At 38.3% G+C, this 288,358-nt stretch overlaps 2 protein-coding genes and 1 pseudogene across 4 annotated transcripts; 2 read left to right on the plus strand and 1 right to left on the minus strand.

The window, feature by feature from the left end:
* Positions 1-239: 239 nt before the first annotated feature.
* On the minus strand, positions 240-140,035 carry Rttn (rotatin). Its single transcript, XM_057789236.1, has 49 exons — positions 139,982-140,035; positions 139,519-139,706; positions 138,418-138,595; positions 138,013-138,102; positions 137,305-137,395; positions 135,528-135,642; positions 133,671-133,821; positions 129,595-129,760; positions 127,724-127,902; positions 124,374-124,489; positions 118,755-118,925; positions 105,990-106,202; positions 104,487-104,599; positions 103,085-103,211; positions 101,442-101,567; positions 100,874-100,990; positions 99,237-99,373; positions 93,691-93,862; positions 90,980-91,079; positions 86,926-87,014; positions 84,850-84,967; positions 79,868-79,964; positions 79,046-79,114; positions 78,202-78,390; positions 77,411-77,650; positions 73,207-73,351; positions 69,640-69,794; positions 67,007-67,226; positions 63,709-63,837; positions 62,959-63,069; positions 58,432-58,590; positions 56,713-56,784; positions 48,604-48,793; positions 46,381-46,472; positions 40,355-40,445; positions 34,173-34,362; positions 32,662-32,752; positions 29,097-29,250; positions 24,612-24,749; positions 23,118-23,335; positions 21,275-21,380; positions 20,172-20,269; positions 18,555-18,632; positions 14,410-14,536; positions 13,666-13,865; positions 11,681-11,948; positions 2,512-2,615; positions 1,576-1,645; positions 240-613 (listed from the first exon to the last, which is right to left on the minus strand). The coding sequence occupies exons 1-49, from the start codon at positions 140,010-140,012 to the stop codon at positions 528-530; spliced, it is 6,675 nt and encodes a 2,224-aa protein (XP_057645219.1). The 5' UTR covers positions 140,013-140,035; the 3' UTR covers positions 240-527.
* A 49,751-nt stretch (positions 140,036-189,786) lies between these two features.
* LOC130886977 (ATP synthase F(0) complex subunit B1, mitochondrial-like) lies at positions 189,787-190,500 on the plus strand (annotated as a pseudogene).
* Positions 190,501-212,504: 22,004 nt separating this feature from the next.
* Positions 212,505-240,968, plus strand: Socs6 (suppressor of cytokine signaling 6). 3 transcript variants are annotated; one of them, XM_057789081.1, is made up of 4 exons: positions 212,505-212,681; positions 218,695-218,818; positions 229,983-230,071; positions 235,604-240,968. In XM_057789081.1, exon 4 carries the CDS (start codon positions 235,731-235,733, stop codon positions 237,351-237,353), a length of 1,623 nt encoding a protein of 540 aa, XP_057645064.1. In that variant the 5' UTR covers positions 212,505-212,681; positions 218,695-218,818; positions 229,983-230,071; positions 235,604-235,730; the 3' UTR covers positions 237,354-240,968. The 3 variants fall into 3 exon arrangements, with proteins under 3 accessions (XP_057645064.1, XP_057645062.1, XP_057645063.1); XM_057789079.1 differs by lacking the exon at positions 229,983-230,071; XM_057789080.1 differs by lacking the exons at positions 212,505-212,681; positions 229,983-230,071 and adding an exon at positions 217,573-217,670.
* The last annotated feature ends 47,390 nt before the right edge of the window (positions 240,969-288,358 follow it).

Consider the following 288,358-nt stretch of genomic DNA (forward strand, 5'->3'; position numbering starts at 1 on the left):
GGGAGGGAGGGAGGGAGGGAGGGAGGGAGGGAGGGAGGATGTAAAGTTAGAATTGGAGGCATGGTGTGGGAAGGTGTTCTGGTCAGAACTGTAGAAGCGGGAAACAAATAACTATCAAACTACACCGCATACATGAAGTTCTCAAAGAATACAATACACTCTTAAAAATATTTAAGTAAGACTAGCCAGTTTTTGTTTCTAAAATATTATTTTATTAAATAACTATTAAATAGGATTTTTACAGAACATGTTACATAGAAAAGTATAAAAATGTTTATAATGCCAGAACTCTATGTCTGCAGCATCTTGAGTCAGCAAGTCTTCACTTTTGGAAGGTTGCCAGGAATGAACAGAGTGGAGGGTCACCAGTTCCACTCCTTTCATATGGCCAGTGATGTCTCATAGGGAAGGCAGATACTGATACTGCAGAGTCAGCATCATTCAGGGAGCAGCTGCTACACAAAGTTGGCCTCTGATCCAGATCTCCTGTGGATGGCAGTCAGCTCTGGAGTAGACCAGCTCATGGTTCAGGAATAGTTAAGCAGCTGTACAAGATTTTCAAGGCATTTCAAATAGTAGGCATTTAGAGGGTTTTCTTCTGAATTGGAGAGAGCTGATATAGGAAAATAAGAGTTATAAATACCAGTATATTAAACTTAATGCCCCACATAGGGGTAGACACTCCTACATGAAGCTATGAAAAAGATTTATTAGCAAGATATTTATGCTCTTGATATCAAGAATTAAAAAATTATTTTACATTTATAAAATTAATGTTTAACATTTCCATTCATTTCTTATCAATAACTTATCTGAAGCATATTTAAGAAAGCATCTCCGTAACCCACATAAATGAGCTATAATCCAGAATAAACACCATACTGTTTCTTACATCCCATCCCTCTAAAACCATAAACATTAACATAGCCCAATTCCTCACTTCATCCTGAAATGCAAGATCACAACTAGAAACAAACCAAAGACGTTTCTTTCCAGAGACAAACATTAAAAACCAAGAGATCTACTACAGTACAGGAGAGACATACTTTGCTATCTTTAGATAAAAGTGTTTGGAGAATAATGCCCATTGAAAACTGGCTCACTTCAAATGACTAATATGCTCTGAAATCATGACTGCAGATCACAGGGAAATGTGGTTACAGGGGCTGTTGAACATATGCCTGGAAGACTTTAGTTTCCTGATGTTAAATCAAAGGTTTTTTTTTCAAGGTTAATTCTAATTAGGCCCAATTCTTATCACCCAAGAACACTCTATAGTGGAGTAGCAGCAGCTGGAGAAAAAAAAAAAACTGAATTGGAGAAAGATCAAAGACGCATTTTAAGAAACTTTTTTATTTCAAATACTCACCTATTAGAACATTTTATTATGTCAAAAGAAATCATTACCATGAAAAGCATGGGCTAAATGTGAGCCCCTCTGATAGTACTTTATAATAGTTCTCAACATCTATAAAAGCAATGCACAAAACTATCATTTGTCCTATTCAAATATTTCAGTAACCAGAAATTTCATTTGGTATTTATCAAATTTAATTGTAATCTCTTAGAACTTACTTCTCTTTGCTATGGAATATGCTTCATCTACTCTTCTTTTTATTGATGGATTTTTCAAAGTTGCTTTTGCCTGGAAAAGAAAAGACAATCTATTAGTTAGCTTTATTCCCAAATACTGAGGATAAGGATAATAGAGTACTAATTGCCTATTACTAACTATGGTGTTAAACAGCATAGAGTTAAGATACAGAAATATAGACAGTTAGATACCAGTTCAGCCTACTGTGTCAAGCCCACTGTACTCCATTCATGTCTAAGCTAACCTGGCCTCTTCTATAGTTTGGGATCTTTCCCTTCATTCTTACTCTTTCTCCCCTAACCTCAGTTTATTACTTTTGAGTAATCAACCTTAGGGAAATTCTCATTACTTCAATTATTAAATTTCAGATTAAGTATTTCAAACACTACAAGTTCTCAGTATATAAATATTTACTGAGGGACTTCAAGATGTCCAAGCCTGTGCTTAGCCCATGTTGCTATAATTCTCTCTGGGCAGCACTTGTACTTTGATCTTACAGAGACTGAGATCACTGTACAATTAAGTGATGGTATATACATGAGAAAGGCAAATTACATGCATGGATAAAACTATTATTAAGTCTTCCATCAAGATGCATTTATCCTGGGCACATCTGTACAAAGAAATGTTTTTTACTAAAATTACAACAAATTTACAATTTAATTGAAATCAAAAGGGAAATTCACTTAAATAGAATTACCCTTCTGAATCGAGCCCTGGTGAAACAATTAAATGAAAATATTAATTGATAGATTATTAATCATATGAATGAACAAAGGGAACGGGTTTGATACTTTTTATTTACTATTAGCTGGTATCCATCCGTCTGATACTCTTGAATGCATCCTAAGAGTCCTAATTATTTAACTGCATCAATTCCCCTCCCTCCATTTCAAACAATTATTTTAAAAACTAACCTTCTGATAATTGTAAATTAGAGCCCAAAGTGAAGCCGCTCCAATCCTCTGGGCATTTTGATTCTCACTTTCTAAACAGGTAGCCAGAAGAGTAATGATTTTTTCTACAAATAAGCACATTATAAAAGATCAGTTCCACATACTTCCCTGTATTCTTATCTAGAACCAGCCCACAACAATACACAGAGTAATTGTCCCGTTAGAATAAAAATACAAGGTCCTACCCTCAAATGACATCTTTTACAACTTGAGGCATATGAAGGGGTATCTTGGAACAAACTTTTCACAACAGATACAGATGATCTGGATATCAGTGCTCTCTAAATTTTCTGGTCCAAGTTCAACAAAAGCTTATTCATTGAAGGACAATATGCAAAACTAAGTGTATTAGGAATTATATTAAGTTATTCTGCTATAGCTCCCATTTTCACATGTACAAAAATGGATGATCTGTCATAAAAGCATAATCACCACTATATAAATATACTATAGAATGGGAATTTTTTATTTTATAGCACAAGAAAATTTGATTTGATGGCATTTCAATATACAAGAAATGTTCATTTTTAAAAAGCTACCAGAGAGGAGAATAAAGACCTATTAATTATGTATGCTAGTCTGATCATTTTAAGTGAAGATTCAGAGGCATTTACTTCAAAGGCAATTGTCAGGAGGTTTCAAACAATATTTAAACTTACTTTTATTATTTTCATATATCATTAAATTTCATATTATGTTTTCTAAGTTGTATAATTTTTAAAACATTCTGTTTTTTAAGGTGAAACACTTGTGTTAGCAAACTATTTACATGTTAACCACCCAGCAGATCTAAAGATTGGCCCCTGAGAACCAGACCCTCAACTAGCCTCAAAAGTAAAAAGAGTGATTAATTTTGGCCCCCTGCATGGTCTTAAACATCCAGTGGAAAAGTATAACGAAAGTTAAACCACTGATAATGATATAAACAATGGCTCAGGCTTGACATCTGGGCTACTGACACCGCGGGTGAGGCCATTGCAGAAACTCCAAGTGTAATCAACCTGAAGGACTCACATGCTTTTTTTTTTTTTTTTTTTTTTGGTTTTTCGAGATAGGGTTTCTCTGTGGCTTTGGAGCCTGTCCTGGAACTAGCTCTGTAGACCAGGCTGGTCTCGAACTCACAGAGATCCGCCTGCCTCTGCCTCCCGAGTGCTGGGATTAAAGGCGTGCGCCGCCACTGCCCGGCTCACATGCTTTTCTTTACCAGGAACATCCCACCATTTATATATGTTTGATAATCTTGCTAGTTTCTCCTTTAGAAAATCCACAAAATCAAACTAAGACTACACCAAACACCACTATCCCATTGGCCAACGGTTATAAAACTGGACCTCTGGATCTTCACCATAGAAATGAGTTAAATATATTGCATCCTTGGTGGTGACATTATCAATGACTGGATATTGTGTATGCAACTGCAGTCTTGATTTTATCTACTCTCAGTTAAGCTGACCCACACTCATATGGTTCTACAATACTCTAACTCCATCTACCTGGATCCAATGACTACCCTCAAATATCTCAAGGTCAACAAGAATGGATACTCTCTAAACCCATCTATGCTTCCAACAGTAACTGGAAGCAGTTAGATTGACTTGATGGCCATCTCTTAAATGATTTTAGGGTCATATTTCTTGAAGAGAGAGCATAAGATTGCTAGAACATATCAGCAGGCTTGGAGACTACTGAGGAAAGATTTCTTGCTCAAGCATTTTCTTCCAAATTTTCTGATAGCAGAAACTGCCCCAAGATCTCCCAGATGAGGATGTTGACCTCCTTGTCCAGCAGGGAGAGCTACAAGTACAAGGACTGCTGCAACCTCTTTTCTATCTGCCTAGAGAAATATGTCAGTAGCCATGGCCACGCCCTTTAAAAAAGTTCTTCCATCTTGGTGACAATTTGCTGAAATCAGTTAATTAGCATTCCAGAACTAAAGTCTAAATACCCACCAGACCCTGGATAATGGCTAGCCATAGGAGATGTTTATTGACAACATGATACTGTTTCATTCATTACTCACCATTCTTTGTTTACTAAAAGCAAGGGCACTCTCAGGCCCTAAAAGGAATCTTGTCTTCTTTCCTCTCCTCCCCCTTCTCCCTTTACTTACCTCAGCTTGCAAGCTGGTAGGTTTTAATCCTTACAGAGACTCTTCTGCAGCACCCCCCCCCAAATAAAAACCTAAACTGTCTTAAGGGGGTTGTCTCTTTAATGATAATGTATTCAAATCACAGTGCCATTATGTTATAGGGGCTCAATAAATACCACCTGGATGAAAATTCAACAACTTAACATTTTGTTTAAATCATGTTGTGACTTGAATAAAAAATGTGGCCCACAGACTCTTATTTTGAACACTGGGTCCCCAGGTCCCCAGTTGATGTTACTGCTAGGGAAGGTTGTGGAAAATTTAGGAGGTAGAGTCTTCAGAGCTAGAGGAAATATGTTAATGGTGGTAGGCTGTGAGGCTGTATAGCCCTACTTCCTGTCTTTGCTTCCTATGTGGGGATAAACGTGACAATTATATTTCCTGTCAGGAGGGCATCACAGTCCTGTTGCCACACCTTCCCTACCATGATGGATTCTATTCCTCCTGCTGTTATTCCTTCCCGACCATGATGGAGTCTAACTATCCCTTCTGCAGCCATGCCTTCACTACCATGATGGAGTCTAACTATCCCTTCTGCAGCCATGCCTTCCTTACCACAATGACGCCTATCCCTTCTCTACTATGATTGAAGGGCTCTTTCCCTTCTGCAGCCATGCCTTCCTTACCACAATGACACCTATCCCTTCTATTGTTATCCCTTCTCTACTATGATTGAAGGGCTCTTTCCCTTCTGCAGCCATGCCATCCCTACCATTATGGAGTTTATCACTCTGGAACTGTAAGCCAAAACAAGCCCTTCCTTCCCTAACTTGGTTTTTATCAGTATATTTTATCATAGCAACAGAAAAGTAACTAATACAAGTGACTTTATTGCAAGGAGTTCAAATTTTTTGTAAGTAAGAAAAAGGAAAAAAAAGTCCCATAAAGTAAAAACTAATTTGTGTGCTAGAATGACAAGGTGGTAGCAAGTGAAATGTAGTCATTTTCTGCCCACACAGCCCTCTCCTGCCTGAATACCTCATGTGCATTACCCAGCTCCCCATGGCTTTCCTATAAAATCGCCTATCCAAAATTAGTCTATATAAATAGCTATCAAATGTAATTTGGCATATGGATTGTGGGTGGCTACATAAAATATGAATGTAATTTCATTTTGTTCCAACTGAAAATTATCAAGTAATTTTATATTCCAAACATTCAGATTTATGATTTAACAAAGTTTATATCATAACTTCTTTAACAAATAATTTTAACTTATAATTTTTAATAAGCCACATTTACAGGCTAATTAATGTATTAGCCCGTTGTTAAAGCAAGTGAATAAAAATATTTAAAGACAATACTTTATCATGAAATATAACATGGATAACAAAAAAAGCACATAAAAATTTCAAGTTAAAGAAGTTGGTATGAATTCTAATTAAAACACAAGAACAGATAACAGGAAACAGATAATAGGAAACTGATTATAAACCTAGTTTCGAATACCTTAAGTGACTAAAGAATTACAACTGAATCAACAAGAGTTAGATATAAATACTAAGAATTCAAGAAATGTTTTAACCAAGGCTGGCTTAGTGAGAAAGCTGAAAGACACGTCAGTTAAATGAACATATCCTACACGGGACATGAAGCACTTTCAGCATACTACTATCAGGTTAAAATTTACTGGGCAGAGTTTAGAATATAATTCCATTCATCAACTCATGACTGAATGACAATTACAAATTAACTCTGGATATAAAAGCTTAAGAAATGAAATCAATGGGAGTATTTTGTGAGCATCAGTTAGTCAAAGATTGGATAAATGATTCATGCCTCATTCAATGCACATCAGAGAAGCTTCTTCTTGATGTGGCTGTGGGGTTACTCTATATTGCTTTATTATATTGAGATATGTTGCTGGCAAGAACCTGTTGCTAGATAGGTCATACCTAGAAGAGAACCTACCATTATTATTCTGCTAAATCAGTGGTTTGCAACCTTCCTAATGCCATGACCTTTTAATAAATTCTTCATGTTATGGTGACCCCCAAGCATAAAATTATTTCAGTGCTACATCATAACTAATTTCACTACTGTATGAATTGTAAATATCTGATATAGAGAATATCTGATATGTGATCCCTAAAGGGGTCACATTCCACAGGTTGAAAACCACTGTGCTAAATGAATATAGTATTAAATCAACTTCTAACAAGTTCTCATTGCATCATATAGTAATGGATTTCTCAACGCTTATCAGAGAAGTTTCCATTGCAGTAGATGGTGATAAACACAGACAACCAATAAGCATCAAGATACAGAAAATAAGACTGTGGAATACTCAGCCCTAAATAGAACATCTTTACTATATCACATTTCCCAAGGCTCAAGGATCATTGAGGAAAAAGGTGCGAAAAGTTCATGAAAGTTAGAGGTGATAAATGACTATAAGGAAACCATTTTCCAGACACACCAGGGAACATGGTCATATAAACTCATAACGGTTGCCACAGCATGTAAAAGATAAGCACAAACCAGACTGAACCCTAGCCTGGACAGAGATGGGCATAGAGTTCTACCCTAGTCAAGAAGCTCCCGCCACTGAAGCTGCTCTGAGAGAGTCAGTTTTCCTTAAGAGTGCAGTTCCTGGTGGATGGTGTGTAAGCACAGCATCCTAAATGGAGCAAAACTCAAAACATTCCCACTATAATCCCACTGAACAAGGCAGGAATTTCCACTCTATTCCATCATATTCAACATATCACTGAAAGTCTTAACTATAACTATAAGGCACGTCAAGAAGATAAAGAGGAGACAAATAGGAAAGGAACCACACTCTAGTGAAGACCATACATACATCTGAGACTATATGAACAGCACAGACAAGATTTGAGGACAGGCCTGCCTCTGCCTCCCGAGTTCCAGGACAGGCTCCAAAGCCACAGAGAAACTCTGTCTCGAAAAACCAAAAAAATGATCTGGGAGGAGTATGAGTGGGAAAGTATGATCAAAATATATTGTATAAAATTCTCAAAAAACAAAATAGAAAAATAAATAAAGCAGAAAAGCATAGGGTTGAGCCACAGAAACTACAGATGAAATTCAGTATATATATATACATATATATATATGTATATATATTATATAGTTTTTAGTTTCTCTGTTAATGATGGCTATTCTTGGTTGTCAATTCAAGACGTGGGAAGAAGGAACCTCAATTGAGGAACCGCCTCTGTCAGATTAGCCAGTGGTCTTTCATGCCCAGGGTGGGAGGTAAGGGTGAGAAGGGGAAAGGCACTTTTCTTAATTACTAATTGATGGAGGTTGGCCTACCCCACTGAAGACAGAGCTACTCTGGGCACACAGTGCGGGTTGTATGAGAAAGCTAGCTGAGCAGAAGTAGGGAGCAAGCAGGTAAGTAGAATTCCTCTGTGGCTTTGCTCTAAGTTCATGCCTAGTATCCCTGCCTTAGCTTTTCTTTCTCTCTTGTTTTTAAATTAAAGCTTTTATTGATTCTTTACAGATTTCACATCATGCATTCCGATCCAACTTATCTCCTCATCTCCTTGCATTTGCCTTCTGCACTTGCAATTGCCCTCCACCCAAATCAAAACCAAATTTAAGAAAAAACAAAATCCAAACAAAACCAAGAGACAAACCAAGACCAGAACCAGAACCAACAAACAGAATGAAAGAAAGGGAGGGAGGGAGGGAGGGAGGGAGGGAGGGAGGGAGGGAGGGAGGGAGGGAGGGGAAAGAAAATGGAAAATTTAGCCATGGAAGGTAGTGCGGCCTGCTGAGTCACATAGTATGCCCTTTAGGCCATACATCTTATCTTGCAAATGTTCACTGCCACAAGTCATTGGTTTGACTCACTGCTCTCTGTGACACCACCACGTAGCCTTGGCTTTTCTTGATGGCTACAAGATTGAAATAGACCCTTTCTTCCCCTGCTCAAAAAAGAAATAAGCATTATTCCTCTTTACCCCCCATTCTCTTTCGGTCTTCATTTAGGATTTTATTAAAACATATTAGATTGTCTCAGGGTATTTGCTATTCACTTAACTTTTATGCTTTTAATCATTTCTCATCTTTCTAGTTCTCTGTTGCATTCTGAATAATACTTTGATAATAAGTTTCTTGTTCCTAAGTTATCTCTCTTTGCTGTACGTAAATTGTATATTGTTAAAGACAGATATCCATATTAATTTAAATTTAGGCTTCTAATGACCTAAAGAAACAATGTCCAATAGAACATCCTGAAATAAAAGAAATACTTATAATTACTTATAATCTAGGTAGAGAAGTTGGTATACTTTCCTGTTCTGATTCTTACTCAGATGGCCAAATTTCCCAATGTACTTGATTAACTCTTCTTGCTAGTGCCTTGAAAAGTTATTTGTGGAAGTTCTCTGAGGTCTAACATGTACTTGTCCTTTATCTAGCAGAGGAATTTCACTTGCCAACACTCAGGATCACTATCAACCAATAAAGGATCACATCAAGAACATGTACTCCTGAATGAAAAGACTGGGAGAGGCAATCTGTTTGTTATCCATCCAGATGGAGGCTGGGGGAGTATTTTTATTTCTCCTAATCCTTATAGCTCCAGCTTTGTGGACAAAGGACAGGCTATAAGAGTCTCACCTGAAGATCATTATTTCTTTCTTCTTTTTGATGCGCTAGACAAAAGCTAAGCAATAATAGTGGCAAATTTCCTACAGGCAAAAGAGCTGTCCACCTGGACACAAGCTTTCAATCAACACTGGCCTGTACATTTCCCACTATCTTTCCCATAATTTGGGACATTTGATGTGAATTTGTACGGCACTTATTTGGTTTTACAAAAGACACTCACTCTGAACTAGAAAGGCTGTGTGTGGATGCTTTTAGCAGCCAGGTCAAGCCCAATGCAGAGATTTACACCGCAAGTTTGGTACAGCCTGCATAAGTAATTTCTGTAACTTAACTGCCTCTTCTAAAGCCAACTCCCTAGCTTGCCATGTGGAAAGCCTGTGACAGGTTCTCATAGCTCTACATGGAGCCTGCACAGCTGCTCTCTTACCTGGAAAGCCCACTGAGGTCAAGGGTAAGAGAGTAGGAAAAGTAAACTCTCTCCAACTATGTCCATCTGCCTAATACTTAATGGAGGAGAGAAAACACTGCTGATTACAGGAAAATCCATAACAGAAATCCAGAGATCTAAAGTGCCAACTGTAGATTTCCTCAGTTCCCCCAAAGCCTTTACTTCTCCTGACTCCACAGCAAAGTTATAATAATTAGGGAGGAAAAACACTTACTCTGAGAATGGGGAATAAACAAAGCAGGTGCTACTGAGTTGCTCCCATGTAACAGGACTGTCAGCAGATGATCTCTGTGCATCTTATCACCTGAAGTGGGACTTACTCTTATTTTACAGATGTGAGGATCAAAGCAGATGCAGTGGAAGAGGACTGAAAGATAGCCACTGCCGAACATCTCCCGGGGGTGGGGGTGGGGGTGGGGGGAGCACCGTCAGCAGAGGAGTGGGAGAAGACTGTGTACAAATACATTTCAATTCAGGTGAATTTGAAGCTGACTGAACTTGAACAATTTTCTCTATAATATTTTCAGCAATTCTAAAAATTTCATCAAAAAATATGCACACAAAACATGAGCACAGTATCATTTCTATTCACTTTGAAAACTTGGGGTGGTAAAGTCTCTGAGAAAAAATAGGTTTAAAGCATGGAAGGAAAGGAGGATTAATATATTACCTACTATGTACTAGCAACAAGGCTAGGCACTTTCTGTGTTTTTATAATCTCATTCTTACTACAGTAAAGAAGGAAGTATTTTGTGAATGAAGAATTTAGTTTCAGAGAAGTTGTAAAATGAGAGGGGCCTTCAAGACCAGATGGATGGGCAGCCAAAGTCGGTATCTTCCCCCACCACAATAGGGTGTCTTCTATAAAATTCCACATGAAATTTACACTCATTTACTTGGTAGTTATTGGTGTGGGACAATGGTCTGTATTCTGTAAATTATATTTTAAATAAATGCTGATTGGCCAGTAGCCAGGCAGGAAGTATAGGTGGGACAACCAGACAGGAAGTAGAGGCAGGTAAAGGAGAACAGGAGAATTCTGGGAAGAGGACGCAGTCCTGACCCAGTCACACAAGAAGCAAAGCGTGACTGCCTAGCTGGATAAGGTACTGAGCCACGTGGCAAACCTAGGCAAGAATAATGGCCTAATATAAGTTATAAGAGTTAATAAGAAGCCTGAGCTAATGGGCCAATCAGTTTATAACTAATACAGACCTCTGTGTGATTTCTTTGGGACTTAGCGATTGCGGGAACCAGGCAGGACAGAAACCTTGGACAAGTTATGGTTTCAGAAACAGATTCCTCCAATTTCTTCCTTGTTTCTTTTTCTCTTCCAGGAGTCCTTTTGAATTACCTCCAGATATACATACTTCATCTCAGAGAATTAAGCCTGGAAGGCTAATTTCCCTATCTGGTTATGGCTTTCAACTCTGTCAGGATTTCTCTCAACTACTAAATGCTTAAGGAGTGCTTCCTGTTGACAGGCACAAACCTCTTGATTCTAAACAGCCTATGTATCAATGTAGAAAAGTGAGCCATATAAAATTCATAGTGCATCAGACAGTGATCATGCTACGGAGAGAGGTAGGATTGGGGAAGGGAGGGACACAGGGCAGGGTGAAGAGCAGGAGTTACTACTGGAACAGCTGCTCCAGAAAGCTTTCACTTGCTGGAAAATGAATAAGAAATGAGGGGGAACTAGAATAACAGCAGATCAAGAAGAGACAGAGAGAAGCAAAGGCTGTGACTGGAGCACCCTTGCCCACGGCTGCTCTTTCCCAGCTGTCCTCTCACCTACTGTATCCAGTGGGACATCAGCTGTTGGTCTACACAGAGGCTAGACCCATTCCTGAATACAGCAGGAAATTATAGAGCTACTCTGTTTTATTGTGAGTAGAATGAACTAAACATCACAACGTGTGAAATGAGCCCACAATGTGATTACTTACCATTAGCCAGGATTTTAGGCTTATTAGCAGGACTGAAGCAAATGTTATGAAAAATCAGCAGAGGTATGTAGGGGTTGGTCTTATGCTTGTATTTGCTCATCTCTGTGAGTAAGTCTAAGCAGCCATCTAGCCTCAGGATCATTTGCTGTCCATCTTCTCCAAATGATATATTCAGGAGTAACTTCAACCACAGAATGGCCAGATTGCTGAGATGTTTACTTCCTCCTTTGGGCAATGTCAGGGACAGGAAGTGCTGTAGGAAATTGCTCTGTGGGTAAACACAGGATATTATTTTCTTTTCAGGTCTTATTCATTATTTTTCTAATCCCTTGGTATCCAATTAACTAGTATTTTGATATTCTTTTCTCTAGTTTTAATTTCTTTTTCTTCCAAATGCTTCATCTATACATTTCCAAGTATAAATGGAAAGGCAAGAACAAAATAGTGATTACATTTTATGCCTGCTATATTTTTCCTGATAATAGATGAAATAAACTATAATCAACTCAATTATTATGGTTAATAATTCAGAGTTGGCCTCCTGAGTTACCTTTCTTATTGGCCTTCTGGCAGTTTTGCTACTCATTAAAGATATCCTGTGGGAGGAAAGGAAATAAAGCCCAAATCCACCCTGCATGGGAGTTAACAAGTCTGACAGAAGTAAAGTTGTTTCAGATCAATATAGTTACAGGTGTTTTCTCATTTAACTTATGAACAAGTACATACCTCTCATTTTGAAGAAGCTAATCCCATATATCTGTCTCAAGATGGTCTTTCAGAACTTTTATATACACACACACACACACACATTTGTTTATGTATACACAAAGATATACATATATATGAAAACATTTATGAAGAAATATATTCAAATACACATATATATTTATTCAAATACATGGCATATATGTATATAAATATGCACATATACTCATATAAATGAACGAGAGAAATATTAGCACATACATGAAGAAATTATCTAGCTGTATGCTAGTAAATAAACTAACTGAACTGGCTTGAGGGTGAGACAGAGCACTGGTTACAGTATATGCCAAGTCACATGGTGTGAATGCTCCCACCAAGGCTGACTTCAGGATAACACTTCACCAGACTTGAGAAATTTCTGAAAAATGTAATGAGGACACTCATGAGCCAGAGTGAGCTGACAGCAATAAATTATTGAAAATATTTACACAGTAAGACCAATAAATCAATTTCTTAAGTAAGAGAGCTATTTCTACTTATTTGGTGGTTATATTTAAATTATCTTTCAGGGTTCAAAGACATGAAGCAGTAGAAGGGGATACTTAACTCCTTCAAATCCTATCTGACCTCCAACCAGCAAAAAAAAAAATTCAAATCATTGTCATTAGTAACAGATGGTCTGATAATATTCACATTTTAAAATTCACAATCAGGGACTCTGTTCATATACAGCCATAATGACGCTCTGTGCCCTGTACATGTGTACTAGATTTGTCTCAGTCCCTTCCTTTATACACTCAGCTAGAATTAGTGTAAGAAGTGAAGCTTCAGAACTGCAGATCCTCATAAAATGGCACTTTATGACATTAAGATGTAAAATGAAACTGGGGCAAAGGGCTTTGATTTTACACAGCTTTCTGTCACCATAATATGAACAGAAATTGTTGTTGTTTGACTGGTGTATGCACAGATCAAATATATTATTTGTATGATACCAGTGTTTTTTTTTTTTTAAATCACTGTTTTTGAGGCAAAACACAATTTAAAAGCAATGAGATAACTAGAAGGACATGGCATAATCAGGGTCTACTCCTGTTTCAGGTTTAGTGCCTCCCAAACTGGTTTAAATGATTAGTTTCTTAATTCTTTTACCAACCTTTAAAACAAAGTGTTCTGAAATCATATAAAGCAGTCCTAGAAAATGACTTATGAAATTTGATTGACAGAGCTATTTTGCCAAACAATTCTTTTATGACATATAGGAAATGCTAAGTACTTACCTTCTGAATTACTCCCTTGCAGTCATGAGATAAGGCCAGGTTTGAGAGAAACATAAAAACCATCTGCTGAATGGTGTTGCTCTCTGCAGGCATCTGGGAAGCCAGCTTCAGGATACACAGCAGCAGGGAGCTGCTGGGGGCGCCTCTGTGGGCAGTGTGAACACACTGTCCAAAATTGGACCAACAGAGAGAACTGCAACCTTTGAAAGAAAAAGCCTGTCACAGAGTTGCCTCTGTTCCACTTCCTAGTTTTTAAAAACACAAGCTGGTAAGCATATATGTCTGTCAAAATGACTTGGTCACCCACCTATAACACTTGCAAACAAGCATTGAAAGCCTAATGCTGATGTGTACATTCAGCCCTAGAGATGGGCTGTCCCCTTGCAGGACAACAGTAGCTTAAACTAACTTCTGTCATGCTTGTCTTCTGTTAGAAAATCGATAATGGTTCTAATCGTCACCTGTCTTTTTCACAAATTTTCACCCTTTGGATGTTCTCACTGTATACAGTTTCCCATAGCCATATAATCAGGACAGTGTACTTCCTGAACTACCCAGTGACTCTGCCAGGCCAACAAATATATTCTTAAAATGGTCTGGAGTCGTAAGATCCAGAGCCTTTGACTCACATACACTCATAAGGAGAAATACATCAACATGCATATTTTTCTAGTCCAGCTTAATAACATCATATGAAACTAGCATTTTAATTTATTAGAGAAAACAACATTTGATTCTAGTTACCAGTTGGAAAATTAGCAGTATAGACACAAAGCAACTGCAAGGCAATTTGCATCAGTGAATCCTCCATCAAAAGCCAAGGCCAAAGAGAGTGCAGAGCAGGCACAAGGCGCGCTTCAAGAGCTGCCACCTGTTTTGGAAAAGGAAGAGCAGTCATTAGTCTAGACATCTGAAATACAAAATTACGTACAATTAGTTGTCACCTCCATAAATCAATAGTTTAATTCATCTTTGCTGCATATAAGGAGGGCCCTTTCCCAGTCAATAGTGCTTCACATTGGGCGGCCCTGCTCGGGAGCCTGCCCAGTCTCAGAAGGGTGACTCGCATATGTCAGTGAGAGAACTATAGAAAACAGTTTCCATAACATGTAAGATATGCAGGAAAGTGTTTATTTCTCAGCAAGACATAAACTCTTCAAAAGACTCAGACATGGTCAGAGATTTGCAGTCAAGAAAATACTCTAATCAAGTTTGCTTTTATTCTTCTCTTAATGTGCATATGGTATACATGAGGAGACACAATTTTCAGAAAAAAAAGCACTTGACCCCAAAGAGGTTGAACTTTGGGGTTCAACAGACCTCCAGATCAAGTAAATAATATGCTTTGAAATTATTTAAGACTATGTGCTTGTATTATTTAAGTTTAACCTGCCTGTAAAAGAACAATGTATCCCTTGGATTTCTCATACAATCAGTTTAAATGCATAAACTTTTATGTATTCTTCCATGCCCCAACATCGAATAAAAAATATGTGTGCTGTGGTAATCGTTTGCTGAAAACAGTCAATAGGCTGGCAGCGACTTCAAAATAAGCATCTGTCACCAAAAAATAAATAAATAAATAAAAAAGGAAACAACATATAATAGATATAAGTTGATGACGTCAGTTTGTAGTTTTGAGTACTATTCTGGGTCAGCTGCAGTCTGTAACATCTTCAACTACCAATCACTGTTAAAGAGCTCTGTAAAGAATACCCATTCCTTCCCACACCATGTTTTCCAGGTCGGCCAATAAATACAGAGGAAAGCCTTATCAGACACACATACACGTCAAGCAACAGACATAGGCACAGATTCCAACACAAGTGCAGACTCACACAACAGACAAATTACCAGCTAGTCAGCAGCCACAAACTACAAGCGGATGGATGGTACTGAGAGAGAAGTAGAGAATTCAAGAGGAAGTGACTTTGTTTTCTCTCCTAAGATTATCTTTAATGTGTATGAGTACCAGAAGTTAATGATTACTTTTGTATAATTTGAACAGATTCTAAGTAACTTAGGCTTTATTAAAAATCAGTTAAGATTGGGACAATACTGTTGATAAGATACAGTTGCTTGCAGAAGTGCAGGAGTTATCTTTTTAAAACAAGAATTATAAGGTAATTTCTATACCCACATGAACTAGAGTACTCAGGCACATAATTATACAACCATTTCAGAGCGCAAAGGACCAAACAGTAGAATGAAGTAGAAAGTCATATAAAATATTTAATACTATCTAGGTTTTGAAGTTACTACCAATCGTCTTCCTCATGCTTCTCACTCATCTCACTCAGTCCCCCTGGCAACAAGTGACTCCACTCACTTCACAAAGAAAGAAATCATCAGGTCTGAATTCTTATCTATCCTCCATTCTACCCATATGTATCTGTTCTCTCATCCATTTATCCTTTTCTTCTGCCTGGCAGAGATTCAGTAGTGCTCTTGTCAGAAATTAATACACTCATCTGCCCTCGGAAACATGACTCTCCTGTCTCCTCAGGGACTTGATCTTTCCATCAGTTAATAAAATATGTAGACATTTTTATGAACTAGTCATTAACTTATGCATTTCTCTGATTACTTCTCTGATGATATTAAAGTGGTTTACACATTAGTAGCACCAAATATACTTATGTCATGCAATGACCTAGCTGCGGAAAGAATGCTCACTGCTGTCGTGTCCATTTCTTGCATTTCACCTTCAGCTCCTTCAGTTTACTTCCTGTCTGATGATTCACTGAGACCACTCTAACCTTTGTGGCTGCCAAATTCTCCAGCACTGGGGCACTTACTACAAGTTTCTTTGTCTTCATTTCCGTCCTTCTGTCTTATATCTACACTCCTCTGATTTCCTACCTTCTCTACATGTGTTCCAAATACATTACCAAAGCTGTTATAATATACCGTCTTGGTAAATTTCAACTAGAATCCTGGGTACAAATATTAATTACATACTTCTACTATTGCCAGATTGTATAGCTCGTCAGGCCCATAAAACTCAGCTACAAGAGATTCTCCACTTGAATTTCCCAAAGGCTTAAGCAGCACACCCACGGGCAAGCCTGAGCTTTGGGAGCCTCCTCCCTGCACTCTGCTCTGTCTACACCCACACTGTAAGCAGCTTAAACTGGAGTCTGGAAATCGTTCTATAGGGTTCTTCTTTCATGCCAACTCTTCAGATTTACTATACACCCCCTTTACATTTCTCCCTGCTCAGGTAAGCCTTATCATCTTTGTCTGGAGTATAATAGTTCGCCCTCCTGAGTCCTAACCACTGTTTAGGTTCGTTTGCCTCACGGCCATATAATCTATTCAACATAAAAATTCCTTAATGTTACATGTGCATAAACTAATGTGAGGTGGCAGAAGGTGGTTTAATTATGAGTTATGACCCTAACAATTAATAATTAGTGATAAGGACATATTTCCTAAGCTGGAATAAAAAAAAATGAAGGATTTCTGTCCCACAGATTTATATTTACACTCAAGAGTAATGCAATTATTCTTTGACTTTATTCTTTACAACTCAGAAAGACAGAAATACTTGACTTACTGAACAATCACACTTTTATAAGTGCCTAGTACACTACAAATGTGAACAAACAGCTAGAAGAGTACTTATTTCATTTATCTTTATAGGTAGGTGCCATCTCGCAAATGTTCCATGTTCGGGAAATTATAAACTGTTGTCCTAGTCATTGTCCTATTGCTGTGAAGAGACACCATGACCAAGACAACTCCTAAGAAGAAAGTATTTAAATTAGGGGCTTGCTTACAGTCTTAGACAGTCAATACATGATTATCATGGTAGGAAACAGACAAGTAAGTAATTGAGAGCTTTGCAGAGAGACTGGATGAGTATGAGCTTTTTAAGCCTCAGAGCTCACTCCCAGTGATACACTTCTTCCAGCAATGTTACAGCTCTGCCAACAAGGCCACACCTCTTATTCCTTCTTAAACAGTCCCACTCCCTAGTAACTAAGCATTCATATATATGAGCCTATAGGGCCATACACCACAAATGTATAAATAAATAATTAGTTTTAAAATAATTATTATATGTATCTTACTTATTATAGATAAAGTAATACATGTTTACCATGTTTCTCCAGATACAACATGCTTTTTCCAGTTTTACCATATAAACTGAACAAATTTAAAAGCAAAAGAAATTTATCAATTGATCTTTGTCTTACCAGTTTTTTAACACTAAAGCTTTAAGCTAATGCCTCAAAAGTGAGGTCACTCCAGATGGACCAACTTCAAGAGTTCAGATTTTCTGCCACACAATAGTACCATCACGATTCCTGAAGTGGGCAGAACTAACACTCAGAGACAAAGCAGACTCAGTGGCTCTCAAGGAGGACTGTGCAAAGGCCACAGAAGACAGCAGACATGGATAAGGGGGCTTCCTTTAGGTGACATGACCACAATGACCAAAGCAATATCTAGTCTGAAGTAGGATGCATGCTTATCTTTCTTTATAATTATAAATACTATCTCTTATTCACTTTGAATAACCATTTTGTCAAACATCTTTAAAAACCTTCACTTCTTAAGACACAGACAGCCATTTATTACTCCCTTGTAGTCAAAAAAAAAATCTAAATGCCTAACAATATAGAATGAAGGATAGGTTCAGAATTTATGGCTTAATTATGACGTTCAAGCCTTGATATAAATAAGAATGTAATTAGTGCTGAAGGACAACATGATCAAATGCATCCAGTTCTGAGAATTAACTCTGAGCTTAAGAAACATTCAGGTACACATCTTAAACAAGAGAATCCAGAGGGTCCACTACTCCTCCTAAGTTACCTCATATAAAAATTCAGCAATGCACTACCTTAACTGCTATCAACACTCCGCGCAGCTCTACTTACTTTACATTCTTCATTTTGGTAAAGGCAATTCCTTAGGAGCTGCATGGTAATGCTTAGCTCTTTAATAAAGCCGTCCTCCTGCATAGACACAAAGAAGTTGAAAAACAGGAATGCAGTGCTTTTTGGAAACAGTAACTCCCTCCTTTACGGTCACAGTACACTGCGGTTGTGCTGTGATCACGCCCAACCACCAACACTTTATAAAAACTGACAAGGTACGGTGACCATATCTCAAGAAGGGTGTGCACCACAAAAAAAAGCTATTTCTGTCCCATCAAGCATGGAGGAAATCAGATATATAATAGCCTCCATGTTTCATCCCAATAAAGTAAGGCAAGTATGGACTTGTTTTCAATCACATCAGGTACTGGCTGACTTTTCCAATGATGAAGCAGCACTTTTGGCTAGGCATGAAAATAAGAAGCAGGAAAATAAGCTGTTAAACATGGATTCTGTTACCACATACCAGTTAAACTATTAAAGTTTTGTCTTTCCTTTTAAAGATTTGTTTAACCTTACTTTTAAATTATGTATATACACATATATATATATGAGTCTGTGTGTGGGTATGCTCACTTGAACGTAGTGCATCCAAAGATCAGAAGAGGACACTGGATCTTCTGGAACTAAACTCAAGTCCTCTAAAAGAGTAGTATGTATTCTTAAACACTGCACCATCTCTACACTTCCTTTTTGATTTCTTAATAGTTTTTACAGAAAAACTATTCTGCACACTGATTTCCAGACTGGCTGCATCAGTTTGCAATCCCAACAACAGTGAATGAGTGTTTTCCTTTCCCCACATTGATGCCAGCATTTGCTGTCATATGCTTTTCTGTACGGTTTTTGTTTTTGTTTTTTATCATTTTTTGAGACCTCTGTTTTGTTTTGAGACCTTTATCAACAAATATTGCATCTACATAGCTATTTTCTCTATCTCTCTTATTGTATTATGTATATTAGTTTAATATAATATATTCTACAAAATAAGTAGAATACATATTTTTAGATTTAAATATTATACATACATTCATTTTCTGGAAAAAAAGGTAGTCTAAATGTTATTGGTCACAATTATTGCTAGTCACGGGTAATATATAGCCACTATGTTATAGTGTTTATATTAAAGTATAATTTATATATTCAGTCAAACAATTCAATGCTAGAACAAACATCTGGGAATCATGGAAGGAGATTGCCTCATCAATCGCAGGATTCTGTGACCATTTTGTTACAGTGTTTATTCATGACATAACAAATTTGAAATGTACAAACTGTGCCTGACATATAAACATAAAATAAATTATAGTTGTTACAGATTTCATTCCCTAGAAAACTTACACTTTTATTCAAATACTCCATTGTATAAAATATTTTTTGCAATATATCATGTAAATATATATATTTTAATTGTGCATAACAAGAAAGAATAACATGTAAGTCTCACTTAAAGATTTTCAAATGAGAATTAATCTCAGAAACTAAACTGCCTCTACCTATGTTCTAAGTCAGACATTGATTTCTACCTTGTTTGTGCTCACAGTAAGCATGAGAGTAATGGAGACAGGATTACTTTATCCATGCACCCTTACACAAGAATTCAGAGGCTGAAGTCACCTTTTTTTTCAGCATTGCTTTCCCAGGCCTCAGCAAGTCCAGGTTCAGTTGTGCATTGATGTGCTTCATCTGCTCCATGCAGTTCTCAATGAGATCAGCTGAAAGAAAAAACCTGCAATAGTCAGGAGCCATTCCATCTCTGAAGGGGATAAGGTTAACACTCAAGCCAATGAGCGCCTGTACAAATCCAATCTGTGGGAGAATAATGACTAAAAGGGGGGAAAGAGCACAATACTAAGGCCATTTGTTTTTATTTTTGTGAGCGTTTCAGATCTACTTTATATTTTGCAGGCTGCATGCTTCATCTTAGCAGCAAAGTCATTAGTTGGACGGATGGGTTTTGTGTTCCTGTTACTTTCTTTTACCTCTCAGATCCGTAATCCTGATGTCTAGAAGAGAAACCATCACCCTGAAGTATGAAATCTATATAAAAATACTATCCATTGGATATTATTATCTTTACTGTACCATAAAAACTATGTTTGTGTGTGTTAGAGACATAAAATGTGGATGTATACACTAACAATATGAAGCTGAGTAATAGGTTAAAGCTTGAAATTTCTTTATATGTAGTCTCTATAGTAACATTACATGTAAATAGAAACACACATCATGTGTATCATCTTTGCTTTATTGATTAATTGATTTTTCAGTATTGGGGGTTAAACGCACAGGTCCTGTGCATCCTAGGCACTGTATTCCCAGCAAACTCTATTGTATTTGAAAAGTAATAAATGTGGGGCTGGAGAAAGGGCTGGGTAGAACCTGAATTCAGTTCCCACCATTCATGCCAGGCAGCTCACATCACCCTGGACCTGAAGCTACAAGGGATCCAATACCCTTTTCTGTCCTCCATAAGCAACTGCACCCACATGAACGCACTCACACACAAACAGAAAATACATATACATACTTAAAAATAAAACAAATCTTAGAGACAATAAAGAAGTAAATCAATGATTACTGTTTGCTAAAAACATTTTTAAATGTCATTGAGATTTTACTATAATTTCTTTACATTTTTAGTTCAAAGAAAATTAAAAACAACCAGCAGGAAATACAACTATCAAGATGCCATAGAAACAACTGATGCTGAAGATCACCTCTCAAAGCATGCTTCTGCGCTCTTCTGCTGACAGCTAGAAGTGACATCAGTGCATTTGCGGCAACCCTTTTCAGGACATCTTTGGGAGATTTTCCTTCATAGCACTGCAGAGGATATAGACAATACAGGAGTAAATGGGGCAATACAGAGGGAGAGGAAGTAGAAGGAATAATTAACACTGCGAGGTTTGAAAATGGTATAAGAAATCATATTATTTTATGTTTAGGTGAATTATATATAACATGCATGCATATACACACATACATACATACATACATACATACATACATACATACACACACACAGTTAAATGAAGTTATGACACTTGGGGTCGTAATACTCTACCCCAAGAACCATAGACTCCCTAGTGAAAACCCTAGTATCAAGTACAAGAAATCCCTCAGGAGTTGGTTGGTTAGGGGAGTCCAAAAGATCCCTAACACAACATAGACTGCTGCTGTTGTCCTTCATTGCTCCCCAGAATTTGAAGGGAAGGCCCATTGTACTGTGGACACAGGACTTGGAGGGAATAAGATGGGACTGACCTGGAAGTCTCCTCCCAAAGGACTTTCTATCATTGACTCCCAAGGTGCTATGCAAGCTACTAAGGGAGAAAAGTATCTACAGTTCTATCTACCTGTTAACACCAAGAAACACAACATTGTCTGGGTTAGAAAACATCCACAGTGGTTCAATAGTGGCACTTTTATCTTGGGGGCAGTCAACTTTGTCTAATTGGACTTAAGAACCCCAAATAAAGGAAATTCAAGCCTGATACTGTAAACGTAGCCAATAACCTGTGGCTAGAGAGGTCATACACTCAAGATAAGGACCTTCTTATTGCCATTTTCCCAAACTAATATATTGTAACTGTGTTCTAAATGCTTATCCTCATACCCTCACATAAGTGTAGCTTTCACCCCTATTAAAGAAGTTTCAGTTTTGCAACAAGTAGAAAATTACTACTGGTCAAAATGCACTGAAAAGAGACCACCAGAAATCAGCATAGAGAACGACCATGTGAATTACATCTAAGTGATGTGCAAATCTTTCATACATAATTCTACCACTTTTTCATCTTTTAGGGAGGTAATAAAAATCATAAAATGGTATTAAAAGGCACTACCCATCTCTGAGTCGAGGTCTCATCTGTCTTATGCTGGCCTTGAACTCACTTTATGAACCAACCCCATTTATGACCTTGAACTCTTGCTTCTCTTGCCTCTCCCTGCTCAATGCTGCAATCACAGCTGTGTGTTATCATACCCAGAATATGTAGTTTTAGAGATGGAACCCAGAGAATTATGCATGCTTATGTAAGCATTCTACCAGCCAAACTACACTTATGGCACACTAGCCCTTATCCCCCAGGCCTGTGATGTCAGATACTCAAATGGCTGAGACAGGAAGATCATAGTTTCAAGGTTAGCCTATACACGGTGAATTCAAGGCCAGCTTGAGCAACTTAGAATTTGTTTCAAAATAATAGGTAAAATAAGGAGCTAACGATACAGCTTTATGATAGAATGTTTGACTAACATGTAAGATGTTCTGGGTTTAATCTCCAGTGAAACACACACACACACTGGGGGGTAGGCCATTACAGAGAGCTAGTAATAGTCCAAATTGTAAAAAAAAAAAGTATAGCTTTGCATGAGATAATTCTTAAAATCTTATTTATACTTGCTAATCTATTTATAGCTTTGTAATGTATTGTTTATCTAATCAAAAAATAAACATTGATTGGTTGAAAAATTTTTAAATGATGACTACTAAACGTGAATTCCTTTAAAGATACAAAAAGTCTAGAAAACAATCAAAACAATCAAGGACTCACACACCTGAAGAATTGCTTCATTAAGTCGCTCTGAAGATTTAAGACTTTCCTGAGTTTCATCAAGAAGTAAAGCCACTGTTGGGACCTGGCATATATTTGTTCTGTCCTTGTCCTGGAGACGCCTCTTTCCTTCCTCAGCCAAGAGGACAGACAGGAACTGGAGGGTGGCAATACTCAGGGCAGGGCACCTGACTGACAACCCGACATATCTGCACAATGCATCTAAAGGGAGAATGATTTCTGATGTAAATGTTTGAAAACGTCTTCAAATTTATGAAGGGAATTAATCAGATTTGTTTTAGTAGCTACATTTATATCATTCTTATTTTTAATGCTATAAATAATTAAAATTATTAAATAATTATTTAATACTAGTTCTAAAATAATTATTATAAAATAATTCTTATTTTTAAAGTTATCAATAGCATATATTCAAGAAAAACAGTTTTAAAGTCAATATTAAGGCAACTTTGAGAGTTGAGAAATCTATTTTATTTTTCATTATATGTGTTTTTCAGTATATATACATAGGGACAATGTGTGGATGACTACTTTGAGCTAACATTTAAAGTTCCTAGAATTTTTAAGTTCTGAATTTTATTTCAGTACTAAGAAAATGTTAGACAGAATTTGGAGTTATGGCTGAGGTATAGTTCAGCACTTGTCTAGCATGTACGTGGCCCATACAGAAGCCTCTATTTTATATGTTTCCTAAAAATGCATTTTAAAAATGTTAGACATAAATATTTATGTAAAGTCTTGCTATGTTAAAGTTTATGAGACTATAAAAATACCAAAGTTTACTTACATAAAAAGTCACTTGCTTATTTTAATGAGAAACAAAATATTAAAAAACCTAAGTTTTGATATTTCTATGCTATAAAAAAAATCTTGAGAAAGAAAATATTTTAGAATTTCTTGTGTTCTGTATGAGACTCCATGTATGTACATTTTAACACAGAATGCAGATAGCAAAAAAGGAAGAACTTTTGTGGGAACAAAAATAAATCTATCTAATTGTTTTATTAACATTATAAAAATGTGTATGTTATAAGGACCCTAAGAGAGACATACATGGATCTAATCTACATGGGAAGTAGAAAAAGACAAGATCTCCTGAGTAAACTGGGAGCTTGGGAACCATGGGAGAAAGAGGAGGGGAATGGAAAGGCGGGGAGCAGAGAAAAATGTATAGCTCAATACAATCAATAGAAAAAATTTTTAAAAATTAAAATGTGTATGTTAACACACATTTTCATGAAACCACAGACTGCTTTTACTTGGTTTTTGGCATACTGAAATTTATTGCAATTTTTCAAATCCGTGTTTTGGGGAAAAGGAGGCTCATGCGGAGTACTGCAAATTCTCAAGTCAAGTACCCTGTAATTCTTTCCTAGGCCATGCCATAACTATTTGGAAAATTTACACATTTAACTGGGAATAAAGTTTACCAATTTTTATTATATGAAAGACCCCTATCATGCAAGGATCTTCTTACCAATCACTGCCTCCCAGTGCTTGGCAAGAGCTGAGGTAATAAGAGGAAGGGAAACAGCACCAGCTTTCCTCAGGAGTGTGGCCAGAAGGTCAAATAAGTGTGTCCATGTGCGATGAAAAGCCAGTACTAACTGCACATCTGTAAAATTAAGCAGAAACACTTTGAGTTATTAACAAGAGAGCTCCTCAGAAATACACAACTGACCACTAATACTTTATTGCACACATGAATTACACACTTCAAAAAGAAAACCAGTAATTGCCCAGTGGCAGACTACACTAACTACAAGAGTGACCTGCCTGCCAGCTCAACTGCCCCAGACTCCAGACTCAGTTCCCAAGGCCCATACCACATCCACACCTCGACCCTACCTCAACACCCCCACCCCGGCGGACTCCAGCTGCGCAGGTGCAGGCCACACCAGTAAGAACAGGTGAATGACCTCCCTGCCAGTACAACTATCCCACTCCCTGGATTCTGTTCCCAAGGTCCATTCCAGCACTCAAGAAAGGCAATAATCACTATCGTCCAGAAGCAACTTGGGAAAGAATGGGTTTATTTCAACCAACAGTGACACATCACCGGCCATCCCTAAGGATAGTCAGGACAGGAACTCAAACAGGCAGGAACTGATGCAGAGAACATGGAGGAGTGCTGCTTACTGGTTTAATCCTCAAGGCTTGCTCAGCCTGCTTCTTTACAGTGCCCAAGACTGCCTGTACATGAATGTCCACAATGAGCTGGGGCCTCCACAGCAACCATCAACCAAGAAAATGCACCACAGACCTGCCCATAGACCAATCTGATGGTGGTATTCACTCAATCAAGGTTTCTCTTCCCATATGATTCTACCCTGAGTCAAGATGGCATAAAAACTAGCCTGCACAATTATTAAATTACTACAGTTAATTCCTTTTTTTCTACTGCTTCTTAAAGGTATGTTCCTCTACCCTTTTACAAAGTCACAAGCCATCTGTTCATTAAAATATGCTCAACAACAATCAGAAAGTGTGAAATAGTAAATATAAGGCACAATTTCAGAACTGCACAGTAGACACAATAAAACCTGAGAACGGCTACTTCTGTGAAACAAACTTTCCTCTGATTTTCTCTATTCCCTCTAGCAGCTCTGTGCAGAGATGAAAAGAAAAGTACAATGTGCTAAGGTCAGGGCAGAAGAGAAAGAAAACTTTCTTTGAAGAGTCAAGCAGAGAATTATCCTACAAAGAAAACAACACTACAAACTGGGCTGAGCACTGCTGCCTGTGTGGACCCCATGCTAGAGAGGTTAACCTTCCGCAGTGAGGACGCTGTCTGTGTAAATGCAAGTTGGACAGCAGTGGTTGTCTCTGGACTCTCTCCGGTTGTACCTTCGCAGTTCTGTCACCTTTCGTCAAACTTCACTCGAGTAAGCTGGAAACATTGTTCAGGCATTCCTCAGCACCAACGAGGCGCTTGAGAGAGCGGCTTTAAGGACTCAGGTCACAACCTGTCCTAAGGTCCTCAACATCCTGTCACTAAACTCACTAAGCAGTAGTTTAGATGCTTGCTCATTGCTAATCTCATAAAAATTTAATTCCAAAGATATGCTGTGTACTAACATACTCAGGTACTATGCACATATTTGTAGTAACCCTTAAATAATAAAAGTCTACTCTTTTTATTCATTAAAGGCTAAAGAATGGTAAAATATTTAAATTGGAAATAAATTTAAAATGTTATTAACATTTAATTTTATTATCATACTTACTGAATATTTTAATTGTATCTGTTTATGTATAAGGTATTAAATATTTAAATTAAGAAATACTATAAATATCAAACATACCTGTATATATTAGAAATACAGCCAAAGTTTAATAAAAATCATTCAAAACTTAGTTTCTAAGAAAACAATTTAAAAATGCTTTCCCTAAGATAAATTTTTAATAAACATTTACACTTTTGCAAGATACAAGAAAAAAACCTAGCTGCTAAATGTACCTTCTGATATCACCAACGATTCTGACTTGCAGTACTTTCTGGAACTAATCATAAGTTTAAATACTTCTTTATAATAAAATTTACAGGAGGAACAATAAGAAAATATTTATAAGGCCACAAGAGCAGTCATACCACCTTTGCCAGGTACACCAGATCAAATGACTCATCATCTTCATCACAGTTTTGTGGCACCGATGCTGTAACGCTTTTCCCCATCTTCATGAACTTAGTATCAATACTGGTCAAGTAATGGCCACAAAACCCAACATGAAAAATTACTAAATAAAAAGAATTTATGAGGTATAACTGGACTCTGCTAGACTACAGATAACTGTAATATTTACCTCACCCCTTCTCACAAGAATCAATTTCATTACTGTTGAGATTACAGTCTAACCTACCAAGCTTAATTAAATTATTGCTACCATTAAGAGAATTTCTATTAACATGGATATAAATGATGCTGAGGACTGGAATTGCTCAGGATCACAACATCTTTCACTTTCACATCTCAAAGGCAAAGCAAATTGTGTGACTTCAAAGGACGAACTAAGAATGAATTGAAGTCAGGTTTGATGGTGTATATCTGTAATTCCTGATTAACTGAGAGGCTGAAGCAAAATGATTTCAAGTTCAAGGGCAGCCCATACTACAGAGTTAGGTCAACCCCGGAGTGAACAACTTACCAAGTCACTATCTCAAGATAAAAAAATTTAAAATAGGTTGGAGAAGTAACTGAGTGATAAACTGCTTGCCTAGTTTGTACTAGGCACTAACATTAAATCTATGGGATATGGGGAGAAATGGGTGAATGAATGAACAGAAAGGCAAGTAAAGTGATCAGTTACATTATTATAAATGATTTATATTTAAAAACCAAACATAGTCATATATGATCCCATATTCTTGATAACTATCACTGATAAATATAGACACTTATCTGACTATAAAATTCAGGGCTTGACACATACAATCACCATGCTATTCATTAAATCCTACACTTTGTTTCAATTTTCCCTACTACTAAGCATTATATTTAGCTTTCAACAAAATGTAGGTCTCAATATTTTAAGGTCTTAGAAAATGTTCATCTTATATGCTAAAATGACTTATACCTGTAACTGTAATTTGACCTTAGCCAAAAATATAAAAATAGTACTCAAAGTTCACTGCAGACTGTAGCATATGTTTCAGCTAACAGACAGAGGAGATTTTTGGTCCATTTTTTAAGCTGCTCATCTGCCCTAAGTTGTTTCTGGAGCTACTTAAGATTGTTCTAATTACAAAACACACCTTCACCCCCCACCCAAAAACAAACAAACAAAAAAAACAGGGATGGGGTGGGGTGGGGAGATGGTTTCATCTGAAGAAAAATAAGATTTGCTCCCTCAATATTGTTCACTTCTCATCTAAACTGTAAAAATAAAGCTTAGCTAAAGTTTCTATTGCTGAAGATACCATGTACTTTGGACATAGGAACGAGAGGATCAGAGCTGGATCTGACCTGAAAGACTCTTCTCTGAGGACACATTTCATGGTAGCTGAAGGTCCCAATCCCAGCTTTCAAAGTAGGGAAACAACCAATAAACCTAACTAGTTAAGATGCCTATGAACTACAACAATGATTAGCATGGCAGTACTACCACCTATACCTTAGTAGTAACCAACAGCTCTCTATTGAATTTCCTCCACAAGAAGGAAATCATGCCTACTTCTACAACCCTAGCCAACTATTCATGGCTAGCGAAGTCATGGATCTTGTAGAAAAACCTACAATTGCCAATTTACTAAAACAGCACAATCCCTAACTATATCCTGGTATTTGGCCTTATATTCACAGATAAGTATAGGTCTCACCCCTCTGAGGTGGGGGGAGGAGTCTCATTGCAACAGATAGAAATCATTACAGAAAACCACACTTGATAAAAATTCAGAGATTGTGTGGAGTCTAGTCCCAACTAATACATCTATCTACCATACAACACCTGCCTCTAAGGTTCAGGGATCACCGCAGAAGAACAAGGCAGAAAGACTGTAAAAGCTGGAGAAACAACAAATTCACTGTAAGATTTTATCTCCTAGAATGTCAGAGAAGCTGCAGCCATGGAGTCTCATCAACATGACTGCCTAAACAAGACCTGAAGGATAAGACCAACAGACATGCTAGAATGGAACAGGAAAATCTCATGGGGCCTCAACCCCAGACAAAGAACTAACATCAAGTAAGGAATACTGACAGTGGGAGAGTCTTCCTCAGGAAGAACCTCCAAATTGGTTATCCAATACCAAGTGGTCTATCCTGAAATCATAGACAGATAAGTCCAATCATATGAACTGAGCAGGTTGTGTGTGTTGGGGGAATATGGGGTGGGAGGATAACAGCTGAAGAAACAGAGATCATGAATTTGAGAGACAGTAGGAGATAGAGACATGGGAAGGGCTGAAGGGAAGAAAAAAATGATGTGATTACATTTTAATTTTTAGAACATTAAAAAAACTTACCTAATACATCTTTGGTACACACAATGAGAACTCGGATGGCATTAGTGATAAGAGGTTTCAAGAGCTCATCCTGTGTCACAAGGTTAGGATCTACCAACAGACAGGACTGCAAAAGCTGGGACAAAGAGGATAGAAATTCCAAGAGAAAGGAAGCCTATGTGCAAAAAGACAAAGAATATAATAAATAAGCAGATCTCATGAAAAGCCTATCTCAGTCGCATGATGGTGTCTACTTTTCTATGTGTTGTAAGAAAGTATTTCTTTATAAAATACACAATAAAGCACTAAAAAAGCACTCAGCACAAATTATGTGCTATATACTTAATATGCAACAGGCAAAATTCCAATATTAGGAGCATGGTCAGTAATGGTTACACTAGGACTATCAATTATACCACCAGTAAATAAAGCAATATTTTCAAAGCCGATTTCTGTATTCCATTTAAAGAAAGTCTTTATATTTTAAAAATAGGTAACTTGTAGAACCAATATCATAGAAGATGCATAGAGGATATTTAAAGTCAAAGTAAACTAGTTTGTAAAGAAAAATCTGATTAAGAAAATATTACTCAAAGTGCATAAGAATAGAAGAAAATACATCTACCCTAATAGCCCAGCTAATGTTATCAATAAAACTTATTTTTGCTTTTAGTTATATATAACTATAAATACATATAATATAAATATAAAAACAATATTCTTAAATGTGAGAGAAAAAATTAAATTTCCATGATTAACAATAGAACTATCTCTGGAATTTTCCTAATGCTAATACTGTAAGTAGGACCTGTAAATCCCCTTTCAAAACTTCCTCTGAGAGATAGCAGTTAAAGAACAGCAGGTGTACATCCTTAAAGGAGAATTTTATAGAGCTACCCAAGGCCAGTTTCTATGTACAAAAAGCACAGTCTTCATTCATCTTAGTTTGATGCTGTGAGACTGTAATAGGAGTTGGGAACTGGTCTCCATTTGTGGAGGTGTCCATGTCCCCACGGTATGCAGTCTCAGACACTTAAAAACAATAGTTCTCTTACTTCTTCCATGAGTATGAAATTCCTTTATAGAATATGCTAGCTTCTTTTGTATTATATAAAAGTACATGTTCCTTTATCCTTCAGGAATTCCTTCTACAAATTTTGAAATTTAATTTGCTTATTTCTGTAACACTTTTGTTGTTCTTTTATATTGTTGGAAACAGGGTCTAACGTAGTCTGGACTGGCCTAGCACTCACTATGTACTTGGGAGATCTTGAACTTCTGATCTTCCTACCTCTATTTCCCAAGTGTAGGGATTACAGGCAAGTACCACAAGACTCTGCTCTGTGAAGTGTTTGTAATCTCTTCATCTTCTGTTGTATTAAAATTACAGCAAGTCTAATCTCTGGGTACTGGAAATATTATTATACATAAGCCAGTGAGAAACATGAGAGGAAAAACCTAACTATTTTGTAAATTAACCATTTAAGATTAAATATTAACATAGCTAATATACTATCTTTTCCTATTTATAATATTCTTAGAAACAAACAATGCAACAACAAAACCTACCAATCACACACTCTACACTGTCACCTCACTATCAGCTTTCTGTACCTCGCTCTGCCTCAGATGTCCATAGCTGTTTTCCCTTTAGCCCAGGTCTCTCGCTTTATTTTATTTTAGTTTATTTTGACCATTGTGTACCAACTACTCCTCTTGTGTAGCACCCCATTGTCCAATGAATGTCACTCTTTTTTTTTTTCATACCATTTGTTACTATCTGGTCCCAAACTTCACATTCTGTATGTGCTCCTATCTGTCTCTTGCACCTAGATTCCTTATGGGCACAGATGTTTGCTTTGTATCAACAGCAGCAACTAGAATAGAATCTGGTAAATGTTAGAAAGTTTCCTGGATTCCTGTACAAACAACAATGTACAGACATTAATCCATACAAGGCGGGCACCAAAGTGGATCAGATCAGAGTGTCCTCTGGAATCAACCTGCATGGTCAACTCTCCTTGCTCTGCTCAGAACTGTGGGAGATTCCTCAGCTTCCACCATTTCCTTTGTAACATTACAGCACTGACAATTGCTCCTGTGGTTTCTTGTGCATATATTTACTCAGACAAGGACCCATCAATGTTTGTTTCTGCTATCATGGTACTAAACTGTACATTCAAGACACAACTACAGGCCAGGTCCTGCCCTCATTGCTGACTGTGCTTTCTAGTCTCATTTTCCCCTCACAGATCCAGCTTCAGCAATTCTGGATTGTTTGCTGTTTTTTGGACAGACCAGCCAGACTGGTGCCAGAGGCCTAATTCTGCCTATAGAACTGTCTTTATCATGTCAGGTCACACATATGATTGGGAAGGTTTTCCATGGACACTAAGTATAGGCCTCTGCCTCAATATCTGAAGCTGTCCCTTGCTTTATCTTTTCTTCTGAATGCTTGTCATCCTTAAATATACATGGGTTTGTTATGTATTTTCCTAATATAAAGAGAAAAATTTTTAATGACTTAAGAGAAATTTTAAACCAGAGAAGGCATTCAGTTAAGACTTTTCAATTGTACCAACAAAAGAGTAAAGAGAACATGTATCTGATGAATAAGCTAATTCAATAAAAATACTATACTAAAAAAAAAAATGTGCCTCAAAAATGGCATGCAGAATATTTCCAAGACACTCTAGAGGCTTTCTGTGTTCAAAGAGTGCAACACAAAAGACACTTCAGTTTCCACTTCTCACCCCTCACCCACACGAAACAAATGGCATGTTATATTTTGGTCTTTAAATAAAAATTCTAGCAGTAGCAACTATATTGGAAATTGTTAAACATATTTTACATAAAGAACCTAGACAAGAACCCGAAATTTAGTGAATAGCTGTGAATAAAAAATTAAAATTTATTTTTATCATAAAAATATGCTTTCAGTTCTTTGTTTTATTGAGAATAAGGTCTTGCTACAATAGCCCTGGCTATGCTTTGAACTCACAGTAGATCATACTGATCTCCAACTCACAGAGATCCACCTACCTCTGCCTCCCATGTGCTGGGAGGTTTAGCTGGATTGTAGTGATGCACGCCTTTAATCCCAGCACTCAAAAGGCAGAGGTAGGTAGATCTATTTGAGTTCGAGGCCAGCCTGGTCTATAGAGTGAGTGAGCCAGGACAACACAGAGAAACCCTGTCTTGTGAGGTGGCGGGAGGGGCAGGAAGCATGTTAGTCTAACAACTTCAACCTAGGTGAAAATAACAGATACCAGCGATAGCCTAAAATAATAGGAGTTAGTAGTCTATACCAGTGTCCCTTTATACAGTAGTGCTGAAAGAAACTTTACTAATCATTTATAATTCATTAATGATGGAGTTAGGAAAAGTGACCACTGTTCTTTTCTCCCCCAGTTTCTCTATTAAAGTTAAAATTTTAAGTAACCTTATTCAAAAACGATCCAGTATCACGCATATACTGAGAGATTCTCATCCTTTTCTTAAGGTTGGCTCTCCTTAGAACTTGCTGTTTGGCCCACAAGGCAAAGAAATCCATGATACAGAAGACAGGTTGATCCAAGGTACTTACCTGAGCTTGAGTATGTTCAACAGCAGATGATAAAGCCAGCGGGGTCTTGAGTTCCTGGACACACATCTCTATGACAGAGGCATCCACAGTACTGTCAAGGATAAGGAATACCCCATAGATAGATAGTTACTATGCTTCTTATTAAAGACAAAAACATCACAATGTGAAGCTTCAATATAAACCTGACTATAAATAAAAAGAAAGGACATTTACAAGTAAACAAAATATTTAAGGTTTCCCAAAGTATTTAAGAAAACAGGAAAATATTGTGCTAAATAAGTGTGAAAAACAGAAAATTCTACAAAGTGAAACAGCCATAGTCAGTATCAGTAGTCAATAAAGAACCAGACTAGAGGGACTCATCCATCATGCTGTCCTGTAAGCAGCCTGCAGAGGGTGAGCTCGACTGCTAACCGACGTGAGTGGGCCTAGCCCACTGTAGGAGGCACTAGCCCTATGCAAGTGGACCTGATGGTGTAAGGCACCAGGTGCCTGCTCAGCTTAGCTCAGCTTCTCTTAATAATGACGATAATGACGACCTGCAACTTCTAAACCCAATCATAAGCCCTTTTCTCCTCTGAGTTGCTTTTGATCAATGTTTCATCATAGCAACAGAAAACCTAGGACAGACACAAGAATTATTTTTTCAGTTGTTTCTTCACATCCCAGAAAAAGAGAAGGTAGCATGATTTAATAAAAAGAAGACAGACATTTCTAACAGCACTGCTCTAGAATAAAAGGAGAGAACTGAAGAGAAATGGACATATGCACGTGGATAAAGAAGGAGGACAAGCTGGGCTAGAGTAGCCGGATGTTAGGAGGGGAGAAGTCACACTCACTAAACGCAAGTATTTGGATACTGACTTTCCTCACACTCATCCCTTTCAGCAGAGGCCAGTTACAACCCTCTAGAGGATAAAGCATGCTCAATACTACAACACAGTGCAAGGAATGAACTAAAAAATTAGATAGGCCTGAACATAATAGCCAAGGCTGTGTCACTATAATAAAAACATCATCAGACACTCATTAATATTAGGAAAATAAAAAATTCAAGGAATCAAGTCACCATTTTCTTAAATTCCACCAGAATGCTTCTGATTAGTTTAGTTCCCCATAACAAAATACATCCAAATGAAATTCAGCAGTATTTTCAACCTGGGAACATAATTCTGATATGAGTGCTAGAGATAGAAATCTTCAAACTCCTTCACATCCAGTGAAAAATAGCCAAGGAGATTATACTACATCCCTTGTCTATGCTATAAGACTTAGAACCACTTCAATTTTTTTTAATTAAAAAAAAAAATCTTTTTGACCTAAGCAATCAAGTTAAGAAGCCAATACAAGTTTACTAATAGAACAGAGGGAGGGAATAACAACAGCAACTGTGAAGAAAACTGTAGCAAAACAAAAGCCTGGAACTTACTTGATATAAGGACAAAAGAGAATATACTGCCAAGCACACGCGGTCCCGTGTTTATTCATCTCTACTCCCATTTATCTCTTACCTACAAAGAAACTCTATGAGATGGGTTTGTTGAAAGGCATTTGCAGCATCCTTTGGAATAACTGCCAAGAGGTTGTCTAGAAGGCTGCAGATTGCCGACAGAAGAGATGGAGTAACAAACGTATACTGCTTGTGCAGGGGAGCAGAGAGCGAGGAGTCACAGGGTCGCACTGGTCTGGGTTCACACTGACCTGTTATTTAAAAAAAAGAAAAGCGTAAAAATTATTCAGTTTACCTGGTGGTTATTAATAAAATTTAACTCCTCATAACACAGGAGAGTTTGTAAAGACATAGAGGTGGATGACTGGTTAATTCTCATAACTGCATGGTAAAGTTTAACCTTGAGGCTAGGGAGACTACTTCTATTCCCAACCCCCAGCCCCTGAGTGTACATGTGCACACACAGAAGCACCCAACATGCAAGAGCCAAGGTTAGAATACAATCGTTCTCTCCCCGCCGAGATTCCAGGTACCAGAATGTTCCCAATTTCCAAATACTTTACAGGATCCATTTAACACCTTTAGTCATTTAATATTTCATTTACATACACCCACAGAAAAACCTCTTTCATTGTCCATGGTCTATCTGCTCATTTGCTCAGTCTTAAGTATATCTGAAGAAGTTTAAGAATGCTAATTGCTAAAGGTAACCTAGCATCATGACTTGAATGGTTGCCACAATTTTCTTTGCCACTAAGTCTGAGGGTAAAAGTCTATGAAAAGTGAGACCAACATGTTTGTATCCCACATTAGTTTCTCGTTTTGTCAGTTTAAGTTTCCTTTTCTTTCTCTTTGTAGCATACAAAACATAAAATACGGTTATTAAGCCTAACTAAGCTAAGAAGTATATGAAAGAGAGTGACTACATCTACTATAGAGTCCCTTTTACCTTGTACTTACCCTCATGAACTTCCTCCCTAACAAACCAGTCACACTGATAAACTTCCTGCCTAATTTTATTACAAATGAGGATATACATGTATTTTTTAATTTCCCTTTTATTATTTTATTGCTTGCAGGTACATGTTTGTTTGCTCTACGTCTATACTTGTGCACAGTATGCATGCCTGGTGTCTGCAGATGCCAGAGGAGGGCGCCAGAACCCATGGAACTCGAGTTACAGATGATCGTGAACTGCTACTTGGGTGCTGGAAATCAAATCCAGGTCCTCTGGAAGAGCAACCAGAACTCTTAAAACACTGAGCTGACTGTCAAAAAAGTAGAATTCTATAAATACTATATACTTTTATATATTTTTAGTGGTTTTTGTGTGATGTATGTGTGAGAATGCCCAAGTATACACATGTGAAGGTCAAAAACAAAATTGGGTGTTCCGCTTTATATGTTCATTCTCTCTCTTTCCCTCCCTGTCTCTCTCTCTTTCTCCCTCTCTCTCTCTGAACCTGAACTTCAACAATGTAACCAGACTGGCTGCCCCCTGAACCCCAGCTTACCCACCTGTTTCTGTCCTGGCACTGGCATGAAAAGCCAATGTCGCCACAGCCAATATTCTCAAGGGAGCGAGAGGACTGCACAGCAAGCACTTTGCCCACTGAACCATCTCCCTAACCCAGTGGATGCTTTTGTTACTTACCAATATTTGGGGAAGGAGAGACAACAATTTACTGTATACCAATTTTAAGATACCTCATTTTTAAAAAGCAGAATAGTTCATTACATGGATATTAATCTGAAGCCAGCCCCTGCTTATGGGAATCTAGGTATTTGATATATTTTCTAATTGCAAACAATATTTCATTAAATAATCATGTACATATGTATTTTAATACTTTTAGAAATTCCTATTTGTAAGATAAATAAATTTATAGATTCATGAGATATTGCCAAGTTCCCTCCAAAAATGTTATACTAATTGCATTCCCTCTTAAAATTTATGGAAGTGTTGTTTTCCATAGCCTGGCCAAGAGGATGCACAGCCAATTTAATTTAACAGCTAAGAAAGAGGGTCACAGTGTAGCATTAATTTGTACTTATCCAGTAATATGGAGTCCTCATATTTTTTGTATGTGTCTACCTCGTGTTTCTGTTCATTTTTATATGGAGTTAGTTCTCTTCCTTCTGAAAAACTGAGAATATTTTACATGCTTACAACATAGCCATGTTACAAATAGTTACGTTGGTTATGTCTCTTCACTTTATGGCAATTTCTGTCATAGAATTTATCTTTTTAACTATTATTATTATATGTAAAATGTGTCATTTTTTACTGATATTTGAAGAAGCAAAATTAGAAAGCTTTCTAGTACTTTTATAGGCAGTATTTGCAGAAACTCACTTTTCACTTTGAAACCCAGATAATTGTATATAAGAATGCTCTTGTGTCAAACGGCTAGCCAGTTTTCACCACTATTATCAAAAGACCCATGGCTCATCCAAAGATCTGAGTCACCACTTTAATCATCATGGATACATCCTCAGTTCTATTTGTCTTTCCACGGCTGATAGTAAAAACAGATTCAATTACAGTTCTCCCTATGTGATAACATCTCTGTAGCACTTGTCACCTTTTAGAACATTTTCCTGGCAACTTTTGTACACTCATTTTTGTTTTGTTTTAATTGTTAATAGAATCTTATTCACCACAAAGAAATGTGGTGGCATTTTGACTGAACAGTAATTTATATATTACCTTATAGAGAATTGACACTTGATAACTTTTTGATGTCAAGTTATCCTATCTAATCTAATATAATAGATTTTTTTTTATATTTGTTCACATCTATTTTCATAGGTTTGGAGAATATTTTAAAGTTTTTCTTCTATAAATGATGCAGCGGCTGGTTAGATGGCTCAGCAGGTATAGGCAGCTGCTGCCAAGCCTAAGAACCTAAATTCAATCCCTTAAATTCACAAGGTGGAGGAGAGACCCTACTCCTGCAAGCTGTCCTCTGACTTCCACATGCACAGTGTGGTACTCTTGTGTAACCCCCCCCCCCCACATACACACACTCAATAATTAAGATACATAAAAATCTGAATATATTTTGTTACTGCGCAGCGCGCCCCCATGTCTGCGCTCAGTGCGCTACAACCCAGTTTGCCAGCTTTGGGCAAGGGGCTGGAGGTTGAGAATACAGACGCAGAGACAGACCGACACACAGACCTTCAAACACTGGCACCAAAAGCCCCAAGAATGCCCCTTTCTTGTGTTCAGGGGCAAATTATATAGAGATAGCCACGCCCCAGCCAAACCCACCAGAAACCACTCTCCTGCCATCAGGAACTCCTGAAGGTCTCATGCTCAGAGCAGCTGTAAGCACTCAGATCAGGGGAAAACAAGTTGTTTACAAGAAATTCAGGATCTCGGGTCTCACTGCTCCCAATTTTGTAATTTTTGATTGTCTGCTCCTGCATCTTTACCTCCTGCTACACTGTTACACTACAGGTGGCCTTGTCTACACTGTACTCATTGTTCATAGGCATATATAAAGTCTATTAATTTCTGTGTATTTTTGTTGTTTTAGTGAATTTTTTGTATTTATCATTAACTGCTTAAATACTTGTAAGCATACAAGATAGATGTTCAATTAAGTATTTTCTATTATTAAGCCCTTTTATTTACTAACATAAATTACTGGAAACCAAGGTGGAACCCTGTTCATGAAATTATTGGAACAAATATTGTAATACAAATTCAATGAAGCAAACATTTTTCTAAGGATATTTTTGATGTGGGATTCCCCTCTGTATGCTTTGAATATCATTGGTTAACAAAGGAACTCCTTTGGGCCTATAGCAGAGCTATAGGGGAACAGAGCTAGGTGGGGAAACTAAACTGAATGCTGGGAGAAAGGAGGTGGAGTCAGAGAGAAGCCATGGAGCCTCTGCCAGAGATAGATATGTTGAAACTTTGCTGGTAGGCCAAAACCTGGTGGTAATGCACAGATTAATGGAGATGGGTTAGTAAGATGTAAGAGTTAGCCAGAAATATGCTTAAGCTATTGGCCAAACAGTATTGCAAATAATATAGTTTCTGTGTGATATTTCGGGGCTGAGCATCCCAGGAACCTACAACAGGACTGCTGCAACATATTTTATATACATCAGTATTCACATTTAACTCCTTTTCAGAAAAGTATTATTTCATTCAGGTCAGAAATTTAATGCTACCAAATGAGGTCAACACATTCTCTAGAATTAAAAGATCAGTTGCAAACTTCAATGTAAATACAACTTAAAGCAGAGATGGTTGTGTCCCAAATACAAAGAATGAAAAACACTGGCATTTGTAAAAATAACATTGCAGGGGGTTGAGGATTTAGTTTGTGCCTAGTATGAAAATGGTCCTGGGTTTTACATCCAGCTTCAAGTAAAGTAAAAATATACTATACGTTGCTTATGTGAATTTCTAGAACATAAAGACCCAGAGATCTGTTTCAAGTGACAGTCTTACAGAATGTATCTCAACTACAGCCTCTTCACTTTAGTCACCCATCATTAAGCTTTTCCAAAAAGAGGGTAAAAAAAAAAAAAATAGAATGAATATTCAGTAATTATTGACTCAAGTACTCAACACTGCTCAACTGGTAAGGAGTCATATGGCGATCAGAAGTTATTCTAAACATGTCCCTACACAATGAACAGTTTCTTTAAACGATTTATATCTTCAAATATGTAAATGTGGGGGTTCACCTGAGTGCAGGTGCCCTGTGGGAGCTGGAATTGCAGGTAGCAATAAGCAGCTCCACGTACAAGTTGGGAGCCTAACTTGGTCCCTCTACAGACCAGTAAGTCACACTCTTGTCTGCTGAGCCACAACTCTAGCGGATCAGACTTTCCTTTGTTACTTCACCACCTTTGTTTTGTTAGCTTCTGTTTTGTTTTATTTTGTTTTTTGGATTTTCAAGACAGGGTTTCTCTGTGGCTTTGGGGCCTGTCCTGGAACTTGATTTGTAGAGCAGGCTGGCTTCAAACGCACAGAGATTCGCCTCTCTCTGCCTCTGGAGTGCTGTCCCACCTTACTTCTGATTATTTATTCTAGATTACCCTAAATTGTCTGTAATTTGTTTAATTAGTAGTTTGTTCTCCAAATATTTAGTTTAAAAATTGTCTGGACTTTTCCCTCTTTTCCTTTCTCCCTTCTCTATCCACCTCTCTTTCTATCTCCTAATAAAGTCGAATATCTTCCTAAAAGAAAATGATAACTTGAGTGGGCTCAGGCAATAAATCAATAGGTAAAGTACTTGCTAAGAACCATGGGACCTTGAGTTCAGATGCTCGTGACCCCTGAAAATGCTGTGTATGGTAGCAAACATCCGCAACCCCAGTGATGAGCGGACAGAGGCAGGCAGATCACAGGCCCTGTAGTGAGCTTGAAACTAAGGAAGAAACTCTGTCTCAAAACACAGGAGGGAAGACTTGGGTACACAATCCCACCTACAGCCTGAGAGCAAAGGGCAATTGTTAGCTGCTGATAGAGAGATAGTTTTCTCTAAGAATGTAGCCACTGTTAAATTGACCGTGCTCTAGTAGAAGAAAAAAATCCAAAAATATTTGAAAAGCACATTTTGTCTTGAAAAGTTTCATGACACTGGGGAAGCAGAGGTAGACAGATAGATCTCTGAGTTCAAGACCAGACTGGTCTATAAAGGAAGAACTTTAAGATAGTCTGGCTATACAATCAGATCTTGTCTCAAAAATGGCAATAGAGAAGAGAGGGTAGGTCTGGGAAGAGTTGGGAGAATGGGGGTGGATATGCTCAAGACATACAAAACTCAAAATTCTCCAAGAACCAATAAAGAAAATATAAGCAAAGGCCTTCTGGCACAGGTGGAGCATTCAGAGAACACTCTGTGTGGATGATTCTCGGACGATGGAAAGAACTATTTGGCTATCTCCAAAGAAAGAGAGGAAATTCTGCTCAAAGCTCTTCAAAAGCAAAAATGAAAGATGCTCAAAAAACTTAACCTATGGAGCTCAAGTGGACATGGTACAAGGAAATGCACAGCAAGTATAGGACATCCAGGAGAACAGCACCTGTCCAGGTTAAGGGAGCTTACAGGTTTCCCATGAAAAATTCATGAGGTCACACGGCTCACAGTTTCACCCTCAAATAATGATGCACTACAAGTTCCAAGTTCACATGTATTAAATTTTCTATTCCTAATAGATTCCTAATGTTAACCTCTGGCCTACACACACACACACACACACACACAATACCTGGAGTCACAAACTGGTCAAGTGCAGTTTCAGATGGAAGTGCTGACGGCAGCAGTGGCTGGGTCTCAGCACTGCCCACTGAGGCCGCCACCTGTGAAGCAGACAGGGTGATTTACTCATTAGTACTGAAGCATGGAAAATAAAACAAACAGTAGATATGAAAAATATCCTTCCGGAAGCAAGTTTACAATGAATTTTATCAGTTACCATAACTACAGAACACTTTTAATCCTGAGTTATGGCTAGTTTTCTGATAAGGCATTTTCTATGGCCCTTTTTAGCAACTGTTACAATATCCATAAATCAGTAACACAAAAGAACCAAATTTGATTTGAAGCCCAATTAAAATTTTAAGTTTCTGATATAAATAATTTATGGTTCTTACTTGCCTAAATGTTTACACTTATTTACACTTCTTTACCTCAAATTTACTGTTTTTGAGATTCTTAATTCTTTGCTTTAGACTTGTTATGTAAATCAGTGTTTGGCCTCCATATACGATCCCTCGAAAATGAAGTAAACTGAACTAGAATCCTCTGTAAGAACAAGAGCTTTTAACTGTTGAGACATTTCTCTAGCTGTTATTTTCTTTTATTTATAATAGAATGGTTTGCTTTTGATGTTTCAAATTGTACACTTAAGTTTTAATAACATCTATAAAAATCAGTGTAAATGCTGAAGAGACAGATGACTCAGAATTTAAAAGCACTTGCTGTTCTTCCAGCAAACCTACGTCTAATCCCTAGTACCCACACCACCCACAACCATGTATAACTCCATTTCCAGGAGACTTAATATCCTATTACAGCCTCTGCAGATACCAGGTACACATGGTAAACAGAAATACAAACAGATAAATAAACAAACACACCATACACATAAAATAAAGTTTAGGAAAACCTTGCAGGTCTCGAATTAAAAAAAAAAACACAACAAAGTATTAAAACATTTTTCTCTATCTTGCCTCATATCAGAAAAGAACTTAAAGAGCTTGGCAAAATGCTGACACTGTGTTTCAGAAAACAACATTTTTATAACATTAAGCCTAATAGAAATGCTGTAGAAAGCAAGCACAAATTCACCTAGAGGTCTATAGATGAGGCCACAGCTCTCTAAAATTGAATGCACTCAGTCTACTGTGTTTGGAACTTCTTAGGTGAAAAATACCTGTCTTGGGAGGGAGGGAAGATACCTCTTTTTCTTCCCATTTTTTTCCCTCTGTGAAAAGGCACAAAGGGTACATACCTGGGGAGCCCCCATGTTAGTGTATACATATGACATAGGGCATCCAGAGAACTGATAAATAAGCATTACTTATGACATAGAGACCACCAGGTCACATCTATATAATCCCTGTGTTTACTCCTAAGCATATTGTACCTTTGATTTACAGTGATAACATGAAAGCAAATACTAAGATTACTTTCATTTGTAGTTTCTGGTAGAATCTCAGTTGAGAATTGACAGTATAAACCCTTTCCAATAGGCGAAAATCCTCACACACATCTGTAGAGGAAGGAAACTAGCTGTCTGTGTTTGAGAGAGTATGCTTCCTTTTCCAGACTTTTCACAACACAAGTGAACCCCTCAGCTAGACTGAGACTTCTGTCCACCCCCATGTGGAGGTGGTGGAAGAAGACTTACTTAGAGTACACAGCATACTTAGTCATCCTTCCTTCTTCCTAGTATAATCCTCATTCTCACTTCTTCCCACTGTAAGCAGGAAACCTAAGTAGGAGGCATAGGCCTATCCTCTTCCAATAGTAATCGCACTTAATTCATCCGTAATTTCCTTGGTTCATTAAAACTGCCCCAATGCAAAACTACAAGGCATGTCTAGTCAATGGACTACATGCATTCCAGAATAGTTGGGGAGGAGAAGTGGAGTGGGGATAGGGGGAGGGGAGCGGGGGGGAGGGGGCAATATGTGGGAGGAGGGGGAGGGAAATGGGAAACGGGGAGCAGTTGGAAATTTTAATTAAAAAAAGAATAAAATAAAAAAAAAAAAGAAAGAAAATGTTCCTGTAACTTGATTATACAGCTCTTAGGCATGAATTCCATAGATGACATCATGTCACAATGTCAAAAGTCTGGATGCACCTAGCAGGCTTTTCTTGGACTTTCTCATCTTTTGTAATACACTCTGAGATCTTCAATTGATGAATTGGTGTTCCTAAACAAGACAAACTGAGTCTTCTTTGAGTTGACGAAATATATGATTATCACCTTATCATTTGGCTAAAGTTATAGAAGCCAATAAAAGATATAGAAAACCGACATATTATATTACTGTGGCCCATGATAACAACGCTTATGAAATACACCCCATTTCCCCATTTGTACTTTCCTTCTAACTGAAAAAACACTTAGTTCTTGCATGACCTGTAAATACTTGAGATTTATTGAAAACAAGGATATTATTCGTCTTATCCTTTTTTACTGAAGTCATGCCACTGAAGTCACAGAGATGCCAACAGAGATAGTTAGGCAGAAATATTTCTTCTAAGAAGCCTCTTGATTCATCCCTACATATACTACTATGTGTATAGAACAAATCTTAATTCTCAAACAAGGGTCAGTAATATTTACCTGGTATCAGTTGTGATATTACAAGCCATTTCACTACGCAGAATAAAATGTCTTCACATTTTTATCTTTGTAAAGGCATATCTTAGTACTTTCACACCCAAAAGCGACTCAGCTTTGATTAAACTGTTTTTGATAATCAAACTTCAGCCTTTAACTTCAGCCTTTAACATCAAAAACCTGAGCTTTATGATCTTAGCCAATTTTAACTCTTTTGAGTACTGAACATATGTGTACAGAAGTGTTGGAAGAAAGGAAAATGGCTATTTCATATACAAATAATTATTTAATCACTCTTACAGTGTAACCTCACTGCATGTTGACTACATAACACACCAAAGATATTTGGCTTTTGAAGCAGAGTATTACATTGTGGACAACAACAGAGCTGTTGTATCTGTATCTGAATGGCTTCTATCGGTTTGGGTACCAGGGTCTCACTCTATCCCTCATTTCTTCTTTTGTAACAAAGTGCCAACAAGAATTGTTCAGTTTTTTTCTCTCTTCAAAGACAATTATTATTCATAAATTAAACTTTCCAAATATTTAAACTAAAAATCAATCTTATTTAAATTTGTGTTCCACATAAGAAAAAAAAATTAAAGAAAAGGAATCACATTTTCTGTATCATTTATTCTGAGAAAAGATAAAACAAATTTAAAGCAATAGCAAAACAAATCATAGTCATAAAGTTATGTTGTATTTGGGGTTTTCTGTGTATGAATGTCTCATTTTTAACTTTTTGAGGGAAAAGGGATGGTTCTGGGAGGAAAGGTATGCTACATCCATGACCCAGGTGGATGGAGACTACAATTGGGAACTATTTACTAGAGCAGTGCCTCAATGAACCCACAACACTGCCTAGCTACCCACACTGTAGGCAATATACAGGCCCCAACCCTTACAAAGCTTAAAAAAAGACTGAACTACTGCTGATTAGATATCATTGCTAAGTCCCTAACGTGGCCCTGACAACATAGAGTAGACAAGTCTAGTGCTCAGGATCCAAATCAAAGAGGATTCTCTGCTTGGAAAAGACAAAATGGAAAAGCCAACCAATAAACAGATCTTAACTTTTCTCACTTCTGGGAGATGAACAAATACAGGCACAAACAGCCAAATAAGTTCAGTAGGATATATATTACCTCACCTTGTTTCCTCAATTCATAATTCCTACATTCTAGAAAAAGGCTAGTCAAGTTTAGATATAAGAGAAAGAAAGCATCAGGTGATCTAAGTGCAATTGCCATTGCACACAGTAATAATGACCAGCAAATAAATTCTTCAGATTTGTCTCTTTGGGACAAAGATACACATCACATTAGCATGATAAGAAAAACAATTAGTACATTTATGGACATTAGAATGAATCAAAAAATAATAATTCCAATACGTCAGTTTGTAATCTACTGTCTACAAAAATGAAATAATAACAATAAAGTGAAAATGGCTCTGCAAACACCCTAATGAAAATACTAATCTTTTGAAAAAAAAAATGATTTACGTAGGACTATATATTTAAAATAATTTATAGTAGAAAAGGTATAAATATGTATTAGTAGGTAAAATGTAAAAGTTGGAAGACAGACTGCAAAATGACACCATCTAAGAAAGGCACAGTTATTGTGATCAGCAACTAACAGCAGCTACAGATGCTCGCCTGGGGTCAGCATGAGAGTGGGACCAACAGTCAGGGTGGATGAAGGTAGCACTTGGGGAGCCCCAACCTTCGCTACTCAATCAAATGCTACTTATAGATGTAGGAAGATGCAAGCCACTGCCTTCAGTTATATGCCCACTGGTGATCCTGTAAACTTTAATGGATAGTTCTTTTAACTTGTAATAATGTTGATATAAACCAAAAAAGTAAACTTCATTTTTCTTTCTGTATCAAGGTCTTCTTACATATGACAAATATAGTAAGTTGAATAAAACAAAATAGTTAACACAGAAAAATTATTATTTATTGATTAGCACTGATAAACAATGAATGAAAGAGCTTAAGGTAGATCTTATGGGTTGCCTGTCTAATTTCCTCCTAATGCAACCTAGTGCACCCGAACCATCCTCTGTAACTATCTTTTGTTCTCTAGATACCATGACGTAAACATCTCTGCTCCCACACGTTTCCCTTCATGACCTTCTGCCCACTAAGGACAGGCCTAGGAACAACAAAGCCAAGTAACCATGTGCCTGAATCCCTGAAACTGTTAACTTCAATATAGCTTTCATGCCTGAGATAGATTTTTCTTAAGCATCTAGTCACGGTGACTAATAGTTTATTAGCATAGCTATTTCATAGTCTTGTAAAAACTGGATCACTTGAGAAAACTTACTTTTAAGCATGTATTGATGGTGTTCTTCTGTGATTTTTCTGTGAACCAATTAATAAAACTCATTTTGGCATTTGATCATATCATTTCTCTTGCTGACTATAGGTACATACTATCTTTACATATAAGCTTGGAAAGTATGACATCTAGTGGGAACAGGGTAATTATGCTACATCTCCACAAAGAAGTCTAGCTTAGCACTAAATACAAGCTCTCTCTTTTGAATCTAATAAAAACAGGGGAAAAGGAAAGGGGACAATATAGGAGGTTAAGTTTATCAATGTCTATATAGTTATGTTATCACAAATACATATTATTTATTTAAACTTCTTAAATAAAAGATACCAAATCTTTGCTTCTCTAATAGATTCTACAACACAGTTATTATCAACAAATACTTGAAAAATTGATGTTTTTTAATTAAGAAGACATGCTTTTTGTATAAAAATCATTTTGGATAAAATTAAAGACCAGCATCTGTTATTAGGAAGAAAGCCACATACACAAGAATGAAGATATCCAAGAACACACAAATTTTACATATTTTAGATATTTAAGAAAAGTTTCTCATATAAGTATTTAGAGATGTGTTTGAATTATCAGTACTACATTGAAATTATCTTAACAGGTTAGCTTTCTCATTCTGCCTTGCCTTTATTAAAAACTCTGGATAACTAATGAATTTTTAATTATATAGAACATGTTTCATCTATTATTAATGAAAACATTTTGGACACCATTCTCTCTTGATTCTATCAGAAAAGGTAGGAAAGAGGAGTTGATGACTCTCAACTGAAAGAAGCTAGGCGATCCCTAGTTGAAATTCCAACCCTGTCTCTTACAGTACAATTTATCACAATTACTTAACTTCAGAATAATACACTTAGGTGGGAAAGCACAAGGGTGTCTACCACACATGGCTCGTTGAACACATAACAAACTATTTTATGTAAATGCAGAGCAGGAATCTTCTCAGAATACACGTTTTAAGAGCCACAGTGGTTATATTCATAACCTTAAGCTTATATACAATATTTTATCACTACTATCCAAATTCAAACTTATTCAGAGACTCAAACTGAAACATTTCTGTGTCCTCTCAATTACCATTGTTTCTGAGGTGGAAAGAGAGCTTGGCTCATGATCCTGAATGGATGTCCCTGAGGGAGCCCTCCAAAACTTGAATGAGTCATCTAAACCTGTGATGAAAGAGAACAGTTAACATGACATTTCCCAGGTTCACCAGTAACTAACAGAATACATACTTCTTAAGGAAACCAACAAAACTAAAGAATGATGATTTTAACTGTGTTCATTGTGAAGTTCTTGTTGCAATTCTTCCACAGAGCCTGTCCTAGGAATTCTAACACCACACAGCAGAGTAAAACCATGAATGTACATTTCTAACAAACACCTAAAATACATCAATACAGATTAGCTCAAGAGCCATGTTAGGAGTAATGGTGATTCATAAAATAAAAATAACTGAGCAAGTTACTTTTCTTTCTTTTTTTATAAGTTTTTAAAAAGATTTATTTATTTATTTATTTATTTATTATATACACAATATTCTGCCTCCATGTATCCCTGTGGGCCAGAAGAGGACACATGATCTCGTTCCAGATGGTTGTGAGCCACCATGTGATTGCTAGGAATTGAACTCAGGACCTCTGGAAGAGCAGCCAGTGCTCTTATCCTCTGAGCCATCTCACCAGCCTCGTAAGTTACCTTTCTAATAGTGATAGTCATTTATAAAGTTCAAGTGCTTCATTAAATGATACTTTCACTTCCTCTAAGAAAGGAATAGAAATATAAATTTATAATTTAAGTAATAAAATATTAATTATAAAAAATCAATGGAATTTCATGATTTCAGTTTATATATAACAAAAATACATTTGCATACAGACATAAACAGATTTATGTCTAAGTTCATCACATATATACTAATTATACAGTGAATAAATTCATATATTTGATGGCTTTTGTATTTTTATTGAAAATTATAAAAGGAGACTGTAATTTCATTCCCAGGCTGCCCAGACCAAAATAATCACACAAAAGCTATATTAATTACAACACTGTTTGGCCAATAGCTTAGGTTTCTTATTAAGTAACTCTTACATCTTAAATAACCATTTCTATTTATCTATAGCCACAAGACTGTGGACTACCAGTAAGGTTCTAGCGTGTTCTTTTCCTTCAGCAGCTACATGGTGTCTCCCTGACTCTACCTACTCTCTCTATATTTCTTTCAGTTTTGGCTCTATTCTGCCCCGCCACAGGTCAAAGCAGCTTTATTCAATAATCAATAAAAGCAATACGTATACAGAAGGACATTCCACATTAGAAACTTTTCGGTGTTAATATTCTAAAACATTAATTTCAAAATAAAAGCAACTTAGGTTAAAAAAATATTCATTTTTATGAGATCTAATTAGTATTTATGTATTATATAATACTTGGAAAGTCCAAAAACATCTACCAAGAGAAGTAAAACTGCTTTAGCAAAAATCCTGATAAATTTATGACATATCAAAAGTAGATTTTTTAAAGACCTTTACCAAACCAGTTAGAAGATTTAGTTAGAAAAGATCTTATTCATAAGAAAGATTGGAGGAAAAAAAAAAAAACTGTAGAGTTCCAAGAAATGTTCCAAAAAAGTTTGAGATTTTACTAGAGAAAAAAAAGCTATAAAAGTTCGCTGAGAGGCATAAAATAACTTAAAAAACATTAATTAGGTGTCAAACATGGCTGCCATGAAGAATTTATAACACAGAATAATGTTCGGCCAATGTTTGGAGAAACAGAGACTAAAACTGCACATAAAACACATAAGATAAACATTACACAGTGGAAAATGGTAAGAGATAAAACATAAGGATAGTCTCTGGATTGCAGGACTGGAGAAAATTTTTTCCTGTGCACTTTTTATTACTTTCCAAATGTTCTTTAATGAGCACATGTGTTTTAATGTCATTTCTGCATGTGTAAGAGGTGTGCATGTCTTGTATATACTTGAGTGAGGAGGTCAGAGGTTGACGCCACATGTCTTCTACAATTGCCTTCACACTTTACATATTAAGGTAGGTCTCTTACAGGAACACAGAGTTTGTCGGTCTGACCGTTCTAGCTAGTCAGCTTGCTCAAGGGATTCCAGACCGCTGTGCATACCTTGCAGGTCTTTTGGTGTTGAGGATCCAAATCCCAGTCCTCTCACTTGGGTTTTTTTTTTTTAAACACTTAATCATCTACCTGGCTCCTCAACCTCATTTAAAAGAAGTTATACTTTGTAAGAACAAATAATAATAATAAAGGTATTATACTTACCATTTAAATCACTGCATTCCGAAGTTTCAGTAAAAGCAGGAAAACTTAAATCAAACATATATCTTCCTACATAAAAATGTTTCACCATCTGAATCAAATGTTCATAGAAATGGCAATGATATAACAGGGCCTGAAGGGCAGGTTTTCCTACGAGTGACAGGCCAGAATCCTCATCGTGGACACAGGGGCCCTGTAGGGAAGACAGAGAAAAGGCACTGATTTTTTTTTTTTTTTTTTTTTTTTTTGGTTTTTCGAGACAGGGTTTCTCTGTGGCTTTGGAGCCTGTCCTGGAACTAGCTCTTGTAGACCAGGCTGGTCTCGAACTCACAGAGATCCGCCTGCCTCTGCCTCCCAAGTGCTGGGATTAAAGGCGTGTGCCACCACCACCCGGCTAAGGCACTGATTTAAGAAACCATTTCTTCAAAAAGATCTACTGCATCTCAGTAAGGCAAAGGTGTCCCAGACCTTACCAAAGTGCTTCTAGTTGTGGCTGCTTAGACTAGAATGGAAAGTATTTCACTTTGCTGGCCCCTGGCAGAAGGTTGAACAACTCTATCTCCTATAGGGTCAATTCATTAAAATGCTGATTATTCTCAACTAAGCAATTACACACTTGAGCACAAACACAATACTATCTTTAAGCCTACACACAATAGTAAAACAATTATTATAAATACCTGAAATAATGTGGTCTATATAACGGTATTTAAAAAATGTTCTACTTAATGAATCAGAAAAAATAAACACCATAAATATTGACATCTCAGTTTGGAGCAACGGTCTGAGCTCTTAAGGTCCAAATGAGGAGCAGAAGGAGGGAGAACATGAGCAAGGAAACCAGGACCACGAGGGATGCACCCACCCACTATGACAGTGGAACTGATTTATTGTGAGCCCACCAAGGCCAGCTGGTCTGGGTCTGAATAAGCATGGGTTCAAACTGGACTCTCTGAGCATGGCGGACAATGAAGGCTGATGAGAAGCCAAGGACAATCCTAATACATGAACTGGCTTTGTGGGTGCTTAGCCTGTTTAGACGCTCACCTTCCTGGACATAGATAGAAGACCTTCGTCTTCCCGCAGGGCAGAGAATTTGGACTGCTCTTCAGTATCGAGAGGGACGGGGAATGGTGTGGGGGGAGGAGAAGAGGAGTGGGGATAGGGGGAGGGGACTGGGGGGAGGGGGCAATATTTGGGAGGAGGGGAGGGAAATGGGAAACGGGGAGAAGGTGGAAATTTTAATTAAAAAAGAATAAAAAAAAAAAAGAAAGAAATTAAAAAGTCCTAGAAACAAGTGTAGATTATAGCCCTGCCCATCAGAGGCTCTGGGGTATGCCCAACATAGTCCAAGGAGGAAAGTTACAGCTATAAGTGCTCACAGTAAAATCTATTCAGGCTTTCAAATAATAATCTATTATACAACTTAAAGCTCAAGAAAATAAGAAGCTAAACCTAGTACAAAGCAAGAAATAATAGAACTTGAGGTGGATAATAATGAAATAGAAAATAAAATAATATGTAGAATAATCAAAGAATTGACTGAGAAACTAAGCAAAATTGACAAACTCACAATCAAAGTATAGAAAGAAGAGAGATTATCCAAATTAATAAAATTAGAAATGAAAAGGGGAAACATAACAAAGCACATTCTCTGCAGCCAGTATTAGCCAAATACCAAAACTGGATAAATGCATAACAGCAGTGGAGTAGGTAAATGATAACAAATAGGTCTAAACCCACCACAGCGCAGCCCACTGTGCTCTATGTTAAAATAAAAATTAGTTTAAACTGAGACTAACACTTGTCAGAAAAGAGTCGTAAGTGCAGAGAGGAAGGACAGTTGGGAGAGGATGTGACTGAATAAACAAACTGCAGGTATGAAGATGGCTGAAGTAGGCGATTGTGTGTTTCAGGTCTTACTGTGCTGCACACAAACACTGTCTCCAGCACCAGTGTATTTGGGAGGAGAAAGGGGGGCAGTGAATGGAAGGGGTAGGAAAGAGGAGAGGTAGTGAGAAATTACTCGTTTTAATTAAAATTAACAAATAAATTCTGTTTATTTTGAAAAATAAAAAAAAAAAAGAAGCAGGTAAAACAGAACAAGAGAATGGCCATGCTTACGCATCGAGGCTAGTGACAAGAATGTGGTTCCTTATTTATTATAAATTATTTTGTCAATGAAATCAAGGGCCTATCCATGCTAGACGAGTAACTACCACTACTGCCCCTATGTAGTCCTTTAAGGCATGACTTTACTAAACTACCCTTGGTGAGATATTTGTCAAAAATATTGAATCTTAACTGCCACCACTACAAGGAGTTTTCAGCAGTTATAGTATGCTTAAATGTACACAACATAATAAAGAGACATGCAGCAATTACATCAAAAGGCAATTCCTTTGTCACTCAGAGAAAAATTATCAACCTAGATGAAAACTGTGGTTTTGTTAAGGCAGGCTAACGAGTGTGGCTCAGCAATAAAGCACGCACCTGCCATACAGGAAGCCCTGCATTTGGGACTAAAAGCAAACAAACACAAACCTAACAACTCTCAAGGGTTAACTCTAACTTCACTCTGGCTACTTAACAAAACTGAATCAATAAAACAAAAACCCTAAAATAACATAAAACTATTGTTCTGTATTTCCTAGTGATGATTAATTTTACCTTGCAATATACTAATCATGTAAAATTATTTAATTCATTTTATGAATTATGTCTATGTAATTGCCTCCTCTATCACAGAGTCCTAAATTCATAAATATTTACTGAGAACAAATAAAGAAACATAAATTGTAATGGAAACAACTATTCAGCGCTCTTCACAATTAGATCTGCCGAGTCTTTACCCCATCAAAGGCCTTTTGGACGGACAATGGCAACAGCATTAGAAATGGGATGTTACAAACCCGCCATCTTCTAAGGTCCCACTTTTCTATCTTTAAAAGTGGTGGTAGAGTGAGAAGTAATAAGTAATCTCTACAACAATTCTAGCAATTATTCTCTGAATTATAAAATTATAAAGATAATCTAACCAAATTATACTTTTATTTAACAATTTTTTAAAACTCGTTCTTTTTTCAAGACAGGGTTTTGCTGTAGCTTTTGTTCTTTTTCTAGTCTTTCTAAGAAGATAAACTAGGGTTAAAAAACACAGATAAAAAAAGATATCATAGTAAAGGCATAACAATCCAAACTAGTTTATTCACAAAAAAAAATTAGTATCTCAGAAAGCAGTATAAATCTAGTTATGACACAGGGGTCTGGGAAGACCAACCCAAGAGGCTCACGATGGGGATCATTTCTGGAAACATACAACATAATAGTGCCAATCAGTTTTCAACACTGACTATACAGAAGTCAAGTTCAAAGAATTAAAATTATGTGTTGGTTCATGGTTTTGAAGACCTCATCTTTAGGTGGCTAGCTCAATGAGTTTAGGTCTGTGGCTAAGCAGAAACATCATAAAAGGGCATGGCACCATGACCAGCAGATGAGCGCTGACCATCTCCTGGTAGCCAGGAATCAAAAAACAAGAAAAGTCATGTGTACCATGGACAAAATGCACCCCTCAAAGGCACATCCCTCAGAGACTTCCTACAGTGCAGCCTCAGTTCTCAAGTTCTACCAGTGTTCCATAGTGCACCCTGTTAGTACACAGCCCTTGGGGACATTCAAGTTAAAAAAAGAAAAAAGAAAAAAAAAACACAGAAAAAGGATAAGTCATTTTGAAAAATAAATACAAAATATAAAGAGATTGTATAGAAGAGGTAATCCTTCAAGTAAAGAGCTTAATGAGTATCAGTGAAAAAACTTAAGATAAAATTCTAGAAAACCATGAATAAAAACATAAATAGTAAAAGGTCAGAGATAAAGAAGAAAAGAAAGTGTCAACAGCCCTGGGTGCCAGAAAACTATAGGGTAAAGTTCTTGGGAAGAATGGTTTTTCAACTCAGTACAGAGTAAATAGCCAAACTAACAATCCAGAAAATATTTAAAGACAGTTTTAAATATGCTAGAATTCACAAGGTAGATAAGAATATGACAATTTAGGGATGGTTCCTAGGATAGGTGGTCCAAATGAAAGAGGAAAGAAGATTAAGAGTAGAAGAATTTGAGTTGTGATACAGACTTACGATGCAGGAAAAACAAACAGTATTTCCAAAGAGAAAAGATATGTCACATAAATCCATTTTTAAATTCTGTGCATTCTTATACACATAAATAAGCAACTGAGAACTAGATGAGTCAGCCATAGAAGGGTGGATAAAGAATTTTAACCATAAATCACTTAGTATGAATTATGTAATTTCCGTTGTTCATAATCAATCTGTAGACAAAGTCAGGTATGAATATAAATATCATCAAACCTCACAAAGCAAAGATTTAAATAAAAACTGGCAAAGGTTGGCCTCAGAAATAAGGAAGAGGAGAAAGGACACTAATATAACACCTAAGGCATAGCTTGTCTGTCTTCTAAATGGGGCCCTGCAGGGTAAAAGGCAAAAGTGTCAGCAAGAGCAAGAAGAGATAACAGTGTCTACAGGGAGTCAGTCACACAGGAACTAAATACATATGCAGGTGTCAGAGTAATAAACACAATACTGGAAATATATTATTTGGAAATATATGGTGGGCTCCTGAAGAATTAAATTCAGAGACTGACATCTCTGTGAGTGGAAACAGGTAGTGAATATCATTAATTACTCTATTGCTTTCTATAACTACAGATATATGTTACTCGAAACAACCATCACTTCTAAAAACATAAACAATTACTGTATTAAAAACATTTTAAAGGATGCCTTTTTATTTATGTGTCTCTGTGTGTTTCTGTACGCACTTATGTCATGTATGTATGGGTACCCACGGAGGCCAGAAGAGAGTATATTGGATCCCCTGGAACAAGAGATCTAGGCAGTTGTGAGCTGCCTGATGCTGGTGCTGGGAATCGAACTCATGTCCTCTGAAAGAGCAGTAAGTGCTTTAAACTGCTGAGCCTTCTCTCTAATCCCTCAAAATCACTTTTAAGTTTTCAAATGAATGTCAAAAGAATGGAAAATCATGGGTATTAGATACCATTATTTATTTTCAGTTGACTGACTTTAACTAAGCCATTCGATGACTCCCTATTCTCCAATGACAAAGGTTCTTACTGGTGAGGGTGCCATGCCCGGCATATGCACTAAAGAAGGCCTGACTTAGGCTTTCCACTGAAGATAAATAGTCCAAGGGCCAGGATAAAAGAGATTTATACTGGTTTCGCTCCACAGATTCAAATGTCATCAATGTCTTTTTGCACTATGGGGAAATTCACATGGCTTAATGGCTCTATCTCAAGATGTCTGTGTCCATAATCTCCCTTGTCCCCAGAAGGTGAACTGAACATTGGACCTCACAGATCACCTGCTGAATTTCTGGGAGAGCTCAGAATGGCAGTGCATGAAAAAAAAAAAATTAACTCTTAAGTTATCAAGTACCAATTATAAACATAATTGCAAAGAAAAATGCAGATTAATTATCTTAGAACTATCCAGTTAACTTGAAAACAGAGTTCTGAAGGAAATAAACTACAATTTCAACTGTAAAACACATATTTTACTCATATAGTCACAGTGTAAACAGACTTCTTACATATGATAGAAATAAAACTATGCAAAAAATTACATGTAAGAACTTTAAAATGAAATTACTTTGGTAACACATTAAAAAGTACTATAATATAATCCAAAAAAGACTATAAAAATGATCCTAAATATATTAGAAATCTATAAAGGCACATAAATTATGAACTTATTAGGAATTAGGAAGACTTCAACAAGAAATATTTTGTGGAATATTGAAGGTGCTTCATGATGTATACAGAAAAATGTGAAAAATATGTATATTAATTAGAGCAAATATGAAACATTTATGTATGAATAACATAATTAATATGGGACAATAATGAGTGCTTCTGTTTATCAAAAACACATACACAAATAGTATATAAGATACTTGTCTTGAGCTGCTCTCTTTACAACTCTGAAACCTGGACAATAAAAAAATATTTTTAGAACTATATTTAGAAGATGGTGAGATGACTCAGAGGGTAAAAGCCCTTGATGTACAAGCCTGATGGCCCGAGTTCCATTCCTAGACCCCATAAAAGAGGAAGAAGAAAATAGACTTGACAAAACTGTCTTCTCACCTCTCAACCCACACTATTATGCACACACACACACACACACACACACACATACACCAGAGGCACATCCCCAAAAGACACACACCCACACAGAGACACACAACACATACACACACACACACATACGCGGCTAAAGATGACTTTTAGCACCAGCACCACAAACTGGGCTTTGCAAAGACTGAAGAAGTAAACAGCCCAGGAGATTAATCCCAGCTGGATCACACATCAAGCTACAAACTGAAACCTGCCTTTCAGAAGCTCAGCTTTATTCAATAACAATTAGCATATTCTAATTGAAATTTAAAAATAAACAGATTTATAGAAGATCCTGTGAAGTAGTATACAACATTATTATAAGCATACAATCCTAAAATGAGGATGAAGATTAAATGATAAAAAACACATGACTACAATGAGAGTACTTCATATTCTCCAAATTATCTATTTATATGTTAACTATTTAATGACTTGGCACTCACTATTTTTAAAAAACCTAATATATAAGAAAAGAAATAAATCCAACTGTACACTAACAGAAGAAAAGGAAAAAAATTTAATATGATTGCATTTGTAAATACAACCAATCTTATTATTATAGAACCAATTTAGTGATGTGGATAAGAAAGAGACTATCTGTACTCGGAAAATATATAATACTGACTAAATATGGGGCTTCATCAAGCTATTTCAATGCTTTGTGCTAAAGCTTCTATACAATGAGAAAAATAGTTCACAGAGCCAACAATTATGCCAGTTAATATACTGGAAGCTTCTAGAAAAGTATCTAGTATATGTAATGCTAAGCATACTAATTCAAAAAATACGAGCCACTACAGCAAAGAGATTTATTTTTTCTTACAATTTTATTATTATATTTTTAAAATATTTTTTCAGGCTGGTGGTGGTACATGCCTTTAATCCCAGCTCTGGGAAGCAGAGGAAGGCAGATCTCTATTGAGTTTGAGGTCAGCCTGGTCTACATCATGAGTTCCAAGCTAGTCAAGGCTACATGGTGATGCCTTGACTCAAAATAGACAGACAGATGACAGACAGATAATGGATGGACAGAAGGAAGGATGGATGAATGACAGATCTAAATAAAATGTTTTACTGAAGGCTGGAGAAATGGCTTAGTGATTAAGAGCACTTTTCACTCTGAAAGAAGAGCAGGGTTTGATTGACTACACCTACATGGTAACTCATAATCATCTGTAACTCCAGTTCCAAGGGATTAGTCATTCTCTTCTTACCTCTGTGGGCTCCAGGCATGCATGTCGTTCAGACACATATTTGAAGGCCAAACAGTCACACACATGAAATATGTAAACCTAGTGTGTATAGTGGAAGTTGTACATATGCCACAGCATATGTGTGGAGGTCAAAGGATGGCGCTACTGAGTCAGTTCTCTCCTTTCCCCCATTGCTGGGACATTTCGCTAGCTCAGGAGAATGTTCAAACATGAAAAGGAATCAGACAATTTCTACCATCTAACTAAAAAGTATTTGCTGCCATACACACAATTTTTTGAGTAATAAAGTTGGTATCAACAATAGACTAGTTCTTAGACTCTCATGAATACCAAAGCCTGTAGACAGAGAAATCCCTTATAAAAACAGGGTGGAATTTGTACATTTGTACATTGTCTATGCATATCTTGTGTGTAACTTAAAAGTTCTCTAAGTCACAATGCCTGAATGCTGTTGTATGTGGTTGTCATGCAATACTGTTAAGGAGAATGATAAGAGAAAAAGGCTACAATTGTTCAGTACAATTACTTCTTGCTGAGTATTTTTAACTCTTGGTTGCTTAAATTCACAAACATGAAACCCCCGAACATAAATGGATAACTGCACACATATGCTGAAAATTTAAAACTAATTAAGATAAAATATTTGCTAGACTAATAACTGTTTATACCCACCTGCCAAGTATAATCCTTTATAACTTCTGAAGGCATTGGGATTACAAGGAGATTCTGAAGAATAAAAGCAGCCTGAAAATTAAAAACACAAAATGTCAATACTGCCATCTTGTTGTCATCTTTGAAATAACCAACTGCTGTAACTAAATAACAGAGATTGCAGTTAGCCCATTATACACACTAAGAGGGCCTCACGAGATCTCATACACCACAGTTCTTGTTAGCTGATGACTGAACTAGGTAATGAGCATATAGTATATATATTATACTATATATATATATAATATATAAAAATGTCATTAGAAAATATATTTTTTACTATTTCAAAATACAGTTTCATACAGAAAAATGATTAGTATAAACCATTCTAGAATCATTTAAGAAACATAGTATCTTCACATCCCTTCTTAGGGTTACACACAGAGAGCAAACACTGCCTTCTCCCTCCTCAATTGTCTCCTCTCTCATACAAACTATTCTTGAAGCACAAAGGTCCAATTTTACCTATCACAATACCAGACAACAGAATGAAATAATCATACAAATATAAGACTTGATTTTCATTTAATGAAAGATTATGGTATAATTATAATGAAAGAATAACAAAAATTTGTAAAATTCTAAGAGTAAAATGTCCATCCATCTTCACTGAAGTCAATTTTAAAAGTTTGAAATTAATGAAGAAAAAAAATCCATAGATGTAAGAAGTACCACTTGAAATTATGACAGCAACTACTAACAAGAAAACTGGTTTTATGCATTTGCCACTGGATATTGGTTAGTGGTGGTCCAGGAGCTGCTGATTTCTTCAGAAACCTCTGAGAACTATTAGCTTTCATTTTCAAAGCTACTGGTATGAATTATCACTTTGACAGTAGCAGCAATAAAAAGAAACTACCAACTGGAGCTGACAAGATGGCTCAATGGGTAGAGGCAGTGGTGGAGAGACCTGGTGACAAAAGTTTGCTCCCTAGAACCCACAAGATAGCAAAAGAACTGACTTTGGAGATTTGTCCTCTGGTGTTCACAGGCACACACATGCACAAATAAAAGACATAAACAAGTAAATAATTTTAAGAATGCAAATTATATTGGTGTTTATTTTCTTCCCACATTATTAACATATATGTGAAATGTTATTTTCAAAATACTTTTTTATTAATAAAGGTTTATAAACACTAAAGACCTACACATGTTGAGTAAAAACAACCCTTTTCTATAAATTACTTTTCAATGTTCACATTAAAATATATCAGCAAGAGGGCTCATCTGGTAAGGGTATTTGCTGCCAAGGCTGAATTGTCACCCAGATGGAAACAGAGGGCTGGCTCTGGAAAGCTGTCCACTGACCTCTACAGTGCAACATGTGACTGTACAAGCACACCGCATATGCATGCACACAGATGCAAAATAAATATTTAATGCAAAAATGTAAAATATTCTGCCTTAATTTTATCAGAATAAATGCCTTGAATTTTCACTAAGAATTAATAACTTTTCATTTAAATATTTTGTAAGCAAAATAAATAATGGTTTTTGATCAGTCCACCCTGCTAAATGGCAAGCCAAGTGAGGTTTACGGCAATAGACTTCTACGACACAAAGGCTGGCGGGATTAGGATGCTAGCTCAGACCTACCTCCCGGCGTACCATACTGCATTCAGACTGATCAAGAAGAATGTTCACCACAGCGGGATTAGGATGCTAGCTCAGACCTACCTCCCGGCGTACCATACTGCATTCAGACTGATCAAGAAGAATGTTCACCACAGTTCCCCAGAGTCCACCAGAAATATTCTGACAACTGTTTGCCAAGGCCACACAGCCAGTTTCAATAGTAGTCAGTGCTGATCCCAGTCCCAGTGAGGTGAATCTCACCTGTCACGTAAAGACAGAGATATCAAATCCATGGATACTCTTTCGGAGCATGAGGTCATCCTTCTGGTAAAAGGAAGTGTTAGAACTCCATAAATGTGACATTGGCTTTACATCCCTACACACTACACGACACTCAGAAAAAGTGTCCTACACATCTGTCAGTATGGCACTGGCTTCACATTCCTATATACTAAAGGACACACAAAAACAGGGTCTTACATGTGTGTGAATACAGCCTTGGCTTTACATTCCTACATACTAAAGACACAGAGAAAGAGTGGGGGAACTGACTCTACAGAAATTCTGTATCAAGGTTGGAAAAAAAATTAATGACCTAAAAAAAAAAAAGTAGACTATAACCAATTGTCAAATGAAGGTAAACTAAATAGGTATAAGTAAGCATTAAAGTAATTATAATTTACAAGGTTTTATTCAAGAAAGAAAAGAAGATATGTAGTTATATTTACTGAACATGATTTCTATCTATTCCTCATTTATAAAAAAATACCCTTTTATTTTGTTCTATTTTTCTTAAGTTATTAATATCTTTTGCAAATAAATAGTTTCAACTTTTTAATACATTGTTTAAAAATTATGTAGCTGAGTTACATTTCTTTCTAGGGTATGCAGTGTTTTCTCAAAAGTTATGTTAAGAAAAAGACATTCCAAAGAAGCTTAATTTGGCACAATAATGGTAGTCATAGCATAACTGCTATTTAAATAATAGTTTGGTGAATTTATGAATTTTGACCCAAAAGTACATTTTCAGTGACAATTACAGGATAAAAATAACATAGCCATAATAGTCAAGTAATAAGTCTAAGTACAAAGCTCCTAAAACTATACCAAGTTCAGATCAAGTAACAATTCCACAAATCAAGATTTTTAATAAGATCTACTATTTCTTATTCAATATCATTGAATAAATGACTAAAACTACAACGATAATATGAATTTTGTATTAAAATAGCACTTAAGTATTACTAGGTTTTTAAAATGAAATGGGGTAACTGCCTTAGCAAAAAGAGATAAGATGTCTTTCTCCATGTGCCTGCAACAAGAAAAGGAAAATGAACACATAATAAGAAGGCAGCCATCCATACAGTGGGGAGGAACCTCCCAAGAGGCCAACTGTGGATCTTTGGGTGCTTGGTCAAAAACATAAGAAAAGAGATTGCTGCTTTTTCATTTGTTTGCCTGTTTGTTTTTTGAGACAGGCTTTCTCTGTAGTTTTGGAACCTGTGCTGGAACTAGCTCTTGTTCAGGTTGGCCTCGAACTCACAGAGACCTGCTTCTTCCTCCCAAGTGCTGGGATTAAAGGCGTGCACCACCATCACCTAGCAAAATTGCTGCTTTTGAAAGCGATCATTCTGCGTTATTTATTATGGCAACCCAAGAACATTAACCAGATTTTTTTTCTTTACCCAGAATAGGAACTATACTGAAACTATACCCAGCAACACAGAAGTGATTTCCGAAGTACAGATGGGTTAGAGTCTAAAAGACTGGAAGTTCATATCAGGAAGATCAGCTACAAGGATGACTATGGTGTGATGTCAGAAAGAAATGAGAATATGGTACTAGAAATACAGTATGCAAGAAGGGTGGTTCTTATAAGATGGTACTTTGATTTGGACAAGCAACCATCAAAGGCTTGTGGGTTAAATGTGTGGCCCCCGTCCATAGAACCACTGGAAGGAAAAAGAACTGTTTTAAGGATAGGGCAGTTAGAAGCCTTCTAATCATATTGTAGCAAGTCCAAGAAAGGAATATTGAAACCCTAGCCCTTCTACTTTTTCTTTCTGCTGCCCAGCTGCTAAGAGGGGAGCACCTGTGCTTCCATAAGCTCCCACACAGACACTGCCACAGGATCAAAAGCAACAAGTCTGACTGTCTATGAACTGAAACTTTCAAAACTGAGTAAAACAAACCTTGACTTTCTTTTTAAGTTGTTTTACTCTGGCATTTGTTATAGTAATGGAAAGCTGTTTTAGACACACAGAAGTAAAAGTGATCTAATTGTGTTCAAGTGTTAAGTATTTTGTGAGCAATGAAATTGTATACATAGCTGAAAATATTTCTAAGCCAAGTGTTGAGTGTATAAATTCCTCCTGAGTGCCTACAGAAAAATGCAAAGAAAATATGATTGAATAAACAATTAACAATACACATGTAAAAAAGAACAATCATGGGCAATTAAGAAAATTCTCAGATAACTATGTGTTCTGAAAAGACTACAGAGCTATGACTGAATACTGTTCCATGAAGAGATGAATCTTGAGGCATTATAGCAGGAGCCAGAAAGGAGATGAGACTGGATCAGCAATGCCAATGCCAATGTGAATGGCAGGGAAGAAAAAGAACTGGAAGATTGTCGGGCTTGGGTTCTATAGGCAATATGTGCCATCACTCTTGAAAGAGAATTATAATCCCAGTGTAATACAGAGATCTTCAGGTCTGCTGCTCATACCTTAGGCTTGGAAGCAAGGATGTTTCTCCTCAGTTTCTAAGGTGATGGGCTGCCTTTATAATTCCACTGGGCTAGAATGGCCTAGACGAGTTCCTCAGGGATGGTGGTGCTGTCCTTAGCCACAATAGCATGGTTGGAGCCCAAGGAGACAGCCTAAAGAGGTCAGGCTACCTGTTGGTAACTAGGCAAAATACCTAAACAAATAGGGGAAGCCTGGTGTTTGGTTCATGCTAGTACTTTTGCCAGATGTTAGCTGCCTGAAAGGAGCTCTACAGATTACACCCTATGCTATCTCTCAGGGTAAATTACAAGCAGTAAAGTTTTTGCCTCAATAGACTTAAGGAGAAATAAGTACAAAGACTTAAGGAAATGTTTTAAGGTTAATGTGAGGTTAGCTTGGGACAGCACTACCTATCTTCTGGCAGAGTGAATTCAGGACACTCTGGCTCTCTCTCTAAGAGCTATGGCTCAACAACTTCAGACATGCAGTAATTCTTGTCCTTAGCATCTGTGAATGTCCCAATGGAGATCTCTTTGCCTGGACACCAACACTGACCAACTGTCTGCCAAAGAAGATAATTGTAGGAGGGAAGATTTAAGTTCAGACAAAGACCTGGTTGACAGAATATGGGTATTAACTGTGATTACTTTCTTGCCGGAATCAAACATTGCTGGGACAAGTCATCTAATACACCAATGCATAGAGGAAATTGTGTCCAGGAATTGATTAATGCACTGCTGGGGCTTGGGGGATAAATCCCACCATAAGGGAGCACTATGGCTTCACAGGGGATTTACAATGAGAACAGTGACTATTGGTAAAGCAAATACTCCCACTGCCTTGTATTCAGGCCTCCTCCATCAGAATGAGTGATCCTGGTGGGTAAACCGGGTAAGCTTCAAGATTTGTCAGCTAAATTCTCACTGCATAATCCTAAGGACCACAGTAGCTACCACCGAATGGTAGGAAAGTAGGGCTGAAAACATTCCTCTAGCGGGCGCTGTAACCCACAGTATAAGACAAAGGGCTTTGGATTTAAGTGCTCATGTATTTGCTTCCTCAGCATATACACTTGCTTTGAAACTTCATTTCATCCATTCCTATTTCTACCCTTGGGAATAGGACTTGGATATGAGACTAGAACCCTACGACTAGTCTACCCTCAGATAGAGATACATAATTTCTGTGTTTCACAGTCTCCTAGCTGAATGAGAATAAATTCTTTCCTCAGAATGAAATATATGAATTCTCTTCTATTTATTTAGATAATATTCAAAGCAAACTTTGGACTTCACAATTTAAAAGTTGATACTGCAGTGGGTTAAGATTGTTTTATTTGGGAGGTGTTTTTTTTTAATCTGTTTACAGAGATTAATGTACTTACTTGAAAAGATAACAATACAGATTTTAATGGAAGAGAGAAGGAAAGTTAAGTTGAAAAATTTCCCCACAATCTCAGTGGAAGCTTTAATTTCCAATGTGACCTGTTTGGAAATAGGGTTTCCTCAAGATAATTAAGATGAAATGAACTCTTAATAATGATGCCCTACCCACAACCAGACTTGTGACTTCCTGACAAATATATAGTAAAAATCTTGTGGATATTCTGCAAAAAGACAGGTATATATCAATGAAAATAAGAACCTTCTCCAGAGCACGACAATGCTGGTACACAACCTTGAACTTTCAGCCACCAAAACTATAAGGCAAGAAGTTCTCTTACTACAATAACCCCCGTCAAGAGAGTTTTGTTATGGTAGCCTGAGTGAAGAGAGACATCAAATAAAACATAAGCTGTATCAATCACAATAACCCACATTACTACATAAGTATATCTATTGTATTTCAGTTGCTTTTCAATCTGGATGTCATAAACTTGATATTCCTCTATACTGACCTCTGGATCTCGATCAACCCATAAAGGAATTAGCCAGGCCAACCCCTGCTGAGTAGGAGCATCTTCTTCACTGTGACTACCCAAAGGCAAAAACCAAAGTGGCATCCACTCCTAGAATGAAAACCAAGGACAGAGTACTTCAAGTAAGTTTGGAAAACTTATTTTAACTAAAATTTTGAAGATCAAAATGTAATAATGTATTTTTGGCCAAAATAAAGCAAAAAAAAAAAAAATTGGCTTTCCTTAAAACAATTTTTCAACAAAGGCTTTTCTCCCATGACTTAGCCAAAAACAAAAGAAACAAAATAAAACAAAAAAGGTGTTTTCTAATTAATGATTTCAGCCAAAATTAATTTTTAAATAAATTCAGACACATATAACTTTCAAGAAATGTTATAAACCTAAATAATCATTGTCTTAAAGATTTTACTTTCATCCTTTGTGTGTGTATGACACACGTGTGCAGGTGCCTGCAGACAAGACCCCCGTATCCCCTGGAGCTGCAATTATATGTGGCTGTGAGTCACTCATTGTGGGTGCTGAGAACAAACTCAGGTCCCCTGGAAGGGCAGCAAGCACTCTTCACCTCTGAGTCATCTCTCCACTACCCACCCCCATGCAAATAATTCTTGTTGTCTTACTTACAAGTCAAAAATAATATTTTCACGTGGCAAGCTCGGAGGCTTGAAATGTATTAGACATAGTCCATCAAGCAATAGTTCGGATGATGACAGCTTGTGTTTTTCTTACCGAGTTTGGTGCCTGGGACATCATCTCATGGGACAAATGAAGTAAGCAAAGAACTGTGCTCTTCGTAACACCTTTGCCCATAAAGGACATAGCATTTCCTCCACGTTCTACATAAAACGAAGTAATGACCTATAAAGCAAACATAAGGAATTTTGTGGTGGTTTAACACTTAAGGGTATATAACAGCGAGTATCTTTCTTCTAACTTAGCTAATCAAATATTAGCCACATAAATTTGTAACAGTCCTATTAATTAACTTAACTGTAACTACAGTAGCAAATTTTACCATAGCTAAAAAATATTTTTAAATGTTTTCAACTTTGGGATTTGTTTGAAGAATATTTATTTAGTATCTTACCAAACATTTTTTAAATTTACAATATAAATATAGTATTTCTAAGTGCTGTAGCATTTTTAATCAAAATTTTTTAAATATGTAGTTAAAAAGGATATGCAAAATTACTAGTTCTACAAAGCTTTCTGACTACCAGGGTTATGCTAAACTTTACTAAATTCAAATAGAAAGTTTCTTTACTTCTTAGTGATCAAACACTGGTCCTCATTTGTTTCTTCTCCACACAGCAGAGAGCTCTGACACTTCTCCAACAGGAACAACATGGTAGTATTTCTCTTGTGAAGAAACACTCTTAACTTAGCAACTGAACCAGGAAAGTCCTGATGTTTGACTTAGAAAACTCTCTCAAATATGTGGCAATTGTTTCAGAGAATTTCTGTATGGATCATGCATTGTTCCCCAAACAGAACTCGATTCTTTAGCTAATACACTTGTACGAAATTATCATATATTTCTGATAGTAAACACCTTATAGGATGGAGGAATTAAAGTGAAAGATTCTACTATATCCTTTTGGTATGTATGTGTATTTAAAAAACACTGTATTTTATTAAGAAGGCTACAGTAAATTTGTACTGAATTTTATACTACTACTTCTGAAATTTTTTTAGCACTTTCAAGTCTTTCTTTAAAAACAGAAGATAGTTGTAGAGAAAAACAAACTGTAGATAACAATCACTGTGCTAAGCATTTAAATAGCCACTGAGGAGTAGAAACATGTAAAACAAAGATTATATGTTGAATAATAATGGTATATATAAGCTTCTACAGGTAAATGGTCATAGACCACCAAACAATATTTGTCACATAGCTATGAGGAAAAGAAGGCTTATTAAAGGATGGAAGGAAGCAAGTTAAACCTTAAACTCTACGTACTGATTGCTGTCCACAAAAGAGAGGCACTGAAAAGTTTTCTGAGTGAACAGCCAAATCTAACAGAAAATTCAGAATGTAAAAAAAAAGAAAACAGAAATAACACTCAAAATATAAGATTATCAAAATTCTTAACATAGATATGGGTTTTTAACACTCTGGTTTAAAAAATGGAGGGCAAAAAGTTGGATGGGTAGAGAAGGAGTGGGAGGAAGTTTGGGGACTGAGCAAACAGGATCAAAATACACTGTATAAAATCCTAAACAATAAAAAGATTGAAAGCATAAAAATAAAAGAAAATATATCTAGGTATTAAAAACACACATTAAACTTAGAAGTACATAGCCAACTTCTAATAGTGAAAGTGCATGAGAATCCACTGCTGACAGTTCCATGAAGACTCTTAGGCTTCCAAATTCCAGAATAATCTCGGAAAATTCTGCTAAGAAGTCTGTCAGCTGGACATGTGCACACATGCAAGACTGCCAGTACCACAGAGAAGATCAGAGAAGATGATGGTTCCTTCCTTTATAACACTAACAAACACTACCACTGGTGAGATAATGTATAAAAACTGGAGAGGGCTGGAGAGATGGCTCAGAGGTTAAGAGCACTGGCTGCTCTTCCAGAGATCCTGAGTTCAGTTCCCACATGGTAGCTCACAACATCTGTAATGAGAACTGGTGTCCTCTGACCTGCAGGCATAATGTAGGTAGAACACTGTAGACATAATAAATAAATGAATCTTAAAAAAAAATGGAGAAAGTATAATTTATATCTGGATGGCAGGAACTATAGATGCAGCAGATAATTAAGAAATGAATAATAGACAATGATTTTGAAAATTTAGATGAAAAATTTTAATTCTGAAAAAATATGCTAATACAAACATAAAAATATTCTAATTACATAAATATAGATCTACTAAAAAGTCAACTCAACATAATCTTCCCAAATAGAACATTCCAGGCCTGAATAATTTCATAAACAAAATCTATCAATAAGTGAATAATTAAAAGCATTAGATTAGAAACTGGAAAAAAGGTAGATGAGTACAGAGAGTGAATAAATAAAAATTAAATTTTCATAAATCAATATAAATGAGAAAAAATTTTTAAAATATATGTATATAACATCCTCATTTTCACCACAAGGCAATAATGTTCACAGCAACACAAACATCAAAACACTAAATGTAATTCATTGTTGTAGTATGTAGATTATGATAAAAAATTTCAAACCCCACCTACAAGCAACCAAATGAATAAATGTCCTAAGAATATTGTTGAAAGAAACCAATCAAAACAAATGGTTCCATTTTCACATTAAAAAGTTCAGAAAATATTTTGTACACAGACATGAGTTACATAGTGAAACTATCAAGAATGAAGAAGAAGAGAAAAAGAGTACCAAGAACCAAAAGCCTTTGGGGAAGGTTTCCAAAATGAGCATGCTTGATGTTGCCAGAATTGTCAGCTAGGTTATATTGGGAGACTTGAGGGCAATCAAGTGGGCTTTAATTATGTATTAACTCACTGGGACAGTTGTTTAATTTTGTGTATTTTCCAGTTATGTATTTTATTTCACAATTTACAAAATTTAAGCAGGACTGGTTAGATGGTTTAGAAGGTAAAGGTGATTGCTACCAAGCTTGGTGAACCAAGTTCAATCTTACGACTCACATGGTACCAGGAAAGAAAGGACTGCTGTAAGTCCTCCGATGGTCACACCTGTGCTGTGGCATGCATGACCCCCACCCCATCCTGCCCCAACACCCAGAGAAAGTGAAAAACAAAACGTTAGCAAGCTAAATGAAATAAGTGAAAAAACAAACCGCTTCCATAAAGAGACAAGATAATTCTTAGTTTTTCTTCAAAATGAAAATATGCATATATAAGCTCACATTTGTTTAAAAATATTAAAACATTTTATACCATTATAAGTTACACATTTACTGTACTATAATCTATCTTAAATATAACTATATAAACTGCATTTGTTCCTGACATGGAAATAAGAAAAATGATCAATAAACAATATCTAGGTGCTAGAGTTGTCATTCTCACTTACCTCCAGGAGGCCAGACAAGTACTTCCCACAAATTTCAAGTGGCTTTGAGAGAGGAGAGTGTGCACTCCACCCAGGGACAGCAGTGAGGTGGGCCATCCCTCCTAAGGTCCGCTCCAAGGCAGGCAAGCCATAGAAATGAGGAGCATCTGTAACTCGGAGGCACTGGAGCAGCTTCAGAGACAGTTGGGTTTGGAAGACATAAAAAAGTTCCAAGCATTTCCTAGTCATAGAAAAGGAGGAAAACCACAGTAAGGGGCAGGGTGCTGTCTTGGCTGCTGAGAAGGTTTCTGATGGTGCACTACATTAGAAATGTATGAATTAGACAAGACGGTAGAAAATATTCCTTGTGAAAATAAGATTTTTCAAAGGACTCATAGAAAAGATATCAACAAAGGTAAGGCAGGAGAAATAAAATAACAAGCATGCTGAAAATAATATGTAAGTAATATTAGCACTGCCACCCTAGAAAGCCAAAATTAAAAAATACACATTTCATGAATTTAACTTGCAAATATTAATATTACACTTAAATCACTGTCATAAAAGTATTTTCATTTAATTAAAATTCACCTTTTCAACCCCAAAATCTAAACATATAAGCAAAACTGTCATAAATAGAACATTTTCTACTAAAGAAAAAATTCATAAAATTAAGTGCCAAGGCATGCATTCAGAAATATAATCCTAGATTTAAAACCTTATATAACAAATTACTAAATGAAGCCTGAAATTTTTTCAATATTACTCTAAAGGATATGTTAAATAAACAGAAAGGGATGATAAATACCACCAGAAATAGATGGCACAACGCTTTATTAATCTTGAATTTCCTTAAGGCTATTGAGAAAGGAACAACAGCTGCAGAGAGATATTGGACAATAGAAAAAATGTTCTGAATTAACACAGCTGGTATACTTCAAGGATGTATTGACCTCATAATGGAAACCGGAAGATGTGCTATGATAGGGAAGAGGTTTTTCTCTTGTTTCCACAGAAGAAAAGTTAAGGATACCATCAAAATTAATCAAGATTCGGCTTGAAAAGGAGAAACTTCTGGATAAAGGAAAACGGCAGCTCATACAAAGAGGTGACAATCTACAAGCTGTAAGAAAAGCTCATAAGGGTTGGGGCAGTGATCTGTTCTTGTCTTTGCAGGAAAATACCCATCTTCAAAAACTAAAGAGACCATGGACATCTAGATGCCTAAAGAGAAAAGATAGCTAACCAGAAAGAATCACCAAGCCAAAGGGGGTGGGGGTGGGGGGGAATCTGACCTATGATACCAACATTCTCTACAGGGTAAAATCTCACTACCTAAACATACATATATCCTTACTTCTCAATATAATGGTAGTCCTGACTCAAAAATCAAAGCTGGCTTTAAAGTTGGACTGTGGCTATCTTCTTTTCTAAATCCAATCATGTTGTTAAAAGAAAAACTCAAGAGTTCCTGTCTCACATCAGAATAGCCACCTAGTATAGGACAGAAGGAAAATAAAAATCTAGGGACTAAGGTTATCAAAACTCTGTTTTCAAAATTCTACTTCTCCCCATACCGATTTTCATCTTTACAGTGCTTTACTTTGAATATATGTCTATCAAAATTCAAACTTTTTGTTTTGATATAAATAATGTTTAACTTTTCCACAGAGAACAATACATTTTCCTACAGTAATCTCTGAAGTGTACAGGAAGATGGGACCCTACAACAATTCCACCTGGTTCATAATGATGCCATTCAGCTGATAGCACCACTTAAAACCGGCTTTGGATTACAAACTGCTCATAATAATTTCAAGGTGGCTAGCTGAGATGCTCCAGCCTAACAGACTACTCTAGCCAGGACTTGAGACAAGTCCTGCACTTTCCCATTACGCACAAACTAGACAAAAAAATGATACAGCTACCTCTTCCAGGGCTTACAAATAACCCAAATGTTTCCTTTCAGGATCCCCTAAAGATACTGTCATCCCCAGATAGCAGGTAGTAAATTTAAGAATACAACATCCACATTCCCAAAAGGTGGGGTGGGTGGGTTTTGGTCATTCAATGGAATCTATCTCTCTCTCTCTCTCTCTCTCTCTCTCTCTCTCTCTCTCTCTCTCTCTCTCTCTCTCTCTCGTTCTCTCTCTTTCTTTTTCTGTCTCTCTCTAAATTGCAGGAAAATACCCATCTTCAAAAACTACGGAGACCAGGTAAGAGTGAAAAGGACATTCTTAACATTAAGCCTTAAACCTACGAAGCTTATGGAATTTCTAGGTAGACTGTGTCATATTAAACTAAATTAGACAAAACCAAGTGTCATTCACTGCTACAGAATTATTTGTTTCCTGGTAAGGAGAAAAGCAACTTCTAAGAGTCAAAAGTCCTCTATGTTGACCATGGTATGAGAACAAAGAAAAATAATTTCATTTTTCCTCTAACACATATGCATACATGTCTAGTATATTAAAGAAGATCAAGAAATTACAACCAGGCTCTACCGGAAACACAAAGAGATTAAGCCTATCTGATGAATACCTCTTAATTTAAAGAATACAGAGTCAAGAACAAAAGAACTAAGAAGTCTTAGAAATAGAAGAAAATTATGCTTTATATAAATGAAACCAAATGGCAAAGAACACAAATGGTACCTGTCCGTGACTGTCATGAAAACCAGCAACAAGGAATTGAGAAGAGCAATCAATTCTTTCTGCAGCTGCTGTCTGACTGCAGTCCGGACGTAATCTGTTTCTTCTCGTGCTTGTGACTCTGTCAGAACCAGCAGGTCTAATAGTGGGTTTGGATTCTAAAAACATAAACATTTTAAAATATGCTTATTCTCTGATTGATATGTTTTGCTTCCTATTAGTTTTTTGTTGGTGTGTTAATATCCAACTCGTAAAACTGGCAGACCTAGGCTTTAACTGCATTCATAAAGACATTCTAAATTCAACATGGTCTTAATGCATTATGTCAACAAGAAAGTGAATCCATTACAAAGAATTGAGGGGAACAAATGAGAACAAAATCAAACCAATGAAATCTGGAAGGGAAGAGCACTTAGCTCCAACCATCCTCTTCATCTCTGTGACTAGAAATAGAAATTGAATTATAATGTGTTTTACACAAAACTGATACTAAGTGAAAGGCCACACTATCCAAACATTGCCCTTACTTACTGATTACCATCTTTCTTTACAACTTGTTTTGATGGCTGACTGTTCCTCAAGCATGACTTACAACTCTGTATGGATACTCACTGATTTACAGTTTTCCTTAATGGTAAACAAAGAGTGTGCCCACCTCTGATTATGTCTCATATAAAAACTGTAAAAAAAAAAAAAAAAAAAAAAAAAAAAAAAAGGCACACTGTGAAGGCTAATGTTAACCTGTAAGCCCGTCTTGACCAAGGACAGAAAACTTCCTGGAAAGCATGGGGTTGTAGTTTATGTAAGAATGTAAGATAACAAGCCACGTGTTTTCATTTTGGTAAACAAGGTTGTTGCCCCAACTGCACAGGATGTGCTTGATCACACATAGGTGGGAGATATGTAGGCAGAAAGTTTGTCAGGGTGTATACTTGCCCCTGATTGGACAAAAGCTAGAAGGAAGTATGTAGCCTTGTGGGTTTGGCTTTTATGAGTACCTGACTCGTCTAATTCATTATCATTCTCTGGGAACCCTGGGTATGTACCTGGCCCATGCCCATCGTCCTGACCAGTATTAATAGACCATGCTTTAATTAGACAAAATTAAAAAAAATAAAAACTGTAAGCCAAGAAGTTACTAAGACAAATCACTGTAATAAGTTTAAATTTTCCATATTATCCAGGGGTGGTCGTGGGGGGGGTACTTATCAATATGACTATGTAGAACATGAAAAGTCCCACAATATATGTCCCTGTTGAGATGTTGAGAATTATTAGTGCTATAGTATTTGATATGCAATATGATAGGTTAAGAAGTGAATCAAATTTCCACTTTGCAAAACTTGTCCGGTTTATCAACTAAAAACCTATCGTTGAAGATATTAAGAGGATTATTTCTAATAATACTGAGATCAGAAAACATTATAAGATGCTAGATAGCAGCATGGCTGGACATACATTAATCACTTTGGTGTTACAAAGACCATGCCAAAGAGGGAAAAGACAAGATGCCATTTAACTTTCTGAGAAACTGTATTTGTTTTCACATCTATCATACAAATAGGCAATCGATAGAAAAAGAAGGTATATCCTTTGAATGCAGAGCAAGAGGCATCACACTCCAAATCTAGTTAATACTTCATTGTTAGTATTGTGTCACATAACTAGTGCATATAATAACATACAAACTGATCAAATCTAAATGTAGCTACTGCTCTTACTAAATTCATTAAAAGAACTCAACTTAAAAATGCCTGTATTGCATCTAATAAAAAGAAGTAAAGTGAAAAAACTTCAAAGCATTTATATTACAAAGTATGTTGATAATATGTCATTCAGATAGTTATGTCTAAAAATATCAGGGGAAACTTTGGGAAAGACCTGGAGGTTTGCCTTCTTCTAACTTATATTACTATACTTTATATGCAAGCAATGCTTTTTTTTTCAAGCTTTTTATTTTATCTTGAGCAAAAAAATAACCATGAAACAATTCAAATTACCTAAAACAAAGATGACAAATCAGTTTTTCTCATGTGAATAAAAGAATCAGGGCATATAACTAAGTTATGTTAATAAATCAATATATTTTCTATAGTATCATAGCCCAAAGGGTGGCTGACACTTAATATGACAAGTGACTTCCACAAATACTGAGAAAGTGAAGAACCTATTCATACTAAGATTCTAAATTGTCTGTGCAAACAGGAAACATTTATACTGATGTACAAGTAAAAATTAAACAGAAATTACTGATTGCCATGCCTATATTAAGAATGTCTCCACCGATACATGTATTTGATAACTTAGTCATCAGGGAGTGGAACTACTTGAGAGGGATTAGGAGGTGTGGCCTCATGGAGTAGGTGTGACCTTCTCAGAGGAAGTGTGTCACTAGAGTGGCCTTTGGGGTGTCAAAAGCTCAAGCCAGTCATCACTCTCTTGTACTGCTCCTTGTGAATCTGGATGTAAAACTCTCAGCATCATGATGTCTGCCTGAATCTCACTATGATCCCTGCATACTAATAATGGACAAAATCTCTAAAACTGTAAGCCAGCCCCAATTGAATGTTTTCTTTCATAAGAGTTGCCATGGTAATGATATCTCTTCACAGCAACAGAACACTGACTTTTGGCATTTTGCTATTTTTCTTTACACTCAAAAACTTAAAAGCAACACACTGTTGCTTAAAACACCAAATGTTTATGCCATAGAACATAAAGAAACAGAGCTAGTTAGTTCAACTAAAAGTTTCATCCCTGCTGACAAAGTTCTGGGAGGAGCTATAAGAAAGGTAATCATTTAAAGGTCTTGGAGAGAGCAGGGATACAAGGAACATACTTAAACATAATAAAGGCAATTAAGAGCAAGTCAACAGTCAACATCAAACTAAGTGGAGAGAAACTTAAAACACTGAAATTAGAAACAAGACAAGGTTGTCCACTCTCTCCATACCTATTCAATATAGTACTTGAGGTTCTCGCTAGAGCAATAAGACAACAAAAGGAAATCAAGGAGATACAAATCAGAAAAGAAGAAATCAAACTCTCACTATTTGCTAATGATCTGATAGTTTACATAAGCCATCCCAAAAATTTCACTCACATGCACACTCATACACATGCTTTTTCTTTTCATTGTTTATTTTGGTTTTAGTGTTTTTTAGAAGAAAGAATATGAAGTTGGGTGGGTATGGAGGTGAGGGACGATCTGGGAGTGGTTAAGGGACAGAGAAAACATAATAAAAATATAGTCTGAAATTCCCCAAAATATATAAAAACTTTTAAAAATATACTAACATTAATTAAAATATTAAAATATAACCAAAAAATCTCACAAACAGAACTGGATTTATTAAAAACCAAGATGCAAGCTGTTTCATCCTATGAAATGTCCATTAAAAACCAGAGTCAATGATATCTCAAAGGCCATATTCCACTAAGCATTCACCACTAGGTAAGAATTATTTTACTAAGCACATGTTATAAAAACACTATCCTTTCCTATATAAGTAGTTTCTTCAAGTAAGTTTCTTCCCAATCCAAAAATTTAAATTCTTTGAACATACTTACATGCCTAAGAAGTAACTCTAGAATCCAGTGTAAAAGTCCTATTGATGGATTTTTTCTTTGTTCCTTTATTAACTTATTCAAAAAATGTATAATATCTATCAGCAGTTTCTCATCTTCAGTGCAAGCAGGAGGTACTTGTAAAAACCTGTATTTTAGAAAAAGAGAATAATTATGATTTCTAGCTCTTCGTAAAGTACACGTCATCACTGTTTATCAAATATGTATAGTCAACACAAGCACATATTTTCTAAGATAGAACTCTAGATGCTTATGTAGGGTACTGGGAGATGCACAGATGAAGGAAACCCATCAGCCCCCGAAACTTCAGCCATGGTAGAGAAAACATGATAGTTTTGATGAAAGCAAATGAAGTGAAAAGTGAGTCGCTAAGGGAAAAGATGCATACTCCACTGGAGCTGATGCTCAGTGGCAAAGCACTTGCCTCCCATGTATGGAACTTTAGGTTTACCCAGTCCTTACAAAATTAAAATAGAAACTTAAGGAAAAGTGCCAAGGGGGATGCCAGAGAGGAACACACTCCCGCCACTTTTCATTTCCAAACTGGCAGTGTCAGGCTTCTCTGATAAGATTAAGATTTTCCTGGGTAGTGGTGGTGCAGGCCTTTAATTGCAGCACTCCGAATCAGAGGCAGAGGAAGGTGGATCTCTGTGAGTTCAAGGCCAGCCCAGCCTAGGCAACCTAGTTCCAGAACAGCTAGACCCTGTTACACAGAGAAACCCTGTCTCAAATCCCCCCCCCAAAAAGAATTACTATTTCAAATCCACATCTGACTGATTAGTAAGATCAAGGTAGCAAAGTGAAGAAAGAAAGAAGAAGGGAAACACACACACACACCTTGCAAAGAAGTTACTAGATTTTTGCAACAGCCTGAAAAAAAGGCTTAGAAGAATCTCTGAATTCAGAGTAACAGACACCAAAGCAACATTCTGAGATTCTTAAACAAACACTGGTGAGATTGTTAGAAGGTTGTTAGACAATAAAATTCTTTTGAAGGGGAGAAAAAAGCTTGGAAAATCATTTTTAAAAAGGTGATTGGGAAGAGAAGTGAGATTCAGCAACACTGGTAATAGCTTATTTAAAAACACCCACAGGAGCTTTATCAATAGTGTAAAATAGTAAGAAGTGTGTCACACAGCATCCACTACGCACTGGCCTTTGGCCACAGTTTTAAAAAACCTGTTTCCAAAACCTCCAGAGCTCCATTTTTAAAATGAGAAAATTCAGGCAAAGATATGGTTAGGTAATTTTTAAGGATCATGTGATTACTACATTAGAATATAAATGCTAATGTAAGCAGTCCAACACCATGACAAACCTAGTTATGCATATTTGCTATAATATGGTGATTGCTACATACATTTTCATTGACAATGTCTACTTTGAGAAGATGGTATTCAGTTGAAAAAAGAAAGAAAAACAAAAACACCAAATCTTGGTTTAAAGGAATACAGATTAGAAAACTATTTTTTTAAAAGACAGAATAAAGAAATGAGTCTAATAAAATAAAATGTCAAAGCCATAAAAATTTCAAAACATCATCCATGATATCCAACAAAATCATAAAACTGTATCAGCTCCCATATCCCTCAAGGCCACATGAGGTTTCCGTCTTTCTGATGTTCAAAGATACTCTTTCCTAACGGGAGGCCTTCATCCCTTTGCCTGGCATCTGTCCTCTTTTTCTACCTGCTTAACACTATTATTTCCTGACTTAAGCTTCTTCAAATGAAACATTTGTCCCCTGCTGTTATTAGAAACTCTTTCATCCAGTCTCCCCTTTGGGAGCAGTCCTACCTTGGCAACACTATTTGCTGCCTTTCCCATGAGTTCCACGACAGCAGGGGACATGTTTGTTTTACTTACTATAAAATTTCCTAAAAAAGCTTAGCACCTAGTAGGTAAACAAAGGTTTGCTAAATATACCAGGGGAAAAAATAGATAACATTCTTTATTCTTTGTCTACTCCTTTAAACATCACTACTTTCTTTTTAAAATTCGTCATATCATGGAAGTATGAACAAACAAAAAAATCTAAATAACACTGAGAGCAAATGAGGAGAAAAATTAGAGAAGAAATTGTATTTGAATAATTGGAGAGATGTCACATGCAAATACAGTTAGAATTAATTCTGAGTAAGTTTAAAGGACATACTGGTAGGTATAATTACAAAGTAACAATTCAAAACAAGAGCTTAAGGTCAAAGTCCAAAAATGGAACAGTCATTCTTTAAAAGGCTCACACTGAAGATGCATGGCTACTTAACAAAGAAAAAGAACGGAACTCATCGGGTACATGGCAAGACAAAAATCATCTCTGTGGACTCTGACACTCCCCAGTCTGCATTAGACTCCTAACACCAAAATCTGCAATTGCTCAAGTCCTTTCTGTAGCACTGCTTTGTATTTACAAAAAACCTGAGGATAGCCTCCCATGAGCATTAAATTACCTCCACATTATTTTGACTACCCAACACTATGTAATTATTATGCAGACATGCAGTTGTTGCAATGTATTGTTTAGGAAACAGCAGCATGGAAAAACATCTTTTCATCACAGATGCTTCCTTTAGAGGAACTGTTTATTTATATGTTTGCATGTGCACAATGTGTGTACAGCTGACCAGTAAGACTGATAAGGGAATGATATCTCCATACACTAAAATTATATGCAATTCTAAACCATACAATGTGGATGCTGGTAATGAGCTCAGGTCCCTTCCAAGAGCAGCACTTTTTTTTTAGTATTTCAATCCACAGTTGGTTGAATGCACGAATATAGCACACCATCCTGCCCATGTAAGGGAAAATATCATCATAAAAATGTGACACTCACATATAGTTACTGTTACTGTACAATTTGACTACACTAGAGGCTTCCATTGCTACATTAGAGAGCTTCTGCTTCAGTGTGATATAAAATACAAGTACAGTTTAATGCACAAAAGAAAATCTACTCTCTACAATGAAGCCAAGATATATTAATGCCTTTTGTCATTTAATTTTCTGACAATTAGAATATACCAAATTTACTGAAACTACAAAGTTTATATATTCTTTAGTTGGTGTATGTAAAAGGAGTAGTCTGACAAAACAGAGTACAAATGTGCTGTGTTCATCAGTTTTCCTACTATAATATCCCCACTGTGGCCTATTTCAAGGAACAGTATACTAAGAGGCTGTGAAAAGTTGTACCGTGTAGCACATGATACAAAAATGCTTCCATAAAAGATCCATTATAAATAATCACAAAAGCAGAGACAACAGCAAAATGTAAAGCAATTAAAAAGTGACATTTTTTACATTTGTTAATTTTATTTTTCATATAATTTAATTCATATATTAACAATATGAAATTATAGTTCATTTAGTTATTTTTTCATATAACTAATTTGAAAATACCATAAACCAAGCCATCAACTATTCAGCAAAGCTATCCCACTAGCTGATTTGGCATCCCACTGGAGAGACTTAGTTATTATTACAACCCTTAACAATGAACTAGAGAAGTTCAAATTTACAAACTCATATGGCCTATTATTTTGAAAATGATACACTGTGTCATTAAGAAAATTACACATTTACACTACTCATGTGAACAATGAAATAAAAAAAAACTGCTTGCAGGGAGGGCTCCTCAGTCTTGTTTCACATGTAGTCATCTGCTACCAGTTCAACATCTGAAATTTATAAGCTAGAATCTTTTTAGTAACTATCAAAAGACAGTCACATGGCCATTACTTTAAAAAAAATTGATCAAAAAGAAAAATGAAATCATTTATTTGAGAAGAAAATCTAAGCAAAACAAAACAACCAGTAGCAGGTGTAGCAAACCTATTTGTCAATACACTAACTCTCTCAATTTACTTACAATATGAACAAGAATAAACATTCAGTATGATTCATCCATGTGGTATCCTGATTATTTACATTTGTGAGATAAAATTTTCTAAGGTAGGTTAATAAATAATCCATGAATGTCAAGGCAGGGTTAAGTTTCTCTCTTCTGTTATTATTTATCACACATAACAAACTATCCTAGAGTTTTTCTTTCTATAAAAAGCATTTCTCTCATGATAACAACTGTACAAATACACATTCTTCTCATCAAAGATTTGAAGATGATCCTAAACATAATTCAGATTAGTTTTAACTTTTAAACTGGCAACCTTAAACTTACACTAACCTGTTTAGCACAGTGTGCCAAGCCAAGGATTTTAACGTAACACCACATGACCCAATGTCATCCTTCAAAGACAGTTTGTCATTCAAAAGATAAAAACTCATCCTGGTGACAGCAGCCCTCACATCCCTGTGGCCTCCAGCCTGAACAATGGACTGAAGGCATTCTTGCAGTCCACTAGCTGTGTATGTGATCTTCAGCATAAGGATATCTTCTGGGGCCAGCTGCAGTGTACCTAAAAACCTAGGCAAAACAAAACAAAACAAACAAGCAAAAAAGAATTTAAAAAGAACAACATAAGCCCAGGTTTATTTCTATCCTAAACCTCTCTCAAAAACTATTTTTGCCACCATCTGCTTTTCATTAAAGGTTAACTTATAGTTAAAAGATTAAAAGAAAATTAACATATAAATCCATCAGTATCATAGTTGAATACTGACGTTTTCCTCTTTACCAAGGACACACTAATACAATATGCTCATGTGGAATGATTACGGCACCTAGAAGCAGGAACACTCTCAGGTACACTTATTGAGCTTTACTCTAATGTCACCGCACTTTTAACTTCAACTATTAACTGAATAAGCACTATATAGTTTCCAAGAGAGCACAGAATAAAATCCTTTCTAGCCTACATGGTTTGACATATTTTTAATAGGCATAGATCTAAAACAAAATGAAAATATAATCAAGTTAGAATCAGTTGATTATATCAAGTAAAAATAAGCTTTTAAATTACAGAAAAAGTGAAGCCTAATTAATTGCATGTAGTTTATCTTAATATAACTACTTACTCTTGAATTTTAGCTTCAGAGGTCATGTGTTTCAACAGATTATCACTCCCATGATACCATGCCAGGTTCCAAGCTATTCTTAGCATGTCTGACACAGGCTTCAAGGCCAAATACTCAGTAGATAATGGCAAAACTATTGAATAAGGACTCACAGCATGGTGGCCGATCACATGAACTGGCAGATGATACCTAGGAAAAAAATTTTAAATAATTGCAACCTTTAATTTTTTAAACAGGAATCAAGTAATAAACAAAAATAAAGTCTAGTTTTATGACTCCCATAATTTTTAATCATGTTAAATTTGCCATATTTTATATAATATTTTAATTATTTTTTTACTCTCCTCCACATTCTAAAACCCTTCATTACTCTTTCTCGATGACTAGCTACAGTCTATATATTGGGATTATGGCAGAGATAGCCAGTGCTCCTTAAAGTCAGGAACAAGGACTACAGTAAAAAGATTTCTAAAGCTTATTTTTGAATGGCTGAAAACACAGATTATATGTAGAGAATGAGAGAGAGCATGTAGCAACTGCTATCAATACCAGCAGTGATGAGCCACAGTTGAAGGGAATGCACTGCGGTTCTTTGAGCTGAAGGGAATGCACTGCGGTTCTTTGAGCTTTCCTATAAATTTGCAGGAGACTGAAATAAAAAGCTGATGACAAAAAAGTTGTTCTCATTGACCCTCCAAAGAACCACGATGAAGAAAGTATGAAAGTACTACAAATCAAGTGACTAAAATGCTAATGAAAACTGTAAATAAAAAAATGTATAGACAGCAACTTCCCCTTGTGTAACAATAGCTTACCATTCATGAAAATAAGACCAATCGCTTACCTTCTAAAGACTGAAGCCGGCAAACTGAAGGCTGGTGGCAAAGAAGGTTTATTAGAAGGATCAATAGACCTGTAAAGGGGGAAATGGCAAAAGGAAACCTGAGTCAGCCAAAGCCTATGCAGTACAACCCACCCATCCTTGGGCAGCGCCTCTGAGAGTCTAATTAACCTTCAGTGGAGCCAAGTGTTTGCCACCACCTGAACTGAGAGTAAATTTTTGGTTTTGTAGTTTCATATGATAAGGACTCAAATAACAGAGTGGACATACTAGCAGGTGAACTCTGTGGCCCCTCCCACTGATGCTTCCTCTTTTTTATTTTTTTAGTGGGGCACAGGGGAGGTGGGCAGGGAGGTTTGGTTGTTTGAGACAGCATTTCTCTGTGTAACAACAGTCCTAGATGTCCTAGAACTTGCTTTATAGATCAGGCTGGACTTGGACTCACAGATCTGCCTGCTTCTGCTTCCCAAGTGATGGGAATAAAGGCATGCACCACCACGCCCAGCTCCACCAATGCTTTTTAAAGTCATGTTAATCAAAAACTATCACTCCAAATATTTTTTTTATTTTTAAATAATACTTTTGAAAGTGCACAAAGTTGAAAACATGTACTGCAAATGCATCGAGGACAAAAATCTCTATAATAATTTTTTAATGTTAGTTATGCTAAAAATATAATTCAGGGTGACTTTTTGAACCCATGGGTTTTTAAATACCAATTATTCAAACCAAAAGGCATAACACATGTGTACAGCATGGAAAGCCTTTAAGTCAAAAGAACTCAACAACTACGGGTGAAAAGAAACAGAAATCCTTATATCTCACCATGTATCCATTCTTGATACTTCATCAAACAACAGAAGACAAAACAATGCCCCAACTTCAGTGACAACAGTACAATCTTCATGAAATATCAAAGAAACTGAGGGACAAATAGAAAAGCAACTTCATAAGATATTTTCACTTCTAGAAAAAAATAAACCAGCTTTAAAATGCCTTAACTTGAAATAAAGAAAAATAGAGAATTAACCCAGAAAAACTACATTGCTGAAAGTGTTTTAGTGTCTCTCAAGCTATCATAAGTGGGAGAATACTGGGGTGACATATAACACGGCAGTTTCTCGGACTATATATGTGGTGTGCATTTCTATCAAGTTCCCAGAAAACACTAACAGTACTGGTCCAAGAGTCACACATGCAGACTCGCTCACTCCAGATGCAGGAAATCTAAGCAAAGAGCCCAGCTTCAAGGGACACTTTGTCAACACACATATTTCTAGCTGAAGTTGTCTCACTAAAGATTCTTTATAATTTTGGATCTTTTTTTTTTTTTTTTTTTTTTTTTGGTTTTTCGAGACAGGGTTTCTCTGTGGCTTTGGAGCCTGTCCTGGAACTAGCTTTGTAGACCAGGCTGGTCTCGAACTCACAGAGATCCACCTGCCTCTGCCTCCCAAGTGCTGGGATTAAAGGCGTGCGCCACCATCGCCCGGCTAATTTTGGATCTTAACAACAAACATAGTCCTAGAACTAGACGTAAAGTAAAAACACGTGTTTATGATACGTTCTTCTACTTTTTATTTATCATGGGGAGACACGGGAAGAGGCATTCTCTGAGTTACAGGCAATAGCACTAGCTCCATCACATCCTAGTCCAAAGGCCTAGTCAAGTCCTTTAACATAAAAAAAGCTTCTTCTACTTTTCTCACATTCCTAACTTTTCAAAAAATGATACAATTGTTCATTGTTTGAAAACTAAGAAGTTCTAAACAAACTGGACCATCACACAATAGCTACACCATCATACAGGAATAACAATACAGAATCTTCAATTTTATAGAAGCAGAAACAAGAAATCTGTACTTTAAAATAGTTTTCCTAAGAAAGAGAAGCTGGGTGGTGGTGGTGCACACCTTTAATCCCAGTACTTAGGAGACAGAGGCAGGCAGATCTGCCTGAGTTTGAGAACAGCCTGGTCTACAGAGTAAGTTCCACAACAGCCAAGGCTACACAGAGAAACCCTGTCTCAAAAAACAAAATAAAAGAAAGGAAGAAGGAGGGAGGGAGGGAGAATAAATACAAAATTAGTACGACAAAAAATATAATTCAAAAAGTAAGGAACTAAGAATCATGTAAAAATGAATTAATGTTAAACAAACATTTCCACTCAGCAGAGACAGAATGGTTCAGAAGGTTTTGGAGTATTTAAATACATAAGAAATTTTTGGAATATAAACGGCTACAGTATGGATTTAAGATCAAATTTAGATTCTTACCTAAGTTTTATTCCCATAAAATGTTAAGCTTATTACAGGTTTCAAATATAATAGAAGCCCCCTTCTTATATTTTTAAGTAGCTAACAAACTCAAAAGGTCTCATAAGGATTCTTCATACATCCTCAGTTTTCATTCCTTTTAACGCCAGCCCTTCTTTCTCCCATTCCCTTGACCCACCCACCCAGGCCCAGCCAGTTCTCTCATATCACATGTGCTGTGCTGTGCACCCCTTGCTGTATTGTTCACTCGGGTGGCAAACTTCTTCACGCACACCTTATTTTGGTTGGCTCCTTCCCAACGGCCTCATTTTTCCATCCCCTCTACTCCATAACCTATATGAACTATTATTGTAGATAAAACTACAAGAAATTTTAAAATGGAAACACTAGTGATGACAGAGCTGTGAAGAAAACTGGCTCTTTTATCACTGAAGAGGAAGTTAACCATATTCCACCATCAGGGTTGCAGTTCTAATAACAGGACATGTACAAATGATAGACAATGACTTTCTGACAATAAAAACACTGAAACTAATATTCAGTGTTATGGCAAATGGAACAAGAATACAACATACTTCTTTGGGAATATTAAAAAAAACAGATGATGAAAACCTACAGCACTTTATCATATATAGTTCTCTATATCTAGAATTTTGCAATGTAACTTTGTCATCATTGAAAAACATAAAGAAGTTAGATTTCTTCTGCCTCCACCACATATTTAATTAAGACTATGCCCAAGTCCCTAAAGTCTGAGACCTCAATTTCCTCCCTCTATGATGATGTAATGAATACTCTTTCTTTCTATGCCTAAAATACAGTATAAGATTCTCTCATAGAAAGTTTTATAATTCAGTTTTGCAAGGCTATTTAATCATTGAAGCCTGTCAATCAATTTTCCAAGCTTTGACAGAATAATCTCTAAAATACATATTCCCACTTAACAACCTCATATATCTCCTCTCTGCTGTTTTAAGACTTACCAGATCTTGCATAAATAGCCGTCTTGACATCATCCCAAACTCGGCTTATCTACCTTCCTTCAAATCTCATTGTCCCTATCGAGCTGTAATATCAAACATAACTTCTTGCTCTATCAGGAAGTCAGTCATGTCTATCAGAATTCCCATGCAACTCTCAAGTCCCAGCTTACATATCATTTCCTAGAAACATCATCTAGTCGTTCCCTAACACTACTACATTCAACACTTACTTGGGTACCAGGAAAGCCACTTCAGGTGTTATGCTGTGTTTATAATTACTTGTCAAAGTCTTGACTCCTGACAATCCTCTCGCCATGCTCATTGTAACTCTAACAAAAGGGCCTATCACTACACCCAGAACATAGTATGTGCTCTGTAAACGTTCACAGATGAATCTATTTTCCTGGCAGAGTAGCTGATTAAAGAATGACATTTTCTCTGCAGGATATAGCTTATGTTGCCATGGAAAGTGTTTTTGCAAGACGGGAGTGTGGCTCAGTGATGCAGCACTTGCCTAGCACACACATGACCTGAGCTTGACTCACCATCCCACACATGTAAAAGTACTTTAGTATCTGCTAGGTACTCATAAATGCAATATTAAGATAATTTAAATAAATATAGGTAAATGGGAGACTAAATGCAATTAAATAAAGCTAATAAGATAATTATCAACGTGGGTAAAGAAAACTGGAAGCTAGACACAGTGGAACTTACCTGTAATGTTAGCTTTTGGAAGGCAGAGACAGGCTGATCACTACAAATTTAAGACCAACTTGGTCCATATATTAAGTTCTAGCCAGAAAAGGCTACACAGCAATACCTTATTACAAAAAAATAAATTTTAAAAAGAAAAGAACAAATTAAAAAAGGAATATTTTAAAAGGAAAAAAATCAGAAATGTGTACTTGAAATTCTTTCAGGTGAACACTACGTAAAGATCTGTAAAAAATTTCACACTCCACTTAAAATCTCATGATCTTAAAAATGAATTTTTTTAACCTGGTTTCAACTTTAACAAATGTTTCTTCAGTAAACTGTGTCCTGCTCACTTTGTAGGAAGATTATCATTGAAGGGAAAATGCTCAGATATAATTATGATTTAATACTATATATTTTAACATAAATCTCAATTATCATACCAATGCCTAATATTGAGATATTTGATCGAAACGCTCTTTAGAATAGTCAAAAGCAGTGAGGTAAAGTTGTAGGAAACTAAGTGCTGTAGAAGACTGTGATTGATGGTTAGCCTTGACTGTGAACCTATTAACTGGAGATGGACAAGAGACAGGCTCTAGGCTGGAATAGGTGGAGGCCCAGACAGGGTCTAACGGGACTCGTGTTATGCTTGCCTGCCTTCAGCTCTTGCCTTGACTGTGTCCATCTGATGCTGTTGCCATACTTCATGGTACCAGAACCACATTTCTTCTACCACCCAACAGGGACTAAAGACCTGTGACTCTCCAAGGATCTCCCAGGCATTCCCATCAGAGAGAAACTAAGCAGCTCCCAGGTTCTGACTCTCTCTGATGTACAGATGGCCACCAACTATTATGCAAGCCAATATAATAAATCCTGTTCAATAATACAAACTCATCCTATGTTCTATTCCTCTAGAGAACCCTGCCAAATATAAAAGGTCTGTATTAAAAGCAAATGACAAGAAGAAACAAGACTGCCAGGTGGTGGTGGCGCATACCTTTAATCCCAGCACGCAAGAGGCAGAGGTAGGCAGATCTCTCTAGAGTTCCAGGCCAGCCTGGTCTACAAGAGCTAGTGCCAGACCATGCTCCAAAGCTACACAAAGAAACCCTGTCCCAAAAAAAAAAAAAAAAAAAAAAAAAAAAAACTAAAAAAAAAAAACAAGGAGAAGAAGAAGAGAGAGGAAGAGGAGGAGGAGGCGGAAGCGGAAGAAGAAGAAGAAGAAGAAGAAGAAGAAGAAGAAGAAGAAGAAGAAGAAGAAGAAGAAGAAGAAGAAGAAGAAGAAGAAGAAGAACAAGAAGAACAAGAAGAAGAAGAAACAAGACAAAACTCATATTTTTCTATTCAAATATCATTAAAATCAAATCAAACTAACCTGGATTTCTTTTTTTTGAACATTTCTAAAACTTCCACACATATACAGATCCTCAGAATAAGTCACTCAGTGTAATTTGTCTGGGTCTGTAGTCTCTATACCAGTCTAACCTCATAAGCAAACAAAGGTACAAGTGACACCAGAAGTAGGCACAGATACTAAAGAAAAGAACAAGAAAGCAACTGGCCTTCCCTCTTTAAAGACAATGACTACATATAAGCACTAAATTACATATCAACAAGCAGGAGCAGAGAGCCAACAGAGCTCAGCTTTTCTCAGCTACTGTCTACGCAGGCAACAACAGTACAAGAGATATTTCCACAAAAGCACTGAGTGCTTTTCACGGTGACATTTCAGTAAAGAGTCAGCAAAGAACTTTGTTCTCGTACTACAATGAAAAGAAGACGTTACCACAGTCTAACGAGAGCACTTAAAGCTGAGAGCTGTGTTCTTTGGGCACTATTTACTCACCTCTGAATAACAGGATCAAGAGAGAAGACTGCTGTGACAAGGAAACACGGATGGTGGGGTCGGCATATAAAACCTTCCTGAGCAGCGTGAGGCACGGTAGAATCAAGCATTCTATGACCTGCCAACGGGAAATGAGATAAAACATACCACCCAGTCTTATTATAAGTTTTATGGCTTGATCATTAAATTACATGAAACTAAAATGAAAAGACATTAGATATTCTGTTTTAAAATTACTTTAAATATTGGGCTGGAGAGAGGGCTCAGCGGTTAAAGAGCACCGGTTTTTGCGGAAGACCCAGGTTCAATTCCCAACACAGATACAGTGGCTCACAATGGTCTGTATCTCCACTTCTAAGGATTCCAATATCCTCTTCTGGCACAGACATATGTGGACAAGGAAGCCCTTATATACCTAAAATAGCAATCCTTTAATTTTAAAGTATTATTTAAAAATAAAAGCAACATTGAATATAATTCTCTTTAGAAAGCTCATAGAATTTTTAAGCTGTTGTCCTTTAGAGACCCCTTTTAGGAATAAAAACAAAATAAAATACAGATAAAAGACAAAATAAAAGATGGGTGGGTGTGGTGCTATTTTGTCTATGCTATAATAAATATTGTTAAAGTTTGTCTGTTGGTGCAGGCTGAGGTTTCACAGAGACAGCATTCAGTCTAAGGATTCATAGAGACAGAATCTCTCCTTTGGTCTGATCATTGGTAGAGATAAAAACTCTTTAGTGTTTGGCTGTTCTGCTTCTCTGATCTTTCAGCATTAGCCACTATATCTGACTCTGGGATTTTACTATTAAGAACAATTAGAATTCATGCTACAAGTGGGTTTCCCTTTTGAGACTTAAAATCACATACTCATCCAAATTCAGCTAAATTCAGTTCAAACTAATAAAATCAACCTATCAGGCTTGAAACATGGTAGACTGGGAAAGGTACTTGCTTTGTGAGCAGGAGGACCTGGATACAATTCCTAGCACTCATGTAGAATCTGGGTGTTGTGACTCAGAACTTGGTGGCATAGCGAAAACAGTGAGTTAGCTACAGGTTCAGTGAAATACCCTATCTTAACAATAGGATGTGGAGGTAAAGGGTGCCCAGAAATTGTGGGAATAGTCAACCAATGACTGGTCCAGCTTGAGACCCATACCCCGCGAGGGAGCCCACCCCTGACAATGCCAGAAGAGCCAGGAACCAGAGACTGGATGACCTAGAGACCTAGAATAGAACAAAACAGTACTGGCCAAAATAAGTAAGTAAATAAATCAATAAATAAAGTAAATCAGTGAAATGATTCCTACTGATGTTCTGCTATACTTGTAGACAGGAACCTAGCATAAGTGTTATCAGAGAAGCTTTATTCAGCAACTGAATGAAACAGATGCAAAGCCCCACAAGCAAACATTAGGCAGATATTGGAAATCACATGGAAAGGGGAAGGATTGTAGGAAACAGAGGGGTCAAGGACACCACAAGAAAACCCACGTAATCAACTAACCTGGGCTCATTAGGGCTCACAGAGACTGAACCAACAGCTGGGGAGCATGCATGGGTCTGACCTAGGCCCTCTGTATCTATGTTATGTTGGTATAGCTTCGACTTCTTGTGGGACACCTAACAGTGGGAACGGGGGATGTCTCTGACTCTTTTGCCTCTTTTTCCTCCTACTGGGTTTCTCCATTCTATTTTAATATAAAGGGAGGTGCCTAGTCTTACTACAACCTTATATGCCGTGTTTGGTTGAAATCCCTGTGCGGTCTAACCTTTTCTGAAGGGGAATGGAAGGGTGTGGATCAGGTAGAGGACTAGGGGAGAGGAGGGAGAAGAAACTGAGATCTAGATGTAACATATCAAAAAATAAATAAATTTTAAAATCAATAAAAATTAACAAATAATAATATGGAGAGTGATAGAGGAATATAACCCAACTTCAACTTCTGGCCTCCACCTACCCATTCACAGGCAAGTGAACCTCCATGCAAATATGTATACACCACACACACACGGAGAGAGACAGAGAGACACATACATATCTTCTCTTTAAGCCAATAAAAAATGTCTTACCTTGCCATCTTGACCAACACATTCATTTAAATACCCAATTATCTTCTCAATTAAGCATAACTTTTTCACCACAGCATGCATTTTAATATCTACAAATAAAACGATATCAGAGTTAAATAAATGTTTTATGGCTTTAAACCATTCTTAAATATATGGGACAGTTCTGTACCCAACTTTCAAACTACTAAAAATATGGTATACATAGGGCTGAAATTAGAAGACAAAATATTTTCATGAATCCATACACTGTGAAACATTTAAGTTTCACAATTCTTACATCTATTCCCATATTGGAATATGAAATATAAAAATACCTATAAAAACTAATAAATATGCAAACTATTTTAGATACTAAGTAGAAATAGTATTTTAAGAACACAAATGAATTATTTTAATTCTACATGGAAAATTTTTTCTCCATATTGTATTATTTCTTCTCTTTCCTAACTAGATTACTTCAAAATACTTAGAATTATCCATAAACTAATAAGTAGATATGGGTTGAACATGAATATCATTCTATTAAGGAATGATTTTCATCCTCAAGCTATCAATAAGAAATAGAAAAGGAAAAATTTTAATGTACTATATATTTCTAAAAATAAAATTAGCATATATTCAAATATTATAATTTTAAGAATAATTTTAAGGATTTTATGCAGAGAAACAACATACACAGATGCACACACGCAGATGTTACTAGAGCCAGAAATGCTAGTTTATAGATTAGTTAGAAGTACTGACAAATAACTTAAAATTTTTTTCCTCTATTCTCACTAATAAACACACATCTTTCTTTGCTAGTCCTTAAAAAGTGGAATTCCAAAAACACCAGTATAGGTTATTTTCAAACTCTACTTTTGAAACGTTAGTAATATTGAAGTAATACTCTAAAAAAATGTTTATGTTTTTAACCAAAATTCTCCATTCATTCATTCACTCATTCATTCATTCAAAGGCAGGGCTACAAGCTGGCCAGGCTGGCTTCAAACTATCCTATAGCCAAGGATGATCTTGAACTCTTCTTGGTCCTTCTGCCTCTACCTCCAAGAAGTGGGATGACAACTGTGTATAACCACACCTAGCTGCTTTTTTCCATTTTTTGAGGCAGGTCTCACTATATATTCCAGAGTGGCCACAGACTTCAAATCATTCTGCGTCTGCCTTTTGAGACTTGTGATTAAGTACCATGCCCAGCTTTTACTTTTTTAGAGTCTATTTTCTGCAGTTTATATTACTGTTATTAAAACCAGAAAGGGCTACATGAAACAGTGCAGTGTCCGAGTTAGGGTTACTATTGTCATGATAAAACACCGTGAAGAAAAGCAAGGTGGGAAGGAAAGGGTTTATTTGGTTTACATTTTCGCATCACTGTTGATCAATGAAGGAATCAGGACAGGAACTCAGAAATGGTATGAACTGGGAGGCAGGAGCTGATGCAGAAACTACAGAGGGGGCCTGCTTTCTTATAGAACCCAGAACCACCAGTCCAGAGGTGGCACCACCCACAAAGGGTGAGGCCCTCACACATCAATCACTAATTAAGAAAATGTCCTACAGCCAGACCATATGGAGGCATTTTCTCAATTGAGATTCCCTCCTCTTAGGTGACTTTAGCTTGTGTCAAGCTAACATAAAATCAGCCAGCCCCTGCAGTATCTTTCCAACATGATTGACTATACACCCAATGAGCATGCTAGATCTTGGCAGTCCAGACTTTAAGCCTTTGAGGAGCCTGCATACTGTTTTCCATCATGGCTACACTGCCCTCATCCCTATCAGTAGCATAGAAAGTTGAGGATCATGCTTCCCTTTTGCTATCCTTGTCAACAGGTATTTTTTGTTTGGCTGCTTTCTTTTTCCTCTTTTTGAAAGCAGGTATTCTAACTAGCATGTGGTTTTGATTTATATTCCCATGATGATTACTGGTAGGAAGCATGTTTTCAAATACTTGTGGTCAGTTATGTGCCTGTCTACTGGGGTCTTTAGAGAGTATTTTACCTGAATTATGTCTCAATCAAGAAAATAAAATTTAAGCCGGGTGGTGGTGGCGCACGCCTTTAATCCCAGCACTCGGGAGGCAGAGGCAGGTGGATCTCTGTGAGTTCGAGGCCAGCCTGGTCTATAAGAACTAGTTCCAGGATAGGAACCAAAAACTACGGAGAAACCCTGTCTCAAATATCAAAAAAAAAAAAAAAAGAAAAGAAAATTTAAAAAAAAAAACATAAATATGTTGACTATGCTTTTTCAATTTATCCTCTCATCCCAGGGTTCAATAATGTCAGGATAACCATCAAACACTAATCAAATGTCTTTTTAGTGAAAATTATAAGTACTCATTGCCACAAGCCTTTGGTCTGGCTTGAGCCCTCTGATTTCTGCTATACCACTTATAATGGGCTCTCACTGGGGCTCCTCTTGTGTATCTTGGTGTTGTCCTGTGTCATGGAAATCCTACTGTTTTAGATCTGTAGGTTCATCCCCTTCACAAGCTCCAAGAATTCTTAGATTCAGTGGATAGTGGGGTGGACCAACTCATTCATAGCCCTGTTCTGAGCCTGGGTGGTGGATGAGTTGGTCAGCCTGCCAGCTTTGATTATCACCACCAGGGAGAGGTCCCCAGCACTGCCTTGGCTAGCTCACCCAATGCAGCCTGCAGCAAGCCAGTGTTCCTGCTCTCAGGTCCTCAGATCCAGCTCTTTCCCTCACCATGGCCTCTGCATGGCAGACACAGGGTGTGGCGGGGTCAGCTCTCTTGCTCTCAGGGCTGGTTCATCTGTACAACCCCCTCTCCCACAACAGAGTCAGCACAACAGAGTATGCTGCCCAGACCAGAGACAGAGCTCACTCTCCATGTGCTGTAGCCACTGCGGCCAATGAGGGTCGGGGTTAGCTCATGAACACTTGTAAGCAAAGATGAATGGACTAAAGAGTAAACTGTGACTCATGGGACCACACTAAAGCTTCCACGACAAATTATTATTATTATTATTATTATTATTATTATTATTATTATGCTGTTGTTGTTGTTTTGCTATGTTTGGTTTTTGGGTTTTCTTTTCAACTTGGTTTTGAATTGGGCAGAGGTTGAAAGGGCAGAGGGCAGATGTGAGGGTAGAGAGATAAAGTGGGATCAGAATGTATGATGTAAAATCCACAAAGAATCAATAAAAGTTTTTAAAAATGTGAAAATTAGAAACATTAAAATGCATATTCAAAGGTGAGAAAAAAATTAAAGACAAAGACTTTATTGTTGCAAAATAAATCCTACGCAACATCAATACTACAAACAAAGCAAGCTATTTTTTTCTAGTTTACTTTTAATACTATTTTTAAACAATAAACCACACATACAATCACAATGCTTTTTTTGCACTTTATTTTATGTGTATAGTTGTTTTGTCTGCATGCATATTTTATACCAACAGCATGCTCTGAGAACCCTGAAAAAGGCATCAAACCCTGGGATTAGAGTTATGGATGGTTGTGAGCCTTCATGAGGGTGCTGGGAATCGAACCCAGCTGCTCCTTAAACCAATGAACCATCTCTCTAGCCCACAACGTATTATTTTTTGTCTTACCCAAAAGTATTGTTTGGTTCACTTCTCTGAGTAACATGTACAAATCAAAATTATCACATACCAATAAATTTAAAGAAATAAATTTAATACTCATAATTCTATTAATATTTTAGAATATATTTGATAAAGCCCCCAAATGAAATTCTATAGATCAAATACTGACAATACACTTGACAAGCAAACTTTTTGTGCAGAAGCCTGCAGTAAATATTATATGTAAGGTCTGTCACGTGTTCTTTTCTTTTTCTTCTTTCTCTCTTTGTGTGTGTGTGTGCGTGTGTCACACATTCCAAGATCTTGGTTTTGTTCAACAATTCTAAACATATATGTACAATGACATTCTTTTCTTGAAGGTTAAAATAGGTCAGAGGCTAGGCCTAGCCTATGAACAGTCATCTGACAAACTAATACCAACAGAGCACCCTCAAATCCTAGGTCAGCCACAAAACCACCGTCAAAAACTCATTCATTACCTTGCATGATCACAGCTAGCTGTTCTGCAGCTGACTTCCTTAGAACAAGATCAACTTCTTCTGAGGTGAAGATTTCATATACCTTCTCAACAGTCTCCAGCTGAAAATCAAAATATTTATTTTCATCTGTTTCCAATTCCCTAATAAAAATTTACCACTCGGGCCATAAAAATAAAAGCATAGTCAACTTACTAAAATAAACATATATGTCAATTTGCAACAATGGCATGTTAGGCAATAAGGAACAGGATCAGGAAGAAACAGCCATGACTTTGTTGACTCCCCATGGGAGGCCTTATCCTTTAAGAGGAGTGGATGGGGGATTTGCTGGGAAGAAGAGTAGGGAAGAGAGGAGGAACTGTGTAGTTGGTATGTAAAATAAACAAAAAAATTTTAAAAAGGAAAACAAACAAATAAATAAAAATTAAAAAAAAGAAACAGCCATGATGTCCAAATAAGTTTTCCTTTTTAATGAACATTATTGCTGAAGGTCATAAATAATCCATTAATTCATTAGCACCTTGACTGAATATCCTAGAAAACTTCCAGGTTTCCTAGCATCTCTGTGTGATACCAGACTAACCTGAGACAAGCAACTCAGACATATACTCAAGATTTTCCCTCGATCCTATAAACTATCAACTGTAAACCCCATAGTCCTCTTCTTTAACCATCTCTGCCCCTGGAGACAAATACAGTGGTTTTAACAGCCAGAGACTGGTATTTGTTTACTTCAAAGCAGTCTGAGAACAGCAAAACCAGCAATATATATATAAAAAAAATAGCTAAAGCAATGTTACTTTTTCTCACACCCTCTGCTAACTTCTCTCTAAGGATGGCTAATCTCAGCTATCAACTTCAAACACCAGAGAAGATTATTTCCTTAATTTCTAACTGATGCTTTAGGGCCCAGACCATTTTGAGTGGTATCACCCCTAGGAAGGTAGGCCTGGGTTGCAAAGGAAAAGTAGATGAACTTCACCCTGGGAGAAAACCTGCAAACACTGTTTCTCCATGCTTTCTGCTTTAAGTTCCTGACTTGGCTTCCCTTGATTATGGACTAATCTGTAAGACAAAATAAGCACTTCCCTTTCTAAATTGGTTTGGCAATGTTTTTTCAAAGCAACAAAAAGCAAACCAGAACACATCCCTACAGCAGACTCACAAGACAATCCCAGAAATTCCTCTCCTCCCTTCCTATTAACTCCATAGAAGCCTAACAATGACTAACAGAATTTTGGTACTGACTGATTCTCTAGCTGGATCTTTTAAATATCCTATGAAGATCCTCAAAACCTCTGATCAAGGCCAACAAAAAGCACAAAACATTAACTCAGAACAAAACTAAGAATGCATTTGCCCATTAAAAACAAAGCAAAACAAAACACACTACCAGAATCTGGGTATGGTAACCTACAACTATAACCCCAGCATTTGGAATACTGGGCCAATATGATCACAAGACAATCCTGAGCTACACAGCAAAGCCGCTGTCAAAAACAAAGAAACAAAAAAGCCAGGACTGTACTAACTACTCTGTGTGGCCCTTTATTGCTAATACCTATGCTGAAGACCTCATCTAAGTATAAAAAAGTGACAGATGCAAACCGAAAAGGGGAAGCTATAAAGCACAGGAATGAAGCAAGGACGAGGACAGACGGCAGAGTTCCCGATCAGTTCAGTGATGTAGGTACAGCCCTGTTACATGGAACAGATGGTAGAATGCTCTATCAGCTAGCTCAGTGGTGTAGGTACAGCCCAGGTCAAATAGATGCTAGTTTAAATAGATTAGTGTGCTTCTCTGCTGTTATAATAAAACACTAATCACAGCCAACTGGGAAGGAAAGGGTTTGTTTTATCTTACAACTTCCAGGTCACAATCTATCACTGTGGAGAATTCAGGGCAGGAACCAGAGCAGAAACCACAGAGAAACACTGCTCATAGCTTGTTCTCTGTGGCTTTCTCATCTTGTATTTTCATACAACTCAAGACAAAGTGCTCTGGGGTGACACCACCCACAGTAAGCTGAGCCTCCCACAACTATCATTAGTCCAGAAAAACTGCCCACCAATTTACCTACATGTCAGACTATTCTTAATTATGCTTCCCTCTTCCCAAATTATCCTAACTTGCTGATATAAAAAGAAGCACCACATAAATAGCCTCTACCATTTAAGTTTAGTTCTCACAAGTACCGATTGTCTTCGCTCCCCTAAGCAAGTTTGTTTGACCCATCTGCACCAGCACCAGACATACTTGATCATATGCGGTCGGGAGGTACATGGGCAGGAACTACGTCAGGATATATAACTGCTCCTGATTGGACCTGATGTAAAATACAGTAGTCATGTGGGGTTGCCTTTTTAAGTCTCTGCAAGTCATGAGTTATGGCCATTTTCTAGGAACCCAGATATGGACCTACCCAGAGAGACAATCAACCTGGCCAGTATTTAATTAAAGCTTGCTTCAAATTTGGTTTTAAAATGTGGTAATGATCTTACTGTCAACGGGCGGGACTAACACACTTAAATAGTAGCTACTCTTAAGCAAATGCATCCGCAGGTCAGATTAATATAAAACACAAGAAACAAGCCCCACATTACCCATCTCCCTCCTTATGCATACACAGCTTAAAAACAACCAAATAAAATGCACGCTGTATAAATGTGTCAAGTTGCCACACAGTAATAAACTCAAAAGTTATAGTTACCTTAATAACTAGGTCTCTTCTGTCATCCAATTTAAGGTCAATAGGTCTTTTCACAATAAACAGATTGGTAACTTGGGAGAGCACTCTGGCATCTATGAATGGGCGTTTTGTATCAGCCCCTTCTTCACTGCTAAGATGAAATGCTAAAAGCTTTAATGCTAGTGAACGAACCCTAAAAAAAAAGTATTTAAATCAGAATTTTGTGCTATGTAAATATTTATAAACAGGCTTATAAATACATAAAATTACCAAAATAAAGTATCATTACATATATGTGTGTGTGTGTGAAAATATATATATGTATATCCTACAATAATATTTTCTTGTTTCTACAAAAATCTTTCATATAGATCTATCTTCATATAGTCAATTTTGTTCTATAAAATAACATCAGAAACTGGGAATAATTAATAACAACAATTGGGCAGTTCTACAGAGACCAAATAACACAGTCAACTTTAGTTAATCTCCATGTCAGACCTGTAGCCCCAACTGTGCAAGGATGTAACAGAGGATCATTTAAACACGGGAGTTTGAGAGTAGGCTAGGCAACATAGTGATGAAGCTTAGTCTAAAACCAAAATTGTAAGATGTGGCGGATTGAAGGAGAATGGCTCCCAAAGTCTCCTATATTTGAATGCAGGAGGTGCCTCGTTAGGGCAGTATGTAGGTCAGTGTTGTATTTCAATGCAGGGTCTGCATTTGGTAGAAATATTTGGGAAGGATTGGGAGGTATGGCCTTGCTGGGAATGTGTCACTTCAGGGTGGGCTTGGAGGTTTCAAAAGCCTACAACATTCCCAGTTAGATGTTCTCTCTTCTTCTGTCTCTTTCTCTCTATTCCCACACCCATGCATCTCTCTCTCTGATCATATGTAAGCTCTCAGCTACTTCTCCAGTGTCATGCCTGCCTGCCACCATGCTCTTTGCCAAAATGGTCATAAACTCTCTCTGGAACCCTGAGGTCCAAAATGCTTTCTTTTCTTTTATTAGTTGCCTTTATCATGGTGTTTTGTCATGATGATAGAAAACTAACTATGAATGAAGTTGGTACCAGAAATAGGTATTATTGCAACAGGCCTGACAATACTGGATTTTTGGTTTTTGTTTGGAGAAATGTAGGACTCTAGACTAGGATAGTGGTTGATAGCTGTAAGCAGTCTATTCATTCAAGCAGAAGCCTGGAAGACAGTAGTACTGAGAGCCATGTGGAAAACAGAGGCTCAACTCAAGAGGTTTCAGAAAAAAACAATATTAGCAACTGGGCTAGAGACTATTCTTATGATATTTTGGCAAAGAAGATGGCTGCATTTTGTCCTTTTCCTAACAATCTATCTGAGGTTAAATTGAAGTTTTAGACTAATATCATTGGCAGAGGAGATTTCAAGATAGCTTAAAATAGAATCTGTTACTAGGTTACAAATAATCATTCTTATGCAGGAGTGTAATAGAAAAAAAAAGCAAGCAGAACAAAATGAAAGACAAAATGTACAGTATGAGAAGAAAAAGAGCACTAGAAGATTTAATGTTGGAGCCAAGGCTTATGCTGAAGGAGAAAAGGACAGACCTATACTAAACGGAATAAAAGGTATGGTGCCATCAGGCAATACTCCCCATCTAGTACTGAATTGGGGAAAGACCTATGGAATTGTCTGTTCCTAAAGAATAACAACATATCAAAGCTTATGTAAATATAATTTAAGGAAGGGGACAGGTTCCATTCCAAGCACACTGGCTTTAGAGTCCTGAAGGGTACAAGAGGAAAAGGGCTGCACTGAAGTCAGGTGGAGAGGTCATTGTGTGAAGCTATGAAAGTGAAGCCTGGACTGTGTTGGGGAACCAAAGATGTAGAGATGCCAGACCCATGGGATATCTACGTAGGACATATCCAAACAGGAAGCAGATGCAGCACATGAGGGAGATGCAAGTTGCAGTCAACAGAACTGGAAGGGTAGGGCCATCTAAACCCTTTAACATAGGATACACAGCTTCAGGATTTGGAGTTTGGGCTGCTGGGGTTTAAGTGTTATTTTAGTTTAGTATTCCTCAATACATCCCATTTCCTCCCTTTTAGAATAGTAATGTATATTCTTTGTCATTGTATTTAGAAGTATGTAATTTGCTTGTTGCTTTTACAAGGGTTACAATTAAGAGACTACCTTGAGTCTCAGATGAGACTTTGGACTTTTTTTTTTTTTTTTTTTTTTGGTTTTTCGAGACAGGGTTTCTCTGTGGTTTTGGAGCCTGTCCTGGAACTAGCTCTTGTAGACCAGGCTGGTCTCGAACTCACAGAGATCCGCCTGCCTCTGCCTCCCGAGTGCTGGGATTAAAGGCGTGCGCCACCACCGCCCGGCTGAGACTTTGGACTTTTAAACAGTATTGAAAGTAAAAGAATGTGGGGATTTTGAAGTTGAATTAAACGAGTTTTGCATTTTGAAATGGTTACAAGAATATGGGGTCCAGGAAGTAGATTGTAGTGGTTTGAATGAGAATGGACCTCCATATGCTCCTGAATGTTAAGTCTGTATTTGGTGAACCTGTTTGGAAAAGATTAGCTGTACCCTTGTTAGGGGAGATGTGTCGATGGGAGTAGGTTTTGAGAATTCAAAAACCCATCCAATTCCCAGTGCCATTCACAATGAGCCCACTCTCTCTCCCTCTCCCACACCCTATTCTGCTTCATAGTTGTAGATCAGATGTAAGCTCTCATCTACTTCTCCAGGACCATGACTGTGTGTCTGCTGCCAAGCTCCCCACCAAAATGGCCATAGTATCTAACCCTCTGGAAACATAAGCCCCACATTAAGTGCTTTCTTTTATAAGTTGCCTTCGTCTTTGTGTCTTGCCATATTGATAAAAAAGTAACTAAGAGAAAGAAAAAGAAAGGTTAGACATTTGCTTAATGCTGCTGTTTGTTCCTTTCCTCCAAGACAATGATATCTATGCAAATGCAGGAATTTTTTAAAAAAAGTTTCAAAGACTAACAACAAGGTTAGAGATAAGAAAGATAAAACACATTCTTGTGTGTCTTTCTTTCTAGTATATAAACTTGGCATGTTTTTAGGTTTAGAAACGGCTGCCAGAATCCAATTATTCTAATATTTATCTACTTATATCAACTATACTCATACACTCTATAAGAATATAAAGATTAGTCAATAGACAGGGTGGTGCAGGAAAATTGTCTGTATTCTGTCAATCATGTTATAAATAAATGCTGATTGGCCAGGCAGGAAATATAGGTGAGAAAACCAGACAGAAAGTAGAAATGATGTAATGAGAACAGGAGAATTCTGGGAAGGAGGAAGTTGATTCCTCCCACTCCTGCCCAGACCACTGAAGCAGCAGGATGTGATCTGCCCCACTGAAAAAAGGTACTGAGCCACATGGCTAACATAGATCAGAATAATGGGTTAATATAAGCTACCAGAGCTAGTGAGAGGCTAGAGCTAATGGGCCAATCAGCTTATAATTTATAGAGACCTATGTGTGATTTTCTTTGGGGCTAAACAGTTGTGGGATACAGGGCAGGACAAAAACCCCAACAAACAAACAAACAGGCCTGTTCATGTTACAACAGGGTTTCCAATTTCATTAAATTTATAGGTGGTATAGTACAGAATGAAGAAAATGGATGTTTAAGTTAAACTGTGTTCTTTGATCTTCCTTAAAGAGAATTCAGACCTTGTTCATGGATCTTATTGAAAATGTCTTTGCTTACTAGAATCCTTGGGCCCCTGTGATGTTTGGTTGCCTAGATTTAGAATCACCACAGAAACATATCTCTGACATGTTCATGAGGGTTACTAAGGTGGGAAGAACCCCCCCACCTAACTGTGAATGGTACCATCCCATGAGCTTTGGTTCTGGATTGAATAAAAAGAACATGAGCAGCTGGGCAGTGCTGGGCACACACCTTTAATCCCAGTACTCAGGAGGCAGAGGCAGGTGGATCTCTGTGAGTTCGAGGTCAGCCTGGTCTACAAGAGCTAGTTCCAGGACAGGCTCCAAAGCTACAGAGAAACCCTATCTGGAAAACTCTGTCTCCCTCCAACAACAGAACATGAGCTAAGCACCAGCATTCACCTGTCTCTGCTTGCTGACAGGATACACAACGTGGTTAGCTGCTTCAGCTCCTGCAGCTGTGCCTTCCACACTAGAACAGACAGTAACCTTAAGCTAAGAGCCAAAACAAGCCCTTCCTCACTTAAGCTGCTTTTGTTAGGTACTTTTCAGAGCATCAATGAAAATAAAAAAGAAAAGTAACTAATACAATGCACCCAAGAGGACAATAAATACTAGTGCTTCCCAGGAACCATGGCAATCCTCATGGAAGTCAATCCCTGTGGAACATGTTGACATTATCCGCACTGTTTGTCCTCTGTCACACTGCACAGATATCTACAGGGTCTCTTCCTTGTATTCCCTTAGTGCTTCAACTTATTTCCACAAACTACTTTATCATCGGGGAAAACAAAATTATATGATCTCAAAACAGTGTTGGACAGATGCCTCAGGCTGCTAGTCTATAGGACACAGTTTGATTCTAGTACCCAAGTCAGGCAGCTCAGCTCACAAATGCCTTTAACTCTAGCTCCAGAAGGATCCAGTGCCCATGGCCTCTATGGGTGCGCATGCATGGGTGCGCGCACACACACACATACCCATAATTAAAAATAAATTTTCTTTTTTTAATTTAATTTTTTTTGTTTTGTTTTTTGTTTTTCAAGACAGGGTTTCTCTGTAGCTTTGACACCTGTCCTGAAACTAGATTTTGTAGACCAGGCTGGCCTCGAACTCACCGAGATCTGCCTGCCTCTGCCTCCCAAGTGCTGGAATTAAAAATGTGAGCAAACCACGGCCTGGCTAAAAAAAAAAAAATTCTAAAGATTGCTTGGGCAAGAGAAATAGCTCAGCAGGTTAAGAGCACTTGCTGTTCTTGCAGAATACTGGGGTTCAATTCCCACCACCTACAAGGTGGCTCACAACCATTCTAATTCCATTACCAAGGGATCTGATGACCTTTTCTGCCCTCTACAAACACCAGGCACAAGTGGTGCACAGAATATATGCAGACAAAACATCCATACATATGAAATAAACAAGGAATAAATAAAATCTTTAAACCAACTAAATAAAAAGAACTAATAAGACTGCTCCTCCTGGCCTTTTGAACACTCTTCATTACTCCTTGACTTTAAACTTTCCCTCTTCTCAATGAGAGGAAATATCCCCCAATGTTAACTATATAAGGGAACAAAGAAGATTCATAGCTCCTTCTGTTACTTTAGTTAAGATGATCCCCATACCAAAAATGGTGAAGGAAAGAACTGTTTTTAGCTTCCCAAGTAACAGTACAAACTAAATGAGATTATAACATCCCAGGATAGCAGCCAATCAGCCACATACTGATTTGTTCTTTGGGGAAACAAAATGGAGCCTCCTTCCTTCGGTTCTTTAGTTCTACCATTTCAGATTCATATAACTACTATACTTTCCAAAATGCCTCCATTAATCTTTTTTATTCAAAAGGTTACACTGTACTCACAAAGGCTTTTTCACTAGCAAAAGCCGCAGCATGGACTTCAGCCGGGTAGTGCAAGGGAGAATGCCTTCTGTCTCAGAACTCACTTTGCTTAGGAGGAGAATGCAGTTGCCTAAAGGATCTTCTGGATCAGCATAGCCCTAAGAATTGTTTGTTGAAGAGAAATTATCATTCAGTCTTATACATATTAAGTTTTCAATTTGAAAATAATAGTAATTATACAGGCATGCCATGCAATTCATCAATCCCCCTCATGTCAACTGAATAACAGAATCTCTTTTCAAAATAACCTGTGTGAGATAAGGAGCTGAAATAAAACTAATTTAAAGCAAAATAATTTTTTAATGTCCACATTAAGGAAAATACGCTCATATTTCTGTTTTCCAAGACCTAGCAGCAGCACCTCCATACTCAAGACACTCACAGATCTTTACCCTCCCCGAGCTGATTGAACTTTCCTGTGGGAGACTGAACCAGTGAGGTTTGAGGACTAAAACCTGTGTGTCCATTGGAAACAGATAACCATTGTCCATAGGAAACTGTAGCCTATTTCCAGTGAATTACAGCCATTTCTTCTACATGTTTTTCCTAAAATATTTTCCCCTAAAATTCTTTAGGAACTGATGCTTTTTTAGAAATGCCAGCTGTCATTCCAGATCCTGGGAACTGTTCTGATTCAGGACCAGATCAGAGACAATAAAAGTCAATGGGCAGTTAAAGTAAACTGCCTGTATGCAAACAGTTTATGTCAAATTACTCATATTTCTGTAAATATGTTTTGAATAAGACTGTTGCTCTTGAAAATGTGTGCCTATACTAATCACCTTTTAGTTTTATAAAGACAGGATGTACCTGACTCAATATTTGGCTAAGAGAGCAAAATGATGTCTTGCTTTTGGTTTAAAGATGTTTTGATGTAAAAGTTGTGAAAAAAAAAACATACTTGACATATTTGTTTTGCTGGACGCTAACACTGGAGGGTAGGGAAAACAATTTGTTAGTATGGAAAAACACACTTGTTTTTAAAGTATAAATAAAGATGGCTTGACTTATTCAGGGCCGGCCACTTGTGTGAAACTCATCTGGTGGCCGGATACTACTTCATTTCTTCATGCTGATGCTCCAGCGGCAGGACCACAGCAAATAAGTTGGTGGGTTCTTGCTCTACCTTTCCATCCAAGGGAGGTAGGGACCTAAACTACTCTCATTTGTTCAATGCCCAGAAGAGCTGCTTAAGAAAGTTTTGTGCCTAGGAGCTCATTAATCAAAGTATCACTCTAATTAAATACATGCACAAATAGAACGCATGAGGCAAGCTCATTATGCAATGTCTGCTTAACAAGGATTACTGGCTTTGCCTCAAAGCCTTTATAAAGGGCTGTGAGTTCCGTTTTCCACAGTCAATACTTTTGACCTCCCACCCAGATCTGTAAAGTATACATGGGCAAATTAGCTATCCTTGTTTAACCTTCTGCCAGAAACAAGACAGCTGCCCACTTCCTGCTCACCTCTCCCCAGTACCATCAAGGCTCCACTTCATTTTTCTCACAATGTGACAGTTCTGCTATTTGCATTCTTTTAAATCACTGACAACCAGCCAAAGACAAATGGTATCATAAAAAACAAACTGTACAGAGTACCTGTAGCACCGGAATGACAGGACAGAGAGACTCGATAAACTTATTCCAGGTCAGCGCTGTCATCATCAATCGTCCCTGAAGCAGATACAACAGAATGGCCTTGGCAGCAGCATTTACCTACACAACAGACAGCCAGGCTATGAGCAGTCCCACTAAGTCCTCTCACAGACCTATAATGTTTAGTAAAACCTGAAAAGGTACAAAACTAATTTCTCTTTCTTCAAATGTCCTTCTCTCTGTATGTCGTCTATATTCTGATATTAATGAGTTTTCTCCCTTAAGTTTCTGCTCTTTCATTCTTATCAATAAGTCTGAAATAACAACTATTCTGAAGTTCCTTATATGTAAGAGGAAATCATAAGTAAAATGCTGATCTGATTCTAGGGGATCCAGAGCATTCTGTATTTTGATTTATTCATTCCCTTGAACATTCTTTTTATGTAAATAATATCAGAATTTAACTAATATATCAAGTACACATTTCCTTGTAGCTACTCATGAGGCTGTCCAATTTTATTAGAGTATATCTTTGACTTAGTAATCTTTACATATTTTTAAGACCTCATACCTCATTTTTGGATTCCTGAATACCAAACGCAGAGATTTCATATAGAACTTTTGGATGAAGCAGAAAATGAATTCCACTACAAAGTGAAGACACAGGTTTAGTGACATTATGGACACCTAAACATTCCTGTAAAATAACACAAATTTTTTTTTAAATTAGTGACAATGATTTTTCGAAAAGATTTCTCTTTCTTCTGTTTATACTTTAGTTTTCACATCATTAGAAAGGTCTTCTAGCTAATAAGATTTTCTATATAGCTGTTCAAGTCTATATGGGCTGTGTAACGTTTTGCCAATGAGCAAAGTTTTCATAAATAACCAAAAAGCCATAACCCCTAAAAGTCAACAGATATAAAAGACACGACAGAACTCTAAAACCTTAACCTGATGTGTCTGATTTGTGATGTGATTTACTAAAGCTTGAGAAAGAAAAATAAAATTCAAATTTAAAAAAAAGAAGAAGTAAAAAGTATTGGGGAAGAAATCTATGAAACACACGGAAGTAGGAAACATCAAAACCTTTCCCAATTATAACAGAAAATGTTTTATATGACGCTATGTGAGAGAGAACTATTAATAGAATGTAAATACAAGAGGTGGAAGCACGTGCAACAATGAGTCACAAACAAACTCAATTCCTTTCATACTGGAAATTACTCGTCTTTATAACTACTAATAATACATAGGTCAAAATATATACGTGTGATCTCACATATTTACGTGCACATACATTATTATATTTGCATTTTGCTCTGCTCCCCTTCCTGCCTCTCCCCTAACTTAATGCCACAAAAAATACTCTAAACTTTAGAGAGTTAAGGCTTTAGCTCTAAAGTTTAAAAATAGATGTCACTTCCTCAAGACACACACTTCAGCTTCAACTTATTCATGAATGAGTTTCAGCTTATTCTATCATAAATATAATAATTCCTTCTATAAGCCTCCGATGACCATCTCCTAGTTGATACTACCAAGGTTATAGCTTTTAAAAGTCATCTCAGAAGGGCATAGTGCCATCTGAGTACCATGGGGTAGACATCCCAGCACTCAGGATTAGAAACCTCAGTTCAGTAAAAAGGAGATTCGACCTAAATACTCACCACTAAGTCAAAGGAAACAAACCCGAACTCATAACAATAAAGACGAATGACCTAAGTAGATCTCAGATCCTTCAGATAAACTAAATACTTGGCAATAACATGTATAGTATGAAACTATACTTCCGATGCACAAAACAAACAGTAATACACTTTATTTATAAAGACATGCACATACAAAAAACACATATTCTAAAAACATGGGTGGAAAGTACACACCAGCACCAAGAGCAGCTGTGCTGATGGTGCTGACGGGGAAAGATGTCTGGATAGCTGTGGTATTGGAAGTAAGAATGGCAACACCCAAACAGATTTACAGGCATTGTTAGATTTAATAAAGTTGTTCAAAGGGACTAAGAAGCCAAAGGAAATTTAACAGTGCAACCTTCCCAAAGCAGACTAATGACCACCATCTACTAATGGAATACAGTTCTTAGGGCTAACACAAAAGCTTGGGAAATTTCATTCTAGAGGCGCAGTATGAGAATCCATTCTTAGTCTCATATTAACAAATTAGTTTTAAAAGCAGGCAAAAGAAAAGGCCCACCTTCACAATCTCCAGACAGCACTGATAAGTCTCCACCTTCACCTGTGGCCATGGGTGAGACAGCATATGGAGAAACACCTTCTGACTCTCCCCCTGTAGTAATGGACTGGCCTGTGCAGATTTCCAGCTGATAAAAAAGAAAAGAAGTCAAAATGTCTGAGGGCAGCAAGTCACTAAGGGAAGGATTACAAAGCATGTGGGAAAGATCTCCTCCTGCTCCAGTTGTTTTGAGTGGGATCTTCCCTTAATTACCTAGATTGGCAAAACATACTCTCTTGAGGAGTAGAGAAAGAAACAATAAGAAACATCCTTAAAACCACACTTGCAGCCAGGCATGGTGACATAAACCTTCAAGCCCAACACTCAGGCGACAAAGATAGATCACTAAGTTCCAGGTCACCCCGGTCAACATAGAAAGCTGCAGGCTAGCCAAGGCTACACAATCAGACCTTAACAAAAAGAACAAAATTTTAACAACACAAAAAAATAAACAAAAACAACAATAAAAAAAAAACTTCTGGACTTGAGCCAGTAAAATAGCTCGAGTGGCAGAGGTGCTTGTCACGGCAACCTGATGATCTGAGTTCAGTTACCAGGTCCTACAGTGGAAGAAGAGAATCAATCCCCAACGTTGTCCTCCGACCTCCACACATATGTCATGACATGTACACTCATATTATCCACATTAATAAAAACTTAATTAAAACCCAGAGTTAACTGATATTCATCATATTTTATTATAGGAATCTGTTCCAGTGTCCTCAAAGTAAATTAAACAATGCACAATGCTTTCTAAAAATCCGTAAGTTTTATAAAATTACTAAATATTATAAAATTAGTAATTCAATAAAGCGTATATAAAGAAATCTTTAACTTGGGGAATTGTTTCTGTCTTGACTTTATTTTTTGAGATTGGGTCTCACTATAGAGTGCACGCTGACTTTGAACTCGGAGTGAATCCCCTGCTTCTGTATCCTGAGCACTAGCCTGTAAATGTGAGTTAGCACCTCTAGCTACTAAACTGATAGCTGTTTGAGTAGTTGACAGGGATGGCTACAGTGCATACAAATCCAAAACCTACTCATTTTCATCATGGGCATGACACTGTCAAAGTTAATGCCTGAATAAAGCAGTTACTAGTTAATGCAGCTATACAATTTAATAAGCTAATACAATTAAATAGTGAGACCTATGAAACAATTTGAACTAAAATACGAAACATAGAAAGTCATTTTCATTTATATAATTCCAAAGTTTACGTAACATTTTCATGCATATTATTCCTAAATTGGCATATTCATGTTAATGCCCACACTCATACATAGACTCATGTGCACACATACACACATACACACACACACACACAGGCCTATACTGTCACATTTAACAAAAGAAATATTACATCTTTGAACAAATGCAGATGATTTCCTTTATTAGGGGTGAGTGCTGATGGTAGGAAAAGCTACGCAAGGCTTGGTCTGCCAGCTCCATTAATTCTAGGAGATTCTTTTCTTCCTATAATAAAAGAGAAAATGGATAAGATATATGAAATTCATATACAACAAAAATTCTCATAGTTAACTAAGTACCTTCAAGAAATTAAACCATTCAGAGACCCTGTTCAGGCTTCTTTAAGTACACTTTCTGAAGAATCAATCTACAAATGTCAACTTAGAAGGCAATGAGTAGGGGAAGAACAGTGAAATACCACCTGAGACCACTCACTATTTAAGTAGCCTCTGTTCGTTTGTGACTCTGTGACTAAAATACTGGTGTACATTATTATCATCCCTCTCTACCACCCTGACAAGTTCTAGAAACAAAAAAGGCATCTACAGGTGCACAGCCAAAAGATTGCAGAATGCCAAATGTTCGAGGACAGCCTGGTCTACAAGAGCTGGTTCCAGGACAGGCTCCAAAGCTACAAAAAACCCTGTCCAAAAAAAAAAAAAAAAACCCAAAAACAACAACAACAAAAAAAAGAAAGAAAGAAAAAGTTAGAAGCATCAAGAAATGACAGAAAACAGAAAATGAGCCAGGGTAGATAGCTTGGGCCTTCATCCAAGAAACTTAGTAGGCCAAGTGTAAGGCCTGCCAGGACTACATAATGAACTCAAGGCCAAACAGAAAAGTAAACAAAAAGGGCTAGAGGTATAATTTAGCTCCGGTACCAATGCCCTTACCTAACAAGAATGAGGTCTGGAAGGTGAAAAGAAAATATGGCAAAACTAAGGAAAAACTCCATGATGAATAAATAAAAGAAAATTAAAACAAAGAGGTTCAGAGATACCCCAAAAGGAGTAAGAATTGTGGGCAGGACCTATTTTGGAATTTTCAGATGCTACACATATCTCTACTTGAAGCAGTGTCATCTCTAGGATCCACTAGTCTTTCAATATAATATGTTATGCTCAATAACATTTTAAAATGAGATAAATGGTAATAATTACTTCTTCGATAGTATACCTCAAGACACCCACTATCTTACAAATAATAATTCAAGACTACAATTAACAGAAAAAAAATATCAGCTTCTTCATGAAACCATGTAATAACAGACATAAAAAATTAAAACAAAATTTTATCTACAAGTCTATAAGTATGCATTAACATAGCTATCATAATTTGGATTAAATAGGTCATCACTCCCTTCCCACAATAAGACAGTTATGGCTTTCTAAAACTGCTAATTCTATGACTACACACTATTCAGTACATTACAGTCACTGTGTTGCTTTTGTGCAAATTATATCCTTATTTTAATCAGGCTACAGACCCATTCAATAAAAATGCATCACACTCCTAGAAATTTATTTGTTGTACGTCTATCAGTTGGAGCAGCACAGTTTAGATTTTCTCAACACTTCACCATAAAGAGGTAGGAGATACTTGCAAAATATTTTACCTCTTTCCCCACATCAGATAGGAAATTGCAGGTACATTCAATTGAATAAACAGACTCTGCAGTTCGTTTATAAATACTGTAGTTTTCAGAATCCAGCTGTTCCAAATACGACACAACAGCGTCATGAATCTCTGGGTATTCCAAAGAAATAGGCATGTCCAAAGACACAAAGAATAATGCTGCTGACATGGGCTCTGGCAAAAACTCACTCGCCTTAATTTAAAAAAGAAAAAACAAAAAGTTAAATATTTTCTAAAGTGCTTTTTTAGAAACACACTGTATTAACACAAAGTTAGTTCAGTCTATCTTCCTCATTCTCTAACAAAAATTTATGTTCTTTCAAGAGAAAATTGTATTTACCAACATATCAACATATCATCTACTTCTATGTTTTTTTCAATGCAATTTCTCTCTGCTCAAAATGTCTGAGGTCCAAATATGGACTCTTTGTCCCAGGACAGGAGATTCCTCCTCCTGGAACAACACCCAGAATTACTCTTCCTCTAGTGGCTGCCCCTTGTTTACCCCTCAGCTATAAAGCAAAGCAAGAAGGCCACGATGCTCCTGGGAACAAAACCATTTTCTCTGACATAAGTAAGCATGCAATGCAGGGCTCACTATACACATGAAGCAGCACAACACTACTTCAAGCGCATCCTGATTTATTTGAGCAAAAGTTGATTTGTGCTCTTTTGAGAGAAAATTCAACATACTATTTCAAACAGTGCCAGAAATCTTACAGAAGACAAGCCTATTGTACTTCTTTATATTAAGATATATTTTATAACCAAAAAAATCAAAGGATTTAAAACTAGAACTGATTTTTAATGATTCTAGTTTTGTGGTAAGATTCTTAGTATTAGCTAAAGAAGTGAAATGTAGTTAAGTAAAAGTTAAAGAAAAATCGTTCAACAGGCTCAGTAGTATGGCTGAAATACTGTCTTTATTACTGGGTTTAACCATGATTTATTTTATGGATGTCCTACTTTAACAATAATCATCATCTTCCTCAAAGTCAAATATTAAGAGCTGGATCAATTTGTTGTACGATATTTGATATTACTGTGAAAAACTGAGACTGTTAATAAAATTGCAGTCTCAGTATGAATGAATCAGGGACAAAGTTAAAGACTAGCTGACCAGAATTAGCCATAGAGATTTTGGCGGACCCAGGATATGATACAACAGAGAGGCACAGTAAAGAGTACAGTACAGAGGAACTTGGGATGATTCACAGGCCTTTTTCATCTGAGAAGCATGGAGAGAGGGGGACAGCTGGTGGTGCCTCTGCTGATTTCTTCATCAGGTTTTTACCCCAATATAACAATTTAGATAAATGTTTCAACAGTTAAGCAACAATGCCCTGAAGAGTTGACAAACAGAAAATGAAGATCAAAAGATGGAACCAAATTTTAGGTTAAAACCACTGAAAAGCTTAGATGAGTCAGAAAGCAGCTGTTAGAAAGTCGTGAGCAACTCTACTATTGAAAAAGAGAGGAAAACCACATACTGCTCACCTACAATTCACTCAACATATATTAACTGAGCCTCCCCTTTGTTCCTCTGTATGGTAGGCATTGTACCAGATCCTAAAAACACAGCAAAAGCAAAACAAAATCTCTATCCTTTTGAAGCTGACATCCCTCTGAAGAAGGCAGAGAGTAAACAATGAATTCATATGATTTCAGATGTAGCTAGGAATACTAATAAAAATTTTTAAACCAGGATGGGAAAGATAGAGAACAGTGATATGGAATGGATAAGGAAAGTGCTAATACTTTGAAGCAGAATAACCTCTCTGTAAGGTGACATCAGAGTGCCCTACTGTGCTTTCTACTGCTGTGATAAACATCATGACCAAATCCAATTTAGAGAGGAAAGGGTTTATTTGGCTTACCAGTTACAAGCCATCCCCAAAGAAAACCCAGGCAGGAACTCAAGCAAAGAACATGAAGGCAGGAACTGAAGCAGAACCCACAGAGAAATACAGTTTACTGGCTTTCTTTCCATGGCTTGCTTAGTTTTCTATGACCCTAGAACCACTTGCCCAAACTTCAGGTCAGGCTCTCCCACAACAATCATCAGTCAAGAATATGCCCCTCAATTTGGTCAATCTGATAGGGGCAATTCTTCAACTAAGGCTCCCTCTTCCCAGATGCAAAATAAAGGACCCAGACAGTCAGAAAACACAGGTATCTGGGGGAAAGCAGTCACAGCAAAGGGAATAGCAAGGCTCCAATCGGGCCATTATAGATAGTACTGAGAGGTGGAGAAAGGGAAAGATGCACCAGATCAACTAAGGCTTTGATTTTTCTTAAGGAATTGCTCACAGATGGAAGCCCATGACAGGATGCAAGCAAGTATTGAGACTAGTTTGCAAAGAATACAGGGTAAAATACAAAGGCAAAGACAGAGAAACCAATGAAAAGTTTACTGCAATAATATATATCAAACAGGACTCAGGTACTTCATATTGGAGAAATGTTACTTAAGGGCTGGAACTTTTGCCTAAGAATTAACAAATGAAAAATGAAGATACTACTTATTGAAATAACAAAGTCTATAAGAAGAAAACACGTAAGAAGCAAAGAATTATGTCTCAGGTGAGGAGTTAAGAGATACCACTATCCAAGTGAAGGTTTCAAAATGGAACACCAGAGCTCTCTAAGATACTGATGATATAAACCATATGATATGATATTGTGCATGTCCTGCCTGGAAACATAAACAAATAAATCATATTTAATGGAATATGGAAGGCAGAAATAACAAGACCTCAAGGAGATCTGTTTGTACATTTTCCTTCAAAGTGTACTGCTCTGCATCATTCAATCAGCAGCATCAGTCACGAGACTGCACACACATCCCTAAATGGCCAAAGGACAAGATGTATGAAATTCTCTGCTTTTACTTCTGCTTGCAGGCTGAGAAGAATACAAGAATATTCCTAGAATACACATGGATTATGCATCTCCTGATTCAGGGCTAGTATTTCCAGACAAGCCCCCCCACTACACACACATACACACACACACACACACACTCACAACTAAAATATTTTTCACAAGATAACCAACATTTTAACCACATATGAATACTCTTCAAAGTTATTTACATATCAATTTCAAAAGAAAACCTCTGTGAACATGACAATTTTCAGGGCTCAAATTCTCCTCCAGTTGTTGGTGACTCCTCACAGGCAGAGGGCAGCAAAACTTCACATTTATATACAATGGAGACAGGATGAGTAATGGAAGAGGATTTTTAAAGTAGTTAATTAAAGAAATATAAGTAAATAACCTATAAATACATTCATTACAATTTCCTGCAGTGTCTAAAACTGACCTAGTGAAGCTGTAAGTTAAAAACACAAATGTACTATCAAAAATTATAGACACTGATTTATCTTCAGAAAAACAATGAAAAATATCTATGTTCAACAAAAAAGGTCATGGCATATTATACACACTGTACATGCACATACATGCAGTTCAGATAACTGATAGGTCTCGTCTAGAAACATTAATCTGAGGAGTTTAAACAAGTAGATGGCTTTAAGAATCACAACTATATAGCTAATGAGGGCCAAGGTCTCTACTAGGATTCTACATTTTAATTTTTCACAAATCAAAATGCATGTTTTAAATGTAAAATTTTATTTTTTCCAAGATGGCCTGGAAGTATGAGTATTAAGTATTACTAGAAAACAGAATTGAACCTATATTCTCCAAACTTCTAGGAACACAACTAAGAACGGTTAGGAACTAAGGACTGAAAAGACAAAGGGGTAGTTCTCTAGCTGTCATCATTTTTCCTATGCATTTTGAAAATGTCCCCTGACTTCAAGGAAACTAAACTATTCTAGACATTGTTATCAAGTTAAAAATGTACCCTGAGATCAGTTATGACTGTGAACTTAACCTGCAGTCCTACTGTGTACATAACCTGCAATCCTACTCTGTGCTTAGCCTGTTTGAGTTTAGTCTGTCCTGAACAAGGAACCACCTCACTAGGCCTTGCACTTCCCATGCAATCCGCTGTACAAGCTAAGCCTCATGCAGTTTTAGTCTTAAATTCACACTCTTATATGATTCTAACCCAGAATTATGTATGTGTATGTGTGTGTTGTGATAATCATTTGCTGAAAGCAGCCAATCGCTTAGAAGCAATCTCAAAACAAATATTCACTATAAGTATTAAAAGCAATCTGTGGATATAGCTTGATAACAACTATTTGTAGTAATAGGTGTTACTCAAGGTCAGTAACTTAAGATTTCTGGCTGGGGCGCTGGTGACACATGCCTTTAATCCCAGAACTCGAGAGGCAGAGGCAGGTGGATCTCTGTGAGTTTGAGGCTAACCTGGTCTACAACAGCTAGTTCCAGGAGAGGCTCCAAAGCTACAGAGAAGCCCTGTCTCGAAAAACAAAACAAAAAAAGGAATTCTGTAAAGAATTCTTAATCCTTTCCCATGCTATGTTTCCTGTAGTATTCAATAAATACAGAGCAAAGCCCTTTGTTAGGACAGGCATGACAAACAACAGACACAGATACACACATGTACAAGCATACACACACAAGCATCTGACACAGACACTGACACACACAATGAACAGATTGTAGATAGACCAGTAACTACAAACCACAGACAGGCAAAGCATACAGGAAGACAAATGAAGAATTCAAATTTAGATTCAGTCTTGACTACACTAATCCAAGAGGATGTTCTTTTCATTTTTCATTTCCAAATGGGATATTGAAGGATACTGGTGTCCTCTAGGGTTATCGTTAATGCATTAACTGACACACTTTCCTTAAAGTAGGCCAGGGTGTTTTCTTAAATAACTACACTATAAAATAGCTGTACATGAATGACGTGCGACATTTTACCACTAACAGTTAAATTCAGAGATATAACCTTACATTTAAAAATATAGTCAGGGGAAACCAGCCTGGTCTACAAGAGCTAGTTCCAGGACAGGCTCCAAAGCCACAGAGAAACCCTGTCTCGAAAAACCAAAAAAAAAATATATATATATATATAGTCAGGGCTGAGCCCCCAAAGTTCATTTGAAGAGTGGGAAGAATGAGAATATGAGCAAAGTGGTCAAGACCATGATGGGTTCACCCACTGAAACTGTTTACCTGAACTAATGGGAGCTTACCAACTCCAGCTGGACTGGGAAGAAACAAGCATAGTCCCTCTGAATGTGGATGACAGTTGCATGGCTGGGGCAGACTGGGGGGGCCACTGGCAGTGGCACCAGGATTTATCCCTACTGCATGTACAGGATTTTTGGGAACCCATTCTCTTTGGACAATACCTTGTACATCCTAGATATAGTAGGGAGGGCCTTGGACCTTCTCCAAAGCAATGTCCTCTCTGAGGATTGGATGGGGATGGGGTGGGAGGGTATGTGGAGGGAATAGGAGGGGAGGGAGTGGGAACTTATACTGGTGTGTATAATGAAAAAAGATAGTTTGTTTTTAAAAAAAAATATATATATATATTAATGAGTGTGTGTGTGTGTGTGTATCAAATCAGGGCCATTGAGATGGCTCAGTATTTAAAGGCACCTGCCACTATGCTTGAGTGTATAGGACTACACTGTAGAGGGGAGCCAATTTCCACAAGTAGCACTGTCACTTACTGTGGCACATGTACCCACAGACACATACAATAAATAACAAGTGTTTAAAAATAGATAAAACATATATAGTCAATAAGATTTGTAAACCATATCTGTGCCTATGAAAACCCATTTAATATGCATGCAATATTTTATTTTGTAATAATAATGAACAAGTTGCTTCAATAATGAGCAACAGTGAGTGATAAAGCCCAAAGACAGAAGCTGAGCAAGATTTCACAGCTCTGTGGCATGACCTTCAAAGCAACAAACTGGTAGCAGAGAGAAGTCCTTCCTGGAGGAGGTCCACAGTCCTTTTAGATGTGGTAATTTCCAGTCTGGTGAGCTGGTAACATTGTCTATTCAAGAAGGTGGTCAATAGGCTGAAATGCATTCAGCTGCATATTTTGTTTGAACACGTTAGCACTATAACAAAAGTTACTTTAAAAAAAAGCTTTTATAAAAAATGGGTTTTTAATTCCTAAAAAAATTTAATTTTAAATGGTCTAATTAAGCTATCACACTTCATCATTTGAGAAGCAGTGTTTAGCCATGAATAGAAGAAATACTGGCTCAAGGTACTTTCAACTTTTTCACTTCTCAAAAGTACTTCTTTTTAATTTTCCCACATATAATTGGATCACAATTATATTTTCCATGTACTATTTTTATCTATTCTCCAGTAAAAACGATAAAACTTGCAGAACTGCAAGATTTTTTAATATACCTATAGTGAAACATGTTTTAGATGCTCATTTTGATCCAGTAATGCAATACAGACTTAACCCAAAATATGAGTAAATACATGTAGATATATACTTGGCATAATGCTACTCCTTACAACATTAAAAAAAATTCCTAAATTTAATTTTGAAAAGAATGCCATTATAAATTATGGAACATTTTTATGATAAAATACTAGTATCCATTAAAGTTTATGAAGTGCCTAATTACATAGAAATGTGTATTAGAGAGAAAATGGAATCATAAAAGTATAATTTTTATAATACTCTCAATTTGACAGTAAAGAAAAAGAGAAAAAAACACAAATTAATATGAAATCTAAGTAAATTTTTGTTCTTCTTTGTATATTATTCTCCAAGAGATTATTTTATATCACAAATAAAAAGACCAAGTTTTTTAAAAGAAAGGATTAAGTAAAATAGAAAAGTAGATTTTAAGAAAGTACTAAAAATGAAAACAAAAGTTTAATATCAAAGGTGGAAAAGCATCTCTGTAAGAGATTATGTCAATCACATGAACTGTCAAAAAACAAACACTTGAATTCATATAATTAGCTCAAACCTTCAATATAGCTTAGATACTAAAACAAAGAACCAAATATCAAATATTAACCATATGAGTCAAACAATTAGGCTTTATCAGAGTTTATTTTTATTGATGTGTGTCTGTAATGTAAGCAGAAATGTTATGCGGGTACCTGCTGTGGGATAACGCTCTTGTATACTATAAAGATTTTGGCACTCGAATTAGGTTAATAAAATGCTGATTGGCTGTAGCCAGGCAATTAGTATAGGATGGGCAATCAGACTAAAGGAAGAGGAAAGCCAGATATAAAGAAAATAAGATGAGAATGTCTTACTGAGAAAAGGTACCAAGCCAGGTGGCTAAATTTGGTGCTGAACCTGGGTAGAGCTGAGTCTTTTCTGAAAACACGTGCCTATAGGAGGTCCAAAACCTCTTCTGACCTCCAGATTGCTTGCCAAGCCACAGCAGTGCCAGGCATCTCCGGCCCCCTGGGGTTCTCCTGTGAGAGAGGCATCCTGCACACAGGCAATCCCACATACCGCTCCCAGTCGTGGGGTTACAGAACTGGAGGCAGTTTCCCTCTGGCACCCAGCAAAGGCTTGTGAATGGGTACTTGCAAGTTCAATTTGAGTCCCCAGACACCCTGCAGTCTCCTGCGGAAATTTATCCAAATCCCTCAGCGAGGATTAGGAGGTTTGACTAGCATCTCCTCCCCAGTTCTCTGTCTGCATCTCTGACCATAGCCGCTGTTCCCTGCTTGTCTGTTTGCCTACTTTTTGTGCCTTCGCTCAATTGTTCCCCCAGTTCCCCTGAACTCTACTGTTCCTGCTGCTTTCTCTTACTGGCACACCCTGGCAAGGTCACTTTGACTTTTGCTCTCTCACTACCATAGTGATTCTCCCTGCCCATCCACCCTAACAGATCCACCCTCGTTTGCTCCTGCCTGCTCTGGCTCTTGTAGCCTGCAGGTTCTGCTACTTCCTGGCTTTCTGTCACCTTATAGACAGACTACAGACCCAGTGTGTGGTCTCTGTTTCCACCCGCAGTCCTGCAACTTGTTTTTCTGTCTGTTAAAAAAATCCTGTCTAGTTTGTATGTATGGATAAATACGTATGAATCATGTGGTCACTACATGCTTGTTTTAACAAGTCTTGGATGTCTGGGATTGCATGTTCTATATGTCTTGGTTATAGCTCAGCTGATTATGACACATAGCTGCCCAGACTCAGAATTTGCCTATGGGCTTTGCTGAATCTTGATGTGATGACAGAAGAAGTTTATTTATGCTGGTCCACCTTATTTTAATGAAAAACAGCTAAGAAAATTATGAATGGTTAAAAATCTGTAACAAAAGTTAAAAACTAGTAACTCCAAATTTAAACCATTCTAGAAAACTCCACATGGGCATTTGCCATATTGGGTAAGGATGGAAAAGAAAGAGGTCATATGACCTCATAGCCGTCTTAGATAGAGGACATATGACTTCGTTGCCATCTTAGATAAAGGTGAGCACGTGGAAATGGGTCCACGAATAGACATTAGGTTTCCACGTTATCTTTGATTAGGACAGATTTCTGTATAATTCCTGTCCTGTCCTAAAAACAAGGTTTATGAAATCTAAGGTTTAAAATGATGGTTTACTAAAGTATCAAAGCTACACCTCTATATATCCATGTACAGGGATGTCTTGTTGACAATCAGATTTTGCAATAATGTTAAAACTTGGTTTTGCCTTCCACAGATTATGATTATGCTCTATGTTTGAGGATCACAGCTGAACACTAGAGACTGAGATATTCCTATTTTACCATGCATAAACAATCTGACAAAGGGTTTCCCTTACTAAAGTCTATTCAGGTTAACAAAGACCAATTTAAAAATATATGTCTAGCCTTCTTACTTTTACTAACATTGGCAAGCTGTAGCTAATTTGCTAAACTACTAAAGACATACAAGTTAACCATTAATTACCTCATAAAGGATCAACTTCTTTGATATGTTCAGATTTAGCTTTAGTTAAGCCTAACATTTATCTAATTTAGGTACAGCTAACAGATTTTGTTCCCCTGATCCTCAAACACTTCAGAGATCTGAGAATGTGGCATTTTAATTAAAAAGGTTCTCATGATAGAGAGATGCCAGCTACAGGCAGCATCCTGTCTCTGCTCCAAGAAGATACATGGCCGCAGAAGAACTTCCACCCAGAAGTTTGCTTTAAATGTAGCAAAGCCAGCCACACAGCAAAAAAACTGCTTTGTACTTTAAACTATTGTCAAGACCCTGTCCAGACTGAGAACAATAAAAAAAAAAAAAAAAATCCAAGAAAGGTTAGGCCACTCTCCCCAAATTCCTGCTCCACAGAAAAATCTGTCTCCTGGGCTTGACAGCTGAAGACTGATAGTGCCTGACGGCCACAGAGAGACCTGGGAGAGCTGCCCTAGGGAGCTGCAAAACTGCTCACTTCTGCTCCCTCAGGTAAAATTTACCCTTCTCAGGTCTGATGGGGTTTGATGACTAGGGTACCGATAGCCTTACCAGTTTAACAGCTCTCCCCTGACCCCGAAGACTACAACCACTTGGTAGCTCATTAATTCATTAGTTAAGTTTCCTGGTAAAGACACAGAAAGGCTTGCTCATTCACAAGCTTCATAGTATAGGATAAACAGGTTTTAGATGTAATTCAGAGGTTCAGAGTTTTAACGTTGATAAACTCAATTTTTGGATAAACTCATAACTACAAAGTTTTCAAGAGTCCTTAAATTTCTGTGGATTTTACTGTCCCTAGCTTTTAAGAATAATGTTGTAGGATATTATTTCAAGGTCTGTTACTTTTATCTGTATGTCAAGCTGGATTACTTTGCCTGTCTTAAAACAGAGCTTAACAGCCAATGCCGAGGCAAAAGAAGGGATAGGTGGGGCTGGCAAGCACAGAGAATATTAGAAGGAAAAGTCTAGGAGGAGAGGAAGAAGAAACAAGAGGAAGGGAGAGGACTTCATGAGCCAGTCACCCTGTTATACAGCTAGATAAAGAATAAGAAAAGAAAAGGCATATAGGATAAGAGAAAGATAAAATCCCTCAGGTCAAAGATAGAGGAAGCTAACAAGAAACAAGGCAAGCCAAGGCCGAACATTTATAATTAAGAATAAGCCTCCATGTGTGATTTATTTAGGAGCTGGCTGGCAGGCCTCCCAAAAGAGCCAAAAGAGTAAAAAAACAACCAAATACAGAATAGGTTAGCAATAGAGAACGTACGGAACCCTGCAGACATGTTGAATTCTCTCCTCCTCCTTCACTTGTTCAACTTCTTTTTTCAGTAAATTTCCTTGTCTTCTAAAAATGTTCATACCTTTTATACCCAAAGCCATAGCCTTTTGCTATGACATCAAGATACAAATCTGTTTCAGGTGTTTTATAGACACCTGCATGTTCCTGCTACTGTATCAGGGAATCTGGCCTGGTAGGTCAGTCTCTAGACAGATCCACTCCTCCTGCCAGACTTGTGCCAAGGTCAACCCACAGATTAATGTGGGATTCCCCTATGTATGCTATGATCACCATTGATAAATAAAGAACTGCTTTGGGCCTATGGCAGAGCTATAGAGGAACAGAGCTAGCCAGGAAAAACTACCCTGAATCTTGGGAGAAAGGAGGCAGAGTCAGTGGAAGCCATGGGGTTGCTGACAGAGACAGACATGCTGAAACTTTGCTGGTTGGCCATGACCCCATGGTGATGCACAGATTAATGGAGATGGGTTAAATTAAGATATAAGTATTAGCCAATAAGAAGTAAGAGCTAATTAATTAAAAGCAGTGATTTAATTAATACAGTTTCTATGTGTTTATTTTATGGAATCCGGGTGGCTGGGGAACAAACAAGTGGTCTCATTCCAACAACAGGTGGCCTTCCAGATATGGCAGCCCCTGCACACCAGTTTTGAGGACACCAACCTGCTGAGAACTAACAGGTTGATTTCATCCACATGCCCACTCAAAAAAGCTCTATTTTCTTCAAATTCTTGACACCTTAACAGGATGGACAAAGGCATCTCCCCCACCTCCAGAGAAACAGCAGATGCAATGGCTCAAGTACTCCTGAAGAAAGCATAATCCCCTAATGTGGCACGCCATGCCCCCAAGCTCCTGAGACATCAGTGCTAGTACCACCTCTCAAGGGCGTATCTCAAGGGCGTATCTGCTCTTTCGTCTGGCTCATTCACCCTTGCCTCTTCTGTACAACCAAGGCACATCTCTATTCCATTCTCTCTGGCAGTCTTCACTCTTCCCACGGCTAGCCCTGTTCATAGGGCCAGTGTTATCTATTTTTTTCTCTTAGCAACCTGACTCTCCGCTCCCTCAAGGAACAGATGCCTGAGGTCTCCAGGATGGCAGCTAACTGAATGTTTCTTCACCCATACCTCCCACTAAGCTTGAGTCCACCAACTCCCTAGTCCCCACTCCCCAAGTCATCCCATGCACGCAGAAAATAGCCAGACTTGAACTGGCACCCACATACTGAAGGAGTCTGGGATGTTCAAGTGGACCTATGCCTTGGGGGTGGAGGGAACCACTCCAAACCCTGCCCAGTCTCAGAAAGCCCATGAAATCGCAGCTCCTTCCACAGAGATGCTCAAGACCATACCTACAGGATATTTAAATGGCCTCCTAAGAAAAGGTCATGTGGTTTCTCCTTTCCCCCAAGACCATTCTGGAGTTGCTTTGCTCATTAAACCTGGACTTTTAATTTGGCCTGATCTGACTTATTGCATCGGCAGAGGATACCCAATGACCACGATAATTATCCGTGAGGAATAGAAGAAGCCTTGGGTAAAGGTGTAAGGGGCAGATAACTTCCTGAGTGAATGTGCATTACTGACATGGGCATAGCCATGTCTAGGATCTCAATGCCTCAGCCACACTGGGAATGACAAAGCCTTCCTCTGATCAGTGTGCACTGGATACATAAAATATCAAGTATAGCTTCCTCCTTTGCTATGACTATAAGCTGAGACTCCTCCCCTACAGACACTGTGGTGGTATGAATGAAAATGGTCCTCATTGGCTCATATATTTAATTGTTTGGCTCCCAGTTGGTGGACTGTTTTATAATTAAGGGATGGCCTTGTGGGAATTGTATCCTTGAGAGTAGGGTGTGAGGTGTCAAAATGTCGTGCCATGCACAGTTCAGGCTCTCTCTCTCTGTCTCTCTCTCTCTCTGTCTCTCTGTGTCTCTCTGTCTCTCTCTCTCTGTCTTTCTTTGTCTCTCTCTCTCTGTGTCTGTCTCTCTCTCTCTCTGTGTCTCTCTGTCTCTCTCTGTGTCTCTGTCTCTCTCTCTCCTGCTACTGGTGGATCCCAGCTACAGCCCCGTTGCCATGCCTACCTGCCTGCCTGCTTTGCTCCCTGACATTATAGTCATGGACTCACCTTCTGAAACTGTAAGCAAGGATTTTCTTGTATAAGCTACCTTATCCATGATGTCTCTTCACAGTAACAGAAGAGTAACTAAGACAGTGATCTCCTAGCAAGATTAGCTAAACTTACCTCCTTTTTCACCTGCATACAATAAACCCAACTCCTTGATTCAGATGTATAAATTAAATACACTGAGTGTCTGGGTTGCTGCAGGTGATGGTGTGTCTCCATCAGAGCGCATGGCCTACCTGATCCAAGCTTTTCCGTACATGGGTCTGTGTGTCTGTCCATTTTCATTCTCTCATCACCCTAGTCAGGTTCCCAGGGTCAAATCAGGCAGGATATGGTACTATACCTTGTATATTTTGAAAATATTCTACAACAGAACACCTTCACACCATTAAATAGCCACTTCTTTACAATTTTCAGTACAAACACCCAGCCGTATGTTCCTCACCTTTTCAACAGGGAGGAGGGTTTGCAGGAGCCGAACAGCGAGCAGAGCAATGCTGACAAAGGCCATCCTGTGGTGCACTAGCAGAGCCTCGGCTCGCTCCAGGCTGAAGCTGGTTTTACGGTAACAGATGGTTTCTCCAAGGGAACCTAATACTTGAAGCAGTTTCTCTTTCTGAAAACATTCAAATAAGACAAAACTAAACAAAACAATCAACTTTGCATATAAATATACAAATGTCATTGAGAAGAAATATTGTTAAAATGCTCTTAATAATCCGACACAGAAACTTATGCTGCTCAACAAAAACAACCAACATCAGATGATTAAAAAAAGGAAAAGAAATGACAAATGCATTGACATTGTAAAGAAAGTCACCAGTTCTTAAGTACTAAATGAAAAAGCCTAACTAATGATAACAAAAACAACAAAATACAGAAAAACTTCTCCCATTTCCACTAGCCAGTTTTCCAAATTGGAGCACACAAACATATGAACCTTGCTTCAAATGTGTGTCTGAATATGTGCTGAATACAGTGGAAATATAATGGAGTAGAGGAAGTAATTTGACAGACATATTCTCAAATGGATTCAAATGTTATTAAATAATAATAAAGCAGAAGCCAACTTAAAAAAAAGGTCAAATTACATCAACTTTCTTCTCAAGTAATAATGTTATTTCAAGAGGAAAATATTTTACCATTATGAATTTCCATGTAACTTACCACTTAACTAGAACACTGCATCTTTTATATTGAAAGGTACATATAACATAAAGAAAATCATAAAGCATAAATAAACTGGCTTGCCAAGTTATGACAAGATAGACCAAGATATATTCTAGGTATACTTGACATGATCCCTAACTACCTGTGTTCCTAACAGACAGCTTCCATGAGACAGTACAGCAGAACAGCAACAGAACACTGGAAATCTTACCCCCAACGTAGCACACATAAAACCACCTATGAACTAAGGACACTGGACACTCACTACAAATTACTTGGGAATTTAAAAGCAATGAAACATGAAAGACTGTTTGCCAGTAAGCTACAATGGCAGTGACAGAGATTGCAATGAAATGAAAATGAAGGCCAACAGGAGGAGCTGGATGTTACCTGAAAGAAAGGCATAGCTCCCAGCTCCTTGACCAAATTGTCATGTATAGAAGGGAAAATGTAGACTTGATTTTTATATGCAAAGTAGAACGAGGTACAAATCTAATTTTAGTAAGTGCTTAGCAATAATTTTAGCAAGTGCTTAGCAATAATTTTTCTGTTTTAACAAAAATGATTTTCTCTACTTACTTCAAATGAATAAAAGTATTCAATTCTAAGGAAGATTCATTATACTGTGCATAACAAAACTGAATTACAGAATGTCAGACACGACTGAACTATTTAGAACTATCTTGAAATATGATTATATTATCCTTAAGTACGTTGTGTTACCCCTTTAATGACTTAACAACAATATTCTATCTTTTATATTAAATTTGGCCAAAGTAGGAACAAAAAGAAATTTCAGGTTTTTTCTTCTTTTAATATAACAATGAATAAAATAGCTTTTATCAAGAAGGTATTTATTCTTAAATAAACCACGTATACTTTCAAGTACTAATATTTAACCTTAGCATTTCTTATGTACCAACTGGTACTTGTATAACAGATTTAACCTTTAAAATTAAAAAAAAAAAATTCATTGAGTAACAAAAGATCAGCAACCAGAAGTAAAAGTGAATGACTAACTTTCACAGATAAATGTTCTGGCCAAGAATCTTCAAGCTAATTTAAGAAAAAAACTGATAATCCATTCCTCACATTTCTAAAGATAAAATCACTTGCCAAAAACCTTCAATATGTGAAAAAAAAATCTACTTTTTAAAAAAAGTACTATGAAGGAGCATAACTTTTAAAGAAAAAAATTTAAAGAATTATTTTATAAGGTACCAGAGATGTAGTTCAGTTGGTTGTTTGATTGTTCAACATGCAGGAAGCTCTAAATTTAGTGCTTTGGCAAGGTATCTCATGTTTGTAATCCCAGCATTAGGGAAGTGGAGATAAGAGGACCACAAGGTCAGCATCATTTCCACACTACACAGCAAGTAGGGAAGCCAGCCTAGGATACATGAGACTCTGTCTCAAAAACAGAAGCTATAATCATAAATTGAAAAGTTTAAAAACATATTAGACCTATATGTCACTTATTTATCTTTTCAAGACGCATATGTATCATTTAAAAAAAAACACAATAGAAATTTATATACACAGTGCTGTTATAGTTAGGAGTTTAATGGCCTCCAATGTCTGAGTGCTAAAGGCTTGGTCTCCAGGGTGATGCTACCAGGAGGCAGAGCCCAGTAGGAATATCCTTAAGTCCCTGGAGGTTTTTATTTGAAGAGGGCTGAAGGACCCTTTACCTCTTTCCCTTTCTTTTTGCTTTCTGGCAATGAGGTATGCAGATTTACATCATGCAAAGACCGCCATTCTATCACACACACTAACTTGAAACCCAAAGCAACTAGGCTGAACGAATGAATGAAATTTATGCCCTGGCAATGCTGACACATGCATGGGCAACCCCTTTATGGAGGTTCTTTGAACCTGTCAATATTGGGTTTCATAGTCTAATTTGATGAGGACAACTGATTAGGTCTCTTCCTTAAGAAGGCACCAGATCTCATTACAGATGGCTGTGAGCCACCATGTGGTTGCTGGGAATTGAATTCAGGAACTTTGGAAGAGCAAGTAGAGCCAAAACTATAAGTCTAAATAAACTTTTTTCTTGACAAGTTAATTATCTCAAGCATTAGCATCAGAAATCTAATTAATTCGCAAGTGTTCATTATGTAAATAGCTGCATTATATGTATTTTACTTGTGTCTTTATGTTCTGACTTCTATTCCCAAGGATTACTAACAGTCCATTTTCCAACAGCCCAAAAAATCTTAATTAAATATAGACAGACATAATCACAGCAATGCTGTGGGACAATAGTCTTGTACCATGTAAAGATTTGTCACTTGTACTGGTTTAATAAAATACTGATTGACCAGTAGCCAAGCAGGAAGTATAGGCAGGGCAGCCAGAGTACGAGAACTCTGGGAAGAGGAAAGGCTCAGTCTGCAGTTGTCATCCAGACACAGAGCACCCAAGATGAGAATAACTCACTGATAGAAGGTACCAAGCCATGTGGCTAACACAAACAAGAATTATAGGTTAATTTAAGATGTAAGAGTTAAGTTAATTAGAAAGCCTGAGCTTATAAGCCAACCAGTTTATAATTGATGTAGGTCTCTGTATGTTTCTTTGGGACTGAACAGCTGGGAGACCAGGCAGGACAGAAACCTCTGTCAGCACAGTAACAGAAAATTCAGTAACTGTAAGTCATCAGAAGGGCTGGGGCTACAGCTAGGTGGACAGAACATGACCAGTACATTCAAGGTTCTGGGTTTGATTCCCCAACATTTACAAAACACTAAACAATTTATCTTAAAAGCACAAAACTGGGCTGGAGAGATGGCTCAGTGGTTAAGAGCATTGCCTGCTCTTCCAAAGGTCCTGAGTTCAATTCCCGGCAACCACATGGTGGCTCACAACCATTTGTAATGAGGTCTGGTGCCCTCTTCGGGCCTGCAGACATACACACAGACAGAATATTGTATGCATAATAAATAAATAAATAAATATTTAAAGAAAAAAAAAAGCACAAAACTGTCATGTCAAAGGAAAGAAAAACAAAAAGAGAAGGCCCTGTAGTGCCTACAAGCAATTACTGTAGCAAGAACATTGACAGGGGACCATGGAGTCTGACAGTCAGAATGCTTTGAGAGATGGAAATGATGTGGAGACTGAGATGGTACGAAGCTAAAGCCAAAGGACTGCACATGAGAGCATTGCACAGAATGAAGTCTGCAAGTCAGACACAGTTCTACCCGTCCCTGCTGAGATGTAGATAGGACACTAAAAATTCAAGTCTCAACCAATGGAAGTCACTAGAAATCACTGGAGACATCCAATAGGAGACACTCAGTAGAATCTAGACCTATATAAGGAGGATACTCTAGGACTATAGTTTTTCACTCTTGATACTATTGACACCTTCAGCTAAAAACATATTTCATATGAGGAGCTGTCCTAGCTTCTGTCATTAGATGCCACTACCATTCCAACTATGAGACGTAAAATGTTTCTAGACACTGCCAAATGTCCACTGGAAGACAAAAGTGTTCAAGGTTATGAGACACTTTCTAGCAAAACTTTAAATAGGCCTCAGTGAAGTGAGACTGCTCTGCAAATAACTTAGCCACTTGTTAGAACAGACTGTAATTCCACAAGGACAAATGCATTAAAAATCAAGACACACAGTATAACATCCAGCCAGGCATGAGGATGCATACCTATAATCTCAGCACTGAAGGCTGGAGCAGGAAATCTTCAAGGTCAAGGCCAACCTGGAATATCTAGCAAGATTGTGTCTCAAATATAAAAATAAACAGAAAAACAAGTGAATAATATCTATTTTTTAAAAAGATCGTTTACATAAGGCACTAAAAAAGCTAGGACAAAATCCCACATCTGTTCAAGAAAAAAGAAGAGAAAAAATACCCATTAAATTGAGGAATACAGAGAACTTCCTCCCACTTCATACGAGCGCATAGGAAAACCGGAGAACTCAGACTGTATCTAGTTCCTAAAGGCACAGCACATCCACTCCCATTGTACTCAATGTTGTAGCCAGAGCAATGGGGCAACAAAAGAAATTAAGAATATCTAAACTGACTAAACAGAAATAAAGCTGTCTTTATTCATAGATAACATCCTAACACTGTTTATTCACAAATAGTATGATTCTATAGAAAGAAAATCATAAAGAAATTACCAACGCCAAAACAATGAGAGAAAAAGCCTCTGAGGATCAATAAATTCAACAAAGTCACAAGGTAAAAGATAATACAAAACACTCTGTTGTATTTCTAGACACTAGGACAAATCTAACATTTTTCTTTAAAATTCATTGCAATGACATTAATGTAAGAAATTTCATGGAGAGAAATCTAAGTTACATTTTTATGAAATATATTTTTACCTTGTTTGAAAACAAACTAAGTCAATATTACTTTTTTCTTAAAATTGTAAGAAAAAAAGGAATTCTTTCAAGTAACTTTAAGGTATAATATTTCAACTGTATGTCCTAAGGTTTAAATTTACCCTAAGTCAGAAAGAACTGCTAGAAAACACTGAGATATCTGAATTGTTCCATGGTAGTAATGTTGCTATTCTGAAGCTATTTTATAAATGCTAACAATTAAAGTTAATTATTCTGCTCTTGCTATAAACTAACCCTTTCTATGAGAAAAAATATAAGAAAAACTTAGAATCAGAAAATAGCAATACAATTGGTGGATCTTTAAATTAGATACCATAGTTCTGTTACAGAAAGGAAGGACAGTGTGAAAACCATCATACCCGAGTGGCCTCTTATTGTTCTCAACAGATTTGTTTCTATTAATGTAAAACAAATCACTGAGGAAAAGATTCATTTAGATGCATATAAAATAAGCCTATCATGTATTTTGCCAGAAAGTAAAACCTACTATACCCTAAAGAAGATTATTCTCACCACATCTATAGCAAAGAGGCTGCTATCATCCCAGATGTCTGGTGAAATTGCTTGTCCAATGAGCATCAAGTCCTCTGTAAGTAGTTCCAGAACTCTAATTATCATTTCTCGGCTACCTAGATATAGAAACAGGAGAAAGGCAAGGGGGGAAAAGTCAGTCAATTTTCAGATAATCTCTTGGACCCCCTAGCTAGGCATGATCCCAAAGTCCTATTTCCCCATCTTTGACATTTTTAAAACTGCTGGCAAGATGAATGAGGACATCACAATCTCAATACAACAAACCAAATGAACTCATAAGTGGAAAAGTTACTCAAAAGTAGAAATAACTAAAAATACCATGAAACAGATTTAACCAATTTCAAACTCAGAGTCTATCCATGTTACACATTATATGCAACAAAACAAGCAAATTTAGAGAATGCATTCTAATCACTTCTGTCCAGCAACACAAGCTATAAGTTTTATCACATATGAGTATTTTTATACCTAAGAGTCACATAGAAAGTTAATTCTGTACCACAGAAACTAAAAGAATAAATGTCCAGTCACATAATCGTCTACTAAACAAATTATAAGAAATACCATCCATAGCTCAGAATGTAGATAAGTTGGTTGGGTGCTTGCTAGCTTGCTTGAGGCCCTGGTTTCTTTCCCTGCATGGCCAACACCAGTGTGGTAAGGCACACCTCAGATCCCATTACTCAAGAGGTGATGGCAAGAAGATCTGAAGTTCAATGAAGCACAAATAATAAAACCCAGAGTCAGATACTGGGGTTCAACCCAAAAGCCAGAAAAGAAAAGCAGTCAAGCCACTAGAGAAGTCTTAGTCTGTGGACAACCACTGACTAAGCCTCTCTTTCCTCCCATTTTATATTCTCTTTAGTACTAGGATTAAAGACATGTGACTTCCTAGTACTGGGATGAAAGGTTTGAGCCACCACCACCTGGATTTGGTTCTGCATTGATCTTGTGTAGCCCAGGGTAGTCTTGAACTCAGAGATCCATCTCCCTTTGTCTCCCAAACCCTGGGATTAAAGATGTGTGCCACCACTGCCTAACATCTACTGGCTTAGCTTTGCCCTTCTGATCTTCAGGCAAGCTTTCCTTATTAAAACACAAATAAAATATAGTTCTTGAGCTATGTAGTAAGTTTAAGTCCAGGCTGGGACACCTGAGACTCTGTCTAAAAGACAAACAAACAAAAACACCACTACCCACAAACATTCCGAGACATGATGTGCTAACTAGACATGGCGGTACACCACACCTTTGATACCAGCACCACTTTACATAACCTGTTCTTGGTCACATTACCAGGCCATCTCAAAAGAACACACCAACACTCTCCTAAAAGAAACCATTAATCTCTTTTCTTAGGTGAGACTGAAAACAAAAGCATTTCCAAAATTCTGAGTGAGGCAAATTTTCAAATAAGATTATCCTATTCTTCACATTAAAGGTTAATTCCTAACGAATTATTAATTAAATAAACTCCTGAATCACAGAGATCTACATTCATTTTTTCATAACAGCTGGAACAAACTCTCTCTGCACCTCTTACAATGCTGAACAATTACAAATTATGCAATAATTTACTGCAAAAGGGCAAGGGAACATTTAGAAATTTTTATGTGCAAGATATAGCTTTATAATTATCAATCTGACTTTTTACAACAAATTAAAAAAAGGTTAAATGGAAAATCATTAAGTCTAAAACTGTTCTTCCCGATATACCAGACAAATAAACAGAAACACTTGATGATGCCAAAGTTCACCTCTCCATCACACAGGACTGTCGGCTGTCAAGTGTGCACTCACACCCGCTGTGGCAAGGAAAGGGGCAGGCTTTGCCGAGGCATAAGTGCTTCCCAAATTTACACCTTTGTTCCACTTTCCTCCCCATCACCTCCACACAGCAAAAGAACAAAAACAGAAAAATCTTAAAATTTAAACTAGTAATGTGGGATTTTTTTTTGATAATTAAACTAACAAAGGCAAAACTCATTTATATTTTTAACTTGACAAGTTTATCAACCACAAAAATGTGTAGTTTTAGGCATGAGTACTTGTCTAGAAATCATAAAAACCTAGTTCAATTTCCAAAACTGAGGGAGAATGTAAAGACTCACAGAATAAAAATCATTACTGCATCCAGTACTTTGTTTACATTGAAAAAAGTTGAAAAGCAAGGACTCCGCATTTAGAGCTTTTGGTCAAGGTCCTGCTGTTGGCCATCTGACATTAGGTAAGTCTAAAATCATTTGAAGCCCTAGCTTCCTCCTTTGAAAACGTGAGGACAAAAATACTTACTAACTGCCACTGCTGAATAAGAAAGTAGGTTGCTGACAGATACAGGCTATAACCCTCATGAAATCAAGTACCAATATACCACCACTGAGCAGCAGGGACGCTACATAGGGCTTCATTAACAGACACTGGTAGAGATGAGTCATCTTGTCACTGTTTCCACTCTTTAGGAAAAGCATTCCTAGTACACATGAGTAAATTGTGACCCAGAATATTTGGGGGCTGTTTTACAGGAAAAAATATGTCATAATAGTCGGAAGGTGGTGGCACATGCCTTTAATCCCAGCACTCAAGAGGCAGAGACAGGCAGATCTCTATGAGTTCAAGGCCAGTCTGGTCTACAAGAGCTAGTTCCAGGTCAGCCAGGGCTGTTACACAGAGAAACCGTGTTTCAAAAAACAAAACAAACAAACAAAAGATTATAAAGTATAAAGGTTAGCAATCCAGCTACAAGGTTTGGTTACCATTTCCTGGCTTATAAGATATAAATTCAGCTGGAGAGATGGCTCAGCAGTTAAGAGCACTGGCTGCTCTTGAAAAAGACTCAGGTTTGATTCCCAGCATCCACATGGTGGTTTATAACCCTTTGTTATTCATTCAAGGGGATCTGATGCCCTTTTCTGGTCTCCATGGACACAAGCACAAACAGCCATACACATTAAAATAAATAAATCTCTCTCTAAAAGACATGAGCAACAGAGAGTATCTCAAACAGCGACTAAAGAGCGAGAGTGATTTTTGTTGGTTTAAGTATCTTTCTTAACTTTTTCCACCTAAATTTTATAGTTAGTGTTCATATATTTAAAACACAGAAGAAGCCCTTGATAATAAAAATCTATCAATAGAAAAAAATATTCTATTTGAATATTAGCATGGCACCCACATTTAGTAAAGTAAAAAAGGAGAAAAGTTTATTAATTTCATTGGAGAGCTAAGTAAAAATAGATACTAAAAACCTTAATATGTAAGAGAAGGAGCCAGTCAGCCATAGGAGACACATAAACACAATCTGTAAGAAAGGAGATTCCGGACACGCTAACCTGTTCTTAGCAGAGGAACTGCTGCCTCCAGGATGGAGATACAGAACTGGGGAAGACTGAGCTGCTGGAACTGCAGCTCCAGTGCGTCCTCTGTCTCCAGCTCCGGCAGATCTTCATGTGCCGCGTCCAAAGAAGGCACAGATATCCTAGAGTTCACGTGAGCATGTGCACTACTCCCGCTGGAAAGTAAACAAAAGGCAGACCTTGAGTTAAGGAAGCAAAGCTCCAACAGACCTGCTGTTCCCTGCTGCACAACAGAACTCACACAACTCACAATCACACTGATTCATGTAACAATTCTGACAAATTACACTAAATTCCATAGAGAGAGCATAGACTATACACGAAGGAGCTTGGGGTGCAGCTCAATGACACAGCACTTACCTATCATGTACTAGACTATGAACTTCGTTACCACAAAAGAAAACTTGAACATGAAGTGAAAAATGTTTTTATTTACACGTTGATTTTCATACTGATGATTCTGAAACACCACATTCCATAGCAGCAAACATGAGCAGCAACAACCCACTCACTTCTAAAACAAAATATGTAGGCTTACAGCAAAGCATTGAAGGGAGCCAGTTTATCCTCTGCTGAGGGCTTCTGTGATATTCGGCTACTGTTCTAAGTAAGCCAATGTGAGCAACTAAAGAATGGCCTCAAAGATACCATGGGAAATGGGTTACTTTATTAGCATATACTCGACATCATATAATGATTCTGAAAGGGGTTTCTCCACTAAAAAAGTCTTACTTTAGGTCCTCAAAATTCTGATTTCTGTTATTCACAACTATAGCTGAACCATTGAGATATGCTATTAGGACATTTAAAACTGCCCAGATTTTATGCCTATTTCCTTATGCCTTAGCTTCAAGATGCCAAGCATTCCAAAATATGGACATAAATCACCCAAGTTTCTCTCATGCCTGACAGACCCTGTGAAGGTGCTGTTCACACATACAGAACAAGGCAGTAAAGCATGCCTTATATCAAGGTAAAAAAAAAATCTGCAAGTCATCAGTCAAGCACAGAATGAGCACTGTACTCTCCTGCCACACACGGCCCCAACTCTACTCCTTAGCAAGTGGTTTCAACCCCTTGAAAATGCAGGCTTTTCTGTAAACAATGGCAATAATAACAATGACTATCCTATTATAAAACTGTCTGAAGGTCACTAAGAGATCAAGAATGTAAAACATGTGGTACCAACACCATGCTCATGAGTACCTGCATCTGTGTGAGCCTGTAGCACAGCAGCAACACCAACCAAGCCAAGACATAGACTACCTTACTGAACATTATGTAGGATGGCAAGCAAGAGAAGACTACTGTCTTACAATATTTATGGCCTGGGATAAACTAACACAGAAATCCAATGCCATCCCTTCAAGTGAACATATGAAAACTCTGCATTCACACAGACATATGATGCCCCTTGAGAGAGTATCCATCTAAAAAATATTCTCTATCTATTCCTTTCCTATACAATTTTAAGTTATGGTTAGACTTACAAAATGTGTATAAAAATACCATTTAAAAATTTAAGTCAGGTATTGAGAGACAGTTTCATGGATAAAGGCACTTACCAGGAAAGTCTGATGACCTGAGTTAACCCCTAAAACACATGTAAAGGTTAAAAAGAGAACAAAACCCACAAAGTTGTCCTCTGACCGCCACACATTTGCAGAGCACAAATGCTGTCACGCTGGTTTGGTAACACAGAAAGTCAGTAAGAAAATATAAATGCGTACTGACTATGAAAGCTAGTGATTTTAACAAGGCTATACATAGGGCAATAATTCAAGAGGAGACAGGAAGGAACAATTTTGTCCACATAAAATACAGACAAGAACACAAGAGCCAGTCACCTGGAAGACACCGCATCCCAGTCCTGACCATCTCCTCGGGGCCGCTGACCTGTACGCCCAACCACAGAAGGTCGAGGGCTGCTACTTCCTGGGGACGGGTTTGGGGAATGGTAAGTACCTCTTGCTTCATGACAGTAAGACAAAGAAGAATTCTGGGAGATTGTATCTGGAGAAATAAATAAATATAATTGTGTCTTAGTAGTATAGAAACAGGCTTCTGATAATATGGATTATATCCACCAGTCTTCCAGAAAAATTAACAAGAGACAGAATGATTCCGCAGGAACAAAATTCAAAGAGAAAGTCAACCTTTCCAGAAAATATTCATACAACACATTCCTGATATGATTTTAAGAAACTCTGGGTAGAGACTTCAAGACTGTGAAGCAGAACTAGGTAACATATCCCAGCTTTAAGTTTTCAAAGCAGGGGCTTGAACCACATTCAAACACCAAACAAAATGAAATATCAATCTAAATATGAGCTAAAGGCATAAATGCTCCTCCCAGCCATTAGAAAATCTTCAAGGCAATGGATTCTTAGATATTGAAATCAAAAACATAAACAACCAATTAAAATGGATCAACTGACTTTATCACTTTAAAACTTTTGTTCATCAAAATATATTACAAGAAAGTCTAAAGACAAAAAACAGTGTGGTAAAAATATTTGCAAAGTATATATCTAGTAAGGGTTTAATATTCTGAATATATTAATGACTCCTAAAGCTTAAGAGTAAACAAAGAACTAGCTAAAAATGGGCAAGGATATTAATAGCCATTTCTCCAAAGAAGACAAAAAAATAACAAACAGCACATGAAAAATCACTAGTGAGTTTGTCACTCATTATTAGTGTTTGGAGATGCAAAGAGAAAGGACAGCAATAACCCACTTGGCACCTATGAAATGTTACGAAAAGGAGCAAGAGCATGAGTAACTACAATATGCTCAAGCTTTATGCAGGGCTTGTAGAAAAGGAAAATACTACGGCTACCATGAAGGGCTTGGAGACTTGCCAAAGCTAAAGAAAGACCTAGCATATGATCTTCAGCTCCATTCCTACACACACAAAAGGCCCAAACACACACATGTAGGACACTGTTCATTGACACACGACTCAAGTTAGATACAACATACAGGCTCCTAAAGAGATGAATGAATAAACAAATATGGCACATACACGCAATGGAAAACTATTCAACAATAGGAGATAAAAAATACTGATACACGGTATAACAAAGATATGGCTTTAAAACATTACAAAGAAAATGAACCAGACACAAAACAACAAATTCTGTATGATTTCACATATATCTAGAATACAGAAAATTCTCAATAAAATGAAAGTTTAACAGAAGGGTTAGGGAAAGAAGAAATGGGGAGTTGTTACTTAATGCCTCTCTTCGGGGTACAAACAATGTCTACAGAGAGCTGTAAAACTGTGAGCATTAAATGCATAATGCATACTTTTTTAACAAGCCATAATTATGTTTATGTTATAAATGCATGTGAGTCAGGCTTAGTAGTACATGTTTTTATTCCCAGAACTCAGGAGGCAGAGACAGGGAGGCAGAAATCAATATGAGTTCGAGGCCAGCTTCACCTACATAGTGAGTTTTAGGACAGCAAGAGCTACATAATGAGATCCTGTCTCAAGAAAATGAAATAAATAAATAAATGTGTACACATATATCTATAGATAACACACAGGATAGTGAAAGAAGACATAATAGCATTCCATATCACGTGTGTATTTGCAAACAGCTAAAGACAATAATAAGCACATGATAGATACATAGATACATTGACAGAGGATAGAATTACAAGGGGAAAGAATTAGCACCTCGCACTTCTCACAGTACTTCAAAAACTATGAAATGCTTACCCCTGTAACCTCTCTCATCTACCACATTTCCTGGCACCTGGCTCAGGACCCCGTGCTCTCCCAAGTTCACGTTTGGCCTGCTCAAGCACATTAGCCACTTGCCACCTTGGGCTCTGACTCCCCTGGAACACTCTTCCTGTAACACTTTACGAGGAAGGCAACCATCACCTAAAAAGAGTGGCGACCTTTTCTGTCACATCATATTTTTATTTCCTTTGAGCACTTCTTGTTAGAAACAAACCTGATTTTCATTATCTTCCTCAGCTGTCTAAAATATAGAAGCTGCTGAGGCTAGTCTATCGGCTGGATACAGTGGGAGATACTGAACAACAGATGCATACAGTTTGCCTTCAGACACCATTTCTATTAATACAAGAACTTTTTCTCTGATAGAGCATGGGGGCCAAGCTCTCTGGGATCGCTTACAAAACTCCATGTCCCACAAATATAATGAGAGCCCACAGCCTCAGTCTATAGTAATTGCAGTGCAAAGTACAAATACTCAAGTACCAGAGGATGAGTGAAGCTCTCAAGTAAACAGGGTAACAAATGACTGGAGTTTTGTATTCACCTCTCAAAGCACGGTGTATAGGCTCTGCCTATGCCACCCTGTACCCCATCTGTCCACTAGGTGACACTTTTCCTATGAAAAGCCTGCTGCTGCCAGCAGATCTACATATGCTACAACTCAAAAAGCATAAACGTGGATTTACTAAAATACAAATCAGTGTTTTTCAAGCAAAACAATTTGTTAACACAACATATACCTTGTATTAAAATTCCCTAAGTCCCACATGAATTGTCACAATCTGGATCCTAATCCCCAGCCCCATAAGAATGGGGAATCTGGGGATAAGCAGAAAAGTATCTGCAAATGCCTAAGCAAGTAAGTTCACCACAAAGAAGCTCCAGATAATGGGACTTCTGCTACACCACCCTAAGATGAAAAGCCAGAAGCCTCGGGGGACACAGCAGAAACACAAAGGGTTAGGAAAGGGTGTGAGAGGTGAGAACAGCCAGGACACTGCAGTCGAGCAATGAAGCACGCTTGCTGATCTCCCTCAGCACACAGGTTTACCCAGGATGCTGCACAGTTCAGCAATGAAGCACGCTTGCTGATCTCCCTCAGCACACAGGTTTACCCAGGATGCTGCACAGTCCAGCAATGAAGCACACATGCTGATCTTCCTCACCATCCAGACTTGGTTCCCAACACCCACATCAGGAGGATCACCTGTGTCTGTAACTCCAGCTCCAGGGGATCCAACACCTTTGGCACCTCAGGCACCTGCACTCATGTGCACATACCCACATGTACACACAAAATGCATATTATTAATAATAATAATTATTAAATTAAAATTAAAATTTAAACCATCTGCAAAGGACTATATATTCCTTATTTGGGAAAAGTCCCAGAAAGTTATAAACCATGAATGACCTGACTGGCCTATAGGTAGAACTGACCGCTATTGGCCTTTCCTGACGTATGAGCCTGTAAACCCACATGACGCGCCTCATAAACCACCTTATAAACTCATTTAGGAAAGAAAAGTTCTTTTTTTTTTTTTTGGTTTTTTCGAGACAGGGTTTCTCTGTAGCTTTGGAGCCTGTCCTGGAACTCCCTTTGTAGACCAGGCTGGGCTCGAACTCACAGAGATCCGCCTGCCTCTGCCTCCCGAGTGCTGGGATTAAAGGCGTGCGCCACCACCGCCCGGCAGAAAAGTTCTTCAGATAAAAATAAGTATACTGAAATATTTTTACCTAATATTTTATTAAATCCTTCGAGCAATGTAACTTCAAAAGCCACCAACATCACATGCATAGCCATTGTTAAAACCCTTACAGCAAATCTAAAGCTGGCACCAACCTTTGGATGTGTGCAACTGTACTTCACTGTGTGTATGTGTGTCTCTTTCTTAGTGCCCACACCTAAATCTTTATGAAAGTCTTTTTCTTAGTTAACTCCAACTATGCTTTCTTTTAAAAAGTGGTGTGTGTGTGTGGCTGGGGGATTCAGGGGGTATCATGGTGTTCTGTCATTTACGTATCTCTATCCAGGAATCCGATAATATTTTAAGACTTGGAATTTGTATTGTGAAATGTATACACAATAAACTTTTAAGTACAGTGGACAGTTCTCAGAAGAAGATAAAGAATTCCAGTATCTGCGAACAGATAAGCAAAGTACCTTGTTTATTTGAGAAAAGGTTGGGGTCTCGGTAAAAGTTGAGTCTGTTTCTTAAACACGTGCACAGCTGCTGCAAACAGGACACCGACTGTAATGCCACCCGATGCTTCCCGTCTCCCCCAAAGGCCAGCTTCACCAGACATAAGAGGCCCTGAGAGAAAGGAGAGTGAAACCAGTCACAGAGAGCTCAACTCCAAAAAGCGATGTAGTTAGGCTTGTAGTCAGGCCCAGTATTCCAGCACTTGGGAGGCAGAGGTAGGAGGATCACCACAGTTTAAGGCAGCAGTCTGGTCTGCACAGCAAGTTCCAGGGCACATATAACAAGACCTAAGTTTTTTTTTAAAAATTAATGTTTTGAGAACTACATGCAAAAATAAAAGAGGATGTGGGACTTAAATAAGGAAAGGTGAATAATCAAAGAAGATTACAAATTTTGATAAAATAAGAAACTAGGGCCATAGCGCCTAACACCCTGAGTTGGATGCCCAAATTTATATAAAGTAAAAGGAGGGAATCAACTCCAGAAAGTGTGCCGTATGTCTGCTGCAGCATCAGGTACTCAAGAGAGTGTGCCGCATGTCTGCTGCAGCATCAGGTATTCAGAGAGTGTGCCGCATGTCTGCTGCAGCATCAGGTACTCAGAGAGTGTGCTGCCTGTCTGCTGCAGCATTGGGTACTCAGGTTGTCAGTACACTCAAGCCCATATGAGTCTGAGACCAGGCTAGGAAACAAAGCCAGCTCACCTTGAGCACAGTTTGTAACGCTAACTAGGGCTAGTCGGATGGCTCACCACTTAACATCACTTGTTCTTGCAAAGAACCTGGGTTCAATTTCCAGTAACCATATAATGGCTCACAGCTATCCATAACTCCAGTTCTAGGAGACCTGATGCCCACTTCTGACCTCCATGAGCATCAGGCACATACGTGGTATATAGACACACATGCAGACAAAACACTTTTATGCATAAAATAAAAAATAAGTAAATGAAAATAATAAAAAGCATGACTAAAAGAGACAGTATTTCCTATGTCTAATATCTGTAAAAAGCCAATCTGGGAGAAGGAAAGTCCCATTGTACTGCACAGCACACAGAATCACAGCAAGTCCTTTGCACCTCACACAGCTGAAGCGCTTTTCAGGCTTCGGTAAAGAACAGCTTTATTTGTTTCTGTTTGCCATGAGTGATGGAAGGTGCCCACACTGCTAATCACTGGGGTCCACTCAGTCTGAGTAAGGACCAAGGGCCCTCAGAGATTACGAGATGCTATAGATACCTCATAATCCCCAGCTGCATCTCTCTCCACTGGAGAAGCAAGAGACTGCACAAAGGGAAAGGGCTAGTCAACATGCTCATTGATAACAGACTTCCCCAGCATTATGTCCTAAACATAAAATACTCAAAGGTTACTGCTGCCCATCCCTAACTTCTAATGCTACTGTCTGGTGAGATGACTCAATGGGTGAAGGCATTTACCATGCAACCTGGTGACCTAAGCTTGATCCCTAGAACCCACATCAAGGTGGAGGGAGAGTCAACTCTATAAAGTTGTCTTCTGACCTCCACATGCACACTTTGGTGTGTGTGTCAAGACACATAACAAGAAATTTAAAACTTTAAATTTGAAAAAGATGATAATCCAAAAATGACAATTTGAGATAGACAAAGTTGGCAGAAACTACTGTCCACTAAAAGAAGTAACCAGATAAATTAGAGAAAGTAGTTTAAATAACTCAATAGTTCATTTTTTTAAATATGTTAATATAAACTTTCTTCTACTACCGTGCTGTGCATTTGCTAATTTGTGTTGAGATAAATTGTTTGTTTTAAAACCTAAAGCAATTACAAGGACTCACCTGAACAATCTTCGGTCTCTGAAGGAAAATCTCAGCAGGAAAGTCTTGCATGATCACGTCCTTCAGAAGTTCACATGTATTCCAGATCAGGTTGTGGTTGCTACTTCTCAAAGAGCTGAGACAACAGAGCTAGATGTCAGGAGGAGTCCACCTACACCTGCCTACGTCAGCTAACAGCATAACGCTTCCACACCTTAGGTTTAGCAGCGGCATCACTCTTCCTGGGGAAGAAAAGCACACTCTATCTTTGCATAGTGGACTCTGAAGAGCAGCTTCTTCCATATACCTACATTTTATAATACTGTGACTGCTTGCTGACTTTGATCCTCCACCAGACCATACTCTGGAATAGGAACTGCATCACAATAACCATTGAGTGTTGAAACTATCAGGTTCTACCAAACGGGATTGGTTAGGTCACACATAACTTTCTAATTAAAATAAAAAGCAAAAGCCTATATAGTGGTAATCATCAAATTCCATTATCTAGTCATTTTCACTGTCCCACATCCCTCAGGTTCTACTTACCTGAGGATGTAGCAATTGTACACAATCTACCTCAACAACTCAGCTGGAGTTAGTCCACCTCTTCCTTGGGTATTAACTCACAACTAATAAAGCACCCCAACCCTTTCTAAGGTGGGCACTACCTCTTCAATACTTTTCCCGAAGATGATGGCAGCATTATCAGAAATCACCTGTATGTTGCCTTAACTCTTTCAAATTTGATTTTTCATCTAAATTCACACCTTATCAAGAGGCAAACCACTTATTGTGACTTCAATGGAATTGTACCAAGTGAACGTGTATATTAAAAACACTCTCTGGGACTAGAGAGATAACTCAGTAGTCAAGAGTACGTGCTGCTCTTGTAGAGGACCCAGGTTCAAATTCCAGTGCCCACATTATCCAGCTCTCAACCACCTGTAACTCCAGCTCCAGGGGATCAGATGCCCTCTTCTGGACTTTTCTGGCATAACTAAAAATACAAATAAAACTTTCTATTTGTTTAATTTTTAAGGCAGGGTCTCAACACGTTTCCCTGGCTGGCCTCAAACTCGCAGAGATCCAGCTGTCTATTTCTAAAGAATACTTGTATTAAAAGTACGTCCCACTATGGCCGGTCCTGAAAACAAACCTTAAAAAACAAAAACAACAAACAAAACTCTGCAAATTTATATAGCAGCCCTCTATTTCTGAAAGTAATAAAAACAGTACACACTAGATAAGATTAGTGCAGTTATCACTAACCTTCTCAACAGTGGCAAGTTTTTCTAATAGAGCCCACATTTTACCATAGATTCTATCAAAAAGATCACCTATATTTAATTTTTTCATTGTTCTCCATGAAGGACACAGGAAATGGAGAATTAATCTATACAGAAAGAGAGAGCATGTTATGAAAGACTATGTAAGATTCCAACCACAAAGAGACACTGGGTTGAGTCAGGGGCAAGCTGTGTGTCTATTACCACAGCACAGGAGAGGAACAAAGTGGAGGGAGGAATAAGCAGGTCAAGGTCATCCTTGGCTACTCTAGTGAGTGTGAGGCCAGCCTAGACTACATGATACCCTATCTGGGAGGGGAAAAAATGGACATATAGACCGCTAAAAGATAGAGACAGACAATAATATTCTGGTTTTCTTTTTTGAAATACTGAAAATTGTATCTTTTTTCAACACTTGTTACCATTTCCAGATGACAATGCATTGTGTTAACGATCAGATTTTTATGGCTACAAAGAACCAAAAGACCTGTGCTACATCAGAACTGTACCTTTCGTTGGAGGAGAGAACATGTCTATCTGTTGTGGTCAGAGGTAGCCAAGGAAATACAGAAAACTTCAGCCACTTCACAGTCGGGTTTCCTGTTAAAAGAATAGCAAAACTTTAGATGTCAAAGGATCAAACATGACAGTGTGCAAATAATATCTGTAAGCTGTAAGATGAAGTAAACCCTTCCCTCCCACACTGCTTTTGGTCATGGTGCTCTTTACAGCAACACAAGTACAAGAGCGGAACCACAAGAGGACAACCACACAGAGACCTGGAAGGGAGACTTCTGGAAGGAGAACTCCAAACCGGAATGTCCCAATCCTAGGTCATCTGGCTAGTAGATAAATGCTGATGAAAATGAAACTAGGCTGATCCTGAGTCTCCAAGTTAAACAACAGAATTGATGGTCCCATCTCATAAGCTGGAGAGTGAATAAGACCACCTATGTATCATACCTGGTAAGAACCTGTGTTCAACAAACACTGAGTTCTAATGACAGCACCATGACCTGCCTACAGTAACTCAATATACTTAGTAAGGTATAAAACCTGACCACTCAGACTCAAAAACCTCAGCTAGGACAAAGTAGATGAAACATTAAATTCCATGCTAAAGTTTTCCAGACTGACCACAAACTATCTTCAGGGCAAGAAAAAAGAATCCATTGACCTTTTATTCACCAATCAAAAACTTCCCTATATATACATACCCACTGGCCCTGGTGGTACTTCCATCTGCTGGATATTACTTTTATCTTGGGGAAAATATCCTGTTAAAACTTCACGCTGTTGTGACAATTCTGAAAAGAAAACGCATTACTATGCTATCAATTAACCTGACAAAATAAAATTTATTTTAAATTATATTATTTTCTCTCAATCTTTCAATGATTATTAAAACAAAAAGAAACAGAAAAACAAAAAAGCAATCTAGCTTGTTCTCTGAATACTATTATCTTTCAAAACAAGAAAAAAGAAATTACTGTTCCTGTAGATACATTCACAGAGGCAACACACATACACACACACACACACACACACACTCAAATGTAATAAAGATTCTAAGAAAATATACAGCAAAATATTAACAAAATTGAATACAGAAAAACAGTTACCAATTTGATCAGTTTGGTAAGTGGCAGAACACAGTACAGGAACTTCTGAAGGAAGAACAAAAAGTCCATCAAGAATGCCATCGATCTCGGCCTGTATGGCTGGCTCCACATTTGGACGGAGCTTAGACAAGAACTCTACAGCACCAAGATCAATCAGGTGTTGGGCTGCTGGGGGATACTACGGTAAAAGAAAAAGTCTTGAGAATAGCCATGAACATAGAAATGTCCTGAACTTCATTCCACCACAACCAAAACATGGTTATTTTGGTGTATCAAATTTTCTGTTTTGAAAAACAAATTCTGCATTGCTGTGCTCTAGAGTAAACAACTTTTGTGAATCAAACATAAAGTAAAAGAGACAAACTTAAGAGTAAGACATCTTAAGAGAAAGAAGCCAGGACTCTGAGCACTAAAACTACACACAACCAATCCTTCTTTTATTTTTACATGCTTTATTGTTAAATAGTTCCACCTCAGAAAATGTGTTTCATTATAACACTTTTATACATATTCATTATTGTACTTTTTCTGCCCAATACACATATCACACATTGATAGGACCCTGCCTCATAGGTTCCCTTCTACTTCAAAGTCTTTCTTTTATAAATAAAATAAGTTACTTTTCTGTACTGACACTTTATCCTATCCTTACTGTAAATCAAGATAACAAAGTCACTAGAATTTCCCCAGGAGAATAGTGACTTAAAGATAGAAAAAAAAAATGAACTTATACTAGCATTGATCCTAACAACTATATTGCTCTTAAGGCAGATACAGGAACGAAAACCATTGTTTTTAATGGAATGGCATTACATGCAATGTTAATTTAACATATTTAAATGTGTTTCCTTTAATACTGAAACGTCTAAAAACAGGCGACAAATAATCAGAAATAGAAGATATGAGAACTTAGTTGTTTTACTTCAACGTTCAGTACAAAATGAGATTCGGCTATTATGACCAATGACAAGCAATATATACCCGAGTGAATTAAAATGCAACCTCTCTGGTTGTCTGCAACATTATTTTAAATCTCAAGTATGTCTTTCAATAAATGTTACATTTACTTTTGACCCTGGCTGATTTATTCCAAAATGTTACCTTAACCAATCTGCTTAAGAAGTTCAGAACCTCCTCTTTCATTGGGACAGATGGGAAATTGAACCATTCGAGCAAATGGAGAAAAAGCAACCTTTCCTGAATCAGGTCAGCATAGCAGATCAAATTGTGCTCGATCTTGCACAGGATACTTTTGAGGGCGCGTTCCCTGATCTCCACGAGCTGATGGCCTGTCAGAGAAGTTGACACAAAGAAATTTTATCTCCCAATTCTGAAGAGACGACCCACCCGTAACTTATTCTAAATGCGCATGGTTTACTTGGGAGACAATCCGGGGTGAAACCAAGTGAACTAAGTGTTCAGGAGGCCGCAGGTGCACAGTAAGAGCACGGTCCGCGGGCTGCAGGGACTATGTGAGGTGCCCGCGCAACCCCGACGCCGGAACCCAGCACCTACACGCCAAGACCCGAGGGCTCCTCCGACCCTGGGCAACAAAGACAGTTACCAAGCTTCCGGATGAGCCCCGCCAGAACCATCTTGTCTCCACAATCTGCCGCGATCGGAGAATTAAACTGTCGCGCCACAGCCGCCAGTCATAATTAATGTTCCCCGGAAACTCAGCCAACAGCAACAGAGGTTCCGCGATGTCTACGCTAGACACCCATTGAGTACAGAACATTAGATGAAATACTTTCAGTGCTTCTGCCACCACATAAGGGTACAGTCTCTATAATTTCTACTGCTCATTCTTTAGACCTCAATCTTGGCTCTAAAATGCCAGAATCAATAAAAATGTCAAGAGAAGGAAGACGCCTCTTCCGCCAGTGTGCAGGTCGGGAGTTGTAGTCCTGGCTCAGCCGGGCTCCCTGCAGGAGTTCCGGACACGCCCCCAACGCTCCTTAGAAGAGAGTTCCGGCTTCCAGGCGCGGGCTCTGAAGCGGGAGCGTTGTCGTTTGCAACAACCCAAGTTTCTGTGGCTCTCCTCTCCCTCCAAGATGGGTTTGTTCAGACATTAACAATCTGAATGTATGGCTTCTAGAGCTTAGGTTTTGTTTTATAAAGTAGCCCTTCCAATTCTTTCTGATTATTAAATGACTCAGCTATAAAGTGTAACTGTGAAGTTCTGCAGCCTCTGGGATACTTGACCTCAGATGTAAGCGAGGCACAAAAAGAGGAGAGGGCAAGGGGGAGAAAATAAGAGATGGAAAGACAGAAAAGGAAAGGGGAACTCCGTGGGAAGATTCTATTTGAATGCTTTCCAAATTGATTTTTCTAACATGCACTGTAATTGATCTCAACGAAAAGAAATTATAAACGATAGTTAGAGCAATAGAGCAATGACACAAGCAAATTTATAAAATGATTTGCATTTTAGAGAGCATTTGTTTGGTTTGGTTTGGTTTTTGAGGGGAGGGTACATATCTTTTCAATCACACTAGGAAGGGAGGGGATGTCAATCAAAATAGATAACGCTTTTTTTTCCTTGGCAAAAGACCAAATTTTACGGTTAAAGTGCCGATTCAAAGTCACATCACACAGAATAGTAAGATAAAGGAAATAACCTTATGATGTTTCTTGTCCCCATAAGAAAGAACAGTGCTACAGGTGTGTGTGTGTGTGTGTGTGTGTGTGTGTGTGTGTCTGTGTGGTGTAAAAAGTGAAACTTGAGTTGAATATTTGATAAATAGAAAATATACTGAGCCCAAAAAGTAGCATGAAGGAATTCCTACCAGAGAAAACCATACCATCACAATGTGGCAGATACAAAGAAAATGAGAAATTGAATGAGGTCATATTACTTGGGAAGAAAAAAGGATAAGGAGGTTGCTGCTAGTTTCTAAATATTTTCTATCTGGCCTTCCAATAACATTGTTGGCTTTGGGAGAATATCCTTCTCAACAATTAATTCCAACAATTAATTGGAATCCTAATTTAGTTATGAAAACAATGTATAAGAAGAGGAAACAATAAAGATTGTTAAACAAAATAGGCTCAATCCAACAAATATGTAGAAGGTATTTGTCTCTCTGGCAAGCTTATGTTTATATGTCTTTCAAGAAGTTACCCAAATGCCAATATATGTTATTTAATAATAAAGGTCACAATTTATTAATAATATTGGTCACTAAGAAGGAAAAATGGTTGAAGCCTGAGGTTTCATTCCCCACTTATGAATTATCCAAGTCAAGCACCATAACTTCATGCTATGAATTCACACAACATTTAATTTTTAAAAGCAGCATAAAATTCTAGCTTATCCTCCCAACACAAAAACAGAAAGCTGAAAAATATTTTATCCCATTTTGAAGTGGAAGGATTGGAACAAAATTGATCTTTACATTTCCAAAAGCAGAGCCACATGAATTTGAATCTTGCCTCCACTGTACAGTTATTACAAATACAAATGCTTCTTAATTATAGGTATCAGAAATAGATACAACTATGATTAACTGTCTATCTGAATACAGTGCATCAATACAATTTTTTGGAAAAGAGTAGTTTTTTCAACAAATGGGATAACTAAGTATCCACATAGGAAGGAATGGGTAATCGTACCTTATATTATAAGGATAATTGTCCAAAATATGCCAAAGAACTAACTGCATAAACAAAACTATGACAATCTTAGGAAAAATATCAACTATAAATATTTGTGATTGTGAACTAAGAATTGTTTTCTTGTATGTAGCATCAAAATTCAAGTAATGAACAGGACTGATTAGCCCTCAGAATTTTTTTATGTGTTTATGAGGACACTACCATGAAAATGGAAAGGCAGACAGTCCACAGAACGTGAGAAAATATTTGCAAATCATATGTTACATGGAGATCTATTGTCCTGAATTTATTTTTCAAATTCTTAGAACACAACAATAAAATGAACTCAACAAGAATTCAACTCAAAAACAGGACAAAAATGGGGAAAAGATTAGAACAGACCTTTCTCCAAGAAGATATATAAATGAGCAACAAAAACATGGAAAGGCCCAAAGTCAACAAAGCAGAATTATACTATAGCTGCATCAGAAAATGAGAGACATAGTATTGCTGGTGAATATTTTGAGAAACTAGAAACCTCAGACATTCCTTTTGAAAATATAAAGTTGTGGAGGGTTAAGGAAAAGAGTTTGAACTCTAAACCTAGAATTATCATGCAGCCTGATTCTACTCCTGAATATATACAAGCATGCCTTGTGTGTGTTTGTATGTCTTCGACGCCAAAATAACTAATAAATTCTATACTTCTCATTGTTTTGAGAAGCTCAACGAACTGTCATACAGCTCTGTTCCATCCCACCCGACATATGAGGTGCCCCTTTGTCTACCAGCTCCACACCACGTATGCTGCCTTCCCACTCAGTACTAGTAGCTGCCTAGTTTATAAGACAAACTACTGTGGTATCATATGCTTGTGGTCAAGAAACTATGACGTATCAAGAGAGAAAAGAAACCAAACACTTTTCAGCATTACTGTTTACAAAACTGAAAATAGTATCTATCATCCAGTAAGGAATATATAAAATATAAATTGCCCATCCGATGGGATGTTATTCATCTGAAATAAGAATTGAAGCAGTAGCTTTACATAGTAGGGGTGAGACCTTTACAATGCTATGTTTTTTGGAGAAGAAAGTCATGAAAGTCTAGCTGTTGTACTTCCACTAATTCAAGCTGATGTACCATACACTGGGTGGCTTAAACAAAGAATATTCTCCCAGATCTGGAAGCTGAGAAGTACCAGAGAAGGCAAAGAGAGTGCCTTTGGTGAGAGTGTCTTCCTCACCTTCCCTCAGTGCATGGGGGGGGGGGGGGGGAGAGAGAGAGAGAGAGAGAGAGAGAGAGAGAGAGAGAGAGAGAGTACTCTGGAAAATCAAGTTGTCATAGAAGATCTATTTATAAGCTCCTGAAGGGGAGAACAAGCAAATGTTCATTCATTTGTAAATCTATAAACAATGGATGGATAGAAAGAATAAATTATATCTATACAACACATATGACAAAATTTAACATTTAAGGAGGTTCCAGGTGTGGTGGTGCATAAACTTTAATCCTGCACTCACAAGGCAGACTCTGAGTTTGAGGCCAGCCTACTCTATATAGTGAGTTCCAGGACTATTAGGGCTATAGAGTGACCTGTCTCAAAAAATGAAAAAAAAAAAAAAAAAAAAAAAAGGAAATGTGGAACTGATACATACTAAGTGAAAACATGTTTAATAAAGAAGCCAGTTACAAAATCCTATACATTTTTGACTGGAGAAATAGCTTAATGGGTAAAGTATTTGTCATGCCAGCCTAAAGATATGAGTTCAAATCCCCCAGTCCCCGTGTAAAAGTCAGGCCCCCCTGGAGTGCACTTGCAACCACAGCATTGGAGAAGTAGAGATGCTGACTCCTGGCTTGCTGCTAGTCAGCCTAGCCAAATCATTAACTCCAAATTCACTGAGAGATCCTGTCTTTAAAAAATGAGGTGAAATGTTACTGGAGAAGACACTCAACATTGACCTCTGGCCTATACAACACACACTCACGCACACACACACACCACCATATGTGATTACATGTTGTGAAATGACCTCTTAGGCAAATGAATAGAGACAGAGTATAGTTGTTGATTGGATTCTGGCTTCGTTGGGAAACAGAGTGACACTTCCCAAGAGGAGGGGATTTCTTTTGAAATGAAGATATTCTCAAATTGGCAGTGGTGATGATAGTACATAGTTGTAAATATATCAAACACCATTAAATTATGAACTTCAAGTTAAGGAATTGTCTAGTAAATAACTCACCCCTCGACAAAGTAACATAGAAATGCAGTGGGATACTAATACAGAAACAGAATTTCATTTTGTAAACAACCTACTTTGTATCAAGACCAAGACAGAATGCGAATGAAAATTTATTTTCTGATACTGTGTGAAACTTAGCTCTCACCCTCTAGTGGCAGGGAGAACCAGGCCTGACAATGTGATGTATTAATAAGGCCCTTGTGTTTATGTTAGAGCCACTTTCCTGTTTCTCTCCAGTATCTGCAAATAGGAGATGTGTCTGGCCCATTTTTCTTTCTCCTACCAGTTGGGGTGACTCTAAGGCACAACCCTACATAGCTGTGGGAGCACATTCCACTCCTTTAAAATACCAGCCTATTGGGTGTGCTCGCTTATAATGTAAAACCAGCTGTGAAGTGTGCACTCCTTCTCTTGCTTCCAGCTTCCGCTTCCGGCTGCTAGGCTCTGTTCCTGTTTGCACAGAGGACTGTTATCTAGCACAGAAATCTGTAAGTTTTCCCTTCAATAAATGACCCTTTTATTGTTCATAATTCTGAACTGGTATGGGATTATTTTGTGACTTCCATTATCACTACATAGTCATTCCCATTGAAAATGAAGCCTGTGTGTGTTTTCTTCACAGACTATGAGGTTTAATTAGTTAATGATAGAAAGCCCTCAATGAAGAGTGCCATGTAAATTCATGTAAATATTCAGTAATATTGTTGTCATGCTCACCGATTTTCCATCATGTAAAGTTACATAACCTAATCATGACAGTGATAGTGTGTAGATATATCATTCCAGGCAGGAGTTACATGTTAGGGAATATTATTTAAGGTGTGTTGCCTTTGTTTATGCTGTGTTTGTTTAACTCTGTGAAGCTGTGATTCTTTGCCTGTCTAAAACACCCAATGTCTAATAAAAAGCTGAATGGTCTAATAAAGAGCTGAATGGCCAATGAGAGGCAGGAACAAGGGTAGGTGGGACTGGCAGGCAGAGAGTATAAATAGAGGAAACAAGGAAGAGAAAGAGCAAGATAGAAAAAGAGAGGAGGACCTTAGGAGCCAGCTAACCCCAGAAACAGAGTAAGAGTGAAAGTAAGACATTCATAAGAAAAAGAAGTTGGAATAATTTAAGAATAATTCACTATATCTAGAAATAATCCTCCATGTGTGATTTAATTGGGAACTAGGTGGTGCTCCCCCCCCCCCCCCCCGAAGGCGCAAGTCATAAACAATCCCACACCAGTTTGGAATTGTGATTAATAGGGTGATATTTATTTAAAGGGGAATAAACTTACAGATCACCATCCCAGACAATAGCCCTCTGCGCACGCAATTAGGAAGAAGTCTAGTCGCCAGAACCGGAGCAGGAAGTAAAGAGAGAGAGGAGGGAAGTAGCCGCTTTTTTTAAAGGGAAAGAGAGCACGCCCCAATGGGCTGGTATCTCGGCGGCTATTGGCTGGAGGAGCGGAAGGACCTCCCGCAACACCCCCCCCCAAAAAAAAACAAGTATAAAGAGTTAAAAAACAAAACAAAAAAAAATGGTTACTTCCAGAATGGAAAGAAGCATTCTTTAGCAGTCTAGCACACACATGGGGGTCCCTGAGATCTTTGCATTGCTTTCATGCTAGTAGCATCTCTTTCCCTATTTTCAACAATAACTGACCTTCACTTGCACTCCAACTGAATGTAATCTCTGTGGTGAAGTTTGGACCCTGAGCCTGCTGAGTCTGTAAATAAAATGCAATTCTACTAATTTCTATAGAATGTTCTTTGTTACTGTGGATAATTTTCCATGTTACCTGGATTTGAAATTCGGGATTCTCCAAGGGTAGTAGGGAGAAGTCTGTTAATTGGCTAACCTAAAAATGCAACTAAGAGTTAACCATAGTAATTTTTTTTTAAAAGTGTTAAGTCTTATATTAATTTGTGAAGGTAGTCTTGTATGTCATTTGGATAGATTGAAACAGTTAACTTTCAAATGACAAAAGGATTCTTGGAAACTCTCCTCTCTTAGAGCCAATATCTGTAATCTAATAATGCTTTTTATTTATAGCAGTTTCAGATATCACATAGACCCAAGAAGTTTGGTCCTCAAAAGGTCTATATCTCTAACTACTTGAAGACTTCCCTATCCTTTTCTTTTTTTTTTTTTTTTTTCAGGCTAGCCTCCAACTCATTGTGTAATTGAGTATGACCTTGAGCTCCCAATCTTCCCACATGCCTCACTTCTGAGTGCTAAGATTGTAGGTGTACAGGACCTTGTGTGCTGAAGACTGAACCCAAGACCTTGTCCATGTTAGCCCAAGCACTTTGCCAACTGAGCTACATTTCATACCCACTTTTCATAGGAAGATGCTCTGTGACAAATGGTGAGTTAATACTCTAATTGGATAAACAAATAAGCTTTCTGTTGAAGCCGAAGTAGGTCATTTCTGCTGAGAGTGAGATTTAAAGTCAAGAATCATAAGAGACCTAATCTTATTTGAAAAGAGATTTTTTTATGAAAGTGGATTGCTGTACTATGTGTATTCTCAATCCCAGCAGTAGGAGGGACAGTTTACTTAAATAGTCCTATTGAAGGCTCTGTGGTTGTCGACTCTAGACCCGTTCTATTCATTTGCATCCTCCAATCCTATCCTTGTATTTGACTTCCCTGAATCTTGACAGCAAACAGCCCACGTGATCATGTCTCCAGTTCCTCCTTCTCAAATCCAGACTCAGCATCTTTAACTTCTCAGAGGCCTCTTGAGCTCACTGACAAGTCTTCTTTAATCTGAATATCATGGGGAGGTGCTGAACAAACCCTAGAAGGATGTTCATGCCTGCCCATAGTACAAATTCATGCCTCTCCAAACCCAGCACTGAAAAACACTATCACTTTTATCCCTGCCATGTCTCTTATACAATTCCTCGATCCTTATCCTCCAGAGCCATGCTAGTCTCAACCTCTAAAACAACAAATTTTGCTTGCTTGGGTTATTTGACTGCCTAAATTGTGGACTTACATAAACACATGTGCCCCTTCAGACTGGTTGACTGCAAGAAACCAGCACAAGCGTGTAAAGTATTGCTCAGATATTATTATATCACGTTTCCAGGTTCCACTGTTTCAAATACTCAATGCTTCCCATGATTTTGGAATAGACATGGCCCTGAAGATTCGGTTCCAGACACAGACCAGCCCTTTCTCTAACTCCTCTCACTCTGTTCCCACATATAGTGAGTCACTGTATACCACTCACTCTGGTCTTATTTGAAGCTCTGACTTTCCCTGTGTATCTTTCTAATTAATGCACACCCTTTGCACAGTTTTGGGTTTTTTTTAAAGTACTCTTTTGTCTCACTTTTATAATATGAGTTTCTTCTAACCTGTCCTACCTTCGGAGAGTCTAATGTTACCTCTTCAGAAAAGCCTTCTCTGGTGTCTCCAGTAAGTTAAAAACCACGTGGTTAGTTCACACCACAATATAATTCTGCTTTGAGGTCCATCACACTTCCAGATTTACATTTATTCGTAGCGATTACATTTTTACATTGTGTGTGTGTTTGTGTGCGTGTGTGTGTGTGTATTCAGTGTTCCAATGTATGCAAAAGGCAACTTTGAGGAGTTGGTTCACTCCATCCAATCTTTGAATCCCAGGCATAATACCCAGGTAACAGTGCTTCGTAGTAGGTCCTTTTCCTGCTGATCATTCTTGCCAGCCCTCGTGTTTTACAAAGACCTCTGAAGGCTTGACTTTCATGACATCATAAGCTCCCATGGGCTCACCTCCAACTTGCCATCACATGAGTGTTTGGGTTTTAACATCTGAATTTGGGGGTAGGGCAAAAAGTTTCTGCACCCCAATAAACCTCTCCACCAATGCAATAATCCAAATCAAACCAAATTAGCTAAGCCCAGGTTTAATAAATACAAATGCCCCTGGATGGTTTTCCAGGCCCCCAGAGAGCAGACTGGGAAGGAAGACCAAAAAACTACTTGTTTGTTTTCTGAGGGGCAGTTTAAATACCCTGTGGGAGTGGCCTTGAGCATCTCTGGGGAGGGGTAATCATTTGGTGGGCTTTCTCCGGGGCAGAGTCTGGATTGAGGAAACTCCCAGGGGTGGGGGGTGGGGATTGGGGTAGAACCTCCACCTGAACATTCCAGGCTCTTTGGGTATATGAGTGCCAGGGCCTGGAGTGAGGCCTTCACCCAAACATAGGGCACAAGAAAAAGAGAAAAATTGTCTAGAATTTCTTCAAAACTATCATACAAATAGCAAATAAGCACACAAAGAGATGTTATTATTATACATGACTAGTCATTAGATAAATGTCACCAAAGCCACAATAAAAATATGGAGAAAAGCTGGGCAATGGTGGTGCATGCCTTTAATCTCAGCACTCGGGAGGCAGAAGCAGGCAGATCGTTGTGAGTTCAAGGCCAGCCTAGTCTACAAGAGCTACTTCCAGAATAGGCTCCAAAGCTACAGAGAAAGCCTGTCTCAAAAAACCAAAAAGCAAACAAACAAATACGCTGGAGAAAGAGCTCAATGGTACAGTGTTTGCATGCATAAGGCCCTGGGTTGGCTCCCCAGAACACAGTGTGTCAGCATTTTACACCGATTAGAAGTCAATCATCAAAGTAAATATAAAATAACACATTTTAGCAATGATGTAAAGAAATTACAAGACAGTACTTTTGTACTTTTAAAAGGAGTGTAAAATGGTGTAGTTACTACGAACAGAAATATGGCTACCTTTCAAAAATATAAACATATAATTATCATTTGATTTAGCGATATCACTTCTGGGTATATACTTAAAAGAATTGAAGGTAATAACTCAAGTGGATACTTGTAAACCTTTGTACTCAGCAGTATTATTCAAACAGCCTCATGTAGAAGAAATGCAATTTTCTATTGGCAGATAATGGGTAAACAAAATGTGGCATGTATATGTAATAAAATATTATTCAGCCTTAAAATTGAATTGTGGAAATGCTACAGTACCAACAAACCTTCACTATACTGTGATAAGTAGAGTCACCTCTCACAAAATAATAAGTCCTGTGGTTCTCATGAGATTAGGAGATAGAAACTGGTGAACAATAGAGACAAAAACCTCAAAAGTTTCTTGTTCTTGCCCAGAAACTGATTATGACCTTGGTTCTGTCCTAACTTGTAGCCAGGAAGGCCAAAAGGTTCCTCAGGTTCCTGTTCTGGATTCTTGTGTTGTTCTGTTTTTACTCTTCCTAGATAAACCTTATGCTTGAAAGCCATTATGTTAGACTGTGGCTGAAATTGAGAGGTATTCAGACACCTCTGGATTGAATCAACTGGAATGAACACTCACCCATACCTCAACCCAGTTTCTGTTATAAGACCTTTAATGGCCCCTAGAAAAGCAATTTAATAATATCCCATTTGTGGAGGGCCAGTCCAGCTACACAGCAACTCTGCCTTTCTTCTTTCTCTTAAATAACCCCTCACACCTATAACTCTACAATAAAAGTCCTCTCTAAACTCAGCCTCCTGTTCTCCATGAAATTCATATTTAAATTTCCACTAACTTGGTGGAAGCCATCAGTGGCAACTTGGCAGAAGTTTTGTGTGACCACTGACTTCTGGCATTTCAACTCTTGAGTAAAAGCTCACCTAAAGCTTGGAAACCTGTTTACCCTCAGTAAGGATTCCCCTTTCCCCATGTCTGCTTTACTTACAGTATGTGAAGATTTTAGAATAGTAAATTCATAGAAACAGAAGACAGAGTTTGTGCAAGCTAGAAATACAGGGAAGTTAAAGAACATGGGAAGAAAAGGGAGTCTCTTAGCCCCAATTTGGCTTACATTTTAGTGGCTAAAAATAATAAATGTCAGCACAATGGAAAACAAAAAAAAAAATACATTGCTATGAAGAACATCTAGATAGAGACAGTGCTTCTATTGTGAATGCTATCTCAAACAAAAGAATTAAATAAGCCCAGGAGCCATGCTTAACACAAAAACATTTATGACATTCAACTTTAACTCTTGTCAGACCTGTCAGATGCATGATTACTATAAGCTCAGAGAAATTGGGATTCAAAGTGAAGGTCCAAAAAGCAAAACTGCCAGCCAAAGCTCATACCTCTACCTCAGTCTGAAATGATGATTCTGCCTCCAAGGATCTCAGAATAAGACAGGCTGAGAGCTGTCTCCTCCCATTTTACAATCCTCTCTAGGGCTTGGATTAAGACTGGTCTAAAGGTGTGCAGCACTGGGATTAAAGGCATGTATCGTCTAGTTTCCATGGCAACTAGTGTGTCTACTGGGATTAAAGGTGTGTGTTACCACTCTCTGGTCTGCAAGGCTGATCAATGGGGCTGTTTAACTTTCTAATCTTCAGGCAAGCTTTATTTATTAAAATATAAAATGAAATATCACTATACTTGTCTTGTCCATAGACTTGAACAATGTACCTCACAAAGCATCTTACAATTTCATTTCCTTTTCAAAAAATAGTTTATTTTTATTATTTTATTTTTACATGTTTGTGGGGCTGTTTAACTTTCTAATCTTCAGGCAAGCTTTATTTATTAAAATATAAAATGAAATATCACTCTACTTGTCTTGTCCATAGACTTGAACAATGTACCTCACAAAGCATCTTACAATTTCATTTCCTTTTCAAAAAATAGTTTATTTTTATTATTTTATTTTTACATGTTTGAGTGTTTTGCCTGCGTGTATGTTTGTGTACCACTTGCATGCTTGATGCCCATGGAGGTCAGAACAGGGTTTTGGATCACCTAGAACTGGATCTACAGATGTTTATGAGTCATTATGTGGGTGCAGGGAATCAAATCCAGGGCTCTGGAAGAGCAGCCAGTGCTCTTAACCACTGAACAATCAATTTTGTTTCCAAATGGACGTTTTTTAAGATGTTGGTAGAAAGTGATTCAATAGTAAAGAAAAAGCCAGGGCTTCATGTATTAAAGGTGAAGACCTGTTTTAGAACCTAAAAAAGACCAACCTGGAGCTATAATATGACTGTGATTTATTGAGATGGTTAATATTGTCAGTTTGATGGAATCTAGAATTACCTGCGAGACAAGCCTCTGAGCACACTTGTGCAGAACTATGTTTGGTTAACTCTGGGCATTCCTGTGGCAGATTACCTAGATTAGGTTAGCTTCTGAGCATGCCTGTCAAGGATTATCAATTCAGAAGCTCTGGCTCTTGTCTTGTTCGTGGGTGGCACCATTGAATGGACTGGGGTTCTAGACAGAACAAAAAGAAACTTGTGAGCCATAGACAGCAATGTTCTCTCTTGCAATGTCCAGACAGGACAAGAAGGATACAAGAAAAAAGACTGTCAAATCTTGCCAAGACAGGGTAAGATGGTTTCGGAAAACTTCCTGCCTCTGAAAATGGTCCTTCAATTACTCTAGGCCTCAGCCAAAGTTGGTTGCTCCAACATTGTGAATGAGACTTTGGGTGATTGCCCAGGTATCCAGTTGTCTCTGTCATTTGTTGCACATTTTGGAAGTTGCTTGGTTGCACTTCCTGCTTACTCAAGTCATATTATTTCCCTTCTCGGATCTTTGATGGTGTTGAAGATTACTTTCCTCTCATGACTTGGCCAAGTTATTATTTTTTTTTAATTTTATTTATTATGTATACAGTGCTCTGCCTGCATGTATCCCTGCAGGCCAAAGAGGCACCAATTCTCATTACAGATGGTTGTGAGCCACCATGTGGTTGCTGGGAATTGAACTCAGGACCTTTGGAAGAACAGGCAGAGCTCTTAACCACTGAGGCATCTCTCCAGCCCCGCCAAGTTATTTATAATACAAAACTTAGACTCCTTAGAATAGGATAATTATTGAAACATTCATCACATGTTTTTTGCTTGATATTGTTTATGCTGGTTGTAATTCTAATTTTTATACTGGATATTTGTTCTTACTGTATATAATTTTGTATTAGGCTTAGACCTCTCTTATTTAAACAAAAGGGGGAGGTGCTGTAGGAACTCTTTCAGCCAATAGCTTTTATGTTGCCCGCCCACTTGGGCATGGCCTCTTATACTATAAATGTTGATGTAAAGCATGCTCGTGCTGTCTTCTGGCTGCTGGATTTGGTTCCTGTTTTTCTGTTCAAGCAGAGGACTGTGATCTGTGAGTCTATCCCTAAATAAATAATCCTTTGTTATACTCAATTCTGAGTTAGTGTGGGATTTCTTTTTAGCGTCCGTCTTCAAAGACACACACAAATTAATTTATTCCAATAATAACTACTCACAGATCACTCATTACACATCACACAGGAAATAAATTTATATAAATGTATATATGTAGAATATATAATGGCAATGTAGGATTTAAGAGGTGAGGAGGGTGAAGGAGTTTCAGATAAGCTCGGAAGGACAAAGCTGAGAAGCTGATAGAAAAATAAATGAGCCTCTGTGGGGATGAGAAAACAAACCAGATGGGCTTTCTTCAGAGGCACTGCATCTGCTGTTGCAGAGTTCAGCAGTGAGGTCAGATTAAACTATAGTGTTGAGTCCATCTACAGAGGCAAAGGGCGAGATTGTACAAATGGGTGGATAAACAATCAGATGGATTACAGGCCTAGGTGGGTGAACAGGAGGATCGACTGAATAGGCCATGTCAACATGGAAATAGAATGGGAATAACATTCTATGAGTCACAACAAGGCTCATAAAAAAGAAACAGTCAGGAGTTCTCTGCCTGTCAGTCCCTTGAATCATACACCTGAAAGACATCCTGGGATGTCAGATGACAGGGTCATCACTATCACTGTGCTAGTGCTAACCTCTTTATGGAGCACAGACAAAGAAGTTATACTTTTGTTTTCATGTCTGCTTTTCTTAATATGGTTTTAATAGATTCATGAATTTCTATGGTCCCAGTTCACGCCAGAAATGTATAGTTTAACCCCCTTCTAGAAATAAGGCATCATCTATCAGTCTGTGATGCCAGGAAGTTACCAGACAAAGGCTGCTCTTTATGTGTCCACATAGGTGCTGAGTCATCCTCATCCTCAAAAATGAAGTCAAAATCTGTTCTAAATGGAGTCTGATTGGGCACAACAATGTCTGGAAAACCTCAAGTTTATACAATATAGGGTAAATTAGGGCGGGACACAGCCTGATCTCAAAATATATACTTAACATGGTAAAATTATTGTTATATCCAATTTACCAAAATTTTGAAAACCACAGGAGAAAAACAAGTCTCAAAAGAAAAAAAAATGGCTAGTTACTTCCTCCAGGGTCTTATTACAATTCTGTGACTTTGCCCAAGGTGACCCTTTATGACTAACCAGTAGAAAAGAGAACATTTGACACTTCATAGAAATGAGGCTTGAGGGAGACCTAAGTGCTGAGGATATTCTCAATCAGGTCAAGAACCTCAAGAGGGATGTTCAGAATACGAGGCTTCAAAATAAATTTAGAGGTTGTGCTTATGATTTTATTCTTTTAACTCAATAGACTTAGATCTCCAGTGTGTCAGTTAGACCCTGACTTGTTTATAGTTTTTATAGGTGTTTTCAGATTTGCACTCTTCTAAAGACAAAGTCCAAGGCTTTCAAGAGACTCACAAAGCATTCTATCCACCTGCCAAAAATAAACAAATCTAGTCCACTCTGTTCTTTTTACAGGAAGAAACCGAGATGTGAAGAAATGCTACTTCCAGCCCAAGATCACAGAGTTACTAACAGTAGGTTCTGCTTCCATTTTGCAAGAAAGTATTTTGGGTTTCAGGTGATTTCCCCAGTGGGAATCTTTCCGTTTTTTAAAAGGACGTTGCTGGAACCAGCTGTCCTTGGAACAAAGGAGTGGATTGAAAGCACCCCTGCTTCTACTGGTGCTGTCTTTCATGATCACAAGACTGAGCCCTTAATGAAAAGGGGAGAAAGATGCCTGGAATAGAAACAAAAGAAAAGTACAGGAGTTGCTGACAGGGACAGTAGAGTGGAGGCACAGGCCTAACTCTGAATGTCCTTGTATCTAAAGGACTCCCCTGAGATGGTAGCAGGAACTAGATGCATTGTATTCATATCACAGCACAATCTAGATGCTGGGCTGGGCACAGCATGATCTGCCTTAAGAGAAGAGAAAGAGGAAAATAGAGAGCTATTCACAGTGGGGCCTTTCCAGAACAAAAGAGAAGGAAGAAATTTGGGCTGAGCACAACAAACAGAAAGATCAACCTGCAGTGTGATAAAGCAGGAAGTGGGCTAAGAAATGTAAACCCTTTTCTTGCTGAGAAGTAGCTGTGTTTCAGTAATCAGATCCTTTCCCAGGAAAGCAGGTGCTTTGTAAACTTGTCCGAATGAACACAAGTCAGTAGGTTTGAAGCCTTACAATGCCAAAGCACAGAATAGTTAAATCAAATATGAAGGGGTCGCAGTAATTCAGTAAATAAAGGCACCCTGCCCAGAAACTTTGCAACATCTCAAAACATTTTGCTAAATGATAGAATACTTAAAAGAAGTGTTAGCTGAATTAGTAGATTAGAATTGTCTACTAATTTAATTGATCTCCCAACTGAGAGCAATACTTGGTAGCAAAGAGTCTGTTCCAGATACCCAGGGAGCAATAGCACCAGCCAAATCAGACACAGTTTGAGCTAATCTTCTCTACATTTCCACAGTGGTGATGAGGGGTGCAGGCAGCTTTCATCTTAGAGGGAATAAGAGATATTTGACTCTAGATACTTGTCCTCAATCTGTGGGTCATGCCCTCTTTAGGTGATTGAACAAACCTTCCCAGGGATCATATCAGATATCAGATATTTACATTAGGATCCATAACAGCAGAAAAATTACAGTTATGAAGCAGCCACAAAAAAATAATGGTTTGATGGTTAGAGGTCACCACAACATGAGGAACTATATTAAAGAGTAGATGCATTAGGAAGATTGAGAACCACTGCAATAGAACCAAATTTAAATGACCAGGGCCAGAGAACACAAATTAAGATTTCCCCTGATTCCGTGTTCCAATGTGGAAGCAGTATCAGTTTTACACAGCAGTCACTATTTAAGGCAATTTAAAAATATACCAGTGGGTGCGTTAGAGAGGCTGTTACAGCTAGATGTGGGGAACTTTGCTATAGACCTCAGATGCTATGTGATGACATTTTAGTTTGAGAGTGGAAGTCAGTGGCCCGCTGAATCAATGGATTACAAAACGTTTTGAATTTATTATTCACACAGTATCAGTTCCAACCCCAGGTGGACAAGAAATGGCTGTGGTGGAGGGAGGCAGTAAAGCTAGCCTGAATAAGGTAATTAGCCTCTGGACGTGCAACACCCAACCTCTCCACGTCACTGAATTCTAATCAGTCAATGAGCCTTTTCAGACATGACTTCTCCTAGAATTCTAGTTGGTGATAACTATAAATCCACCACTTTCAGGGACGATGGAGGGTAAACCCAAGAAAGTGTGAACATTAAATGAGCAGTTAAGAGGTTATGGAGACAGGAGAGAGCACAAATTAAGGAGACATGGATAAAGAAAGAAGCCCTCACACTGGGATGCTTTTGCTGCTGGCTGAAAGTCAAGAAATATCAATAGGACAAATAAAACCAAGATCACCTACTGAGATAACACTGGTTTTCTTCGCAAAGACATCTCAAACAATGGTGTTCAAAACAGCAAATGAACTATTGTCATGAGCATGCTATGGACACATCCATCTTCCCACAATGTCAGAGTTTATAGAATAACAACAAATTCACAAGATACATATGTCACTTTCATTGGCAGTACTTTGCCAACTGTACTTATTTCTTTTGATACCTGGCTGAGCAAACACAGGCTCTTTTATTCCAATCTTAAATAAGAATAATAGCTCTCAGATTGCACGCCATACATCACACAATATCTATATCTCCATTTAGTCCTATTGGCTACAGAATGGCTGCAAAAGGGTTAACGAGATGACCACAGGGGTCAAGGAGGTCCAAAGATGCCTCACTGGAAAACACCCTGGAGGTTGGTGCAGATGCAGAGTGTTCTAAGTGCTTAGATAAGATGAGAACACGCCTGGTTGGAGGCACTGGTCACGTAGTCAAGCCAAGCCAAGCCCTCAGTATCTGGGTTAGGTTAAGCCTCAGGGACAAGTAGAACTCCAGAAGCAATTTGCACAAATGTGGAGGCCATAGAGGCAAAGGGAGAACCAGGTTCAGGTGGACAACTGGGCAGATCTACAGCTGGGAATTCATGCAGGCCATCTCTGAAGTGAAGACTAACTGAGATGAAGCTGATAGGACATTAGAAATTCTCTATCTCTCCATTCCTTGGCTCATATACCAATGGTGAATACCAGGTTGGCAGGGGGCATCATCATTACATTATCTGATATCCGCTTGCTGGGACCGGTTGAGGGTGTTGCGGCTGTGCCTTGGTCTGGTGTGTTAAATAAGTTCTCAAGCCTGGTTTGCCTCACATGATTTTAATACACCCATGTGACTCATATTGTCCCGAATGACTTTGATAAGTTTATAGGGTGTCATCCATTTGCTTGTAGGAATAGGCTAATCAGTTTTGCCCCCTAGACAGTACCACACAGAGGTTAATGTCAGGTGGTAGTGTTCATGGGCCTAACAAAGTAAAGTCACCTTGCCTCTGCATTTGCATTCTCAATGGAGCCAGATGTTGCTTGTAAGATAGTCTCTCAAGGCAAAGAGAGTTTATGGAGAAGTTTAAAGTGTGGCAAAGTCAGGTCTCAAAAACTGTGTTTCCTTAGGGGCAGGCTTTTTAACCAAGGAGCACTTCTTTCTTGTCCCTAAATATAAATAGGACACCTCATAGATTTCATGTACAAAGCAAAATCTTTTTATATAAAAGAGTAAAGCTATTCATCTATTTACTAATTTTTGAACTTTGCTTAGTGTTTAAACTTTATTGTAAGTTACAGTTTTTGAACAATGAAATTTTAAAACCTACAATACACACACACACATGCTTCATTGTAAAGACACAAATGTGACGCTCTTGAGAAACCCATTTCCATGTCTTGAGTGTATAACCTTTTTAAGCTTCTCTTGTGTATAAATACTTAAATCTAAAGTGTGTACTATGTCTTACAAATGCTTTATAAATTTACTAACTTTGCTTCACTCTGACTCAAGCTGAATTGGTTCTGTGGCGCAAGGATCCAGTTTTATTTGGTGAGGAGGAAGAATTGTCAGGGCACTGGCAGTAATGGCAACATAAGGTATAATAGATTGTTTTGACTGAATCTTTATATGAAAGTCTATGGATTTTCTACCCCACGAAAATAAAAATCAGTTCATACAATGTCAGATATGTATTTATCTGTTTTCTGCCAATATGTTTTATGTGTGCATGTCCACAAAGGCACGTGTATGCGCATGAGCTGTGAGGGTCACAGATTAATGCCAGATATCTCTATTGCTCTCCTCTTATTTTTGAGACATCATCTCTGACTTAATGTGAAGTACATCAGTGAGCTAGTCTAACTGGCCGGCTAGCTCCTGGCATCCTTCTGCTTCTACTTCCCCAGCAATGGCATTATAGATATTTACTGTACTGCCCAACACTTTATGTGAGCACTGGGGATGCAAACTCAGGTCCTCAAGGCTCTACAGCCTATAGTTCACTCCCTGAGCCATCTTCCCAGATACTCCTGATATATTTTAAACAACTACTTACTGTTGAGCTATATCCACAGTAATGGATAGCATGAATTAATTGCAATGGGAATTTAAAGAAGCTAAAGATTTGTATGGAAGAAAATATAAGTAGCATTATATACATAGGTGTTACGTGAGCTGCTTAGCACTAGAAACAGCAGAATTGTTAGGAGATTAACGCTAGTATCAAAGCAGACCTTAGTACAGCAGCATTACTTCTAGTTTCATAAAACATACAAACAATAAGCTATCAAAAAGATACAAACAATTCCATGTGACAATTTTAGATTTTTTTTTAAAAATTTACATTTAAACTTACATGTATGTGTTTGTGTGTGTGTGTGTGATGCACTAATCACACCAGCACACGTGTGTGGTGGTGAGAGGACAACATATAGGAATTAGTTCTCTTCCATCATGGGGGTTCAGGAAGAGGAGATTGAATTGAGGTCATCAGGTTTGGTAACAAGTGCCTGTACAGTGTGATTATTTTAATGACCAGACAAAGCAAAGTCATTGAATTTTTGTTAGTAGTGTCTTTAGATTTTTTAGTAACATTTATTGTCATAAAAATGTTTGAATTTTTTTTAAAGGTAGGAAAATAGAAAATCCTTTGACTTCTTTTCTGTGTTTTCTCATTTCTACTGTCCCAGGTTTATAATGAAATGATATCCCTATTTTTACATCAAAACTGTGTTATTATACCTCTCTGCAGTAATAAATTCAACATTATGCTACATGTCCTATAGAAGTACTCTAAGAATTGCCTAATAATCTGTTATTTATTATTTATTATGGCAAGAAGTAAAATATTTGAATATAAATGTGAACAAAATAACATTAAAAGTTACATATTTGGAAGTATAAAATTTCACTGTAAGAAATTTGAAATACCAAAATAATGGCCTCTTGATATACTGTATCATAGATTGGAAACTTTATATAATTAAGATGGGAATATTCACAAATTAATCTGCATATTCAAAGTAATCTCTACAAAATTACAGCAATTCTTTCTTCAGGAATAGACAAAAAAATGATCTTACAGTTCAAATGAAGTTCCAGAGGATCATACCACCCAAATATTATTGAAATGGAATAAATTTGGATGACTCATACGTTACAGTTTCATAATCGACTATTAAGCTACGGTAACCAGTATGGCGTTGCCATAAGAAAGATCAATTCAGATTAATGGAATAGGACTAAGAGAATAAGACAAACATTAGGATAGAGGAAAATGTGGATCCAGCCAATTTTGAGAGAACTTTCTCATGACCTCTCTTCATCAAACAAGTTTTGTTTGTTGTTTGATTTGGTGTTTTGAGATGGGGTCTCTGGATGCAGTTCATGCTGGATTTAAATTATGGTAGTCCCCTGACTCATCCTCTTGCATGCTGAGGTTAGAGCTGTATGCCACCAAGCCTGGCCTACTTTCGGCCGTATAGCACTCTAAGAAAGTTCTAGCCTTACTATTTGAGTGCTCATAATTGAGCCATTTGGATTCTTTTCCTTCTAATATGACTGTTGTGGTTGAGGATAGAACTCCCATGAGTTATTTCTAGTGACAACTTAATATAAAGGTTAGATAACCAGGTCTAAAAACTATCAGCCACATTTAGAAGCACAGAAAAGATTTTTAAAAAGAGAACAATGAACACCAAAGTTATAATAGCAGTGGAGAGTAGAAGGTTCATCCTCTATGTGAGCTAAAGTGAAGCTATTTTTTTTTCTAAAGTCAAGAGGAGGGCCCCCGTGGAGTTGAAGCCCAGGCTCTGAGAAGGGTACATGGACATATGGGACTTATGAGGGTGCATGGAGTCTGTTCTGGGATTAGAAAACTGATTCAATTCACTCTATGCTATTCAATTTACTATTGCTCAGGTGAGGTATTGCAGGGTAATGTTCACAGCAAGAGAAGCAGATGAGGAGTTCACAGCCCCTTCTTCCTTGAGGCCTCTATCCAAACCTTCCTAAATACAGGACCAACATGGTAAAGCAGAAATGTGACTTAGTAATACATGGCCCCCACATTCCTAACACCAACACAAAGTGTGGCCTGGAAGTAGAAACAGTGGCCCAGCCACTGGCACAACAACCCACCACACATAGCTACAAAATTTGGTAAGTCTTTGATCGTAGCTGGGAATTCTTCACTGGCACAAACCTCCAATTGGAATTAAAGTCTTGATGGCCACAGTTTTATTTCCAAGTGCAGTAAAAAAAAATTTTTTAAAAAAAGATTCAGTTTTAATTGATATCTAAAAAGGGCTCCTACAAGGGATAAGGTGCCTCTTCTCCTAAATCAAGAACATGTTTCAAATATCCAGCTAATGGCCAACACTTTCTTCTCCAAATTGGCCTATGGTTAATGGCAATTTGTCTATTGTTAGACTTCAGTGAAATCTGTACAATGGTTCCTGCTACGTGGTAATGATGTTTCTGTTAACTGCCCCATCCTCTACAAATCTATTAAAGATGTCTCTTCATTACTATGTGGATTTTTATCTCTATCACATAGGAAATGCAATTTACCTGTAAATTCTTTACTCAACTCTTTTCCCTGCTGAAATATTGAACTGTGACTGACAGTGTCACTCAAGATCTGATTATTCATGTTCTATCTGATCACTTCTGAGTTTAAATATCAAGGAAATTATACCGGTATCATTAATCACAGATATATAGCTTGAATTTTTTATATAAGTGAAAATTCAAGACAAGATTAAAGTTGTAATATTTTATCAGAAACATATAATGTTAATGAAGCCCACTAGACTGTGACTTGTTGTATAGTATAAGCATAAAAATTCATGCATCACACTAATTAATGAGAACACAGAATTGGGCAAATACCTTCTATTCTTTGAGGTAACACCTCACCTGTTTTAACTTTTTAATGAGTTTTATGCCATATTTTTAAAAGCAGAGTACAACTATCATAGAATAAGCTACACAGAACAACTAATTAGCAATCCCTAGTTGTTACAAAATATTATCGAAGTGGGACTAGAGAAGTGGCTGAGTTGTTAAGATCACTTACTACTCTTTCAGTGGACCTTTGCTGCTCTTTCAGAGGATACTTGTTCAGTTCTGAGTGTCTGCATGGTCGCTCACAACCATCTTTAACCTCCTTCATATTGGCCTCTGTGACATCATACATACATCACCACCACCCCCCCACACACAGAGATGCAAATAAGTAATAAATAAGTAAATAAAATAAATGGAGTCTAAGTGATAATAGAAAAACACAAGAATTCTTTTTACCATGGCATGAAAAATCTATTAATAAATTACAGTCACTAAGAATGCAGTTGTGTGTGTGTGTTTCATTGCTGTAGAGCAAACTCAGGACCTCATGCATACTAGGCAAGTGTTCTACCACAAAGCAACCCTCCCAGCTTGGAATATAACTTTAATGATGATGCTAAACAGTGGATGCATTATAGTTTGAATCAGAAGTGTCCCGCACAGTCTCCTGCCTTGAGTTCTGGGTACCCAGCTGGGAGCATCATTTGAGAAAGTGGAAATTTTCAGAGGTGATGCTTTACTAGAAGTAGGTCAAGGGCATGATCTGGCCCTTCTCTCTGCTATATTGCTGTAGTTCTACTATATTCCTATGTAGCTCCTGGCTGCTATGAGGTGGGCATGCTCCTTATCTACATATTTCATCTGCCATGGTGTTAAGCTTTGCTCTAGATCCAATGAACTAAAATAAAAGTTGAGAGTAATAGAGTCAACTAACTACTGACTGAAACCTGAGGCTTCATGATTCCAAATAAACCCTGGCTGCGTTGTCTTTTTTTTTTTTTTTCCAATGATGAAAGGTCTGACTAATGCAGGACTGTGGTGGTTTGAATGAGAATGAACCCATAGGCTCATATATTTTAATGCTTGGTCCCCATTTAACAGAACTGTTTGGGAAAGATCCCTTGTGGTATGAATGTGCTTCTTTTGGGTATATGCCCAAGAGTGGTATTGCTGGGTCTTGAGGAAGATTGATCCCCAATTTTCTGAAAAACCCCCAGAGGGATTTCGAAAGTGGCTGTATGATTTTGCACTCCCACCAGAAATGGAGGAGTGTTCCCCTTACTCTGCATCCTCTCCAGTTTAAGCTATCATTGGTATTTTTGATCTTAGCCATTCTGACTGGTGTAAGATGACATCACAAAGTCATTTTGATTTGCACTTCCCTTATGGATAAGGACGTTGAGCAATTGCTTATGTGTCTCTTGACCATTTGGGATTCTTCTGTTGAAAATTCTCTGTTTAGATCTGTACCCCATTTTTAAATTGGATTATTTAGTATTTTAATGTCTAGTTTCTTGATTTCTTTATATATTTTGGAGATCAGTTCTCTGTCTGATGTGGGACTGGTGAAGATCTTTTCCCTTTCTGTAGGTTGCCATTTTGTCTTTTTGACTGTGTCCTTTGCCTTACAGAGTTTCTCAGTTTCAGGTGGTCCCATTTATTAATTATTACTCTCAGTGTCTGTGCTATTGGTGTTCTATTTAGAAAGTGGTCTCCTGCTTCCATGTGTTCAAGGCTGTTTCCCACTTTTCCTTCTCTGAGGTTCAATGTAGCTGAATTTATGTTGAGGTCTATGATCCATTAGGACTTGAGTTTTGTGCATGGGGATAGATGTGGATCTATTTGCATTCTTCTAAATGATGACATCCAGTTATGCCAGCAAACCATTTGTTGAATATGCTTTCTTTTTTACATTGTATAATTTTAGCTTCTTTGGATGGAACTAGAAAAAACATCCTGGTGAGGTAACCTAGACCCAGAAAGACAAATACAGTATCTACGCATACATAAGTGTGTATTAGACATGAAGCAAAGGATAATCAACCTATAGTCTATAGTTCCAGGAAAGCTAGGTGTAACAAGGAGAACCCTAAGAGAGACATACATGGATTCCCCTGGGAAGTGGAAATAGACAAGATCTCCTGAGAAAATTGGTAACATGGACAGGAGAAAAGGGAGGCTAGAGGGGGGATGGGACGGGAGAAGGGGAGGGAGGTGGATAACAAGAGGAATTGGGAAGGCTGAGTTGGAGGAGAGACAGAAAGAGAGAACAAGGAAAGAGATATCTTGATTGAGGGAGCCATTATGAGGCTAGTGTGAAACCTAGCACCAAAGAAATTCCCAGGAATCCAGAAAGATGACCCCAGGCAAGACCCTAAGCAAAGTGGAGAGAGGTGCCTGAACTGACCTTCCCCTGTAAGCCGATTGGCGACAACCTTAATTATCATCTTAAAACTTTCATTCAGCAAATGATGAAAGTACATGTAGAGAGTCACAGATAAGCACTAGGCCAAGCTTCTGAAGACCAGTTCAAGAGAGGGAGGAGCAAAGGGGTCAAAACCTTGATTGGGATACCCACAGAAACAGCTGACCGTAGCTGAAGGGAGCTCACTGACTCCTGACTGATAGAAGGGGAATTTGTATAGAACCAGGCTAGACCCTTTGAATGTGGATTACAGTTGTGTGGCTTGGGCAGTCTGTGGGACCAAGATTTATCCCTAGAGCTTGAACTGACTTTTGGTGCCCATTCTTTTTGGAGGGATACTTTCCTCAACCTAGATATGGGGGGGGCGGAGGGGGGCTTGGTCCTGCTTCTAAGTGATGCATCAAACATTGTTGACTCCCCATTGGAAGTCTTACCCTCTCTGAGGAGTGGATGGGGAAAGGGGAGGTAGGGGAGTGGGAGGAGGGGAGGAAATGAGAACTGGGATTAGTGTGTAAAATGAGAAAAGATTGTTTAAAAATAAGAAGTCATTTTTAAATTGTTCATTTTTTCATAAAAGCTATGGCTTATTCTAAATACACATTCCAAAGAAATCTTTTAATCTTTCATTTAATCCTCATGGTACCATAGGAGCCTATTATTAACTCCCACTTATACAAGAGGAGAATGAAAAAGTCAAATACAAAAGTTTATCATCACAAAATTAATATGTGACAGTATCATTCTTCCCATTGAAGCATCTAAGATCTAGTTTTCCATAGAGTTTTATTTCTGTGTAGTACCAAGGGGACATGAGACAGAGTTCAAACTGTGAAAAGCACAGTCTCCTAGAAGCAACAGCATGCTTTAGTTCAAATCTGACACAGTTGCATTTTGTGACAACGACAATAACTCCCGACTTGCATCTGCCATTCTTAGAGCCCAGGAGACTCCACTCATCCCTAATTGGGGCTGTGTTGAGATGTGCACCTCAGCTCACACCAGAGCTCTGTCTTTCCATTAGATCTCTTTTATCTCAAACTCCCAAGGTTAACTTCAGCCCTAAGTCCAATTTCCCCTTCAGCCACCAACTTAATCTCTGTCAAGTCTCCAGCTGTTCTATTAGACCTAGGTTATTTTTAACTCGTGTAATGAGCTCATTCCAGAAGCCTTTGGCTGAATCTTCTTGGCCACCCATTATGCCCAATACCTGGTAGAAAGGAGGAAATAATGAAGGAAGCAGTGTATGTCCCAGTTAGAAGGGAAACTAGGTGTTTTTGAAAATTACTTTAGGTTTGGTCTGGAAACCAGGATGTTTCAGAAAAATCCAGTGAATGAGAACGAGTCACCAAAATAGAAAGTACAGAAGGGCAGAGAAGCCTAGGATTAAATAGAATGCCAGTTAATTATGGACTTATAGGCAGAATTATCACTTGGGTGGCTGCAAACAAAAGAATGCCCATGCCTAAGGCAGAAATAAGGGTTTTGTGTGCCAAGCTAAACAAAGGTGTACCATGGCCAACAAGAATGAACTTGGACTTTCTCAAATGCTATTAACATGTCAATTAAGAAATAATCCAGGCATAGCACAAAATGCCTGACTATCTTAATGGCCATGTTTATCTTACTAAGTTTAAAGCGAGTGCCAGGATCACTTGGTGGAAACAAGTCAAATTATTACTAAGTGGCATTAGTTAGATGAAGCTGGACTCCTACATAAGATGGAAAGATGCCTGATGTGTGATATACACAGATGACAAATGCCAGGGAGAAGGAAGCGCCACACACGCTGCACAGATGCTATTCATCTCCTTTTGATCAGAAGCCTACTGTTCTCTGTGAACCCCAAAAGGAGCAGCACATGCAACTCTTTTTTCTTCACCCACTACCACAAACTTATCCTTGTTGTAATTAGAAATATCTTATATCTTAATTTTTTTAAAAAGGCTATGTAGATTAAATAATAAAAACTTATTCCCTGAAGTGTGGAAGACTAAAAGTCCATGATCAAGGTGTCAATCAACTGAATTTCTAATGGAGACTATTGTAGACAGCCACCTTCTCAGTGTGTCCTCCCATGGCTAAGAATCAACTCTCTGGTGTCCCTTATGAAGATACTAATGACATGAGATCAAGAGAACAATTTTATGTCCTCATAAAACCTTAATTATCCAAATATAGCCACAGTTGGCGGGGGGTAGGGCTTCAACATCTGAATTTCATATAGGACACACTTCTTGGCATAGCAAGAAGCATATGAATTAGCATATTACTTTTAATCAGTACAGCTGAAAGATACTTTAAAATTAGTTGTGGGTAGCAAAGTTCATAATGAGGCTTGGTGCTAAAGGCTTTTTTATGAGAATACCTAAAGCTTTAGAACTAAAGACCATTGGAAAATTTCTAGTCCAATGTCTTTTTTTTTAATATTTATTTATTTATTATGTATACAATATTCTGTCTGCATGTATGCCTGCAGGCCAGAAGAGGGCATCAGATCTCATTACAGATGGTTGTGGGCCACCATGTGGTTGCTGGGAATTGAACTCAGGACCTTTGGAAGAGCAGGCAATGCTCTTAACCACTGAGCCATCTCTCCAGCCCCTCCAATGTCTTTTTTTATTTTATGAGAAGCACTTGAGATCCAGAGAAAAAGTAATTTCTTAAGATCATAAACTTGGTGTCAGGAACAGGACTGGAAATAAGACACCTCCCTCCTGTACTTATCAGTAGTTCCAAATTTAGTTTGTGGGTGTTATATATGGGAGCTGTTTTTCTACAGCCTATTATGTAAGAAGATGTGTGTGTTTGCTTTACTCATTTGATACTCCCTGCTCCCCATCAATAATAAAGTTGTTAGTCCATTCCTTTCCCATGAAAGATTATCTAATCAACAGCATTGTATTACTTACTTTTCTCCTTGATGTGACCAAATACCCAACAGAAGCAACTTCAAGGAAGAACTATTATTTTGTCCCCAAATATATAGTATAGTTCATAATGGTGGAAGGCCAATGAGGCTGGAGAACAAGGCAGCTAGTCACATACTATCTGGACTCAGAAGGGAGAGAAGAGATGGTATTCATGCATAGCTCAACTTCTGTTTCTTGGTTTGGTTTCTCTGCTTAGTTTTGTTTTTTGTTTTTTATTTTTATTATGGGATCACATAGAATGGCGCCACCTACATTGAAAGCAGATATTTCCTCCTCAGTTAAACTTCATTGAAAATTAATTCATGGATACTCACAGATATGTGTTTAGTAAGTGATGTCAAATCTCTTCAAGTTCACAGTCAAAAACAGTTAACTTAGCCATCATGTGCCAAATATACCGTTGTCCTTTTAATTAAAATCAGTACTGGTCTAAGGGGAAAATTAATTGGTCAAGGGAAAAAGGAATATAAATATTCTGATTTCTGGTGACAATATTGTTTTTTAATTTAATTCACCCAAAAGTAGATTTCCAGTAATGTTTTTCAAGATCCTTCGGCAGTTTTTATACCTTTACCAGACAAGATAGGGAGGATAGGGAAAGGAGAGAAAATTTACCTCTGTCTTGGAGTTTGGGGCTTGACTTGAGAATTAAGCTGAGAGAAAGTACATTAACAGGACACAGTCATGCAAATGTATGTAATTTAAGTTTTATGGGCCTCATAGAAAATGAAAATGCAAAGAAGCATAGTCAAATGCTTATCCTCAATTACTTGCAGGTCATACATTGTGAAAACATAAAGAGGAAGAGAGAGAGCTAGCTGAGAGGATAAGTGACTAACGAGGCAAAGGTTGACCTCACAAGGTTGAACTTTCCAATCTTGATAAGTATGGTACTTTTTCCTGGTTTTGGAAGGGCATCTTCTCACGCTTAATTTTTAAAGGCCTTTAGCTCAAAACAACCCATTGCTAGTTTTGTGTGTCTATGAATGTGACAAAACACATAAGAGAAATAACTTGAAGGAATACAGTGTATTTTGTTCTGAATTCCATAGGTTTCAGTTCATGTTCATCAGGCTTCATGTTTCTGGGCCATGGAGACAGAGAGTATAATGTCAGAAATGGGCTGGAGAGATGGCTCAGTGGTTAAGAGCATTGCCTGCTCTTCCAAAGGTCCTGAGTTCAATTCCCGGCAACCACATGGTGGCTCACAACCATCTGTAATGAGGTCTGGTGCCCTCTTCTGACCTGCAGACATACACACAGACAGAATATTGTATACGTAATGAATAAATAAATTAAAAAAAAAAAAAAGATAAACTTGGTAGAGCGAAGCTTCACCTAATGGTGAGTGGGAAGGAAAGATGGGAGAATGCTCATGTCCCAGGCTGGCTTCCTCTTTTGTTCCAACCTTTTAGAAATTACACCTCATTTTTAAAATGGGACTTTTCCTTAGTTAATTGTCTCTGGAAAATACTTCCACCGACACCAGAAACCACGCTTTGTTGATCTCCTAGGTGTCTCTCAAACCTATTGTGTTAACAATTAAGTTTAAATATCACCAACACTGGTGTCTAAGTATTACATATTAGGATGACATAGTCTGTGACTTTTGTTTATGTATGTGTGATTATTATTGTGTTCTATTTACCTGTTTTTACTTTATAAAGAAAAGAGTTTTATTCAGATTCTTGCTTTGGAGAACAAGAGTTTAAACAGCATGTTGCAGACTTTGGGGAGAAGCTCACTTCATTGTGAGACTCACACAGATCTCTCCAGGGTTGCAGATTTTGAGATCTGTATTTCTAAAGGGTTATGACAGTCCTAAATGTCCTCTCACCATCTTCCCTGGCAAACATTTATAGATTAAGAAATGTGCTGGGTGGTGGTGGTGTATGCCTTAAATCCCAGCACTCGGGAGGCAGAGGCAGGCAGATCTCTGGGAGTTTGAGGCCAGCCTGGTCTATGAGAGCTAGTTTGAGGACAGGCACCAAAAACTACAGAGAAACCCTGTCTTGAAAATAAATAAAAAAAGAAAGAAAGAAAGAAAGAAAGAAAGAAAGAAAGAAAGAAAGAAAGAAATAGAAAAAAAAGAAACGTGTGTATTGCTAGCTAGTCAATATTCCATGTTCCTTCTGGTCAAAAGCATCTTTACTTATTCAGCAGGAAACAATTATTGCAGTTGAAATGATGTAATTCAAGATCCCATTCAGTCACTTTTAGTCTGGCAGGCTGTATCTGTCTACTTCAATATCTGTATATACAGTGGAATGTCCCTTGTTTTCCTCTGGTATGGAAATCAAAAGGAAAACTGCATAGCAAATGGGTTGTTTTAGTATTTACCAATGTATCTTCTAAAAAAAAACAATAATGTCTATAAAATAGAAAAGAAGAAAAGGACAAATCAAAACAATTCTGTTGAAAATATATCTGCAAAGTATACTAATTTCCAATTGTTAAAGTTGGTCAACACAGAAAATATATTCAGAATGTTGTCGGGGACCCCACAAGCCTCATGGCCAGCAGGGAAACAGTCCACATGAAAGTACCCTCTTTGCAGGCACTGGATCAAATGTCTAGAGTCTGACCTCAGGGTTTTTTCTTCTTACACGTGACAATTATCACAACAAAGCTTTAGGCATAGTAGTATAAACTCCCAGAAAAGTAGCAAAGCACCTGTGACTTTACAATAACAATGAATTCTATTGACTGATATACAGAGTTTAGGGCTCAGCCTAGAGGAAGGACCAGAGATAAGCATAGGAATAGATTCTAGTAGTGGAGACGGAGCCTCTTTCACAGGGCTGATTTCTATTCAGTGAGAAACAAAGCTCAGTATTAGGGCCTGAACTATGCTCAGGATGTCAGAGAGATTCAGGTGGAAGCTGGCTCCTAATAGCAAAGGATCAGCAGGTTGTTTGACCACTTTTCAGTCTGGCATTCCAAGTGATGAGGCATCATTCATTTCCTTCCTTTAAAGACTATAGACCCATGTGATTGATAGTGTTGGCTTCTCCAACGCTTACTCTAAACTGTGCTACAGAATATGACACATACAACGCCAAGATCAACTGTAAACCAATTCATTCTCATTTTGTTCAGTACATACAATCCATGTGAACCATTAGAAGCTTTGGAATTTCCCAAAGATTTAATAAAATTTAATTTCAAGTTCATGAAAATTGTATTGCTTTGGAAAAAGTGATTAACTTCTTGTTTTTCTACAATTATTGTATTTTAGAATTTTGAAAAACTACATGAATTATCTCCCAAAAGGAAAAAAAAAAATGACCTCAGGATTTAGCAAATGTAAATGTGTTTTTAAGCCGGGCAGTGGTGGCTCACGCCTTTAATCCCAGCACTCGGCACTCGGGAGGCAGAGGCCAATGGATCTCTGTGAGTTCGAGGCCAGCCTGGTCTACAAGAGCTAGTTCCAGGACAGGAACCAAAATCTACAGAGAAACCCTGTCTCGAAAATCCAAAAAAAAAAAAAAAAAGTGTTTTGAAAGCACACCAGTTCTGAGCCACAACTGTGTGAGCTTCTCAGCCTCATTCCCTAAAGAACTGAAGACTCTGTATTTCCAAGTCACAGTCCCTGACATTCAGTGCAGTTTTCATGTCTCCATGGCTTATTCACATTTTTTTCACAAAGAGTACTATAGTAATAGACAAACGTCATTCTTAATTGAGAAATCTTCTCTCAAAACATCATTGACTCAATTGCATATTTTAGAAAGAGAATGATCATCCCTTTTGACTTGCAATGATTCTATTCATTTTGTTAAACTAGTCTGGGGGCTGGAGAGATGGCTCAGCAGGTAAAACCTGCCACCAAGCTGTGCAGCCTGAGTTTGAGCCCCTATTCTCATATAGTAGAAAGAGAGACCAGTCCTTTTCACACATTATGGCTTGCACTGCCCCCACATAAATAAATGAGTGAATAAATAAATGTAATGAAATTTAAAAAAATAATAAATTAAGTTTTTCACTTGGACATACTTACTGGTATGAACAGATTATACACTACCACAGTATTTAACTGCAGACTGTACCTCTTTCATTTGAAATCATAAATCTTTTGTTACAAGCAGTCCAAATTGGTAATGTGTGGTGGGTTGCACTCATTTGTTAAGGACATAAGCCACTCTCTGTTCTTGTGTGGGGAGGGGTGTATGAGGTGGAATGTCACCAGTCACCCTGCTGGGTAGAGACTGGTAGAATAGCTGTCAATGCATTGTCAGCCCCTGAGACAGGAGACTGAATCTAAAAGCCAGTGATTCTAACAATAGGACATGACAAGGAATGCACTCTTCACTGTCCATCCAGCCTGTGGATATTTTTGTGTGATCACATGATATCTGAAGCTGATGTACCCAGCTCATGACCACAGGGGAGGTAGGAGGAGGTGGCTCATGTGATCTGAGGAGGGCAAGTCATAAAGACAAAATATTCACTGATACAATTGAGCCTCTGATTTGAAGATTCACAGAAGCACCATCACTTCAGGCTGATTGCTATAAATTTCTCAATGATAGTCTGTTGTTTTCAAATAAAAGTATCAAGGCTAACACTTTAGGTATACAACAAATTGGGTCCTTGGGACTTAATTATCAAACATTTAGAGTAAAATTTAGCATGTGATTGTGATATTCTGGTCTTATAAAAAGCTCTAATAAATAACCACACTAATATTAGGAGGTTTTCATTTGGGTTTTTTTTTTTCATCAATCCCATCTAGAAAGGCATACACCAGGAAACTTCACTATACAGATACTTAGAAGTAGAAATGGTTTTATTTCCTCCAACCTGCTAGATGGCCCATCTGTCACATGAATTTTTCTATGGAGCTATAAAAAATGTATATTTATCCCAGATAGAAAAGGCTCCAATATATCAAAGAAAGGGTTATATCTAAGTCAAGTGTGGAGAATCAATGATTTTATTGGACTTACTTGTGGGTAACTCAAAAGCAGTTAACCACTAGGAAATCTCTTAGGCAACTTACAGGAAGATACGTTGATGAAACATATCACGAATAGCTGAGGAAAGTTGTATCATTGAAAAGACTCACTGTACTACCAAGAACAGCTATACTCCCAAAGGCTCCCCAGACCCAGTCCACTGTCTACCTTATAAAACCTCTGAAGGGAAGGTGCCTGATAAATCTTTCTTCAGTTTCTTCCTCCTTGCAAGAGGGAATAATGACACTGACATCTTGTGGGTCTCCTTTGTGTGATCACAACTGTTTTGATTCTAGACAGCAGTGGCATTGTGTGACACTATTCCTGGGGAGACGTGAGCGAATGTCTACTCACACTAGATAGGGAATTGATAGCAGACCAAAGTAATGAAGGTATTAAAGTCCAACTTGATGAACCAATGGTTTTTATTGGAGTGACTTCCAGGAATGTAGGTGAGGGGTTAGTTAACAGGAGCAGAAATGACTCAAAGACAGCTGCATTACCAAAGCTTACTCCCCAGTGTGGGTGACATTTCACAAAAGCTAGAACCCTGGAGCATACTGCACAGCATACACACACACACACACACACACACACACACACAAAGCTCAACAGGATAGAAAGTGTCTTTCCCAGGTGACTCAATTCATTTGAAGGTCTTCTAAGCAGCTCAGCTGGTCTTTGTTTTTTTCTAGGCCAGTGGTTCTCAACCTGTGCATCATGCCTCACTTAGGGGGGTTGAACTACCCTTTCACAGGGACGTACACTGGTATGTACGTCATGATTCATAACAGTAGAAAATATAGTTTTGAAGTAGCAACGAAAATAATTTTATGGTTGGGGGTCACCACAACATGAAGAAATGTAAGGGGTTGCAGGATTAGGAAGGTTGAGAACCACTGTTCTGAGCAGTTCAGCAGATCTCTGATTCTTCTGAGGGCTAGACTTGTCTGACAGTGACTCAGTTGTTTTTATTGCTTATATATGCTTAAGGAGGGAGGGACCTGGTGAATCAGGTCAGTTTCAGGGACTTCCTAAAGCTATTTGAGTCATTTGTCTTCTGTCCTAGTGAGCTTCTCTGGAAGATGGATTGTTGATCTCAGAGAAAGTGCTATGGAACACATGGTCATATCCAAACTGGAGGAACAGGTACACATCACCTCAAACTGCTTCTGTATGCCACACAGGTAAACTGAGTACCTGGAGTGCTGTGGCAGCTTTACTCCTTCTAGAGAAAAATAGGACCTGGGTGCTGCACTCTAGTGAGGGACAGCCTCCTCCTGCTGACCGTTGACTCCACTTCCTAGCATCTGCAATCTCCTTCCTAGGATTGTTTTTGCCTTTTTCTGCTGGGAATTGATACCCTGCCATTTGCATAGGGTAGAAAGGTTGCGATTCTGTGTCCTCATCAGGACTGGATTTCAGTTGACTCTGACAATGGCAATGATCAATGTTGACGGAATTTGAATTTATTCTAGATGACTCAAAAACCATGGGACTCAAACAGGAAGCCTAGCACAGAATTAGCTGGTGCCCTAAATTTCCTTCCCCAAAGCTCTATCTGAAATTGCTTGCAAAGAAAGAGCCATAGCTGTCAGTCAAACTCAGTGTCAAATGCTAATCCTAAAGTATTAGTTTTTGCAGCCTGGACAAAGTGATTTCATGTCTTTCTGCCATAGTCCCCAGTGAGTCTAAGTGGGTTTGAAAATACAGAAAACAAAACACAAACGACGGAATCATTTGTCCCTCTTCCTACTAAAAAGTCAGGGCAGGGCTAGAGAGTTGGCTTAGTGGGTAAACTGCTTGCCACCCAAGCATGAGTTCCTAAAGTTTAGAATCCTAACACCCATATAAAAGACCAGGCCCTGAGGTGTGTGCCTTTACCACCAGTGCTGAGATAGAGACACACAGATCTATGAGGTTTGGTTACCAGCCACTCTAACCACTTAATGAGTTCAGATCCAGTAAGAGACTCTGTCTCAAACATATCAGGAGGAGAGTCAATTGAAGAAGATGTTCAAGGCCTGCCACTAATTCCACAAACACATGTACATATGTGCACCCATGGCGACATATACATACAAAGACACAGTATCATTCGCCTATGATCCCAGCACTTTGGAGGCTGAAATGGGATGATTTGAGCTTGAAAATCTAGAATACAAGGTTAGACACTATCACCAAAGAAATCAAGTATGTGGAAAACATTGCCTAGAAAGGAAAAGGTAAAAATGCACAAGTAGCAAAACAAAGTCATGACTTTATGCAAAATAATAGCAGCTAATAACCAAATACTGGAGAAACTATCCAATTCCCTAGTTGTCTGGAGTTCTTATGCATGTGTCCCAGTTCCAGAAAACTGCATTCTGGAACAGCGTAAGTTTCTTCAGCTATTTGTGTCTGTGTGTAAGTAAATTCAGGAGGGGTTCATGAGCAGAGAAGGAGAACCAGAGAGTGCAGAAGCCTCAAGGTGCTAGGCAGAATGGGTGATGTACCTGAATATTAGGATCAAATCACTATCCAACCTGCCTGCTCTCTAGCTTCAAGAACCACTTACTGTATAGGTAGCACATTTAATGAAATCCGAAAGAAAAGAGAAGAATCTCCGACTTGAGAAAAGCCTGGGTTGTAGTGTGAGCTCCAGGACAGTCAGGGCTATAAGAGAAACCCTGCCTCAAAAAAAAAAAAAAAAAAAAAAAGAGTAAAACTCTGCAAATTTAGTTTTAAATCATTTCATTTGGCCATTTTACATATAAACCATTCCAAACTGGCCACCCAATTTGCTTCATTGGAAACGAATTGAAACTGAATAAAATGTGTCTTTTAAAAAAATCCCTCCCCTTCTTTGTGTGTGTGTGTGTGTGTGTGTGTGTAGGTCAAAGGTCAATCTCAACTATTTCCTCTGGAGCCTCACCCCACTCCTTTTTTTGAGCCAAGGTCTCCCATTCACTTGGAGCTGTTCAGATCGGCTGGGCTAGTTGACTGCTGGGAGCCCCAAGGGTCCTTCTCTGCCTACCCAGAGCTGGGGTTACAAAACGCCAGGCTTTTCAGATGGGTAAATGGGAGCTGGGCATCAACTCAGGATGCACGACAAGTCCTTTATCAACGGAGGTGTGTCTCCAGCCAACAAGATAAAAATTGCTTTGAAACTCAAGTTTTGTAAACGAATGGGGTATTTGGCAAAACACAGCTCATTTTTGAATATTTTTAGCTCTTTCTTTCCATTTTCTACAAATACCCCTTATGAGCATAAACAAGAAATTGTTCTTCATTCACTGGAGCTTTGTTTAATTGCTTAAACAACAAGCACATCATAACTCCATGGCAAGATTTTATAACATGGAAAAAGTGACCCAGCATGGTGAATGCTTTTCCAAGGTGTGTCCTGGTTAGTAAAGAACAGCTAGGGTGTGTCGGAGCAGACAGTCAGCAGAGAGCTACAGGCTTCTGACAACAGGAGGTCAGAGGACACCTCTTTCCAGCCACCGGGAAGCTCACCAGGTGGTGTGCTGCTTCCGACTGGAGCCAGAAACAAAGTTACTGAGAACATTTTCAAGAAATGCCCCCCTTCAACTCTGAACAAGGGCCTACTGTTTACGTCAGTATGTAGGGCACTGCCATACAAAGCTCAGTGTGACTTGAAGGAATATGGAATTCCACATGACCCAACTGCTAAGATCTGTGTGGAGATGGATGGATAATGAACCGTGAAGGGCAGTAAGGAACATCCTTTGCTAATTTGGGCCCCACAGGAAAACGCCGTGGAATGTGGCTTTCATTCTAAGAGAAACTGTGCAACTTAATTTTTTTTGTCCCAAAAACAAAATAGCCAGCCAGAAGTTAAAATGGTGGCTATGAATAAAATACTTGGCCATTTCTCTGTCACTAAAAATTATTTTCTCAAAGTATAATTATGATGGTGCATAACACATGATTTTCCTCCCCTTCATTCTGGCAAATTATAAAAGTAAAAAAAAAACCATGGAACTCTGGGAATGTTTTTAAGGGGAAAAGTGTCATTTTTTTCAACAATGGAATTTTTTTAGTGGGTGGAAACAGGAGTCACTTGGAAACATAATACTTTTTTTTAATTTGATGGAAAAATACTTTCAAAGATATAGTTTGCCTATAGAAAAATGAGTACATGGGAAAATAAAAGTATAAATAGTTTCCAGAGTCAGACATAAACAGCTTTATTACATAAGGTAAGTACTCAGACATGTTTATGTCATCAAAACAATAATGAAAAAAATCAACCTTACCTTCATATAATATCCACTTTCCTACAACTCTATCAAGAAGTCTTCTTCTGGTTTTAATTCTAATATTCTGATGAAAAGCTAAAAATGATTCATGGTCAGTAGTTCCAGTTCTAACTGGACATTAAAATTACATAGGGAATTGTTTTATTTAAATGATTGTACAAAATTATACACGCTCATTTATGGGAGGGTAAAACTTAGAAATTCAGATTCCATTGTTACTTTTTACTCCACAAGTCGTTTCCTAAATGTAACCCTTGTTAACAATGTAATGAATCTATCCGGACATTGTATAGAACAATACGAGTCAAACAATATGTCAACATATTAAGTCTGGTTTCTGTTCATATAGCATAATGCTATATAAACGTCTTTATATAGAAAAGAGGTTTAGTTCTGGAGATCAAAAGTCCACGAAGGAGTAAGATTATCTGGCTCTGGTGAAGGCCTTGCATGGCAGAAAGCAACAGGACAAGGCAATGAGTAAAGTAGAAAGAACACAAGAGGTAGCATTGCTTCAGGACAACCCAGTGTCATGGTCACTACTGGAGGACTACAGAGTGAGGACTCTTCTCAGGAGACAGCATCTATCTGTTCATAAAACCCAAATATTCCTGGGTGGCTCTACCTCCCAACAGTGACACAGTGAAGAACTATGACCATGATCTAATCATTGGCTTCTGATCTCACAACCCTGATAAGGTAAATAGAGAAGACTGGTTTTGCAGACAGAAAAAGAGGGAAGAGAGAGACAGAGAGAGAGGGAGAGAGAGAGAGAGAGAGGGAGGAAGGGAGGGGGGAGGGGGAGAGAGGGACGGAGGGAGGGAGGGAGAGAGAGAGAGAGAGAGAGAGAGAGAGAGAGAGAGAGAGAGAAAGAAAGAAACTAAGGAAAGTAGGAACTGAACAAAAAGCAAATTGACAATTTCATGGTTACTTTACCACCCAAGCAAAGGGACTATGATGCCAGGAATTACTGGAGACCCTCTTGGTATTGGTGCTGAAACTTTTCTGTTTTATAGAAAACTGATCCATTTCTAGGTTCAGTAAGATTGTTTTAAGTGTGTGTGTGTTTGTGTGTGTTTGTGTGTGTATAGACAGAAGTTTCTGTCCTGCCCAGTCCCATAGCCATTCACTAGTCACTACCTAATAAACACACAGAGGCTTATACTAATTATAAACTGCCTAGCCTATTGCTTAGGCTTAATACTAACTAGCTCTTACAACTTAAATTAACCCATAATTCTTGTTTAGCTATGTGGCATGGTACCTTTTCTTAGTAAGGCATTTTTGTTTTGCTTCCTCTGTATCTGGTTTATGACTGACTCTCTGCCTCTCCTCTTCCCAGAATTCTCCTAGTCTGGTTGCCCCATCTATACTTCCTGCCTGACTACTGGCCAATCACCATTTTATTAAACAATATTAGTGACAAATCTTTACAGTGTACAAGAGCATTATCCCATAGCATGTGTGTATATGTGTTTTAATGCCTATAGATGCATTCATGTGCCCTTACATATGAAGGCCATAGGTTGGCACTGGATGTCTTCTTCTATTCCTCTCCACCTTATTTTCTGAGACATTCCCTTACTGAACCTCACTGATGCCACTGTATCATGTAGCTGGAGAGCTCCAAGGAACAGCCTGTTTAAAGGGTCCACACTCAAGTTTTCAAGCTCGCGTGCAATCACTTTACCCACTGAGACACCTTCCCAGCCCTTCCATTTGATTTCTTTTTTGTTGTTCATATAACATGATGACTCCATTCTGACCAGGACTAGCATATTCTCCTTCCTGTGGTTAAAAACAAAACAAAACAAAAACAACAAACAAAAACAAGCTGAAGGTCCCCATGATTCATAGTGTGTCCCCATCCTCATGAGTGACTCCATTCTAATTTGGTTTGCCTTTTTGGGGTTTAGTGTAGAACCACAATTCATATAATTACCTTTCATAAATTTTATGTAACCAAAGGTAGAGAAGACATAGGGAAACAGTGTATACATAGTATCTTAAATTCTGTGAATGAAGATATCATTTCACTGTTCTGTTACTTTAAAAACAACAATAGCACTTGTTTCCTCACTTGACTTGTGGCAAAGTCCCAGAATAAACTGAACTAGAGGGGTCTGAAGTAGAGATTTCTGGGGCAGTCAAAACTTTATCCGCTACAATCTTGGCAGGAAACAGATGGCACCCTTTCTCCAACACAGAAAAGGAGAGACAACTGACAGTCTTTGTTATGGACAGTGTGTCACCAGTTCAGTCCCAATTACAGGCAGACACGTGTCTCTTTGTGGAAAAACTGACCATCCCCCTACCCCAAAGAAAAACAAACTTCAAGACAGTCTTGCATCATGCTGTCCCCGCATGATCCTCACAAGACTTCAGTCACTGCCCCCTAAGAGCTTCTCAATCAACCTTCCAGGTCTCTGTTTAAAAACAGGAACAGCTCATGAGGGATCACAGAGCATTTTAGGAAACCAGACACAAAATAGCCAAACAGAGAAGTAGAAGAAAGAGGCTGGCAGGGGCGGAAAAGCTCAAGATGAAAGGGATATATGTGTGCATGTCTGTCTGTATGTGTGTGTATATGTATATAATGTATATATTAGTATTCTCATAGTTATAAGACAGCGTTTCCCATATGAGATGAGCACTAGTCATACATACATAATATATAAGTATCCACTCAGAAAACAAAAGCAACAATGAGTATTATAATAGGAAAAGGAAATAATGTAACAGAAGTAGAGAGTATTGCTCAGAGAGTTAAATTATAAATCAAAGAGAAAACATAAGAAAAGGAAGGCAAAATAAGGCCCAAAGAGAGATTTTAAAACTCCATCAATAAGAGATTTAGAAAGGGGGATTAAAAGAAAACAGAGGGAATCTTAGGAATATTCCCCCAAACTGAAGGTGAGCATCATTCAGAGTAAAATTCCCTACAATAAGCAGGACACAATGGAAAAAGAAAATACTAAAGAAAGTATTTGGAAAAATTCAAGACAAAAGTGAGGAGAAGGTATCTTAAATATCCTAACACAGAGAAACAGGCCACATGTGTGCAGAAGAGTCCATGATATGAAGACAATGAAGCAAAGTCAACATGCTTTTAAGAAAAACAAAATTTCAAGCCAGAAATATAAACTCAGCATGAGACTTACATAAGAACAAAAGGAAAAGGCATGCACTCTTCACCTGAGGTTCAGTTTCTACTGCAAAATCTATTATGACATTCAAAACAATTCCAGACACCACTGTGTGTTGCAGAAACAGGCAGGAACCTCATCTCTTCTAGAAGGCTAGATGATTTAGAGAACACCAAATTTGCGAGTTTGAAGTTTGAAATATTACCCTAAGATTCGTTTGTGTGTTTGTTTTGGGGATAGAGTCTTTCTTCATAGCCCAGGGTGACCTTGATCTCTCCACCCTCCTTCAGCCCCAGCACTGGGCTCACCTGGGTGCTGCCTTATCTTATTTAAGGTAAGACTGTGAGGTGAGAACACGTCTCCAGCTTTTTGGTTTTCTCCTGATAACTTATGAGGATGTCACTATTCCTGTTCCTTATGTAAGAGTCTCATTAAAACAGGACCAACCCCCTTAAGGGGAAGAGGAAAGAGGACAAGACAAGGAAGGCAGAATGTTTCCCCTTAGCAGTGTAGAATGGGAAGATTAATTCACAAAGAAATGCTGAAAGATTTCACTTTCCCAAGAGCATAGAAGTTAGCAGGAGCCAGATTCTCTGGCTGTTCTCTGAAGTTCTAACTTGATTATGTATGCCTGTGTATCCAGTGATAAACAGCATGCATACAGATGTTAATGAATTCTTCAATATTTATAAAACATGTCTTTGTTATTTTAAAAATCTGCTTCTTTTATGTCTAAAATGCACATTTGCCCATATTTGTAACTATGTACCACTGTAAATATTATGTATATTGACCCTTCTAATAACATCCTTATGGGGTATTATTAGACTATGGGAAATCTACTTGTTAGCTTTCTCTGCTTCCCCTTGTTCACAATCGCCCTCTTCACACGAACACAGTGGTACAATCCTGAGCATCTACAATTTGAAGAGCTTTCATGCTGCCCTCTTATCAAAAACACAGATGCCACTGTTAGTTTTGAGATTCTTACTCACTAATATTTGTCAGACAGAACAATATCAAACACATGGTTACAAACAAGTGGCTTTTTGTACGCCCTCTGCTGCAAGATGCATCCCTAAAATGAAGCGAGCATCCTGTGGGCCAGTGACACAGGTGCATAATTGACCTGAGTAATCTTACTTTCGATTTTTTTCTGCATCACAGCACACTACTTCCTGCAAGGTTAGTGTCTCTCTCCAGTCTAATTTACTCTCCTTTGCTGTGATAAACACCATGACCGAAAGAAAGTTGGTAAAGAAACTGTTTATTTCAGCTTACACTTGCAAGCCATAATCCATACAAAAACTGGAGCAGAAACCATGTCAGAAGAGTGCTTACTGGCTCACTGCCAGGCCTCCTTAGCTTTATTCCCCAGGGAAAGGTGAGTGCCCTATCTGCCCTTTCTGCAGCCCCAAGATGCAGAACAATCAGATCCGTAGCCCCTTGATGCAGGACATCAGACGCAATAGGGAGTCAAGCAAAAGCAGGAACTCAGTTTATTATTGTGAGCGTCAGCTTATATAGGTTAAGTGACATCATGTGATATGGAGTTACCTCCAGCCAATGAGAGACTAGTTGGAGGGGTGTCTACCTAGATTTTGCTGTCTCATCTCCCTCGGTAGCTTTAAGACTATACTTAAAGCTTGAGTCAGGCTTTTCTCTGTCCTACAGGCCTTGAGGTATAGGCCCTGAGATAATTTTTGCCCAACACAAGATCACATGCCTCATCTCACAGTGGTCTGGACCCTCCCATACCATCCGCAATCAAGACAATTCTCCACAACATGGTGAAGCCAATCTGATCCAGGCAACCCTTCAGTTGAGACTTCCTCTTCCCAGGTCACTCTTGGTTGAATGAAGTTACCAATGAATACTAACCAGGATGTGATGCTATGACAATAGCTTGTAACCCCAACTACACATTAGCTTCACCCAGAAAGGCTTTTCGGTCTCTTCATCCTCACCTAGACTGCAGGAGATAGGTATTTTGTTGTTGTTGTTGTTGTTGTAACTTTGGATCTGCTGCATGTTCACTCTATTGTCGTAGACCAGTGTTTTAACACAGTGTGTAGTTGCTGGGTGGTGGCACACATCTTTAATCTCAGCACTTGGGAGGCAGAGGCAGGTGGATCTCTGTGAGTTGAGGACTAGCCTGGTCTGCAAAGAGAGTTCCAGGACAGTCAGGGCTGCTGCACAGAGAAACCTTCTCTCAAAAAACAAAAACCCCAAACAAATAAATTATATATATACATATATAATAAGTTATATATGTATATATATATATATAATGTGGTGTATGTATGTTTTATGCTATAACCCTAGAATCCAGTAGATCAGAGTGGTACCTCTGATCTGCCCCTTACAAGTATGTGACCTTAAGTCTACTTAACTTTTTCTAAGTGTGTAGATTAGAAGTATTATCTACTCATTGGCGTTTTAAATGAATTTAATGAAATAATGTGTATAAGATGTTGTTGTACCTGAATGAATAAATACTAAAAGCAAAAAAAACCCCCCTCAGGTTCAATAATTGCTGTCATTGCTAATCTGATTAGCCTGTTATTCTTTATTATTTTCTGAAAGTGAGAATAATAGAACTGGTCTCATAGCACAATTAAAGGAGATAAAATATTTCCAATACTATATCTAACATATAGTAAACAATCCCAATACTATATCTAATGTATACTAAACAGTTAAAAATGTTTATTATTGCTGTTATTAATAAATATACAAAAAGCAGCAAAACAATAACTTTATTTCATCATGTCACTGTGTCACTTAAAAGTCATTCTTATCAGCAAAAGCACTGTTTTTCAGAAAACTTCCAGTAATTCACAGATACAAGATATATATATATATATGTGTGTGTGTGTGTACATCTTTAATTATTTTACATTTATTGATTTTCACTGCATTTATATCTGTGCACCACCTGCAAGCCTGGTGCTCATGGAGGCCAGAAGAAGGCATCCGATTTCCTGGAACTGGAATGGTATTAAGTCATCATTGTGGGTGCTGGGAATTGAACCTGTGTCCCCCGGAAGAACAGTCAATGCTCCTAACTACTGAGCCATCTCTCCAGGTCCCATCATTCATTTCTCTGAATGCTTCTTATGTGTATTATTTCTATGCCTACGTGAGTTTATGTGCACCACAAACATGTAGGAGGCTGCAGATGGCAAAGACAGGGCATTGGCTGCCCCGGAAGTGGAGTTATAGGCAGTTGTATGCTACCACTTGGTCCTCTGCAAGAGCAGTAAGCACTCCTAACCATAGACCCATCTCTCCAGCCTGTACATTATTTATTTATGATTCAGATGGGGAAATTTATAACAATTTGAGATTGTCAACCTTTTCCTGTCGTAAGCTGTGCAATGAATAAAGACACATTCACACAAGTGAACATAAAATAAATTTAAATAAATTATAAAAAGAAATAACAATATGGGACACAAAGTTAAATTTCAGAAATAACAATTATACTCATTTGTATACACAAAAATAGGGCATACTTAAAAAAATGTAATTATCAAAAATTCAAACTTAATGGAACCTCTTATATTTCTTCTGCCAATCTTAATTGTTTGGATATTGTTAATGCCAAAAAGCAATCACTAGTTTTTATTTTAGTGAGTTTATGAAAAGAGAACTGTAAATAAAGATAATTTTAATCTTACTAAATGTAAAGTGCACCTACCTAGGAATAACTTTTGTATTATCAGATACCATCGTATATATGCTTATCAATTAAATTGCTAAGTGGGGGCTATTTTTTCCTGATGAATATACTTCAGAGATGGACAAAACTCATGAATAGCTGATTAATTTTTTTTTTAAAGCAGATTTTAATGAGACTGTTAGATAAGTAACTCAGTTAGATTTGAAGCAGGAAAAGAACAAATGGCGGCATAATTACAAGATGCTGTGCGGGCTGTACAACAGCAACACATTTCCTTAGGGGACTCTGGAGTGCAGGGCTATTTCTAGGAAGTATGGGGCACATGTAATCGCATTACATGCTTCCTTCTCTTCCTAACCATCAATATTGTCCAGCTGAATTCTAGTTAAGTAGATTTCCAGAGCTCCCTTGAGGATAAATAAAGGTCACAGGAGGCAGAAGGGGAATCGTTTCCTCTTTCTCTTCAGAAACGTGGAGAGTAACTACAGAGTAAACTGCATGTGCCCTTTTGTTTTCTCATGCATCTCTCCTCCACTGGGCTCCCCTGAGACAAATAACTGACACCACAATGGGATGGGATGTTTTACACAGGCCATCAAAAGACTAAGTGTGGCTAACTGTAACTCATAGCTGAGGATGTCAGAGCTCCAATAGCTTAGATTTCAGAGAGTAAGGAATCAGTAGTTAAGTACTTAAACATAATAGACATATTTTGGCTATCACCAATGTTCAAAAGAACCATTCCTAGGATGCTTCTGTCCATCCAGTTCTGTTTTGCATTGTTTCGTGGCTTTTTGATATTGTCTACTAATTTGACACTCTGGTCAGGAATATAGCAGGGGCATTACAGTGTCTGTGTCAGCTTTCAGTCTGCACTGTGCCTTTTTGAACCCGGCCCTGCTCCCCTGAGCTTCCCTCCATTTGCCAGTTTACCACAGCACTGAGATGCTAGGCTGGTCCTCATTCCCTGTTGCTCATGACTGCGACTATTCTTTATAAATGTTAATTTTGTTCCGAGACGGATGTAAAGTCATTTCATAAAACCCCTGTTCTTTGTAAATACATGAGAATCAAACAAATTGCCTTGTAATTTTGATATCTCCCCCCAAAATACATTTTTGCTTAAATGGTCGTGGCTTGACACAGATAAAATGTATTTTCTTATCGCTGAGAGAGTAAGTGTAAAGGATTCATGTTTTGAAGACAAACTGAAGTACAGAGAAGGAAAGTCCTTCGTGTGGTTCAAACTGTCAGAATATCAGAGGTGACAGAGTGCTGTCAGCTGTGTACAGCTAAAGCAAGGGGAAAGCCAGACTTTTATAATAGATGCCACACAATATATATTTTAATGAGATTTTCTTTCTTATCAATCAGAAGAATACATTCTATCAAATCTTAAAAGCATTTTTGATTAAATTAAGCAAGAGCTGCTTTGACATAATCTCATCTGAGAAGAGGTGATACTTGGCTTCCTATTAATATAGGATCTCACCAGCAGGCAGGAAGGCTTCTCTTGGAACTAATATTTCATATAAACATATTCATGGATTGTTTGTTTAGCTAACTTTTTTGAAAGCATTTGCTTGTTTGCTCATTTTTTTTTATTGTTTGCTCATTTTTGCACCAATGTTGCCAGCCCCTAGAAAATGTTTTCCATTTTTTCCTAGTTTGTATGTAAATCCTGTCTCTATTCCACCATTTCAACTAAAGAGTGTGGCAGGCTTCAGTCTTGGTCACTGCAATCTTAGCTTGACACCAATTAGTCTACTTCTCCACCAGTACACGTGTGTGTTATGCACAAAGAATATAACTATAATACAAAATTTAGATAGACATTTCAAATAGGAGTAGATCACGGGTTAAACTGAAAATGTCATTAACTATAATGTCCCTTGTCAATCCTTTCATTTAGTGTTTTAGGTTAATTTATTTGAGTTTTTCATTACTCATTGATAAATTTTAAACAAATTTTTTAAAAAATAGTGTGCTGAATAGTCACACTGAACATACCACATTTTCCCTCAGTGTGCATCTCAGGGCTATGCAGGTTGAGTTCAAGAGATTTGAATCACGCCTTAATGTCTCCATAACTAAGTGAAGTGAGTATAGTTTGCTACCACGGACTTATAGTACCCTTGATTTTTTTTTTTTTTTTTTTTTTTTGAGACAGGGTTTCTCTGTGGCTTTTGGTTCCTGTCCTGGAACTAGCTCTTCTAGACCAGGCTGGCTTCGAACTCACAAAGATCCGCCTGCCTCTGCCTCCGGAGTGCTGGGATTAAAGGCGTGCACCACCACCGCCCGGCTAGTACCCTTGATTTTTATCTCAATTTGGCTTTCTAAAAATGGGCCTTTAGTTACCTGGATATTATGAGCATCTGTTCCCACCGTGTCACAGACCTGTTGTCTTAATCCTAAATATATGAAGGACAGATACTGGTATGTAATCATTGGCACTGTGAACTGGCCAAGAACTGGTTGTCAGAGGTGGTCCGGAGTACTATGTCCCTGGTTTGTAGCAGAAGCTCTCAGATGTGGCTCTGTGAATCTGGGTGGATAAAGAGCTCTGTCTACTTAATGCCATTGTACAGAGAATACTGTTTTGGGGAGCTACCTGATGCATAAGCTTTTTAATATTGTAAAACAGATCTAAAATTAAATGCCACTTTTTCAGAGATCATTAATGGACAGCCTGGTCAAACTCAAAGCTTTTTGATGTATAAAACTTTATAAATGGAACTATTCCATCAATGGACAAAGTGTAACCAAAATCTGTCACTATGGATAGTGTGTGATTTCTGCACAGGACTCTGCTTAGGAAAGACACCACTGGATCATCAGGAATCTTGCCCTAATAAAGGAATATAAAGAAAAAAAGAAAGGAAGCAAGGAAGGAAGGGAAGGAGGGATGGAAGGGGAGAGAGAGAGAGAAGGTTCAGTAGTGGTGGAATAAGCCTTTAATCCCAGCACTCTGGAGGCATAGGCAGCTAGATCTCTGGAGCCCAGCCTGGTCTGCAGAGCTAGTTCCAGGATAGTCAGTAAGCCTGGACTTGAAAAAAGGACTACACAGAGAAGCCCTGTCTTGAAAAAAAAAAAAAGAAAATTCTGTGCCAATCTTGTGTACAGAAAGCATTAAGTATGTACCACTGTGTTCAGATATTAAAGCTTGAAGAGGATTAATTTCCAGCTATTTTAAGGGTTCTCATTTACTTTGTACCATACCCCATCAAGAAATGCTTAGTATCAGATTATTAAGTCATCTTACATGAAGCAGAAACACTAAAACCACTGTGCTGCTTCCGAGTGTCAGACCAGCAAATGCAGGGAGGCTGTTGTTACTCTCAGTGGGCTACATTTTGTGTCCTTGGGGACTGCATTTACAGGTGAGCCACCGAGCCAGAGTGAACAATTTCAAAGTCACAGTCACAAAACAATATGATTGGGCTAAGAAAGGGGCTTTTAGGGAAATGGGGTAGGGGTTGACTGAGGTGGTAAGGAGATAGGTTAGAATAACCAGAATGAAACATTTACCTGTATGAAATGATCAAAAATCAGATTCAATAAAAGCTATTTAAAAATAAAATGAATAAAAATGACCAAATATGCTCAGTTTTGAATCAAAACCCTAAGGCTTATGGAAAAAACAGGACTAGAGGCAAAACATACAAAGCTTCATCAATTAAACATTTTTCAAAAGACATAAACCTAATAAAGATGGGGGCACCAAATGGAAAGAACACATGACCATGAACACCCTAACACATAACACCATAGTACCCCGCTGAAAATACCCAAGATTTGTACAAAGAAGTGGGCAGTAGAACAATGGTTCTTGTGGATTCAGTCATGCTTAGCCAAAAGCAATATTAATGTCATGTCCCCGTTTCCCCGAAATATTAATCCCAGTAGAACCAAGCTGTGGTCTCAGAAAAAGCTATACAAAGGGAGAATATGAACTCTGGGCAAGGCTTCAACACCACATGGCTACCCCATTTCTCATCAGCTCTTTTTATTTTTTCCCAAGTTGAGATAGAGTCCGCTTGCCTTAGCATCCCATGCATGCTTTAGCACTGGAACTGCAGGCATTCACCACCACACCCAGCTTCTGGTCAAGTGTTACCGCTTTTGGTATCCATTGGTTATCCTGTCTCAACTGACAGTAACTTTCAAATACCATCTGCTCCCCTACCTGTGTAATAAACATTGATCTGCACAATAGAGTTTTTATCTCTCTAGACAGAAGGCATTTCTTTGCTACCCTTTGGACAATGGGTGAATATAATCTCAGATGTTTAGAAGCCATGATTTGGATCCTTTCGTCTTCCTGATTTCAAACTCCTCTTGCCATTTTGTAGATCTTGGGCTTTGAAATTCTTTTACCATTTTAATCACTCTCTTTTGAATAAGGGCTAATCTCCAAATGAACCCTGTTTGAATAGATGTAGACAATGGTCTTTTACCCTAGACATAACATTTTCAGGTGTGCTTTGCTAAGGAGTCACCTCTTAACATTGACCATACTTTTACTAAAATTGCCTCACTGGCTAGTCAGTCGGTCTCACTGAACTGGTGAGAGACCTTGCCTCAGAAAAATAAGGCACAGAGCAGCAGTGAAAGACTCCCAGAGTTGACCTCTTGGTCTCCAGATGTACGTGCACATATATCATGTATCCTTAATTCCTAAGGAAAGTTTTTCTGGATTTTTTTTTTTTTGAGACAAGTTTTCTCTGTGTAGTTCTGGCTGTTCTGGAACTCACTCTGTAGACCTGGATGGCCTCCAACTCAGATCTGCCTGCCTCTGCCTCCAAAGTGTTGGGAGTGTGTGCTACTAACGCCTAGCAAGGAAGATTTGTTTTTTTTATTTGGTCTATATAACATTGTGCTAACTTTTGTATATTTTAACATATCCTTGTTATTTTAAAGACTTTGGAAATTTTTTAATGAAAAACTCAAACCTAGTTTTAATATGCATTAATCTCAGTTTTTAATACTGGCTCTGAAGTAAATAACAGTTCAGTGTTACCAGTTATATATATGTTTTATAGGCCAGTAAATCTATTGCACAAAGAAAGGAGGAATCTGCCAAAAGGCTCAGTCTTCTCATGGCAGACAACACTGAAAACAGATTGAACTGTGCTAAGACTCTAGCCCAGCAGTTCTATTCTGGAGTGAAAATTCAAAAAGTGGTCTCACAGCAGCTTACTTCATAAAATTACTCCATAAAACATGAGTGAAAAAAAGACAGATGACTATATTTGCACAATCTTAGAACACTGACAATTTCTCCCCTTACATTTGAATAGACCTGAAACAAAACTGTCTTTGTCTTTGAATTCATGTGGGAAAATTAGTCTATTGTACAATTACCAAAAGTTCCATATCAGTTGCGGAGCTAAGACCCTGCAGAGTAACCATGTGGTGATAACTCTGGTGACATATAATAATAGCCTCACAATCGTGCATTGATTGACATGTTTGTTCTATTTTGTGATTTTATGACAGCTAAAAGGCTTATCCACACTTGGGCTATCAGAATTGGAAAGTGACTACACAGGTAATTTTAATATAGAGCAGATTGCTAGTTACTTAATCAAAGAAAAATAATGTGCTTAATATTATTACAACACTTGAAAAGGTAATTTCAGCCATGCCAAGTAGGGAATATTGAAGTCAGCTTCTATGAATTCAAAGCCTAATGGCAAAATCTCTATTTTAAAAAAGGATAATTTAATTATTGTGTTTTCCTGGACAGGAAATGAGCTCTTAACTTTTATTTATTTAACAATCCCACTAAGAGTTCTGTGTATAAATAATGACTTGGTAATTTTCACCTTCTGTTGAGATATTGATTTTTTTCTGAACTATCCAATTATTATTACATAAAACAAGAAATAAAATTCATGAGGAAAATTATGTCTTCCCTTTCCTCCATAGCAAAAACAAACCAAAAATTCGAGTCTGTCTCTTTTCTGTAATTTTTAAAAAGATCCAAGTGATTACTGTGTCTTTTGATCTAGATTATACAATAGTGTTACCATTCATTATGCTAGCCCATATATTAAAGCATTGTGAATGATATGTCATACAAACTAAATCAATGCTTTGACTGTAAACGATTTAAAATGTATTTTGTTCCCGAAGTTTAATGCTAATTTAAGAAGACCTCGCTATGAAATGATGTTTTTTCTTCCCTCCACCTTCTCCCCATCTTTAGCTACAGGCTTAGCTGCGACCCAAGAAATTGCTGCTGTGCTCCCTGTTTGTAGGAGGCTTCCAAGCGTTATAACATTAGTGGAATAACACTGTCCAGGTTTTGTGCCAATTATGTCAAAAATAAACATCTTCTAATGAAAATGAACACTGTGTCAATATGCATATTCGATTTAGAAAATGATTTTTAGAATTAGGAGAAAATATTGGCTTAGTTCCTGTAATGGTCTCAGTGCCTGTCCACTATCATGCAGATTGATGTGTCCCCTAGCGGAAGGCACTTAATTAGATAAGATAATGCATGCTCTTGCTAATGTCAGTGCTCTTATTTATCTCTGAGGAGGGAGTTCATGGAGTGCATCGATTCAAATTTTAATGGTTACACTAAACATTATTTTACAGGCTTGTATATTATAATTGTTTTCAAAATAATTTTTCTCTATTCAACTGATTTTTAGCCTTTTAAAACCCTTTATAATTTTTTTTTTGTTTTTTTTTTGTTTTGGTTTTGGTTTTTCGAGACAGGGTTTCTCTGTGGTTTTGGAGCCTGTCCTGGAACTAGCTCTTGTAGACCAGGCTGGTCTCGAACTCACAGAGATCCGCCTGCCTCTGCCTCCCAAGTGCAGGGATTAAAGGCGTGCACCACCACCGCCCGGCTATAAATGTTTTAAATAAACATAAATTACCTTATAATTCTTTTGTATGCTGATCACATTTAATTTACTTACCTTTGTGCATATAAACTTTCCTTAATATAAAATTTGGATACAATTAACCATTACCTGAATGATAAAAGCAAAGGCATTGACAGAAAAGAAAATATTAATACTTTTTTCTGAATATCAAATAAAGAATATACCCTAATTCAGACTCTTAAATTTTAATAAGTTCCAAAATATAAAAGAGAATTGAAATGTAGCCACTTCCAAAATAAGAAAAGTTTGGATTCATAATACACACACACACACACACACACACAAAGATATGGATGACATTATAGTGAGATTCACGAAGAGAATATGAAAATTGCCCCTGTGATTAAATAAATTATGTCACAATCAGAAATGGGACTCATAGAGTTTCATTATATTGTTTCTGTTTTACTCAAATGATCCTCCTGCCTCATCCTCCTGAGTGCTAAAATTATAGGTGTGTGCCACCACAACCAGATAAAGGGAATATTTATTGGCACAATTAAGATCTTTATTTTCTATAAAGACAAAAATAAAAAGCCCAACTAGACTAGAAAGGGGTTGTGGTTGTTACTATAAATAAAAAATACACAACACTCATTCGTTTTCTGACTAATTTAGATAGCTATATAACTAAAAAGAAAAGGACAGGACTAGTAAGAATAAAAATAATGTATAGAAAATTTAAAATTTCTGCCAACCCTGACATCTTTGGGTCAGAGTCACAGGGACACCAAGACCACTGCCTGGACCTTCGCAGACCATGCTGTCCCAGGTGGTACTTTCTGCTGCCATAGTGGCCCATGCCTGAAGATTGCAGCCATCCTGGGGTCTTCCACATAGGACAGCCACTTCTTACCTCTGTATCACCTCTTACTGAATGTGGAGATAAGGTATGTCTTGGGTTGATCCTTGAGGAATTTTTCCAGTTTCTTTATTTTAGAACTAGGGTAACAGAACCCTTTGTGCTTGGAACTGGGTTTAGCTTGCATTTTCTATCCAAAGAAATAAATGTATTTACCCCCAGAGACTTTTCTACCACATTAGTAGTAGGGTTGATTGTCTATATGATTAAAAAATATGGTGCCTCTACTGGAGAATTTAGGGATAAACTTAGTGTGAAAAAAAAATCTCAACTCAAAGAAGTAAAGCAATCAACCATCAAGCAAATCTAGTTCAGAAGCACCACTGCCTCTTTGACGTTCAGAGGAATAATATTGCCGTGGTCTTGGAGGTCACTTGGAAAGGCTACATAGAGCATAGAAGGAGGTAAAAAATTGCCTGGACTACAATATTTCTGTGCAGGACATGACTCATGGCACGGGTGGAGAAGCACATAGTGCAGAGCATTTCTGCACAGCAGGAAAAAAAGATCATTGCAAGTGCATGCGGACCTAAAAAGAAGGCTCAGCCAGTTATGTGGATATATCTGTCTCAACCGAGAAAGTCAGAGAGAGTTAATTTAAGCTGGAACTAGCCTGTGTGAGGAACTCTTCCTGTGCTGCTGCCGATTGAAATTACAGCAGACCTTTCCTGAGAAATGATCACAGTTCATTTAGTGACTTAGCCCTATTGGCCAATCAGGTATTTCTGACCCTTGCTCTGTATTCAGAGTTGTCTGGTTATCACTTTTGAATAAGCAATTTGCAGCAACTTGTTGTTCAACTAAACTTACCAAGTTAGAGTTTAAACTTGTAATTAGTTATACCATTTTTCAATAAAATGACATTTGAAACAGAATAAATAAATAAAATTTCTGCCAATAATTGTAAAATCCTACAAAAAACCCTAGGAACTATGACACAGTAGTTTGAGAAATAACAAAAACAGCTATTTTTAATTTTAATTCTAACTCTCAGCTGTTATGGGGATGCTAATGGCCTCAACAAAGGCGTCATAGGTATCCAGATTGACATTAATTAGTTAATTATGTTCCCAAAGGGAAAAGGATCTCAGACTTTCCTAACATATTTAAAAGGCTTAATAAGGAAAAAAAAAAGTATTCAAACATCTAATGCATATATAGGAAAATAAAAGAATAGCGATGTGTGTCAGGGTTTGACTGGAGACTCAAGCACTTTAGGTGTCTTGTTTACAAAAATAGTGATATTTTAGGAGTGATCTCATAGCATTATGGAGAAGGATGAGGCAGTTTTTGTAAGGCTATATAATCCCTGTGTGTGTGTGTGTGTGTGTGTGTGTGTGTGTATGTGGTTTATGAGCATATGTCTGTCTATGTGCAGGGAGCCCAAAAGAGGACATTAGTGTCCTGTTCTATCACTTTCCACCTTATTCCTCTGAGACGGGTATCTTGCTTCCTGTCTCCATCCCTCCCCCACAGTGCTGGTGCTACAGAGTGTGGAGTGTATTTTTGCTTGCCTTTATATGAGTGGCAGGGATCTGAGCTCAGGTTCTCACACTTGCATAGCAAGTGCTGTTATCCACGGAGCCATCTCCAGTTCTGATGTTGCAGGCATCCTGCGAAGAAAGTTCAGGGCTGAACTACTGAGCCAGGTATAAGAGAAGTTAAAGGAAGTTCTGGGGAAAATAGAACAACTGTAGGTCCAGGCACCTTGTCAACCAGGTGAGCTAGCCAATCACAACTCAGGAGCTGTCACAATACCTGGTGAATTGCTGAATATCTTCAAAGTTATTGCATATACTTCAAATATCTTTGAGGCTTACACCAACTAGAACAGAATTCTAGGAAATTCCCAACCAACTCAGTTTAGAATATTGCCTATTTAAATGCCCTAAAGATGAAAAAAAATTGAGATCAATGCAGATAAATGCATAGAACATTTTAAATTTAAATTTGATGCCATTTCCTTTTAATGTCATAATAGTATGGGATTAAGTAGGAAATGAGATGTTTGTATAATTCTTAAATAGATGTTCCATAAAAGGTCCCCAAGTTGCATGCCTGAATTATATCTAACAATATACTATAAAGAAATGGACGTGTCAAGATCACCATCAACAAGATCTGAAGAGAAACTCAAAGTGCTCTATCAAAGAAAGCTCAAGAAAGAATTGGGACTCAGAGCAGTGAGCTAAATTAAATTAGCAAACCAATAAGGCATGAGGAATCCTTCAGGAATTAGCAACAGAAGAAAGCCATTACCCATAGGATGGTAGAAGTTCAACAACTATCAACTCCTCCCTCTCTCCCATACACTGGCCCAACTCTTCTTCCACCAAAACCAAATGCCCTACCTTTCCCTGTCTTGTCCTGTCCTGCCTATGTATAGGCTGGGATAGTTATTTCCTTTCCCACTGACCTGCCAACCCTGCTTACTATAGACATGTGGATCCCTACTGTTGTGGCTTCTTTCAGGGGCAAGCTAAGTACCAGAAACAAGGATAGACAGAACCCAATCCCACCCACCATCCTGAATAACCCATTATGTTGATAGCCTAATGCAGGTCTGCCTTCAACATGCCTTTTGTTGTTGTTGTTATTTTTGTCTTTTTAAAAATTGATTGATATTGAGCTCTACATTTTTCTCTGCTCCCCTCCCTGCCTCTTCCCTCCCCTTCAATCCTCTCCCAAGGTCCCCATGCTCCTAATTTACTCAGGAGATCTTGTCTTTTTCTACTTCCCATGTAGATTAGATCTATATATGTCTCTCTTAGGGTCCTCATTGTTGTCTAGGTTCTCTGGGATTGAATGGGAAAAGATCTTCACTAAGATGCCCTTCTGCCAAGATGCTGTAGCCATGGGCTCCTACTCAACCCTCTCATGTTACAGCCCAGGAAAATAGGTAGACTCACCCTCTGCAACACATACACACAACACACACAAACACACAACACACACAAACACACCACCAGAGCCAGGCTGTTTAGAAGAAACTAGGAAGTTTGGTCTACATATAAACTGAGGGGCCAACCTCAGAGCTTGCTTCTTGTCGCAAAAGCCTGAACCCCTATCTGTGAGTCTTTCTGACAGCGGGGACTACCTTCGTCATAAAACCACAAAGGCAGTCCAGAGTAGGACTTTAGATTTAGGTTTTCCCAGAAATTAGTAGCTGGGGGCCTGGAATATCTTGCTAACATTCACAAAATAAAACATAATTATCGAATGCCTTGAGCCTTTGGATAAGGTGGGGGGGGGTTGTTGACACTTTCTCTAGTTTGGTGATTTTATATTAATTAATTATATACAGCTATATTTGCAATAACAAGAATATTTTAATTTTCAAAATGAATTATGCCTGTGTATGCATGTGCCTGATGTGTGTGGCGAGGTGCATGCCCCATGTTGGGGAAATCTTTGTTGAGTTTCTTCTTCCAGCTCCATGTAGGTTTCAGGCAGTGAATTCAAGTACACAGGCATAACGACAAGGGCTTTTACCCACTAAACAGTCTCATGGGCCAACAAGAAAACTTAATACTGATATGGGATTAAAAGATTAACAAGATTCTGTTGAAGAGTGACTTTGATAATCAATCAGGAGATATTTTACTTTTCACTTTAAAAACACTGTTTAATTTCTTTTCTGAGTTCAAGATTTTACATTTTATTTTGACAATAATGGACTGAATTGCTTTCATACCAATATTAATTTTAAAAAACATTAAAATTAAAATAGAAAAAACCTATGTAAGCATTTCTACAATCTATTTGGACTGCCCACATCAATTAATTTAGTTAGAAATAAATATCACTTTCTGTGAGTCTATTTTAACTAGTTTGACAACCGAAATGAGTTGTGGGATGTCTTAGTTTATTTGTAGTTAATTCAAAAAAAAAATGAACAAGAAAATGCTGACCTTATAAAATATAAATTAAAATAATTTGAATTTTTTCTCTTTGCATGACTGCTTAATGTCTGAATTTCTTTTCTGTTGTTATTACAGAATATCCTGACAAAAGAAAATTAAAGGAGAAAGGGTATGTTTTACCATCAGTCTACCACATTAGGGAAATAAATTGGTCATGTCACACCCATAATCGGAAATAGAATATGACAATGCATGCATGCTGTATTCAGCTTCACTTCAGAATCTCCTCCCTAGGTAATAGTAGACCCACAGTGGGTGGGTCTCAGCACTTAAATGGACACAATCAAGATAATCCCCCACAGGCGTGACACAGGTCAACCTGATCTAGACTATGCCATATGGATTAAGATTCTCTTCTCAGGTAATTATAGACTGCAGTACACTGATAATTAAAACTAATTATTATTGGGTGTGATGGCAGTCACCTTTAATTGCAGCAGTGAGGAGGTAGGGGAAATTGGATCTATGTGAATTCCAGTACAGACAGGGCTACATAGAGAGACCCTGTATCAATCATCAATCAATCAATCAGTCAATTAATCAATCAATAAAGCAAAAAAATACATAAAACTAAACTTTATATCCAGGAAATGCTTCTTTCTTTTAATATTCCTGACTTATATAATCAATATTTTACATATTAGACAATTGAAAAGCATCTGATTTAAGAGATTAAAAGGTATGAATAAGATCAAGGAGTATAACTATTTCTTCTATTCTTTGATAAGCAACAAAATGAAAATAAGGATAAAATGCTAACATAATGGAAATTCTAAGTAGGAAATCAGTGAGTTACATTAAAATGTTTACTCAGTATTTCTGAAAATAAGTAATTTAATTGTATTTTATTAATTATTAGATTTATAATTTGTTGACTTGGTAGATCTCTACCACTTTTATCAAAATAACAAGTCAAATTAACCGTATAGCAATCAAGAAGCAGAATTAAGTTATAGAAAACAAAACAGGAATTTATTTTATTCCACAAAAATATCTGTTTCAAGCTAGTTAGTGGTTGAGTACACTTTAATTCCAGAGGCAGGTGGATCTCAGAGTCTGAGGCAGCCTGGTCTACAAAGCAAGTTCCAGGCAGAGCTACACACAGAGAAACCCTGACTCAGAAAACAACACACACACACACACACACACACAAACTGTTTCACTGCCTCAAGTGGTTTTTTTTTTTAAACAAAGGCCTTATTTATTTACTCATTTTTATTTTGAGGTAAGCATTTTTGCTATGTGTTGTCGGTTGTTTTCACTCTTTATTCTTTTGGGGGTCCTGCTACACAACTCCCAAATAAAACATACTGAAGTTTATTATTTCTTATGAATGCCCAGTCTTAGCTTGGCTTGTTTCTTGTCATTTTTATTTTAACTTATCTCATCTGCCTTTTGCCTCTGGGCTTTTACCTTTCTCTATTTCTGTATAACTTTTCTTTCTTTCTCAGTTGCTAGTTGTATAGCTGGCCCCTTCTTTTCTTGTTCCCTGATCTTCTCCTCTGAGATTTCTCCTTCTTTGTATTTTCTTTGTTTACCAGCCCCACCCATCCATTCTCTTGCCTTACTATTGACCGTTCAGCTCTTTTAGACAAATCAGGTGTTTTAGACAGTCAAAGTAACACAGCTTCACAGAGTTAAACAAATGCAACATAAAAGAATGCAACACATCGTTGCATCATTAAACAAATGTTCCACAGCATAAACATGTAGGAGGAGGACCCACTTGTTTGTCCTGGACCCAGAACTGAAATAACCACACAGAAATTGTATTAATTAAATCACTGCTTGGGCCATTAGCTCTAGCTTCTTATTGGCTAATTCTTACATCTTAATTTAACCCATTTCTATTAATTTGTACATCACCACTATGTCGTGGCCTACCAGCAAAGACACCTCTGTTTCTTGACCTGACCAGACAGACCTGGCAGTTGCTTTTAGACATACCCTGGAAGAGTCTATGGGCCCCGGTGATAATTTTCTATTCAGATATGTTCTATTCAAATATATTCTTGACTTCTACTCATGTGACAAGCCTGCTTTTGGCCTGCCTAACTAAAACTATTCCTCTGCACCAACCCCCCAGTAAAGACTGAACAGTCCCGAGGCATTTGTTAGGAATGTTTATCTTGCTGCTACTCAATACTAATCAGCAGTTAAGGTGAGAGTTACTGTTTTTCAAAGAAGCCTGCCAGATGTCCAGTGAAGCTGTCCTCTCAAAGTACTAAGTAATTGTTTGCTCTACAATCCCCACATAATAATTCTAAACACAGTTGAACCTGAAAATCATGAAAGACAGATCTGATTCATACTGATGTTTCCTGAATAGCCCCGTAGGCTTCCCTCTGTTGCTTTATTTTTTTAAACTAAATCCTGAGTTTATTCAGATAGAGCAATATTTAAAGAGGGAATATGTCAGAGAACTACTCCAAGAGATCCCTGACAGAATTCCTACTGACCATTATTAAAAGATGGTAATTTGCTAGTGTAATGAATGTGTATGTATGCCAATGAAAATGTAAGACGCAATCAGTACTGATAGCCTTTTACCTATTTCCTTAGATAATGAAAAACTATGTTTAGCCCAGTGCTTTTGTGTTTTTTATAAGCATCTGCAGAGTCTATTGTATTTGCTTCTCATATGAAAACATATTCTATCACCGTGACAATTAACAGTAGTTATTAAAGAGAAAATTGGTGGAAAGGAAGTTCATTGGTGGCCTTCAATATTTATATGTTGTGATCATTATTAACATAACACATAGTAGTACACACTTGTGATCCCAGAACTTAGGATACTAAGTCAGGATACTCAGAGTTTGAGGCTAGAATGGATTGCATAATGGAAGCCTTTCTTAAAAACAAACTAATCAAAACTCTAACTACCAAATTGTCATTTGTAACTTGTAGTGATCGTATAGGATAGGAAAACAGTTGAAACTGGTTGGACCCCTTTTTGTCACAGCAAGAGGTTATACTGTCAACAAGAAAGAGAAACCAGAAGACTAGATTAGAATAAAAATGTGGGTGGGTGTGATTTATGTTATGAAGATATGGGATTGAGAAATTACACAGTTAATGTATTTTAAACATTCACAAGTGAATGTTGAATGTTTATTTTTGGTCTTGAAACATTGGTTATTTACTTCATTATGTTGTTTAAATTCAACATTGAATTGATACAATTTAAATTTGAAAAACATCAGGTATTAATGAAGAAGAGATTAATCTTGAAAAGAGCAAAATTCTCCCCCCCAAAAAAGCAATGATTGCAAGAAGTGAAGAAATTGTTTATTATGAAATCTCCAATAACTATTATGAGTTTCTGCCTTAGTTCTCTTTCCCTTTGTGTGACAAATTATCTCAGCAAATGGCCTGTGCGATGGATCCTGATGGGAGGACTTGCCTCACAAGCCTAATGTCTTGAACTGGATATCTGTAGGGAGGAGAGAAACAACTCCTCTGACTGCCACAGATGGGCATCCCCCAACCACAACAATAATAATATAATTATATACTCTAGTAATAATAAATAAATAAATATACCCTGACAGAAGGTATTTTTAGTAACTTCTTTAATATAACTTGAAGGTAAAAGGGTTTCTTTTGGCTCAAAATTCCTAAGGATGCCATCATCACAGTTGAGAAGGCATGGCAGAGGAAAGGGACCATCTGGAGGCAGAAGCAGGATGCTGGTTGGTCACACCACATACACACTCACGAAGCGGAGAGAGAACAGGGAACAAGGCTAGGCTGTAAACTTCAGAAACTTTCCCCAGTGACTCTTTTCATCCAGACAGGCTATACCTCCGAAAGGTACCGCAATCTTCCCATACAGTACCACCAACTGGAGCTCAAGTGTTCTAAGGTGAGCCTTTGGAGGACATTTCACATTTAAACCACAACTGTTTTTTTTTTTGATAATGTCAAATAATATTCAAAGGCTTCACAGCAAATAAATAAAGTGCTGTTCATTTTTGTTGTGAACTAGCACTGATTACTATGGCTTGTATATGGTTTGATGTATCCTTCAGAGGGTCACATGTTGGAAGTTTTGATGCCTGGCATGTTGGTGTTGAAGGACTAGAACTTATAAAGGTAGTGTCTCCTGATAGGAAGTTAGGTCACTGGGGTTGAGACCTGTAGAAAGAACTAAGATATGCATTTTAAGGCCCTTGCTAGTTCCCATTAAAGTAAGTTTTTATAGAAAGAACAAGCCTAGACTCTGGCTTCCTGACACATCCTATAATCTCTCTCATTATTGTGGTATCCTCTGCTCTGAGACCCTCATCCCAGGCAGCCTCCCAGAGTATGAGCTCATAAACATCATTTTTCTGTAAAGAACCTCGCCTAAAATTTTGTAACAATGATAGGAAACAGGTTAAGACACTATATTAAAGGAAAAACTAAGGTTTTGAAAAGAAATAATACTAAGATGAAATGTTACAGATAGGCAAAGACATGCACCTGCTGATTGTCTAGAATTCCTACTCATGTTCCTGCCTCCTCTGCTTTGAGCAGTAGAGGCATAGCTAACAACATTCACATGCAAATGCTAGTTGATTTTGCTACTTTTTGCTGCATGATACTGGGCAGGTTACTTAACTTCTCTGTGACTTAGTTTTCATTTAGAAAGTTGAGTGTGTTAATTAGCAGCTACTATGTTATAAATCACCAGAAAACTTAGTGGTCATGTTAATCACTTTCCCTGTCATAGTGGCATAACCCCTAACAGAAACAACTTTAAAGAGGAAGGATTTATATTGGCTCATGGTTCTTGAGAAGCAGTCCCTAATGTCCAGGGATGGCTGGTGACTGGAGGCATAGCAACAGGAGCTGGGAGCACAGATGACTCACATCACTGCTTCTGGCAGGAAGCACGGGGCCACACTGGAAACAGAGCTGTCCTATAACCCTCAACGCTTGCATCTATTACTCTGTGTCTGCTGGCTAAGTTCCATATCCAGAAGGATTGCACCACCACCCCAGTTAGTGCCACCAGCTGGACTCTAAGTTCCCAATGCATGAACTTTCAGGAAAGGTTTCACCTTCAAGCCATAAGATGTTTAAAACAAGCATTCATCATTTTGTGGCTTCTTTGAGTAATGAGTTCAGAAGTGACTCCATGAGTCAGATGTCAGTGTTTACTTATTGAGCTTATTTTTATTCATCCGTTTCTTTAATGAAATGGATGGTACCACTCTATGTTAGAGAGAGTTTTGCTTTACCCAGTCATCCAATTCAATGTCCACCACATACAGAAACACCCATAATTTTTGTACCACCTGTCCCAGTCAAATTGACACAAACATTAACCATCATAACCTTCTATGATGTCCAAGAAAACATGACTATGCCTTTCCAGTTCCTAACAGAAATAGAATTCAATATATACATGATCAATTGAAAAAGAAAAGCTTGTTTTTCAAACTTTATGATTGGTATATTCATTTATTTGTTTATCTGCAAAAGAAAAGAGTTGGTGTGTGGTACTCTAGAATTACAGTATGTAAACTCCTATTAAGAAAGAAATATTACTTTCTACGACTATCTCATCAAAATAATTAATGGACACAAATGCTCTCACTCCTAAAAGTTATCTCTAAGGAGATTCTCTGATTTTTCATGCATTCTCAAGTAAGAAAAAAATTCTCATTACTTTTAAGACTTAAAAAATTCCAGTCCATTGCAATGCCAAGTGCAGCATTCTGCAAATGTGGCTTTGCAGGGAGAGCACCCAGTTGGCACCAGAGGGCCCAGGTTCTCTCTCTAGCCCTGCTCTAAAATGGGGAGTAGCAACAACACACAGTCCTATGTGTGATGATACTGACCACTCCCACATTAGATACAGTCACAGAGCAACAAGCTCTGTCCTAATATGGTAGCTGTAAAAGTGCTTACCATTATTGCAGAAGACCAAAGTTCAATTCCCAGTACCCATGGTGGGCAGCTCACAACCACTTGTAACTCCAGTACCAGGGGTTCTGATGTATGAAACCTCCAAGTCCACCCCCACAGTGACATACTTCCTACTCCAACAAAGCCACGCCTCCTAATAGTGCCGCTCTTATGAGCCTATGGGGGCCAATCACATTCAAACCACCACTCTGTCTTTTCAGGCGTGCGTCAGCCTGCTCCCCTGCTTGTTCTAACAAATCAAGCACAAATCCAGACTTAGCAGTAGACTTTCGTTTTTTTTTTTTTTTTTTCTGAAAGATATTGCCAATGTGCAGAGAGGGCCTATTGTATCCTGGGAGAGGAACTGTTGCTGCAGACTAAGGCTGTCCCACAGGAGGCTTTGGTTTACTCAGGCGGTAAGGGCACAGTCCAGGGTCTCTGTCTGGTTTTCTTAAATCACCTCATCACTTGGTTCAAACGAGGAGGAAAACCCATTTTCTCCATCATTAAAAGAAGGTGTATGTATCTTTCTGTACCCTGAAGCCAGGTGGTTGAGCTTGCTCAGGCAGAACAGGTTCTGAAGCACCCTTTTTACAAGTCTGGCAGGGACTATCTTCACTTAATGCAAAGGTGCTTAGCTCCTATTGTTCTAGCCTCAGCCAAAGCTCGGAGCCAAGAAGACATTAGATGAGTCCTGGCAGGGAAAGTCCCTCAGTGGGAATTCTGCTGCATTTCTTTCTGAGAGTTCTTTCTGGGCTTAAACTTTTGGCTTGCTGAGATAAAGATGTGACTAAGGATAGGAAATATATACATGCCAATTCAAAGGCATTTTAACTACTAAGACAGAAAGACTCAAATGATCAATGCCTCTGTTAGAAAAGGGAATGGCAGCTGTGGGTTCAGCAAAAAAAGCCGACCTGAAACTATCCTTCATACATGAGTTTTATTAGTAGAGAGGAACTCATGGCCATAGGAGCTATGATTGGGCTTTGAGGTGTGAGAACATTAAAAAGGGACAGTCCATCATATCAGAGACAATGTATTGAGACCTTAGTTGGGGGAAGATAGGCTTCCATTTAAAACCTGGAGAGGAGCCTCATTAAAAGATATCTTAAAGTATAAGAGAGAGCCTCTATGGACAGGTGACCTGGATGAACCCAAAGGAGAGTCTTCAGAGTAATGAAGAAAATATCTGATTTTATATCTTTCAAGAGTAATGGGAAGTTTCATATCATGGAATTTAGTTCAATATAGCACAGAACATGGAGGAGCCAAGCAGCATAAACCAGTGGTTATTAGGCTACAGTACAACATGGGTTCTTCACTCTCTGTTCTAGAGAGAGAGAAAGAGAGTGCTACAGAAGGCATGGCCTGATGTTGTATAGCCACCTAGAGTTACCAGCACCTTAAAAGCCTGTGAGCTAATGTTTTTATTTAACATAAATAATATGCTTCTGACATATGTTTGTTGCTAATGGAGGAGAGCAAAATCAGGTCTATATGATATGCTCTAACGGTGCTTTAATACCATATGATGGAGACGTAGACCTAGCTGTTTATATCCCATATGTTTGCTTTGGACCGCACACTAAGTGATATTGAAACAGGATAGGTAGACTTGGATAATTAAAGAGAACACAGGAAGGGAAATGCGGCCCTTACCCTGGACTATAGTTGAGGACTTTTGCCAGCTTTAGTGCTAAGAATTCCAACATAATTAACTATTTATTATGAAGATTCCGTCCATACAGACAGTATTCGTCTTTTTTGTTTGTTTGTTTGTTTGTTTGTTTGCTTGTTCATTTTAAAACAGGGTTTCTCTCTATAGTCCTGACTGTCCAGGAACTTGCTCTGTAGATCAGGCTGGCCTCAGACTTAGAGATCACTTGCCTCTGCTTCTCAAATGCTGGGATTAAAGCCATGCACCATCACTGCTCAGCAGTATTCCTCTTATATAGGTATTTTAAGTAAGAATTTAAAATTTCTGCACAAGTATGAAAACCTCAGGTTGGAGCCCCAGCAACCACTTAAAAACAGGCACAGTAGCATGAATCTATAACTCCAATGCTGGGGGTGCGAATTGGGAGTCAGAGACAGGCAGGTCCTTGGAATTCATCGGCCAGTTAATCTGCACTCATAAGCACTAAAGTTCAGTGGAAGATTCTGTCTCAAAAATAAGGCAAAGAGCAATCAAGGAAGACATCCAAAGTCAACCTCTGACTCCCGTACACATGTGCACATACATGTACAGACCTACATGCACACACACGTTTAGTATTGCTGAGACATGAGTGTGACAGTCTTGAGAAACCTACATTCTTGCTTGGGTGGACACCATCCTTTCCCCAGTATCTCTTTCTATTAACTCCAACTCATCTTATTAAACTCCAACTCTGCTTCAAACTGGCTGTCCTGATACTCTTTTCTAGAGTGAAGATAAGAATCTCAGCCTCACCTGAGTGGAGATCTCTGTAAAGAACTCTTAGGGTTGCTGCAGACACCAGTATGGAACTGTCTCCAGCTCATGCCCCTCTGTGGCTGACGATAGCTACCACCTTATTTTAAAGACTTCCTTCTACAATGATGTTTCTCTCAATGAGAAAAGCCTAGATTTCAATCAGATGTTTCTTTTTAACTATCTGGTATCTAGCTTCATTTAGGAGAGCTTGAAATGAAAATTACAAAAGAACTACCCCAAAATAAGTGTCTGTGCCAATGGGTACCAGGTTGTGCTAGATGTAAACAGAAATTATGGTTGCTCTGCAGGCAACTAGAAGACCTGGATTTTGGAAAACTATCTACACTCTCTCTACTTGCCTAAAAGTAGTGCACAAGTTTACAAAGACAAAAGATGCCCTTCTGCTCTTTTTTGCCAGAGAGAACAAAGATTATTCCTGAAGATTTTTTTAGAATACCATGAGCCTAGAGGTGGTTCCAGAGTTATCTACTTTAATGTTGACTAACTAGTCTTGTTTGGCAACTCAAACATTGCCTTCTCCCTTTGCCACCCACACAGACTTACAGTATTTTTCTTTTGTCTCATCATTTTTCTAACACTTCATGTTTCTTTGTTGAAGATACCATATTGAGGCAAGATAGACAGACAGGGAAAATTAAAGGGACAAGGGGAGAGAAAGGATCCCCTCACTCCAAAATCTGATGTAAGTTGCTTACTGGTATAGAGTCAATAATTCCACTACAATTAACAAAATTGCTATGAAGATTGCTAGCATAGAGGCAATATTCCTTTTGTACAGAGATATTTCACATGAAAAATATTCAGAAGAAATGAAGCACACTTGCAGCCTAACCATAAATGACGTTCAAGAACATCCACAATTCTTCTTTTCCAGGTATAAGCCTAGAATTTTCTGGGACTCTACAAATAGGATTATAAGCTTCATTTACAATAACTTGTCTTAGCTTCCAAATGCAAATCTTATGACCTTTGTTTTGGGGCGACATCTGTTGGAGTTCAGCCTCAACGGGGTTCACTCATTCCAGGGTAGGGGTGTGTGGATTAGAAATATTAGATGGGAGAACAGAGATATGAAAGAAGAGGAATAGAGATGCAGAATAGAGCTGGGAGGGCGAGCCAGCAAATACTGAATTTGCCCATGTTGATTTTCCATATGCTTCTATACCCCAATCTAAAAGGAGGCTAGGAAGGCAAGATTGCTTTAGCATGATTACAGTGAACAAACAGAGCAATTATCTGCTTCAATACCTGAAGCATCAAGCAACTATATCCTGAGTTAAGCATTCTGTTGTTTAGGGAGGACACGCAGCCACCATACCTTGGACCAAGCATCCTGTAGGCAGTCATTGCCTGGGTCAAACCTCCCATTATATTCTTGAAGGAGCAAGAATAGGTTTGAATTCTCTGACTTTTGTTCAAGGTGGAATGGGTCCACCTTTGTGGCCCATCTCAACCTAGAACACTGAGTAACCACACCCTAGGTCAAGATAGTTTCTTTGTGGCCAGGCGATGGTGGCGCACGCCTTTAATCCCAGCACTCGGGAGGCAGAGGCAGGCGGATCTCTGTGAGTTCGAGACCAGCCTGGTCTACAAGAGCTAGTTCCAGGACAGGCTCCAAAAACCACAGAGAAACCCTGTCTCGAAAAACAAAACAAAACAAAAAAGATAGTTTCTTGTAGCCACACTTTAAGTCAGACAGCTTGTCAATAAACTTAAAAGAGCAAGAGTAGCTGTCTGACTTTCAGTGAAGGTGGAGCGGACCACTTCTGTGGGCCCCTACACCTCTAGTTAACCTTACAATTCATCTTGGTAACCACCCCGCCCCGTAATCGTCATCTGAGATATAGCTTCATTTGGCTACTGAAAGCCTATAAAGACACTTCAAACTAACACTTCAAACTAACTCTTGCAAATTGTTTTATAACTTCCACATTTATGTCATGGCAAGTCTGTACACACATATATGTTTGTGTACACACATACAAACAAACACATGCAATAAAAATCACCTTCTTAATAAATTCAAGCTCTGCTCATACTGACACACCTTGAAATTAATTTCTGTGAGCTCCACCCGACTAAAGTTCTCTGAGAAGAATTCAAAGTACCACAGTTCTTCTCTAGGCCACATCTACTGCCGTTATAACAATGAAATTCAAAGCTACCTCATGTCTTGGGCATCTCCCATTATGTGTGAAATATACACATTAATAAGTTCATTTTTCTCATGTGGATCTGTCTTTTGGCCATTCTGTAGTAACTAAGAATATATAGAGTTGAATAAAAGTTATATTTCTCTGTCTACACCACCCTAAGAGTTTGTGACATTGAATTAATATCCTATTTAAAAATAAGATGAGAAAAAAATTAGTTACCAACAAAAACTTGTCCTTAACTAAACTTTATGTGGGGCTCTCCAGGTCCCTTTCTTTCCCAGCTTGGCTCCATCAGCAAGCTCCATTTGGCCCAGTGTTAGCACTCCTTTATGTCAACTTGTGTAGAATCTCCATCATTTATATCTAGTTACTTTTGCTATCTGATCGGTTTCCTCAGCCTCCCCTCCAGGCTCTGACCTCTAGGTGATGCCTAGTCTCTCTAGCCTGGCTTCCACAAGGAGCAAGCACAGTTGGCTTAGCTAGAATCCCAGCTGCCCGTGAGGTTTCCTCATAGAAACTTTACATCCACTGCCCACAGATGCTCTGCAGCTGTGTATCCCCATTGACCTAGCAAATACCATGTGCTTGGAATTGAGCCTACACTGTGCTCCCTTCCCGAATAAAACTCATTTACCATTCGTTAATAATCTGTGCACCCTCCAAATTCATATGTTGAAATCCTTATGATATCAGCAAGTGAAGTGTTGGGAGAGATGATTAGAGTGTGAAGGGGCCTTCTTGAGTGAAATTAGTGTTCTGATGAAGGAGACCGTGGGAGTTCCTCAGTCTTACCTTTGAAGATGGCTCTCCATGGACCAGGACATGGTTTCTTCCTTCCCTTATTGGCATCTTCATCTTGGGCATCTAGGTGTTGGAGCTGTGAGAGGTACATGTTTGTTGCAGTGTTTTGTGATAACTGTCCAACCAAACTGACACAGCTTGAGTTACAGCTGGTTTCTGGCTTTCTGTAATGTAAAAATAAAATAAAATAGGGTTTTGTTGTTGTTGTTGTTGTTTTGTTTGTTTGTTTTGTTTTAAGATGGAGTTGTCACTATGTTTGAAAGGCTGATCTTGAACTCATGGGTTCAAGCAACCCTTCTGCTTCAGGCTTGTGAATAGCTGAGACTATGGGCAAGAATTAGGTTCTTAAAACATGATTAATCTTGAATATATGTTCTTTATAATCCAAAATCCCACTTATATGCAGAAGCTGGTGTGTGTGAGACTTTAAACATGCCTTGAGATAAATAACAAAATATATCTCACTTACAAGTATGTGTTATAAAGTTTGTTAGAGTGACTAAATTATAAGCAACTCAAAAGTTTGGCAAACTTGATGACAGTTACTTAATTAGTTCCATATATGATACACAAATAAATTACCCACACAGATTCTCATTCACAAATTGACAATACTTTTGCTAAGCACATCTGGGAATTTTGCGAACAGAAATAATAAAAAACATCATAAAGCAAATTTACTGCCAGCCTTTTCTTTCCTACTGTGCATTTGGCATCACTCAAAGCTAGCAGTTTCATGTTTATGTCTTAGGAAACAAATGCACTGGCATCATTAAATCATTCATTTATCCAGCAATGAGTTGCTATCCCTGTCTTGCACACAATGTGCCCTGCACAAGCAAGTGCTGAAGGTACAGTGGTGGATGTGAAGCCTCTGCCCTTCTGAAATTTAATGTTTAAGGGATGATCCTGTAAGAAATCACATAGCTACACATGTAAGAAAATTCATGAATGAGCAATAAAGATAGCTTTCATTGATTAAAGATTTGTGACAAAGTCATCTTGTGACAAAGTCACCTTGTGTAAGCTATATAATACTTGGTTCTATTAGCAACTCTATGAGATAAGAGTCATTATAAGTGTTGACAGATTTCCACAACCCAACCATAGCCAACGATGTCTGAGGCCTGTCTGGTTACTACTTGCCTCTGATTGTATCATCTCTAAAACCTGTATCATCCAGTTTTAGAGAAGATCTTGGTCAGTTTAGAAAAAAACAAACAAACAAAAAAAAACAAAACAAAACAAAAAAACTGATCAAATTAGTCATTCCCCACCATCCCTTAGGTGCTATGTGACCACTCTGGTCTGTCTGCCACAAGCACTTTCTTGTTGTGGTTTAGTACACAATACTCAAAATTTATGACACCTTAACATGCTGAGGACTTTGAACTGAAGGTGTTCGGAAGGGCCCCAGATCAAGTTATCTCTGCTTTCCTGTCTCCTGTCCTATAACCGCAAATAAACCATAGAAACCAGACTCTGTTCTCATGGTGAGTCATAGAAACTAGAATCTCCCTTCCTCAAAGCAAGTCGTAAAACCTGAAAATGTTACTTTCTCCCTTCTTAATTCTGGGAAGACCCTCACTCCAGAGGAATAAGAATGCCGCACAGAAAGACCTAAGAAGGGGATGAAAACAGACCTTTCTTCTGGCTTTCTCCAGGTCAGTCTGTTACCCTTAGCTCAGTCCTTTTGTCTGTGTATTTCTCAATATACAATTCTATCCAGTCTTAATGGCACTGAAACACAGAAATAGTTTTTCTTTGGATCTTTGAGTCTGTATCTCTGAACTTTCCCATGCCACATAAAACCTTGATTAAGTAAATGTGTTATGCTTATTGCTTATTGCCCTGATATTTTTTCAAAGGAGTGTCATCTAGGACCTTTATCTTAAAAAATATTTATCTTATTTATTTTATGTGCATTGGTATGAAAGTGTCAGATCTGCAGTTAAAGGTAATTGTGAGCTGCCATGTGGGTGCTAGGAATTGAACCCAGGTCCTCTGGAAGAGTCAGATGGACCTGGCGCTAGTGCTCTTAACCATTGAGCTATCTTTCCAACCCCAAGGACCTTTATCTTATGTGAAGGAAATGTGTTATACCTTTCCACCCCATGCTCTGATTTAGCCTCAATGCCTTCTGTTCTGACGTTCCTCTTAGTAATTTACATGCTCTGACCTCATTCTCTCTTTTACTACAAATTTCACTGTCTCCTTGTGTTTGGAACAGAGTTCAGTTCTGTGACAGGGTCTCTTTTCTTCCATTGTAAAAGTTCCTGAATAAAATTCTTTTTTTTTAAATGCATTATTGTACAACCCTGGTGTTCTTAAACACTTTAATGGGGTTCCATTTTCTGACTGGCTCTATGTCTTTGCCATCTTTGTGAAATGGATGTTGAGGCTGAGAAATCAATATCCCAAAGTCTGACATTTTGGAATGACATACATTTTAAATCAAGGCCTATCTGACCGTATCTCTCCTCATCTCTACTTACATCTTCTCTTTTCCAAAACACAAGCATTTTACTGTACTTGAAAAAATAAAGGACCTTGGGTATTTTCACTCATGTGGTCACCAGGGCTCTTGGTGGTATATTCTCATCTTCTCTATTTTGTTTTGCTTTAAATAAAATTTTATGTTTTTTACTGCTTTAGCTTTTTGTATTTATTTTTCTACTTATAATTATGTGCATAGGTGTGTGTCTGGATGCAAGCGTAGGTGCTCATGACACCTGGAAGATGATGACAGATCTCCTGGATCTGGAATTACAGGCAAATTGTGAGCAACCTGAACTGAGCGCTGGAAACTGAAATGGGTCTTTTTTCAGAGCAGAATGAGCTCTTAGCTGCTGGGTCAAAGCTCAAGACCCTCCTTCCTATAAACAAAGTCAGGTAACTACTACGGGAAAGGCCCGGACATATCTTTGTGACCCAGAATGTAAGCTGTTAGTCACTAAATTAAAATAATAGCCATAGCAATGTTAATCATATAGGGCAACTAATTGTAAGGATAATGGCATCTAAAGATACTGTTGATATCTCTGTGCTTGGCAGAACTTCAAGCCCCATCTTGGCTATAGACAGACCTCTTCTTGGCAGTCCACCATCCTGCCCTTCTCTAAGACACTCCGTATTGCTTTGGGTGACATCTTTTTCCCTACACCCAGAATAACCAAGATACATGTCCATGACTTTCATGATCAGTGTGGAACAGTGATGCAGGTGTATGATCACACATGAGAAGGAGGAGCCATACTAATAGCGTACATTGATAAACTGATCCTGGTGCCAGGGGACCTAAGAAAACCTTGTTTTGCTAGATACTCAATTATTTTCCTCTCCTCTGTTTTTCTTTCGTTTGGTTTGGTTTGTTTGTTTGAACTGTTATTTTTAAACAGTCTTCTGTAGACCAGCCTTACCTAGTAGAAGATGACCTGGATACTCTTGCCTCTGTCTCCCTTCCCGTGTGCTAAGACTGAAATACTTCCCCAGCCCCACAACACTTCTTTTATATATGGAAGGATGTTGAAATAGTAACGAGCCATGTAGAGGGGATCTTAAGTATAATTAGAGAGCTGTGGTTACTGCCAAGGTGTACATGCTACCACTGCACCCCTAGGGCTATCTTGTCCTGCTTATCATTGTGTGGTTCACAGGTATCATAGCAACCATTGGTTGCTTCCCTCCTTTGGGAGCTTGCACAGTACCTTCTGGTATCATGAAATGCCCTTCTCTGGGAAGACGCTTTCAGGGATGTTGTAAGGAGGCCATTAATTTGTTTCTTGGCCATGCGGCAGTTCAGACCTGAAAAATATCACACAGAAACTGTATTAATTAAAACACTGCTTGGCCCATTAGCTCTAGCGGCTTATTGGCTAACACTTATATCTTAATTTAACTCATTTATAGCAATCTGTGTATCGCCACGTGGCTGTGGCTTACCAGATAAAGTTCTGGCATCTGTATCAGGAGAGGCTACATGACTTCTCTCTGACTCCGCCCTTCTCTCTCCTAGCATTCAGTTTAGTTTTCCAGTCTAAGTTCTGCCCTCCTATAGGTCCAAATCAGTTTCTTTATTCATTAACCATTAAAAGCAACACATAGACAGAAGGATCTCCCACACCACAGGGAAGTTTCAGTTCAGCGTCCTCCAGGTCCACATAGTGCCTTCATAAATAGGTACTTGCCTTCCACCTATGGGAGTGACCAAGGGCAATAGCAATAACCTGTAATATTTGGGGAGTCTCTTGGACAGCCCTTGGGTTTCTCATGCCTGGTGTTGGGTTTTTGTAAGATGGTCTTTGACTCTTGGGGGGAGGGTCATTGTCAGCCCAGATGGAAAATTTTCATTTAAATTCTCTATGTCCATTTTTATAGCAACTAATGTGTATTATACGTATTTTTAGGTAGGTACTTAATAAATAGTATGAATCCTTATGACTTTTCCAGATGTCCATACTATTATTTTACCCTCCCTTCCTTCTTCTGTATTTAGCTCTTTCCCTCTCCCTAAACAGAATCCCCTCTTTTCCCCTTGCCCACTTCAGATCATTTGTACTCCTCTGTTCACCTCTTGTGTGTTCACCCTGCTCGATGGACCCTTTTCACTTTTGTGGTTGTGTACTCACATCTGAAGATTTGGAGCTAGGAGCCTCGGATAAGCAAGAACATTGAACATTTGTCTTTCTGGACATGGGTCACCTCACTCAGTGTAGTATTTTCTACTTCCATCCAGATCTCATGACTTCAGTTTTGTTTACAACTGAGTAATACTCCATAGTGTACACGGACCACATTTTCATTACTCATTCACCAGTTAAGGACACCTAGGATATTTCTATTTCCTAGGGTATTTGTCAAGTTTCTCTAGAGCAGTGGTTATCAACATCCCTAATGCACAGGCTCTTTCATATAGTTCCTCATGTTGTGGTAACCCCCAACCATAAAATTATTTTGTTGCTACTTCATAGCTGTAGTTTTGCTACTGTTACGTGAATCATAGTGTAAATATCTGATGTGTGACCCTGTGAAAGGGTCATTCAGTGCCCAGAGGGTTGTAACCCACAGGCTGAGAACCACTGCTCTAGAGTAACAGAATTTACAAAATGAATCATATATATACTTATATATATGACTTATTAGCATGATTTACAGGCTGTGGTCCAGCTAATCCAACAATGGGTGGCTATGAATGGGAAGTTCAAGACTCTAGAACTTGCTCAGTCCACAAGCCTGGATGCTTCAGCTTATCTTCAGTAGACCCTGGAATCCCAAAGAAGCAGGCTCTAATTCCAGTGAAGGTGAGGGCAAATAGGCAAAGGCTTCCTTCTTTCAGGTCCTTTTATAGGCTTCCTGCAGAAGGTGTGACCCAGACTAAAGGTGTCTTCCTACATCCACGATCTAGATTAGAAGTAGATATTTCCACATCAGATTAAGTAGAAATCCCTCACACGTGTGCCCTCTATTTTGGGGTTTTGGTTAATTTCAGATGTAGTCAAGTTGACAAGCAAGAATAGCCATCACACCTAGCTATTGTGAACAGAGCAGCAACGAACACGGCAGAGCAAGTATCTGTGGAGTAGGACGTCAAGTTCTTTGGGCAAATGCCAAGGCCAATCACTCCCACTTTTTGGAGGTAGAAACTGGTTAAAACTTAGGGACTAGTCTATGTTTACACAGTTCTACGAACTGTTCAAACTGTAACATGGTCCATGTCTGCCACATTGACAGTACAGGGTCTTGGTTATGTGCATTGTTGCTGATGGCCGATGGTTTCTACTGCTCAGTCATAGCTTCCTGCCCTTAGAGCAGGTGAGGAATATCATTACTGGGAGCAACAGACTAAAAAGCTTCCTTCTACTTAATCACCATTAATTTCTTTGATAATTTGACTTCAGTCTATATTCTGTTACTTGCTGGGAGCCGATTCGAGTGGCTGCCATTACAAGATGGCGCCCCCCCCCCCCCCCCCCCCCCCCCCCCCCCGCCTTGCTTGGTGAACAATCCCATATTAGGCAATGCTGTGGAACCGTGCCTCTCGCATGCGCGATGATGTGCTTAGGGCCAATCCCGTGGCCAGGAGCATCGGCAGGCGCGCGCATCAGCCAATCCAGGCACGACTCGTTCCCTTACCCCCTATATAAGCAGCCGCTGCCGCTTGGCGCTCGGAGCCTCTCGCTTCCCCTCTCCCTTCAACCAAGAGGCTCCAATAAAGCGTGATTTGGGAAGAATCCTCGTCTAGTGGTCGTCTTTTCCTGCTGGTCAGGGAGTTCGCCGCAGTTACTCACTGAAAACAGATATCGAACTTCAAATTAAGTTGGACTGGGTTTGGTGGCTCAAGACTAAGAAGGCTATCTTGGGGATGACGAGGGAGGGAGGGTAGAAAAGAGAATATGAAGTGAGTTATATTTCAGCCAGGACACCAGTAGTGAGTGTTCATTAATCTATTCAAGTAATACTGAGAGTGACAGCGGTCAGTCTGGTAAATAACACATATGCCAACTGTTATACCATCCCATTATAAAAACTGATTTAACACACTTTCTAGTATTTACCCAGATTTTGTGTTTAAATGAACATCTTCTACTGAACATTTCTGGAAATTAATATCAATTATTTGAACTTTACTATTATTTTATTCAACTAACATATTCAATAAAACATAACAGGCCTGGAGTTTACTTACACCTGAAGCTCTTCTAAGTCTTCTATTCCCCAGTCTTATTTCTTTGTCTATTTTCTTTTAAAAATGCCCATACCATTTAAGAAACACTTTCAAGGCTCACACTAATTCTAAGTTATATTTTAACAATATGTATTCCCCTGCTTTATTGAGATATTAATATTGTCTTCAATTGCTCACCATTAGAGGAAAAATAAACTCCCATTGGCCTACTTATAAACAGTAATACAATCTTCTGGATCTGCGTACATTAGAAGCATATTGTGATAATTTGTTAAAAAAAAAAGTGAGTTAAGTTGCCAAAGCCTAACTAAAGACACACACACACACACACACACACACACACACACACACACGCTATTAACTGAAGGAATTCCCCTGAAAATGACTCCACAGAAGGCTAGATGACTTGAAAGAAGGGCTAAGCCTAGTTTCCTTAAGACCAAGCCTGAGTAGGAACGGAAGGCTTTCCCACTTGTGGCTCAGCCTGGACCGGCTCAAGGCGGCTTTGGAGTCCGGAGAAGAGCAGAGCTCGGGTCCAGCCTCCTCTGAGAGCCTCCGAGGATTGAGAACTGCCCGGGTGCCAGCTCGGGGGAAAGGGGCGGGGCCTCTCGCACCCGCGGCCACGGCCCCGTCCTCCGGAGCCCCTCCCCACCCCGACGCCCCGCCTACCGGGCTGTGCCGAGGGCGCGGGCGGCCCGGGCTCCTGTGCGGCGGCTCCGCTCCCGCCTGGGCCGCGGCCGCGCGCCCTCCCTTCGGGGAGGAGGAAGAGGACGAAGGAGGAGCGGCTTGAGGAAGGCCGAGGGCGGCAGTCGCGCCGCGGCGGGGAGGAAGCGGAGCCGGCGGCCGCGGGGGTGAGCGGCGCGGGGGAGGGGGGCGGGGGTCGCGGGGTCGCGTGCGGCCGGGAGGGCGGCGGCGGGAGGGAAGGCCCAGGCCCGCGCCCCGACCCTCGGCTCCACGCCGGGCCCGCCGCCGCCGCCTTTGTTGCCCGCGGCCCGCGGCTGTGCGAGACTGGGGTTCGGCGAGGCCTGGGCGGCGGGGCCTGCGGGCCGGGCGGGTCGGGGTTCCCGGAGCGGGAGCGAAGAATCGTCGCGGCTGTCCGGGCCGGGGGTGGCGGGGGTGGCGTCCAGGGGCCGAGGTGCCGAGTGGAGCCGGGACCCGGTGGCCGCGCGCGAGGGGCCGCGGGAGGAGGGCCGAGGCATTTAAAGTGCCCTGATCCCGCACAGGCCCTCTTGGGCTCCCGGAGTTGGCAACTTCAGGTACACACACACCATTGTGGCTCTGAGCAGCACAGTTGCTGTTCCCCAGAGCAGGGCCTGGCCCCAAACTTGAAAGAGTTTGTGTGTTCCAACTTAGTGTGTAGTCAGGACGCGATTTGGGGTGCTCATCCCCACTTTTTGTAATTGGAGACGGAGGTGGAACTGGGGCTTCCGGTGGGGAGATAATGTTGAATTCTTGAAGGTCTCACTAAGGCAACAGACCGCTGTGCCCGAAGACTGTGCAGTATACGGATTACAATTATAATGCGAATTAACACACCAGAGACTTCCCAAATTCAGTTTTAATTTATAGTGTTCCTTGGAATAAAGATAAACTTGTAATCAAACAAAGGTAAACTCCTGCCTACACAAAGGTGAAATAGCAGCCATAGTAGGCAGCTGTTTAGTTTTAACCCACCAAGCTCCACCGTGGACCACGTAGTTTACTTGAATGAATGAATTTCACTTGGAATTCTCAGTGCTGTGAAGGCAGTGAAAAACACGAGTGGTACTGTTTACAGGTTTCACGGATAAAATCCAAAAGAGGTAGTTTCTTCTGCACTGATTTCTCTCCAGTGCTTTGTAGATGGGAAGAGAGGTTTAGGATCCCTCCCTGCCCCAGGAAAGTAGGTCACCTTAACCTTTTGGTTCCACCACTCTCCCTAACCCTTGTTTATTTGAGGGCATGACACTCTGGACAGTGGGCTTCATAAGGGATATAGGGGAGTTTATTATCCAGGACTGAACTGGGTCAGACTGTGCCAAGTTTTTTACCTGAACCTTTAGCTTTTCTAGGGCTCCGTTTAGCATCTCCTTAAAGACAGTGCGTGTTTGCTTTTTACCTTTGAAGACATCCTCCGAGTTGGTCCCTGGCCCTGTTCCTTTCCCTTCTGACCACAGAACTAAAACACTGTCTCCCTCAGGGAGTCATCTGAGTGCCCTCCCTTGTTAGGACACCTGCAGGGAGTGGCAAGGCAGGGATTTGGGTGCCAGCCGAAGCGCGGGGTGTGGTGTGGAAAAGTGCTGCTGTACCAGCTGGATTCCAAGTCATTTACCTTAGCTCATCTCCAGTCTTGCTTGAGCACGGAGACGCTGTTGCTTTTAAGAGCTGCCCTTTTTCAGAGAACAGAAACCATGAGCCTTTGTGACCTTCTTGTGTAAGTTCATCCTTAGAGAAAACCTTGCTATGTTTTGCCGCTTTGGGCAGTTTTAGGAACTTGTTTTGCTCACAGAGGTAGTTGTGTGATCTTATTTAAAACTTCTGAGGTCCATTTCTGAGTTATTGGTAGTCACTGACACCCAAGAATATGTGTTCATGAGAAACAGGGCGATACACACATGTGTGGACGACCTCGGAGCGTGTAACTTCTCTTCTGACCTCTTGCTGTTATAAAGGTGGTACTCATATAAAGGTACTCATATCTGTGGCACCTGCGTACTTTTGCTGAATTGTTATTTTCATGAGGAGTCAGGGTATGGCTTTCTTAAACTGACCGTCCTGTTGATATCTGAATGACCAGACCGAGTTTAAGATTTCAGTGTCCATAGTGCACACAGAGGACATGACATGTTTTAGGGTGTTCGTTTGCTAGGACTATGACCTTGAACAGGCTTTGGATCTCTCAAGTCTTATTCCTCAAATGGAATCTATCTCACACTTATAGTATGTATTTTATTTGAAATAAATCCAGACTCTTAATTGGGCTACAGGATTTCTACATCGGTTTGCACCTTGTCTTACACCACAGTTATATCCTGACCCTTCAGTTCCTCAGGACTCCACGCTGTTCTCCAACACCCATCCTTGATACACTGATTCTATTAACTCTCAGTGTGTACCAGTGGCTACTTATATGGGAGGGTTTTTCCTAGGCCTTAAAGCCAGAGTCCATTCTTCAGAGAACCTCCCTAGGTACCTTGGAGTAACAAACTGGCATGTTTCCTTTAGACACTGCTGGCTGTTCTATTCTCGTCTTTCTGCTCTGTTCTCATACAGGTTCCATGAGGGTAGTAGCCTGTGAGAGTCTCTTTTCCCTTTGTGTCCCCAACACATTCCATGGAACTTGGCTACTTTCCCTTTTTTGTCCTTAATGTATCCTGTGGAACTTACACACTGAACAGGGACCTGGTATGCAGAAAGTATATGCAGTTCTCATCACATTAAAGAAAGAGGCTCACTGTGTAGATGTTAGTTAGCCTTTGGTGTTGTCTTTGTTTAGGCTGATCTGCTCAAGTGACTAAATCATGACACTAGTGAAATCAAAACCCTTGTGTCCACATAACATAAACAACCCTTCACAAAGAGAACCGTTTCCCTGTAGAGCCATAACGTGTGTGAGTTACTCATGAACCAAACCAGCTTATGGCACAGATGGACAGATCTGCCTCACTTTCTTTAAGTGTGGTTGTTTGTCAGTGTGGAAAGTCACTATTCTGTAGCATATTTCCTCAGTGTTCCTTTACATAGCTTTGTGAAGTCAAGCCTCAGTTATGTGGATCCTTTTGGCAGCCTCAGTTTTTAACAGATAATCAAGCAAGAAGAAAAAAACAATTTGTAATTAGACATGCCAGACAGTTAGAAGACTGATTGCAACAGTCTTTCACTGAAATACAAATCTAGATTGAATTTTAACACTTTGATTTTGTAGAATAGCTTTTTAAAAAGTTATTTGTTTTATTTGTAAAATAATAGTTTTTGAGAGATAAGTTGAAAAATTGAGAGTGCATGTGACTAGGTTGATGTTTAGCATATTAGCAAGTGATAATAGTAATTAGTTTAAAATATGCTTGGGTTGCTCAGCAGGAATATGCTGGGAGCCAGCAAAGTCTCTGTATGATATAAACATTCTTGCTAAAGAAGTCCAATATAGAAAAAGGGTATAAAAGACACTGTGGCAAGAGAAATGGACATGACGGGGAAGCGGCTGGGCGTCCACACAGATAACCGGTAGTGTGCAAGTTGCTGGGATGTGTGTATGGTCACAGGTCACAGCCTGGGTGCCAGTGGGAACTTGGCTGTGGGTTCAGTAGTCTTAGGTGGTATGAGCCCTCTCCAAAGTTCCTTGACATGTGGTGTGAGGCTGACTTCCTTCGTATAGCCACCACACTAAAGTATTGGCTTAAAATTTTGAAGACAGATTATCACGTTTTCCCATAGCCAGCTCTTGGATATTAGAGAAGAAAAGAAATGATGGACTATAAGATGTCACTGAAGACCTTAGCGGCAGTGGGAGCTTGTATTTAAACTATTTCCTTACAAAGACTCCTATTAGATAAAAGATTTTTATCAGAAAATTAATCATTTAGCTTTGATCTTTGTAATTACACAGATAAGCTTGGCTTACTAAGTGATTCAGAGAGCCAGTCTTTGCTGTAGACCTCATTCTGACCACAGTGTCAGAAGTCTCAAATGGTTGAAGCAACAGGCTTAACAAACAGATCAAGATAAATTCTCATTTGTGATGTACTACTTTGCATGTGTGTTATTTTATTTTGATATTTATAATGCATTATTCTAAAAAGTTTAGCTTTGGGTTTTTTGTTTGTTTTGTCTTTTTTATTTTTCCAGACAGGTTTCTCTGTGTAACCTGTCCTGGAACTTATTTTGTAGACCAGGCTGACCTCAAACTCACAGAGATATGCCTGCCTCTGCCTCCTAAGTGTTGGAATTAAAAGCGTGTGTCTCCTTGCCCAACAGGCTTTGTTTTCAACTGAAATACTACCTTCTTCAATTAGTACTTGTCTGTTGGCATCCCTTTCAGGGATGAAACAAACAAACCACATTTAGGGAATATTGTTACCAAATATCACAGATTGGCAGAATAAGTGGGAAGTGTCTGGATTTTTGTGCTTTTATACATCTGTAAAATTATAATTCCAGGCTAGACAGAGTTCAACAGATTATAATAAGAGTTCATTCTTTTACAGATGATTAAATAAGTAAGCATATAAATTCCGAAGAGTGTTTACACAGTAAGCCTAGTTGTATGCCAGTTCTCTAGAGGATTTCAATATGGGATCTCATGCACACAGCTCTTCTTTAATTTAACCCTGGGAGGTGGGCACTTGCACTTCTGTCTTTATGGACAATCATCTGGGTTTGGCTAGAGAATAAAGAAGCAGACAGAAAGTGCCTATGCATCAGTACAGAATTATTTCTTGTTTTCCTTCTTGAGTTGCTAGAACTCACACCTGTAGACATTCCTAAAAAGTGAGGAGGTAGTACCTTTTTGGTTTTGTGTCAGAAAATGCTTGCTCTGGGTATTTGGTTTTTAGTTTAGCTATGTATAGAATTTTAGGTATAATTTACTCAAGAGGAATAGGTTATGTGGCACTGATGGATTGGATTTGTCTGCTTTTCTGCAATTGCTGTCCTATGACTTCAGACAAGATAACAGTTTGAGGCACTGTTAATCCTCTTCCCAGAATCCATCATATAGGCTTGCAAGAATGCCAGAGAATGTGGAAGATTCAAGGAGAGTCACTGAACAGTTGGGGTGACGGTCTTGGAGATTTGAAAACAATGCCACTGTCACCCAGCCTTCACTGTTACCTTGGGACAGCTACCACTTGTTTATAGCAGTTGTATGTGTCTAGAATTTTTTTTTTGTAGTTTTTGTATTGTCTACTAAATGTTAAAGCTTCACAATGATATATTGTTGTATGAATTCTTATTGGTCTTAATAATAAAATCTCGATAAATGCTGTAAGATCAGAGAAGCAGAGCAACCAGCCACTAGTTCTTTACCTCTACTGAATCCTCAGACCCAATACACTGAGCTCCTGTGTCCTCTGTCTTTATTCCTCTTCGCTCAGCCCTTCCCCTTCCTGTCTCCACCTTTCTAGTGCTGGGATTAAAGGTGTGTGACTCCCAAGTACTAGGATTAAATGTGTGAGCCATAACCACATAGCTCTGTTTCTCTTTTAGATTGGATCAATTTTGTGTAGCCCAGTGTGCCCTTGAACTCGCAGAGATCTGTCTGCCTTTGCCTCCTGAGTGCTGGGATTAAAGGTGTGTGCCACCACTGCTTGGCCTTTATATCAAACTAGTGGCTTAATTTTGCAATCTGGTCTTCAGGCTTTATTTGTTAGATCCCAGATGAGGTATTATATGCCTTATCATTATTCTTTTATTCTTAGAATATAATATTCCATTGATTTTAAACTTAAAAGACTTTAAACTTTTCTTTATAATTTCTTCCCCCTCATTTTTGTGAATTTTCTTCTCTGAAGCTCTTTGTTGGCTACAGGAAGTCCAGATTGGTTTATTTATTAGTTATTTTCTTAGGTTTTCATGTCAATCTTTTGGGAGTGTTTTTGTTGTTGTATTTAAATGTTTCACAATGAATTTTGGTTTTCTTAACCTCCTGCACTCCTATAAAAAGTAACTTGGGACTTCTTTCAAATTTGTCATCTTTTCTCAGGTCTGTTTCTTTTTGTCTTCCCTCCTAGAAGAATTGAATTTACTTGCTTATATTTTCGAGTGCTAGATCTGGAAAGCAGGACTTGGCACATCGAAGGCAGGTGCACTGTCACTGGGTGCCGTAGCTCAGGCTTGTCTATGTAGTTAACATTGCTCCCCTTGGTCATACTTTTCTTCTGCTTTCAGGTTTCATTGTGTATGGGGGAATGGTAGTATGCTCGTCAGATTTTTGTCAACTGGACACAAGCTACAGTTATTTGGGAAGAGGAACTCTACATTGAGAAAATGCCTCCATAAGGTTTGCCTGTAGGTAAGTCTGTAGTGCACTTTCTTAATGATTCATATGGGAGGGCCCAGCTCTTTCGGGACAGTAACACTGGGCAGGCGGTCCTGGTTGATAAAAGAAAGAAGGCTGAACAGTGAGGAACACTGGTAAGCTTTGTTTCTTCATGGCTTCTGTTCCAGTTTTCCCAGGTTCCCGCTTTGAGTTCCTTCTCTGACTCCCTTCTTTGATGGACTATGATCAGAATGTGTAAGCCAGATAAACCTTTTCCTCCCCAAATTGTTTTTGGTCATGGTGTTTTATCATAGCAATAGAAACTCCAGCTAAAACAGGTAGCAGTTAACATGTATGCCCCCCCCCCCTTTGTTAGAGCTCAAACTCAGGTTTTAGTTATTCATGTTAGGCACACAAGTATTTTACCACATTCTGTATCTCTTCCCGAAGCCTGTTGGTCTACATTGGTCAACATGAATAGTTTTAAGTTGTATGTATTTTTTTGGAGAGATCAATTGGTGGACATGTGCAGATTAGATAACAATTTATAGGATTTGGTTCACTCCTTCCACTATTTAGATTCTGGGAATTGAAAGGCAGGTCATCAGGCTTGGCAATGTCAGTATGTTTTACCTGTTGAGCCAACTCACTAGCCCATGTTGTATCATTTTAATAAGTGGAAAGACGCCAGATGTGGTGGTGTAAACCTTTAATTCCAGCAATTAGGAGACAGAGGCAGGCAGATTTCTGAGAGTTCAAGGCCAGCCTACACAAAGAAACCCTGTCTCCGGGATGGGCGTGGGAGAATCTGAGTTAAACTTTTTTACTACATAGTTCAGTGCATTGAAGAGATTTTTATTTATGAGCAAATTATATCACATCTCTGGAGAAAATGCAAATTCTTGAACAAATCACATAGTAATATTATTTTGTTGTACTGCAGGAGAATAAAAACAAGCTGGCAAAATACAGATCTTTGGATTTTATGTCATTGTTCAGTTTGCCCAAAATTTTTAAAGAACTTTACCTGGCAGCTAACCTAAAAGGTTGTACTTATTTTATAGGCAGTGGCAATGGTGAGCTTTATGGAGAATGTGAAATATTTCAGCCAACTCCATTCTGTTGATATTTATTAAAATGTTAGTTGATTTTAATTTTCTACTGTCAGTTATGACAATGTATTAGTGAATTCTATTAAAACAGTTAAAATTACAACAGAGGACAGGACTTAGGACATTACATAACTTATCGCCGAGTATTACAATGAATCTTTTCAAATAGTCAGCTGTAATTGTGCCATAGTCAATTAAAGTAGGTGTGTGGGGATCGTTAGGATCTTAATAGTAAGTCGGGTAGAAGCACATAATTTCCTTTATCAGTGTTGCCCTGGTGCCATGGGTTTGAGGAAACAGTTTGTTAAAATGTCTGATAGTTGTTTTATGGATGACCTGGCCCAGGTATATAAGTGTGTTACTTGCCATGTATTGTCAGCACAATCACCAATTTCCAGCATGAAAACTGGTGTCTTTCATTGTGACACTGTCCAGAGTAGCACAGACCCCACAGGTCAGAGCTCAGTCCACAGACTTCACCCATTCAGATGCCAGCGTGAAGTCCTGGCCAGCTGTGCCATCTTGCTGACTGGCCATAAGTCAGAGGTTCCTGTAACAACCTCTTCTGATTAGATAACATGGAGAACTCAGCAAAAGCCAAAGTTTGTAAAGAAGATTAGTCAGTTGGGGCCTCTACAAACTTTGGCTGGTGCTTTCTCATATATTAGTGTTGGGAGCCTGCGAGTAAGCTTAAAGTACTTAAAATTTATTAAGACTTGCTGTAATTTTAAGTTGTCTTATTTTCTTTTATGACAATTTTATGTCCATTTTTCTTTGAGGTTATATTTTTTAAATTTACTTGTATAGCCCTGAAAATGTATTCTTATGCTTCAATTATTCTTTTTTTTTTTTTTTTTTCTGTTTTTAAAGGCAGAGCCATCTTTTCAGCCCACCCTGTAATTTTTTTTTCTTTTCTTTTTTTTTTCTTGCTGATTTTTTTATTAATTAATTAATTTAATTATTAAAGATTTCTGCCTCTTCCCCGCCACCACCTCCCATTCCCTCCCCCTCCCCCAATCAAGTCTTCCTTCCTCCTCAGCCCAAAGAGCAAGCAGGTTTCTCTGCCCTGTGGGAGGTCCAAGGACCACCCACCTCCATCCAGGTCTATTAAGGTGAGCATCCAAACTACCTGGGCTCCCACAAAGCCATTACATGCAATAGGATCAAGAACCCATTGCCATTGTTCTTCAGTTCTCAGTAGTCCTCATTGTCCATTATGTTCAGCGAGACCGGTTTTGTCCCATGCTTTTTCAGTCCCCGGCCAGCTGGCCTTGGTGAGTTCCCGATAGATCATCCCCATTGCCTCAGTGTGTGGGTGCACCCCTCGCCGTCCTGAGTTCCTTGCTCGTGCTCACTCTCCTTCTGCTCCTCCTTTGGATCATGAGACTTCAGTCCAGCGCTCCAATGTTGGTCTCTGTCTCTGTCTTCTTTCATCGCCTGACGAAGGTTAATATTCAGGGGGATGCTTATATGTTTTTCTTTGGGTTCACCTTCTTATTTAGCTTCTCTAGAGTCACGAATGAGTTCTTGCTTCAATTATTCTTATTTGCATGTACATGCCAGACATTGTGAAACTGGCCTGCTGCAGATGTGAGGTCCCAGAGTACAAGATGTCAGCAACTGCCCTGCCTTTCTGGGGCACCAGTGCCTTTTTTATTAGACTACAAACTAAGGAGACCTAGTGGGGAGGGTGAGGAAACGCTTTAAGGTGCTGTTGCAGTAATCCAGGAAACTAGAATATCCTGACAAAAGAAACTAGAATATCCTGACAAAAGCAGTTAGATTTCTGTATGTATTGAAGGTGGCTGTGGTTTGTCTTTCTTGACATTGGATATGAAGTTTCAGATAAGAAAGGAGCCAGGGATGATTCTGAATGCTTTGGTCTGAGACCTTGAAAGAATGAGGTAGCTTTAAGTGAAGTAGCTGTAAATGGAAGTGAATCAATCCTACAGGTAAAACAGATTTGGAAGTAAGGTTGGAAACATGCAGTTTAGTGTAAATCTGTTACATTTCAGCCATTGGCATGGTAATGTCAAGAAGAAAGGTGAATATAATTTGACTATATGATGGAGGAAGGTCATTGGTTAATTAATAAAGAAACTGCTTGGCCCTCATAGGTTAGAACATAGGTGGGTGGAGTAAACAGAACAGAATGCTGGGAGGAAGAGGAAGTGAGCTCAGATGCAGGGGAGCTCCTCTCAGAGCCAGACGCGATGAAGTAAGCCGCCAGGTCAGACATGCTGAATCTTTCCTGGTAAGATTGGTACTACACAGATTATTAGAGATGAGTTGATCGGGATATGAGAATTAGCCAGTAAGGGCTAGAGCTAATGGGCCAAGCAGTGTTTATATGAATACAGTTTGTGTGTTGTTATTTTGGGGCATAAGCTAGCCAGGCGGCTGGGAGCCGGGGCGGCAGCTCCCACTACAACTATAAATGGTGAGATAGGAATTTGGGAGCGGATGACCCATAGGTACTGTCATCATAAGTCTGACAAGGGAAGGTGCTTAGTCTTACCACAACTTGATATCCCCTGCTTTGTTGATATCTATGGGAGGCCTGCCCCTTTCTGACCAGAATCAGGAAGAGTGGATGTGGGGGTTGGGGTAAGAGCAGAGAAGAGGAGCCAGGCGGTGGTGGCACACTCCTTTAATCCCAGCACTTGGGAGGCAGAGGCAGGCAGATCTCTGTGAGTTCAAGACCAGCCTGGTCTACAAGAGCTAGTTTCAGGACAGGCTCCAAAACCACAGAGAAACCCTGTCTCGAAAAAAACAAAAAAAAAACCAAAAAACAAAAACAAACAAACAAACAAAAAAAGAGTAGAGAAGAGGGGTAAATGCGATCCTGATGTAAATTAAATAAAGAAATTAAAAGAATAACTGTGAAATTGTTTAGTGTGTACATACAGATGGAGGAGGGTCATCTCTGTGTTAGGGTGCTCCTTCAAGAAGAGGCTGGAGTGAAACCAGCATGGGAGTCTAAAAGTGAGGTGCCCTTGTAGCAAAGGCACAAATGGGTTGAGTTTCAGTAGCATCTTGGATAAGGGCTGAGCAGTTGGCTTCTCTGTGATGGAAATGGCTGTGGCTGATAAAGAGACCCTGGAAAGCAGGAGCTGTTGATGCTGAGTTTACGAAGATCTCTGGGGAGCACTGGTGTGAGGGGAGCATGCTCTAGGAACATGGCTTGCAGAAAGTGAGAAATAACATTTTTAGTAATGACCCAATAAAGGGGAAATGCGAAGACAGGCTGTGATGCCTTTAGAAAGGAGCTGAGAGGCTGATGTGGAGCAGACACTGCTAATTTGATTGACACATGGTAGGATCCATGATTTCCTCTTCTTCATTTTTGGGTGCCGGGCTTTGAACCTAGGACTTTGTGCTTGTTGGGGAGGCTCTCCACAATCGAACTTTATTCTTAGCTGTGAAGTTTCCTCTTGATGACTTACTTTCTCTGAAATTAGAGCTGAGATTGAAGATGGAGTATTTAAATGTGAAGACATACAGGTTGAATGGTCAGCAACAAAAGAGAATAAACCCAAGAAAAAGTTCTAGCTGTTATTACTCAGGAGATTAAGAACACTAGCTGTTCTTCCATAGGACCCAAGTTCAATCCCAGCAACCACATGGCAGTTCACAACTGTCTGTAACTCCAGTTCCAGGGGACCTAAGACCCTCACATAGATATACATGCAGGCAAAACACCAGTGCACATAAAAATAAGCAAATATTTAAAAAATTAATTCTCAGAAATGTGGGTCCTGAGAAAAAAAGGGGTCCATTCTGAATGACTGTTTTCCCAACCATGTTTAGCCATGTGGGTGCAGGTGTGACCTAGGCAAAGACATAACTAGTGCTCTAGTAAAAAAGTGGAAGGAGGGAGCGGAATGGGGTGTCTGCAAGGGAGTGATTCCAGTGCTATAAACCGAACAGGGAGGGTTTGCCATTCTTGTCATTTAAACTTTGAATATGTAAGGCCAGTAGACCATGACTCATCGTGTGTGTAAAATCTTTTGTATATATCAATATAAAAATTTTATGTCAGATTTACAAAATGTTCCTTTCCATAAGATGAAAAGAAAGGAAGTTATCCAGATTTTACTAAAGCAAAAATAATAGTCTCAATCCATTGTCTTACTCTTTGTTTTTGAATTTGTTTGTGAAATATCTTGACTTTCAAAAAGAAGCCTTCTGATTTACTTGACCATTCCCAAGTACAATCAGTTTTCAGAAAAATAAAAACCTCATAGACTTTATTCGATTAAAAACACTCCAAGTTCATATTGACTAACATGTCTAAAGAATGTTGCCATCCAATAACAGCTCCTTCTGGTCCACTTTACTCTCTCTTCTTTCTATATAATTGAGACCACATTTTACATATAATTTTATTTCCTGTGTTTTCCACTTAACAAATGAACACTATGCGCTCTCTCCATGTTATTTATAGCTATATAAATACCAACTTCAGTGGTTCTCCAGTCCCATTGTGTAGCTGTGCCAGCATTTGTTTTACTGCTCTCATACTGTTGGACATTAGGATGTTTTTGATTTTTAAAGCTCAGTTATTTTTAATCATAATTCAGGGAGCATAGTTATTTCTTAAAATGTATAAAAATAGTGTTGCCAGGAGAAAGTATGATAATTTTTAAAAGTTGAATATTGCCGAATTAAATTACATAACTTCATTAAGATACTTTTAAGCAATAACTAGTTGATTAGAAAATTTTTGACTGATTTGACTTGGAAAATGCTCTTACTGTTTTCTTATAAAAGTCAATATTTTCTGTGACACCAATTAGTTATCCAAGTGGAAAAATTAATCCCTACCTTATATAAATCAGTATTAGACTAACCATATACTTAAATATAAATGACAATTTTTTTGTAGAAAATACAGGCAAAACTATGTTTAGTGTCAAAAGAATTTCTTGAGAAAATAAAAGGGTCGAATAATTAAAGTGTGTTAGAGAGACAGAATCAGAGACAAAGATAAAGACGGAAAGACGCAAGCATTACGTAGCAAGCGAAAATGCAGAGACAAAGCAGGAAGCAAGGAATTCTGTGGGACTGGATACAGAGAGATTTCTAGGCATCTAGAATGTCCCTCTTTATATAAATTGATCATTTCTGTTAAACAACTTGTTCATGGGGCATGAGATAGCTCAGTGGGTAACAGGGCTAACTATAAGGGATGATGATCGAAATTCTATAGGAAGAGAGAACACAACTCCTACAGGGTGTCCTTTGGCTTATACAAACACACACACACACACACACACACACAAATCTTGACAGCATGATCCACATACAAACACATACACATACAACTTGATCATAATGATTTCTACATGTTATCAAGTTTGGTTTGCTGATACTGAGTTAAGGCTTTTTGGATCACCAAGGAATAAATGTATCTCCATTTGTCTTAGAGTATTTGGCTTTGGTATCAGGTAGTACTGATTGCTAGGAGTGATTTACAAAGTATTTTTTTCTTCTCTGTTATCTGAAAGAATTCGTTAGAGATTTTTGTTTCTGATTTTGAATTCTTTTCAGAGTTTGAATATTAATTGTATGTAATGAGATGACCTAGGGAGGAGTCACATCTAAACACATAGCTTTTGTGCTTTGTGTTCCCTTAGAGTACATAACATGAAGGTCATCTTTTTATTTTTCTAACCTTTGCATTTGGCTGCAATCCATCACACTATGTTAGGTGTGAAACTGTCAAAATGTTGGATTTCTTTTGTTTCTAGTTTTCGATTTTTATTTTTGGGATCTTCAACCTCCTAACCTCTCACCCTTTCTCTTTTTCTTCCTTTTCCCTCCTCTCTCCATTTCTTCTCTCTTTCATCCTTCTTTCTTCTCTCTCCCATTTTTTTTATCTCTCCCTCTCTTCTCCTCCCCTTCCCTTTCCCTTCACATTGGGGATTGAACTCAGCTTTGATTTTGTCAGGAAACAGTGTCTACCAGTGAACCTAGGAGTCTGCTTCATTGAAATCTTTGTATTAGTGAATTGTCTGTTTCTCTTTTCACACCATTATGTGTTTGGGGTTTAATGTTAAATGAATCTGCATTTATAAATACTGTATCTTCATGATGTGTTAACCTTCATTTCATTTTAAAATGTTTATTCTCTAGTAGTACTATGTCTGAGTCTCTAGTAATACTTACTCTCTTAAAGCCTGTTTTTTCTGATGTTAATTGAGCTATTAGCTTTTATGGTTACTCTTTTGGTATAGTCTTTTGTATCCTTTCAAGTGATGTGCATCATTCCACTATAGCGGAATCTTATAGATAGCATGTCTTAGTTTGCTCTCTGTTACTGTTGTAAAGCACCATGGCCAAAAGCAGCGTGGAGAAGAAAGGCTTTATTTGGCATACATATCATGGTTTACTGTCCATTGACAGGAGTCAAGATTGCAACTCAAGGCAGGAACCTGAAGACAGTTACTGAAGCAGAAACCCATGCAGGATGGCCCCTTACTGGCTTGCTCAGCCTGCTTTCAGTACAAATCAGGACCACATATTCAGAGGTTGCCCTCCCCACAATACCCACATCCGTGCCATTCAAGAAAATGTGCTATCTGTGATGGTGCACGCTTATTAATCCTGGCACTCTGGGAGGCGGAGGCAGACCAGACTTAGAGTTCAAGGCCAGTCTAGTGTGCATAGTGAATTCCAGGACAACCAGTGCAATACAAAGAAACATTATCTCCAAAAACAGCCCCCTCCAATGAAGAAAATGTCTCCACACACTTGCCTTCAAACAATCTGATGGAAAAACATTTTCTCAGTTGAGATTCTCTTGTTCCTACCTATGTAGAGTAAGACCACTACCACAGTTTAAAGCCAAATTTGAAGCAAGCAGTAATTAAACACTGGCCAATAGATGGATTCTGGTCAGGTCCATACCCAGGTTCCTGGGAAATGGTCCCAAATCATGATTTGCAGCAGCTTAAAGGAAAACCCATAATTCATTGCATTTCCCATCTGGTCTAGTCAGGGATAAGCATACATCCTGACATACCTCCAGCCTACATCCAGTCGGGCAAGTGTATATCGTGATATAGTTCTGTCTGTGACCCTCCTGCCCACATGATCAAGAACATCTGGTGCAGATTGGTCAGACAAACTTGTTTAGGGGAGTGAGAACATGTGGCTTGTTACCTCCCACAAACAGCAGCCTCCAACATTTCAGGAACTGTCCGTCCTTGAACAAGAGGCTTGCAAATCAGTGACATTTTTGTTTGATGGATCTCAAAGTCATAGTAATGAAAACTTAGAATGTAACTTGATTCTCACAGTTCCTCTTCTCCAACGACCCTGTTTTGCATCAAGGTGACAAGGGCGTAACCTGCACATCACATAACTTTTTATTATTCATTTTTATTTATTTATTCTGACAGTCCTTTAATTAGATTAGGATCTGTCAACTTTTTCTGTAAACTATCAAATATGTTAACTTTTGCTTGCTATAGAGCCTCTGAGCTCTTTGTTTTGAGGAAGCAGCCGTAGACAGTATGTGATATACAAGTGTGATACTTGCTTGATAAAAATAATTTACAGTCACAGAAATTTGAATTTCATGTAATTTTCTTGTTTTGATTTTAGCCAGCTAGTAGTAATACCATAACTAATTTTCCTTGACAAACATATGAAAAGAGTGATGATCTGAGTTTTGCCCACAGAGTACGTTTTGGGCCATAACACTTTAAAAGTTTAGTCCACTTACATGTAACAGATTTATTGATGTTGTCACATTTACATCTGTCATTTTGCTAGCTTTTAAATTTACTTCATTTTATATTTTTCCTATGTTAAGGGAACACTTGTGTTAAATGCATATTTTAAATGTTAACTTCAGGCTCTCAGAGTACTTTGTGATTACTTCATGGACCCTTAGTTATTTCTTACCACAGTGTACTTCAAAATAATGTTAAATCTGGTAAAATATAAATTTGCCTTTGTCCTGCTATTCCTTTGTCTTGTTTTGCATACATTGTATCTAGTGTATGGTATGTTTGCCTTCCCCCTCCTGCTGATCAGCTGTGTTGTTTTGCATACATTGTATCATCTAGTGTATGGGATGTTGTTTTGCATACATTGTATCTAGTGTGTGGTATGTTGTTTTTGCATACATTGTATCTAGTGTGTGGTATGTTGTTTTGCATATATTGTATCTAGTGTATGGTATGTTTCTTTTTCCCCTGTGTCCTGCTGATCCATTGTGCTGTTTTGCATACATTGTATCTAGTGTGTGGTATGTTTTGCATACATTGTATATAGTGTATTGTATGTTTCCTTTTCCCCTGTGACGTGCTGATCTATTGTGTTGTTTTGCATATACTGTATCTAGTGTTTGGTATGTTGTATCTCCATGAGTACTACAGTTGATTTATACTTTCCTGTGTCCTTTAAAGAAGAGAAATGAGAGGATTTAAATTAACCTTTACTTTTATCACTTCCAGTCATTGCTAAGTGACACTTTCTCTGAAGCACTTTCTTCCTGGTGTTTGTAGTTCAGACCTGCTAGCTGTCCAGCCTCTTCTCAGTACATGAATGTTTATGTTCATGCTAGTTCGTTTTTCCTGATTACCCACATTGCTTTGACTGTAGAATTCTTGGTAGCAGAATGTCCTTTAGCATTTGAATGTGTCATCCTACTCCCTTCTGGCCTCCCCTGTCTCTTTTCTATCTCTGCTTCCCTTTCTGATGAGTCCTTCCTCTTTTGCTCTCAGCCTTGCCACCTCCTGCATAGATTGCTTTTTCCTGAGCTTAGCTTCAGTTACTTTGTGTGTTGGGGGGGGGGGGCGGACTTAAAAGCCTCTTATTGCATCACGATACAGGTACCCCCTAGGCAAATTGCTGTTTTTGCCTGTATTTCTGGATGGGGCATCCAGAGCACTAGGAAATCAGTAGTCCTGAAATGACTCAGGCAGGCTTATCCATCCATGCTCTTGATTTTGCTGTGAATTGTCCTGCTTCATTCATGTCAGCATGTTGAAATAAGTGGTCTTTCCAAGTCACTCACCAAACTTTCAGTGCCTGCATGCTACTCAGGATTCCTTGTGAACTTTGGAGACATTAATAAACTGTCTTGGAATGATAAAAGAAGTGAAGGAAATGAAGAAACGGGTATAAATTAAGGAAACTTGTAGGAATCATGAGTGTTGGAAACACTGTTTTGGGTGAGTTCAGGTATCAGGGTGTTAGATATCAGGGATTTGGCTGGATGAGGTATAAGTTCCAGGGAATAGACTTCACCACAGCTGATTGAATTGTTGAATTTGGAAGGAAACTGCTGGTGAAGTGAGTGTAGGATGTATAAAGTCAGGCATGAAGACACTACTGGGCATTGTGGCATTTAAAACTAGGAAGACTTGGGCATGGCTGGAGAGGGCCTGAGGAAGTACCTTTGGCAGAGCCTTGTCTTGTAATTCACTGTTCGACTCTGGCAGGTAAGATGACTTGGAGCAGTTGTTCGGTTCTTAAGTTAAATCTGCTTAGTTGTTACAGAAAGTACCAGAAAAGGAAAATGGGCTTTCTGACAAATTTCCTGTCCTTTTAAGGTATAATTATTATTATCTATGTATCACCTGAGATGTTTAGGTATAAACACACATACAAATAGGGCCATCTTTGCATTTTGTTTTTTAGCTTTCTTTTTCTCAGTAATGTTTCTTGAACATCTTTCTTCACCTGTATGATTTACTAGTCTGTAGATATTTGATGTATGTATGTTGTTGTTTCCTACAGTTTAGACTAAAACTGTGTTTTTTCTAAGATGATTTATACATTATAAAGGTGTGTGTCATGATTAAATAGACTTTAGAATCAACTGATCAGGTGTGCCAAGTGTCTTAACAGTGTTTGTGCCTCAGTTTCCCTATTTATTTAGTGGAACTATTACTACTTACTACTAGCTACAAGCATGTAGTCTATTGCTTTAAGCACATCTCATATATAGGCACATTTTAACTTTATAAGGTAGTGGTAGATTTAGTTATGTCTAAGATAATATAACTTCTTTTTTTTTTAATTTATTTATTATGTATACAATATTCTGTCTGCATGTTTGCCTGCAGGCCAGAAGAGGGCACCAGACATCATTACAGATGGCTGTGAGCCATCATGTGGTTGCTGGGAATTGAACTCAGGACCTTTGGAAGAGCAGGTAATGCTCTTAACCTCTGAGCCATCTCTCCAGCCCCCAGATAATATAACTTCTAAGCAGAGCTGGGATATGCACAATCTCAGTCTAGTTCTACAGTGTCATAATTGCTTAATCAAACTCACAAGGTTCTAAGATGATAAGAACTGATGAAATAGTGTATTCAAAAGACTTAGTTCTTCTGTCCCTCTGATAAAATGTAGCTTATATTTACCACACTAAACAGTGTAAGCAACAGTAGATTTGTTTAAACCAAATGATAGAAGGACATTGTTGTCTTTATAGCTTTGGCACAAGAACATATCCAAAAAAACAAATTGCTAATTGAATGTCTGTCGGTTTGGTTAAAGCATATGTGAATTGTATTTCAAGTAATTTTACAAAGCTGTTCCCAAATTCTGTGTTGATGATGTTATAGTGTTGAGTTTGGATATTCTTCCCAATTTCTTGCTGCTGATTTAACTACCAAATTTTTGGGTGAAGGTGTTATCTTTTTTATATATAATTTATTTTTATTTTATGTTCATTGGTCGTTTGCCTGCATGTATGACTGTGTGAGGGTGTCAGAAGCCCTGGATCTAGAGTTACAGACAGCTGTGAGCTGCCATGGCCATCTCTTCCTCTTTTTAATTTTTCCCTCTACCCACTGCACTCCTTTCTCAAATACATGACCTTTTCAATTACATGCATATATGCACAAGCATAAATACAACCTTTTTAGTGTTGCTTATATGTTTATATGTTTAAGACTGACAACTTGAGATCGGACCATCTGTCAAGGGGCCCATTTTTGGAGAAGATTAATTCTTTCTCTATTGGTCATTAATTGCTTGTAACTCTTTCTTTAGAGGTGAAATTTTTGTGAGATTTCTTCTATCTACTTCAGGATGTCAACTGATGCCATCATTGTGTAGGTCTTGTTTAGATGACTATATTGTTAAGATTTCATGGGTCTGACGCTGTCATATCTAAAACACCACCTAGTCGCCAGTGTTCTGTACCTTTGGCTCTATAGTTTTTCTGTCCCATCTTCTGCAATATTTGTCCCTGAGCTTTAGGTGTAGGGTGTATTGTAGATATATCAATTGGGGGTAGGCACTCCATGGCCAGTTGTTCTCTCTACATTATGGTCAGCTATGGATTTCTGTGATGGTTTGTCTTACAAAAAGAGGCTTTTCTGATGAGGGTTAAGAACTACACTTACTGGTGAAAATAAGAAAATAGGTAAAAAAATTAGAATGCAGGTGGGTAATATACTGGTTTAGGGAAGTGGCAATATTAGGTTTTCTTGGGGTCCATGACCTCACCAGCCAAGGGTAGTTGGCTAGATTTTCAGCATCAGTTTTGAATCCCCTTCTATTGAATAGGCCTTTAGTCAAATGGAAGGCTCATGGTTACCCCCAAGATGTAAATGCCACTATTGCACCCTTTTGTATGTCTTGCTGTGGTGGTCATTGTAGTGGTTTCTAGGCCTTACAACTGGGTAGGTCTACTAATTGCTTTTCTCCCTTTGAATAGTCCTCAGGGAGGAGGCTTTCTGATCAGTTCCAATTTGAAAGGCAGTTTCCTATGCCTGGAAGTAGAGTTTTTGTTAGCCAGTTTATGACTCTTAGAAATATATTGTCTTGTTTTAAATTTCCTGTTTAATGAGTTTTCAAAATAAGGTATAATTCACTTACAATGAAATCATATCTTTTAGTACCCAGTTTGTAGAGTTTTGACAAATGGATCCAATCATTTAAGCCCCACCATACTTTTCCTAAATTTTTAGTTTTGGGGAGAGTTGGGGTCTTCAGTATCCCAGACTGACATTGAACTCCTTGTGTAGCTGAGGATGGGCTTGAATTGCTTACTATTCTGACTCCAGCTCTTCTGACTCCAGGTCCCCAAGAGTGACAGGATTATAGACTTGCAGGTGATGCCTGGGGATTAAACCCACGACTTCATGTATATGAGGCAAACCTCCTATTGCACATAAAGAAATAAAGAAATTTTGAGAGAGGATGAATTATCTATTGCCATTACTGTGACTGGCTTTTTACTTTTTTTTTTCTTCCATGAAACACTATTTTTACTTAAAGAACAACTGACAGGCATTGTGGTCATTCAACTTAAGTTTCAGATTTTTTTCCATGATTGTACAATATTGTTGCTGATGATCCATTTTAAAATTGTGAAAATCTGTGTCTCCCACCATTGCCTTAGCTACTTTTCCTTCTCAAAGACTTTTCTAGTGGGATCTATGGTGGTTTTCACAAATGTGATTTTTGTAAAAATAAAAACAAACATTAACTAAAGCTTAATATTACACAATCATTTAGGAACATTGATTCAAATGCAAGATACAATTAATTTGTAAGAAATAGAGTGAAAGTAAAAATCTTGATACAGTTTCAGATTTTCCAGTGCAATTTAACTTTTAAGAAACTATTACCGAGCCTATGGTTGCACATGCCTTTAATCCTATCACTTCGTAGGTAGAGGCAGATGGATCTCTGTGAGTTCGAGGCCAGTCGGGTTTATAAGAGCTAGTTCCAGGACAGGCTCCAAGCTACAGAGAAACCTTGTTTTTTTTTTTTTTTTTTTTTTTTGCGGGGGCGGGGGGGCGAGAAGAAAATTTCATTTGGAACTGAAGAGATTGCTCAGTGGATAAAGTACTTGCTACACAAATGTGGATGCCAGAATGTGGATCCTAGAACCCATGTGAAAAGATGGGTGGTGCAGCCCACCATCTGGAAACCGAGTATACTAGGGGCCAGAGATAGACAGACTCCCAGGTCTTATTGGAATATTGAGCTCTAGGCTCAACCAGAAACCCTGTCTTAATAATAAACTGTAGTAGAGGAAGAGATTGCAGCCAAAACTGCAAGTGTGTGGATGTGTGAACAGATACATACACACAAATACATGAAACAACTGCTCCTTGAATTTGATGAACTATCAGATAAAAATATGCACAGGTATATAAAAAGTATTAAGCAAACTATCTTCTCTTCCTGTGGTCTCTGTGTGTTGAATTTCTTCTTACCCTTGGAATAAAGAGCACATTGAAAGATGAAATGCAGAGGCAGATGTAAGCTCAGCTGTGTGCTCTGTCAGCACAAGATTTTCAGTAATGTGAAACGGTGCTGCTTTTCTTTCTCTCTGTTTTTACTGTTTGAAAAGTTTAGTTCTTTTTCAGGAAGCTGATTTATGTTAATGCGTAATGAGTATATTAATGTTTCTAAATAGACAGATAATTACTTTTAAACTCAGTTTTCAGAACAAATTTCAACAGACACAGAATATGGTATTAAAACATTTTGCTATTCCCCAAAAGCATTTTTCTTCTAAGAGACTAAAACATAATTATAGGTCTTCTAAGAGACTAAAACATAGATATAGGTCTTCTAAGAGACTAAAAACGCAGAAGGTGGAACGTTTAAGGATGCTGAGAGTGAGGACTGCACCTGTAGGCAGGGCGTGTGGCGTAGGGAAAGGAGCAGATGATTTAGCTTCATTGCACAGGTTTTACTTTCTCTGAGACTGAGGTTCCTTCTTGTAAAACGAGAGTAATGGAGCTACTTTGTTAACTTTAAGTCATTGTTTGACTTGTCTCTAGTTTTTGTATTAGATGTTAAAAATGAATGGCGCACATAGCCACCTGGAACCATCCTTTTAAAAAGAGGTGGTAGCACCCAGAGTGCCTCCCTCCCCATAATCTCAGCACTTAGGAAATTGGGGGCACGAGGCTCATTGAGTTCAGGTTTTTTGTTGGAGCACATAGTAAGCTTGAGGCCAGCTGGTCTACACAAGATCTTGTCTTTAAAAAAAGTGTAAAGTAATTAGATTTTTTTTGTTTATACAGTATTCTTTTTCTTTTATTTAAACAGTTTTTAATATTTAGTGTGTGTGTGTGTTTGCATGTGTCACAGTTGTTTGTATGTAGGTCAAAGGACAGCTTGGAGGTGGTTTTTGCCTTCCACTGGGACCTAGAGCTTGTGTAGGTCATCAGGCTTAATGACAAGTGCCTTTACCTGCTGGGCCATCTCACTGACCCTGTAGAGTTGTGGTTTTTGGCGGGCGGAGGGGGGGGAGATTGATTTTTTATGTGTAAAACCTTTTCCCTTGAACTATCATGCAAATTTTCAAGTGTATACGTAAACTTAAAACTTTGAATTAGAAAAATGGCAAGATTGATTCAGAACACTTACTTGGGCACAAGACAGATGGTAATCCTATAAAAAGATGACATATATTTTTGGAAGTGCAAACAGGAAAATAGATACTCTTTAAAAAATTGTAGAGTAGTCTTTGCCTAGAAGATGCAGGAAAAAAAGATTTAAAAACATATGGTTTAATTGAACTTCTCCTTACTAATATCTGGGATTGGATCTTCTCCTCTTAATACTAGAATTCAGTTGCACATGCATTGATAGCATTTTTCAAATAGATATCTGCCAAGTGCTTTTCTCGTCTGTGGTGTAGATATGTGATAGTGGCAAGCAGGACTGTTGGAACCCCAGGTTAGTGAAGTTACCATCTCAGAATCCGCTGCTGAGTCTGCTATCTGGGAGTTAGCTCCTACACCTGGGGCAAGACCAAGTACTCAGTGAGTTCATTCAGAGTACAGCTTCATGTTTAAATTAGCTTGTGCTCCAAATATTCGTAAGTATTCTATTTTTACAATATCTTTCAATAACAGTGTATGACCGTATGAAGATGATGTAGCTGTTCCTGATAGGTTGTCTAGTCTGAGTGGTTTCATTGAGCATGATTTCATGCAGATTCTGTGTACACACAACCACCTGCTCTCTGTGGTTAAAGTTGAACACTTCTCAGATTCTTTCCTTCCCTCAGCTCCCACCTGTGTTACCAGTGTGTTCCATATAACTTTGTATTCTATCATTCACATATCTATCTCTTCTACTGCCTTACTTCATAACAAACATTCATGTTATTGCACTGTGTTGTGTGTGTGGTCACTACTAACGCACTGTAGTTGTGTGTTAGTAAATCAGAGTAAGTTAGAGCTGTGCTCTGCAAATCAACTGTGTTGCACTAAGCTGTGGGTGGAAAGGTGTTAGCATTTCTTCCTGAAACATACATTCTTCTTCTAGTCGGGCAGTGGCCCTGTGATGGCCAAGAGCTGTGCCTTCAGGAGCATGAAGGGCCATGGAAAAGACGTGTCTCACAATACATGTGCACATGTTTGAAGTGTGGACTTGTTCTTCTACGGCATTAGCAGTGTCCTCACTGTGACTTGCTCCCTCAGCCTGGTGCATGGGCAGTGGACGAGCCTGGTTGGATAGAAAAAACCTAGTCCTGACCTATATAATAAGCAAACAAACAAACAAAAAACATGGGGTAAATTAAGGGCCCAGTATTTCCCTGATATCCAGTATCTAGAAGGCAGTTATCCAAATCTTCAGGATGAAATTTCAAAGAATAGATTTGGGCGCATTTGTTTTGAAGCTTAAAAAAAAATGTTATGTTTTATTTGAAAACTACAATGTTTAAATTTTTTTTTTTTACTTTTTTTTCTTTGTTTTTCAGAAAATACCTCCAGAGGTTAAATGAAGCTGGGCAGAGTTCATCCATGAGGCTTCACAGTTCCTGCCGATGTTTGGGGATAGCTGCTCCAGAGAGAAATTGACCTGTTAGGATTAGGTAGCTAGTCACAATGAAGAAAATTAGTCTGAAAACCTTCCGGAAATCTTTCAACCTGAGTAAAAGCAAAGACGAAACCGAGTTCATGGTGGTTCAGCCCCAGACCCTCGCTGGCGACTTTGTGAAAGATGACTCTTTATTTGGGAGCTGCTATGGCAAGGACATGGCCAGCTGCGACATTGGCAGTGAGGATGAGAAAGGGAAGAACAGGTCCAAAAGCGAGAGCCTGATGGGCACCTTGAAGAGGCGGTTGTCCGCCAAGCAGAAGGGCAAGGGCAAGGGCTGCACTGCGCCCACAGATGAGGATACCTTTTCCTCAGCTTCAGCGCCTGGTGGCCTCAAGGATGTGCGTGCCCCACGGCCCATCCGTTCCACATCACTGCGCAGTCACCACTACAGCCCCACACCCTGGCCGCTGAGGCCCACCAGCTCAGAGGAGACATGCATCAAGATGGAGATGCGGGTGAAGGCACTGGTGCATGCTGCCAGCCCGGGCCCAGTCAATGGTGTGCGCAAGGAGCTGCGGGAGTTGCAGCCCAAAGAGCTGCGGGACCTGCAACCTAGGGAGCTGCGTGACCAGCAGCCGGAGCCACGCCCTGAGTCCCGCTGCAGCCCTGGTTCACCCGGGGACCTGCGCCTCCATCTGGAGGAACACGTGCCTGTAGTTATTGGACTCATGTCTCAGGACTACCTTCAGTACACCGTGCCTTTAGAAGACGGGATGTGCCCTCTGGAAGGGCCGCGCAGCTGCTGCCTGGACACGTCCTCACCCATGGAAGTGTCAGCCGTGCCCTTACCCGGGGCGAGCGCCTTCTCCGAAGACGACAGTCAGGTGGACCAGGACCTGGTTGTAGCCCCAGAGATCCTTGTGGATTCTTCGGTGAACAACTTGTTGATTGGCACCACAGGAGTCATGTTGCAGAGCCCTAGAGCAGGTCATGACGATGCCCCTCCCCTCTCACCATTGCTACCTCCAATGCAGAATAACCCAATCCAAAGGAACTTCAGTAGCCTCTCGGGCCCTGATGTGCACATGACTGAAAGTGTGCGCTGTCATTTGAATTTCGATCCCAACTCTGCACCTGGGGTTGCCAGAGTTTATGACTCAGTGCAGAGCAGTGGTCCCATGGTTGTGACAAGTCTAACGGAGGAGCTGAAGAAGCTTGCAAAACAGGGGTGGTACTGGGGTCCCATCACACGCTGGGAGGCAGAGGGGAAACTGGCAAATGTGCCAGATGGTTCTTTTCTTGTTCGGGATAGTTCTGATGACCGTTACCTTTTAAGCCTGAGCTTTCGCTCCCATGGTAAAACACTTCACACTAGAATTGAGCACTCAAATGGTAGGTTCAGCTTTTATGAGCAGCCAGATGTAGAAGGGCATACGTCAATAGTTGACTTAATCGAGCATTCAATCAGGGACTCTGAAAATGGAGCATTTTGTTATTCAAGGTCTCGGTTGCCTGGATCTGCGACTTACCCGGTCAGACTGACTAACCCAGTGTCCCGGTTCATGCAGGTGCGCTCTCTGCAGTACCTGTGCCGCTTTGTTATACGCCAGTACACCAGAATAGACTTGATTCAGAAACTGCCTTTGCCAAACAAAATGAAGGATTATTTGCAGGAGAAGCACTACTGAAAGATTGGGAGCCCTGCTTCTTGCACTTTGGGGTTCAGAAACAAGACTGGAGTACAGTTTACAGACTCACATCGCCATTGAAGTCTTTGCTGCCATAACTATTTTAGTTTTTACGTGTGAAAGAGTCATCAATTTGTTCAGGAGTGGGGAAGTGTCTGCAAGGTGTCTTGAGTTTATTTTGATTCTTTGGAAAGGGATGTCTTGAGGATCTAGAAGTGTGAATTATCTTTCTTTAATGTGCAGAATAATCACAATGTGAATGACCAGATTCTCCTTAACCCCCCTCCCCAGTCCTTTGCTGCTATCCACTGTGATTCTTATGCATTAAAGCACATTTCATGTGTATTTAACCCTAAGTAAAGTTGAATGAAATGTAAAGAATAAAAATTGTTATGACGTTAAATGGCCCAGTTGAATAAATGTGTGGGATAAAACATATCTACAAATACACTGAAAAATGATTTTTAAGTCTCACACTTTAAAAAAGGTTTATTCAGAATTGTGAATTGATACAACCTTGTTTAATGGAATGCAAATCTGCAACATATCTGTACAACACTTTTCTAAATTATTTTTTAAGGATGTGATAATTGTTTTGGTTGTGAGAAGTTGAATTTTTCTGTTGCCTTCATTTTCATCTTGTGATTTGTCTCTTTTGATAAATGGCCTTACATTAAAAATTGTAAACAAATATATACCCAATTTATAAATTGTTGCCTTTTCTGTCATTAAACTCGGGTACAAATTGGCATAACTTAAAGCCCTGTAAAGCCCAAACCATTGTTAGAAAAGTGAGATGACCCTGGTTTCTTGTGAGCAGTGTGTGTGAGTGTGTGAATGAGAGATTCTTTCATTTAAATATTTTATCTATGATTTCTTTAGTCAATACTTTTTTCCATAAACTTGACAAAACAAGTTTCATAAATGAGTTGTATTTTCTTACATTGAAGTTTATATAAAGTTGTAAATTGATTTGAAGAGAAAAGTTATTTTAAAGTTGACTTATCTTTCTTCTATGTAGTCATTACAATGTGCTGGGTTTGACCATTCTACTCCAAAACAACAGCCCTGAATGACATCATTTAAATAATTGGAAATTGTGATGTGTGTGAAAAAAACTGAAAAAAAAATCAGATTTGCAGAGAGTTTCCTGTTGTGATTGTCCTTTGAAGGTAGCATTTTGGTATATGCTAATTTTGCTAATTCCTAAGTAACTTGGCTTCTCTGTTTTTTTTTATCATTGTGTTAAGAAAATGGTGTGCCAGGTTTTAAAACTTATTTTGGAATGTAGTTAAGTTCAGAGTTCTGCAATGGTGTTATAAAAATATTAAGTGCTAGTATTTAAAGATTGCCCCATTCAGAAGACATTTGTAGCTAGCTATACATGCTTAAAGAAAAATCACAAGGGTAAAGGTCTTAGGTCAAACTTTCTGGCTTTGTCATCCAAACATATCCTTCTCTTTACATTTTTCTCTATTTTTCTAGGGGTAGAATTGAGATATTGCAAGAAAAGGCACAGTGCCATTGTGTTACAGTGGTAATGGCATTTTAACTTATAAGGAACAAGGTACTTACTTTTGATGGAATGTTGGTTGGACCTTGTTACAAAGAATTTCATTTTCTAATGTGTTTCATCTAATATGATGGAATATGGAGTATACTGTAATAATACAAGCACTCATTATAAGCTATTGGAGTAAGAACTATTGCAGAGTTGTAGGCTTGTTATCAAATTAATGCAAGACACTTAGGTATTTTTTTGCAAAACTATTTATTTTTAAACAGCTGAAGATATATCTATGTGAGTTGAAAGTCCCTGCGTCTACGTTAGATGGTAGGTATTGTCACATAGTTACTGTATTGATGGTGAATGTCAAGAGGCTTCGTGTCCTCAAGATCATGGCTCATAAAAGTCTCTGGACTGTCCCCAACATGTCTCACATGAACATAGCTTGTGTCCTACCCTTTCTCATGATGCACTGTGTTAGGGTCTACCCATTAAATGCCAAGATTATTCTGATGTTCATAGAAGTCTTTCTAATAATCAGTTTTGTGCTACTTTGTAGGGAAATCTTTATTACGAAAAACAACTTTTGATGAACTGTATTTTCATACTTAACAGGACCTGTTGTAATTCAATTTGAAAGCATCAGGTTCTGATAGCTGATGAATAAAAATTGGCATTTATTGAGAAATTGGATTCACAGAAAGGGATATTGTCAGTATTTTTGTGTTTTTGTAGCCAAGACATCCATTTGACTTAAGTGGGAAACTGGGAAATACTGGCTTTGTAGGAGTCTGTTAAAAATGGAAAGAGAAAGAGTAAGTCCTTGTCTTGTATCTTGGCTTAGATAGAAGTTGGTTAACTTTCTGGGATTCTTTGATCTTAGACGATATAAACACAACCGTGAAGCTGTTCTTAATCTGCACATTTAAAATTCCTAGGTTAAAGCAAGAAAATAGCAAGGAGGAAAGCTGCATCCATTTGTGACAAGTGAATTGGTTTTTGTTTTGTTTTGTTTTTAACTCAAGTATTTCACCACCAAACGTGCTGGAGACTGGAAGTTACTTGGGGCTTCCTAGGACACTTAACACATTTTTATAAATATGAGAGCTGCAGAAAGTACTTGAAAAATACCTTGTTTTCTCTGAGGAAGACTGTTTTCTTTTTACATGGTGCAATAATCTGAAAACTTATGTCACATATCACAGTAAATAACCACAGAACTAAAAATAATTTTAAGAAAACCAGCTACATAGGGCAACCATCTTACTGTTGAATAAAATCAAGTGCCAAAAAGGCTAGCTCATTGGCATTAAGATAAAACAAAATATGTGTCATAGTTTCTGAGCCAGTATTACTGAAACAGTATGGAAGTTATTGAAATCTTACAGGTTTATGCAGTTTCTTTCCTAGTGCTAAGTATCTAACTGCTTTCAGGAATACCAACTTTGATTACTGTACATTTCACATTATATATGAAAGAAACTTATGAGTGATTCAAAATAATATATTTTGATTTAAATCTGAATTTCTTTCATTGAATGTGAAGTGTTAATTAGAAAATGGAATGACACTACCAGCAATAGACAGTTTCGTTGAATATTCTTTAATGAAGAACAATAGCCAGTTCCACAAATAACTTTAAAGTTCTAAAGGTATTGGTACGTTAATAATAAAAAAAATTGGTTTCTTTTAATACTTTTTTAATCCTGTAAAGTTTTTATAACATCCTTTTTATTGATTAGTCATAACAAGGCAAATATGTACTTTTGTTTGAAAAGTGATCCAAATTCTCCAACGAGAGAGGATGAGGAGGTCTTAGAATTTCCAAACAGTATGTATTCATGTTGGGGTAAAGAAGTCTCATAGTTGGTGTGCTGTGAGATTAATACCTGCAATCCAGATTGCTGTAGTTTACACTTTGTACGTTTCAAATCAGGTGTGTACCGTTTGTACTGAGAACACCACAGAATGAACTATCCAAAGTCCATTGATTTAATATGTGTTTTGGTTTGTAAGCGAATTATAGTAATTTCTTGCACATTTTTTGGAAATCAATTGTATAAAAATTTATGTATCTGCTTCTAGATACAGTGTGTAAATAAAAGTTTGGTTCACAACATCTGCCTTGTCATCTGTAACATCCAGGTGCAGGTTCTGCCTTAATTAGCATACGATTAGCTGGAGAGTTTATGCATGGTCCATCAAGTGAGCACTGAAGAGTGGGAACAATATCTTAGTAGAAAGGGAAACATGAAGTGTCATTTAGGATGCCCAACTAGGGGTCAGTTGATGGTGTTGATAAACTGCAGTGGTTAATCTAATGACTGGAGTGAGTTGAGAAACTGACTAAAAGACTAAATTACAACTAGCAAAGTACTAAAACCTTACAAAAAGGAAGTTAGGCTAAGTGATTATGCTTGTCTAACTATGAAATGTTTGTATTAGGATATTAAAAGGCATCTTATTATTTAATAGTATTTTACCAGAAGAAAAATCTATAAGAAAGGTTTCCAATATTCACTGAATTTCATTGTCTAGTTTGTAAAAATGTGTGTGTGTGTGTGTGCGCAGGTGTGCATGCATGCACACAAGCTGAGACACAGAAGATGCCATTGGATGTCCTCCGTCACTCGCCTATTCTGAAATCAAAATCTTTCCCTGAACTTGGAACTCAAATTTTTTGGGTACCAGAAGTCAACAAGCCTCAGGATACTGTCTGTCCCCCTCAGGGGTGGGGTTTCAGTCATATGTGGCCCACCCAGCTTGCTAAATGAGTGCTGGGATCCTAACTCTGGTCCTCATTATGCAGCAACAACCCTTAACCACTGAGCAACTCTCCAACCCAAGGTGTCTGCTTTTAATGTTCCTGTCTTATTTTTCTCTAATGACAAAATACCCTGACCAAAGTAGTCTGAGGGAGGAAAGGTATTTTTGGCTCACAGTTTAAGGTTTAGCCCACATCAAGGAAGTTAAGACAGCAGGTGCCCAAAGCAGCTACTTTTCCACTTTGCATTTAGTCTAGAATCCTATCTAGGGAATGGTGGTACCCATATGAGTGGATGTAAGTCATAAGATAATTTCACACAGGTTTGCCCAGAAGCTCAATTTCCCGGTGATTCTAGATTGTTTGACAGCACTACCACAGTACCTAAATGTTTCGGTGAAATGTTGCTTGAGAATTTCTCCCAACATATTTTAAAGTAAACCCTTAAAAAATATCATAGGTAATTGAAAATGAGTTTTAATTTTACTTGTTGAGAACTACTTTAAGAAATTTGATGATAGTAGAACCCAGATAATCAAGTGTTCTATTCAGTTTCCAAAATTTATTCAGTTGAAAAGATGGTACTAATGAAAACCTCAATTATGAGACTAGAATGAGCAGACCTCAGCCATTGTATGATAGACTAAGAACCTGTCAACATGTACAGATGGACAGATTTTTAAAAAGTGACCCAGATGCTGATTCTCTTGAATATAATATGTAAACATTGCATAAAGATATCACTTAATACTCCCCTGTGTCTTAGTTTCTTTTCCTTTTGTGATAAAATACCGTGACAAATGCAATTCAAGGAAGAATGGATGAGTTCTGGCTTGTGTTTCAAAGATACAGTTTGTCATGGTGTCACACAGCAGGAACTTGAAGCAACTGATCACACAGGAAGCAGAGAGCAAGGAATGTTTATGCTCAGCTCATTTTCTTTTTACACAATCTAGAACCAAGGAATGGTATGGCCTGCTTTTAAAATGGGTCTTCCCACCTTGATTTAATCAAGATAATCCCTTATAGGCAAACTCAGAGCTAAATCATCTATGGAGGCCTGTTTCCGAGTTTTGTCCTATTAACACTTAACACTAACCATCATACCTTCTTTTCTCAGTCATTATCTTGATAATAACACAGTACTGTGAAATCAGAATGATTTTCCAAAATCCTCTATGGCTTAAATCATATCAAATCCCAAGATTTAATAAAATCCAAATAACCAGTAGCTTCATGGTTCAACTTAGCTAAGAATAGTTGTTTCATTTAATGCCCTGCAGGGCAGACATCAAAGACAAAACTAAACTTTTTTATTGGCATAAAGACTATTAAAGGAGGTACAGATCTGTAGCCTGTTTCTTGGCTGTCTCATCCAGGGTGTGTTTAGGAGCATGGTGAAACTTATTACCAACCCAGCTTTTAGGTTTAGAACTTTTCCTAGAGCAGTTTCAGGGCCTTTGAGGAAACCAGGAGAGGGTTTCTCTAAGAAAATAGATGACTCTTATCTGTAGAGCAAATACAGCAAAATTATGAAGACCCCAGTGAGTCCTTCCTGGCCTCATGGGCAATGCTCACAACAACCCAGAGCATTTCAGACTCTGTATACGAGCCAAGCTGGGACCCAGGCCTGCAAGTCCAAGGATCTCTGAGGTCCAGCCCAGGCAGCAGTCAGTAGTGACGGCATACTAGGAAAGGGTTATTTTTTTTTTTTTTCGAGACAGGGTTTCTCTGTGGCTTTGGAGCCTGTCCTGGAACTAGCTCTTGTAGACCAGGCTGGTCTCGAACTCACAGAGATCCGCCTGCCTCTGCCTCCCAAGTGCTGGGATTAAAGGCGTGCGCCACCACCGCCCGGCTGGAAAGGGTTATCTTTAGAGTTAAACTTCTTATAGTTATTTTGAGCACGTCAGATTTTTCTGTTTCATATAAACTACTATTTTTTGTATACTTTAAATTTTAAGAAAATTGCATCATTTCTCCCTTCCCCTTTCTTTCTCCAGCCCCTTCCATCTCTTCCCAATGTTTTCCCCTTTGCTGTCATATTGATAGCATCTTTCCATATTCCTATACCCAGGTGCATGAAAACAGACACACACACACACACACACACACACACACACACACACACAACCTGCTTTTATCCACCATCCTTTTGATGGTCATTCATTCTGTCCCATAGAAGAAGGCAGACAAGTGGAAGTGGGGGTGTATTTGCTGAGAGACTAGATGATATTCCTAAAGGTCTTGTGAAGGGGGTTAGGAGTAGAGAAACATGCCCTGAGGATGCAGGATCTGGTCCTACAATAGCAGCTCACTCACTGAAAACGTCAGTCTGGCCTTGGGATGCTTAATTTATTTTTAGCTTAACAGTGGATTTCGTTTACTTCCACCTTCAAATTCTTAACTCCTTAACTGCCCCAGGCCCAGATGTTTTCTTTCTTTCTCTGAGGCTTTTAACTTCTGAATCAAAAATAGTTAACCTTTATTCCAGTTGAATTCGCCTACCATAAAGCCTGATATTGTGGTATCCAGTAACGTTTTTATTTATTCTTCTTTAAAATTTCTGCCGTGGGTCTGGAGAGATGGCCCAGCTTCCCCTTGAAAAGTGCTCAATGCCCCTCAGATACTCCGAGTTTTGTGATTGCCACATACTTGGGCAGTTCAGGGCTATTTTTAACCAAAGCATCAAGAGACCCCTCTCCTCTCTAAGACTTCACTACCACATAAGATTTTTTTCCTGAGTCATCTGTGCCTTCGAAGTGACAGTTTGGTGTGTGAATGCGCTGCTCTGTATTTAGAAAATTCCAATTTTACAGAAAGATCTGTCATGAGCCTTTGTTAGAGTATAGTTTTAACTGGACATGGGACTCATACCTAAAATCCTCTTTCTCGTTAGTTATAGGCAGGAAGATCGGGAGTCCAAGATCATCCTCTGCTTACATAGCTTGGTCAAGATTACCCTAGGCTACTTAAGGAACCACTGGCTTTGAGGAGAAAAATGAACTGTTTGCTAGGATGGGTTCATGGGAGAAGTCAAATCAAGGGCTTCTGGAAGTCTCAAAGTCTGATTCCAGCAAAGAACCAGTAGCAACTCTAAGAACAGCTAAGTTTGTATGTGTATGTGTATGTACATGCACTCATTCAGATGTTTGTGTGTGTGTGTGTGGTACATGCATGTTATGTACATTTGTGTAAGTGTTTGAAAGCTATAAGTTAACAATGTGTCTTCCTCAGTGGCTTGTCCACCTTAATTTTTGAGGGAGTGTCTCTCCCCAAAGTTGAGCTTTCTGTCTCAACTTAGAATGACTACTTAGTAAGTAAGCCCCAGGGATCTGCTCATTTTCACCCTTCAGCACCAGTGTTACATGTATGGCTGCCATGCCCAGTTTTTTATTGTGGGTGTTGGGGATCAAAATTCAGTGCCTCCCCACTGAACTATCTCCCAGCCCCTAGAGTTGAGTTTCATAGCCACATTCCGCTAACTGCTTTTATACAAGACAGTACTCTTTCTATTTAGGACCACAAAGCCTAACCAGCATTCCTGGAAGATAGAGTGTTCCATTGGGAATGCCTCCCTTGGATTAGAAATATCATAAAGAATAGTGAGAAGACTTCAATATAGAACCAGGGCCAAATCCCAACAGCACCATGGGTTCGCGTGACTCATAGACAAGGACAGGGCGGCATCTACTGATGGAAGGTAACTCTAATCTCACCTCCCTAGCTCTTCAACCACTACATACACTCTAGCCTTGTGTATGTAGCCCTGGACTTTCCCCATTTTTTTCTAGTTAAAGGTTCAGTTTTAATCATGTTTCTGCATGTTATATACGACTCTGTACTGGTATCTTGATGAGTTAAAGTTTGTGGGCAAACCAAAACCACAACCAAGAAGGTATTCCTTTTGCTTTCTGAAATTATCTGAGTGGGTAGATCTACTCTGGTAGGCAAGTTATTCTAGCGGGGATTTGATTTTAGTGTATTAAAATTAACCAAGACTTTGCTGACTGTAATCTAATTGTACCCTTGTTGTCCTGAAATACTACTTTTGTTTATTCTTTACCAGACGGACACATGTAATTCCAATATACATCAACCTTTCCTTTTACAAACAAACAGAAAGGATTTGATGTTTATTGTTATTAAAGATTCAATTCTAATACACGTCTCCTAGACTTACTGTGCAAATAAATTAAAGGCAAAGGAAGATTCGAGCTGCTAAAACTCTTCTTGTCATGTTTAAAACCTGCAGCCTATTTTCACTGGCTCAGTGAAGTCACAGTAATGAAAATAACACAGAAAGGCAGAAAGCAAAATTGCACACCAGTACTTTGCTCAGATAGGACTTACGGCTCTCAGGAAATGTGCCTGCATGACCCTAAGTCATTTACAGAATGAGTTTCTCGCAGTTTTGATCACTTTTGAAGCCAGTCTTTAGATTGACCCATGCCATACTTTCTTCTTTTCCACATAAGAACACTGCTTCAGACAGCAAAATAGAGTTTATGAAATGTAACTTTGATCTATTTACTTTGATTTTGGGGGGGGGAAATATGAATGTAATTCACTTATTAGAACTTATGTGATGTTTAAGCTTTCAGTTAGCAAGGACGGCTCTAACATGTGGCATATAGAAGTTTATTTGTGCCTTTGACTCCCCACAGTGTTTGAATCCTAAGTGCAGGCTTCACTCATAATGAAGCCTGGTTTTGGTTTAGTTCTCTTTGTGCGTGCATGAGTGTTTTTTTAAAACTACATCTAAGGAAGTAGTTTTTCCCTGTTTAGAATTTAAAGACAATTGGTGGAATCCAGAAATCCAGCAAATGCCAACTGGAAGGGGAAATCTGAACTTGAGTTCTTAGAACAGTTTAAATCAAGAAATGATTTTTTTCCTTTCTGCCTAACATTCTGCAATATCTGTGCATTTATATTGTCTTCAATCACTGAGAGTTTACAAACTGCCAATGCTCGCTCTGTAACTAGGTGATTAAATGTAAGTTCTACATTCTACATTTAATTAATAATTTAATTACTTTCAGTGTTTGGCTCAAGAGTATAAAGGAGTTCATCTAACAGCATAAAATATGTAACATCTATCGACTATTAAATTGTTGTCCTTTATCGTTAATTGACATAATCTTTGATTTCAACCCCGCTGTTAAAATGTGTTGGAAGAATTTCCCTATCTATAAGAACTGGGTTTTCACATCAGAAAAGAATAGGAATGTATTTCCATGGTCTTCTGAGGTAGTTAAAATGCAAGATATAGAAATGCTCAAAAAAGTATGCATGTTTAGAAAACTCTAGTTACAAGAAATGTTTTCAATTTTGTTCAGTTTTTTGCCATATCAAGTCAAGAATAAAAGTTCAGCTGTAACATCAAATTTCAGCTGTAACAGCACAATACTGGTTTGTATTCGGAGCTTTGTGAATACATTCAGATATAAAGGCTGAATATATACCAAGAGATCTATATGAATTTCTTTTTGTATTTTCAGTTTATTTATCATCAAGTTGCTTTGGTTTTCCTTCATCTAAGTAGACCACAAGATAAAGTTCTGGCACCAATTCCCTTGTCTTTCCTTAGACCCAGCCAGAAATCATATCTTTGTAATTATCATTTTGGCATTTGACTATAAATAGTCTAGCTTTTCATTGTATAACTAACTTTCTTTCTTCTACAAAAGCATAAAAACCTAGAAAGGAAGGTTACAACATTGCTACAATGCCCAATATCTAGGTCTTGGTTGCTTCCTAAAGTGTTACGAACATTAATAATTCCCAGCACGGTACAGACAGGCACATGTAAAAGACTTGCTGGCAATAAATTTAGGGGTGGGGTTTTTCTTTTCAAGTTCTTTTATAGATTTGTTCCTTTTATTTTATGTATATGAGTGTTTGGTCTGCACTATTGTTACGTGTACCGTGTGTGTGTGTGTGTGTGTGTGTGTGTGTAAGTGGCCTTGAAGGTCAGAAGAAGGTGGATCTCCTGGAACTGGAATTACAGATTGTTGTCCGTCATAATGTGTGGATGTTGGGAATCAAACTCAGGTCCTGTGCAAGAGCAGCAAGTGCTCTTAACTTCTGAGCCACCTTATTCGTTCTTTTCTTTTCATGAATCTTGAAAAACATGAATTTTTTAAAAAGATAAATTGGTAAAATATTTGCATTTCTCTTCAGTGTTGATTGCATGTATATGTTTTGAAGGAGGCTGACCACTTGGTATTAGATAACCATTTAGGAAACTCATCCCTGGGGAAGACTAATTTTCGCTATCTCTGCAGTCATTAATTGCCTATAACTCTTTTTGTCTAAGGGTGGGGCCCCATTAGATTTCCCCAATCCAGGCTGGTAGAACAACTAGTGTTGTCATTGTTCGGGTCTTGTTTAAATAGGCACGTTTCTTGGATTTCATGAGAGTAGCTTCCCTTCTTTATATACAGAAGACACAATCTTAGAGCAAACTTCCAGGTTCTCTGGTTCTTACAATCATTCTTCCTCCTCTTTTGCAATGTTCCCTAAGCTTTAGGTGTGGGGGTTGCATTGTAGATTTATCAGTGAGGGCTAGGTACCTCATGATCAGTTGTTCTCTGCCCAGTTGGGGCTTTCTGTTGCAAAAGGAGGCTTCTTTAATGAGGAGTAAGAGCTACACTTACCTGTGAGTATAAGGAATCTAGTAGTTTTTTTTTAAAATCTAAAATGCATATGTATCTTCAATTTTTCATACCCACCATGGGAAAACATGTTTGTTTCTAGAATTGATTTTAAAATGGAAAAGAAGAAAGAACAATTGCTGTCAATAATAATTACATTTGATTTTCTGATCACCCAAAACACACAGGCCACCAAAACACTATTATTGTGTTCTAGAAACTGGATGGAAGACAAACAGAAGAAAGAGTTAAAATTTTGTGGTCTGAAGACTGTAAGGAAGTGAAGATTTTGATATCTCCCTCCTGGTTTCCACACTCCAGGAAGGAGTGATACTTTAGAACAATCTTTAAAATAGAGCAAGTCCATGCTATGAAAGTGAAGGTCATAGAACCTTTTCTTACATGTCTAGGAACTGATACATTAAGAAAACGTTTCTCAGTCCCTCAAGGACCATTGTAGTGTCATCTAAAAGTCATGCCTGAGAGCACCCTGGAGGTGGACTTGTCTTTACAAAGGTTTTCTCTTGTTTTCATAAAATCACGATCAATGACACTCATAGAAGAGTTTATTTGGACTTACAGTTCCAGAGAGATGATAGTCTGTCACGGTGGGAGAGCATGGCAGCAAGAAGCAGGTATGCTTGCAAGAAGAAGGTATGGCAGCAGAAGCAGGATGCTCTCTAAGAACTCATATCCTTTACTGCAAGCACAAAACACACACACACACACACAGAGAGAGAGAGAGAGAGAGAGAGAGAGAGAGAGAGAGAGAGAGAGAGAACAAAAGGCATGAAGGGTAAGACCTCCAAGCTGGTCCCCAGTGACACACCTCCTAAACTTCCCCAAGCAGTGCCATTAACTGAGGATCAGGTGTTCAGATACCCAAGACTATGGGGACATCTTATTTACACCACTACAATGGTCCTCTCACTTCTCTGACTATGGCTTCAAGCTGCCGTGTAGATCATTGTCTATACCATCCACACATTTCCTATCATGTTAGAAAAGTAGAAGATTTTCAACTAAGAATACTATACAGAGCCTAGCTGATAATCAAATATGAAAATGGAATAAAACATTTAAGGAACTAATAAGATAAGGCTTATATTTTTTTCCTCTGGGAGCTATCAGATAATGTGTTTCCTCTAAAGGGAGAAATATTAAATATGAAAGAGACTCCAAGAGTGAACTCCAAAAGATATCTCCAGGTTAACAGCTATAACAGCTAGACAGTGATCAATTCAAGTTCAAGACAGGACCAAGGTCCAGTCAGGGCAAGAAGACAGAAAATCCAACTGATTACTGTTGTGTTAAGTGTTAGTATGTAATGAGAACAAGTCTCAATTCCTTTTAAAACTTCAAATATGATAAATACATAGAAAAATAATTATTAAAAAGAAAAGCATAAGAGAAATGTAGCAAATAGTCACTTTATACTAGAAAGAATATACATATGTCACAATTATATTTAAACATATCCCCAAGTTAAAATATAACACTATTGTGAAGACAGGCAAAGGAGAAAGCATGTATGAGAGCAAATGATTTGACAGATAAAATAATTAAATGATTATCTTTATGGAAATGCCTTAGTAATTAATGCCTTAAGGCTAAGGATTAAACTAAACAAGAAAGTCAGGAAATGGTAGTATATATTGGTACTATAGCAAAAAGAATTTGTTCAGCGAGTCCGGTTTTGTCCCATGCTTTTTCAGACCCCGGCCAGCTGGCCTTGGTGAGTTCCCGATAGAACATCCCCATTGCCTCAGTGTGTGGGTGCACCCCTCGCGGTCCTGAGTTCCTTGCTCGTGCTCTCTCTCCTTCTGCTCCTCCTTTGGATGGTGAGACTTCAGTCCAGTGCTCCAATGTTGGTCTCTGTCTCTGTCTTCTTTCATCGCCTGATGAAGGTTAATATTCAGGAGGATGCTTATATGTTTTTCTTTGGGTTCACCTTCTTGTTTAGCTTCTCTAGAATCACGAATTATAGTCTCAATGTCCTTTATTTATGGCTAGAAACCAAATATGAGTGAGTACATCCCATGTTCCTCTTTTTGGGTCTGTCTTAACTCACTCAAAACCGGACTCACTGAACATAGCGGACAATGAGGACTACTGAGAACTGAAGAACAATGGCAATGGGTTTTTGATCCTATTGCACGTAATGGCTTTGTGGGAGCCTAGGTAGTTTGGATGCTCACCTTAATAGACCTGGATGGAGGTGGGTGGTCCTTGGACCTCCCACAGGGCAGGGAAACCTGATTGCTCTTTGGGCTGAGGAAGGAGGAAGACTTGATTGGGGGGGGGAAATGGGAGGTGGTGGCGGGGAAGAGGCGGAAATCTTTAATAATTTAATTAATTAATTAATTAATAAAAAATAAATTAAAAAAAGAATTTGGAACCTCTGAATTGTGCTTATGTTACATGGTGAGGAAAATTTGGTGATGTGTTTAAATTAAAGATATTGGGATGAGATGTTCTTTGCGTTCATGAAATTTTTAACAGTAAAGTCAGAGTGAAGCCATGGAGATGGGAAGGATGAGACGAGCCCGACTTATCAGCTTTGGAGATGAGAAGAGGCAGAGCCGAGAAATGAGGATGGTGTCTAGGAGTTAGGAGTGATTGACACCAAGGAAATAGTACCTCCATTCTGCAACTTCAAGAAGCCAAATTCAGCTTACAATCTGAATGAACAGGAGATAGATTCTCTCCAAGAGCCCAGGTATGAGCGACCTTCCAGATACGGAGACTTTAACTCTATAAAGCTCCTGCCTAATGTAATGTCTACAGAATTGTGAGATTATAAACCTGTTATGTGGGAATTGTCTGTGTTATGTGCCCTCAGAGGCCAGCAGAAAGCATCAGATATCCTGGAGCTGGAGCTACAGGGTGTTGTAAGCTGTCAAATGTAGGTGCTTGGATCTGAACTCCAGTCCTCTGCTAAAAGCAGTAAATGCTCTTAGCCACTCAGCCATCTCTCAAGTCTTGTAAGTTTGTTTTGAATACACAAAATTTAAATCTCTTAGGATAATAATTTATGGATGTTTTCTTGGTGAGATTAATACACATAATTCAAACTAATAGGCTCTTTTCAAGTTCTCTTCAATTAGGTATACTGTACAAGAATCCTGGTGATTATGCAGCCTGTGACCTTGGATAATGACCTCTGATATTTAAGACACTTTGGATACTCCCAGTGTCATATCTATGCCTGTTAGATTACAGTGGTTTAGAATCATGATTGCACAGATTCTAACATTCCTTCTATTAATAGATGGTGTTATTCACCTTATACTTTTGATTTAAGATGGTTTTTGACTACTTTGACAGTAAACAGTAGTGACCATTTATGACTTCTGATGGTAGATTACTAAAGGCCACACTGCTTCATTCTTGGAAGTGAACCACAACATATTAAGTTTTGGTCCTTTTGAGATTATTTTGTCGGAGAGGCTACACACAGATACTCAACAAATCCACTGAAGCCATCCTGTAGCCACCTTGCTCAGGGAGATATTTTTATGCCTTGATAATATTCCTTCAGGGTATCCCATTTTCCTATTGACAACCATAAGTTTTGTTTGCCAACCTGTCATAAAACTGAAGAATGTCTAAGATGATCCCTACTCAAATTCAGGTCTAAAAAAATCATGAAACTTAATGACTTTTACCTTCAGACAACAATTTAAGTGTTTGGAAAAGATTTTAGGTAGCAATAAATGACTGTAACAAAAATTGATTAGAGGCATGTTTTGATGGGGCCTCTACAGTCTTGATATCAAATTTACTTTTGGGATTAAAGCCATAGATTATGTTTAAAATAGAGAAATGGAAATTTTTACATGTATCCCTGGCAGGAAAATATATCACCACTACGAGTCACCAGGCTCTCCCATAGTGCAAAAGTTCTTATTCAGTGGTGGTGGCCAGGTGTAAGGAGATGTGTGAATTCTACACTTAGCAGAAGTGATTGTTTAGTTCTTGCACCGTTGCCCCAAAATGAGGGTTTTATATTTTGTGATTTTTAGATTCTATTGATATATTCTTAATATTCTAAAATATAATCACTTATTGAAACCTGTCAAGTTTTCATACATCACACACATTTTTTTTTGTGAATGTGTTTCTAAATATCCATTAATCTTACCATTCAATTCTTCCAATAATAAAAATACTTGGTTAATATGACTGTCATTTAGGCTTCCTTTCAGAAACTAAGGTAAATCAAGTCTGCGATGAGGGTTGGTGCCCTTGTTACACCCTCAAGAGCTTCCTGAATTCAAGGCAGTGAGAGATTAATCATGTGGCTAGGATGAGGCAAGGCAAGGGTGTGGCTCAGGCAGGCAGATTTATGTTCTAAAGGCCCTCTGGTTTACAGAGACTTTATTTCAACCCATGTCATGTTATTTTTGAAAGATTTGCAGCATGGCTAGCTAATAAAATAAAATGCTGACTGAACTGCAGTTAACTCTCAAACAATACATATTTACAGAATATTTCTCTTTTGAAATTACATTTATTTATTAGTGTATGTGCATACAAACAAAATCATGCACACATGCTCACCCATGCTAAATTCATATGTGGACATCAGAGGACACCTGGGGGGAATGGGTTCTCTCTTTCAATTATTGGGTCCCAGTTACTGAACTCAAGTGGTCAGACTTGGCAGCGAATGCCTTAACCCTTGGAGTCATCTTGTTGGCCCCGCTTACAGAATATTTCTTTCCTGCCTGATAGCTCTATATTTTTGTGTATGTCATATATGTATGTGTACGTGTTTATGAGTGCACATGTGAATGTCTGAGTTACTCTCCACCTGTTTTGTTGTTGTTGTTTGAGACAGTGTGTTTCGTTGAACCTGGGGCTTCCTACTTCAGCGAGGCTGACTATACACCATGCTACAGTAATCCCCCTGCAGCCTCCAGCCTCCACAGGGGTAGTATGCTACCATGCCCACCCTACTTTTTATATGGACATTGGGGATTTGAACTCGGTCCTTGTGCTTGTGTAACAAGCAGTTTGCCAACTGAGCTGTTTTCTCAACTCTACTGCTTGTGGACTTTTCAGTTTTGCTTACTTTGTGGAAGTTTGAAAACAGCTGCCTTTTAATCATTGTCATATTTCTGTTTATTCTGGTTGTCCTTATATCAGTGGTTCTCAACTTGTGGGTTGCAATCCCTTTTTGGGGCTTTCTCACAGGGGTTGCCCAAGACGATGAAAAAACACAGATGTTTACATCATGATTCATAGCAGTAGCAAAATTATAGTTCTGAAGTAACAATGAAGGTAATTTTATGTTTGGGGTCACCACAAGATGAGGAACTATATTAAAAGGTCATAGCATTATAGGCTCAATGTCCTTTATTTATGGCTAGAAACCAAATATGAGTGAGTACATCCCATGTTCCTCTTTTTGGGTCTGGCTCACCTCACTCAGGATAGTGTTTTCTATTTCCGTCCATTTGCATGCAAAATTCAGGAAGTCATTGTTTTTTACTGCTGAGTAGTACTCTAATATGTATATATTCCATACTTTCTTCATCCATTCTTCCATTGAAGGGCATCTAGGTTGTTTCCAGGTTCTGGCTATTACAAACAATGCTGCTATGAACATAGTTGAGCATATACTTTTGTTGTATGATAGGGCATTTCTTGGGTATATTCACACACTGAGACAATGGGGATGTTCTATCAGGAACTCACCAAGGCCAGCTGGCCTGGGTCTGAAAAAGCATGGGATAAAACCGGACTCGCTGAACGTAGCGGATAATGAGGACTACTGAGAACTCAAGAACAATGGCAATGGGTTTTTAATCCTACTGCACGTACTGGCTTGGTGGGAGCCTAGGTAGTTTGGATGCTCACCTTACTAGACCTGGATGGAGGTGGGTGGTCCTTGGACTTCCCACAGGGCAGGGAACCCTGATTGCTCTTAGGGCTGATGAGGGAGGGGGACTTGATCGGGGGAGGGGGAGGGAAATGAGAGGCGGTGGCGGGGAGGAGGCAGAAATCTTTAATAAATAAATAAATAAATAAATAAATAAATAAATAGGTCGTAGCATTAGGAAGGTTGAGAACTACTGATTTTTATATCTTTTTATCCCTTTATTCCTTCTTATTTTAAGTGTGTGGGTATCAGAGCAAGAATAGACTGCCTTAATACAGTGATTTGGATGAGCCAGTTTGATTTGTCTACTTAATCTGCATTTTCCTCATATCCCTGTCTAGTTTCTGGGAGGTACCAGGAGCCAGAGTGACTCAGTTGAGTGTGCTGAGTCATTAGGAGAGTGCCTGGGAGCCAGAGGTTGGATGGAGATCTAAAGCACTTGCCATCTCGCCTCTGCTGGTTTATTGGTTGTTGACCTGGGGCTGCTTTTTGACTCTGGCTTACAGCTAATCATTTAATTGCATGTTCTTTTCATCTCTCCCCCGAATGGAAATCATCCTTTGTCCCTTGACCTCCCCATCAGGATACTAATTATTAAAAATAAAGGAAAGTAAAGGTTAATTATTAATAAAAATGAAACTACCGTTGTTCTCACTGGTAAGTTTCTCTGTGACTTCCTTGTTCTTTCCAGCTATGCCTGCAAGTTGAGCAAGCACATTCTCATTGAAAAGGAAGCTTTGCCATTTCTTCCAGAGGTCATCTTCATTCATTGAAAACTGTTCCAGCTAGCTCTTTCTCCGCCAGTAGCTGGTTTTTGTTTGTTTTCTTTTGTTTTTCATGATAGGGTTTCTCTGTGTAGCCTTGGCTGTCCTGGAACTAGCTCTGTAGACCAGGCTGGCCTTGAACTCATAGAGATCTGCCACCATTGCCTGGCTTGCTAGTAGTTTTAATGGGATGCTTGTGGATCTAGCCTTTACACTTGCATTGCCTGCATTCCTTTTGTTGTTGCATTTGTGGAGGCTTATGAATTTACAGAATCTGCCTCTTGTCTGTACCAGTCCATGTTTCTTTACAATGCAGGATAGCAGAGATGGGTGGATGAACCCACCAATGAAAGGGTTTATATTATTAGTATTTGTAGAAACAGGTGTTCCTAGGTTTTCAAATGGCTTAAGGTCATGGGGTCCCATACTATTTCTTTTCTTCCATTCTGAAGCACCTTTAATTTTTGTCTTTAGGTTTAACACTTCATGGTCATCAAATCATTGCTGTACTTCTCAAAGCCAAGTCTTTACATGGATTTGTATAGGTGCAGAAACAGAGCCTTTGCCAACATGGTGAGAGAAGGCTCTTTTTGAATGCCTTTTTCCTTTTATCCATGAAAAAGTCTTTCCCAGAAATCTCTCAACTCTGCTCCTATTAGGGCCGCCAAATCTCATGGCCTCTTTGGACTGCTCCCAGCATGACTCAGAAAGTGGGCAAGAATCTTTTTGTTCAACATCTGTGTTGAGAGGAAAAGGAATGAGGAATGATTATCCAATCAATGTCTTTATCACAACTCCCAAGCTCTTTTTCTGTCTTCCCCTTCTGTGTCATTCTCAGGAATGGTTACATGCCTGTAGCTCTTTTGCAGAGCTGAAGAAGTCCTGAATGAATGTGTATTGTTGGCACGGGCATGGCCAAGCCAAGGACTAATGCCTCAGACCCATGGAATATAAGCAAGACCTTTCCTGGGGTCAAGACCAGAGTGTGAATGTTGTCAGTGAGTGCAACACTAGCAACTAAAGCTATGGGAGTCCCCTCTGTGTGTTGCTTGTATTGTTTAATGAATAAAGAAACTGCCTTGGCCTGGTAGGGCAGAACTTAGGTAGGCAGAGAAGACAGAACTGAATTCTGGGAGAAAGAAAACAGAGTCAGAGAATTGCCATGGACCCACTGCGGGAGATAGCCGTGCTAAGACTTTGCTGGTAGGCCACAACTTCATGGTGATATACAGATTAATAAAAATGGGTTAAACTAATATGTAAGAGTTAACCAATAAGAAGTTAGAGCTAATGGGCCAAGCAGTGATTTAATTAATGTAATTTCTCTGTGGTTATTTCGGGGCTAAGCTAGCTGGGTGGTCGAGACAAACAAGCGGGCCTTCCTGTTACAACAATTTGAGAAACAGAAGTTCTCAAATTTACACACTTGTTGATGAAAGATAAACTTATTTCTAAGTACAGTTAGCATTGTCTGCCCAGATGATGAACTGGCATTCATCATCTGAAACTCTAGGATCTCTTGGATGTCAGCATGGCATGGTAGGCTAAGGTGCTAGAATGCCCTTTCTAAACAGCCATTTTCTCCAACTTTCTATACTTTGCATTGGAATGTGTAGCTTGCTCTCTCTGAAGACTTGGGGAATGAGCTGGTATGGAATTATATGAGGACAATATGTACTATCATTGATTCTGTCTTTTCACTAGAGTCATTTTTCATTAATAAAAATATGGAACACACAGTTTGGCGTCATGACCATATAAATTTAGCTTTATTTTTATTATAATGCACAAAATATTATAATTAAGGAAAGTTTGATGAATTATGACTCTTCTTTAGTTTTCCTTTATTACCTAAATGATAGCCCTCAAACGTGACTTCCTCTGGTTGTACAAGTTAGTTTTGGTAAGACATGAGGGCAATTAAGACATCTTCTGCAGAAACAAAGAAAGCTACTTGCTTGAAATAAAATTTCCCAGAAAATTCTAAGAAAAGTTAACCTTTCTTGTACTAACTGGTTTTGTGTGTCAACTTGACACAAGCTGGAGTCATCAGAGAGAAAGCAGCCACAGTTGTGGAAATGCCTTCATGAGATCCAACTGTAAGACATTTTCTTAATTAGTAACCAATGAGGGGAGGTACCATCCCTGGGCTGGTGGCCCTGGTTCTATAAGAAAGCAGGCTGAGCAAGCCAAGGAGAGCAAACCAGTAAACAGCACCCTTCCATGACCTCTGCATCAGTCCTTGCCTCCAGATCCTGCCCTGCATGAGTTCCTGTCCTGACTTTTATCAGTGAAAAATAGCAGTGAGGAAGTATAAGCCAAATAAACCCTTTCCTCTACAACTTGCTTTTTGGCCATGGTATTTCATCACAGCAATAAAAACCCTGGCTAAGATACTTCTTATTCTACGTTTTCCTGTTGATATTGGTTGAGCTGAAGGTCACAGACTTTGATATTGCTTAAATGAATAACTGGTTTATTTACCATGCACCAGCATTGGGGTGGTTATTTCAGGGACTAAGGAGGGTGATGTAGGCCTTGGTTACCCGTGTCTATCAGCCGTGATATACTTCCAACAAAACTGCAGAAAAAAAAGGATCATGTTATCAATATGAGAGCAAGAATGTACATGAGGAAGGAAGGACAGACAGCCATTTCAGCCCTTGGGACATTTCTACAAACTAAAACTGTTATCTCAGCTAAGCTACCTCTTATAGATACCTTTGGCCCCAAGAGAACATAGTGTTATAGGACTGTGTATGTTTGTGTACACATGTACGTGCAAGCATACATGTATGTATGTGCACATGTATGTTGAGGCCAGAGGTCACTGTTCAGTGTCTTGCTTAATCACTCTCAACCTTAGTTTTTGTTTTCATTTCTTGAGACAGGATTTCTCTGAATAGCTTTGGAGCCTGTCCTAGAACACACTCTGTAGACCAGAATGGCCTTAGTTTTTGTTGTTGTTGTTAACATGGGTGATGGGAATGTAAACTTAATTCCTCAGGATTCAAAGCTCATTGAGCGATTCACCATCTACTGATTGAACCATGAGCCAATGACCAAGGCCTGCTTCTTTTTTTTTTTTTTTTTAAGGCTGGGCACATTGCCATCTTATGAAAACTGAAATTCTCTTAATGAGGATAAACCAAGGAAGTGTAGTCTCTAAACAGCTGGTGGTGTGTAGTATATCCCTCATAGTCATGCAAATTATGGTATCAGTACTTACAGCATCCATTGTCACAGAGAAAACAAGCTGAAATGATTGGATATAAAAGTTTACTTACTCATTTTCTTTTTCCAGTAAGCATCTAATGATGACCTAAGTATCAGGACAGGCTGTGTTCTATGCAAACACCATACCATTTTGTGCAGGGTTTTGAACATCCTAGGACTTTGGTACCTGTTGAAGGTCCAAGAACTAAGATTGCATGGATACCAAGAGACAATTTTATTATAAATTGGAAGGACCATAAAATAATTCTTATGGTTCTGGAGACTGACAAGTTCAAGATCAAAGTGCCATCATATTTGGTGTCTAATGAATGTCCCTTTTCTAGTTTGTAGATGGTGCTTTTTCCAGTGGCCAGTGAGCTCTTTGAGTTTCTTCTATCAGGACACTCCATTCAGGAAAACATAATCATTATGCCCTAATCATGACTTCGGTCATTAGAATTTCAACACTGAATTTTGATAGATAGGGACCTTCAGTCTATTTCAGTTCACTTAAATAAATAAAATTTGGAGGAACAAAAACCATTATATTGACAAAGGAGTGAGGGAGACATCTTGAAGAGACTGCTTCTCTGTCACCTACCTTTCTCAACACAGAGAGGGAGAGAGAGAGAGAGAGAGAGAGAGAGAGAGAGAGAGAGAGAGAAGGAGGGACAGAGGGAAGGAGGGAAGGAGGGAGGGAGGGAGAGAGGGAGGGAGGGAGGGAGGGAGGGAGGGGGAGAGAGAGAGAGAGAGAGAAAGAGAGAGAGAGAAAGAGAGAGAGAGAAAGAGAGAGAGAGAGAGAGAGAGAGAGAGAGAGAGAGAGAGAGAGTTTGTGCACCACATACTTTACTTTCAGAACCAGGGAATCCCAGCCCTTGCTAGATCTGGAGAGGACTTGAAAGCTAGAAGCAGCTTCTAAGTGAGCAGTTCTCCGTGTGGCCCAGCTGCCTGTCTGAGATGTTCAATCAAGTCCTTTGAACAAATGTGCACAGTGTTTGCATGTAACACAGTGTCCTGATACTTAGGTCATCTTTAGATGCTGCAATGCCAACCTTCTTAATGGTGTCATAGGCAAAGGTCAATGTATATTTAAAGGGAGTTTGAGAAACGCTGAATACAAGGCCTGGGTGTGTCAGGAGTCCAAGGTTCCTATTCTTGGAACCTGATTGAGACAGACATACCAAACCGAGGACTCACTGTGAAGTCAGCCTGTTGCAACCTTGTAATTAACTGGAACAGTTTTGCCCCCTTCTAGCTATTTTCTTCCTTTATTTTCTCCTTTTCCTCTGTTGATATTCTTATAGAAATTGGATTAGAGACTTCAAGTTCTGAGAAAATAATGAAAGGACCTTTCTGAGCTCTCTGCTTGTAGAAATCCCAGAAAATTGTTCAGGTTCTGCATGCCAACCTACAGAGACAAGTTGAGACACACAGACACTGGCCAGCTCTGAGTAATGTGTAAGAAAGACTAAATTGCATCAAACTAGTATGAAGCATATTCTAATAGTCTTCACAGTCTCATTCCAACAGGGAAGCTCTAGTTGTATTTAACAGAATGACTGAAGGATCTTATGAATTTGTTGCTTCCTGCTGCATAGGCTCCCTTGATTCAGAATTAAATGATATCTTAAGGGTCCTTACAGGAAAGTTGGAGTGGAAGTATATCAGAAGCACAGAAACAGTTCTTTGTAAAAGCTAAAAAAAAAAAAAAAATGAACAGTGTGGTAAAGAGAAACTCAACTCTACCCCATATAGTTCTGTCATCTTTAAAATTAAAGTACTGAGGCTACGCCTTCATGAGGGTCTTTCAATGTTCTCCTATTTTCCTTTCAACAACTTATATCTCACTTCTACCTTTGTTTCCTCCTTCTCCCTTCCTTTTTCCTATTTATAACCTTGAGAGCTTCAAGATGGGGCTAACCAATCTGAAGTAGAATGACAAGAGAAAATTCCGTGAGTCGAGGGAAAGCTTGGATTAACCTGGAAGGAGGGTGTGGGCATCTAGAAGGGAGAGACTGAACAGGGAGATGGACAATGTGGTAAATTTTGTGAGTTCAGCTTGAGTCATTTTGTATTGATTACTCACCCAGAGGAAATGTGCCCCCGGCAGCCTCTTGGACAGCTCATGTTGCTGCTACTCCAGCGGGAGAGTCACTCTTCAGAGGCAGGCACTTTCACAGAGGTGCCGTAAGTCCTGTGCCAATCTAGGCAAGCCACTTGTAACTTTATTTGCTTCTTTCTCACTGTAGGGCAAAATACAGAAGGAGTAGGATTCATTCTACTGGAAAACAGCTGCAAGAACAGTGTTTGGCTTTGCGAGAGTGTCACTTCTGATTTAACTCCACCTGTGACGTCAGCTGATGATTGGTTCTCAGAATAAACACCTGTGCAGTTCATTGGCAATTGTTTATTTGAAGCTCATAGTACTCCTCAGTTCCTTTTGGTGTAATCCAAAGGATTTAAATGGATCAGAAGTTCTACAGATAGCGTGGTTTAAATATAATATGAACTCGGGTTCGTGTTTTAGACACTTGGTTTCCAGAAAGTGGATCATATTGCCTAGGACCCCTTCCTGTCTCGTTTTCTACTTTCTCATTGGTCATAAAGTGAGCAGCTCTCCTCCACTACATGCTCCTACCAACATAATGTTTTTCCCAAGCCTATGGCAAGTGGTCAGGTCTGAAAACCCTCTCAAACTCTGGGCCAAATCATTCTCTCAAGTTTTTTTTTTTTTATTATTGTATTTATTATTTCATGAACCCGGTCTGCTGGGACTGGATGTTCCTGAATGGGCAGTCCTAGTTCTTTGCTCGAGGTTTCGTCTGGCCTTCTGAAGGACTTGGTGGGTGATGACCATGATCCCAGATCTGGTACCTTTGTTCCAGTGACAGAACAGCAACAAACACAACGGAAAAACAGAAGTCTTTGGTTCAACTACGTTTAAATTTCTTAGGTTTCTGAAGTCTTATCTTAGTGAGATATTTGCAAATGTGTGCAGGTGATAGAAATTGGTAGTGAGTGGACAGATTTATGATTGGCTCTCCAACTCATCCTATTGTGTTTTCTAGGTTCAAGGTCAACACGTATGTGGGAGGAACACTAAGACTTAGGCGCATGGGTCTTGTTTCTACTAGAATATCTAGTCCTCGTCTTGAGTGAGGAGTGTGGTGTGTAAGCTTGTTCTGTGTGATTATTGCACTGATCAGTAAGCTTCCTTTCTAGCCTAGGGAATTCTTCTCAGCTGAATGATGATAATTATATACAAAGTTTTTGGTTTATTTTGTGAACAAATATGACATTTTAGTGATTTGAGCCAGGTTTTCTTACTCTGTGTTGCTGTTTGAGAATGGAATGTCTCCCACAGGCTTATGTGTTAACTTCCTGGTCCTCAGTGGGTAGTGCTATTTTGAGAGGTTGTGAAGACTTTGGGAAGTGAAAGCTAGAAGGATGAAGTAGCTGCAGGGCTAGATGATGCTCTTGCGGGGTGGGATCTTGTCCAGGCCTCCTGTCTGTCACCCTACTTCTCTTCTCTCTGCCCTGAAGCTGTAGAGCCAAGGACTATGTACTGGAAACCTTTGAAATCATGAAGGAAAAAACCCTTCCCCCTGTCTTCTCACATATTTGCCTTTGAGTAATAGTCCCTCACCTATCCATTTTATATTACCTTGCTGTGTGTTGTAAGTTTTTTTGTTGTTATTGTCTACCCCTTTCTTTTCAGCTCCTCCATACAATCTAATCTCTATTTCAATATTTCTATAGCTATTATCACAGAATTGTGTGGAGTGTGTCAACCCAAACCTACTTTCTCTGTACTTCTTTAAAAGCAAAGTGAATGTTGTGTGGATCTTAGACTTAGACATAACAAAATACAACAGGCTCGCTGGATTATAATGAGAGAATGTTATTTCTCAGAGGTTGGAGACGGAGATGAGGATGGCAGCATCAATGGATTCTGGATGCATACAATCTATTTTTTTGTTGTGTCCTCGCATGAGGGAAAAAAGATCCAAGAGCTCTGTGGGCTCCCTGACATCCGTCTCTATTCTTACTCATTAGTGCTCCACCCCCATAACCTACTAACTTTCCAAAGTACCACTCTTGTATACATCAAGTTGGAGGTTAGAGCTTTAACATATGAAAACTGGGGTGACACAAATATACCACCAATCACACCCCACTATATTTGTCTACTTAAAGACTGTGGGACAGTTGGACATCTTTTAGATCATGATTTCCTGTGCTTAGGCAATGTACTTTTCAAACTTTAAGAACGTAATGCTGTATTTGTTTAGTGGAATCATTTTCCAAATTTGTTGCTGCTAAAGAGAAAATGGATTCATTTTCATCCTGGTGACATAGACACTTAAGTTTGGAGTTTGCTTGCATGGAGAAGGGAACTGCTCCAGTGTAGTGTGTCCTGTGCATCCCAATCAGGCACAGTATGCAGTGTTTATACCTCCAAATTCTGTGCTTATGCTATGAAAGCTTCCAAGAATGCAGGTTCCAGAGACATACCCAGCTTCTGTGTATGGAAAATATTTTGAAAAAGGTTTTTGTTTCTGGAATGTGCCAGATGGGTGTTCTCTGTATACAAACATTCAAAATTCTTGAGAAGAGAAAGGTGGGTTACAGTTTAACACTCACTATCTCTAACAAGACAGAAAAATTCCTGAGACAGAGTTGGAATACAAATTCATGAAATATGGAGAGAGCAGCAAATATTTGACTAATTCAGTATTGAGTAATGAGCTGGAGGCGCTTTTCCTGGTCCCAAAGGGCCTACCCCTTCTGCAGGGTCTAGCTGCCACCCACTCATCTGTCACCTTGTTCAATTGTCACCTACACAAAGCCTTTCTTCTCTGCAGGCAGTGTGATGCCATCCTCCTCTGAGTCCCCAAGCCCTCATGTGTTCACTATACTTAGAACTAAACAAAGTGTTCTGTAATGATTTGTTTACATATCTGTGGCTCCCATGAGGTGACGAGTTCCTTACTGGCAGGGACTGCATTTTCATCACTTCAGTATCCCCTTCTTTTGTTGAATAAATCTTTGAGTCTATTTCTATATCCCTCTGAACTGCTCACATGGATCCCTGTAGTCATCAGCAAACTTCACTCCTGTCAAGTATCTTGACATGCCAGAAAGACAGAATAGTTTTAGAGCCTCTGTGGATGCTAGGCTCTGTCTTAGTTAGTGTTTCTATTGCTGTGAAGAGACACCATGACCATGGCAGCTCCTATAAAGGAAAACATTTAATTGGGGTGGGCTGACTTACAGTTCAGGGCATTAGTTATCCTTTATCATCATGGTGGGACATGGCAATGTGCAGGTAGACATAGTGCTGGAGAAGTAACTTAGAGTACTACATCTTGCAACAGGAAGTGGTCTTCTCCCTGGGTGTGGCTTGAACATATATGAGACCTCAAAGGCCTCCACAGTGTCACACTTCCTCTAACAAGTCCACACTTCCAAAACCTACTTCAGCAAGTCCATGTTTCACATTAGTACCACATGGGGTCCCTTGGGGGCCGTTTTCTTTCCAACTTCTGCAGCTGTCTCCTCACTTTCCTCTCTATGCTAGGACCGCTCTTCTCAAACACTAAACTATTTTTTCCATTTGCATTAGGTTATCCCATTCTTAAGGCTTGCTGGAGCTCCCCCGCCAGGCATTGGCATACTATTCTTTGTTTACCCCAATATATTGTATGACACACACCACTGTAATTTGAATTTACTTGTCTCTTTGTCCCTAACTTGAACAATGCTGGAATGTACACTATGCAACTTCTCTTACTCCTGGTAAGGGCTTCTACTTTGCAAATATTCTTTAAATTGTGTTTCTTTCTAAATTCACATCATATACTGTAAAAGTTTGCCGTAAAGTAAAAAAGGTACATAAAGTGAAATAGAAAACTTGCAATCTTATTTGGGTTCTGTTGCTTATAGATAGACAGAAAAATAAAATGTAAAAGTTTGCCCAAACTTAGAGTGTTTTGGAAAATGAGTAGAAATAAAAAGAAACAAGCTTGAGTGAAAAAGTAGGAACCAAAGTACAAGTGGAAAAGCAGGCAATTCAATGTGGCAGCAACTGGGATTAGCAGGCTACGGAGGGAAGGGGATGTTGACTTATTAAAGTGGCGTGATCATGCTGGAACAAGACTCTACTCAGGTAGCCAGCTAACACTAACTGGCCAAGGAGGAGGCGGAGAGAAATGGATTTGGGCTTTGGGTAGAAAGAAGACATTGAGCTTAAGCCCTACAAATTTATGCCTATGCCTGAAATAGAGAAATCCTCTTCAGCTATGTCTTCTTATAGCATAAAAGGGAAATGCTGGCATTTAGGATGAGCATGTGACAACTGCTTGGATTACACTTTGTCTTAGTTAGGGTTTCTATTGCTGTGAAGACACCATGACCATGGTAACTCTCATAAATGAAAACATTTAATTGGGCCTGTCTTATAGTTTCAGAGGTTTAGTCCATTGTCATCATGGCATGACGTGGTGTTGTGTAGGCAAACATGGTACTGGAGAAGGAGCTGAGAGTCCTACCTCTTGATTCTTAGGCAACAGGAAGTAACTGTGTCCCACAATGGATGTAGCTTGAGCTTATAAGACCTGAAAGTCTGCCTCCATGATGACACATTCTTCCAAAAAAACCACACCTCCTAATAGTGCCACTCCCTGCAGGTCAAACATTCAAACACATTGAACGTATTCAAACAATCACACTCTTCCTAGGCATCATCCACCAACCATCCATGTGAGAAGTATCAGGCCATTTAATCTCTTAGAGCCTCAGGATCTTTCTCTGTAATAATCAGTGTATTTATTTGCATTGTGAATATTAGTCTGGAAAATTATATAGAGATAAAACTTTTGGTGCTGTGTCTCCATGGTTATTTGTGGAATCACACATAGTTCTTTGAGGGTAGGAATATATATTTACCATCTTTCATGAGCCTAGAATGTTCCCTATGTTGGCTGTCACATACAGTGAAATTTTTTCTTTGTTTGTTTTGCAAGACAGCTTTCTCATGTAATAGTACTAGTTGTCCTGGAACTAGCTTTGTAGACCAGGCTGGCCTTGAACTCACAGAGATCCACCTGCATCTGCCTTGCGAGTGCTGTGCCTGACCACAATGGATATTTTCAAATGGAATTCATTCATTTTTAAATCCAGATTCATTTTTCTTCATATTACTCTCCCTGGTTTAGCTGCCCCAAGCCTAGATGCAGATACATGCAAGAGGAGCTTAGCAGAATAAACCTATGGTGAAGACTTGACTTGTTTTAGACATGAGATTGAATTCAAAAGGCAGCAGAATGGTGGCTCATGCACATGTGTATGTTAGAGGTATCCTCGACCCCAGTGTAAATCTTGGTGAGTGTGAGTCACTATAGCCACATTGTTCCTGCTAGAGAACAAGTGCACAGCAGACCTCAGGGAGGGAGTACCTGGAGAGGTAGAGGTGGCATGCAACCACCCTCCCCTTAACAGGAGTGGGAGCGACTGATGGGAAGGATTGAGGGAATTAGAATCGTTGACGTGGTTGCAGATAAGTTTAATTAAGAAACTCTGTGTTAACTGCTCTACTCATTATACCACATTCTGTTAAGTGACATCACATAGTTCAGTTATCCCAGCTATTTTGCATAGGCAGTCCTTTTATTTTTAGCCTAAAATATTTAGATGGTACTAATAAATATATTGTAATACCAGATATATTAATCTGATTAATATAATTAGATCCTCGAAGAACTTTTATTTATGTATTTATTGTACTGCTGGGATCAAACTTAGGGCCTCAAGCATAAATCACTGCAAACCCAGGGTGCTGGTTTACACCTGCAGTTCCCACCTAGAAAGTTGAAGTAAAGCATTGCTGTGAGTTCAGGGCTAAGATGGGCTACACACTGAGCTTCAGGCAAGCCTGGGCTATACAACATGACTCCCACCTCAGAAAACCAAACAGAAAGTCAAATAAACAAATAAGTAAAATAAATTACCTTAAATATCACTGGCCTAAAATAACAGAAAACATTTAGTTGCTATGATGCAATAGTCAGCTTGGGTAGATTATAGCACTGAATAACTCATTCAGTCAAACATTAATGTGGTTCTCTGTTGTGAGTTTTGTTGATGTGATTGACATGAAGAGACTTAGCGTTCTCTGGAAAACTAAGTCACAGCCTTTGTGCATGGCCCAAGCTGTCTGACAGCACAATGCAATAATTCCCAAGAAAGCACAATAAAAGAGCATGATTTTCACCTTAGAAGGCATGGTCTTCCATTTAAACATATTTTGTTGGCAGGAAAGTCAGAAAGGTTCATTCAGGTTCAAGGAGGACAGCACAGAAAACCACTTGATGGGAAGAGAATTAATGCCATGTTATGTTGAAGAAAAGCTTCTGCCATATCCCAACTCATGGTGGGATGAGGAAAGTAAAACCAGATTGTTTCATTTCAGGGAAAATCTCTTCAGACTTGAATTTGATGGTATAGTACCCTACATTTGTCATGTCAAATATCCTGTATGTTACAGTGATTGTTGGATGCGTCAATCTTTTTTTTAATTAGTATATTTACTGTAAAAAAATATGACCAGTCAATGGGGAGTGGTGAGATACAAGATTAAGCAATTTGTATCTACTTTCTACTTGGTCTTCTAAAACTTTTGTAGTATTCCCACAAAGTGATTATTTTTCTTGTGAAAATTTCCAATGATTATGTTCTTTCCCCATTGAAATCCTGGCCATCCTTACCTTGGAGAGTCTCCTCACCTTGGAGAGTCTTTACTAGAAAAAGTTACCTTTTCCCTCCTTACTTTAGCTCCTAGGTCTTAAATCCCTTTCAATTCACTTACACTTTCCACTGTCAGTATCTCAGTCACATGCCTTTCTCTAGGTTAAGCAACCCTCTATCCTTGTGAATTTTATGTGTGGGGTGCAAGGAACTAGATAAGCTTGTATAGGATACTGGTAACAACCATGTTTGTAAGAACTTGTAAGATGCTGGGGTTATGATCTGTAAGGTACTTTAAGACTATACATCTCTACATTTTACAATGCTAATTATAAATTTGGAAGCACTGCTGTTGGGTAGTGTTCTCCCTCAAAAGGAGATTTCCCTGGAAAAAGTGTGTTCTGAGCAATATGGAAAACAATGAGACCATACATGTTTAATAAACAACTTATGCTTTTATTAGTATGTTCAAGTCTTTAAAAATAAGGTATGACTACATTAAACATATATAATTATCTTTAATTTCACATTTAGAAATACATAGATTTCCAGTTTTGCTCATATTATTTGCATGCAGTTGAATATTTTACCTGAATATTTCTACTTTTTGTTCCTTCCTATTTTTATTGGGTTGGAGCTGCTCTCATCACCATCTCTGCTGTGCACTCACAACAATGCATTTTGATTCTTAGTCTTTCTTCTCTTAGTGTTTCCAGCGATTGCTGGCCCTCATGCTCTCCTACACACTTCTCATTTTCATTTCCTCAGGAAATTTGACACAATGCCCCTGACTCTTCATCTAGGTGGCTAAGTGAAATGGCCAACAGGACTATTTGAGTGGGTCACTTGGGTTCACTTCTCTGATATTTTTTGACTCTGTGCAGCCAAACTTTACCTTAGTGCACTCCCATGCTAAATGCCTTTCTAAATTGAGATTTCCAAGGCAGGAATGCTCTGGGCTCTATTTTCATGCTGGAGAAGCAATTATGTGAAAGCTAGCTGAGAAGTGTTTACTGGGTTCTCTAGTGCTGAGAGGATTTCAGTTTTTTTTTTAAGTCACAAAATACCCATTTTAAAAGCTGCTTTCAATTGTTTTCAAACTCAGTTTCAAATGTGTTTGCATTCTTGAGACCCATGTTTATGACTATATCAGAATACGACAAACATTTGTCATCTCCATTTTTTTTTTTTTTAGAATATTTCCCCATTCTTTATACTTTCTCAGTGCTTCCAAGAATAACTTAAGTTTGTATCTCTTGGTTCCTGGTAATTAATTGTTCTGGACCTGGAAATCAGAACAATTATATTTTATGTGTCAAGTGTGGACTCAGAGCCAAATGTTGCTCATTTAATTCCAGAGTATGGACAACCTGAAACCAACAACAGCTATCTGGAAATAAAACCAAACATGAAATATGAAACTAAAGTTATAATTAGCTATACAAACACAGCTGCAAATGGGGATAACCTAGCAATGACAAGGGCACTGGGAAAGAGTAGGCCATTCTAGTTTTATTGTTTCTGTAAGTCCAGAAATGCTGCTGCCAAGTGTAGGGAAACATAAGTCACAAACAACCCTAGTTTAGGCTATGATAAATAGTCTGAGTTGACATTTTCACATTCGTCTTTGTATTCTATGGCATGAATAGCCCCAATCAGTTCAGAGTCAGTTGTAATTAATTCGAGATTGATGGTGGCTTTACTGTTTTCAGCATTTAATTGATGGATTATCTTCAGGGCATTTCTTAAGTCATGGCAAGAATTATTCAGAGATTTTGCTCCAATGATTCTAAAGTTTAAATCCTTTTGTTCCAGTGGATGGCGTCTTGGTACTTTGTCGGTTTTGATATTCACAGGGTGAATACTGTTCTGTGGTCACAGTTAGGAGCTGTATGCCGCTTTGATACCACTTTCTTTTCTGGTCCCAGCCCATCATTCCGAATACATTTTCCTCCTGTGCTTGAGAATAGTGCCCTTTATATATTTTAATGCACACTATCATGTTTAAATTCTTCCTTTTAGAGAACAAATAGGGATGTTCTCTTTTATATCTGTATCTGGGAGACAGTAATTTTCTATTGTAAGTATATACTGTTTAATAAGAGTAAAGAGTTATTTTTAGTATATTTTCTTTTGCTGCCATTTTTCTTTGTAGATTTCATACTCAGCTATCCTGAATTTAGGAGGGAGAAGGATTTTATGTTATCTTTTTTCTCCCACTTTGGCTAAACACACATTGACTCATTCCTTTGATACTCCCATTGCCATGACTTCAGTGCCATGATGGGCGTATCCCTTCAAACCATGAGCCAACACAACATTCCTTTCATAAGTTGCTTTTGGTAGGTGTATTGTCAAACCAACAAGAAAAGCAATAATTAGCTTTCCCCTTGTTATGTAAATTGATACAGTAAGAGTTGTTAGGGAGAATTTGAAACCACAACTATTTGAAAATATCAATATGCCTTTGTTGATCATTGATTAATTAGAAAATATGAGCAAGGAAAGAAAAAAGAAAAGTATTGATCTGTTTATGTATCTCTCTACCGGACTGGCACACAGGGAGTAGATCATATGCATCTTTGAATTTTCTAAACACAGCACAATGCTTACTGGATAAGTGGTTATGGGATGGAATTTAATTAGTTTATTTTGTAATTGTTTCTTGTACTTTTTAACTTTCACAAATTCCTCTCAGTATATGACTGGGTTTCTTTTTATGATTTATCATCAAACATGTTCTGAAAAACGAATAATTTGTTTCACATAGTTAAGTGGAACATCATATAAAAAACACATGAAAAGAAAATACCTTAATTTTATGTTTTTAGGAGAAGAAAGAAGATATGGAAATTTTCTTAATATAAAAACATAATTTCTTGCATAAATATTATTTTTAAATATTATTTTCCTGAAAAATTTTGCTTCTATTAAGAATGGAACTATTACTTATATGATATATAATCCACAAATATAAAGCAATTAACTCAGATTATGTGCTGTTCTGTTATATCTAATATGCCAGTTTTGCATCAGTACAAATCTAATATTTTAATGTATTGTTATGTATTGACAATATGTAAATGATGCTCTGGAAAATGTATGTTACTTCATCTCTTTTTTTATTACAGTTTTTTAGTGTGTGTGTTTATTTGTATGGGTTCACATGTACCATGGCATGTGTGTGGAGATCAAAAGACAATTTGGGGGAGTCAGTTCTCTCCTTGAATCATGTGGGTTCCAGGAATCAAACTCAGACTATCTGACTTAGGGACAAGCATCTTTGCCCACTGAGCTATTTTACCTGCCCTCATTTTATATCTTTCTTTATTGTCTCTTGAGTATACTAATTTGAGTGCAGATGATTTAATTAGCATATTTTCACTCATTTTCAGATCATTTTTTGAATCTGAAATTTCACCTAAGTAAAAATTCCATTGGTTAGTACACCTACACTTTTAGGATATAATTTTTAATATTGTTTTCTTTTCTTTGTTCTCAAATTTTCTTCCATTGTTCCTTTCATTGATTTTTCTGCTGTCAAATGTCGACATTTCTTATTCCCACAGTAGCATTCCCTCTCCTTTGGGAAAGTGTGCTTGGATCTACCTATAAATCAAAGTGTCTAAAGACAGCAAGTAATCTCACAGCGTCTTGTGGGCCTAGTGAAAACAAAGAGTCATCCCCACAAACTGAATTCCTTTTTTAGAAGAAAGATTTGCCTGTTCTCACAGATGTTCCTCTAGGGATGATGTCTGTGTACTGTGGCTTTGTGTAAGTTTAGATCAGACAGCAGGACCAGTCCCTAAGGTGTGTGCTCTTCACGGATCAATAATTTGATCATTTCTGGTGAGACTGTATATAGTTCACTATAGAAAAAATTGTTTTTCCAAGGTAAAGGGGGGATATAGCAAAAAATATTTCTCTCTCTTAAAACCATTAATCCATGCAAAAGTAATTCATGAAAATATAGATTTTTTTTAAAAAGAAAATTTATCCACTTACTATCAACCAAGAATGAGAATGAATATTAGTGACAATTACCCACTTTTAAAAATCATGTGTGTTTGTGTATGATATGCTTGCATATACCTGAGACTGATGGAGATGAGGAGTCTTTCTCAACCTTTTTAGACTTTAGATATTGAGTCAGGGTCTCTCAGTTGTGCTCAGAGATTACTAATATGGCTAGTTTGGCTAGCCAGCTTGCTTTAGCAATGATCTGTCTCCTTTTCTGAATCCTGGAATTATAGGCAGGTGCTATGACCACTTGGCTTCCACATTTACTGAACACTCTAGACAGAAACGCTTTAAGTCTTGATACCAGATAGTGAAGTGGTCCTGAAAAAGGCTGGATACTTTACACTGATGGTATATGTGATGATAGTGTTTGTAACTACTACCCTCTTGTTACCGTTGAGAGTCAATTTGTTTATGTTTTAAAATAAGATCTCAGTGTGTAACACTGGCTAGCTTGGAACTTGGTATATAGGCCAGGCTGGCTGTAAACTCACAGAGATCTTCCTAACTCTTCCTATAGGACCCTGGGATTAAATGTATGTTCAGCCAAGTTTATTGTTTCCTTTTTAGATTAATTAATTAATTTTAAATCTAGGCCACAGTTTCCCCTTCCTCCCACTCCCCTCTGTTCACACCCCCAAACCACTCCTTCATTTCTGTTTAAAAAAGAGCAGGTCTTCTATGAGTATTAACAAAACATGGCATATCAATTTGCATTAAGACTAAACATCTCCCCATGAATTAACCCTGTTTGATAAGTAGGGTCCCAAAAGCCAGTAAAAGAGTCAAAGACAGCCCTTGTTCCACCTGTTAGGAGTCCCACAAGAAGACCAAGCTACACAACTGTAACACATATGAAAAGTGACTAGGCCAGTCCCATGCAGGCTCCCTGGTTGTTGGTTCAGTCTCTGTAAGCTTATATGAAGCTAGGTTAGATTCTGTGAGTTTTCTTGTGGTGTCCTTGACCCCTCTGGTTCCTACAATCTTTCTTCTTCCTCTTTAGCAGGATTCTCAAAACTCCAGCTAATGTTTGGTTGTGGGTCTATATCTGTTTCCATGAGTTGCTGGATGAAGCTTCTCTGATGACAACTGAACTAAGCATTAATTTGGTCAAAAGAGATGACCAGTTCAGGCTACGTATCTGGTATTGCTAGGAGTCTTAGCTGGGGTCATTTTTGTAGATTCATGGGAGATTCCCTTTCACCAGGTTTTTGCCTGACTCTGAAATGCCTCCCCTCTTTCCAGCAGTCTCTTCCAATACTTTCTTCCTCTGTACTCCCCTTGGACCTAATGGCTCATGTTCCCATCCCCAGTCACCCTCAGTTCTCTCATGAAATGTTTTCTATTTTCTCTTCCCAGGGAGATCCTGGTGTCTCCCCATAAGCCCCCCATGTTACCTACACTCTCTGGGTCTGTGGATTGTACTAGAGTTATCCTTTGTTTTATAGCTAATGTTCACTTATGACTGAGTACATACAATGTTTGTATTTCTTGTCTGGATGATTATTTTTTGCTGTGGAATAATCCTTGTATAGGCTGTGAATATGTATTACTCTTGTTGCTTAATAAAAAAGCTGAATGGCCTATGGCAAGATAGAATAAGGCCAGGTGGGAGAGTCAAACTAAAAATACTGAGGGAAAGAAGGGCAGAGTCAAAGAGACACCAGCAGCTGCCGAGCAATTAGGACATGTAGAAAAGGAGGTAACAGACCATGAGCTATATGGTACAATGTAGTGTAATAGAAATGGGTTAATTTCAATGTAAGAGCTAGTTAGTAATAAGCCTGAGCTGTCAGCCAAACATTTATATTCATATATTGAGCCTCTGAGTCAATTATTTAGGGCCAGACAGTCAGGATTAGAAAACTCCATTTACATCTCTTCACTCAGGATGATCTTTTTTCTGGTTCTGTCCATTTGACTTCAAATTTCCTGGTGTCCTTGTTTTTAACAGCTGAGTAATACATGTACTACATTTTATTTATCCATTCCTCAGTTTGGGGACATCTCTGGTGTTTCCAGTTTCTAGCCATTACAAATAAAGCTGCTACAAACATATCTGAGCAAGTATCCCTGTGGTATGATTGAGCATCCTTTAGGTATATGCCCAAGAGTGGTATACCTGGGTATTGTGGTAGGTTTATTCCCAGGTTACTGAGAAGCTGCCATATTGACTTCCAAAGCTGTACAAGATTCTATTCCCACCAGCAATGGATTAATGTTCCCCTTGCTCCAAATTCTCTCCAGCATGAGCTGATGCTTATGTTTTTGGTCTTAGCCAATCTGACAGGTGTAATATGGAATCTCTGAGTCATTTTGATTTGCATTTTCCTGGTGGTTAAGTGTAGTAAGCTTTCTTTTTGGACTATCTTGCATCACAACCCTGCAAGTAATGAAGCAGAGACATATTATTATGAAAGCTTGGCCTTAGCTTAGGTTTTTTCCCCAACTAGCTCTTATAACTTAATTAACTTATTTCTATTAATCTATGTTCTGCCATTACCTCTCCTCTGCACTATATGTACAACTTGTGTTGTGTTTCACAGACATCCTGCCTTTATTATTCCCAAGAGTTCTCTCTCTTCCTGAAAATTCCACCTATTTTCTCCTGCCTAGCTTTTGACCATTTAGCTCTTTATTAAACCAACTGCAGCAATACCTTTACACAGGGCAAATAAATGCTGTGAAGCAGCTAAGAATGTTGAAAATCTTCTTAAGTATTTCTTGGCCATTTGAAATTCTTCTGTTGAGAACTTCAAAGGGCAGATCCTAGAGACACATTAGTCACCAAAACCCTTGTTCATTTAAGCCAGAAGACTAGAGAGAAAAGAAAAACCAAGAAACAAAACACCCATACAACAAAGACAAATGCAAGAAACAATACCTAGACCTATAGTCTTCCCAAAGCCAGATCCCTAAATGCTAGTGTAGGAACACAATCAATAACAGAAAAGGCAATGTGGCATCACCGGAGGCCAACGATCCTACAACAGCAAGACCTGAACAATACAACACAGCTGAAACACAAGAAAATGACCTTAAAAATTATTTTATGAAGATGATAGAGGTCCTTAAAGATTCTACTAAAAAAATCACTTCAAGAAATTGAGAATAAGACAAACCAAAAATTGAAAAAAAAAATAAATCCCTAAAAGAAAGCCAACAAAAAGCAAACAAATAGATGAAGGAAGCTGTTGAAAACCTGAAAATGGAAATAGATGTTGTGATTGCTTTTCTAAAAAAAAATTTGTTTTAAAATGCATATGCCTGCTTGTCTGAATATGTACTATATGCATACAATGCCTTCAGAGGCTGGAAGTGGACATTGAATCCCTTGGACCTGTATTTATAGTTGTGATCTGCCATATAGGTGTGGGGAACCGAACCTAGGCCCTCTGTGCTAACAGCCAATTCTCTTAAATATTTAACTATCTCCTCGGTCCCTGTGGTTGTTTTTGTATTTGTAGTGAATTGATAGCCAGTAAGAAACAGCATAGGTGATATGTCTATGAAGCAGTGATCTATCATCTATTGCTCTTTTTCTACTATAGTCCCATGGCCCCTCCTTTTTAAGGGTTACATATTGATCAAAAGAAAGTCAAACAGATTGTGTTGACATATACATACTTGTAATTTTAGCACTCTGGAAGTGGAGGCAATAGGATTAGAAATTTGAGGTCATTCTCAGCTACATAGTAAGTTCAAGGTGAGTCTAGGATACATGAAACCCTGCCTCAAAAAAAAGTCTAATTGTGTTTGTATAAATTATAATTTCTGGTTTGTATTTCTGGTGTGTATTTTTTTTAAATGCAAAGAAATACTTATTTTGTTAGGCCTATACAATTTAACTCAATCCATATGCATGTATGAATTTTATTTTATGTATAAATTTTTGTTTTGAGGTATGCTTAAAATGGATGTATCTCTTGAGTAAACAAGAATTTATTTAAATATTTTACAATCTGTTTGATATAAAATATTTTAACTTATTTGGAATTATTCTAATTGGAAATTTTTTCACTATCAAAGAGTAAAAACTGATCATCTAAACTGAGGTGCATCAGCAGATTGCTTTGCTGGCTTACTGTATCCCACAAAAGGTACAAGTCTTTTCCTTCAGTACCCGTGAATGTGACTTTATTTGGAGAAGGATCTTTGTAGATGTGATCAAATCAGCACAAGGTTATGTTACTTTAGTATGGGCTTCATTCCAATGATCAGCGTCTTTACACAAGGAGGGCAATTGTGACACTGAAGATGCAGTGAAGGCCACAAAATAAGCTTGGCAGACCCTGCAGTGATGAACTACCAGCTAAGGAACACCACAGGAAACCTGCAATACCAGAAACGGGGAGGGAAGCAGGAGCAGTCTCCCTTGGAGCCTGCAAAAGGGACCAATCCTGCCAACGCCTTGGCTTTAGACTCCTCGCTGCTCTCAGATGACCAGTTTTTTTAATCATTTATATCAACCATAGGACACTAATACAACTTAGATATACAACGATTTACAGGTTTTTGAAATATTTGCTACAAACCCTGTATGAAAATGCAGATTCCCCTTAAAAGCGCTCACAAAGATGCACCCTTAATATGGTTCCTGGTTTGACCTCAGTGTGGAGTTGATGATCCCTGTGCTTTAGTGTCTTAATGCTATAGGAGGACATTGATTTTTCATGGTTTCTCTTTTTGTTTCTTGATAGTAAAGTTCTACTAACACCACTTATTAAGCAAGCTGGCAGATCTGTAGGTAGAACGTGCCTTGATTATCTTCACGTGCTTGTGCAGTGCTCGAGCCTATGCTGGGGCTCTCCATTCCCGTCTTTTCAACTATCTAGCTAGTCTCTCATCATCTAAGGGATATAAGGTTAAATCTTGTTGGACAAGTAGGCGGTACACTTCCTCTACCACTCAGCTCTGTCAGGATAAGTGAGTTTTAAAGAGGTGAATACAGAATCAGAGTTAATAGACTTGGGAGAACAGCTTCAACCACTTATTGTAAAGAGAGCATCAGCATTAGAGTTTTGACTGTGGGTTGCTTCCCCACCGCCAATTTCTTTTGTATGAAAAAATAATAACTCAAGAAAGAGCCATCTCATTACCTTTGCAGTTGTAAATATCATTTGTCATCTGAAAAAAAAAACCATACAGCAGCAGATCGTGGAAAATAATCATAAGTCTTGTAAACTTCATTAAAATGTATGTGGATATCCTTTGTCCTTTAGCGAAGTGTCACCTTCTTCAATTTTGTGTGCACAAAATATAAACTAAAGGAAAAAGGAACCTTCAGAGAATGGTGTGATTAGAATATTGAAAGATGAGCTTAAAAGAAGTTGATATTCAGAAAAGTCTTTCACTAATTTTTTCTTATTGTAACATTTTAACTTTGAAATAATTATTAACTCACAGGAGGTTTTGGATGAATTACATAGAAGATACCAAGTACCCTTCCTATGAATAACATCCTCCAGGGTAAAGATGTTATGTAAGTAGAGTATTTAAGCTAGAAATGGACATCAGTATGATTTATATAATAATTTGGTTCACCACGACACAGTATTTTCTGTGTGTGTGTGTGTGTGTGGTAGCCAACCTTAGGTGTTAATTTTCTTGGGCTAAGGATTACACGGGTAGTTGGTAAAGCATGGTTTCCGGATGTGTCTATTAGTGATTTCTGGAAGAAAGTGGAATTTGAATCTGTTTCAGAAATATCAAAGATACCAGCTAATTCTTTGAGGGTCTGAGCAGAATAAAGATAAACAAAGCTTTTCTTCCTTCCAGTCTCTTGGAACTGGGACACCAGTCTTCTTCTGTATTTGGAAATCAAAGGTCCAGGTTCTCCAGTCCTCAGACTCGTGTGTCACAACCCAGTGCCACACTCACCTTGCTGTGTTCCCTGCCCAGGTTCTCAGACTTCTGACTTGGACTGAGCCATGCTCTCATTTTCCCTGTTCTCTAGCATACATTGGTTGTCTTAAACACCATAATCGCACTAGAGAAATCCTCAGAGAAATCTCCCTTTATGCTGTATACGGTGGTGCATGCCTACAACCACATTTGGAAGGAAAAAGGAGAATCAGAGCTGAAGGTCATCATCTGCTGCCTGGAGAATTTGAGGCAGCTTAGGCGAGGACCCCATCTCAAAAGGTAAAAAAAAAATTACAATGAAAAACAGCACATAACCAGGAAGTCAAAATCAAATAAGCCGTGCCCTTTTCTTTGGCTGTGTTTCTCTAGAGAAACTCAACTAATGAAATGTGTGTTTGCATCAGCTTTATTACATGAAGTCTTATATTATCACCTTCACAGTGAAAAGACAACTGCACCATAACCATGGGTCTTCCTTTCATCAACTTTAGTGAATCACGACCCAACTATCTCCTCCTCATCTAATCAATGGCAGTAGCTATTCATTCTCTATTTCTCTTATATTGTCACTTCAGGAATGTTGTGTGAATTTAGCCACACAGTAAATAACCTCTTGTGTTGGTTATTTACCCAGTGCCATTTCTTAAGATTTGTTCATAAAATGTCCACTCTTTCCCATGCTGAGTGATTATCTCATAGCATAGATTACAACAGTATGTTTAATTATTTATCCACTGAAGGTCACTGGGGTATGTCACAGTTCGGGGCTGGTACAAGTAAAGCTGCTATGAATAGTAACTTACAAGTCCCTCCATGAAAATATATTCTGATTTCTCTGGGATAAATGTTCAGTATTGTAATCTGGGGACTGCATGGTAAGACCATTTTTAGTTTTGAAAGGCACTGCCAAGCTATCCTCTAGCATATCTTACCAAAAAAGCTACTCTCTTAAAATAACACTGTTCTTAAAAAATATTTTTATTCACTGAAAACTTCATATTGATGGTATCTATCTATCACTAGCTCCCTCCAACTTCCCACAGTGCCCCACTCCAGCTCCTTCCCAACTTCATGTCTTCTTTTTTATTTTTATTAGTAGCCCACTAAATACAATTGATGCTGCCCTATATCTGCACGGTGTGTGGCCATCCCCTGGCTCCTAAGCAACTTATTGGCAGGCACTGTCTCCAAAGGAGATTGACTGTCTCCATTAACTGTCATGAGTTCCTCCAAAAGAATGGGCATTGTGGGACCCTCCTCCCTCTGTGTTGGAATTTTGACTGGCTTGATCTCATGCAGGTGTTATACAGGTATTCCCCACTACTGTGAATTGATATGAGCAGTAGCCATGTCATATTTAGAAGTAAGCAACCCAAAGTTTGGTAATACTCTACTTGTGACTTCTTTGAAAATTTGCTTTTGTTTTCTGTTAATTTATCAATTTTTCTTAACATTGACTTTTTAGTTCTATTATTTTTCAGTTTTGATTGCTTTTGTTTGAGGTAGATTTTTAATGATAGCTTATGTTGGCCTTGAACTTCATTTTTTCTGCCTCAGTCCTTAAGTGCTGAGATTATAGGACTATACACCATGTCTAATTATTATTTTAATTATTTAACGTTCTTTAAAAAATTTTAAAAATGATTTTATAATTTTTTTAGATAGGGAACTAGAAAAATATATTTTGATGATGAATTTCATTTTTAGCAGTCCATATTCAACCTTCACCCTTGTAACCTCACCCAAATGAAAATAGAAACATACAAATTAAGATTAAAAATAAAAGCACATCTCGCTGATCCCTCTGGGAAATGAGCTGATCGTCTATCAGTCACAAATCTCTCATACCAGTCACAATTGTGACTGGACTTGTACCACCCTGCTCTTCCACCTTCCCTCCTCTCTATCATATATGAGTTTGTGGTAGCAGCATTGGGTGCTGCAGTGTGTCATGCAGTATACCCCTTTGCCCAAGCAGCTTTAATTGCAATGAGTTGTTGGACTGGTTCAGGGCCTCTGGCTTCTGCTACACCATCAATATTGAACCCTCAACAAGACTCCTTTCAGATACCCTGCCGTTGCCCAGAATCATGGAGATGTTGTGGCTATGGTTCTGCAGGACAGGCCTCTTCATGTGATCCAGCAGATCACAGATTGGGTAGGTGTTGGGGTGGGCCGACTTAAGGTCCTGGATCTGCATGGTCGGGGAGTTGGTTAGCCTGGTCCCATGCTCCCCTCCCCAGTGAAAGCCATCAAGGGGTAGAGCCAACTCTGCATAGTGATTAGACGTCTACATGGTCTCATGTGGCTTGTGTGGCAGCCCAGACCATGGACATCACACAAGCCTTTGACATCAGCCCAGACCCAGGATGCAGCAGGACTATGGACCCAGACACGACCCTCAGTGGCAGCCCAGGCCAGGACATCATCATGGCCTTAAGTGGTTATTCAGGCTCCACAAGTTCACCTTTTCCTCACATCTCCAGTTCAACCTCTCTCCACAATGCACAAAATTCTCTGCTTGCTTTCTCTCCCATCTTTCTACCATGTCCTTCATTTTTCCTATTTCTCCATTACACATTCACTCATTGTAGTGGTACCCAGGCTGTGGGCATGGACTTAATGATTTATTTTTATTTTATGTGCATTAGTATCTTGCCTGAAACTATGCCTGTGTGAGAGTGTCTGATCCCCTGCAACTGGAGTTACAGATAGTTGTGAGGTGCCACGTGGGTCCTGGGAATCGAACCAGGGTACTCTGGAAAATCAACCAGTGTTCTTAACTGCTAAGCCATCTCTCCAGCCTCTCATTATTTGTGTTTAAATTTATCTTTCATTACCTAAACAATCAGATAGTTAGCAAACTGATCATGAGGCACAAGTAAATGATTACTGGGCAAGTTATCTCTAGTGTTTGGTGCTGAATCAAAGTTGTAATGAATGTTTGCCTGTAGGTTGTCACAAGCACATATGATTTTCCTTTGGAGTAAACACCTACTCACAGAATTGGCATGCCATGCTGTATACATTCAACTTTACAAGAAATGAGGATGCATCATTTTGCATCTACATCAGCAATGTTGGAGAGTTCAAGTTGCTCTGATCCTAGCCAGTACTTGGAATTCTTAGACATCTTGTTGGTTTCTCATTTGGGTTTTATTTAACAGTTCTCTAATGTCGATGCTGTGGGCATTTCTACCCATATTAGTTGAGCTTATGGTTTCAGAGAGGTGGAGTAAATAGGGGTGGAGCAAAGGCATGATAGGAACAACTGAGAACTCACATCTTGATCCATCAAAGCAGGAAGCAAGAGAGGAAGAGAGAGATCATATGGAGATTGGCATGAGTCTTTTGAAACTTAAATTTTCAGCCCAAGTAACATACCTCCAACAAAGTTACACCTTCCCAAACTGTCCCACCAACTGAGGGTCAAGTAATCAAATATGTAAGAGGCATCCTTCTTCTTCAGGCTGCTACAGGTGTCTGTCTTAGTTAGGGTTTCTATTGCTTGAATAGAAACCATGACTTCGGCAACTCTTATAAAGGAAAAAAATTAATAGTGGCACTTGCTTATAGTTCAGAGGTTTAGTCTATTATTGTCATGGTGGAAAACAGCATGCAGGCAGACATGGCACTAGAGAAGTAACTGAGAGTCATTACATTTTGACTCATGAGCAGCAGGAAGTAGTCTGAGTGTCACACCTGATCAAACCATGAGCAAAGGAGACCTCAAAGCCCACCCTCATAGTGACGTGCTTTCTCCAACAAGGCCACACCTACTCCAACTAAGTCACAACTCCCAATAGTGCTACTCCCTTTTGGGGACATTTTCTTTCAAACTACCACATTCCACCCCCTGGTCCCAAGTGCTTGTAGCCATATCATAATGCAAAAATGCATTCAGTCCAATTTCAAAAGTTTTCATAATCTATAACAGTCTCACACGTAATTAATGGTGTAGTTATCTCAATATCTAGCTAAATAGATTTCAAACTAAAATCAACTAAAAGAGACAAAGAAGCACATTTTATATTAATCACAGGAAAACTCCATCAAGAGGAAATCTCAATACTGAATATCTATGCCCCAAATAAAAGGACACCCTCATTTGTAAAAGAAAAGTAAGCTTAAATCACACATTAAACCCAACACAATAATAGTGGGAGACTTCAACACCCCACTCTTACCACTGGCTAGGTCTGCCAGACAGAAACTTTACAGAGAAATAAGGAAATTAACAGATGTTATGACTCATATGGACTTAGCAGACATATATAGAACATTCCATCATACATAAAAAATATACCTTCTTCTCAGCACCTCATGGAAATTTCTCAAAAATTGACCACACACTAGATAACAAAACAAACCTCAACAGATACAAAAAATTGGAAAACCCCATGTTTCTTATCAGATCACTGTAGCTTAAAATTAGAATTCAACAGCAACACTAATTTCAGAAAGCCCACAAACACATGGAAATTAAACAATGCTCACTTGAATCACCAATGGGTAAAGGAAGAAATAAAGGAAGAAATTAAAGACTTCCTAAAATTCAATGAAAATGACCACACTACATACCCAAATTTATGGGACACAATGAAAGCAGTGTTAAAAGGAAAGTTCATAGGACTAAATGCCTACATAAAGAAGCTGAAAAAATCCCACAGGAATTTATTCTAGAGAACACCTAAAAACTCTAGAATAAAAAGAAGAAAACTCACCTGGAGGACCTGATAGCAGAAATAATTAAATTGAGAGCTGAAATCAACAAAATAGAAACAAAGGCAATAATCCAAAAGATCAATGAGTCAAGAGTTAGTTCTTTGAGAAAATCAACAAATTAGACAAATTTTTAGCCAAACTAATCAAAAAGCAAAGAGAGAATATCCAAATTAACAAAATCAGAAACAAAAAGGGGAACATAACAACACACATGGAGGAAATTCAGAGAATCATCAGGTCATACTTCAAAAACCTGAACTCCACAAAATTGGAAAACTTAAAGGAAATGGACAATTTTCTGGATAAATATCACTTACCAAAGTTAAATCAAGACCAGATAAACAAACTAAATAGACCTATAACTGCTAAAGAAATAGAAATGGTCATCAATAGTCTCCCCTACCAAAAAAAAAAAAATCTCAGGACCAAATGGTTTCAGCACAGAATTCTACAAGATTTTCAAAGAAGAGCTAATACCAATACTCTTCAAGTTGTTCCACACAATAGAAACAGAACAAACATTGCCAAACTCTTTTTATGAGGCTTTAATTATTTTGATACCCAAACCACACAAAGACATTATTAAGAAAGAGAATTACAGACCAATCTCATTCATGAACATTAATGCAAAAATACTAAATAAAATACTGGCAAACTGAATCCAAGAACACATCAAAAAAATCATCCACCATTACCAAGCAGGCTTCATCCCAGAGATGCAGGGATGGTTCAACATATAAAAAAAAATCTGTCAATGTAATTCACCATATAAACATACTGAAAAAAAGACACACAATCATCTTCTTTGATTCTGAAAAAGCCTTCGACAAAATACAATAGCCCTTCATGATAAAGGTCTTGGAGAGAGAAGGGATACAAGAACATATCTAAACATAATAAAGGCAATGTACTGCAATCTAAGAGCCAACATCAAACTAAATGGAGAGAGACTCAAAACAATGCCACTGAAATCAGGAGGAAGATAAAGTTATATACTCTCTCCATATCTATTCAATATAGTACTTGAGGTTCTAATTAGAGCAGTAAGACAACAAAAGGAGACCAAAGGTACACAAATCAGAAAAGAAGTCAAACTCTCACTATTTGCTGCTGATATGATGGTTTACATAAGTGACCCTTAAAGTTCTACCAAGGAATTTCTACAACTCATAAACACCTTCAGTAATGTATCAGGATATAAGATTAACTCAAAAAAATCAGTAGCCCTCCTTTATACAGATGATAAATGGGTTAAAAAAGAAATCAGAGAAACATCATCTTTCACAAAAGCCACAATTAACATAAAATATCTTGGAATAGCTCTAACCAAACAAGTGGAAGACCTGTATGACAAGAACTTTAAACCTTTGAAGAAAGAAAATGAAGAAGACACCAGAAAATAGAAAGAATTTCTCAGTGACTAGAATGAAAGAGAATACTTCCTTGGCAATGCTTCCTTCCCTGTAGTTAGTGCTTAGATAAATACCACAACTTCTAACTTTGTCTCATGATGTCCCAGCCTCTTTTGCTATTAAGAACCCTTTTTTGTTATTTCTTTCAACCCATCAAATGATACTGTGAAATTTAAAAAGTACAATACAGAGTATTAATAGTGGGCTTAACCAGATGAGGAAACTTTACATCGTTTACTTTTAAATGACTTTCTAATTCGAGTAAATTGCTGTAATTAATGCTGATCTCACTTAGCTAGATCAGAGCTGCAATATTTTTCTCTTTCAGTTTTGTTACTGACTTAATATCTTTGAGCTTTCACCACAGACACCACCATCATTCTCAGCGCTAGCCTAATCGTTAGTTAATATGTATGAAAAGGTCCCCGTCCAAGGAACTAGCTCCTATACCCTTCCCAACTCGTCTGAAATAATCCCACCTCACCCACTGTGCCAGAATGAACGTTTGTGTCTTCCAAATTTTAGCTTAGATTCTTAAACCCTATAATGTGAATATTTTTGGTGATAGTTTTTTGAGTGTAACTAAGGTTAAATGAGTTCGTTAGGGAAAGACCTAGTCTTTGCTCTATCTCTCACTTCTTTCTCCACGTGAGTGCACAGAGGGGAGGTCATGTGGAGTCATAGGGAAAAGACAGTGGCCTGCAAGACAGGAAAAGAGATTACCTTACCACTTTCGTTACTTTATCGTTGATCTACAGAATACCCTACAAAAGCAACTTAAGGTGGGAAGGGCTTATTTTGTCTCACAGTTTAAGAATACAGTCCATCATGGTGAAGGAGAGTGAGGTGGCTGGTTATATTGTGTCCATAGTCAGGAAAAATAAATGGATGTTAGTGCCCAGTTTACTTCTTCCATTATTTTTTTTAGCCCAGGACTCTAGCCCCATGGAATAATGGCTCCCACACTCAGGGTAGACCATCCTTCTTCAGTTTAACCTCCCTAGAAACATGCTCACAGGTAATCTTAGAGGATTATTTCCTAGATGATTTTAAATCATCAAGTTTAGCCATCACTTCCAAGAACCAACATCCCTGTCACCAGATGGTGTCAGACCCCTGGCCTGTGAGAAGGTACATGTCAGTTGTTAAATGAACAAACAAGGGTGTTTTGTTGAGGATACCCAAGTAGGTTCTGTAGGAAGGTTTAGTAACTCAGAATTTCTCCCTTCTTTACCTTTGTCCTAGTCACCGTGGTGACTGATGGCTTCTGTTTTGTGTTGCCTGACATTGAAGGAATGGAGTGAATGGGAATAATGAAGAAATGTGAATTTGTTATTGTTAAGTATTTCCTGACCAACAATTCTCTCTGCTGATGCAAATAATCCCAATCAGACCAAATTAAGAGATACCCAGGTTTAATGGGTGCCGGCACTCCCAGGTGACCCCAGGAAAACACAAAGGGAGAAAGGAAAACCTGAACCAACCACTGGAGAGGAAAAGGGGGAGACCATATGTTCATTCTCTGTAGGGCAGTTCAAATAGCCTGTGGGAGTGGTCTTGACCTTCCCTGGAGAGGGATCACCATTTGGTGGGCTTTCTTGTTCCACCCTGGGGAGGGGTTGCCATTTGGTGGGCTTTCTTAGAGGTAGAGTTTGGACTGAGTCAACTCCCAGGGGAGGGAGCTTGGAAAGGAGTTTTTTTGCCCAGCATTCCAAAAATGGATGATAGGGGGCTGTGGTGAAGCCCCAAACTAGTTATTTCACCTAAGCTAAGACTCTTTCATCCATGGACATCTGTTTGATAGGAAGATTTTGGCATCTGTTGCTGAGATGGTCATGAGGGAAAGACTGCCTGGAAGTCTTTTTAGACCTTGCTTCTGATAATCTCAAAACACACATACTGATTCATTTTTAGAATCAGTTTGCAGTTTAGGATGATATCAGTATTTAGTTTCTTTTCCTACTGTCATGATTAGACATTCTGAAAAAGGCAATTAAAGGGATAAAGGGTTTATTTCAGCTCATAGTAAAGTCTATCATGACTGAGAAGTCAAGGAAACCGGCTGCTAAACCTACTGGTCACATTTCCTCCATAGTCAGGAACTAGAGGACGTGAATGCATGCTGTTGTTCAGCTCCCTTTACTCTCTTACTGTAGTTCAGGATCTTGGGCAGAGAATGGTTCCACCCACAGTGGGCAAATCTTTCCTCTTCAGTCATTGCAGTCAAGGGTCAAGGTACACCCCCACAGACATGCTCAAAGGCTTATCAGAATGACAACACCAACCGTTTTAATCAGTAATATGCCTTTCTTAACTTTAAACTTACAAATGAAAAATCAGGAACAGAATATTTAGTGAAACACATTTCATTCAAAGAGCAAACGATCTGTCTATTCATACAGAGAAGGGTCTAGAAAAAAAGGAAGATCAAAAGGTAAAGATTAGAGGCCTGGTGTCAGCAAAATGAAAGAAGGAACAGAAAGCAGAGGCCAGAGCTAGGACAGATGTTAGAGATGGATTCTCCAGCTCTAAGACTTTATCTGAATTTGCTATTTTAAATGTACTAGAATGCTTAAGCACATTTGTTAAGCATGCACCTTAGGGTATAGTTGGGTGCTGAAGAAAAGCAACAAGAAAGAGAAGTAGACACATTCATTCTCCACATTCTCTTGGATTTCAGGCAGAGACACACCTTAGAATATACACACACATCTAAGCACTCACTGCCTGATGGAGGCAGCTTGAGTTACCGTTCAGAGGTCCAAAACCCTTTTCCTTGATCAATCAACCCATTGTTCCTCATAATTTAGGGATGCTACTCAGGGGTTAGAAAGGTGGAAAGTCACTGTCTAAAGATATACACTGATTTGCTCCTAAATATACATTTGAATGTAAAGGTGAAACGAATGGGTGCTTGTCAATGAGAAATGGGTCAGAGGTTTTGGTGAAGAATACTTGTGCCTTCTCCTAACCCTTAGTCAGGATTGTACCTGGCTTTTCATACCTCACCTCACCAGTGGCTCAAGTTCCTTTCCATGGAAAATAGTCATTCTAAGTTAGTTTATTCACGTGTCTGCTAAATAATGTTTCAGAGCCTATCGATGTTGACATGAAGCTTGTACCATTTATTACTTGTCTTCTTAAATACAACTTGACGAGGCTCTGGAGTGTATGAATATTGATGTAACAGGTGTATATATAGCTGTTACCCACATCTAGTGGTTGATTGCTTCTGCCAAAATTTTGAATGAAATCTCCTGCCCTCCTTGACAACTGGAAGGCTTCAAAACCCTCATCTTGACACTAGAGTTATAAGAAAGTAAATTCAGTATTTCCTTTTTTCTTGGGAATCAATTCTCAGTTAACATTAGCTTCCTTTCGAACCCAAGGTTTGAATAAAAGTAGCAGATTGAATAAGGTGTGGTAGAATATTGTAATCCTAACACTGGGAGAGCTGAAGTAGGAGGATCATAAGTTCAAAGCCAGTTTGAGCTGCAAAGCAAGGCCTTAACCAACCAACCAGTCCACCGAGCAACCACACTTGCTTGTACTGAGAAAAATCTTTCATAAGGTCACAGACCTTAGGAGGTGAACTTTTCTAGTGTTGGTGCCTTAGTTTGGCAAAGGACATGCTTAAGTTAATATCTCCAGGGGCGGCTAGGTGTACTTTGTTTGGTCATTAAGTAGGCCTTGGTGACAGTGTGGAAAATCGTATTATGTCTTACTCATGATGTGTCTGTATTTCAGTTGACTTCGATTAACCTAGGCTATAAATGTGTATTAGGGTAGGAGTTCTCAGGCACACCATACAGTGGAGAAAGTGATGAAGAAACCAAACAAGTAGCTAAGAATGTTTGAGAGATGTGTGAAGAAGGTTCAGGTCTGGACTGAACACTGTTTAAAAACAAAACAAAAACCACAAAATCAAAAATATAGCCCAGAGGTGATTATAGGCATAGCATTCTAGGATTGCTAAGAGGGATAGTGTTTGTGGCGACACCAGATGGAATGGTTCAAAAGACTTCTTAGAGATTTCCATCCTTGTTTTCGTCTCTCACTTTTATTCATTTCATCTGTAATTCATTAGGCAATCTTGATAAGGCAGCTATGGGCTACACTTCATGCAGTGTTTCTAGTGATAGGAACAAATGGTGCTTAGTTTTGGACTATTTTATTTAATTAACATTTGGTGAATGTTATTCAATGAATATTATTAGTGTGGAGGCAAAATATGCATACAATACACAATGAGAAATCATCAGACACTTGATCAATGAAGGACAATAAGCAAAAGTTTCAAGCCATGAAAGTTGATTTTCCTGTCTTCAAAAACATGTGTATACTTCCACAAAGTCTATTTGCCTTGAAAGAAATCTAAAAGTACATAAAATACAGGAAATAAAAAGAACTAGTCTGTAACTATCCCTTTCTCCAGATATATACTTACACTTAACAGATTCTATCTTTGAAACAGTTTTTCCTCTTAGAGTTATTTTAGAAAATAAGAAAGCTTTAAAAAAATTATAGCGTGTGAAAGAATTGGCATTTCGGTAAAAAATAATTTCAAAATATGCTTCTTCAATTTTATTACCCACTGGGAGCAGTGTGATTTGGGTAGAAATGCCACTGGTTAATTTATTCATTAGATTCATATCAGGACTGGGCCTCCTGGTGAAGTAAGTAAGAGGGGTTAGCTGAGGATCTGCTGGGAGATGATTGTTTTCCAGAGCTACACTCTAGAGAGCCTGTCTGTCAACCCACTTATGAGACTGTTTATCCAGGTTTAATGCAGCATGGTGTAATAAATCATTCCAATAACACCACTCTGTATAGGACTGTGGATCTTGAAATTGAAAGTTCATTGTCCCTAGACTAATAAAGCAGGCTTGACGTGATCTTTCCTGGTTTCTTAAAAGGTCTGAGAGATGGTCTATGACACTACTCTCTACACTGTGACACATTACCTGAAGCAGGCAATGTGTTCACCCATCTGGCAAACACTAATGCCGAGCCTACAGTGAGTATGTCTGGAGATCTTCCTTCACAGAAGATATTACCTACATAATTGTCTGTTGGCAATGAAAACTCCCTGTTGGCAATGAAAACTCCCAAAGCTGGGATGTATTTAAGTGACAGAGGATTTCTCTTAGCATGCACAAGGCCCTCGGTTTGAACTTCACCACTAGAAAGATGCTCCCAAATACCAAGAAGTAAATAATTACATCAGAATTTATTCCTTCAAAAGTGTCTCTGTCCTTAATAGCAAGTATAAAAAGTGAGGAAATAGGTTTGCCCTGGAGAAACCCTGTGAGTGACTGAGAACAGTTCCAGTGAAAGTCGGTATCAGCCTGTGAAGCCAGGAGGGTCATCAGATGATCAAATTAACAGCTTTCAAACATACACAACGACACAGACCTTGACACTGTGTTCCTCTGTACCCACTAACA

The sequence above is a fragment of the Chionomys nivalis genome, chromosome 14, assembly GCF_950005125.1.
Source record: "Chionomys nivalis chromosome 14, mChiNiv1.1, whole genome shotgun sequence".
Taxonomy (NCBI): Eukaryota; Metazoa; Chordata; class Mammalia; order Rodentia; family Cricetidae; genus Chionomys; species Chionomys nivalis.

Coding starts and splice junctions, on each gene's coding strand:
- Rttn (XM_057789236.1), bottom strand. CDS start 140,012: ATGGTTCTGGCGGGGCTCATCCGGAAGCTTG. Junction 106,203..118,754: donor CCCTCCTCCCTGTTGAAAAG/GTGAGGAACATA, acceptor TTTTAAATTAAG/GCGAGTGAGTTTTTGCCAGA. Junction 78,391..79,045: donor CCGGCTTCAGTCTTTAGAAG/GTAAGCGATTGG, acceptor TTTTTTTCCTAG/GTATCATCTGCCAGTTCATG.
- Socs6 (XM_057789081.1), top strand. CDS start 235,731: ATGAAGAAAATTAGTCTGAAAACCTTCCGGAAATCTTTCAACCTGAGT.